The 248,978-nt window shown below is 43.5% G+C and overlaps 1 protein-coding gene and 1 non-coding gene across 5 annotated transcripts; one reads left to right on the top strand and one right to left on the bottom strand.

The window, feature by feature from the left end:
• Positions 1-21,772: 21,772 nt before the first annotated feature.
• On the top strand, positions 21,773-239,803 carry Sil1 (SIL1 nucleotide exchange factor). 4 transcript variants are annotated; one of them, XM_051202275.1, is made up of 10 exons: positions 21,773-21,927; positions 75,806-75,919; positions 93,494-93,632; positions 159,287-159,404; positions 167,858-167,957; positions 183,458-183,649; positions 189,621-189,742; positions 236,991-237,087; positions 237,502-237,666; positions 239,288-239,803. In XM_051202275.1, exons 2-10 carry the CDS (start codon positions 75,815-75,817, stop codon positions 239,642-239,644), a joined length of 1,395 nt encoding a protein of 464 aa, XP_051058232.1. In that variant the 5' UTR covers positions 21,773-21,927; positions 75,806-75,814; the 3' UTR covers positions 239,645-239,803. The 4 variants fall into 4 exon arrangements, with proteins under 4 accessions (XP_051058232.1, XP_051058229.1, XP_051058230.1 ...); XM_051202272.1 differs by having other exon boundaries at positions 93,491-93,632; XM_051202273.1 differs by lacking the exon at positions 21,773-21,927 and adding an exon at positions 22,582-22,632 and having other exon boundaries at positions 93,491-93,632.
• On the bottom strand, positions 197,937-198,039 carry LOC127235201 (small nucleolar RNA U13). Its single transcript, XR_007835689.1, has one exon. It is a non-coding gene; the product is annotated as a small nucleolar RNA U13 (small nucleolar RNA).
• Positions 239,804-248,978: the final 9,175 nt, after the last annotated feature.

Raw genomic sequence — 248,978 nt, 5'->3', positions numbered from 1 at the left:
GTGATCCACCTGCCTCTGCCTCCCAAGGGATTAAAGATGTTGTCACCCCTACTCAATTTATTCTTCTTTCTTATTAACATGTTGGTGCCAAAGGACTGGGTAAACTGATAGAACTCTCTGGCCTGACATCCTGCCATGGGGAGCTTTGCCTTTTACCTTTTTCAGCCTTTCAAAACATTGGTTCCTGTCCTTTCCTCTGGGATCTTTTGACTGAACTTTCCTCCTTGGGTGTTTTGCTTTGTTGGCTTCCTTCACACCTCGCCCCCTCTTCTGGCTATTGGTGTTTACCAGTTCCAGAATGAGCCCTGCAGCAGCCCCTTCATGTGGTGTTCTACAACATAGGTAATCCAAGCAGCTGGGATTGAGGCAGGAGGAGCAGTTGTTCACTGTCCTGGGCTACATAGTGAGTCCAAGACCAGTCTGGGTTACATGAGATCCTGTGTTTTTTGTTTTGTTTTAAAAAACACGAACACTCACAAAACAAAGAACTGGAACTGGCTGCGTATGAACACATTTAGCATGACTGAATTATACTTAAAAAACTGGCAAAAACAATAAAAGAAACATAAGCAAGTGGCTTAGTTGGTAGAGTCATTCATGCATGAAGACCTGCAAGTGATCCCCAGTATGCTGCATGGGAGAAAAGTGAGTGTGGCCCTGTATCCTTGTAATCTCAGTCCAGGGGGAGGCTGAGACAGGACAATCCCCCCGGGCTTGCTGGCTAGCCAGTCAAATTGGTGAGCTCTGGGTTCAGTGAGAGACCCTGTGTTGTTGTTTGTTTTTTACTGTTTACTCTCTTGGGAGCCAGCCCTCTAGCTCCCAAATAAATCACACACAGAGGCTTATTCTTTCCTATGAATGCCCAGCCTTAGCTTGGCTTATTTCTAGCCAGCTTTTCTTATGTTATCCCATCTACCTTTAGCCTCTGGGCTTTTTATCTTTCTCTATTCTTTCTTTTCTTTAAAGATTTATTTATTTATATCATGTATACAGTGTTCTGCCTACCAGAAGAGGGCACCAGATACCATTATAGATGGTTGTGAGCCACCCTGTGGTTGCTGGGAATTAAATTCAGGACCTCTGGGAGAGCAACCAGTGCTGTTAACCTCTGAGCCATCTCTCCAGCCTTATCTTTCTCTTTCTATATACCTTTCCTTAGTTCTTATTTCTGTGGCTTGCTGTGTAGCTGGGTGGCTGACCCCAATGTCTTCCTCCTTCTCTCTTCTTGCCCCCATCTCTCAGATTTCTCCTCCCATTTATTCTCTCTGTCTGCCAACCCTGCCTATCCTTTCTCTGCCTTGCTATTGGCCATTCAGCTAGCCTGGGCTACACGAGACCCAGACTCAACAAGCAAGAAACGTTTAGTTTAGAATAGGGTATGACTACCTACATAGGTACTCCTTTTGTCCCCTCATGAGCTATGTGACACTTTCCTACCTTTGCTATGGGGCCAGCCAGAAAGTAGACCTTTGAGAAGTGCTGAATTTTCTCACCAGGCTTCTACTGAGTCTCCAGGGACACAGGAAGTGAAGTTGGTGTTGTAATGGTACAGCCGCCTCCGCTCTCCTTTCCTGGACTTCTCTCCTTAGAAAAACCTCCTTCACATCCCTGCAAGACTGCACTTGTCTGATGCCCTTCCCCAGAGAGCAGCTTGGGAGCAGCTGTGACTGAGAGAAAGGAGAAGATATTGGCACATTCAAATCAGCACCTAGCCTCCTGCCGAGTTAGCATGACACCTGCTCAGAAAGAATCCCCACACACATACACACCATGTAGAGCAGCCTAATTAATTTTTCAGCCCACCAGTTACTATACCCTGCAGATGACAAACTCCTCAGGTCCCGGAATCTGGACCAAGCAGGATTTGTCCCTGCCCTGTCTCAGATTTTCAAGTCCCATTAGTGTCTCAAAGGTATCTGGATCACTGCTGCTTGTCAATGCTGCCTGTAACCACACATACCTCTCTTTCTTTCAGCCTTCATCTCGTTGTGCAAAGTGGGTCGGCTGATTTCCCTTCCTGTGCATCCAAGGAGAAGGAGGCATGCATAAGCGTGCTAGGTAGAAGTAAAGGGAACCAAGAGACTGGGGGGTTTCCAATGTGCTCTCAAGATGAAGACTGTCATCTTGCTCTCGTTCCCACACCTACCTCTCTTCCCCCTGCATCCTCTCATTTTTTTCCCTCTTGCTCTAATTCTAGCTCTGACAAGGTTCATTTTCTGTACTCCTGCCTCCAGGGAAAACCACAGGACCCTGGTCACTGGCTTCAGTGTCTGATTTCCCAGACACCAGAACCTTCACTGCTCATTGAAAAATCTTTAAAATCTCTTTCATTGTCTTGCTCTGGTCACACAGAGTTGTTTCCAATTTCAACTATTGTGAATTATGCTGCTGTGGGCATTCCCTTTCATGTCCATTTGTGGGCTTATATTCCCCCCTTCTTGGGTAAAATGGGAGTGGATTTGCAGGTCAGAGAGCTCAGCTTCATCAGAAAGTGCTGACAATTTTCCAGATCTGTGCTTTAACATTTGCCGAGTCCCTTATTAAGAAGACAGATCCCTGGGCTCTGTTCTGCACTCAGAATCAGAATAGTGTAGGAATAAAGGCCCAGAAATAGTGTGCTTCAAAGCTCTCCTTATTATTTTTATGTAGCTGTTTCATTGATTGGCTTAAAAAAAGACAGGAACCTTTTTGTTCTTGGCTGGCCTAGAATTAGCTATGTAGACCAGGCTGGCCTTGAGTTTGTCAGAATCCTCCTGCCTCTGCTTCTCAACTTGAGGTCACTGGATGCCCTGAGTTGTTCTTCTTTCCAATGTATTTACTCTCCTTTCCCCACTGTTTCCCATACTCGTCTATTTAATTGGCAGGTTGGAATGGGTGGCAGAGTCTTATCTATTAGGGCTGCTGGAGCTGGGTCCCTGCCTTAAACTCTTCTGTTGTTTGTTTGTTTTTGGTTTTTCGTGATAGGGTTTCTCTGTGGCTTTGGAGCCTGTCCTGGAACTAGCTCTTTAGATCCACCTGCCCCTTCCTCCTGAGTGCTGAGATTAAAGGCATGCACCACCAACACCCGGTTGAATTCTTTATGTAGCTGAGGCTGCCTTGGATTCCCAATCCTTCTGCCTCCATATCCCAAGTTTTGGGTTTTGGGATTACAAATATGTGCAGCAACACTCAGACATAACTGATAGGCCCAACAATTTCTTTCCAGGTTTTTTGTTTTTTTGTGTTTTGTTTTGTTTTGTTTTTCAAGATAGGGTTCTCTGTGGCTTTGGAGACTGTCCTGGAACTTGCTCTTGTAGACCAGGCTGGTCTCGAATTCACAGTGATCCTCCTGCCTCTGCCTCCCTAGTGCTGGGACTAAAGACTTGTACCACCAACGCCTGGCTCCAGGTGTTTCTGTATTTGACCTCTCCCTGGTGCCTCATTTTGCTGACTCAAATTTCTTGGAAATCTCGCAATTTCTGCTGTCCAGCAGTTCTCAACATGTGGATCTCTATGTCTTTGGGGCCACATATCAGATAGCCTGCATATCAGATATTTACATTATGATTCATAACAGTAGAAAATTACAGTTATGAAGTCACCATGGGAATAATTTTATGGTTGACAGGGTCACCACAACCTGAGGAACTGTATTAAAGGTCTCAGCATTAGGAAGATTGAGAACCACTGTGCTATACATTATCTCTACTTCTCTATTAATTCCCCTTAACCACCTATTCCCTCTCCCTCTTTCCCACCCTCTCTTCCTTCTTCTCTTATCTTTCTTTTCTTTTGGACTTTATGTTCACTATTTTTAAGTGTCTGTATGTTTATGTGCATGTGAGTGCATGTGCCTGAGAAAGCCAGAGGTGACAGATCACCAGGAGATGGAGTTATAGGTGGTCATGAGCTGCCTGTTGCGGGTGCTAGGAACTGAACTTGAGTCCTTGTCAAGAGCAAGACACACTCTTAAGCCACGAGTCTGCTCTCCAATCCCAAATAATGTAATATTTTAAGTGAGTCTTCAAATCCACCTGTTAAACTACATGACTGCTTCCTCGAATTTATCTACAGCTGATCTAGTTCCAAGAACAGACACACTTCAAGTAAAGCCAGTAGCCATCAAAAGAAGCCCCTGAACAAGAGAAACAATCTGTTTTGGTGATCATGTGTATCAGAGGCCCACTACTAAGATTCCGAATATGCCACCTAATTATATAGTTTCAATTGTGTTTTTTGGAGAAAATCTAAATATCCATTATTTTTCAGTTACAAAAGCCAAAACAGCAACAAATGTATCATTTTTAGTCCTCAGTAGTGCTTTGGGAAACAGTTATTCAAAAGAACAGAAGACAAAACAAAATGGAAAACACTCACCACCCTGCTGATCCCATGCGGCTTTCAGGGTGTCTGATGGGGAGATGGTAACTGTAGAGATGAGGCAGGCAGAAGAGACTCATGGAAACAGCCCAGGAGAGAAGCCCAGGTCCCTCAGAAATACTCAACCACTGCCACACCTTGTTTGAATTTGTTGTAGCATTATTTCTTTCTTTCTTTTAGTATGTGTGGGTGCATGTGTGCATGCTTGAATGTGTCAGAGAACGGCTTTGTGGGATGTGTTCTTTTTCCACCATGCGGAGTCCAGAGATCTAATTCAGGTTGTCAGTCTTTGAGGCAAGATCCTGTACATGCTGAGTCATGATTTTGGCCCTTAATTTTTTTTTTTAAATGCTATTCCAATTGGTGTTTTCTAAACCCAGGGTTCATGAATACTTGGTGGATGGGAAAGTTTGTTATTTAAATTCAGGATTAATCTTTAAAGCTAATAATGTAAGTATAATGTGTAGTACCAACATGACCTTCTGACTCAGCACTTTCAGGAAATTTTAGTGACTTGGTGTGGACTTGAGGTATTTACTTAAGATACGGTCTCAAGTAGCCCAGGCTGGCCTCAAAATTGTGTAGCTATGGTTGGCCTCAAACTCCTCATCTTGCTTCTACCTCTCAAGTACTGGGATTATTGGATGTGTCAAATAATCCTCTGAAGGACAGCATTTAACCTTCTTTTCTTTTTAAATTTTTATTTATTCTTTGTGTTTTTCACATTGTAAATCTCAGTCCCTTTTATTTCCCTGTCACTTCGTACCTGTTCTCTGCCCTTGCAACCTCCCTCTCAAAATAAAATTCAGTTTAAGAGAAACAAAAGGAAAAATCAATCTGAGTCTGAGTCACAAAGTATACTGTTGATGGAGTTTCTGTCCAGCCAGGTCCCACAGCTGTTTAGTTACAAAAAACACACAGAGGCTCATCTCAATTATAAACTGTTTGGCCAATGGCTTCTTCTTGGCTGGCTCTCTCTTAATTATTAACCCATTTCTATTAAACTATGTATTGCCACCAGGCTGTGGCTTACCCATAATGTTCTGGCATGTTGGCACGTTACTCCTTTGGCAGCTACATGGCATCTTTCTTGTGATTGCCTCTCTGTGTTTCTCCTTCCAGAATTTTCCTAGTGTGGTTGCCTCTCCTGTACCTCCTGCCTGGCTACATCCTGCCTGACCATTGCCCAAAACAGCTGTATTCACCAACCAATAAGAGAGACATGTATTCATAGCACACAGAAGGACAGCCCCATCAGTAGACCTTTTATCCACACATCTTTACTTGCCAGTGTTCTTTGCAAAGTCACTGGTCTGGTTCAAGGCCTCTGGATTCTGCTACACCACTGATGATGGCCCTCACTAGGAGTCCTCCTAGTTATCCTGTTTTGCCTTGTGCAGCTTTGGGTCTGCAGGACCAGCAGATCATAGGTGGGGTAAATGTTGGGATGACCCAAGTCATAGCCCTGGTTGTGGGCCTGGACAGCTGCAGGGTTGGTCAGCCCGCCAGCTCTCCCCTGTCCTAACCACCAGGCTGAGCACTCCAGCATTGCTCTGGGGAGTTCACCCTACGCAGCCGAGAGCAAGGACTGGGGCCAGCTTTCCTGCGTTCAAGCCTTCAGGGTTGGCTCTCCCATACCCACCCCCAGGGCAGCTCCACTGTGCTGCCCAGGCAAGGTGCAGAGGCCACTCTCCTGAGTGCTGCAGCGGATGAGGGGCAGGGCCAGCTCTTCCACTCCTATGACCTCAGGGCCAGCTCTCCCACCTGCCACAGGTGATGATGGGCAGTGGGTAGAGAGGGCATCTCACCATAGCACACATACCACCAGATGGCAGATGAGGGGCGGCGCCGGATCTCCCACAGTGCATTCTCAGAATGGTTCTCCAGCCCCCCAGTCAGCTTTTCTGCCCTGCCCAGGTGAGGCCCACTTTCCTCAGTGCTGCAGCTGGTGAGGGGGAGGGTCAGCTCCCTTGCCGTCTGAAGGTGGTAGGGATGAGGGGGAGGCCATCTTTCCCTCGCCCTCACTATACTACAGTAGACGAGGGAGGTGGTACCAGTGATGCCCCTCTCACGCCCTCAAGGGCTGGATCACCCATGCCCCTGTTTACAGGGGCAACCCCACTCTGGTGCCCAGGTGAGGCTCCAGGACGATTCTCCCAAGTGCTGTAGCTGGTGAGGGGTTGGGTCATGTCCTCCGCCTGCTGCAGGCGGTAAAGGGTGGGGTGGGGAGCCATCCCTCACCACACGGCAGGGATGCTCTCCCATTCTCATGTCCTCAGGGCCAGCTCACCCTTGCCCTTGCAAAGAGTCAGCTCTACCGTGCAGCCCAGGCGAGGTGCTTCTCTCCTGAGTGTTTCAGGTGGCGAGGGACAGGACCAGTTCTCCCTAGTGTTCCAGTGAGAGGAGGGGGCCTGCTCTGCACAGCCCTATCCTCTTGGCCTTCGGTGGTATCAGGAGCTCTGGACATCAACACAGACCTCGGCTGTATCAGGGCCATGAACCCAGACATGAGGCCTGGCAGCAGCCCAGGCCCACGCATCACCACAACCCTGGGTGGCAATCATACCACCCACACCAGCCCACTCCTCACCGATTTCACCTCTTCAGCTACACCTCTGTCCACAGGACACTTTTGAACCATTCTGTCTCTCTCTCTCTTTCATACCCACCATACATTTGCTCACCATAATGGTGCCCGTAAGAAGCCACGGGGCTCATGTATGTCCTGAGCCTGGGGTAGACTGCCCCAGGCCTGTGTGTATGCGTCTCCTTGTCCTGCCCAATCTGTCATGGTGCTGGGCAGGACCATGCTTCCTCCTCAGAGCCTAGGGCAGTCTGCCCCAAGCCTGCATGTAGCATCTAGTTTTGATTATTTAATTATTGTTCATAGATACAGCCTCTGCATTTAGAACAAACATACCTGACAATTATAAACCTGTTTTTTTCCTGGGTATAGTGACACACATCTGTAATCCCAGTACTTGGAAGGCTGAGGCAAGGGAATTGAGAATTTGAAGATAATCAATCATGCCTCAAGAAAAGACTATGTATTAGGCTGGCAAGATGGCTTAGTAGTTAAAGGCACTTGAGTTTGATTCCTGAGATCCACATGATGGAGGAGATCGGTGACTTTCACAAGTTCTCTGACCTCTACATACGTACCATGGTATATGTTTTCATTCATCCATCCATGCATACATAAATGTAATAAAAAACATTTTAAAAATGACTGTACGTCTCAGGTTACCCTCAAACTCACAATCCTCTTTTCTCAGCTTCCTGGTTGCTAGGATTATAGGCATGTACCATCATGGCAATATTAAATTTTATTTATTTATTTATTTATTTATTTATTTCAAGACAGGGTTTCTCTGAAGCTTTGGAGCTTCCTGGAACTTGTTCTGTAGACCGGGCTGGACTCAAACTTACAGAGATCCACCTGCCTCTGCCTCCCAAGTGCTATTTATCTTTTTTAGACATGTCTCTTATCTAGTTCAGCCTGGCCTCAAACTCTCTATGTAGGTCAGGACAGTCTCAAATTTATGATGTTTCTTCTGCCTCTACCTCTTGAATTCTGAGATTACAGGCATGTATCACTATGTCCTGCTTTTAATTTTTATTTACTTATTTATTTGAATAAATAAAGGAAATTTATCAAATGAGGTTCCAAGAGCCCTGTGGGTTGCTACAGCTAGAAATCTTTACAATATGACACAGTAGCTCTTTATAATCAAACTAGGAATACTCAACCTGTAATTTTACCAGACAGTCTGGGCAGGATGTGGGGGTGTAGACCTTTTAAAAAATAAAAAAGTGAAAGTATAAAAGATTTATATACATTCTGACAGGGTGGACATGCTATGCAAATGGTATGCAAATGCAATGCAAAAGAGGCACAACTACTCATGCAAATGAGCATCCTGTGTTTAGAATCAACTGCTGGTTGGTTATTCTCTTATTTGTCCGCAGTGCCAACAGTAAATCTTTCAGAAGCTTGGGATTCAAGTTGCTTTGGTGGAGATGTGAATGTATTGTAGAGGAGGGAGTGGCAGGAACGGGGTGTCTCTCAAGAAGTTGGTGTCAGGCTGTAAGCCTGAAGCTTAGCTTTGAGTTTAATAAGGCAGAAAGCTTAATATATAGTTATTCTGCCATGGTACTCCAAAAGCTGGTCTTTGGGAAATAGGCTGAAGAGAGAATCGAGGAAATTCAGTTTCTTATAACCTTTCAAGTCTTTACATCATCTGATTCCCCAGCCCCCATCACACACCATCTGGGCTCTTGTCTAGCAAAGCAGAGAATGGGTAGTCAGAGATCCCTGGCCCCAAGTCCTCACCATAAGGACCAATGAAGAGCTTGAGTTAAGAGCTCCTATAAATTGTATCTGGAGGAGGCTAAGAACATGGTGTGGAGTTCTGCACTTGCTGATCTCCCATCAGCAGAGTGTAGCTGAATTTCCAGGTCTGTTAGAACAAGACGGGAGGTATAAGAAGTGGGTCTATGGAGAAATATAGCTATTCAATCTCATGCCAGGGATGCAGTAACTGACAGAATTGGGATGCTTACTTGGAAATCTAAAGGAAAAAACTGTCAACAGTTTTTTTTTTCCCCCATTATAAAAACCTGTTCTGGTCATACAGGCTCTTCCCATTGAGAACAGTGGTATTTGGCACACAAAATTAAAGGGCTCCTAGCAGATTATTTTAACACAATTAAAAAAATTAATCTTCTTTTCTTCTTGGATACTTGGCAATCTGACCTGGGTGAAAAACACCACTACCTAGCTGTGTAAACCTGGGTGACACAGTCAGCTTTTCCGAAGCACAGTTCCTGACCTACAAATCAGGAAAAGTACAGTCTCCATAGGCTTTTAGTGATGGCTCATGAAAAAGAATGCACATATGACACAGTGCCTGGCTCCCACATTCAGTAACCTATAGTAGTGGCCATCTACGGATTTGCTGTGAAGAGCCCTCCACTCTCTACCTGGTAACTATATCCCATTTCTTCATAGTGAACCATAATTCTTTCTTCAGTCTTTGTGGTTCTAGTAAAATTAACTCTCTCTTCTGCACTGGAAGCAGAAAGTGTAATTCAGGTTTAAGTCAATCAGGTTTAAATCTATTAGGTTGAACTGGTCCTAGTGGCATAAGCCCATATTACCAGCCATTCAGGGGATTGGTGTAGGAGGTTGGAAAGTTCAAAGCTTTCCTTGGTAACTATATGATTCCACTTGTTTAGATAAAAGTGACAAATTTATATAGAAAGGAAATAGATTAGTGGTTGTTAGAGACTGGAGGAAGGCAGGATGGGAGTGGGTTGTGTGGAGCATATTTCTCTTTGGAGGCTGGGGGATGGCTCAGCAGGTAAAAGTATGATGCAAACCTGGCAACCTGAGTTCAATCCCTAGGACCCATTTAAAAGCTGGAGTTAATGGCTTGTGTGCATGTCCCAGCATTCCTGTGGCCAGATGGGAGGTAGAGACATGACATGCCCAGGAAAGTTCTCAGACCTGCTAGCCTGGAATATGTAGCTCAGTGATGGATGGGATGGAGAACTGACCCCAACAAGGTAAAAGAAACAACATAAAGATTGTCCCTACCTCCACAGTCCGCTTGGGTCACACATAAATATGTTTGTACACATGCCATGTACACACATACGCAAAAATGAATATATACAGAAGTAATTTTAAAAAGTTTCTTGGGGCTGCAGAGATGGCTCAGTGGTTAAGAGCACTGGCTGCTCTTCCAGAGTACCTGGGTTCAATTCCCAGCACCCACATGGCAGCTCACAACTGCCTATAACTCCAGTTTCAGGGGATCTGACACCTCACAGACATACATATAGACAAAACAAAAATATGTATGAAATAAATAAATAATTAAAAAAATAGTTCCTCAGGCTAGGTGTTGGTGGTGCATGCCTTTAATCCCAGCACTCAGGAGGCAGAGGCAAGTGGATCTCTGTGAGTTCGAGGCCAGCCTGCTCTACAGAGCAAGTTCAAGGACAGGCTCCAAAGCTACAGAGAACCCTGTCTCAAAATAAATAAATAAATAATAAAAAAGAAAGAAAGAAAACCTGCTAGGTGCTGGTGCCACTTGCCTTTAATCTCAGAACTCAGGAAGTAGAGGCAGATGGATCTCTATGAGTTCAAGACCAGTGTGGTCTATAAAGAGAATTCCACGACAGCCAGGGCTACACAGAGAAAGCCTGTCCTGAAACACGCCCCCCAAAAGAAAGCTAAATAATGGCTATGACTTAAGGAAGAACGGCATGAGCACGCAGGCAGTGAGGGTCAGCAAGACTCTCCCATCTCTTGGAGTTGTGAGAGGAGCATGCTAATTAATCCAACTTGAAAGGATATAAGGTTTTAACCTGCTAACCTGTCTTACAGAATATGAGGATGAATTATCAGAAGCAAGAAAGAGCAAGACATGTAGCCCTGGTTATACTGGAGCTCTGTGACTGGCGCAGCCAAGCATAATGAATAGCGTAGTAACCTGTGTGCTGTGCACCCACCCTCATTCCTTTGTTTAAAAAGAGTTCTGCATTTATTTTATTGCATTTGTTAATTTAATTGTGTGTGTATGTGTATGTGTGTGTGTGTGTGTGTGTGTGTGTGTGTGTGTCACTGGAAGTGTGTGACGGTCAGAGAACAACTTGTAGGAGTCTGCTCTCTCCTTCTACCATATGGGTCCTGGGGTTCAAACTCTATCATCAATTTAGCAGCAAGTGTCTTTACCCACTGAACTATCTCAGAAGCTTACATCCTATCTCTTTTCTTTTTAAATTCATTTTATTTTCATTTTATGTGTATGGGTGTTTTGCCATGTATATATGCAGAGTATGTGCATACATTATCTATGGCGGTCTGAAGAGGTCATTGGGCCTCCTGGAACTGAAGTCAAACAATTTTGAGAAGTCATATGGTAATGGGAATCCAATTCTTGTTCTCTGGAAGAGCAGCCAGTACTCTCAGCTGATGAGCCAGCTCTCCAGCCTCCACATCCTATTTCTAATAATGCAGTTTTCAGAGAAGCTTACCCACAACCACATGCACATAAATGCTTCTCCAAACAATGCACCTAGCAACCTGTTAAAACCTAAGATTCCTGCCTGTATCAAGCTGCATGCAAACTCCCCTCCACTGAAAGACCAATACACATCCTATTCAGTCCAGGTGTGAGGATGTGGGTGCTCATCTGGCCTAGATTGGTTTTGGGTGCATGTGCCATAAGGCAAGCTGCGTCCTTAAAGTGAACGTTCAGGGAGAATTCCTTATTTACCCTCTTATGCCTAGCTAGGCACAAGTGAGTATGTATATAATTAAAATCAAGTGTATTATGAGAAAGGACATGCACAGCAGGAAAAAAAAGGCTAAATAACTTAACCTGTCAATCAGAACAGAACCACCCTCACTATACCTCTCAGTAACTAAACTCCTCTTTCTCTTGAACCATATAAAAGGAAATCCCAAACAATAATCCTTGAGTAGCTTCACTCTTGTGACCCATTGTTGAGATGTACTGTGTTACCTGTGCACCCCTCAGCCTTGAGTAGAGTATTCTTGTTATGTTGTAAACTCTGTGTGCCTTTATGTCATTCTTGAATATGAGCACAGTCTAGACCCTCACTGCCAATAACAGTTTGCTTGGTACTGTCTTGGCAAAAAGTCTATGCATCATTGGCCATCCCAGTTTGAGTCCTTCCTTCCTTCCTTCCTTCCTTCCTTCCTTCCTTCCTTCCATTTTCTTTCCTTCCTTTCCTTCCTTCCTCCCTCCCTCTGTCCCTCCTTCCTTTCCCTTTCCTTCCTTCCTTCCTTCCATGTTCTTTCCTTCCTTCTTCTTCTTCTTCTTCTTCTTCTTCTTCTTCTTCTTCTTCTTCTTTTTTTGACATAGGCTCTCATGTAACCCAGGCTGACGACATCAACCTTTCAATGTGGCTAAGAATTACCTTGAGCTCTTCATTCTTTTGCTTCTACCTCCCAAGTCATGAATTACAGCCATGCACTACCATGTTCCACATCTGCACTTATTGGAACTCTTTTTTGTTTTGTTTAAAGACAGGGTTTCTCTGTGTAGCCCTGGCTGTTCTAGAACTTGTTTTATGGATCATGCTGGCCTCAAATTCAGAGAGCCACTTGCCTCTACTTCCCAAGTGCTGGGATTAAAGGCATGTGCCACTACCACCACCTGGCAGGTTACAAGTATTTTTGTTGTTGTTTTGTTTTTGTTTGTTTTTCCACACGGGGTTTCTCTGTGTATCAGACCTGGCTGTTCTGGAACTCCTTTTGTAGGGCTCAGATGCTAGACCCATCCCAGATCCTGTTATAATTGTTGTTTGATTTGTTTGTTTGTTTTTTTGAGAGTCTTGCTATGTAACTTGTCTAACTTTAAACTCATGATCTTTCTCCCCCAGTCTTTGAGTAGCTATACAGCCTGTTCTTACAGAGCTAGCAAGTTAAGAAAGCTTTTCATTTACTGTGTGTGTGTGTGTAGGGGTCTTTAAGACAGAGTTTCTCTATTGGTGATTGTCCTGCTTTAGCTTCCTATGTGATGGGAGAAAACAGCTGCCTGCCTCCACACCCAGTGTTTTCTCACCCCTTTACTTCTTCAGGACTTGTTAAAGAGAGAGAGAGAGAGAGAGAGAGAGAGAGAGAGAGAGAGAGAGAGAGAGAGAGAGAGAGAGAAATAAAGATTAAAAACAGTATGTGTATGGACCAGAAAGCTGAAAATATTTACTACCTTGATCTTTTTTGAAAAACGTTTGTTAGCCCACATATTAAAGCAAACATCACCCAGTTCCATGAGTCAGGGAGTCGGGAGAGGTTTGGCTGGCCAATCATTCTGCTCCACGTGGTGTTGCCTCATCTCTCAGGTGTTCTCACTTGGAGAATGATCTGGTCTGGTTCAGGGCTCCAGCTTCATTCCTGGGTCTGGGTCTTAGCAGTATGACTGGAAGGGAGGCTCAGTGGAGACCCCTTTGTACACTGTCTCTCTACCAGGGTAGCTTCGGTTACTACAGAACAGCTAAGGCAGTTCTTAGCTACGGTCATATTGGGATAGCATCACCTCATTTGTACTCTTTATCACATGTCAGCAGAGATTCAAAGGAAATGGAAATATATACCTCACCTTTCCCCAAATAGGGTGGCGAAGAATTTGAGGCCATTTTTACTCTACCTCAGGACTCAGTGTGCCTATTTACTCTTGGATCCCTGGCTCATAGCATATCACTTGGATGGCTATGATGGGTAGAATCAGACTCATTTTAATATAAAAAATGTTAGATTTTGACTTAAATCAAGGTTGAGATCTACTTGGAACTTTAGGGAGCACTCTTTGCTACCCATTCTAATTTGGGGGCTGCCATGTGCCCAGCACGGAGCTGTATCAGCACATTTGAACTTCAGTTCCCATTTTGGTTAATGAAAAACAATAAAACCTGCATCTCACAGAATTAAACAATATAAGGGATATGAGAAAGCCTTATATACATGCTATAATGTTCTCCTTAATGATAGGTTGTTATTGTTGTCATTGTTGCCCAGTGTGGGGAGCAGACAAGGCTATAGACTCTGAGTCTCCTGCTCTAGAGAATGGTTTCTCAACTTTATTTCATTCCCCAGCCCTTACACCAGCCTGTTTCTGAGAAGCATGTTAGGACAATGAAGCGGAGTTCCTATGGTTTTACAATCAAGCTCCAGCCAGAGAAGATTTATTTCCCTACGGTGGTTCTAATGATGGTTCGATGAGACTCATAATTCCATAATGATCTTGGTGCCAGCGACTCCCTCCCTGGGTGTCTCTGTGGAGGCTGTGGGGAAATAGGAAGCCACAACGGCTGAACAAATAAGAATGATGACTTGCATGTAGCCAGCTCCTTGTTGCTTGGATTGGCCCATTGTGTGCTCCAACATATGGAGTAATAAAGATGCTCCTGAGGAAAACCACATTCAGCTTGTCATCGTCACCTGGTTGAGAGAACACAGCACTCTGTCCCCTGCAACGCCCCGAAGCCCTCTGTCTGAGAGACACTTGCATACTTCTGCTTTCCTCAGTGCCTCATTTGTCCCTGAGGAGGAGGTTTGTCTACCTGAGTAATACCCTTCTTACAGGCTTTCCACAAAAGCTGCCAGACAGCCTAGGAATGTATAATGGGCGTTGTGCGTTTAGGTCTGAAAGTAAGATCATTACTTGGAATGTTAAGTAGATATGTAAAGCAGAGTCCCCTGTGTGATCTTGTGAGTACCTATATGCATATTTGTGTGCTACTTTGCTCAGCCACTAGTGTGATGCCTGCATAGCCAATAGGCATGGAAAAGAATAGAACTAATTGCCAAGGTAATTTTGCACTTTACTGTGTGTCAGGCACTAGATGGAATGCTTCATACATGTATACATTCCCCCTCTCCCTCCTTCATTTCTCTCCTTCCTTCTTTCTCCTCTGAGGACCCATCACAGACCTTGTACATGCTGGACAAATGATCTATCACTGGCCTATCTCTAGTCCTTTATTTTTAAGATTAAATATATTTTTATTACAACTAAAATTTGTCTTTGCCTTGGGGTTGGAGGTGCAGGGCACCTGTGCCATGCACATGTGGAGGTGAGAGAGGACAATTTGCAGGAGTCTGTTCTCCCACCATGGAGGTTTCAGAGACCAAAGTCAGGTTGTCAGGCTTGGCTGCAGATGCCTTTATCTGCCAGAGACCACCTCTCCAGTCTGCTGGGTATTGTTTTGAAGGATAATAGCAGAAGAGAGAAAGGTTCTCTCATCCATAGCTTGCTGGCCCTGAACTGTACTGGCATGCTCAGTTCCTGGACGAACATGCCAGGACCCCAGTAGGCACTTGTAGTAGTATGTTCTTTTTGGAACTGCCAGCCCTCTAGTAATGATATAAAGACGTATTATTAATTGTAGAAGCTTGGCCTTAGCTTAGGCTTGTTTTTAACTAGATTTTTTTGTTTGTTTGTTTTGTTTTGTTTTTTGAGACAGGGTTTCTCTGTGTAAAAGTCATGAGTGTCCTGAAACTCGATTTATAGACCAGACTGTCCTGGAACCACAGAGATCTGTCTGCCTCTACCTCCTAAGTGCTGGGTGGCATATTGTTATGAGTAGTTTTCCCCTGCTGGGCTGGTCCCAGGGCCGTGCCAGCCCCAAATAACACACAGAGACACTGTATTAGATATAATGCTGTTAGTCTGTTATTAGCATTTCTTATTTGCTAGCTCTGTCTTAAATATTAACCCATTTCTATCAATCTAAGTATTTTCTTTTTTTTTGTTTTGTTTTCAAAATATTTTTTTTATTTATTATTTTACATGTCAATCCCAGTTCCCTCTCCCTCCCTCCCCTATCTAAGTATTTTTGTGTGGTCTTATCTTACTGGAGAGAGGGCCCGGACCTCTCTTTTCTTGGGTCTCTACATGTTGATCCTCCCTACTACTTCCGGAATCCTCCTTGTCTCCTAGTCCTGCCTATCTTGCATCTCCCATCATACCACCACTGCCCAGCCCTAACTAGTTCTTATAACTTAAAGTAACCCATATTTTTATCTATATTCTTCTACAAGGCTCATTACCTCATCTCCGTACTGCCCATTTTGCTTCCTCTGCATCCCCCTTTCTTCTCAGAGTTCTCTCTCTGCCCAGAGCTTCTGCCTATAATCTCCTGCCTGGCTATTGGCCATTCAGTTTTTATTACATCAATCACAGCAGCATGTCTTCACACAGTGTACAAATATCCTACAACAGGCACCAGTTTTTCTGGAGCTCCCTGACTGGAGATGCAACTTTGGCATTTGTGGGAGGATAGTCAAAGATTAATCCAAGGAGCAGCTGTCTCACAGCCCTGCAGTGGCCTGGGTTTTAGGACATATTTTTAGGTATGTATGAATGGCAGAGTGAAAACTGTATAGAACTGTGATAGTCAACTTGGAACTGAAACAAAAACTGTGAAGGAATACTGCTTTTGGCTTGCTCTCTGGCTCATGAGCTGGCTTTCTTATACAGCCCAAGCCCACCTGCTTAGGGATGGTGTCACAGTGGGCTGGGTCCTCCTGCATCAATACAGTCTCTCACAGACATGGCCACAGGCCAATCTGATTAGAGTCAATTCTTCAACTGAGGTTTCCTCTTTCCAAGCAACTCCAAGTTGTGTTAAATTCACAATAAAAACTAACCAGGCTATCTATCTCTCTAGTCCCTTGATTGGGTTTCTAAGAGATATATAGATATAGATGTAGATATATAGATATAGATATATTTACTCTATGCATCTAATTATATTAACTATGTAGTAATAACCCTGTGGCAAAGTGTATATCATTATGTGACCTACCATGTATGTGAATAGGGAATATTAATTTGCATACATGTGTAGGCATGTCTGTGTGCTGTGTGTATGTGCTGTGCTCAGGAGTGTGGGTGTTTGTGTCAGAATGTGTGGCTTTCCGTCAGACTGTGTTTTCCTTGGGGTTGCCATGATATACCTCATAACTTCATCCTTCCTTACTTCCTTTCTTTTGTTTTTTTGAGACAGGGATTCTCTGGCTGCCTGGGACTTGCTCTGTAGACCAGGCTGATCTCTGTTTCCTGAGCGCTGGGATTAGAGCATGTGCCACCACAGCTGGCCCCTTCATGTTTTCCTGACAACAGGATGTTGACACAGATACCACAGAGAGATGATGATCTCTTTGATTGCAGGCTGACCACTGGGATTCTCTCAATCAAAATGTATGGAAGAAGTGATGCTATGTAAAGAAGTTACACTGAGGCTAGATCCCAAAACACATACCCTTTAATGCTTTGTTTGGATGGGATGCTACAAAGGGCACTGTGATGTGAATGTTTGTCTTTGTTGAAACTTATTTGCAATTGTAATGGCATTAAGAGGTGGGGTCTATACGGAATTATCAATGCTTTTATTGATAGAGTGGACTAGTCATAGTAAAGTGTGTTGTTACAAATCAAGTCCACCCTTCCTGTTTTGTTCATTCACACATATTCATTACCTTTCTGCCTGAAGGAATGATGCAGCCTGGAGGTCCTTGCCATACATCACCTCTTCATTTTGAACTTCCAGAGTCCAGAACCCACTCATTGCAAATGACCTAGTCTGAGGCTGGAGAGATGACTCAGCTGTTAAAAGCTAGGTTCACAACCAAAAGTACAAATGCCTTCGGTATTCTGTTATAGTCATGGAAGATGGATTTAAGAAGCCAAGTAGCTACTTGGAGAGGTTTGTCAATGTCATGGGTGGCAGCACCTGCTGAGACTTCAAGCAACAGTCAGTGCCAACTACCAGCCCCATGACTGAACATCTTGCCTTTGTCATGCCATCCCAGTTGGCAATGCATGGAAAAGCACTGATGCCTCTCTGTCTCCTGCCCAAACCGCTGAGTTGTTTTAAGACACTCAGTCGGAGGATGCTTTGTTATGCAGCAGCAACCTGAACAGGGCAAAAGCTGCCTAAAGTAAGTATGCATTCCTGAGATTCCAAGCTTGTGCAGGTGCCTGCAGGCAGTGCATTCTGTCAGATGGCTGTCTGTGTACACATGGATAGATGTGTGAAGTCCTTCTGCTGACAGAGCTGTGGTTCTTGGAGCTTTATTTCAACCTTGGTGCCATGTTATTTGGTGAAAATACTTTGAAATTTTGTCTGTCTTCCTGGTCTCCTTTTTTTTTTCTTCTTCTTTCCAGTGTGTTCTCTTTGAACTGGAAAGGCCTTTTTAGTTGAGAGCTAGTGCAGTTTAAATTTACTGACCTTCCCTGACCCAAGTCTCTGAGCTGCCATCGTGGAGTCCTCATACCCCTTTCATAAGGACTCAAAATACTGTATGTTTTATCCCTTTTCCTGTTCTGTCTTTGAGGCCTTCAGCAATGCAGTCACTGGGGTTCTGGGTATAGAAACTAGTATTAACACTTACTCATTTATTTGTGTGTATGTGCACACTTGTGTGGGCATCCTAATGCTACTCATGCAGGTGCAGGTCAGAAGATAACTTATTGGGGTTTGTTTTCTCCTCCCACCACAGTGGTCCCCAAGACCAAACTCAAGTCCTCTGTTTTGGCAGCATACGCCTTTACCCACAGAGACATCTTGCTAGACTGAGACTAGAAGTCTTGGCTTTTAGCAATGAGATTGGTGATACAGGCTCCTGTGTGCCCAAGACTAGGGAAAGGTCAGCTGGTTTTTACCCAGCCTTGGCTGGACCTACCACTTCTGAGTACAGCCCAGGCAGTTGTGGATTTCATTTCTGAACAGGAGTGCTTCTCTCTCTCTCTCTCTCTCTCTCTCTCTCTCTCTCTCTCTCTCTCTCTCTGGAATTCTCCTTAGAGCCCTGCTTCTACATACTGGCTGTCTGACTTAGCTTTTCTTAGGACCATTCCCATCCTTGCACTGAGGTACTTCCCAATGTAGTATCCAAAGCCACAGCAGGATAGCACATTGCACATTTCTTTTCTTTTCTTTTCTTTCTTTCTTTTTCTTTTTCTTTTTTTTTTCTTTTTTGCTTTTTCGAGACAGGGTTTCTCTGTGGCTTTGGAAGCTGCTCTTGTAGACCAGGCTGGTCTTGAACTCACAGAGATCCACCTGCCTCTGTCTCCCGAGTGATGTGTGCCATCACCACCTGGCATGGATGGCATACTTCTAATGAGTTCAGAGATTTTGTTTCTGTGGGAATGGGAACAAAATCTTCCCCACTATCTCACAAGAGTTTCTGATGCAGATAATGTATGGGAAGAGACATTGCTCAAAAAGGGATTGGGGGAGGAGGGAGCTGGAGAGATGGGGCAATGGTTAAGAGCCTGTATTCTAGAGGACCTGAGTTAGGTTCTTAGCACTTATATTGTGCAGCTCACAATTGATTGCCTGTAACTCCAGATTTTTGTAGGCACATGCACTCATGTGCACATATTGACATGCAGGCACACACACACACACACACACACACACACACACAATTAAAAAAATAAAATATTTTTTGAGGCAAGTTCTCTTTTTAGCCCTGACTGTCCTGAACTCACTATGCAGATCAGATTGGCCCCAAATACAAAAAGATCCACCTGCCTCTGCCTCCTGACAGCTGGGATTAGAGATATGCACCACCATATCCAGTAAAATACATCTTTTAAAAAATAAGGGAAGGGATTTTGGACAGCTGCAGTATGAACAAAGTAAACTAGTCTGAGTTCTTTGTGAATATTATTGTAAAATGGTACTTGCTGCTTCTTGTGATTTGATCTCTTAACATTTCCATGTCTTTTACTTGACCCTGAATCTTGGAGCTTAAGAACCCAGAAGGAATGTTTCACATACAAAGGCATTTCTTCAGCCAAGGCTGGCATACAGCTTGATGCTCACATTCAAGTGCATGAATAGTCTAAAAACACAGAGGGGATTCCTGGCAGCAGGGTCTGTGGTGAAAGGCTCCCTCTAGCCTGCATATCATTATGTAGAACTCTTAGCTCCTTCCCCAGCACCATGTCTGCCTGCATGCCATCATGTTCCACCACGATGATAATGGACTGAACCTCTGAATTTGTAAGCCACTCCAATGAAGTATTTTCCTTTGTAACAGTTGACATGGTCATGGTGTGTTTTTCACAGCATAGAAACCCTGACTAAGACAAACACTTTTAGAGATACATCCAGAAATCCATAACCTAGATGATTCTAAGTCATGTGAAATTGATGGCGGGTAGTAACTGCCACATCCCTCAAGATGCTGAGTAGTACTGGCTCCCAGTTAGACACGTAATGAGCAGGGTAAACAGCAGGCACTCTGCAGTAGGGTAGGTATATCAAATGCAGTTCTCATTTTACTTTTTATTTTTCTGAAATAGAATCTCACTGTGTCTCTTAGATTTATTATTATTATTAGTCCCAACTTTAAGTGCATTTTTGATTTACAATATTTTTTTGACTTACTATAGCAGTGACATGAAATAGAATTATTCCTGGGTCCACCTCCTTCCACTGGTCTCCCAAGTATGCCATAGGAGAGTAAGGTGTTATCTGTTCTTCCCTATCTAGAACCCAAGGAAATGTTTTTATAATTTTTCATTAGCTGGCACTACCCACTCAGCTCCTTCCCAGGAGCTCATTTTTCTTCCTTAGCTACTTCTCAAGGCTTTACTCAGTGATTATGAAGTCAATTTCCCATCTGATTGACATAAACATAATTAAAAAGGTAAATTGAAAGCTGGAAGTTCACCTAATATATGAAGAAGGAAAAGGAATCTCAGAAATAAGTTAATTGTTGCTCTCTTGGGGGATATTTGCTATTTGAGGAAATTACTGGCTTGTATTATCTTTTTCTCCACTCACAAATGGCTTAGAAACACTTGTAACTATTTTACCAGTCAGCTTTAACCGGTCTGTACATATGTGGTTTAGAACAGACAAAACATGACTTTGGAGGTATGCCATCTACTTTGAATCTCAACTTCTACCAATTTCATTCTACGACCTTCTATAAATCCATTATCCTGTCATAATTAAAGCTGTCATTGACACACCCAGGAAGAGGGAACCTCAGTAGAGGAATTGCCTCTAGCAGATTGGCCTATGAGCACGTCCATGGCGTCATTTTCTAGATTGGTAATTGATGAAGGAGGGCCCAGACCACCGTGGGCGGGCAGTACCATCCGCAGGAAGGTGGGCCTGAGCCATGTCAGAAAGGGAGTAAGACAGAGAGAGCTGCATTTCCCAGCGGTCTTTGCTTCAGTTCGTGCCTCAAGTTCCTGACCTGACTGTTGGATGATGAACCATATATAACCTGTAAGCCAAATAAACCCTTTCCTCTCCAAGTTGTTTTAGGTCATTATTTTCTCACAGCAACAGACAGCAAACTAGAACATCTTCTTTGAGCTTTGCTCTCTCTATAAGAGGACAGTAATTCTAATTTTGTGAAATTATTGTGTACGTGCATCACCTGGCAAATAGACGTTCAGTGGTATAGCAGGATCAGAAATGCAGGTGACCTACTTATCTTTAAAATAACTTATTTTAAAAAACAATTGTATAAAGCGAGTGACTTACAGGTGCTGTTTTGCATGAGTGTTTCAAAGGACTATTTATTGCTTGAGATTCCATTTGTGATACAAACTGAGTCATAACATCGTGATTTATATTTTCCTCTCACCCCCTCAGGTTTCTTTCTGAAGATCCTTACGTTAGAAAGAAATTACGATCTTGGTAAATTAAACAAGAAACTGAAGTTCTAGGTGAATAACAAGACCCGGCCCACGGGTATCTCTTTTTAGACACTGCTCCCAGCGGAGGGACATGAGCAAAACCCAGCATTTCTGCGGAAGGAGACATAGGGGGCGGGACTTAGCAGCCGAGGAAGGCGGGGCTAACAATGCCGCGTGGGGTGAGAGACGCCGGAGGCTGTCCTGGCAGGTTACCATTGGGCAAGATTGCGGATGACGTAATAGCCAAGCGCCTTCAGGTTCAGGCAGCCGCTACCACCGCGTTTGCGCACGAGGAGCTGGTTGCCGCTGCAGCCGCCTGGAATTGTGGGGATTGTGTCTGCCCCTCGGCTGCGGTGGAAAGCCGAAGGTAGGGGAGGTGGGGGCTCCGGGCCCTGGAGCGGGGCGCAGGGCGGGCGGTGCCGGCCCAGCCTCCTGCCGTTAGCGGCCTCCTCCCTCCCCCGCTCTCCGCACCTTCCCACAGTGTCCCGGGTCCCACCACATCCACCTCAGTGCCTCGCGGGCGAGACGTCCAACTACGTCCTAGGCTGGCAGCCCCAAAGCTGTGCTCTGTCATTTTCCACTTAGCGACGCAGTGACCCCTCTAGCGCCGGAAGAGGGGGCAGTGGCTTTGGGGCTGCACATCTGTTTTGAGTTTCCATCTTTATTCTCCCCATCCGGCCTCAGTTTTCCCATATCTGTCCAAAGAAGGGAGTGAATTAGGTGCTGCTCTCAGAAACACTTCCAGGGTTGACATTTTGGTAACTGGTGGAGAACCTCCCGAGTCTCTTGACAGGAAATTATGCTTGCCCTGCCTTGTTATTTTACCTCTCCCTTTGCTTGTTTTCCCTTGCACTGGTAAAGCTTACCGTTAACTCACAGGTTATAAGGTTTTATGGACTTCGTTGTGATTTCAAATTACTTTGTACTTAATCTCTAAGCTTCTCCCAGAAACTTTGGATAAAGTATTGTGTGGGCACTTGCTTACATCGCAGTTGTTTCCATTCAGTTAACCCCAGAATCCTGTTTATTGGAAAGGACTGGGTTCCAGAAATGTCCAACAGCTGAGAAACCAGTAGGAACTTCTTTGCACTGTTAGATGTCTTTAAATATAAGTTGATGAGGGCTGGAAATGTAGCTCAGTTGATGAAGCCTTGGAATCCATACCATTGCACAAACCAGGTGTACACACTATAGTGTATGCTTGTAATGCCATCCCTAAGGAGTAGAGGCAGGAGCATCAGAAGTTTGAGTCATCCTTAACTACAGAGTTGAGTTCCAGTTCGGCCTGGAAGACTTGAAACTCTATGTGTCTAATCTTTATGATCCATATGTAAGATTAGTTTCTAATGAATTTATAATGCTTGGCTTCCATTCAAATCCAGCTGGCTCTCCCTTCTCAAAACTACGAACTGCTTTGAGGGAATAATTAGATTAACCCACTATAGGTAGGTAGGAAGAAAATGAATCCTCCGTGTTTGCAGAGAGAAGAAACATATGTTTACAAATACTAGCAATATTTGTTTTGGGAGTGTGAGATTGTGTGCATAAGCCTTTTTATCTTTACACTCAAAAGATTTTCTTTCTGATAAAAAGTATAGGCAGATTTAGGGATTAGATAAAATTTTAATGGAAACCATAATGTAATATTAGGATTGCTGTATGTGTAACATAGGTCAGAAATTGGTCAGTGTTTTCCACTGGGACTTGGCTCTTGGATGCTTAAGTTGCTGCCACACCAGATTTATCATAACCTTTTATTCAGGTAGTAAATTCAGTCTGAGTATTAATACATGTGTTGTTTTAGTGAAATTGGCAATAAAAAAGACTGCATATTTTACTGATAATGGGAATGGAGAATGTGTTAGTAGGCATATGACAGCTCAGAAATAAAAATTGCATGGTATTTAGTGTTGTTTTCTTCCTCTTTCCTGTTTTTTTTTTTTTTTGAAGGCTGTTTCATCTCTACTGAGGCCAACTTTTGAGTCCCAGTTGTGTCTCATGACAGGGAAGAAGGCCAATTAAGTGAAACTGAAAAATAACAAAATGGATTTTGAAATAGCAAACACACTAGAACCTCCAATATTACTCTCCTACTTTCCTTTCAGTGATGTGTGTAGGTGTGGGCTTGGGGGCTGGAGGTGGGCATCACCTAAGAGATATGGCTACTGTCCAGAGCAGTTTTGAAAAAAAAAATCTATACCCAGAAATTGTTTTTGGAAATCAGTTTCATTAACTTCTTTCTTTCTAAAACTCTAAATGGCACATGTTTATAAAACCTTGATACTGGAATGTCTTCAGGTGAATTATTTATTATTGTTTGTTTTGTTTGAGACAGGGTCTCACTTTTGGAACTCAATATGTAGACCAGCCTGACTCAAACTCAGAGAGATCCTTTTGCCTCTGCCTCCCAAGTGCTGGAACTTAAGGAATGTGCAGCCACCACCTGCCTGTCTCCACCCTCTGTCCTAAACAAAACTTATAGAGGCTATCCTCTAGTCCTTGAGAAAGCCTCTCTTCAGAGAACCACTCTGAATGTTCTTTTTTAGTTTTGTTTTTTTAAAAATGACACTGTCTCTTTTGTAGCCTGGGGTAGTTCAAACTTGTGGCCTTTCTGCCTTATCCTCCCCAGTAGTCGAATGAACAGTTTTTTTGTCGGTAGACATAAGATTTTTGAAGTTTGGTAAACAGGAGTTTTAATTCTACTTTTTAGCCATATGACCTTGGGGAAGTGAAGACTTCTTAGGCTCAATTTCCATTGCTTAAAATGGGAATATGACTTAAAAGGATAGTAAAGTGAAGTGCTATCTATGGAAGCCCTTTGGTTTTTTTGGGCTTTTTTTTTTTTTTTTTTTTTTCCCCCAATGCTGGGGTTCAAACCCTGTGGTCTTGTGCATGTCAGACATACTCTACAACTGAACCACATCCTACTCTGAACATTTGCTATTAATGACAAAATTTAGAACATAGAAATCTATAAAGGGAAGTAGGTGGATGCTTTCTGATTCTTTTTCATATTTGTATATTCATACTGTGACTTCATCCTAAATGTAACTGTTGTTGCCAGTCCTTGACATAGCCTCTCTACAGAGAGGGCCAGTCTCAACATGTCTACAGTGCTTGCCCCTTGTAGACTCCTGAGGACTTTGCTAGGGCCCCCAGCTGGTGTTCTATCACAGTCTGTAGCACAAACGCCTCTAGTTCCTAGATTGTGTTTCAATTTGGAGGCCTACCTTGGGGACTGATCTTTTCTCGTCCTTCTGTAAGTGGGCCGCAAGTTTCAAGCTTTAGTCTTCTGTAGTAGAGAGCTTCATATTTTAATTACATGTGGTTTGAAGAGGAAATTCCACCTTCTGTTTTTTTCATTTCATTTGTGGATTTTACTATTATAGTCTGTTATTCAGATGATGGGCCCTCCTAGTTTACATCAACAATAATGGTTTATCTTTGGGACAAAAGCTTTATAAACATTCAGGTTGCTCTGGTGCATGGTTCTTCTTGACTTGTGAGGCGTCTTAACACTCTCCCTTGTACGTGCTACTTGCCCAGCTCGCTCTTTATTCACGGCCTAGACCATGAAATGGGTGTTGTCAATAGGAGGTACAGAGGTTTTTGTGTTCACAGATAAGCACTAGGGGATAGCCTGGTGATCTTTATCTGTTCAGCTAGAGATTTTTCCCCAAGACCCTTATCCTAAATTTGTTTTTCCAAGGCAAATCTATAGAACCTATCCTCATGGACTTCACAAAGAGTTTAACTGTAATCACATTTGATATGTGTTTAGCTTACTTTGTTCCTCGGAGAGATTTATGTATGCTTTGTTGTGCATGCAGGATTGAGTTAATTATCACTAGAATACATTTTCACCAAAGTGTGCTGTATTTAAATATGCCTAAAGTAAATTACTTGGTTACATTTCATGACCACAGGGAAATGGGGAGGGGCATGCTTCTTAGGTCTGCTCCCTGGCATGAAGCTCACCAAGGAGCTTCTTTGTTATGTCTTTTAATTGTCAGCTATCATAATCATTGACAAAAGGGGAGCACGGTTGATGACCTGACCTTCACATGTAGGTTGTGTCCCCCTTCTCAAGTTGTTTGTTTCTTCTGCTTTGTATGTTAGAGAGTTCTAGAACCTAAAGGAAGAGCCTGGGATGCACCTAAAAGGTCTGGTGAGGACTTTAAAAATTGGACATTTCTTTTAAAAAATAATATTTTTAATTTAGTATGTATGTATATATGTCTCATGTAGCCCATATTGGCCTTGAACTTAGTATGTAGTGAGATCGGCCTTGAACTCCTGACCCTTTTGCCTCTAACTCTGTGGTGGGGTTACAGTTATGTGCCACTATGCACTATATTTTGTTGTCAGAACCTTGCTATTAAGCTTAAGCTAGCCTGGAGTTCAAGCTGACCTCAAACTTGTTATCCTCTTGTCTCAATTGTCTGTGCACTGGAAATAGGTGTGTGACATCCTGCCTCAGTCAGATGGCCATTTCTTTACAACCAATTAAATTCTTACAACCAATTATACTGGAGGCGTGACCAATCAATGCTGGTCCATTGGACTGATGCCTGCTAGTTTACAAGAGTTTGGTCATATAGCAGCTTCCATTGTAGAAATCTCACAGATGTAAGTCATTGAAGCTTGAAACAGTTCCTAGAGGTAAAGAAATCCTGAAGCATCAGGGACCAGCTTCTAAACAAGGTATTTAAGGGTAACTTTATTTTATAGTCAATAGGGAGTTGGGTTTGAGTGTGTTTGTGATGGAAAGTCCTTGGACCCATTTGCCCATGGTGCTTTGTGGCTGGAAGAGGTCATTGTAGAAGATGTTCCTCAGTTCTCACCCCCTGGTAAGTATGATTCCTATTCAACTTGTAGCTGTTGATGGTTGTTATTTTATTTAGATAAGTCTCATATAGCCCAGGCTGGCTTTTAACTCACTTTATAATTGAAAATGACTTTGAGCTTTTAAAAATTTTGATTCTTCTGCTTCTATCTCTAAAGTATTGGGATTTTTCAGATGTGTTACAATGGTTGGTATGCTAGGAATCATACTTTGAGTGTCTAGGCAAATACTCTATTAACTGTGCTACATCTGTAGGCCTGTTTGTTTTTGTTTGTTTCTTTTTGGGGTCAACGGTCAGGAAATACCACTCTAGTTTTTTTAGTGACCTACGAGTCAGTTTTGAGATTGATGGGTTCTTATATTGACGACAAAACTGAACCCCAGGGAAATTAAGTGGGCCACATAGCTTTTTAAAAGCTACTTATATTAGTGGGATTCTAGTGCTATTGAGAGCCAGGATAAAACCAGGCAGCTAACAGAGAGTGGCCAAAGAAATAAGTAGGATTGTTGAAAGTATTGTGAAGAGGCAAGATGCTTTTGTGGTTAAAAGTCTCTGAGGACAGGAAAAAAAACATCTGTGGGGAAGGAGAAAGCCCTGCCTTTCCTTTAAGACATGCCTTGTCTATTATCTTGCCATTGAGGGATTCCTAACTATGCTAGCTTGTTTTCTGCTCACGTAGAAGTGTCTTCCTTCTTGCTCTTACCTCAGAGAAAATAAGAGTTGAAGTCTTTCTCTGTATTAGAAATAGTACTTGCCAGGTGGTGGTGGTGACACATGCCTTTAGTTCCAGCACTTAGGAGGCAGAGGCAGGCGATCTCTGTGAGTTTGAGACCAGCCTGGTCCACAAGAGCTAATTCCAGGACAGGCTCCAAAGCCACAGATAAACCCTGTCTCAAACAACAACAACAACAACAACAACAAAACCCACAAAAAACAAACAAACAAACAAACAAACAAAAAAATAGTACTCTGGCCAGACTGCAGTGGACTGTGTCTGATGACCTAAGCAAACCTTGAATACATCTCTAAAAGAGTAAGAAAGAGAGGGAAAGGAAGAGTGAATGAATGTCTATCAGAACAGTTAAAAAATACAGGCTACTTAGGCCTGAGGTGTTATGCTATTTGCTAGTTACCAGATTTAAGGTTTTTTTCTATAAGCCTTAGTTTCAGGTGTGTAGGAAGTAAATAACAGTACCTCTTTTTGGAGCTGTGTTGAGAGGACAGATATAAAAAGTCCTTCCTCTGGTGCAGTGTATTGCTGTCAGTAGTCAAAAGCATTGGGCCCCGGGCTGGCTGATTCAGAGCCTGTGTGGAGGAGGTCCTTTGACAGCGTATTCGTCTTGCTTGCAGTGATCTCATTAAGGGAACCTGGACCCCAGTTACAGCTTCCCTTTGTTTTCTATGCTCATTTCTTGGTACAAGGCTAGGAAGGTAGAGTTTTGTGCTAAAATTGACTTTTTCTCTTTAAGGTCTATAGGTGATGAGCTGGGTCTGGTGGCATATACCTTTTAATCGAGCGGCAGTCAGATTTCTGAATTTGAGGCCAGCCTGGTCTATATAAGCTAGTTCTGGGACAGCCAGGAGTACACAGAGAGACTGATTTTTTTTCAGTCTTCTCTCCTACAAAAGAAATATTTATAGCTGAATTGGGTGTGATGGCACATGCTTATAATCCCAGCACTTGGTAGATGCAACAGGAGAATCAGGAGTTTAGGGACATCTTCAGCTGCATAATGAATTTGAGACTAGCTTGGGCTATGTGAGGCACTGTTTTATAAAACTAAAACAGGTCTGGTTAGTGAGCTCAGTTGTTTAGAGTGTGTTGCTAATAAAACCAAAGTAGAGAATTAAAAGTCTTTATAACTGATAGTATGAAAGTGGATAAAATGTCCCTGAAGCCATTCTTACTATACTAATCTCAAACCATATTTTTTTTAAAATTGAACACTAATTATAGCCTATGCCTTGCTCTGCTGAATGAAATAAGGTGAAACCTCATTATTCTGTGGGAAGCAAGTCTAATTTGATAAAAAAAAAAAAAAAAGAATTAGAAAATTTCAAGAAAATACCATTCTTTTAAATTTCTTGGCAAGCCTCTACAGTTTTTTTCTTACTTCATCTTATTGCTCTCTCTGTTTCCTATTATTGTGCTTCTCAGTCATTACAGAAACCATGTCCTATTCTTGCTTCTGATTTGCTACTCAGAGCTTCCTATATGCAGAGCTGAGCAGTGAACAAATAGACCCGGATGCTTTCCATGGCAACTATTGCTGTAAAGTTGTCTTGGTGTTCCAAGCTTATGGCCATGTACCCCTGTATCACCACTGCACACACTGAGTTGTCACTGGTCTCCTCTGCTCCTGATAAACTGTTCTGTGTGGTGCATTGAGCATGCTGTATGCTGTGTCCCTGCCCATTCTTTTGCCACAGTATTGTGGATGCCTTGCTTTATGTGGCAGAGATGCTTTTGGTGAGCCTTGTTAACTCCTCATCTGTATCCCATAGCAACACCTTGGTAATTGAATCCAGCATTTCTTATTCTGGTTAGTTACTTGTTCCTTATTATATGAGCTGCTCAAGGACATGGGCTATACTTTTATTTTGTGTCTCCTAGCATAATATTGAGCACATTATAGACATCATGAATGTTGTTGAATAAATACATGGAAACATGAGAAGTGATCACTGTGGAAATTCTATTTCTTTGATGTTGAGCTACAGTGAGTTCCCCATGCTCTCTCTTCTTAAGCCCTTAAAATACAAAGCCAACCGATTTATTTCTTGGAACATGTCTTATGGGTTTTTTGTCTTGTTTTTGTTTTTTTGTTTGTTTGGGCTTTTTTTTTTTTTTTTGAGACAAGGTTTCTCTGTATAACAGCCCTGCCATCCTGGAACTCACGCTGTAGACCAGGCTGGCTTAGAGATCCACCTGGATCTGCCTCCCAAGAACTGGGATCAAAGGTGTGTGCCACCAAGCCCAGTTTATGCTTATGCTTTTAACTGCATTAGAAATTCCTTTAGAGATTGCTTCCCTCATTCCTCTTGTGTACTTATCTCTCACCACGATTCCTGGCACAGCAATGGTGTTTGATAAAAGTTTGTTAATACAGAATTCTGCTGTTTAGTCAGTTTAAGTATTTGTTCAATTGCACATTTTCTTTTTTTTCAGTCACTGGATGGGAGTCATTAATTTAGATATTTCCAGGGCCAAGTAGATATGAAGCAGAAAGAATGTTGGCCCTATGTCAGATTGGAGTGTTTAAGTGGTCTATGATTGGAAGCTGCTTGTTAGCTTGTCACTGTTTTGGGTGAGCATGGCTCTCATGACCTCATTATCTCTTATTACAAGAAAAGCTAGAAATATGTTTTATTTTGGTATAGTCTCTAGGGACTACCAAAGCCCATTTTTGGTTCGTTTTTTACATATAGTCTACCTGTACCTGATGTTTGGGTAGAGACTAGAATTTAAATATTTGGATTTCCAATAGGAGAATAAAGAGTAGAGGACATAACCTGGATGCTTTGGGGGAGTTTGGGGAAAGCCTGCCTCCAGCTGAGTGTCTAACTTTTTATAGATAGCAACTTAGTCTCTTGAGGTGGCCTTGTAGGACATCACTTGAGTTCTGTAATACATTCACCCTTGTATTCTGAATTTACTGGATTATGAAAAACAACTTAAAGTATTAAACTATGTGTATATGTGTGTGTTGCTCTGTGTATGGTATGTGCACATGAGTGCAGGTACCCTCAGAGGCCAAAGGCATCTGGTCTGTTGGAGCTGGAATTACAGGCAGTTCTAAGTTGTCTGATGTGGGTGCTAAGAACCTAACTCGGGTCCTTAGCAAAAGCAGTATGTGCTCATAGCCATCGAGCCATCTCTCCAACCCCCAAAGCAAGTTTTGAAAGATGGTGTCTTTGAGATGTCTTTAAGTTTTGCTTTTTTGCTCAGTCTCTGCTGAGGTGCCTTTACAGTTCTTGGTCTGTAGTGTTCAGGCTGGTATACATATGGTCCCAGGAGCACTCTGCAAAGATCCTTGCATGAGCAAATGGTGTGAAGGAAGTACAATGTGTGAAATGATGGCCTAAATGTGGCCAGCTAAAGGGCAAAGCTGTGGAGTGCCCACTGGAGTTGGTGCCTCCATGGAGCCTTTTTACAGGGCCTTATCTTCCCTGCTGTTCTTTTTTTTCAGTCCCTGAAGTGCTTGTTTGGCCTTAGTTTTTGGGAATGAGCGTTGCTGCTGATGGGATGGATTCCCAGCTGAGGCTGAACCTAGGCAATTGGGACATCTCTGAAAGAACATATGAGAAATGAAAAGCAGATGATGTCTCTGGATGAGAACAGGGTAAGGAGGGAGGCTTGGTTTTTCATCATACACCTTTGTATATGTCTTCAATTTTGTATTATTGGTGCTAGAAATTGGACCCAAGATGTGCACTGTCCTTGAGCTATATCCCTCCCCTATTATCAGTAATTTGTATTCATTAATTTTCTTTCATATGTGAATGAGAATGCAGTTGCATGGGTGCTATGGTATAACATAGGGTGGCCAGAGGGTAACTCTCTAGAGTCCGTTTTCTCTTGCCATCTTGCAGACCCTAGGAATTGAATTTAGGACAGCATGTCTGTGCATGAATACCTCTACCTACTGAGCCATCTCCCTGGCAATTATTATTATTATTATTAATTAATGTGAGGCACTGTTTCCTTATGTATCCCTGGGTAGCCTAGAACTCATTGTATACAGCAGACTGGCCTTGAATTCTTGAATTTTGCCTCTGCCTTGAAAGTACTAAAATGAGCATGTACCATCATGCCTGACATATTTTTTCCAAAAGAGTCAGTAACCAAGCCTGGCCTCAAAGTTGCTAGGCAGCTGGGGATGACCTTGAGCTACTCCTGATCCTCCTTCACCTTCCAAGAGCTGGGATTACAGATGGGCAATACCCCACCTGGATTATGAGGTTTTGGGGATTGAACCAAGGGCTTTGTACATGCTGGGCAGACACTCTACCAACCAAGCTACATCTCCAGTCCTCATCATTAATTTTTAAAATGTACCTGCACAACCTATGTGTAGGTTTACTTACTAGAGTTCACTCAATTTTATTCCTGAAATGTAAATTTCTTTGCAAATACATGGACCCAGTCACTATAGACTGAAGCTCAGAGGTGACATATTTGCCTTGGAGTTTGTCATTCAGGGGTCTTTGGAATGACAGTCAGGCATCAAAATATGGCTACTATTTTATTATTTCCAAATTTTACTGTTTATGAAGAACTTTCAAACATTATTTTAAAAAAGACTTACGAATAATGCTGATCCTTAGAGCGTCTTTATTGTATTATAGTAAAAAAGTTGGGGTTTGTAGAGTCTTTAGGACCACATAGCTACAATGCTAGTGCTTTGATTGGTCAGGTACCCTTACCTCATATCCTCAGCCTTCGCTTTTCACTCTTGACAGCCTGGTTTCCTGTTCTTTGCTGAGACTTATTACTGCTATTAGGGAGAGGGTTTTGTTTCCAGGTTACAAATCTCAGCAAAGAAGTAAGTATGGAATAGAATTGGAAAGACTCATGTAGTCCTTGGATATGCTGATTTAATGCTCCATAATCCAGAGAGAGGAAACATTGTAAAGTGTGCAAAATGGGTTTGGATTAATATCCTGACAACATATGGCTTGACATGAAGGACATTCCTGGGAGACCTTCCTCACTATACAAAGCTTTCCTTTGCTGGGTGGCCTCTTCCCATAGGTCTTTCCAGCAGCTGTTGTACACCTGGGTGAATCATCAGCTTCCTAAGCTTAACAAACCCAGATTTAAATGATGGACATCCTTCTACAGAAGGCAAAATAAACAACCACCCTCAGACAGCGTTCTAGTCTTCCTTTGCTGCCCATGAATTTGTGCAGGATATTCACCTCTTAGAATCATGGGTTTATTTTTACCGATGAACTCTTGAGAAATATACATTATAAATCACGCTGCCCTTTCTAACTGTGCCATTCCTGAGGTCAAAGTTGTGAAAGTCTCTGGAAACTTTGGGGATGCACGGGCACCATGGTGGGAAGGCTCATTTGTTTTTAAGGCCCATGCAGAAAACCTTGCCTTGTAAACTTTTCCCACTTGAATCAGAATTTAGAGCTTTCAAAGATAATTGTGTGCATTAATAACACAGCTGGGAGTTGGGGAAGTTCCTTTTCAATTGTTGAAGAAAATTTGTTGGGGCATGTAGAAGTCATTTTGAGTTTGTGTGTGTTCTTGTTTGTACCGGTACATGTGTGTCAGGGTGTGTGTGCATGTGGATTCCAGGAGTTAACCTCAGCTGTTAACAGATATTATTCACTTTTTCTTTTTCTTTTTTGAGATAGGGTTTTTCTGTGTAGCCCTGGCTGTCCTGGAACTTTCTATGTGGACCAGGCTGGCCTTGAACTTAGAGATATGTTTGACTCTGCCTCCTAATTGCTGGGCTAGGGTTAAACACCAACCTTGGTGTTTTTTGTTGCTTGCCTGCTTTCTTTCTTTCTTCCTTTCTTCCTTTCTTCTTTCCTTCCTTCCTTCCTTCCTTCCTTCCTTCCTTCCTTCCTTCCTTCCTTCCTTCCTTTCTTTCTTTCTTCTACATCCCCTGCTCTGGGAGTATATGCACAGGCCACTAGGCCTAGCTTTTTGCATAGGTAATTTGGATTAAACCGAGGTCTTCATTTGCAGGAGGCATTTTACAATTAAACTATGTTCCCTCAGGTTCTCCCCAATTGTGAGGTGGGGCTGTGCTGTACCCAAGAGTTGTGTAGAGATGTACTGGCTGATAGCTTAGTTATGGCCTTGCAGACTTAGCTGGTCACCCAGGTATAATTCCAGAGGGCTTTCGTAGACTTTTGAAATAAAAACAGGTGAAACAATAGTTCCAGTTAACAAACTCCAGGAACGTGGTTGCTAAAGTTTTTGTGTGGACTGGTATGCTCTCTGTAAGAAACCCTGGTGTGGGCCTGGCCCAACTGCTGGACCTGCTGTGAGCCACTGATGCAGCTGAACAGCGCTTGCGTGAGGCAGCGTGTGAACCGTGGCTGGCGGAACCAACAGTACTCAAGCACCTGAGAAGGGCCAAGAAAAAGGGGACACCCCCGGAGAAACCTGAGGTGGTGAAGACCCACTGAGTGAGGGACACAGCCATTCTGCCTAGGATGGTAGGCAGCATGAAGGGCATGTACAATGCTAAGATCTTAACCAGGTGGAAATCAAACCAGAGATGATTAGCCACTACCTGGGTGAGGTCTCCAACACCTACAAGCCAGTGACGCGTGGATGGCTTGGTATTGGTGCCACCTACTCCTCCCACTTCATCCTCCCATCAAGTAGCTGAGGCCAATAAGACTCACATTAAAAAAAGAACGAAAAAAAAAAAAAAATCAAAGCCAGCTTGCCTTTGGAGGAAATCAAGACAAAGAATGGTGGAAAGCTTTTGGGTCATTGCATTGGATATGCCCAGGTTCAAACCATTTGCTAGCTGGGAGACTTCAAAGTTGTTTAACCTCTTTGCTCTTATTTCCTCATTTGCAACCCCCTGGAGTTTTCAGGTATATGCATAGTAAGTAGGCACATGATCAGTGTTTTGTAGCATTTGTTCCCTTCTCTTTTTCTCTTCACTCTTTCTCATTGTCCTTCAAGGACTGTATCTGTAATCTGACCAGAATACCCTTTCTGACACCAGCTTTTGTAGATACTCACTTTTAATCTCCAGGTTCAGCTTTATTTATTCTTTGCAAACCATGGTCCTTTTGTTACAGATTCTAGTAACTGATTCTCCTTCTTGTGAGTACGTTCCAACCCAATATCCTTTATAGTTATCATTTAATCTAGTGTTATTTGCTGAGCACCCACAGTGTGTCAGGTTTGTTTGGTTACTGGGTGGTGGTAAATAAGACAGATGTGGTCTTTGTCCCTCCTTAGATGGCTTAGTTTGGATTAATATTGCTCCTCTTCTGTGGTTGTCTATGAATTTCCTCCTGAGAGGGCAATCTTCTCTCTAGTCTGAGGGGACAGTGCCTCTTTGTGTTCCATGGGCTTTGCCTACTGGCTTGCCTGCTCCCAAGAGATGAAAGCAGTGTGTTGAAGCAAAAGGAAAAGCCCCCAGGGCCACTACTGCTTCAGCCACACATGTCCCACGAGCCTGTGGGACACTGTTGGCACTCCTGAATGTCCCTTTTCTCCTTGTACACAAATTATAGTGTTCACTGGTAATTTAAATTCAAATAACCTTCCGCCCCCTCTGCTTCTTTAAAAAAAAAAAAAAAAAAAAAAAAGCCCTGTGTTTTACAGGGTAGAGAACAAAGCAGGCCAAGCCTGGTCTCCTGGTGGGGTTGTTTTCTTAGGTTTTTAGTTAGCTCTTGCTGTGGCTTGCCTTTGCTTTAATAGGACTGATGTGTAGTTCAGGCATATGGATATTCTATAGTCATAGAGTCATATCTTTTCCAACACTGCTTATCATAAATAATGTGACAGGTAAATTTAAGGGCTTTGGCTGGCAGGCTTCCAGATTTGCTTTTTGCTTTGGGCTCCAGACTCCATTGAGCCCCTAGTGGGCCCTGTGTAAAGAAGGCCCTGTGGCCTGGATGCTGATTCTATGCTTGAAGGTAGCTTTCTGTTTTTCTTCTCCTCCCCCCCCCCCCCATTGCTGGTTTCACTGGAAGTTGCCAAGAAATGTGTATGGGGAAGCAGGCAGAATAGCTCCCTGGGAACCATTTATTTGAGAACTCCCAATGGAGAAATGCATTGTCCTTTCTCCCTTTCTTGCTGTTGGTATAACATTGTGATTTGGGACTGCTTGTCTCTCTACATATAATGTATGACACCTCCAGCTTTATTGGTATTTCCAACAATTGTTTCCTTGTTGGAGTTTGCCTCACAAATTCCTTCATCTTCCTGGGAGAGTGGGCAGGTATGCTTATAATTAGGGACCCAGTTGAGCCTCTTGTTTCTGGTGTTATGAGCACCAAAAGCATGGTGAGTGATCCCAGATGCACTGTGTTAACATCCTGGGGCTGATCACTTGCTGTAGCTGGATTTAGTGTGAGGATTTAGTGTGAAGAGTCACACTAGAGGCTTGGTTGGAAAGGAGAAGGCATGGCATAATTATTGCTTCTGTACCAGTTAAACCTATCAGCCAACAAATGTCAAGTGCAGGAGAAAAGCACAATAATGTTATTATAATAGAATAATAGTTATCATTTTAATAATCAGCTGGCATAGATTTTGATAAGAGGAAGATTCTTAAATAAGTACAGGGGGAGGGGCTAACTTTGAACTACAGCACAATGAATGGGTGCTCTTCCTTGTAGGAGATGCTGTATAGACAATGATTCAGCTATGGAAATGCTACCCTCTCTACTAACCTTGAACTAAAGCATAATGCATAATGATTGGGTGTTACTTCTTGAAGGAGATGCTTTGTAGATGACAATTCAGGTATGGAGTTGCTAGCCTCTCTACATAGGTGTCTTAGGGTTTCACAGCAATTCTTTCCTCTCTTTTTTTCTTTCTTTCTTTCCTTCCTTTTTTTTTTTTTCCTTTTTTCTTTTTTTGGCTTTTCAAGACAGGGTTTCTCTGGGTAGCTTCATAGACCAGGCTGGCCTTGAACTCACAGAGATCCACCTGCTTCTGCCTTCCCAGTGCTGGGATTAAAGTTGTGTGCTATCATTGCCTGGCTTACATCGACTTTTATAAAGGAAAGCATTTAATTGGGGTGGCTTACATATTCAGAGGTTTAGTCCATTATCATCATGGGACAACATATGATGTGCAGGCAGACATGGTGCTGGAGAAGTAGTGGTGAGTCCTACATCTTTCTTGCAAGAAACAGGAAGTGGTCTCAGACACTGGGTGGTATCTTGAGCATATCTGAGACCTCAAAGTTCATCTCCACAGTGACATACTTCCTCCAACAGGACCACACTTACTCTACAAGGCCATGCCTAATAGTGCCACTCCCTTTGGGTGTCTTTTTTTCAGGCTACAACAGGTGCAAGAGCTATGGAGACTTAAGTAGGGTTGTACTTTCTGAGGGAGTGATGGGAGCATGGTGGACACTGGTTTAAGGTGCCCTGAACTACAGGGTTATCATCTTGATGTTCAGCAGCAGTGGCTCCTAGGAAAGGCAGACTTCTTTGGGAGGGTCATTTGGTTATTGTGGTTTTGTTTTATTTTGGGGGCATTGTATCATTGTGTAGCTTTGGCTGGCCTGAAACTTGCTATGTAGACTGCTCTTGAACTCAAAGAGATCTACCTGCCTTTAACTCTTGAGTGCTAGGATTACAGTTGTGCACCACTAATCTGGTTTTTAAAAATGATTTATTTTTGACTGTGTAAATGTGTATGGGTCTCTGTGTTGGTATGCACACATGAATACCGGTGCTAGTGGAGGCCAGAGGCATCAGATCTCTCTGGAGCTGGAGTTCAGGTGGTTGTGAGATGTTCTGTGTGTTGGATGTTGGAAGTTGAGAGCTTAGGTCCTCTGTAAGAGCAGTGTGTTCTCTGAATCATGGTGTAATCCCCCAGGCCCTTATTTAGGAATTTAAAGAAATCCAGCTTCATCTGCTGTTGTAGAGTGGCTGCCCTCTTCATTAGATCAGCTGTGCCCGATTGTAAAAGACCGTCCCAACGACCCAGCTTGTTGGTGGTTGACATTATCTCATCTCAAGGGGGCTGGGGATGGGGAGGGTCTTTGGACCCTCACTCAAGGCTTCAGCCACTCCTCCCAAGTATTTGTATGCATTTCTGCTCTAATTGAGTGTGGGATCTTGGAAGGGGAAAGTTAGCTGGAGGGGGCTCTGCGTATATGAATATGGGGAGGCAGTAACACATTTTGGGTGAAGACTTTGTAGTGTGGTTGCTTCATGTTAATCTGTGCTCCTCTAAACAACCCCTTATACATGCTGTGTAAGAAAATCAGCAAACTTGTTGGTTCCCTATGGTGAACTTGGTGGAGTCACTTTGTTTTATTGTTGGACCTTGTAATGAGAGGGCAGATGATGTTTACATCTCCCCAGTGAAGGAACTATTACAATATCCCCATAGCTGCAGATAACTTTGCTCCCTATGGTGAACCACATAGGGAATGCAGGAGCACTGAGGTTTTGTTCCATCCAATGTGGTGGTCTTGCTGTAGAAGACAGTCTTTTCAAGGACTTGTCAAGAGCTGCATTCTTAGTTCTGGCTAGGAGGATGGTGGTGAAGGGATGAGGAGCAGATATGTTGAAGGCAGCACTGAGCTAAGAGTATTTGGATTCAGAGTGGTCTAGTTTGTCTTCTGACCTCACTATTGGACTCGTTGCTTAACCTTGCAATGTATCAAAAATCCATTTGATATGCACTAATATCCCTGTATCTAAAGAATCTTTTGCTATGCCTGACACTGTGTGGAGCTCAGTAAATATTTCTGTCTCCCCTTTTACCACCCCTGCCATCTAAAGAGTAGAAAGGTAGGGAGAAGGTCCTCCTGCTTCTGTAGAGGAGAATTTTGGCCTCAATTAGAGCGTTATATGAACTTCCTCACTGCTGATGCTTTGTGAGCTATGATCTGTAGTCCTCTGAAGCTGCCTCGTCGGGGGAGACTTTGATATTTAATGTTTGGGTACATTTATGCTTTCTACAAGACGTAAAAGAGAAGGTTTAAAGTCCCTCTGGGGAGCAGTGTCCCTGCTTCTGCAGCCTTTCTTCCTCCCCTTTTCCTTTGGGTAGGTCACTTGGGGGCACTGCCTGTCCTGGGGATCATTCATTTCTTGCAAGGGTGCTGGTTGTTTGGTTCTGTGCCTTTCCTGGGTAAAGGATTTTGTGTTTCTGCTTTGGCCTCTGCTGTGGAATTTTATTTTGGAAGGCAAGATAGAACACACAGACAAGGTGATATCTTTTTAGACTATTTTTGGCAGGAGGCCAGCTTGTCACTATGGCTACCGCCCTTGGAAGAATGGCAGGACATAGAAAGTAACTTCTGTAAGAAATTTGGCAAAGAAGGAAGGAAAGGAGAAATAATTGGGCTTAAGGTCATTTAGGGAGAACAGCTTCTTTAAGTTTCATTGCCTGTCTCTGGTTTTGCCTTCTTAATAACAAACATATGGAACATCTATTATATTCCTAATACTTGGAGGCCCTGAAATTCATTCATGAACTATTTAGATATGGTTCCTATTAGAATGTATTTATGAATGTCCACATGCATCAAATAACAATCACCCAAATATAAAACTGTAACAATGTATTGAGAGAAAGGAATGGTATATTTGATAAGGATAGTCTGGGACAAAGATTGCATCAAGGAAGGCTAGCCTGAGATGATGGTTGAGTGACATTGTGAACCAACAATTAGTTCCCACTCAGTGTGACATGGGTTGAGCATCTCAGGTGACGGCCCAGCTTTTGGCAAGACCCCAATCACTTTTTCTGTTCTTATGACAAACACTTGAGAAGGGCAACTTAACGATTAATTTTGGCCCACAGGTTTAGATGCTGCAGTCCATAGTCTTTGGTTTTGGTGTTCTGGGCCTGTGGCGAGCAGGATATCACGGTAGTAAGGCAAGTGTTTGAAGCTACTCATCTCATGGTGGACAGGAAGCGGAACAGGAACAAAAGTAATCAAGACAAAATGAGCTCTTAAAGACTCTACCCAGAGACCTCTTTCCTTCACTGAAGCCACACCCACCTCCCAATAGCCTGTTCAGGGTGTTTAGTTATATTTGTGTGTGTGTGTGTGTGTGTGTTCGTGTGCGCGCACACACGCACATGTGGAGGTCAGAGGTCAGTCTTGAGTGTTGCTTTTCAAGTACTGGCTACCTTTTTTTCTTGAGACAGGGTCTCTCATTGGCTTGGTACTCATTGATTGTCATTGATTGTCGCTGACCAGTGAACCCCAAGAATCTTCCTGTCATTGCTTCCCCAGTGCTTTGTGAATTCTAAGCCACCACTCCTGGCTTTTGTGTTTGGCTTCTGGGCTCACACTCAGCTTACCAGGCTTGTCTTATACAACAAACACTTTTACATTGAGCCATCCCAAAGGTTTGTGTGTGTATGTGTGTGTGTACCACACCACTCAAAGCTGATTCTTACTCTAGTGGGTTCTGGGAGTGGAACTCATGTGGTCAGGCTTGGCAGCAAGTGTCTTTACCTGCTGAACCATCTTGTTTGCTCCCTAGTTTCTCTTCTCTTGTTTTGTTTTGTTCTTTTGAGACTTAGTCTCACTATGTAGCTCAGACTGTCCTGGAAATCACTATGTAGACCAGGCTGGTCCCAAAGTCACAAAGATGTATCTGCCTGTTTTCTGCTGGGGGCACACGCAGGAGGATCAGGAGGAGTTCAAGCCTTGTGTTGACTACATGATTATCTTACCCCTCCTCCTGAAAAGATTTTCATCACAGTTAGGGTATGGTACTTATTGAGGAGCTGAGAGTGTAGATGGAGCACAGATTTGGAAAGGAAGTGAATAGCCAGGTGATGTTGCAGGGTTGGCCTAGCATCACTGACTCTAAGCCAGGTTTTGTTGTTTTGTTTTATACCACCGGCCCCTCCTATGCCTCCCTCATTCTTCTTGACTATATGGGTGGAGAACAACTAACTACAGCTCATTTTTGATGTTCTAGAAATGGCCTGCTGCCAAGAAAGGATGTGTGTACACCTGGATAGGTCAGCCGTGCAAGGCACTTTGAATTTACTTGTATAGAAGGAGTGCCTTAGACGGCCTGTGGATGTGGAGTGAGATGATTGAATTTATAATACATTGGGTGGGTTTTAATGAAGAGGAGAATGAGGATCTGAGCAGGAGCATTATTGTAATAGATGTTTATTTTTCTTCAATTTGTAAGTTGACTTCTGCATTCGGGGAAGGGATGAAGACCTGGGGAGAAAGAGGGAATGATAGACAAAATCAAAGCATGTTAAGTGTTAATAGGAAAACTCCACAATGTTTACAGTTAGCATGCATTAATAATTATATTAAAATGAATAGAAAAAGTATTCTTTCCCTCCTGACTCAGGCCCTCTCTTACTTAGTGTCATAATCAGTGTATTGTGAGAGCCACCTGGCCACTCAGCAGATGTGGTGGCTTAATTTGGCATTATTCTGCCTGCCTAGATGAAGACCTAGAGTTTTCAATCTGTCACTTGCTAATGTCCGACAACTTCAGAGCCATTTGTAACCTTCTGTGTCACTAGCATTCTGTTAGCTGTCATTTCTGGTTGGGAGCTACTTGTTTAACCTTGAAACCCTTTAGCCATTGACACTGGTGACTCCCTGAGATGCAGTGTCACAGTTTGTGTGACATTTACTTGTAGTTGGTATAAGGGTACACATATTCTTTCTTGGCAGCAGCTAATGTCTGGAGGGCCAGAAACAAGCAGGGACCAATCTCATTATGTGGCCAGGAAGATAGAAGAAGGTACAGGAGGAGTTTGTGGTATAAAGGAAACTGGGTTAGTGTCACATGCTGCCAGGTAATTGTTACTGTGTGGTAGCTGTCTCAGAGCCCTGGCCCTCAAGGCCCTCCTTCAGTGGTTTTTTTGGTTTATACACTACTCCTTTTACTTACAAGGAAAGGCTGTGCTTGATATGGTGACAAGGAGGACAGCAGGGTGCAGCTCCATCCCAGGAGAGAAGCAGGGGCCAGAGTTCTGCTTTTGAGAGCCATGATGTGGTTTAGCCTGGCAGAGCTGTGCTGCTGGGGTCAGAGCCTTGGGTGCTCATTGTAGCTGGAAGACAGAAGGCAGTTAGTGAAAATTGTCCTGAGGGTTAGCATTTAATCTTTGTCCTGTTTGGTTTTGGACTATGTGATAATATGTGCTCTTAGTTCTGATCCAGCGATTATACATAAAAAATATGAATTCTTTGGGAATTTCATATCATACTCTTCAATCCCATTCACCTCTATATTCTCTCTTTACCCCTGCATCATTCCCCCAAAAGAATCCCCCTAAAAATCAATTAAAAACAAAATAAAACAAAACCCCACCTTGCTCCTCTAACTTTCCAATACTTCTTCATTCATTCTAGTGGTATTGGGTAACACAATATACTCTTTTATCCAATTGGCTCTATCCATAAAATGTTCATTGCAATGAGTCATTGCTCTAGTTTAAGGTTTTTGGCACACCATCATCACTGGGCCCTCACTGAAACTTCCCTTGGATATCCTGCTGTTGCCCCAAGTCATGGAGATCGTGCATTGTTGTTCTTGCACTCCATAAATGGGGTAGATGTTAGGGTGGGCCAACCCAAGGACCAGGATGTGGGACTCTTTGGTAGCTGAGCTGGTTGGTCTGAGCCACTGGGGCCACCCCCGTAAGTGAGGTTCAGAGCCGACTCTCACTAGACTTGTGCCATTGTGGCTAGTTCTCCCACACCCATGGCGAGGGGTGGGGCCATTTCTCCCAACTGCAAAGGCCAGTTCTCCTTTTGCAGTGTCCAGTGAGGGGTAAGGCCAGCTATCCCAGGGCCAGTGAGGGGTGGGGTTGGCTCAACATGGTCCTTTGATTTCAACATGCATGCTTCCTATGACCCTTTGTGCCAACAGGCCCCAGCTGCAGCAAGAACATGGACCCAAACATGTCCCTCGGCAGTATCTTGGGCCCAGATGTTGCCATGGCTCTAGTGGCAGCATGGGCCACCCAGATCAATATGGCCCCAGTGACAGCAACATGGTCTCAGGTGGCTGTCCGGACTCAGGGGATCTACACAGCCCTTGGTGGTAATAGCAGCCATGGATGTCACCCCAGACCCTGGCTGCTGCTGGGCCACCTCCCAGACATGGCCTTGGGCAGCAGCCCTGGCCTGGATGATACCATGGCCCCATGTGGCCCAGTGTAGTAGTGCAGGCCACACAGATCTGCATGACCCTCAAGGCAGGATGGCTCCCAGGTACCAACATGGCTACAAATTGCAGCCTAGAACCTGGGCATCTGTGTGGCCTTTGGAGTTACAATGGGCCACAGACACCAACACATGCCTGGATATGGTAGGACCATGAACCCAAACTTGGTCCTCATTAGGAGCCTGGGTCTGGATGTCACTATGGCTGCAGGTAGCACTGCAGGCCACTCAGATTGGCATGGCTCCTGTGGCAGTGTGGCCCTTGGACAACAACATGGTCCCAGGTGGCAGCCCAGACCCCTGGCCTTGGCATGGCATTTAATAGTATCAGGAGGCAGGCCCTGGCTGTGGTAGGGTCATGGACCCAGACATGGTCCTTGGCAGCAACCCTGGCCTGGATGACACCATGACACCAGGTGACAGTGCAGGCTACTCAGATTGGCATGGCCCTTGGACACCAACATGCCCAGGTTGTGACGTAGACCCCAGGCATCCCTGTGGCTTTGGTAGAAAGATGGGTCATGGATGTCAGTACTGATCCTGGCTGCAGTAAGTCCATGGACCCAGTCATGGCTCTAGGCAGAAACCCAGGCCCAGGTTCTGGGTGGCAAGTAGGCCACCAACCTCAGCCTGTTCCTTACAGCCCTCGCTTCTTCAGATCTGCCTCTTACCACAGCACATGAACCATCCTCCCTCTCTTTCCCTCTATACTTGCTCATCATAATGGCACCCACCCACCTGATATGCAGGGTGGGCCCATGGGTGGCTTCAGGCAGCCTAACCATGAGGACCTAGGCTGCCTGGTGGGTGTCTTTTGCCAGCCTGAGCCTCATGGCATCAGGTGGGCCCATGAGGATCCAGGCCGTACCTGTGACCACACTTTGTGATTACCTTTGTTTTCTAGTAAGCTTTGAAATAAGGAAGGTTGCTACTGTTCTTTATTTTCTTTTATTTTGTTCTGGGAAATTTAAGTACTTGTCCCTTACAGCTCTCTTCCTCCCCACTCAGCTGTAGAACTCCCGTGCTCTCAAGGTTGATCAAACAAGGTTCTTATAACTTTCCGGTGTGCAGTGCCAGTGCCTTGACCCCAGGTGTGGGTGGTGCGTGACTTCTTCCTATGCTTGGCCTGTCTCCTGGCTTGGGTATATAGGCCCATTACTCTCTGTAATAAACAACAGCAGCTTCCTCTTCACTTCTCACGGTGGTCTGTTAAGTGTTTCAATCCCAACACCCTCCGCCAGCTTGGTACTCTGGCTGCACCAGCGTGGCAATTTTGAGGTAGCCCAGGCTGGATTCAGCCTCAGCTTCCAAGACACTGGGCATTGATCTGACCATATCCTTAGCCTGGAACACTCTTACATATTTTTATTTGACTGATTGTTTGTCATCTGCATCTCAGTTCTGCTGTGTTTTTGAGAAGGCTCTTCCCTTTCATCTAGTATGAAATGACAAGTTAACTTAACCACCTCTCAATCCATTTTCTGTTGCTATAGCAAAATACCTAAAACTGGGTGATTTGTAAAGAACAAAAGTTTATTTTAGCTAATGGTCTGAAGTCTGAGACTCAAGAGATTGGGGCCAGCATTTTCTTGACTTGTAAGGGCCTCATGTTGCTTTAATTCAGGCAGAAGGTATGAGGGCAAGGGGGCTTGTGTAGGAGAGAAGGGGTAAAGGGAGGCGACCCACTTTATAACAACCTACTTTCTGGAGAACTAGTCCATTTCTGTAGGAACTCTATTAATTCATCATGAAGGTTGTGCCCCATGACCTAAAAGCCTCTTGCAGGTCTATTTTTCAGTACTTGATTTATCAGCTACCATTTTTTTTATTATTTTATTTGTATGAGTATTTTGCCTAAATGTACATCTGTGCACCATGCACATGTGCATGGGCTCTCTTAGAGGCCAGAAGAGGGCAGATCTCCTGGACCTGGAGTTACAGATGGTTGTGAGTCACTGTGTGGGTGCTGGGAATAGAACCTGGGTTCTCTGGAAGAACAGCCAGTGCTCTTGACTGCTAAGCCATCTCTCCAGCCCCAGCTACCAGATTTTAACATGAAAAATTTCTGAGGCCAATAATCTCCAAAACCAGACGTCACTCAATATTCTTCTTGTTTGATTGCTTCTTGTAGACTCTGCCTTCCTTCCCTCCATTTGATGTATGGACAGTGAGTGTACCTGTCTGCTCTGCAGTTGTATTCCTCTTGTTTGTTAGGAGCAGTACTGGGCATAGAGTAGAGTAGATGACTGACATTTGCTGAATGAATGAGCTTGTAAATGAGAATGTGTTCTTTTATAACTCAGAGCCTGGCCTTACAAGTGTTCATATTCATATTGTGTTGTTGCCTAAACAAATGTAATCAGAATGGTTTTCTTTCTTGCTCGTTATTAAGCGCTTTCCCCGCCCTTTGAGAGGGCTCACTTTGAGGAGACTCCATTTTCTCCTTGCTTCTTTTTATGTAGCTCCTTTCCTTCCTGACATTTGTTATTGGAAGGAAGAGTTTATAGTTGCTGTGCTTTGAGCATTGATTTTTTTTTAGGTTTTGTGTTATAAAGGAACAAACTTTAATGTATTTGCTTGGGATAAAACAAACACAAAAGCACACCAGGACATGGAAGATTAATCTCACTCTTGATTTTCTACTGCCACTTTTTGCAATATCACTGAAGTTCTTAGACAAGGTCGTTAGCCAAGCGTTGACAAATTGACAGTGGCCGATAGAGAAGCACATTTGCAGCGTATGAGTGGTAGCAAGCAGGGCAAGGCATGGGGCAGTCAGAAAGGGCGTGCAACAGATTTCCATGGCAGGTGCTGGCTTGTGAGTGAAACCCTGGCCGATTTAACTGTTGCCTGTGGGTAGAAGCCTCGGAGCTACAGAGTCTGTAGAGGGGCCACAGAGCCTGCCCAGTGCTGGTGTGCCAAACCCCAACACAAAGCAGTTCCTTTCTGTGCTTGCCAAGGGCAGTGTCACAAACCTTTTGGAGTATGGGGGCAAGTGTTTGAGACTCAGATGTTCTCGTCAGTCACTGGAAGATGTAGTCCATAGAGAATAAAACACCTGTGGATGGACAACCAGCAGAGGTAGTTTGTATTTCTCCATGGTTATTGAGAGCCATAGCCATGGTGGATTTGGGCAAACACCCAGTTCTTCTGTTTCTGTCACCGGCTGAACACTGCCTTCTCCTCTTCTGTTTTCAAAGCAAGTTTTCTAACGTGACTTAGATGTTGGTTTCTTTGTCTCTCAGGTGAACAACAGTGTTCTGGTTGGGTCCCTCCTTTACTCTTGGTTGAAGGCCTGTGGCTGACCTAGAGCACTTAGCCTGTTGCCCCTGCCCTCATTTGTGTGGTCACTTGCTGTTTTTAATAACCATTCTTTGTCTGGGATAATCTTCAGCTTATACTTAGATTTCTCCAGAGGTTCATCTTAACCGTGTTTCCTCTCTCCCTGTTAGAGGAATGCCAGGTAGGAACCAGCAAAACAGGCATCTGGAGATTCTGAAGCCAGAGGGTAGTGTTTCTCTGGACTTGGAAGGCTTTACTGAGTCTCTCTTAGCTCCTCTACCCGCTCCTGGTTTTCTAGGCTAAATGGTGGAGCCAGCTCCTCCATCCCTTCTTACTAATTCCATTTCCTGGCCCTGTGTGTGTTTTTGCTGCAGTTTTTCTTTAAAGAAGTATTGTTTTCAGGAAATCTCATAGTTGTGTAGCTGTCTTCTGAGCAGGGTTTTAGAATATTTTATTCTGTCTTTCTCCAGAGGTTAGAACGTTTTTAAAAAAAAAAAAGAAAGAAAGAAAGAAATGATTGTAGGGAGATGGTTGGGGTGGGAAGATGTGTCTCCCATTCCATTCTGACTAACCCAGATTCCAAGTATGTAAAACTGGGTTAGCCAGTCTCCAAATGAGATACTTCTCACCTTCAGGGTGGCTGTAGCCCAAGTTTCAGTGACAACAGATCAAGCTTTCTGTCCGTGTCTCTCTCTCTGTCTCTCTGTCTCTGTCTCTGTCTCTGTCTCTCTGTCTCTGTCTCTCTCTCTGTCTCTCTCTCTCTCTCTCTCTCTCTCTCTCTCTCTCTCTCTCTCTCTCTGAGACAGGGTTTCTCTGTGTAACAGCTTTAGCTGTCCTGGAACTCATTCTGTAGACCAGGCTGGCTTTGAACTCCCGGTGATGAGCCTGCCTCTGCCTCCTGAGTGCTGGGATTAAACCACTGCCCAGCCATTTCATTTCGGTTCTTTTCTTTTTAGAATTGGATCACAGTTTTGTTGTTGAAGGAACAGCTGCACATCCTTTGTTTGGGTTGCATTGGTTCACTGTTCTTCCACTGACTCTGAGGTGAGAACTGCAAAAGCAGTTGCAGCCTCTCTCTTCTCATTATTGCAGGACCGGCTTCTCAGCTCTGTTCATGTTCTGCACCCACCCTCGATGGATAGTGGACTGTTGTGCAAACAGCTTTCACATGTGGTCATGTGTACATGGGCACAGCCAAGTTCCGAGGAAGACCCTTCTCTGATGCACATGCCTTCCTGTGCAGCAAAATCCAGAGACTTTGAAAGATAGAATTAGTGAAGTCTTCCCCTCCCCCCAAGAGACCTCAAAGCTCTTAAAATAAACCTTAAAAAGTCTGGTGCTCAGAGCTGCAGCTCTGAGAGCAGATGAATTGCAAGCCCAGTGCATCAAGACTCTCTCCTTCTCTGATCTTTTTCTGTTTTCTCTCTGCTTATTTTAATATCCTCTTTCATGGTCTTAACCTTTCAGAAATTTGGCTCCGGCCTTCCTTGCCAGCTGCCGGCAGGAGAAGCAGCAGGACTTCCGGTCCTAGTTTTCATGGCTTATATTTCTTCTGTGTCCCTTGCTTTGCTGCCCTAGTTCCTGGAATGTCATGTGGCTTTGGAATTTTGATGGTGTAAATTCTGGTCTCTTGATTTCGGTAGAATATAGAAGCTAGTTTTAAACATTTTGTTATTATTATTATTGAGAGAGGGTCTTCCTGTGTAACCCTGGCTGGCCTGGAACGTGTATACCTGGCTAACAGAGATCTTCCTGTTTCTGTCTCCCAAGTGCTGGGATTATAAAATCTTGTGCTACCCTACAGTTTTTGTTCTAGTGCTGCTTAATGGAAAAATTATGTCATCCTTACCCCCTTAGTGCAGTCTTTCTTTTCCTTCCTCCCTCTGTGAGCCCAGTTACCAGGGGAAATGGTGAATTCTTTACCTTGATTAATTTGGAGTATTAACCTATGAAGTTACAAAATATCATTTCAGAGCAAGATGTCAGGGAGGCTCCTTGCAGTTCCCATGGAACAAGTTGACCTTTCAGTTCATTTTTTCAACATCTTTGGGGACCCATTTGAAAAGAGCTCAAACCGTAATTAGGACTAAGCAAAGAAAATGAATGTGAAGTCAGAATGTTTAATAAGCTTAAGAACCCAGAACCTCCAGATACATAATAAACAGCAGTTTGAACTTTGTTCTCTTCCTTTTCTAAAATTTGGTGTGTGTGTGTGTGTGTGTGTGTGTGTGTGTGTGTGTATGTGTGTGTTTCACTTGGATACTTTGCTGTTTTATTGTGATACAATAAGAACCTGACTGGTGATGGATGGCCTCATGAGCTTCAGGTGGGAGGTGGGGGAGCAGGGGTGTCCTACCTCCCTTCAGGTACTGGAGGCGTCTGTCGTCTGGACAGGGGCTAAGCTAGATGATCCACTTGTCTGCCCCCAGACTTAAGGGATTAAGTATTTCCCATATATATATATATATATATATATATATATATATATATATATATTTATTTTTGTGAAGAATGGAAGAAATTTTCTGGACAGTTGTCTGTGGGACTTTGAACAGTGTAGAGACTCAAACCAAAGCTCCGTGCATTTGTTCCTGTAAGGACTGTATACATGATAGTAAGTAGTAAGCCCTTGCTGTGGCTCCTGTGATTCAGGCAGGCAGTTTGATAATCAGAGTCAAGAGCTTTAGGTGTGGTGGCACACATCTATAATCCTGCACCTGAGAGGTCAAGGCAGGGGATAAGGCTAGTTTGAGGCTGTCTCGAAACTATTAAACACAAAGATTTGGTAGGCAGTAGTCTAGTCATGGTCCAGACCATTGTTCTCCTGCTGTGGATATTTCTTTTAAGGTGTGTGTGTGTGTGTGTGTGTGTGTGTGTGTGTGTGTGTGTGTGTCCACAGAGGTCAGAAAAGGGCATAGACTTCCTTGGATATTTCTTTTAAGGTGTGTGTGTGTGTGTGTGTGTGTGTCCACAGAGGCCAGAAAAGGGCATAGACTTCCTTGAAGTTCGAGTTATAGACAGTTTGTGTGCTGTCAGATATGGGTACTAGGACCTGAACTCTGGTCTCCTGAAAGAGCAGCAACTGCTCTTCACCTCTGAGCCATCTCTCTAGCCCATGCAAGGAAGTTTTGGGTGGGGGGGATGGGTTGTGGGGATGGAGGGAGAAAGGGAGAGGGAGATTGTAGATATCAGAATCAGATCTGCTTTATAATTCTGACTCTTAGTAACACCGTGACCTTGAGAAAATGGCTTTACCTTTCTGAGTCTGTTTCTTTACTTTCAGTGGTAGGGTAATGATGGTACCTATGATGTGGGCTTGTGTGAGTTAATACATGCTGAGTAAATACCCTATATGTTAGCTTTGATTGCTGTTTGGGGAGACAACCCTTGCTGTGGTTTGCATGTGGTTTCCCAAGTTGATGTGTTAGAAACTTAACCCCAGTGCAGTCATGCTGAGAGATGGAACCCTTAAGAAGTGATCGGGCCCTGAGGGCCCTGCCCTCCTGATGGGTTGTTGCTGTGACTTCAGGAGTGCCTTGCTGATTAAGCGATACATCTGACCTTTATCTATGTCTGTCTTCTTGCCATGTGAGGACAGCTGAAAGGCCTTAAACAGGGCTGAATTCTGAATTTTACACTTCCCAGCTTCAAAACTGTGGGAAACCTGTTCTTTATGAGTCACTAAGTCTCAGGTATTATGTGTGTTGTAGCAGCCTCATGTGGACTTATACTATCCTTTTTGGCAAAAGAAAAGGTGGTGGAAAGTGGCTAAAGGACACTTAGAGAAGGTAAGGGACTGTGGGACAAGGAAAAGCATCCAGCAGAATGAAAAATAGGAGAATCCTAAGTGCCTTGTTAGTGGTTGTTTTACTATATGAGTAAATTCTAGGTCTTCCCTTTGTTAGTCTACCAAACTGATGTCTCTTAGGAACCCCAAACTGGTCCTCAGCAAAGAATCAATAGCTGTAGAATCCATAATATCCTCCACTAATAGAACATTGTTTTACAAACATTCTTGTTTTTTGTTTTGTTTTTGTGACAAGGCCTCCTGTATTCTATGCTAGCCTTGATCTTTAGATTTCTTGCCTCAACTTCCCTTTGTTGTTTTACTTTGAAGTGTTGTAAATAATTAAAGCTAGACTGTACTTGTCAAAATTAACTCAAAAATATTTTACCTTTGTTCTGACACGTTGTGTTTATTAGCTTGCTTGTTAATTCCTGAGTGGCTTAACTTGAGGCACCTCTATGCCCATCTACTCACACTGGCACTCAACTTGAAAATATCCAAAGAGGGGCCACCTAGTCCTCTTAGAGTCCAAAAGTGGTGAACAGCAATGTCTTTTGGGGCAGAAGGGAAGGTGAACTCCCTGGGGGCTGATACTCCTTCCTGCACATGTCTGTGTGGACTAGATGGAGCAGAACGTCACAAGCCAGGAGCTTCTTGATGTGGGTGACAGCTAAGTGCCAAGTAATGAATTGGATGAGATGAGGACCTTTGTGGGGCGGTCTCAGGTGCTTTCTCATGACGCATACCTGAAAATGTATGTACCAAGGACTTGGCTCAGTCTCTGGTCAGTGTTGGCTGTGATGGTGGAAGAAAGGGGGCGGCTCTTCTGCAGCCTGTACGTGCTGTGAAGAGCTGTCAGTCCTGGCTGCTTTAGGTCTTGGCAGGGTCACTCACAGGCAGATAATTCTAATGTGGGAAGGCTGTTTGCAGAAAAGAAGCAACACACAGTGCTCAAGAGTACAAACCCTGAGTCCCAAGGACCAGGGTCTGAGTATGGCTTTACCACTTGCTCCAGATTCCCATGGCTGCCGTGACAACAGAGCTTTGTTTTCTCAGAACTAGGCATTACTAGCCTGAAAGCCGGATGTTGGCAGGGCTGTGACTCCTTTGGAGGCTTAGGGCAGATTCTGGTCCTTGCTTCTTTCTGTTCTTAGTGACTCAGTGTTTCTGGGCCAATGGCCACCTCTCTGAGTCCTCACAGGTAGCATCTTTGAACCCATTTTTGCTTTGTCTTCATGTCATCATCTTCCTAGTCCTTTTTCTTCTCTTTTAGAAAGAAGCAACTTTATTGAGTATATCACAGAAGAATCACCTGCCTGAGACAGCAGGCTGACCAAGTATCCAGAGGTATTTTGGAACTCCTCTGTTTTAGGGAAACCCTTCACCCCATGCTATTCCTATTATGCAAATGAAGTCCTAGCTGGCTGATACTTTTGTTCTGGATGGAGGTTGGGCTCCTAGAGTGGTAGTTCCTGTAGTAAAGAATGCTGTAGATTTTATTGACAGTGTTTAGTTATGCTTCGGCTTTGACTGGAACCAAGCTACTCTTTTCTTTGGTGGACTTGCTTTCTGGACCAGGCTTAGCTTGTAGAATTCCTGCATAAGGACTTGTTTCCTTACTGGACTCTTGGTCTTGGCTGCCTTCTTTTTTAAAATGTAGCAGTGTATCTTGATCATATATATCCATATATTCATTCCCCACTGTCCTCTTTCAAATCCTGTTCTTGACCCAGCAACACTCAGGCATGCCTTCTTTCCACATTCCTTCCTGATAAAGCAACAAACCCAGTCTCAGGTAGTTAATTGCAAGGTTTTGTTTTTGTTTCTGTAGTAGTTGTTTTGAGCTGTGCAGGGATAACACAGTTTATGAGAGTGGGTTCTCTTCTTCCATGTGAATTCCAGGGATGGAACGTGGTCATCAGGCTTGACAGAAAGCACCTGTGTTCACTAAGCCATAATGCTAGCCCATTTTTTTTTTTCTGAGATAGGATCTCACTAATGAGAGAGATCACACACACACACACACACACACACAAATTAAATAAATATAATTAAAATTAACCTTATATAGAAAAAGAAAAGTAACCCACAAAACAACTCTATCTTCCTTCCCAAAGTCAAGAGTGTATATTTATGCTAGGCAGATAGGACAATACTGTAATCCTAGGAATTGAGAGGGTGTTCTGGTTAGTTCTGTTAGTGTGACACAAATGCACTGGGAAGAAGGAACCTCAACTGAAGAATTGCCTCCATTAGATTGGCCTGTAGAGCATTTTCTAGATTCATGATTGCTGTGGGAGAATCCAGTGAACTGTTGGCAGTACCATCTCTGGGCAGGAGGTCCCGGCTTGTATGAGAGTACAGCCTGCACAAGCCAAGGGGAACAAGCCAGGGAATACTGTTCCCTCTGTGGTCTCTGCCGCAGTTCCTGCCTCCAGGTTCCTGTCTCACTTTCCCTCAGTGATGGACCTTAAAGCATATGAAAAGAAATCCCTTCTCTCAAGTTGATTTTGGCCATTGTTATCACAACAGAAAAGCAAACTAGGACAGAGGGGGAGGCAAGAAAATCATTAGTTTGAGAGTTTGCAGCTAGCCTGGCCTACATAGTAAGATGTCGTCTTTTTAAAAAACAAAACAAAACAAAACAACAAAACAAAAAACAAACAAACAAAAAGCACTCGCCCAGCACTCAGGAGGCAGAGGCCAGCCTGGTCTACAGAGTGAGTTCCAGAACAGCCAGGGCCGCACAGAAAAACCCTGTCTTGAAAAAACAATAACAAAAAAACAGAATTTATTGTTATCAAACTCATTTTATCTTTGGCTATCACCCTTATAGTCACTCTCATTGTAAGCAAGTGTTTCCAAGGTTACTTCTACCCAGCCTTCTGTTTCCTTTTTTGGTATTTGAGCTGTTCTTCCAGAGTGTGAATATGTGTCCCCCAAGTCATGCCTTATTCCAACTGTGGGTCTATTTGGAGAATGGTAGTACTTAACTATGGCTATGGCCTTGATTCCATAGGCTTAGTGTTCCTCTAAGAGGTGATGCCAGTGAGCTTGCATACTGCTGCATTTAGGAAAGGTCTTGTTAGGACATTGTAAAAAAGGCAGCTGTCTGCAAGCTAGGATAGAGTCTTTCACCAGAATCTGTATTGTCTATGGCCCACATCTTAAACTCCAGCCTCCAGAATGCTGAGAAAATAAATGTTTGTTATTTAAGACACCAGTCTGCAGTAGTTTCTCGTTTTAGCTGAAGCAGTTTAATATAAGGAGATATAATCTGGCTGTTTATCTGCTTGTACCTAGATATTTAGGAATAAGCAAGGATATAAAATAATTCCTAGTTACTGTTCAAAATGGCCATGTTGCTTTGTTCTCAGGGCTAATTGTAACTCCATAATAAAGAAAGCAAGAATATAATTTTTACAGTGGTACTCAGTGTCTGATGGCTATTAGCAAAAGGTAGCTGTCCCTGGTGAGTTACTGTAAATACATTTAATCTGTTCTGTTACCTGCTGTTTCATGAATGTACCCCAGAAGCATCTTATCTTGTTTTTCATACTTGTCTTCTAGTGAGAAGTGTTCTGATTTGCAACTTCAGGGAATAATTACAATATTCATTAATTTCTGTTCTTTTCTTCCATTTATTTCTGGTTCCTTGAGAAAATTTCCCCTCAATCTATAATAACAGGAAGTAAGTTCCTTCATTAAAAGGTTGTTTTACAACACTGGTTTCTCTCTTGGCTTGGAGGGGGAAGGGCAGGCCTGGCCTCAGGCTACACTAGAGAATTTATTCTTATTACTATTGTTGTTGCATTGAAATTTCTGAGCAGGAGAGGATTATTTGATTTTTTTTTTTAATGAAGGATTTAGTCATAAACATTGATCATACATGTTATGTATAGGACATTGAGCATGGTGTTACAGGGAACACAATTTTTGTTCATAGAGGCTCATATTGATTAAATGAATGGGTAGCTATATAGAGTGACTTTAGTATTCAGAGACCCAAGCACAGGCCTGTAGAGTCAATGCCCCAGATGCTAGTGAATAGGTGTATATGTGCTGAATCTCCCTGGAATGCAGTTGAACTGAGAGCCCTCTTGAGGGCTATTCTAGTTTCATTTCTGTTGCTATGATAAAATACCCTGACAAAAAGCAACTGAGGGGTTTATTTGGCTTTCATTCAGTCCCTGAGGGGAGGTCCAGGCAGGAACTCAGCTAGTCAAATCCATGGCCCAGAGCATAGAGCAATGGATATACCAATGCTGTCTATATATTACTTTAGATCTCATGCCAAGGATATGGTGCCAACCAAAGTGGGCTAGGTCTTTCTGTGTTAGTGAATAATCAAGACAGTCTCCCATAGGCATGCCCACAGGCCAACGATCTAGACAGTTCCTCAGTTAAACTGTTCCCAGGTGATTCTAGCTTGTGTCAAGCTGACAGCGCAGCCACAATTCCCTTAGCATTTGAATCAGTAAGGAAGCAGTTGGGGCAATATAGAGGGGGGCTTGTTGCACTTTTAATTTTTCCTGGTATTTTGCCCCTCTGTGTCTATTTGTTACTATCGATGGGACTGTTATTTGTATTCTGTATAAATGAAGATTTATTTTTCTTTTTTTGAGAGCGTCTCTAACCAAGTCTAGCCTTGAATTGGGTCTGAAACCTTGAACTTCTAATCCTCCTTCTCACATCATACTTGGGATTGAACTCAAGGCTTCACAAATGGTAAGCAAGCCCTTTGAGCTACCTCACTGTTCTCTATAAATGCAGATTTAAGAATAAATAGCAAGAGATCGTCTGCGACAGTTGAGGTGGGCAGCTTGGCTCTGAATAGGACAGAAACAGGGAGAGCTGTGAGAGAAGCCTGAGAAAGGAATGAAGAGTGTCAGAAAGCAGAAGCCAACAAGAATTTGAAGTAATCTCAGAACATGTGGAAAATCAGGTTGGAAGGTCTCATCTGGGGGGGCAGATACTGGAGGATCTCTGCCTGTGAGAATGAAGAGAGACAGGAACAGTTAGCTTGGGTTATATTGGGAAGACTGGCTTAATTATTAGGCTACTTTTACCGTTTCCTCCATGCTGTCTCTCTTAAGGGTTCTTTTGAGACAGGGTTTCTCTGTGTAGCTCTGGCTGTCCTGAATTCACTCTGTAGTCTAGGCTGGACTTGAACTCACAGAGATCTTCCTATCTCTGCCTCCTGAGTGCTGGGATTAAAGCCATGCACCACCACTGCTGTTCAGCAATACTTCTGATATCACATGGTGCATATTCTTGTAAATGACCCTTTTGTCTTCTAAAAGGCAGGGTGGGGGCCCATTTTCTATCTTAGTTACTTAGTTATGGAACACCATGTCCATTGCTTAGCAAATGCCACACAGACCGCTGTTGAACATGTTTCAAGTTAAAGTCTGAGTGTGTTAAGGACAGTGAGGTGTGAGGACTTAGAGCTGTGGTGATGGTGATGACGGTGGCAGCACATAGGTAACTGTCTTTGGGAGGTGAATCAAGACAGAACGGAGTAAGGCTGACATTTCTTTTGTGTTAACTGCCAAGGTAGTTCAGACTGTTAGGTGTATTTAGTGTTAAGTACAGAATGAGTGTGATCCCCATCTTAACCTCAGTCTACCAGGGAGAAGTCACTTGAAAAAGCAATGCACTGTTGTGATGAGGCAAAGAGCATTGAATCTCCTCTAGAGGAGAGGGCAGGAAAAGCCTAGAGGAAATACCTTGGAACCTGAGGAGGAATTTGCAAGGTGAAGACTAGGAGGAAATGTCATTCCAAGCAAGGGTGGGGGTGTTGTGGGGCAGTGGGGAAAAGGCTGTGAAAGGGAGGAAGTGCGACTTTGACTGGGCTGGATGGTAAGTAAAGGGTTTGAGTGCAGAGTTTGGTCTGAGTGATAATCAGGGTTCTCTCTAGAGTAACAAAATTTATAGAATGGATCTCTCTAGATATAGGAAGGGGATTTATTAGAATAATTTATAGGCTGTGGTCCAGCTCATTTTACAATGGCTGCCTATGAATGGAAAATCCCAGAATTCAGTGGTTGTTTAATCCACAAGGCTAGGTGTCTCAGCTGGTCTTCTATATACATTTGAGTCCCAAAGAAGTCAGTGAAGGAATGGATTTGTTAGCAAGGCAGAAGCAAGCAGGAAAAGAACAAAGAATTCCTTCTTCCATGGAAGAAGGCATGAATAGATTAGAGGCAAGTCTTCCACTTCAAGGACTCTGATTTAAGTATGCCTTCTCACCCCAGATCCAGATTAGAAGTGGATCCTCCCACCTCCAGTTAAGCGAAAAGTCACTCACAGGAGTGCCCCATTAGATAATTCCACATATTGTCAAGTTGACAACCAAGAATAACCATCACAGTCTGTATTTTGAGGGTCACAGGAAAATACAGGTTTTCAACAGGGTGGGAGATAGTGTCAGATTGATGCCTGTTGAGTAATCTCATTAACATTTAATCAAGGCGTGTCCGTGTAATTTGCTGATCTTGGTACCCCAGGATCCTTTGGCAGAGCGATGAAGGTTACCTCATTTTTCCAGGTTACCACTTGTATGTGGATTCTGAAGCCAGGAAGGGATGTGGCCTGCTACAGGCCCGAGGGCCAGGCATTTGATCTCAGACCTGTAGCCCAAGGCAGTGTTGCTGAGCCCTTGGGGTTCCCTGTTGAGGAGAAACTTCTCCTGCCTCTTCTCAGCTCTTCCCTTCCTCAGCTCTCACTGCAGAGTGCCTGCACAGCAGCTTAAAATTCCCCAGTCATGCTCTGTACAAATTGAAAAATCTTACAACAATGTCATATCAACAGAAGAAGTTCTGAAAAGTAGGACTAAGAAATAAAGACCTCTCTGCCTTTCCTGCCTGCAAGGGAATTTGAAAAATATAGAATTCTAAGTCTTATGTTAAATATCCTTGGGGTTTCTTTTCCTTCTCTTTAAAAAGTTTTTTTCTATTAACCAAAAATCCAGCAGAGACACTTGTGGGAAGATAGCTCCTTTCGGCTGGAGCTCCAGCTCCACATTGTGAGCTTTTTAATTTTCTTTGGTTGGCAGTGGGTTGGGACCCAGCTGTGCAATCACTGGGGCTCAGCACAGTCCTGTTTTGGGGTAAGGTATCGCTGGAAATCTGTTTTCTCCTTGTACTTACATAATGAAAGACAAATTAAATCAATTTTTAATCAAGGAGATGAATGACAGGGTTTTCCTTAGAAGAGAAATCATAAGGCCCCAAAGTACTAGATATGATAAACAGTGAGGTTTTTATTTGCGTGTATGCTGCTAGGCATGGTTGAATGTCAGGAAACATTTGGAAAGCTGCCATGCCTGGGAGATGAAGGGGAGTGCATTTCTCCCTGTGCTTTTCTTACTCTTCGGGCACACCTGTGTGTTCCAGCATTTATGGTTGTGTTCAGAAGCAATGGAATAAATGAAAGGTTGTTTGATGAAGCCCTTCTTCCTCTCCTGCTGCTCCTCCTCCTGGCCCCTCATCCTGCTATTTATTCATTTTTCATTCAGCATACATTTATTCCTTCTGAGGTGGTATGAGGGTCAATTTCAAGGAAAAGAGTGAAGGCAACATTTCCAGTGAGTCAAGACTGAGAGACATGCTTTATCTTCCCTATATTTTGTCTTTTATTTTGGAAAACAGAGTTCCAGGTTACTATCAATGCCAACATCCTTCTGAGAATTGCCTTCTTACATCTGCTTTGGCAGATGCAGATGATTCCACCCACTGATTTTCCTTATGGCAGTGTAGGATGGAGGAGGAAATAGGAATGGAGACTCCAACTCAGTGGCTATCCTTGGAATCTTCCTCCATGGGCAGTGAAGGGTGAGTGTGTCAAGCTGAGCTTTCTTTGCTTGGGATTTGAGTTCCATCATAACAGGCCTCACTTTTAGATTCTTGGCTTTTAAAGCAATGACATTTCTAAAGAATCTATGCAGGAGCCAGATCTTCCCTGAAGCTTACTCTCTGATGTCTATTGCTGTTGAATGGGCTCTGTGAATGCTTTTCTTTATCTGAAGAAAAAGTGAGTATCTTATTGAGAGCTATTTAAAGGGGTCCAGGACAGTGGATATTGGTTATTCCAGTGACCCTGGGCTGAGCAGGTAAAAGCTGTGACTTCTGCTTCCTCACTGTGATGTTCTGCCTGGGTCTGACCTATTGAAAGCCTATAGGTACTGACTTCACCTAAAAGACCTGCTTATAACAACTAGAGATTTGAACGGGAACATGGAGGATAGAGAAGCATGGCAAATGAACTGACCATAGTTGATAAGTAGAAGGAAAGGGGAAGTTGGAATTCAGAGCGCATGTGTTTCTGACATGGGTAGGAGAGCTAGCAGGCAGCTCTAGAGGAGGTTCTGGCATTTAGAGCAAAGAACAGGTCCTTATTTTGAACTTAAGTGTGAAATATAGAGGAGACTATAGTAGGATTATCTTTCTGGCAGCATGAAGGCTATGCTGAAAATCTCATGTTGCTTTCATGTTCAAATTATTCTCTGTGTGTAGATAATGTCATACAACTCCAGGTCTGTTTACTGTCTCCTTCTATTAAGAAAAATAGAAATGGGTTTCTAAGAGCAAACTACGGACTTACAGGGCTACGGAATGAGTTCATGGGTAGAGTTCACAGACTATGATGATCCACTTATCTAGATGGCAGGCTTCAATCTATCCCTGTTTCTCCTTTAAGACCATACTGTAAAAGGATATTCCAGAGATTTTTTTACTAGGACAGTAGTACAATGAGCTGTGTGTTCAGAACTTATCAAATATGTATGGGAAAGAAGGTCTTTGTACATCATGACGTTTGCTGCACATCAGCTCTTTGCTCATATATATATCAACAAATATATGCTGGAACAAAGAGCCTAGTTTTGGGTCTTCAGGTCTTTAAAAAGTACCATGGCCTCTACTTGAAATGCTCCCTTCATTGTCTTTTGACTAATTTCTTTTCCACTTTTAATCTTCCAAGTTTACCTCTTCTTTCAGTAAACCTTCTATGACCCACATACCATGGTGGAAACATCTGTATTCTTGCCTGAAAGCTGTCCTGGCAGGGTTCTTTAACCTAGTGTGACCTGTGTTCTGGGAGCTCCTAGGCAAGAACATCCCTTTTTGTTTATTCTCTGCACCCCCAGCAAAATATGTATGGAAGGATGTGTTCTTTCAGTTGGATGTGTTGAAGTAACAACTGGATATGAATGTTCCAGGTTTTTTTCACCTTTTCATAATTCTGTATTTTTGCTCTTCTTATATAGCTCTTCTATTTGGGAAAGAACAATGTCTTTGCAAAAATACTTTTTCTTGGGGGGGGGATACTAGACTGTTAATTGCTTATCTAGGGTTGAAATGGTTTTTGTGTGGGTGTGAAGCTCAGGTAGTAAGTGGACTATGTGTCAGTGTTGTGTAGGCACAGTACTTTAGATGCTTTCCATATCCCTGTGAATTATAAGCCAAACATCTTGCTTCTCTGAAGCCACAGCTTATGTCTTTATGTATTGTTTATGGGAGTGGTTGCTTTTCATGGTGAGAGCCTTGCAGTATTAACCAAATTTCTTGAACCTAGAATTTTCTCTTGGTATTACCAGAGTCTGCTGCTGCTGTTTGAGAGTCACTACAAGAGGAGTCTGAGTGCTGGGAGGCAGAATGGAATAATTACAAAGAATTGCTTCTCGCCTGGAAAGGATAAGCTCTTTAGGCAACGTAGAGGAGGGTGTAGGGGAAGACTGAGCAACAGAGACAGAAAAGTAAGGAGACTAGAATGAACTGAGGTACTTGCTATAAAGCCAAGGCAAGAGAGAACTGGCATCTCTATACCCTTGTTACTCTTCAAACGATGTTCTTTTGGGGTTGGAGAGATGGCTCAGTGGTTAAGAGCACTGGCTCCTCTTCCAGAAAACTAGGTTTGATTTCTAGCTCACAACCATCTTTAACTCCAGTTCCAGGGGATCTGACTCACTCTTCTGTCCTCCACAGCCACCAGGCACACATGTAGTACACAGCCAAACATGTAATAAAAACACTTATGCACACAAAAAATTTTTAAAAAAAGATGTCTTATAACCCATTGGAGTTGGGTGATGACCAAACTATAGGCTTAAAATGCTTTCTCAATTTTTGCCTGGTTATACTCTTTTAGACAGGATACACTCTGTCTAAAAAGCAATTGATAAAGTATACTGTTTCTAGGATATGTTTACATTGGCAGTTAGGTGGCATGTCATTCTCTTCCAGCTAATTTAGTTCAAGGAGAAGGCTAGCTAGCAAGTCATCCCCATGGAGCTTACTGTGGCAAGAGAGACTTAGGGGTCCTGCTGGCATCCCCATCACAAGCTCACTCACTGGAACCCAGAATCCCTTTGCAAATTCCCATCTTGGATGCGCTTTTGGCTAGCTGTACCTCTGTCAGTTGCAGGCTGATGACTCCTGGCAGGCTGGGATTTGGTTGGTGGCATCTTGCAGGGCCCTCTGACCCTACCTGCTGTACAAATCTTGTTGTGGAACCCTTATTAACATGCATGACTATTCCTTGATACACCACTCTTAAGAAGAACAGATACCAGATGGGAAAAGTAATTCTCTTGGGTGTATGTGTGCTTTAAAAAAACTACACTTTAAAAAATAAATTGTAGCCATATTTGGTGCTTTTCCATGCTCAGAATGTTTATCTTGTTCTTACTGTCTGTCCTATGGAGACCAGCAGAGTTGTAAAGAGGAGCCACCTCCTTAGAAAACCTGGGCAACTCTTGGTGCTTCCCCAGGAATATGCAATGTATCTTTCTCCTTCCATTTCTTGCCAAGGTCAGGGCCTGGGAATGACTCCTCAAAGCAGCGTACTTTGTATTATTGTCCAGGGAGCCTAACTAAGAGGCCAAGGAATGTTTGAAGTTAAAGTATTATATTGTTCAGATTAAAGTTTTTAAACTATCAGTTAATTGATGTTTTTTAATACTGTTAATTGAAATCAAGTTCGATTACTATAGTTGACATAGATACTGGACAAATGCAGGTTCAGTGCTGAAGTGTAGGACATAGTTGGACACAGAGTTGGAGAAGATACAATGAACAGTTTACAGCTGCTGACATAATTCAGCTGTTTCCCCATGCTGATTGCTCTCCTCTGTAGTGCTGATGCAGTAAATTGTTAATGGGTAAGCTCTTGCTGTGCCAATCAGGGTTGCAGTGAGGCTATTTGGATAGTTGGAATAGCTCTGAGGTTGGGAGGACATTTGAAGTTTGACGCTGATCCCATATTCTCCTTTAGCCCTTGCATAGGACCCAAGCTTGAGGCGTGCTTTGATTTGAGGGCTGTATTCCCATCAATCACATATCAGAAGGTCAAAGTTTAAGTTCTTTGACCATTTTCAAATAGTCTTTCTATTTTTTGAGTTGTAGGAGATGTTTTATGTATTTTGATATTATATTCTTATCAGCTATGATCTATAAACATATTCTCCTGTTCTCCCGTGTTCCTCTCAGTGCTGGGCATAAAAGCCCTGGTCTTGTACATGATAAGGAAGCTCTCTATCAACTGAACTATATCCCCAAACCATTTTTTAAAATCAATCTTATGTTTTTTGATGCAGAAATGTCTTGAAAAATAAAGTTTGAAAGTATTTATGAATTACTTTGCTTTGTGAATGTCTGCATGTGTGTATGAGGCCAGAAGAGAACCCTGGATCCCTCGGAGGAGTTTCAATTTTTTTGTTTGGTTGGTTGTTTTTCGTTTTTTTGAGACAGGGTTTCTCTGTATAACAGACCTAGCTGTCCTGGAACTCACTCTGTAAACCAGTCTGGCCTTGGACTCACAGAGATTGGAAAGCCTCTGCAATCAAAGGTGTGTGCCACCACCACCTGGCCTGAATTACAGGTTCCTATGGGCTATCTGGGCTACTGTCTAGTACTCCCTATTTGAAGCTGAGTCAACAACTTTTTCATACTTTGCTTTGGCACTGCTGCCCTGACCACTTTCCTGGGGAGCCAGCCACACTGATGGTTCTTCCGACTCAGACTGGAGGCTGCCATGGCAAATAGGGTCAAGTTGTGGCTTTCCCCATGTGTTCTGTTTCCTTGGTCTGATCCTGGACTTGCTGAACAGGCCTCTAAGTTATTCAGGAGATCATCGAAAGAGAGTTTGTTTAGTATTACTTGTGTAGTTAATATTTCAGGATAAAATACTTCATTGAGTACAGCTTTCCATAGTTCTAGGTTTATGTATGATCATAGATATGGCCACACACACTTTGTTTAAACTAGTAATTCATATATGTAATGGCTCTGCTTCTACTCTAAACAGGTTCTCATTATGATGCAGGTCTAGCTGACCTAAAATTCTCCAGCTAAAACAGGATGGCCTTGAACTCTTGCTGATCCTTTGACTTGTCTTATCACTAATATTTTATGCACCTGTTTTTATTGATCACAATAGACATTTTTAAAAACTATTTCGTGTGTATAGGTGTTTGCCTGCATATATGTCTGGGTACCATGATTATGCCAGTACCCATGGATGCCAGTAGATGGTGTTAGATCCACTATGGCTGGAATATAGTCAGTTTTGAGCTGCCATGTGGGTACTTGGAATTGAATCCAGGTCCTCTGGAAGAGCAACCAGTGCTAACTGCTGAGTCATCTCTCCAGTAAACAATTTTTAAAATGGCTAATTGTTTGGTATTCCATGGTTTTTCTTAATGTTTTACTTTTGCTCAATCAATAGGTTTTTTTTTTTTTTTTTTTTTTTTTTTTTTTTTTTTTGAGTGTCAGATAGTGTTGGATCTTGAAGATAAAAGATTAGGCAGTCTATTATCCCTAACCCTTGTGGATTTGCCAGTCAGATGGATTTCAGTTGTGACAAGCCTGTGAAGTAGAACTTGACTGACCACCCAAGAGAGCATAGTGTTCCAGTTCTCTTTCTATTGTTGTGCTGAAATACTTTGGCTAAAAGCAGTTTAGGAGGAGAAAGGGTTTCATCCTACTCTTCCAGATCACAGTCCATCATTGAGGGGAGTCAGGTCAAGAACCTGAAAGCAAGACTGCTTGTTATTTCACACAGCATTTCCTCCAATCCAGGAGGAAATCCAGCAGAAACCAAGGGAGAAGGCTGCCTGCTGCCTTATTCTTGGGTTTGCTTACCTAGCTTCTGGTAGAGCCCAAGACTACTTGCCCAGGGGATGGTTCTGCCCATAGTAGCCTTCCCATTACACTAATAGTCAAGACAGTAACACACGTGCCTAACTGATAAAGACAGTTAACTCAATTTAGACCTTTTCCAAGTGATTCTAGCATGTGCCAAGTTGACAGCTAATGAATAGGTAGGCTCCTTTTTTTCTTTTCTTTGGCTAGACTCTAGTGTTTCTGAGGCTGGCCTTGAGGTGGTGCTCTTCCTGCTTGCTGGCTATGCCGGGATTCATTCTCACTTCCCACTCTCACTTTGGTCGCTTTTAATGTTTCAAACTTTATATCAGCATATATTATACATAAATAATTGGTCTTATGTCATTTTCATACATGTATATGACATAGTTTGACCATATTTGCCCCATTGCCCCACCTTTTTAAAAATAGTCTTGTCTAGAATTCAATATCTATATAGTCTACTTGAACTTCAAACTTCCTGTCTCAGTCTCCTAAGTTCTGTGATTACAGGCTTGTACCACAGTGTTCCTCCTTGTCTTCTGAGATGCAAAGGAGACTTTGGCAGAATAGTGGTAATTCTACTTATAATGAGTATCTCAGCAAAGCCCAGGAAGTCTAGTCCTGGGAGCCTGGCGGAGGTAGCTCTGAAATAAGGCTGCAGAAGCATAGAGGACTGCCGTTTCCTAGGCAATACTCTGCTTAATATTTTTAGCATGTGGTCATGGCAGAACTAAATGTAGTTTCTGATCCCAAATTGGTAATAAATGTAGATATATTTAGAGTCAGAAACAATGCATTTAAAATTCTCTGCTCCCTAATTGTGTGCCAAGTGCTGAGTTTAGGTTTCTTTGTTTCTTGGCTACCTACCCAGCCTCCCACCATCTTTGGGAGAAGATGCCTGATTTTCTCTGGGTGTTGGGTGGGATTGTGAAACCCGTGAGTTATGGTTCTTTGAGTTATGTTGAGAGGCATATGATTTTTTGTTTCTGCCCACGTATGTAAATATATATGTTTTAAAATTCATCTTCCTTTCAAATTTTAAGGATGTGGTATCATAAATAGCTGTGGGCTCTTAGGCACTTTAAGAATAGAATAAAATGTTTCAGTTACCTGAAGATAGTCATAGCCAGCACGGGTAGTTGTAAGTTCTGTGATTGGTGGCCTAGCCACTCATATTGCCACAAAGTGTTTTTGCAAGTAAATGCCCTCCCCACCCCCTTGAGAACCCTCTGTAAGTTAAGGAGAGCTCTGGTTGTGTTGCCTGTCTTATAAGTTGTATTTCAAGTTAGTTGCTTACAGTATTGTCTTTTCTCATGGCATATTCCCCAGGGAACTTTCTTTTAAATAATTGTACTGCCTTAGATGTGGAAAGCTTCGTTATCTTTGATTTGAAACCTTTTGATACCAGTAATGCTATCTTTGGTATATTCTATTCTGTAGAATATGGTCTACTTACTTCAGATACTGAGGCTATTGCTAAAGTGTATCTGTGTGGGGGTGGAGAGATTAGCAGCTCTTGCTTGCAGGGCACCTGGTTCCCAGCACCTAATAAATGTCTGTAATTCCAGTTCCAGGTGATCTGATGCCCTCCTCCGGGCTCTGAGGGGACTGTTTGCAAGTGGTGCACTTACATGCAGGCAAAACACTCATACACATAAAAAATAAAGATAAACAAAAATATAAAATGTATCCATGTGAGTATGAATATCAAGTGCTCATAACCCATACCAGCACAGAATAAGGGTTGGTATATAGACCAAGCCAGCCTCAAACTCACAGAGAGCTTCTTGGTTCTGCTTCCTGATGGGATTGAAGGTTTGTACCACTGTGCCCAACTGAGCTACAAGATTCTTTGAACTTCCACTTTGTGTCAGGTACTGTTCTCTGTTTAATCTGATAATCATGCTACTAAACAGTTATTATCAAGTCTCTTCGTATATAAAGATATTGAGACGTAACAACATTAATCTTGTGGCCCAAAGTCACACAGCTTGTGAAGCACACCTGAATCAATCCAGAGTCATTATATTGGAGTAGAGATGAGATGGAGTAGAGTTTCTTGTAACTTTTATTGTTATTATTAGCACCAGTTGGTTGCTCTCAGTACCTCAGGCAGAGCCAAGGAACAGTTATAAAGGAGTGTCTTCTTGCTACTCCATGATAAAAGCTCGTCTAGTGGAAGGCACACTGACCAGCCCCTTCTCCCTCCATGTGTGTATGTGTTGGGGGACATACAGTAGTTTGGACATGCTAGAAGCAGGTCTGTCCACAGCAGGACCCCAGTAGGCTCATTTAAAAATTTCTGTCATAACACAAAATGTTAGTTTTTATTTATACTATTTCAGAACAGATAAAATGATGGATCCAGTTTCTGTGGCTGATTTCACAGACCCCTGGAGATAAAGCATGGCCTATGACAAGAGACCAGGTTCAGGGGCCCAACTGGGCTTTAAATTCTCACTCTATTGCTCTCTGGCTGCATGAACTCTGGCTAGTTACTTAACCTCTGAAGTTTGGTCTCCTCACGGGTAAAATGAGCAGCATGTTAGAACCACCTCAGAGGGTTGTTGTGGAGAGTAAATGAGCTCAGCACTTTGCTTCGAACATAGACAGTGCTCTATAAATGTTGGACACAGTTATTATTTGACAGAATTTATTTTCCTCTGGGATGCTTAGTTATTGCATTGAAATAGTGGGGGAAGGAGTCTGACTGATGTATTCCTTTTCCACACCAATTGCTACAGTACACTCAACAAAGAACAAAAGCTGCTGAGCAGACTGGGACATGATTGGGGACTCAGGGTCTGTAGAATTAGGTCTGACATGAGTTTCTCCTTGCAGAATTTGTTTCCCTGCCCCATTTCTCTGATGGTGTGACTGAACCTCACTGTCCTGGGAATGTGTGTGCTGGGAGATGGCTGTATATTATCGTAGGAACCTGTTCCATGGCATTGGAGAAACCCTCTTTTATACTATTGAAGTACATTTTTTAAAATTAGGGCTCCAGTAGGATGTTGAAAATTTCTAAACTCCGAAGTGTGCTACCTTGGCCTCCATTTGTTTAAACCTTTTTTTTTTTTTTTACATGTGTGTTCCTCTTTGAATAGCCCTCTTGCTGCTCATTGCCACATCCAGTGTACCAACTCCTCCTCATTTAGATTGGTCTCTTGGCATTGCTGTCTACAACTTGATTTTTTCTTCTGATTCTCTCTTATATCTTTTAAAAATACTTATTTTTATTATTTTTAATTATGTGTAAGTATATGTATCCATGTGGGTATGTGCATGTAAGTGAAGGTGCCCACGGAGGCCAGGGGTGTTAGAACCCCTGGAGCTGGGTTACATATGGTTCTGAGCTGTCTGATGTGGGTGCTGGGAGCTGAACTCTTGGGAGAATAGCACATGCTCTTAACTGCTGAGCCATCCTTCCAGCATTTCCTCCTGCTCTCTTTTTAAAAATATTTTAATTATTTGGCAATTTTTCCAAGTGCTGAGGAGGCAGAGGCAGGTGGATCTCTGTGAGTTTGATGCTAGCCTGGTCTACAAAACAAGTTCTTGGACAGCCAGGGTTACACAGAGAAACCTGTCTTGAAACAAACAAACAAACAAACAAACAAACCAACAGAAAGACATGTATTTTGATTATAACCACACTTTCTTACCCATTCTTTCCTTCCCTTTCCATTTTCTCAGGTTTCTCCTTTCTTCCCACCAAGTTCTTCTCCTACTTTCATGTCTTTTTTTTTTTTTTTTTTTTTTTTTTTTTAATGACTCAGTTTGATCCTGGTTGCTTGTATGGGTATAGATTTTGGGTTACTTACTAGAATGTGGGTAATTTACCAATGGCTATACCAATGAAGAAAAATAATTCCCCTAGTAGCTGTTAACTAACAGTAGCTCTTCAGCTAGGGTGGGGCCTCTGTATGTCCTACATCCAGTGTGTGATGCCTTCAGCATGAGGGCCTTACCATCCTGTTTTGGTGTGCAACCAAAAGCAATAAATCTAGCCATATTGCTTTGGGTGCTGCAGGGGCATCCCCGAACACAGGAAGGTGTCCCACACTTGGCACTGGTATTTTCACTTAATAACGCATGGCTTCTAGGAGCAGCACTATCATCCGTGCAGTCTCTGCTCTCTTGGAGCGTGTAACTCTACACATTGGTCTCACTGCTGCTCCTCTGCTTTCTCAACTTGCTGCTCTTCTTTTCCTAACCTGCAGTGGACACTGAGGACTGTTGTTTGTCTACTGCCCTTTGCACTCTGAGGTTTCTCCACAAGACAGTGATTCTACTTTTGTTGTTTTGGTCTTCACTCCTGTTCTCATGGCACCAAAATCCTTGCCCAACTCATTTTCCCTTCCGTTTTGTTTTCAACAGGACCTTTATGTATCTACTGTTCTGCTCTGTGGCTGGTTGAACGGCTGCCTTGTCATCTGGATTTCAGCAATCCAAATGAAAACTGAGCTTTAGCTTCCAACATTCAAATTGATTGAAGGCTGTGACCAGTCTGGAGAGGGACAGGCGAGACTTTCTTCTATTCAATCACTTTGCTTGTCTCTTGATTGCTCTTAGCTATAGCCATTATGTTTTGTCTCTGAGATTGCAATTTTCTGATAATCTATTTAGCTACTTCCTTGAAAATATGTACTTCATCGTACTGGAGTGGGCACGAGACTGGTCTTGCCAGGCTGGAGATGGCTCAGTGGCTAAGAGACCGACCATGCCCTCCCACCTCTTAGAGTACAAAGGATTAAAAAGCGTCGAGAACGTGTCCTCACTGCTCACTTTTCCGTGCTGCTTTGCTCTCCTTCCAGGGCTCTGGTTCCAGTTGGGCCTATAGAGCCCTCTTGGCTCCTGTGTTCTCTGGCAGAATGAAGTCTGTCCTGTGCTGCTGTTGGAAAGGCCTCATGGGCTGTCTCTCAGCACTGCAAGAATGGCCTTTGGCCTGTGGTTCTCTGGCAAGGGACAGACTTGTGTTCACTGGAAACTTGTATCTTCCAATAGTCCTCTCTCACTTTTGTTCTTGGCTGCCTTGGACTTGAGAGAAGATACTATTTGCTTCACCCTAGGGATGACTTTTCTACTTGGGGAAAATATAGTGCCTATCGCACTGGCCAGTTCTGAGTCTACTCTGGCTAGTGGATGGACTGCAGTTAGCAACCATATTTCTTTTGATATTCAAAAATTCTGTATTCTGTTCTTTCTTGACTTTCTGCTTAGTATGTATTTTGGAAAAAAGCCTATTTGTCTGACCACTCCAAACCTAGTTCTCTTGTCCTTCAAATTATTTAACATCCCACTTTTTTCTTAAGCCTTAGTATGCTGCTGCTCCATGTCAGGGCTGGCCTTTCAGGGTCCTTTGTTTTTCATGTTTGTCTGCTTAAATGAGGTAGTTAGCTTCTGTTTGTGAAGAGGTGAGTGACTGTATGCGCGTTTGTACGGCCCATAAATAGTAATGAATGAGTGTCTGTGGGAAGACCGACCTCATCCTCCAACCTTCAGTTTGAAAGCACGGGATTGTCTCACAGCTGGCTCTGCAGCTGGTGGTTCTGTGTGCTCGCGCCTGGCTCTCTGCATGCTAGTATGCTGAGAGAGCTCTGAGAGGATTGGATCTGCCCTGGGATTTCAGCTCAGAACTGGCCATATTCAGGTGTGGAGGGTTTCCTTTAACATCTGTTGTCTTCACCTCCCAGGAATAGGTACTCAACAAAAGCCTGTGGGCCAGCTGGAGATTGTGTGGACCTTGGAACCTGAAGGTGTGGGCTCTAGAATGTGATTCTGGGGTTACTGGCTTGCCCTTACTGCCTGGGGTCAGGGACCACAGTGATTACTTTTCCAGTGATGGAGGGATAGCTAAGTACCAAGTGCTACGCTAAACACTTTCCATTAATTTCTTATTTATTCCTCTGTGCATTCTTTGAGGTAGAAACTCTTATTATGATCATTCTATAGGTGAAAAGTAAAGCCTAGCAAAGTTGTCTTTAAATATTTTTTATTACATTTATTTTGTATGTGTGTGGGTGTGTATATGCCACATTGTGTGTGTGAAGGTCAGAGGACAATTGCAGGAGTCCTCTCCTTCTGTCATGTAGGTTCTGGGGATTGAACTCAGATCAGGCTTACCCACTGAGCCATCCTGCTGGCTTTCTAAAGTTGTGTCTAAGATCATGTAGCTAGGAGTTTGTCAGAATTGATCTTTTTATATCTGTCTGACTCTAAATCATTGTGCTATGCTTTCTACCCAATCTTTTTGTCTCTTTAGTTTCCTTCTTATAAAATAAAATTAGAAATTCTTGCCCTTCTGCTTTTCCTAGAAGATGGAGGAATATAATATAGATCCATATACTGTAGGTAGGACAAGACTCCAGAGACTCCAGGTGGGCCACTGATATGGCTTGTCTTGCCCTGAACATTTTCATATGTTCAGCCTTCCCTTGGTCTCCCTGTGCACTGTTCCTGAGACTCGGGGGCAGCCACACTCTGTCTGTGTTAGCCAGCCATGTCAGAATGCGCCTGGGACCCCACAGTCCCCTTTCTCTCCCTTTACTGCTTTCTTGCCATCTTCTTTCTTCGGAAAAGACTAAAGTTAGCAGAGATTGTCTTGTTTACACACAGACCTCTCCTCCAATCTGTGTGAATGGAGTGGAGGACAAAGCAGCTTGAGGCTCCAGGGAGGCACAGGGAGTTTGGAGGCCACTCCTCAACCGTTGCCCAAGCATCTGTTCTGGGCTACCATAAACTGACAATACAGATGGCCAAGAGCACCTGTTTTCTGTATCGGAAGAGGCACTACCTACAAATGGTTATCTCAAGCACCTTACTGTCTCCCTTGTCCCAGAGCCAAGGGCACCGAAGGAAAGAGTCACTGGGAGACTTTGACATAGTCCCCTTTCCTGGACCGAGTGCTGCTTAAGGTGGGTGGAGGCCATACATGGAAGGTTTGCAGATCTGTTCTCCATGAAGCCAAGCATGGTGGGAGGGTTTGTTTGGCAGGGCATGCAGGGTGAACTTGGGACTGTGGGCAGCAAGTGCTTTGGGAGGCACTCTCCTCAGGCCTAGTGGGATGCCATGAATTTGCTTTTCTGTTCAAATTTTCTTTTGTGGCCCCAGCTGCCTGGGTCCCTGGGTGCCGTTCTCAGGGCATCCTGGCAGAGTGCAGCTACTTGCTGCTTCCACTTGGCCTTTCCCCTGTCCCTTGACTGCAGCCAAAGATCATGGCAAGCTTTGTCGGTATCCTCTCTACCACAACCAAGTAACTTGGCTGCAAGCCATGCCTTAAAGGACAGACACTTAACCCTGCTATGTGCTGCCGAATTTGTACTTGTTCTCTGGGTGTCCCTGCAAAGCCTGAGAAACGTACTCCTTTGACCTAACCTCGCTTCACCTAGATCTCTCCTCGGACTTCCCAACAGCCCACTCCTAACTCCATGCCTTCTGTCTTTTGTGGGAAAACAAATGGAAGCAATAAGTAGGTCAGGTGTGTGGTCCTTGTGGAATTATTGAGGAGAGATGAAGGATCCATTTTTCAATTGATCTCTCATCCTTTGTATTGGCAGCAAATGTTCCTGCTGGCGTGAGTGTGTGCATAGGAGATGGAGGTGGCGAGAGAGCCCTGTGGGAGCTGCCGTTTCTCTGCCCTCTATTCCCCTTCCTACTCTAGGAGACGAGACTGCTGTGTGTGCATCGGCTGTCCCTGACTACTGTTCCTCAGTCTCTTCTGGGCCTCTTGTTTTTTTTTGTCATTTTGCCCTTGACTTCTCATTTGTCTTTCCCGTCGCCAGTCATATTTATCCCTGGCTGTCGGAAGGGAGCACCTGACTTCGTGTGCACATGCATACATGCATGAACACTGTTACATGAAGAAGGACATGCATGGTTTTGGGGTTTATGTGCTTTCTTTTTTCTTTCTCTCTCTTTCTCCCTTTCTTTCTTTTTTTTTTTTAAGATAGCATCTCAGTCTGTGATCCAGTAGTAGACTGGCCTTGAGCTTGTAGGGATTCTCCTGACTGAGCCTTTCAAGGGCTGCGATTGCATATGTGAGCACCATACCTGGCTATGTTTCCTTTTGCTTTATGTTCTGACAATGCTAGGTCCTTCACATTATCCTGCCTCTTAAGTCAAGGTTGCAGGGATAAGAAAGATAAAAAGCATTTGGAAGCTCTACAGATGTGTCCTCTTGAGACCCATCTCCATGGGCCTCCCTGGCCTCTCTTAATGTGGCAGCCTCTTCCCTTGTTCATTCTTAGCCAGCCTGGCCCCTTTTTATCAACCTGGACATGGGCAGCACCTGCTCAGAACAGTGCAGTTGATGTGAACTCATTCTCGATTTCTCAGTGTGATTGGTGCCCCCAGGAAGCCAGGATACTGGGAGGAACTTGTGTGGCACTCAGCAGTTCCATTTTGTGATAAAAAATGGAGAGGGAGACTGGCAGAAAGCAAAAGCTGTTGCTGCTGGATGAGTGTAGCAGCTATTTTTAGTCCTAAGCGTTTGCTTTTCCGTTTGGCTGTGCTTTTTTAGCACAGTGCTGGTCCAGCAGGGCTGTTTACTTTCAAGGCTGCAGATATCCTTAGGGAAGGTTTCTGTCTGCCCCTAGGGAGACATGGGCTGGCCAGAGGGGTAATAACTTCTGAGAGTGGGTCCAGGCAGAGCTTTGAGTCCATCTTTGGGCAGTAATGTCACAGGACCAGTGAATTGGAGCAAGGTAGAGTGTGTCAGGGATAGCAGAGAGAAATGTACACATCGTACTCTTTGGACATATTCCTCTGTAATTGATTCAGTTACACCACTACCAAGGAAACTGTTGGCTGAGTTGCATCAGGGCTGAGGGTCGTGCATGAAACCTCTTTTTCAAGAGTCTGGGCTAATACATTCCAAGTTCTTCTGAAATTTTTGTTGTGCTTGTTTAATGTTTTTCTTCCTGCCTCTTCTGGATTATGTTCTAGTTTGGGTAAAGTTGCCTTGATGTCTATTCTAGTTTACTGACCAACATTTATTACAAATTTTACTACTACTACTTACACACAGAAGCTCTCTTCCTATTAAATATTAATTCTCTATTCTCCCTTTCCCTCAGTCCCTGGAGATGGATTCTACTTTCTTTCTTCATGATGTCTAGATACTTCTTGACAGTGGAATCATATGTCCTTTTGTGTCTGGCTCGTTTCACTTGATTTAATGTTTGGGGTTTATTTGTGTTGCAGTAGTACCTTTTTTTTTTTTTTTTTCTAGACAGGGATTTCTCTGTGTAGCTTTGTAGCCCAGGCTGGCCTCAAACTCATAGAGTTCTGCCTGCCTCTGCCTCCTGAGTGTTGGGATTAAAGGTGTGTGCCGCCACCTTTCATTTTTATTTATATAACTAAGTAATAGTCCATTGCGTGGGTTTTTTTCCCCCCCTTCAAGACAGGGTTTCTTTGTGTAGCCTTTGGAGCCTGTCCTGGAACTTGCTCTGTAGACCAGTCTGGTCTTGAACTCACAGAGAGCTGCCTGCCTCTGCCTCCGGAGTGCTGGGATTAAGGGTGAGTGCCACCACTGCCCGGATTTTTTTGTTTTGTTTTGTTTTGTTTTTTGAGACAGTTTTTCTGTGTAGTTTTGGGAGCCTGCCTGATTTATTTTGTTTCCAATCACGTGTATGTATGTGTCAGTGTGTGGGTCTGTTGTTCTTTTGCTGCAGCTATTGCCTATGAAACACAAACACGAGACTCAGCGCCCACGTGGAGTTTATTGAGAGAGGAGAAAGAAAGGGGGGTAGCTGGTGGCCAAGTGAAAGCAGGAAAGAGAGAGAGAGAGAGAGAAAGAAAGAGCAAAGAGAACTCAAGAGAGAAAGGCGCTCTTGGTGTGCTTGCTTTAAAAGGGAAACTTGCGCATGCGTGACTGTGTCTCCTGGCAGCCAGGTAAAGCTTGAGCAGCCAGGTAAATCATGACATAGAGAAGGCATGGCCATGAGCGTCCGCCCATCATCAGGGGCGGGGTCAGCAGACTGCTGGTTCCCAACAGGGTCTGTGTACACAAGAGTAGGTGCTTAAAGAGGCCAGAAGATGATATTGAGTTCTTCAAGGCTGGAGCTACAGGTAATTGTTAGCCATATGGCGTAGGTGCTGAGAACTGAAACTGAGGACTATATGCAAGAGCAGTTCATACTTTTTGTTTTGAGACAAGTTCTCACCATGTAACTCTGTTGTCCTGGCATTCACTAAGTAGATCAGGCTGATCTTGAACTTAGAAGGGATGCTCCTACCTCTACTGCTTCAGTGCTAGGATTCACCGTGTCTGGCCAATATATACTCTTGACTTCAAGTCATTTCTCTGGCAGAACACATAACTTAAACTTTATTTATATTTAGTTATTTTAAGTTGGGGTTGGAGAGATGGCTTAGGGGTTAAGAGCATTGACTGTTTTTCCATATGACCTAGGTTTGATTCCTAATGCCCACATGGCAGCTCCTAATTGTCTGTAACTCCAGTCCCAGGGATCTGATGCCCTCTTCTTGGTCTTTGAGGATACTATATGCATGTGGAGTATAGACATACACATGGGCAAAATACCCATACACATTAAAAAATTATGTATGTGTATGGTGTTGGGAGGGCACAGTCATACTATGGTACATGTACGAAGGTTGGAGGACAGTTTTGTGGAATCAATTTTCTCCTATCTTTTTGTGGGTTCTAGGGATCAAACTCAGGTGGTCATACATGTGTGGCAAGTATATTACCTGATGAACCATCTCACTGGCCCTCATGTTTTTTAAAAAACCAAGCTGTGTGACAAAGTAGTCATGATGCTTTTATATTCTCATCAATAGCTATGATGACTTCATGTATAATCCTTACCAATATTTGTTATTTTACTTAAAAACAATGTAACCATCTTTGTTGGCTATGAAGTGATTGTGATGTTCATTTCCATAGTGATTAATAAGATCTTTTCGTGTTCCTAATGGCTATTTGTATGTGTATCCATGCTTGCCTTTCTTCTTTCTTTCTGTCTTTGCATCCTTCCTTCCTCCCTTCCTCCCTCCCTTCCTTCCTTCTTTGCTTCCTTCCTTCTTTCTTGAGAAATGCCTATTTTAGTTTTGTTGTTTTGAATTTTTAATTGTTATTATTTTGGAGAGTACTGAGGATTGATCTTAGGGCCCCAGGCATGCTAAGCAAGCCTACTTTGGCTGAGTTAAACTCTCTGCCCATTTTTAAACTGGGTTGCCTTGTCCTTTTGTTGAAACCCAGAAATTTTTGATAGTGTGAACTTCATTTATAAAAATATGTACATTTATATTATTTATTTGTGTTTATGATTGTGATATGCCATGGTTTGTGTGTGGAGGTCAGAGGACAGCTTGTGAAAATGGATTGTGTCCTACCACATGGGTACTGGGAATTAAGCTCAGGGGGTCAGACTTTGGTGGCAAGTGCCTTGACTGAAGTTTCTTTTTATTTTTTTGATATGCAGTATTTCAGGCATGCTAAGAAAGTGATCTTCCAGTAAGCTAAACCCCAAGCCTTGTTCTAGACATTAAGTTCTTATTATTTAGGTAATTTGAGAATTTTCTTTCTCTCATAATATAGGTTGCCTTTTCATGCTGAATGGTTTTGTGTATGTGTGTATATGTATGTATGTCTGTGTACTCTGGGGGTATGTGTGTGGTGGTAGGAATTAAATGCAGGACCTCATGCATACTAAGCAGATGCTTTTAACTTGGCTATATCACCAACTTTATAATAACATAGTCTTCTGAGATGCAAAGCTTTTTAACTTTGATGATGTCCAGCTTATATTTTTTTGTTGCTTATTCTTTTGGTGTCACCTTTAAGGAACCAGAGTCCAGCATTATGAAGATTGCACCTATGTTTTCTTTGCATAGTTTTACACTTTTAGCCAGGTGTGGAAGTGCATGCCTGTAATCTCAGCACTTGAAAGGTAGAGGCAGGGATGATTGGGTGTTCAGTGTCATCTTCAATTGTATAGTGAGCTTGAAGACAGCCTGGGTTACACAGGACCTTGCCATGATGTGAATTCGAGGCCAGTGAGTTCTAGAACAGCCAGGGCTACACAGAGAAAACCTGTCTCAGGGGAAAAAAACATTTTTTTTAACTTTTAGTTCTGATCCATTTTGAGTGAATCTTTGTATATATTATAAAGGGTCTGGCTTTATTCTTTTGCTTATGGATATGGAATTGTTCCAGCACCGTTTCTTGAAGGGACTTATTCCCATTCTTCTCAAATGAGTAGTTTTGATACTTCTCTTGAAAGTTGGCCATATGTGTGATTATGTCTATGCTCTTATTTCTGTTTCATTAGTCTGTATGGCTATTTTCATGCTAGTACCACTGTAGCACGAGTTCTAATTGGTCTTAATAATAAAAATCCACAGTTAGATATTGGCAAAATTGCTGAAATATCAGAGAGAAAAGAGCAAGTCACAGCCAACTCTTACCTTGTCAGCTCCTCAGCCAAAAGAGACGGAATTCATGTCTCCTCCTACCTTGTATTCCTCTCTGTGCCCAGCCATATCACTTCCTGTGTGTTCCTCCAGACCTCTGTGGTTAACTAGTGGCCAGCTCTGCCCTCTGATCTTCAGGCAAGCTTTATTTGTTAGAGTATAAATAAGCTATCACCACATACTACACTTTGGATTCTTGGAGCTTTGCATTAAGTTTGCAGATTAAAAAAAAAAAAGAGTTGTTTTGGCTTTCTGTGCTCATTAATATTCCATACGAATTTGGGTAAATTTCTCCATTTCTGCAGAAAACACCATGGTGTTTGATAGACATTGCATTGAATTTGTGTATTTTTGTTGTGATTGTCATCTTAACAATACTGTCTCCAATCCATGAATATAGGATGTCTTTTAGTCTTTATGTTTTAAAATTGTTAACATCTACTAATACTTACACTATGATTTGTTTGGTCACTAAAAGTTAGTGCACAAGATTTTGTGACTTGGAAATGTTGAGCTTTGCTAGGTTAGAGGACATTGATGCTAACTGTCATCAGCGCGATAATGGGTATGGTTAAAAGAAGATGGCTACAGTTATTTATATGGACTTGGTCCTGTACCTGTCCACATGCAATACAGATGGTTAATTTCCTTCTCTTCCCACTGTAGCCAGCAATACTTTCCACAAAGCCCAACTCCTACTGATAAGAAAGGAAAGGCCAGTGCTGTTAGAACATACATGTTTCTAATCAGGGCGTAGAGATTTATCTAGTAGTGGTAGAAGGCCTGTTACACTTCTGTGCAGGAAATGTCTGACATTTGTGAAGTAAGTGCTGATATGGGAGTCATGATGATGGGGAATCCTGCACTGACTGTCTGTTTTCTGTGCTTGTCCCCTCAGGCTCTGATTATGGCTCCTCAGCACCTGCCTTCAACTAGGATGGCTCCCCTAGGAGTGCTGCTTGGGCTGCTGGTGACTTCCTGGTTCACTTTCTGTCTCAGTTGTCAGAACTCAGTAAGTTCTTCCTATCGATTGGAGTGTTAGCAGGAGGCTGGGCGAGCTGCCTTGTCTCCAAGACCACTATGAGACCGGCTAGACTTGGAGTCTTTTTTTTTTTATGGAAACGTGGTCTCCTTTTTCTCATTTCTGGTTCCTTTAGTCTGTGTTTAAAAGTCATGGCAGTGCCCCTGTGGGGGAAAATGGCAGTAACAATGATGATAATAAAATAATAATCAGCTTCCTCGAAGCAAGAATTCTCTTAAATGCTTTGTATGCATTCTTATGTAATCATCCCAGCAACTCTGTGAAGTAGGCAACTATAATTACTTTCATTCTGAAAAGGAAGAGACTGAGGGTCAGAATCACACAAGTCATGTGAGAAAGACTTGGGCTGGTGGGGAGGGGGTCAGGATTATCCTGAGGAACTAGATAGCAAGGTGCAGAACACCAGCCCCAAAACAGACGGCTTCTTCGGCCACTTTCTTTGATTTTGTGCTTTTTCTTCTGTCTCCTTTTCTTGTTCTCTGGGGTCTTTCATGGTTAGCCTACACCTCACTGTTTAGAGCTGCAGTGTTATCACTGGTAGATGAGAATGCCCACAGAAGCCTGGTCTGGCGGTAGCATGTAAAAACCCCTACTAGGCCTTCATTTTTCCTGGGTTGTTCTAGCAGTAGACTGCCCTTGACCAGCTCCAAGTATCTCCCTTCCCTACAGTTTTACCTTCCCTGACCATCTTTTCCAACCCCCGAGGGCTCTCAGTAAATGTTGGGTAAAGCTTTGGAACTAGAGGCCCTTGAAGTGCAAATGACAATTGTGATGAATTTAATAAGGATCCAACTCAGCTAAGGTTCACCTCTGGCTCATGGCAAGCTTCCACCTTCTCTCTGAAGTCGTTTGTTTTCTTTCCTTTACCCCCTTTGTGGAGTAGAGAATGTACGGTTAGGAGTCACGAATCCTTTTGAGCCTTTAATGTTTCCCCGACTAAGATCCTGTTGATGCTGGCCTGCCTCCCCTTTCTTTCCTTTTTCTTTTTGGATATTCAAGGACAATGGGGATGGACTCCCAGGATTCCTTGGGATAGGACTAGTTACAGCATGATGTTGGGGCTGTCTCTGACATAGCTTAGTAATAACATTGCTCAGAAAGGTCTTGAGGGATCAGTAATGTGTCCTCTTCTCAACTTACGGTTCAAGAGGATCCCTGTGTTCCCTGTTGAGAGCTTTGGCAGATGCACAATTAACAAAGCGTGCTGGTGAATTTACTTAAGGGCTGTGTGTTAGCAAGTCCCTTTGGATAATAGATGAGCTTTCAGAACCATAATTATTCTGGCCCATTTATATTAGCTCTATTGAATCTAGTCTCAGAAAAATGTTAATACTGACTTTCTTTGGGAGAAGCCGGTATGTCTGTCATACTCTCTCATCCTGTGCTAAGAACAGTAGGAGTTAAAGCATCTTTTCCCTCATACCATAAAAGTGCTGTCCTGATGGCATTTAAAATCTGAGTTATGCAGTAGCCACCTTCTCAGTATCCTAAATGGAGCAAGGTACTTAGGATCCTTTCTTCAGAGCCTGGGGTCCAAGCAAGTGTTCTTGACAACCTGGAATTGTCCTGTGTGAAGGCGTTTGTGCTGCTTAATGCCTACCCAGGACAGGGTATCTATGTGTGTCAGTATGATCTGGGGACATTTTCTCTGGTGTGATAGTTAATATTCACTGTCACCTTGACGGGACTGAGAGTCACCCAGGAGACAAATGTCTGTGAAAGAGTTTCTAGATTGGGTTAATTGAGGTATGAAGACCCACTCTTTTGGTAACACCATTCTGTGAGTTGGGGTCCTGGACTACATAGAGAGAAAAAATCAAACTGTACCAGCATTCATTTCTCTCTGCTTCCTGACTGAGGATGCAGTAAAACAAGGCACCTTAAGCTCTTACTGCATGCCTTCCCCCATGTGGGCACTGACCACACCTCCCTTAAGACGCTAGTCAGAAGGAATCCTTCCTTCTCTAAGTAGGTATTTTGTTACAACAACCAGATTGAGATGCCACATCTTAAGAGGGATATAAGGACTAAAGCACTGTGGCTATGGGCACCTGTCTTCAAAACAGTGAGTAAGTTGGGGAAGTTGTGGAGCTTAGTGAACAGAGTACAAGGCCTTATGTTCCCTTTTGTCTGTCTCATTGACAGCGTGACCATTCCTCATCTGAGAGACTGGCTGCTATCTCCTTTTCAAAAACTTGTTGTAGAGTAAATGTGGTTAAATAGACAAATAGCATTGTCACTAACACAATATGGCCAATATATACTGATACTATTTTTAGTATGGTGATGGTTGCTCCAGTGGTTAATTTTTTGGGCAGGATCCTAATATGCTACCATAGAAGTCTTTCTATGTCATGGTGTTGACATTATAACCACAACTCTCATCTTAAAGGGGATAAGAGATAGTTTTTTGGGAACCATTTTGAGTGACCATGGCCTGGGAACATAGATTTTGGTTACCCCAAATTCTATGTTCCAACATGGAAGCAGTTTCACAAAGTTTTTACAGGTCATAAATCAAGGCAAGTTTAATATATTGGTGGGTTTATCAGAGATGAAGTTACATTGAGATGGGTAAATCTTACAGCTATAAGATGCTATCTACTCTCAGCTTTTTTAGATTTGTAGAAGCTAGTTGTCTGCTAATCAATAGACTCTAAAAGGTTTTTATTATCATAAGATGTTAGTTCTGATGTGTGGGGGTGTAGGGTAGGGAGCAAGGCATGGCTGTTCTAGAGGGCTAGAACTAGCCCAAAATAAGGTCATTAGCCTCTGGACCTGGATGTTCCAACCTCTCCACAGCACTGAAATTCTAATCAATCCATCAGTCTCTGTAAACATAGATTTCTTTTGGGAATGTTTGCTCACAACCAGATGCAGCTTTTCTTTCTTTCTTTTTTAAGATTTATTTATTTATTATGCATACAGTGTCCTGCCTGCATGTGTGCCTGCAGGCCAGAAGAGGGCACTGGATCTTATTACAGATGGTTGTGAGCCACCTTGTAGTTGGTGGGAATTGAACTCAGGACCTCTGGAAGGGCAGCCAGTGCTCTTAACCGCTGAGTAACCACTGAGCCTTTTTTGTTTTTTTCCCCCCCAAGACAGGGTTTCTGTGTGTAACAGCCCTAACTATCCTGGAACTTGCTCTGTAGACCAGGCTGACCTCAAACCCAGAGAGATCCTCCTGCCTCTGCCTCTCGAGTGCTGGGATTAAAGGGGTGTCTTTTAAGACTGTCATACTCATCTACAAGCTCTACAAAGTGCGGTTTGGTAACCTGTTTGTTAGCTAATGCCTTATCTGGGATTTCTTGCTAGTCAGTTGAGAGGACATTCATCTTTGGTAAGGAGGAGAGTGTTAGGGACTATCGTGGAAAGGCGCCTTGAGAAGCCAGCTGTGAGTGCACAGGAGCACACAAGATTTACTTTAGAGTTGACCAAGGGCAGCCTGTCTCTCTTAGTTAGGACACTGTTTTGCTTGTTTCTTTCCTCTAGAACTGTGGTTGTCTCACCTGGCCTGTGAACATTTCTGCTTGGGAAGAAGGATGTGCTGGTAGACGTATTAATCTATCTCATTGTGTCAGCTTTATTTTCTCAGAATTGAGGGTACAACCATTGATTAAGACATTTGAGTCTGATTTCACACATGGGTTTTGGAGCCAAAACTAAATATTTGCTCTGCTTCTCCAGGCAGTATGATTATGAATAGGCCATATACTTCACCTCGTCTGTAAGTGGGAATAGTCTGTGCTTTCCAAGGGGCTCAGGTGAGTTGAATCTTGGAAAGCCTTTGGCCAGGGCCCAATTCATGATCATTATAACCCATCCTAATGATGCTGTTTCTCCATCAAGTCTCTTCTGGAACTCTCCCTTTGAATGATTGTTCAGTCTGTGGGATGTTGATGTGACTGCTTTCTGTGATTCTGAATCTTTGATCTTTGAGAATAGCCAGATAAGACTGGGGAAAATGTCTAGTCACTCAGAGTCAGATCTGGTGAACAGAGAGAACAGATTGAACATGAGAGCACCAATTTTGTATCATTTTTCACTAAAATTTGAGGTATCTTAAAATCTGATTCAAAAATGATACTAAGAGATGATGTAATGTTAAGCAAAAAGGATTGTTGAAAATGTTAAGTCTCCCTAGTACTTAAAGCATGTTGTTTCTTCTTTGGATGTATTTTTGTTCTTATCAATGCAGTAATTATAAATGCAATGTGTAATGACCAGATTAGGTAATTGCCCTATTTCTAACCTGAAGTGTTTATCACTTATTCATGTCAAGAACATCATCAAACTCTACTAGTTATTTTGAAATATCCAGTAACTGTTGTGAAACATATTTATCTTACTGTGTGCTAGAACTTCTATCTAACAGCACCTGTATCCACTCATCATCTCTGCATCCCAAGTGTCCATCTTTGTTTCCTATCATGAAAGTAACTATTTGTCTTCAATGTGTTTAAGAACATGTGGTCTTTCTGTTTGGTCTTGGTATGTAGCTTTGGTGGCTACCTTGGGTTTGCTTCCGGGTGGATGCCACATAAAAGATGTAATAGCTCTTCTGTGCCTAGCTTACATTACTTAGTGCAGTGCCCTCTAGTCAGTCCCATCGTGCTGCTGAAGACTTGTCTGTTGTATATGTATCCTCTTTTCTTTACTGTTGACCACTGATGGGTACCTGGGTTTGTCTGTATCTTAGGGATTGTCAATAGTGCAGTTACTTCTTTGTCATACTGATTTCACTTCCTCCAAGTATATGATCATTAGCATGATTGATAGACCCCATGTCAATTCTATTTCCAGTTTTTCTGAAGAATCCATAATGTTTTTTGTTGTAATGACTACACTAATTTATATTTCTACAGTGTGTAAAAATTCCTCTTTTCTACATTCTCACAAGCATCTTTTGTGTATGTGTATTTTTCATAGCAGCCATTCTAACTCAGTAGGATGACAACTCATTGTGGTTTGATTTGTATTCTGCTGCTGCTATTGCTGTGAAGACACAATGACTAAGACAACTTATAAAAGAGTCTATTGGGAGCTTACAGTTTGAGAGGGTTAAGAGACCATGGCAGGAAGCATGGCAGTGTACAGGCAGATACTTTGCAGGAGCAGCAATTGATGGTTTACATCTTGATCCACAGACACACACACACACACACACACATATACACACAGAGGGAGAGGGAGAGGGAGAGGTCTTAGTCACTATTGTATTGCTGTGAAAATACACCACGTCCATGGCAACTGTTATAAAACATTTAAACTGGAGCTTACTATTTCAGAGAGTTAAGGCCATTATCATCATGGGTGGGAGCATGGTAACACACATGGAGCTGGAGCAATAGCTAAGAGCTACACCCTGATCCACAGGCAGAGGAAGAGATCACCCCCAGTGACACATTTCCCCAACAAAGCCACACTTCCTTAGCCTGATGACTAATTACTCAACTACATTAGCCTCTGGGGACCATACACATTCAAACCCACAGACACAGACAGACAGACAGTCAGACAGACAGACAGACAGACAGACAGACACACACACACACACACACACACACACACACACACACACACACACACACACAAAGAATGGTTTGGGTAAAATTAAATCCTGCCCTCTGACACACCTCTTCCAACAAGGTCACACCTCCAACTGGGGACCAAGCATTCCAACATAAGAGTCTGTGGTCATTTTCATTCTTAGCAGCACAGTGATGCAGAATGGGTTTTCATAGGTGTGTTAGCCGTGTCTATCCAGGGCTTTATGCATGCACAGCAGGCAGGTGCTCTGTTCTTGAGCTTTCCCTTTAGTCCAGTGACTCCAGGAACACCCATCCCCTCTTTATTTCTTTCCTGCTCAGTGCTGGGGATGAAACCTAGGGTCCTTCTGTTATGATGTGCAGGTGAGGGACAAATAAGCCATGCAGACAGAACTTAAGAGGGAAGTAAGTTTTATTGAGGGAAGGGAAAGGAGGACGGGAAGGGAGGGGAGTAAGGAGAGAGAGAGAGAGGGGGGGGGGGTCTGTCTCTTCAGAGGAATGAGAGCAGATTTTCTCTCTTAAAGGGACCTTTGCACCTGCATACAGTCAGGGTGCTGCTTGCCATGCACCCCAAGGGACAGGGCCAAGTATTCTACCATACAGTAACATCCTAGTTCCATTTGTTCACTAATTTTTTTTTCCCGGTTGATTTGTTTAGTATTCTTAATACATTCTTGTTAATAATCCCTTGGTGGCTAAGAATCTTGCAAATATTTTTCTCCAACTTTCTCATTTTTTATTATTATTGCATGCATGAGGGCAGCTCAGTTGGTCCTTTGTATGGGTTCTAGGAGTCAAACTCAGATCATTAGGTTTTATGCTACAAGTGCTTTAATAATTGGGGTATTTTTCTGGTTCTATTTCTCTCATTCTTGAAATTGTGTGTTCTAAGGTGCTGCTGTTTGATGTAATATCAGTGGTAGAGTTTTGTGGTTTGGAATCATATAAAATGCAAAATCCCTTTGCTAAGACCAGTGTCTTAATGCATTTCTCCTGTGGTTTTGTTTATAGTTTCTTTGGAGTTTATTTTCCCTCTCTCCCTGCTTCCCTTCCTCCCCTCTCTCTTTCCCTCCCTTTGTCTCCTTTTTTTAGTGAGGTCTCCTGTAGCCTGGCTGTTTTTTTTTTTTTTCTAACTCCTTGTCTAGCCGAGGATGACCTTGAACTTTTGGTCTTCCTGCCTCTACCTCATTAGTGCTGGGATTACATGTATGCTCTACCACGTCTGGTGTATGTGGGGATAGGGATTGAACCCAGGCCATTCTAGATAATACCATACATGCTAGATAATCACTGTTAACTGAGATGCATCCCAGCTCTCACCAGTTTTGGGGGGGGGTTGTTTTTTGCTCAGAATTGATGTTTTTCTGTCGTTTTAGTGGCTGCAAATGAATCTACTGCTATTTTAATTATTGTTTTCTGCCCCAGGACTGTAAAGTCAGTGCCTTGCCTGCCATGCAGGCTGTACCCTGGTGGGGTTTCTGATCCTTGCCTGGGGCTCTGCTGTGGCCAGGATATGTATGTAGGTTTAAATTAAATCTCTATCATTCTGTTTATCAATAAGACGTGGGAGTCAAAAAATCTGGGGCAAAAACCTGCTAGCTCAGAGAGGTTGAGAATCAACTAGCTGACCTTGCTTTTTGGATGGATATACCTGGAGAGACCCTTCTTTTCCTTGTCCCAGAACCAAAAGGAAGCTCTCAACTCTAGTCCCTGCCCTTTTCTTCCTGTGTGTCTTCTCCATCCATATTGCTGGCTTCTCAATGGCCAATTCTAGTCAGCTAGAGCTGGCTCTGCCCTGGATTCAAGATAAACTTTATTGACAGTCTGGAGTGTCACAGTGTGACCTGTTCCACAACACAACACGGGGTTGTGCTGATTGTTGTTTTTGTTGTTCAAACCCAAATTTGCCTTTTTTTTTTTTTTTTTTTTTTTTGAGACAGGGTTTCTCTGTTTAGTTCTAGCTGCCTTGGAGCTCACTGTGTATATCAGGCTGGTCTCACACTTAGAGATGCACTGGCCTCTGCCTCCCAAGTGCTAGGATTAAAGGTGTGCATCACCACTGACAACTAAGTTCCACACAAAGTTTTGCAATTTGTTTGTTTTTGTGTGTAAATGTGTGGGGCCATGTGTATTTCATAATGTGTGGAAATCAGAGGAATACTTGTAGGAGTCAGTTCCCTCCACCATTTGAGTGGGGACTGAGTTCCTGTTTAAGGCTTTGTGATGAGCCAGCCCAAATTAGCAGTCTTTTTAAGTTCTGTAAAATTACATCAGCTCTGTAGATCACTTTGGGTACTGTGGACATTTTGACATCAATAAGTTTGATCCATAATTATGAGATGACTTTCTATTTTCCTGGGAGGCGAGGTTCACTTTCTTTTATTGGTATTTATAATTTTCATTGTAGAGACTGCACTTCCTTGGCTAGGTTTATTCCCCCTGCCCCTCTCTCTGCATTATTTTATGAATAGGATTTCTTTCTTTGCAGTTTTGTTGTTGATATATTACAGAGGTATTTGGTTTTGTCTGTTGACTTCATATCCTATAAGTTTATTGAATTTGTTTCTCAGTTCTAGTGGTGTGTGAGTGTGTGATACTATTAAGTTTTCTTACCAAGAAAACAGGGGTAATTTGACCTCTTTCTTGGTTTGATGTTCTTTATTTTTCTTCATCCTTGCTATGTTCTAGATTTGAGAGGAAACAATTTCAACTTTCTGCTGTAGCATCCTATTAACTGTGGGTTTTCTGTGAGGAAATCTCCTCCTTCTAGACCTAGTTGTTTTAGTTTTTGAGTCATAAGCACCACTGAATATTAGTAAATGCTTATTCTATATCTGTTTAGATGCTCATGTGGTTTTTGTCCTCAGTTTTGTTGATGAGATTATGTTTATTGATTTATGTGGGTTGAGCCATGCTTGTACCTGTGGAATAAATCTTGCTTGGTAACTCCCCTGGGAAATCATTTTTCTCTTCCACTGTGAGATCTGGTGATCTAACTCAGGTCATCAGGCTTGTGGGGCAAGTGTTTTACTCAATGAACAATCCCAATAGCCATGTAGGTTTAAAAAAAAAAAAAAAAGAAAAAGAAAAAAGAAGAAAAGGCTGAGTCATCTCTCCAGCCTGAGTTTTTAAATTTTTTTATTTATTTTTTATTTTTTGGTAGACTGTTGTATTTGATTTGCTATCATTTTGTTAAGAATTTCTGCATTTATGTCATCACGTATGTTGGTCTCTAGTTTCATTGGATTGTTGTGTTCTTATCTAGTTTTGACATTTAAAATAATGCTGGCCTCATAGAATGAGTTAGGGATGACTCTGAACCAGACAATTCTTCAGAGTAGTTTGATAATTGGTTTTAGTTTATTGAAGGTTTGGTAACCTACACTGTGGAGCTTTTTGATCCTATACTTGTCTTCGATGGTCAAGTTTATAGTACTGATTCAGTGTCTTTTTTTTTTTATTGGTCTGTTCACTTTCTGTGTCCTGTTCAGATTTATAGTTTGTGTGTCTAGAAATTGATCCATTTCTTCTAGAGCTTCTAATATTTAGTATTTAGTTGTGCATAATAGTACTTATATTTCTGTAGTAGTGTGTTGTAAATCTCCCTTTTTAACCTCTCATTGTGTTTTTCTCTTTTTTCATTGTATTATGTTTGCTATGCACATGTTTCCTCATAGAGAAAAAGGAGGAAATTGTAGAAAGAAATAGTATTTTGAATGACGATTCCAGGGACTTTGGATCCATTATCACAGGAATGGCCTGGTGAAGTAACTGTGGTAATAGGAGCATGCACTAGGGGCTCTTGACATTGTGGTGGACTAGGAAGTGGAAAGGGAGGGGGACGGCATCCAGAATCTATAGTCTTCAGTGGTCATTTCTTAGTGACCTGTTCATTTTAGTAGAAACCTCATCTCATAGTTTCTTGAGCCTCCAAAACAGTTCCACAATGAGCTAGTGAAAAGATGCTCAAGTCATGAGCTTGGGGAGGAAACTTAAGATCAAACTGTAAGTTTGTGATTAGTCTAGCTGCTCTGTCTGTTTTGTTTATCTTAAAGAACGCCAACCCTCCACAGCTGGTCATTGTTAGTATTCAGGCATCTGTACTGGCCTGTCCTTGGGGTTCTGCCAGGATATGCCCTCAGCTGCAGCCACTAAGAGCACCACCTGTGCACATTTACTCTGTTCCCTTTTAAAAGGACACTGCCCACCTCCCATCCCCTCCTCTCCCCTTTTCTCTCCCTGCCTGTTCCCATCTCTCTCTTTTCTCCCCACTCTTCTTTCCTGCTGCTCTCATCCCCAGAGACTGGTCTCCTCCCTCCCCTTTCTATGATCCCTTTCCCCTAATTAAAAAAACAAACCCTCAGCTTGAACCCTGTCTCATGGCATCTTTCGAGCACTACTTTTCTTAAATTACAACGGCCTTAGTGGCATGCTTCTATACTCTCTGCTCTTGGGAGGCTGAAGTAGGAGGACCAGGAATTCAAATGCTTCATAGTGAGTCCACTACCAGCTTGGGCTACATGAGATTAAGTCTCATAAAACCAAGCACAACTCTTCTTACTGGTCCTTTATTTTTTCTGTCTGTATCTTTGGTCTGCTCTTGTTTTCCCTATGTTTTACCACCAGTTGTTTCTTTCTGTCCCTTGAATTGCACTGTTACATTGTGGAAGTCTTTTTCAAATGTGAGCAGGTGTTGCTGTAAACCTTTCAGTATTGCCTACTCTGTCACAAGGTTTTGTTATATCATGGTTTGGTTTTCATAAGTTTTGTTACTTAGTTTTTTGACATAGCTTCTTGAGTAGCCTTGCAATCACTGTATAGTTGAGGATCTTGATGTACTGGTCATCCTGACCCTGACGATTACAGGTGTTCATCACTACACTTGGCACAGAGGAAATTTGGTTAAAAAAGTCATTTAAAAGAATATTAATCTCCTATGCATTTCTATACTTTCTTAAAATTTTTATCATATTTATTTATTTACTATATGTAGGTATAACACAAAAAATAAATGACCCAGAGACTGATATTTGGGTTCAAACTTCAAGTTGAATATCAGAAAAGCAAAGCAGCTGGCCACTAGCTTCTTACTTCTACCTCAGGCTGAATGGACTGGTCCTGTCTCCACACCAAGCCGCAGACAGTAACCTCTCCTTATTGTGGCTGGAGACTGAATGCCTCATACTGACTGACTACTAGCTCTTTTATATACCCCTCTAGTGCTGGGATTAAGGGTGTGAGCTATAATTTCTCTTTAGACTGATTCACTCTTGTGTGGGTCTGGGTGGCCTTGGACTCAGAGATCTGTCTACTTCTTAATCCTGAGTCCTAGGATTAAAGGTATGTACCACCATGGCTTGATCTTTATAGCTTGAGTCTGTCTGACTTTGCTTTTCTGAATCCTCAGTCAAGCTTTAATAAATCGTAAATAATTATTACTATATGTAGGTATGTGTGTATATGTATGCTAACTATGGTATGAGTCTACAGTGACTTGTGAGAGTCAGTTCTGTTGATTTCCTGGCTTCTCCCTCTCCCGGGTCCTGGGCAACCTGGCCCTGTTCCTGCTCCCGACTCCTCTCCTCAGTAGTTTCTCCTCAGCACCCTCACACTGCACTAGCCCTCTCCTGGGCCTGTGCAACCTTTCTCGGTCTCAGGGTCTCTCTAATCCCTGGGTTCTCTTCCTGCCTTACCTCGCCCTGGGATTTGTCTTCGCTGGGTGATCGCTCCTGGCAATGCTCCTTGTTGATATCCTGGCATTATGCTGACATCTCAAAGGCTGTCAAAGGTTGCATGGCTTCATTGTGCATGAGTTAAGTGGCTGTGTAAGGACTCTGCATGCAGAAACTATGCAGAACAGGGGCCATGGAGAGCTGGGCCAGCAGCAGCTCCACGAATCCGGTTTTAATGGCCCCAACTGCTGAGCCTCATTCTAAACCACTCCCATTCCCTTTCCATTTCTGCTCCCGATTGGTTAACACCTACCCCTCCCTTCTCTCCCTGTCTCAATAAACTCCATGTGGGTTTGTTGAGTATGATAGTTGGTGTCTCATCGACAGAAGCTGCAGCAAATAACAAGTTCTCTCCACCATGTGAGTCACAGGGTCTAGTTGGTTGTTTTTCACTCTTTGGCTCTTTTGCTCTTTGAGGGGCCCTGCATCCAGCTCCTAAATAAATCACATGGAGTCTTTTTCTTTCTTATGAATGCCTAGCCTTAGCTTGACTTGTTTCTAATTAGCTTTTCTTAACTTATCTCATCTGTCTTTTGCTTCAGGACTTTTGCCTGCCTCCCCCCCCCCCTTTTTTTTTTCCCTTGTAGCTTTGGAGCCTATTCTGGAACTCTCTCAGTAGACAAGGCTGCCCTCAAATTCATAGAGATCTGTCTGCTTCTGCCTCCTGAGTTCTGGGACTAAAGGTGTGCACCACCACCACCTGGCGGCTTTTAACCTCTCTATATAACTTTCTTTACTTCTTGCTGTGTACCTGGGTGCCTGACCCCTGGTGTCCTCTCTCCTTGTCCTGTTTTCAATACCTGACCCTCTTCTGGGAAGAAGAGCATCTTCAACTAATATTCATCAATACCAGGGATTGAATGTTTGGGGCAAGTGCATTTGCCTGCTAAGCCATCCTGGTGGCCCCCTTTTATATAATTTCTTGAGTCCCTCTTGTTCATTTCTGTTTTTACTCAATTGTGGGGGGGGGGATGCAGGATATTTCAGGTTTTAGTTTTGTTTGTTTTTGTTTTTTGTTTTTGTTTTTGTTTTTGTTTTTTTAAAGACAGGGTTTCTCTGTAGCTTTGCAGGCCAGAGTGGCCTCAAACTCAGAGAGAGCAGCCTGCCTCTGCCTCCTGAGTTCTGGGATTAAAGGCATGCACCACCACTGCCCGGTTCTCAGGTTTTAGTTTTTAATTATAATTTATTTTATAGAATTACTGCCCAACACATAATCTATCCTGAATAAAACTCCATGTTTCTTGAGAAGAAAAATGCGTATCATGAAGTTGTTAGATAAAATGTCCTGTAATTATCTGTTAATCTATTTGGTCTACAGTAAAATTCAGCTGCAATGTTTCTTTACTGATTGCCTGTTATCTCTCCTTTGACAAGAGTGTTAAAGTCACTATGATTATGTACAAGCAGAACCTGCTTTGTAAAATTGGGTATTCCAGCTTTAGGTATATATACATTTATAACTGCTATTTCATCTTGTGTTGAATTAGTCCATTTATTATTACATGGTGACCTTATTGTGTTTTAAAGTGTATGATTTATTTTATCTAATACCTGTGTAGTTACTCTTGCTCATTTCTTTTTTCTGCTTGCATGGTATTTTTCCTCCATCTCTTCACTTTCAGTTTGTGTCCACTTTTGTTATGAGTAGGTTTTCTCAACAGCCTGTCCCACAGCTGCACCAGCCCCAAGTAACACAATAACACACAGAGATGCTGTATTAGATATAAAGCTATTGGCCAGTTACTAGTTTCTTATTTGCTAGCTCTGTCTTAAATATTAACCCATTTCTACTAATCTAAGTATTTCCACGTGGTCTTATCTTAACCATAGATAGGGCCGGGACTTCTGTTTTCTCAGGTCTCTACATGTTGACTCTTCCTTGTCTCCTAGTCCCGCCTATCTTGCTTTCCTATTGGTCAACAGTGCTTTATTCATTAACCAATAAGAGAAATATATTTATAGAATGACATCTCCCAACACACTTTACTGGTGGAATGAGTTTCTTGTAGGCAGCATATCATTGGGTCTTACTTTTAACTCCATTCAACCTGTTTGTATATTTTTAACTGGAGAATTTAATCCATTTATACTCATGGTTATTCATGCTTGTGGTATATTTTGAAATTATGTTTCTTAGCAAACTAGTGCGTTTCATTTTGTCATTTTCTACACATACTCTGCTTAGTTTTAGTTGTACCCCATATGCTCTTCCATTTATCCTCTTCTTGTGGGTATTCTATATTACCAGATTGTTTCTTCTCCTGCTGTCATGTTACTTGTATTCCATTATTCTTTGTTCTTCCCTTTAGAACTATTCCTCCCTGTAATAATATGTTATTTATGATTTATTGAAGCTTGGCTGAGGATTCAGAAAGCAAAGTCAGCTACAAGCCTTAGAAGCCAGGCACACACCTTTAATCCCAGCAGCCAGAAGCTGGGAGATGGTGGTGCACACCTTTAATCCAAGGACTCAGGATTAAGAGATAGATGGATCTCTCTTGAGTTCCAGGCCACCCAGATCTACACAAGAGTGAATCAGTCTAAAAGAGAATTATCTTACACCTTTAATCCTAGCCTGTTTGTCTGGCCACTTCAGTTACCACCCTCGCCCGCCATGGAATCTGCCAAGGTTCCCCTCGAGCTTTATTCCTAACAATGCTAACAATGCCTTCGTCAACTTTGGTCTATTCTGTGTTCCTTAACTGGCATGAGTAGACCTGTGTGTTGCATCTCCCTATGAAAAGTCTGTCATACAATGAAGGACTTCTTGTTTCTGTAACTTGAGAATTATTCTGCTTACTGTCACACATCCAGGTATTACCTCTTGGTACACAAAAGCAAAATTGCAATTTAAAGCTTAAGTGTTTGGTCTTTTTAGCATTCTAAAAATGAGCATTCATTAAAAACCCAGATTTCTGTTTGTTTTCAAGTTGTGTACCAGGGGTGGGCAAAGGAGTGGCAGCTGCCTTAGTGGAGGTGGGAGGGGCTGTGACTCACCGACCTAGTGCGCCCTGTGGTGTCCACCTGGCCTACTTCACGCATCTGTTCATTCCTGCCTGGCATTTGATCTGTAAAGCTCTCAGGAAATTTTTATTAATACCGTTCTAATCCTGCCATCTAGTTTGGCTAAGGGCTGTCTAACATGGACTGGTCCTAGAGTACATAGGTTCCGGGTACTTAGCAGAAAAATGTAGTCTTTTTGTAGAATATGGTATTGCTTGCTACCTGTCTGCAGAAGACCCAGGGATTGAGAATTGACTTTCTCTAAAGCCCCAAAGTCACAACTCCCTCTGAAGTGTCATTCATCCATTCATTCATTCCTTCATTCCTTCACTCCCTCAGCCGTTAATGAACTAAGTCTTGGGTTCTAGGTCTTGGTGTACAGTGGACCCACTACCTGCCTCCAGGGACTTGGCAGTTGGAAATCCTGGATGGCCACATCCTCCTGACAGGCTGTCTTCTGGAGTCTCACAAACACATCTGCTGTCCTGCTCTTAATTCATATCACTCTCTCTTCCTCTGTCTCTTATTTCTTTTCCTCTCTACTTATTATTCTCTCTGCTTACCCTTCTTCCTAGTCCCATTAGCAAGGTCTTACAGAGTGCATACTGGCCTTGCAGCTGGGCTGGAATGTTCCTGATCTTTTTGCCTTCATTTAACCTTTTAGGTGCTATGATTACAGATGTGTACTGTGTTTCATACCCAGTGTCTAATTTTCTTTTCTTTTCTTTTCTTTTAAAATAAATTATTTTTATGTATATGGATATTTTGTCTGCAAGAATATCTATGTATGTGAAGTGCCCACAGAAGCCAGACCAGTTGCTGGATCCCTGGGACTGCAGTTACAGTCAATTGTGAGCTGCCATGTACGCGCTGGGAAATGAATCAGGGGTTTTCTGAAGAGAGATGGTTATTGAGCCATCTCCAGCCCCTAATTTTCTTTTCAGTTAGTTTTTATGCAAACTTAAAATTGAATAGATATGAGAGGCTTGAGCCAGGTTGAACTCCTGGGGCACAGAGTGACCTCTGCCTCCACCTGACCTGCCTGGGGGAAACTATTGTGTAGCTACTCTTAGTTTTTATGGCACAGACTTCTCTGACCTGGAACCCTAGACTGCTTTTTATAAGCAATGTGATGATGATGATGATGGTGATAGGTACTGTGTTCACAGGGCTAGTGCTTACGTTATGTCATTTAAAATATGAACTAGATTGTTTCTGCTTTACAAATGTAGAAACCTAGAATCACACGAAAACATGAGATTTGAATTTTGTGTTATGTGACAGAGCTTGCGTTCTTTACCACTGTGCCATTGTCAGTGATCTCATTAATTGTGAAATGATTTAAGAGACTCTTTTTGTCCAAGATATTTTTCTTTCTGGTCCTTAACAAGGTGTGAAATTCTGCCACCTAAATTTCATGCTTTTATTTCTAGTTAAAATGTGAAAATTCTTGGAGGGTTCTGTATTGTCATTAGCAACACCTTAACACCTTAACCTTTCCTCTGACAGCTAATTAAAGATCAGACATTGAGGGATCCAGGCAGGCAGGATCCCTTTCTAGTGCTGGGGCACTGCTTGAGGACGTGCATGCATATGACATTCCCAGGAGGCTGAGAATGGTTGAGAAATCAAGATGAGGTGAAGTACTCAGCACAGATTGTCAAAGGAAGACACTAGGAGATACACCTCTCAGGGCAGGAATTGGGAAATGATGGAGGGTAATGACAGGGAAGTGGCAGGGCTGGGCTAGCCTCCCTGTGTGCTAGTACTGGCCCCTCTCACCACCCCAAGTGTAATCTCCCCAAGGCCTGGAACCTCCACTTCCAGTTTCTTTAGGCTTACAGGAGTATTTTTATGCAAATACAGATTTTAAAATGGGAGGCCAGCTCTGCAGGCACAAAGACACACACACACACACACACACACACACACACACACACACACACACACACACACATAAAATAAAAATAAACATTAAAAACTCCAGGAAGAAGAAAAATGAATAATACTTGGTTTTCATGCTCTCTCTCCTTCCTCTCTCTCTCCTTCCCTCCCTTCCCCTTCACAGACTCATTATTCTTCCCTGATGTTCATGGGGTAGAAAGAAGCAAGTTTGAGGAAACAGTCTCCAACTTGGACATGTTCTTGCCTTGACCCAGTTAGGGTCCCACTTTCCCTCTTGCAATTCTTACTCCATGATTTGGAATGTTCCAGGACATTGATGCCCTATAGGCCCCCAGGGCGTTTCCCAGACTACTTGGGAATCAATTAGACCTCAGCCACCAGCTTGTCTGGATCAAGTTGTTAAATAGAAAGTAACAACCTTCTCCCTAGCATTTTCTTTAACCCCCTCAAGAGAGTATGGAATCTTCTGGTGGTATTCGCTATAAAAGTACTGTATATAACCAAAAACATTGCCTCACATGCTGGTTCTGAGGATGACCCTGTGAAACGAACTGCAACTGTCTAAATGTGTTTGAAGGTGGCATCAGGGGTGGGGTGGTGGTGGTGTGGGGGGTATGGGGGGAGTGGGGGTGGTTGTGCGGGGGTGGGGTGTTGGTGGTGTGTGTACGGGGGGGGGCAGGTGGGGGGATGGTGTGTGTGCAGGTGTGGGTGTGTGTGTAGGGTGGGGTGGTGATGGGATGGTGGGGTAATGTGTGCGGGGGTGGGGGGTGAGGGTGGGGTGTGTGGGGGGTTGGTGGGGGTGGGGTGGTGTGTGTGGGGGGCGGTGTGTGTGCAGGGGTGTGTGGCAGGGGTGTGTGTGCAGGGGTGTGTGTGCAGGGGTGTGTGTGCAGGGGTGTGTGTGCAGGGGTGTGTGTGCAGGGGTGTGTGTGCAGGGGTGTGTGTGCAGGGGTGTGTGTGCAGGGGTGTGTGTGCAGGGGTGTGTGTGCAGGGGTGTGTGTGCAGGGGTGTGTGTGCAGGGGTGTGTGTGCGTGTGGGTGGTGTGAGGGTGGTGTGGGGGGGAGGGTGGTGTGTGTGTGGGGAGGGTGGTGGTGTGTGGGGGGAGGGTGGTGTGTGTGTGGGGAGGGTGGTGGTGTGGGGAGGTAGGGTGGGGATGGGTGGTGGTGTGTGTGTGTGGGAGGGTGGTGGTGTGGGGGGGAGGGTGGTGGTGTGGGGGGGAGGGTGGGGATGGGTGGTGGTGTGTGTGTGCGGGGATGGGGGCCGCATACAGAGCAGGTCGCCTCAAGCTGCTGCTTTCTTCTTGCCTGGAACCTTGTAGTGGTGGGTCATGCACTATTTTTTTTTTTTTCCCTCAGAAGAATTTTGCCCTCACCAACACAGAGAAGAATATCCACAAAGAATCAGAGACAAAGGAAACCAGAGGAGAAGAGGAGCAGCTAGACACTGAGGTGCTGGAGGTGTTTCAGCCGACGCAAGAGTGGCAGGCTCTTCAACCAGGTACCAGACCAGCTCTGTTCCTTTGAAATACACAAATGTCCTTTGTTCTCGAAGGTTGGGAGCAGCCGCTCTGAGGATGACCATCAGAGTTGTAGCTGCTGTTTTGGGGCCTGGGGATCTTCACTCTCTAGCAGAGCAGAGTTTGCGGCATGTGAGTGCCCTGGAAGGGAGGCATATGGTGGGTGGCCACACTTTCTGAGCAAGTGATGGGAGACTTTCTTTCCCTGAACTTCTGAAGCACAGGAGAGGCAGTGACATGTGCCTTGCTCTGCAAATGCTATTTTGGGCTCTGCTGCTCTGATCACTGCTGCTGAAATAGTGTTCACAGGAGAATCCTGAGCATTGGTGCAGGGCCCCCAAGTCTTCTTTTAAAGGAACCCATGCCAAGGAAAAAAGGTGCTGGTCCTTGCCTGATCATAATCGGGCATCTTCAGAAGGGCACCTCTCTAACCCTGTTATGACCCTGAGTCAAGGGTTTCAAGTAATAATGACAATAGCCTGCTGTTGTGAAATGCTTACCGTATTCAGGCTCACGCTAACTTCCTCGTGGGCAGTCTTCAGTCACCCTAGTAATAGAATATTACCACCTTTACTGTCCAGTGGAAATGCTGAGGCTCAGAGAGGTTAGATAACGTGTCCTGTTATTCACCTAACTTGTTTGTCATTGACCTCAGAGCCTTCATCTGCTCTCCTCTCTTCCCACTCCCCTCCCCATTTCCAGCTGTCCTCGGCTGGAGCCTGCTCTGCCAATACTGAGACTATTCTCAGGTGCAAGCTGTTTGTGTTCTGTACTGTGGCAAAGTGGATGACAGTTTCTGGCAGCAGACATAGTGTAGTTTCATCAGGTCCTTGCTTGCTGAATTCATCACTATGTCCTCACAGCCCCCATTGCTGCTGCGCCTGCCAGGGATAGCATTTGCTGTGCCAGCCAGCAATATCACTCCTGCTAGGCTTGCATATGGGTAGTTGCTGCCATTGAAGAGTGAAGCACCAGAGAAGCCAAGTGGGAGCTAATGGCATCAGGCGAGGGAAGTTTAAGAAGAGAGGTATGTGGTTCAGCAGGCCCACCTCTGCCTGTTGGACCTGCTGAATTCCGTCTTTGAGGAATAGCTCAGGCTCTGAGGAGTGGTGAGGTAAATGATGGGCCTATGTCCTCTGCTTTTATGTAGAGTTGCTGGTATTCTTTTAAACAGGCAAGCGCCTGGAATAGATGGGGGCTGATGTTCTGGATTCCTTTTATTCTACTCTGTCCCTTTGGCTGTGTTAGGAGCACCCTCCAAGCCTTTGGTCCACACCTGGAACAGAACAGGGATTGCACTTGTGACTTTGAGCCTTGCTAGCCCCCTGGCAGTGGGACTGCCTGCTGCTAACTGCTCAAGAGCCCCTGCAGGAACACTTTGGAAAGAAGAAGCAGAGACTGTGTGACTGGAGTGAGGAGTGGGCTCTGAGCCTCAGGAGGCCTGGAGAAAAGCACTTGGCTTACATTTAACTTGCTGCTCCTTTGACAACACCCTCTACCCTGTAGTTTCTCAAGAGCTCCTTGTAAATGCTTCTGTACAAAATTCTCTTGAAGCTGCTGCAAAGGCTGTTGCAGCTGAGTACACAAAGCCCTTTACCCAGTGCATGTCATGAAGGCATCACTCAGATGTTGTGGTTTTCAGAGGTAAGTCCCTTGCTTGCACACATCTTCAGTCCAGCTGTAGAACTGGACACCGAGAGCACATGAGCATGCAGCCCTCTTTTCCTTGTGGTCTTGCCTGGGGAAGGGGATGTGGAGGATGGTTATGAAATACTCTTCCTTTCTCCTCCAATAGCAGTTTTGAAGAGAGAGCAGGGATAAACACAAACAGAAAGTTTAGTAGCACTTGAGAGCCAGAAGTGGACACAGAAAAATGGTGGGCATCTGGGGATTTTAAAAACAATGTTAAGTTTATATAGAGGGCCAACCAGTTTTGCCCTCCAGCTCAAAGGACTTTTGGCCTCTTAAGGGAAGGCTGTACCTCTGATTTCCTTTTGCTTAAGCTCATTGGAAGGCTGATTGGCAGACTGACTACCACAGCCTGGCACACTAGGGGATTAACACTTGACTTTTTGGTCTTCCCACTAGGCCAGGTAGGAACTTGGCTTCAGCTACAGAGCACTGAGACAGCAGCTTCCCCTGAAGTCAGCCTGCCTCTGTTATTACTGTCAGCATCTTCACTGGGAGTTGCTTGTTCCTGGAAGTGATTTTCCTGTCTCTTTCTTGTGGTTTATTTTAGGATCTGCCTCACCTAGCGGAGGCACAGCAAGCATTTGTATGTGGATCCAGCAACAGCTGCTTATAGGCAAGCAGGGGGAAGCTGTTTGCTGGCAGGTCCTTCTGGATGTGGGCAGGCAGGGAACTGAGACATTTGTCCTGGAGCTGAGGACTCCTGGATTCCAGAATTTTGTACCTGTGCTTTTGTTATTATAGAATACTGGTCACAGCCAGACCTCATGCCTTTGTCTTCCCTGAGCATTTTCTTAGATCCCACTTTGTGCCAGGTAGGGTACTGGTAGCCCAGATATAGATAATAGCTTACATTTGCTAAACATTGACTCGGCTGGTGACCCTTTGAGGGTAGATGCTGTAACTGCCGTCATTTTCACAGACAAAACTCATTCTCAGCAAGAAGAAATTACTTAAGACAGCAGCCAACAAGTGGGAGAGTCCAAATTCAGACAGCTTTAAGCCTAGTTTAACCACTGTGCCATGCTGTCTTCCCAAGGGACAAAATGGCCCTGACCCCACTGTGTCTTAGCCTACAGCTCACAGACAATACAGAAACAACACAAAGGCCATTGGTGCGGCAGGACCAGGGCTTGCTCTGGTGCTGAGAACTCAGTGGGTCGTTGGTCAGACTTTATGATGCTTGGTTCCATTGTGGTTTTCTTTGAGCTTGTTGGATGCTCAGGTTGCTCAGAGCCTCTAAGCCTTCGTTTCCTTATCTGAAAAATGGAATGTAAATATTAACTTCACAGAAGTAGTATGAGAATAAAGCAAGGTGTGTGTGTGTGTGTGTGTGTGTAAGCTGTTTCTCAAAGCGCTTGACAATTAGGACACACTCAATATGTTCTCATTTAAAAAAAAAGTACACCTTTGCTCCCTTTCTTGGGGACTTGAAGGAAAAGTAGAGGTGAAGAGGACACCTGGACAAAGGCCACCCCAGGCTTACCTGTTTGACCCCTCTGGCCTCAGGAAAGCACTGCCAAGCTCAACCCGAGGCTTCTTATTGACCTGATTTGACTTCAAGGCGGCTGTGAGAATCCCTGAAATATTGGTATTAGAACTCACTCAATGGGAGCCTGCAGGAAGTCAGTGCAGGAACACGTTCATGTGATGGGTGGAAAAGAGAAAAAAGAAATCTAAATCATCAACAACTGATGAGAGCAATCCAAGAATTATAGCGCACCAGCCATCTGGTCAGATCATTTCAGATCTGCACAAGCAATAAGAGGGAACTGAATTTTAAAAACCTCATTTATAGTAGACCAACTACTCTGGTTTCAAGTATTTAAAAGAGGAGCCTGATTTCCTGCAGGCTCTGGACATCTGTCTGGAGGAGCAGCTGACCCTAGTCAGGATGACAGCAAGGCTGTTGAGCCTTTGTAGCTTCAGAGTGGCTATGTGGTTCATTTGTTCTGGTCCAAGGGATCAATTCAATTCCAATACTGTTTACTTAAATATTAGTATTGAATCCCCGAGTTAAAGGCCCAGTTTCCCCTTTGACTGCCCCCATATGAGATGTCACTTCTAAATCTTGTACTACCTGTACCTCTCACTACCCAGAGTTCTCACACCCTCTCCTCAGGCTTGATAACTAAATAAACTAAGATTACACTACTTATGTATATCTGTTTGGTGTCAAGAATGCAATGCAAAGCTGGGCGGTGGTGGTGCATGCCTTTAATCCCAGCACTTGGGAGGCAGAGACAGGTGGATTTCTGTGAGTTCGAGGCCAGCCTGGTCTACAGAGTGAGTTCCAGGACAACCAGGTCTATATAGAGGAACCCTGCCTTGAAAAACTAATCCAAACAAACAAATAAATGCAGCCTGGGAACAGCTAAGGAAGGGGAAGAGTTGCAAGCTGTGCTCTTAGAGTCATGTGGGTCGGTCTGCCTAGCTCCCATGCCCTCTGTGGGTCCACCATCTTCCAACGCAAACATTTTTCAGGAAGTGCTCCGAAGCCTATTGTTGAGGACCCTTAATGGAAGTTACATAGGCATGATGGGTGTAAGCAGTGGCCATAGGTGACTAATCCTCAGTCCCCTTGCACTTCCCAAGCATAGAGGCTGGATCTTAAAATTCCAACCCTCTAATCATGAAGTAGTCTTTCTGGTGACAAGTCTCCATGCTGAAATTATATGAATCCCCACCAAAAGTCACTTATTAGCATAAATTTATAAATTTTGGCATGGTTGAAAGGCACTTTGTTGAGAATCACAAAAGTCTCTTGTCATTTAGGAAAATTTTATACATATTAGAAGCATCAGGAAGGGTTGCAAGGCAAAGAAAGATTAGTTTTTTTTGTGCATGTCACAGGTTGCAACTGAGGTGAGACTAGGGTCAGACCTTCTAGAATTATTGCAACCTCTTCTGGTCTGTGGTTGAGAGGCAAATGACCATGGTTTCCTAGGGCCATCTCTACAGGTTGTCACATTCTTCAGGATGCCTCCTAAGGCCTCACCTCTCCTGTTCAGTCCATCCCACACTGAAGCAGTTTATATACGCAGGGCGTGGGGTGTCCATGAGCAGTGGATGGGGGCCTACGAGGACTAAGGGCAGTCCATACCTAAAATTTGTGGCTTATCAGAGTGGGGCTATGGGGATTTCTTGGTTGCCACCAAGAGGTAATTACATAAAGGAGGATTCACCTGTTGGATAATCTTTCACTCTCTGGCTTAAATGTAGTTTTGAAAATGTGGAGGGAGATATCGGAGAGAGGCAACTAACTTTGTGAGATGTTTTTTGTTTGCTTGTTTTGTTTTTAAGGGTCTCACTATGTAGCTCTTTCTGGCCTAGAACTTGCTTATATAGAACAGGCTGGCCTCTAAATCACAGAAATCTTCTTGCTGTTGCCTTCCAAGTGCTAGGATTAAAGGTGTGCACCTCATTCTTGGCTCTACTTCCTTTTTGGCCCAGGTTGGTGCCCCTAGCAACTTTTCAAGATGAGGTAATCAGAAATTGGTTTATTTACCTGTACAGTGCTTTCCTTTCCTAGTTTAGTGTCTTTCACATCTTATAGGGATTCCCTAAGAATGGGATTTGCCCTTTTTCTACCTATGTTTTTGCTTCCTCTTCCTCTAGTACTGTCAATTCCCAGACTTGGTTAAGCACTGTGCACTCTGAGCATCAGCTTTTTCTTGGTAATGCAAGTTTGTCATGGGGGGGGGGTACTGTTAATCCACAGACTCAAGGAGTAAGACCACTGACCCAAATCATCATGACCAAGCTAATTAAAGCAAGCTTTTAAAAGAAATGGTGTACATGGACGGTCTCTCCCTAAAGGTGGGTTCAGGAGATCAGTATTAGGCATAGGAAAAACAAGGGATTTTATAGTTCAGGAGTAGGTGATGGGGTTACAGAAGCAGAACATGAGCATAACAAATTGGTCATAACAACCTCCTGAATCAAAGACACGCTTGTAAGGTGGTCATAATAACCCTTTGAAACAAAGCCATGGTTGCCATTTTCTGGAACAGGCAGTACAGAACCATTTGTAGTTAAGGTTACAGGTGGGTCATTGCCCAGTCCTTGAGGAACAGGAATTTAATCATAACCAGGAATAAACCTAGTTGTCTTTACTATAAGATGGCTCCTGAGCCCAAGATGGAGGCAGGCTGGTTTATCATTGCCCTCATTGTCTTATGTGTCCCTATTACATTCTTGTTAGGGCCTTAGCATTCTTTATCTGTAGGGAAACAAATTTGTAATGTGTTGTAAGATACATGGCCTGCTTGTGTATCTGTTTGGTTACCATAGAAAGCACAAATTTTTAAGACCACATAATTTTGGTACTATAGCTATTAGTAGTTCTATAGGTTGCCATTTTGTCCGCTTTGCAAGGGAGTTTCATTTTGATCTAACATTTGAACCTTCTGTTAAGGATAAGGGGTGATTTTTTTTTTTTTTTCTGTTACTGCTTCTCAGGTGAAATTAGGATGCTGTTGTTAGGGCCCAGGAAAGGCTGGAATCATAGTCAAAGACCAGGAGGTGAATAGGGCAATGGGGTATTCATCAGAAGCATCTGGTGACCTGGCTGAAGAGTCAGGGAATAATCACATCACTTGGACCTGTTTAAAAAAGTTACCAACAAGTCCGGGCTTTCTAGTTTTGTAGGTCTACCTGGGTGCCTGGTGTGGTGTAAGTGTCCTTTGGAGCAGTTTATAGCCCACAGCTGATTTCTGGATGGTGTCTACCATCTGAGTGGAACTCTGACAAGATGGATACAGATGAGGGACAGAAGTTAAAGAAATGAAAGTTATATTTGGAGCTTTGCTCTCGGGAATAGGCAGTAGACAGGGGAGCTTAGGCTGTTGATTGAAGGAGAATGTATCTGGAGTCCATTTGGCCTCTGAGAGGTAGATCTAAGTATTATGACTGATCTTTGGAGCTTACATTATCATTGTTTGTACTAAAATCCATATTGTAGAAAACACAGATAACATGTGTCTGTAAGACAGCTAGAGTAGACTCATACCTTTCAGTCATAGCAAAAGCTATGACTTTGGGTTAAAATTCATGAGCTTTTATTTTTCTGTCCAGAGAGCTGGGTATTTAGATTGGACAGAAAAGTTTTTTTTTTTTTTTTTTCCATGATGAAAAGCATTAGTCTATATTTTGAAGACAGCTAGGGGAATTTTAAAATCTTGAGTTGTGACTGATTAGTAATGTTTTACCATCTTATTAGAACTTTATTGATTAATGTTAAACTTTGAATTTCTGAAATCTTAGTATAACAATAGCATAGGAGGGGAAGAAATCTGAAATACCTCTCATTTTTAATATCTTTGTAATTTATATTTATATAAAATTTATATAAATTTATATATAATTTTAAACAGGATACTTCCATCATGCCTTATTTAGATGTTTTATATCCTTAGATGTTCATAGCTTAAATTATTTTTAGACTTTTATAATTTGTATAAACTTTAATTTTTTTTATCCAGTTGGTTATCATTAGACACACATAAGTGGCCTTTGGAGAGCAAGTTACTTTAATTAAAAGAGTAGTGAAGCTGGGTGTTAGTGGCACATGCCTTTAATCCCACCACTCAGGAGGCAGAGGCCAGTGGATCTGAGTTTGAGGCCAGCCTGGTCTACAGAGTGAGTTCCGGGACAGCCCCCAAAGCTACAGAGAAACCCTGCCTGGAAAAACCAAAAAATGAAATAAAATAAAAGTAAAAATTTTCTGACACGTGGCGATGTGTTCAATGGAGCTCTGTCCAATTTGCTTGCGTCCTGACTCACGCTGTCTGAAGCCGCTCCTCAGCCATACCTTGGTGATTGACCAAACTTGAATTATGCTCACCAGTCTCACTGTGGAGTTGCTGGAGAAGGTCAAAGGCACAAAGGAAAAGAACCTGAAAGTGAAAGGACTGGTGCACATGCCTACCAAGACACAGAGGCACTAAAGACACAGTCACTACAAGAGAAGCGCCTTGTGAAGGGTCCAAGGCGCGAGATGGCTTCCACATGACAATCCACAAGGAACTCATTGACTTACATGTTAAACAGGGTACTCCATCAGTAGTTAGCCAGGAGTTGAAATCCCTATTGCAGATGCCCAAGTCAACTATTTTAATAAATTGACTTAATCAGTTATTAAAAATAAAGATTAGAAAGTTATGTTGAAACCTTTTCTGAGAGTTTATCTCTTGCTGTGAAGAAAACAGTGTCTGCCCTTTTCAGCAGGAGACCTGATAGCTCTAGAAAAATGACAGAGCTACAGTTAGCCCATCAGAAATCTGAGAAGGCTACATTGTAGCAGGAAGTGTAATCCAGACAGGCTGTGCATTGATTAAAATGACAGAGATTTACTCCTTGGCTCCCCTAGTGGTCTTGGTGGTTTTGTTGGGGCCAGAGATTGTAGGTGTCACACAGGACAGCATTACATCTCCAGGTGCTGCACAGGACAGCATAGGCCTTTGGCTGCCAGACCCAGAAGGTCTGAGGGATTGTCCCTTGGAGGAGGGACTTGGAACAACTGTCTTTGACAAGGCATAGTAGGACAATCAACCCAACTGTGCCCACAGTTTGGGCAGGCCCTGGCAGCAGGCAAGGCATGGGGCAGCTTTGCCTAGTGGTTAGTGTTACCACAATTCAGGTCTGTGCCCCATCATCATCTTTGGAGACCTAAGAGTCTGTATTTTTGTCTGTCATAGAAAACTTATTTAATTAAACATTTTAAATGCTATATTCAGTGGATCTCTGAAAAGTTTTGAGGGACATCTATTAAATATACTTGATTTTAAGTAAAGTTGTTTTTAGTTACTTGCTTTAGGTTTAATGTTGAAAACACATACAGGAGGCTATGTATGTCCCTGTAAATGAGTTACATTTGTATTTAGCATAAACATGAGTATAGTTTTGAACCTATTACAGAATTTGATTATTTATAAGGTGACTATTAATTGGCGTGTCCTAATTATTTTTAACAGTTTGCAGCAAGTTTATAGCTTTGGTAACATTAGAATTTTACAGTTTTAGACTTGTTAAGTTTAGCATTTAGAAATGACCATTTTTAAACTGAAGCTCTTTTAGTATAAAATAAAACCTTAAGTCATAAATACAGTCCATAGGGAGACTGACAAATTTACTTTCCTGGCCCTTTTATAGTACATTATTGCAGAATATCACAGTTTCTTTTATGACTCGGTTTATCAAAATAGCTAAAGCTTAACAAAGTTAGCAAAGTCAAGGATGCTAAACATACATTAAGTCAGTCTCTGCCGGGCCTTTCTCAGGGTGAGCTTTTTAAGCATAAAAATCATGTTTTGGCTTGACATATTTCAGTTAGAAAGAACAGTTAGCCAGAAGCAGAACTACAGGAGTTAAAAAGCAAGGCTAACACATATGGAGACTTTTCCAGGACTGTGGACTTTGATGGACTTTGATGGATTGGGTCTTTTTTTTTTTTTTTTTTTTTTGGCTGGAGGTGCTGTCTATGTGCCGAGTTTTACAGCCTGAACGTTAAAGATTACATATGTATAAATGCCTAATTATTGACCCTGTGTTAGAAAAACTTATAAATCTTGAGGTACAGAAAGTTTGTATAATGGTCTTGCTATTATACAATCTTGATTGAGATAAGCATTGTGTCTTAGTAAAAGTTTTAGGCAGTTAAGGGAAACCAGTTGTCTAGATTCTTTTAGCTACTCTGACTCCTCCTCTTTTTTTTTTTTTTTTTTTTTTTTTTTTTTTTCCTGCCATAAAGTCAGGGGGCAGAAACTTTCTAACTCCAGAGCCAGCCTTTTCAAATCAGACAACACAAAACACAATTCCTATATTATTGATACCCAAAGACAGTTGAATCCCTGCTAAACTGAATATAGTGACCAGAAAGACCCGAGATAAAGAACTCTGAGCCCCAGATATCACAGTAACCATGGCAAGTGGCAGTGATGGATTTGGGTCTGGGTTGAGGGAGTACACAGAGCTGCCCTGGTTTACCAGGACTCTCTTGAGGAAGAAGGCTGCCAGACTTCTTTAACTGACAAAGGATTGCACTAGGACAGAAGAGTGACAGGCTAACGTATATGAGGATCCCAGGAGACTCTGTGAAGATAGATTTCTTCATTTCTCATTAGGTAAGTTTCTTCTCTAGCCTTCCTGGATAGCCGTTCTGCCCCTCAGCATCCAGATCTGAGCCCCACTGCCAAACTGAACAGGCGGAGGCCAGACAACAAGACTTGCCCCTTCCGTTGTGGGTACTTCCAAGGCTGAGCTCTGCCCTGTCAGTAGAACATACCTGCTCAGGATTTGGTTTTATTACTTGGATAGGACAGGCCAGGGTCCAGGGTACAGTTTGTAGGCTTGAGTGTGATGGAGAGCAGATGCTGCCTAGCCTCTGTGTAACTAGTATTTGTATGCTTAATGCTTCCCCTATGTGCCCTCCCTTCTCTGCTTCCATGCACCTGCTCTCTCCAAGGTTTAATCAAGAATACTTATCAGAATAGCACAGCCTCAGCCTTTCAAAGGTCAGCTCCCAAAACAGCTGAGATGAAAGGCTTAGACTGAGCAGAAATGGTATAGAACCAGTGTCAGCCTTCATGCCAAGGACTCTGCTTCAGTTCAGAAAATCTGTGCAGCTCCAGCTGCCCTCCTTTCTCTAATACTGGCCTTACTCTGCTAGTGAGGTAGGTGAGCCAACCCCAAGGGGACTGAACAGTGCTTAGAATAGCTCTCAAGGGCTGGCCTAGAGCTAGAATGAGAGACCCTTTTCTAGAACTTGTTGACTGTTTAGGTTTTTCAGAACACATGTAGGGATTGATCTGTAACTTAGTGATGAGGAGGAGAGAGGACAAGGGGAAGAAGCAAGAGTGGAAAGGAAACCCCATAAACAGTGACTTGAATATGAGAGCATACTTATTTGCTTTCCATTGGCTAGGTATATTGGAAAATAATGACACGGTAGTGTTAGGCACTTTCCATTTTGTTATGAATAGGACCCTATGAGAGACAAGAAGTGAGTGACCAACAATAGTTGGTCAATTTTAAAGTATGAAAATATGTGCCGTGAAATTGTCATTGAGTCCAGCCAGGGGTGGTGGTGGCCGACAAGGAAATACAGAAGGACTATGTGGATGTCTTGGTTTAAGAACAAGTTTGAAATGTGTGAGAGCAAGTTTGAAATCAAAAGTGCAGTCTCAGATAGAGCCATGTCAAAAACTATTTTGTTTCGTGTTTCATTAGATGAACCCTTACAGCATTCCAAGTGTAGTGTTTGATGCCAGCCAGAACCGAGGCTTGCCTGTAGGAGCTTCTGGTATGGGAAGGATCCTTATAAGGAGATGTGGCTCTATGATAAAGTAACAAGACTTGAAGGAAGACTTCCCAAAGGTATAATTACTGAGGCTTCTTGAAGAGATATTTTGTATGTGTTGAAAAGATCCAGTACAGATGGATTTAAAATCCAGGCTGGAAGCCAGGTATAGTAGCACACAGCTTTAATTCCAGCACTTGGGAGGCAGAGACAGGTGGATCTCTGTGAGTTCCAGGACAGCCAGGGGTATGTAGAAGAGACTCTGCCTCAAAACAAACAAACAAACAAACAAACAAACAAACAAAAATCAATAAGGGCTGGAGAGATGGCTCAGGTTAAGAGCACTGGTTGCTCTTTGAGGGGTTTTGAGTTCAGTTCCCAGCAACCACAAGGTGGCTCACAACCATCTATAATGAGATCTTGTGTCCCCCCCCCCCCCCCCCCGTCTGGTGCGCATGCATATATGCCAGCAGAAGACTGTATACATAATAAATACATCTTTTAAAAAAATAAAATAAAAAGTTCAGGAAGTTTCTGATAGGGCAAAATGATTCTGCTGACAGATGGAAAAGAAAAGCAATGACCTCTTGATTGGGATGAGCTTTAGAAATCAGGACAGAGGTGAGAAGGAAACATGGAAAGGTGAGAAAACTTGAAAGAAGTTGAGAAAGCTTCCTTTATATGAGCCAAACTGAGGGTAGGTTCTGCCTTGGATGATGAAAAAGAGGGGCTTGATTGTATACCTGGAAAGAGAGTTAGCAAGAAGCTCTGTGGGAACCAAGAGGGCAGCGCTCAGCGTCTCCACGCTCGAGGAAAGGCCTTGCAGGCACCTGTGAGTGTGACATCTGGTGACTCTCTTAACAAGTTGAGCCCTGGACAGTGGGTGGCTGTGGAGTGGAGCAGCTGACAGCTGAGGAGTCATCGGCCGACCTCTGCTTGGTTGTCCGTGGGTTGGTGAAGATGCTGTGTCTGTATTGACTGTGGGCCCTTGTGAGGAACATCTCTGCTAGGCTGGAGAGCTATAAGGCCCCCCTGTAAACTGCTTTCTGAAGACAGGGAAAATCCACGGGATGCTTTGAGAGCCTTGACAGTGGCTCGTCAAGAGAGGCATTTGCACCTGCTAGCCACTGTTTTTTCCAGTCTGCCTAGAAAGAACAGCACTGGAGCTGCGGGACTTTGTGTGCAGGGCTCTGCAGGCCCGCTCTGCTGATTGTGCTTCTGCTCGTGTTAAGGCTTCACTGTTATTGTCCATAAATTCACCAGATGTTGATATTTCCCATACTATGTTAAATTGGGCAAGCCAAAAATTGAACTTTATTTAATATTTTTTAAATTCCCAGAAAAGCATGTTTATAGTTTGTGTAATGCTGTTGTTTAGAAGATGAGAACTATTTCTTTGGATTAAAAAAATTGAAATTTGATTACCTGTGTCCATAATTAGTTTATCAGGGCAGAGGTGAGTGTTTATGGAATAGTAATAGAGTATATTTGTAAAAGTCTTCCCTCTCTAGGAGCACGGAAATAAAGAAATCTCCTGGGCCTCACCGTAGCAGCAGCCTAGATGTTTCAAGAACATTCTTCATTTAGCCCTCTCTAGTATTCCCTGGGTTTGCCAACTCTGACAGGTAGGAGAGATTGATTGTTTATTATGTATCTTGTTGCTAAGAATAATTGAGAGTTAATAAGATCCAGGAATTTTAATCCAGCAGTTGTGTAGAAAAGGAAACTCTTTTCATTTCTTGACTTTTCTTAATGCTTTCCTTGTGTTTGGAGTCATCTTCTGAGTATGGTGGTGCCTGAATCCTGGCAAGTAGGGTCATTCTTGGCTATATATAGTGAGTTGGAACTCAAGGATAGCCTGGGCTGTATGAGACCCTGCCTCAAAACAAACAAAAGACCTGTGGAGAGAAAACCTGAAAACAATACCCTTTGAAGACCACGTGAGAACAAAATAATGTGACATTTGGAGGCTGTTGATTTGAAGAGGGGGGCAGTACTCAGGGAGAGGCCAAGTTTTTCAAGCTGCTCTTGGTTTTCTAGATTAGATCCTTGGTTAGATCCAGATAACCCCAAACACAGTGGAATAGGTGGCTGTCTGCAAGGCTGTTACAGGACTGTTGCTTGCCTTCAAATCGAAGACTTTTTCCACCTATTTTAAATCTTTATCTGACTGTCACTAAGGCAGTCAGTTAGTATCTTGGTTTTATAGGACAAAATGCTCCTGTCTTTCCTCCCAATTCCTATTTGTGTGTGTATGGTGTGTGTGTCTGCACAGGTGTGGGGATATGGATGGATGTAAGTGTGTGTGGTGAACATGGTTGCTTGTGTCAGGTGTCCTGATGTATCACTCTTGAACTTATACCCTGGAGACATGGTCTCTCACTGATTCTAGGGTTAGGCTGGTAGCCAGCAAACCCCAGCAGTATTCCTGTCTGCCTCCCACAGTGCTGGGGTTAAAGGCTTGCACATAGCTATGCTCATGGGCGCTGGCCATTTGAACTCAAATCCTCATTCTTGTGCAACAAGTACTCTTAGCTTTAGCTCCTCTACTTGAGCTTTTGAGGCAGGGTCTCTCACTGAATGTGGAGTTCACTGCTTTGGTGAGGCTGGCTGTCAGTGAGCTCTAGGGATCTGCTTGTCTCTGCTACTCTATAGACATCATCATTCATTGCTTTTATGAGGGGGCAGGGGTCTGAACGCAGGCCTCACGCTTATGTAACAAGCACTGTATTGAGTAGCCATCTCCCAGCACCCCTCTGGGTTTTCATGTTCTCAGCTTGTCTGTCTCCCTTTCCCCACTCATAGCCTTCCACCGTTGCCTCCTTTCCTGCCTCGCTGTAATAGCCTCTACCTGCAGCTGAGTGGCAGGGGGCAGGGATGGATAGTTGGGACGCGTATAGCTGAGGGAATACTTTCTCAATTATGTTAGCATCAAAGAAATGACTTCCAAGCCAGTCCTTCCAGCCAAGCATTTCACTGATCAGTCAGAATGAGAGGAAAAACACATTAGCATTCCAGAGAGGGGATTTGGGGAAAATCAAGTCTGTGGAACTGAGTGATCTATAGTCATAGCTTTAAAAACAAATCTTGAAGCGTAGCTGAAGTATTTCCTAGTTTATCTCCTATGGCCAAGTCCCTTGATTCACACCCCCATGCTGTATGAATGACATGTGCCCAGCCGTAAAGAACCTCAGGCTGAAGAGAAGATACTTGCCTGGACTGCCCATCATGGGATAGTTCTAGGCATGGGAAAACAGCAATCCCAGAGGGTTTTTTTTTCTCTTAGAAATATTTATTAATTTTATGTGCATGAGTGTGTGCCTGACTATATGTATGTACAGCATGCTCCTACAAAGTGCCTGGGGAGGCCAGAAAAGGGTGTTGTATCTCCTGACACAAGTTCAGTGGGCTATGATCCCACTGTGGGTGCTGGGAATGGAACCTGGTTTCCCTTTAAGAGCAGCAAGTGCTTTTAAGTGTTGAATCCTCTCTCTAGCGTGTTTCATATTTTTAAATCCTGTGACTTCCATGGCTCCATATGTTAGCAAAAGGCCTTATAGAGTTCTCTTGAATTAAGCATGGCTTCATGATCATTATTATATTATCTCCCTGCCTTGTACTAGTCCAAAGTGAGGTCTCAGAGAATAGCCTCTTTGTCTGAGTCTAGCAACCTGCTTCTTATTTTAAAAAGCAGTCATCTGTTTGTGAAGACAAAATTAAAGTTTGTCTCCTTTGGAAAAGAAAAACCAATTCCACACTTTTTTTTTCTTTTCTTTTCTTTTTCTTTCTTTCTTTCTTTCTTTTTTTTTTGGTTCTTCAAGCTCCTTAGAGGAGTGGCCAGAGAGTAGATCTTGGGATGTAGTGGTTGTTGTTGAATGTCACCGCCTGCCTAGGTTCATATTTGATCTGTGTCCTTTATAGCTGTGTTGCCTTGGGCAGGTTACTTAGTTCCACTAAAATTTGATGAAATATTTAATGAAATATGTTCTCATTAGAAAAGAACTTGGTGGTGGTGGAGGAGAGATTGCTCAGCTATTAAGAGCACTTACTGCTCCTGCAGAAAATCCAAGTTCAGTTCCCATCACCCATGTCAAGCTTCTGCTGATACCTGCATGTACATGGTGCATGTAAACTCATGTAGGCACACATATACACAGGAAAATAAATATTTTAAAAGGAAAGATACCTATCTATAAAACACATTAAAAAATTGAGAAAATAATATAAACATGGCACTATAGTAAATACTTTAGCATTATTTTAAATATTAGTAGCTCTTGTTTCTACTAAAATTGGGTAGATACTAGACAAATCAAAATTGAGGCAAGGGTTGGAGGGGTAGCTTAGTGGTAGAGCACTTGCCTGGTTCAACACTAAAGGAAATAGTAACAGATTCTAAAATGGAGTAGGGTATAATCTGAAAACAGTTGACTAGTACTCTTCAAGTACTTCCACGTTAAGAATGTCAAACACTGAGGCGTGTAGGTCAAGAATAGCAAATGTGTGGAAGTGTGGTAGTGTATGCCTTTAATCCCAGCACTCAGAAGGCAGAAACAGGTGGATTTCTGTGAGTTCTACATGGTAAGTTCCAGGACAGCCAGGGCTTCTCTCTCTCTCTCTCTCTCTCTCTCTCTCTCTCTCTCTCTCTCTCTCTCTCTCTCACCAAAACAACAAGAACAAAAGAATAGCAAACATATGGCTGAAGAGATGGCTCAGCAGTTAAGAGTACTTGCTGAGCAATCATGAGGACTAGAGTTTGGATCCCATGACCCATGTGACTAGCCAGGCATCCCACAAATGGCTATAACTCCACCTCTGAGAGATCCAGTGCCCTCTTCTGATCAATGTACACATATAGGCATGTTTACCTGCACACGTATTCAGGCATACATTCACACAGACACATAAACACATGAATAAGTCTGAAGACATGGAGGACTATCATAGGCTGGGGGATACTAAGAAGATAAGACAATCAAATACACATTTTAGATTCTGGGACAGAAAAAAGTAGACAGTTGGTGAAATGCAATTAAAGAATATAGTCTAATTGCTACTGCTTTATCATTGTTAATCTCTTAGTTTGTCAATTTATAGTTGTATAAGCTATCACTATCAGGGCAATCAGGTGAAAGGTAGATGATAACTGTACCTTTTTTTTTTGGCTACTTTTATGAAAGTCTAAAATTACTTCAGAGGAAAAAGCTAAAGTACAGTAAGTAAATACATATCCAGGAGACCCATTTGGTAAAGAAGAAACTGGCCAGAGCATAGTCCTGTCACGTGTGTAGCAAATGACACCTGATTCTATCTCATCTCCCATGGCAGAGTGCAGACTCACAGCAAAGGGCCATTACCAGCCTCTTCTGTGCTTGCACACCGTCTGTATCCTTAGGAGATGGCTGCTCTGGGCAGGTAATTGGTCAGAGATGAATGTAGACATACACCTCATATATACCCTGCAGCAGGACCGTGTATCAGCTGATGAGCAAGGCACTCATTTAGGTTAGAACCCTGTGGATCTGAGTGATCAGGGCACTTGTCTCAGTTCCTTGAAATAGAATTTAAATTCTGCCTGCTTTATCCCTCTATCTGAGCACCAAGTCACTATGGCAATGTTTTCAGACTACAGTTCCTACCCCTATGCTCACTGTTTGTGCATTCAAAAGAATGATAAGTTCAAACCCAGCTTTGCGATAATTTATTATTTTCTTTTTTTAAGTGGCTTGCTCTTGTACAAAGCAGGTGTTTTGCTTGCTTTTCTTGAGAGCAAAAGGTACATGTTCTCTAAGACTGATATGGCCATCTCTCACACTAATAGCAGGGTGTGTTGAAGAAAGCCATTATTATCATTGAGAATGTGAGTCTTTTACTTTTTGTTTTTCTTTGAAGTTAGCTGTCAGGGGGCTATGGAAACATATTTCTGTTCTGGCCTGCAACTCCCTTACAAGTATTTACCAACAGCAGCTCATATTTTCTAAGTAAAAAAAAAAAAAAAAAATCAATGCTAAAAAATGTTGTTTGTATTTTAGTTGAGTAGCTGAGGTGTTCTGCTTTCTGCTATTGATTTACAAATTTTATTTTCTGACCCTTGGGATGCATGCAGCTTACTCAATACTATGACAAATGACCAGGCTCTGAATTATGTATTCTATCTTGGGGAGTTCATAACTCTATTTCTGCATAGGTTATTTAGGCATAAGACTACTGAACTGTGATTTCTCTTTCAGTTACATGTCACTAAAAGGAAGATCAGGGATGATGGTGGGAGGGGAAAGTCTGACTCAAGATTGAGGAGTAGTTTCCCTCTTTCTCAAACTGTGAATTCAGAAGTTTAAGGTGGACAGGTTTGGGGTGGGGACTTGGGATAGTTAGAAATGCCTGGGGTAGAAGAGCGAATCCACTGAAAATAAGTAAGCCTTTTGTTGGGTTTTTGCTCAAGTGAGAGCCCTCTGGATAGGAGACTGACAAACCCCTCTCCTGGGCTTCTGGGGCAGAGCCCTGAGATGGTTGTCTTTGCTGCTGCCTCTCCCTCCGCCCACAGCCACTTGTGCTGATGGATGTGCAAACCCTTTACAGATGGTTTGGCACTGCTTGGTTTGCAGAGATCATCTGTCTCTTTTGAATGAGCAACTTTATGTTTGCAGCTCCTTTTCCCAGCACAGAGAGAAATTGCCTCTGCTGGCTTCTGCCTTCTGATGGGAAGAATGTTTACTTTCCCCAGGGAAAGGCACTATTCTTTAGTGTTAATGTCTACTAGCACTCCCCACCCCTTGTGGGAGCAAAGCCTGAGCTGAAGGGTGGACAGGAAGAGGTGGCCATTGGAGCATGCACAATTGCCACTGGGGCAGCCATCTGCTAGTGTTGCAGCCTGCAGCCTGCCTCAGAGCAGGCTGTCTGGAGGGAGAGTCCATACTCCAGGGCCTGCATGCATTATGAACAACCCATTCTCTAAATGAGTTTCCTAAGTGTATAAAACTCCTGTCTACCCTGTTCTTGTATGGCCTGCCTCAGGGCACCGTTCAGAATCTCCCCTAATTATACTTCTAGTGCGGAACATTTAGAGTTTCTGGTAATAGCTGATTTTTTTTTTGGTGGGGGGGGTGATTTCTCAAATTGCAGTGGGGGATTGATTTATAGTTATGGGAAGATTTGCTTCTTACAGAGAAATTATCAACACTGTAATGATAACAGTTTCACAGTAGTGGTGCTTTTCCTCCATCCAAAACCACAGCCGTCCTACCACACCTATCTAGCTTCTTCCAGAATGGATTCCCTGTCTTTTGTGGAGGCTCCTCTGACATTAGAATGAAAGTGTACTTCCCATTGCAGACCATCACCTTGTTCTCATATCACAGTCTCCTCCCCACCTGCTCTTTCTGAAATGGAGAAATTTTCACATGCTGTTTAGAAAAAGGAAATTTCATAGCATGACTCAATCCTCGCCCACACAGTGAGGATTCCTGCCATGCACTCATGCTGTGTGTATGAAGAGCAAGGCCTGCCTTTCATCCCTGTGTTGCTCCCTTTATTGTATATGCCTCTTGGATGGAGTCTGAGGGATCCAGCTTTTTGTTTCCTTTGTTCCCCTCCCAAGCAGCAATTTCTTCCCTTCAAGGATTGACTTGTAGTAGTTGAACAGTTTCATATATTTCATTGGTAGACTCATGTTGTCAGCTGGAGATGTTTTATTTGAGTGCTTGTCATGTGTTAAGTGCAGTGAAGGTATAGCAGAATGCGTTGGCCCTGATGGGAACCTGTTCAAACAACAAATTGTCAGTCTCACCACTGCCAAAGTCTGACTTCAATGTCCTTGCTCCTCTCATAGTGCTGACATGTCAAGGTCATTGAGGTGTCATGGTGTTGGATGTGAGTTGCTGGCGATGCTGGCTTCTCCCATTATGTCAGTTTTGCCACCTACAGGCATGGTGTTTTCTTTCTCAGCACACTCACTGGCAAGCTCCTGTGGAAACCACATGTGTGGGGATGGGTCAGCACAGTAGAAATATCAAGCTGAACTTTTCCCCTCCACACTGGCTTCTGTAGGATTTCTCCCCATTTCTGGCTGCAGCTAACTGACTGGTGAGCAGGTTCTGGAGCCTCCCTAACCCTGTATCAAATCTGATGTGGCAATGACACTATCTATTGTAGGGACGCAGTTACTGAATGCCCTTTGAAATGAACTTTACAGATACTCATACATACTCATGGGAGGATCTTCCGTGTCCTTGACTTAATACTGATGCCGACTCCCAGATGATTTACTGTTTTTCATTCTAAACATGGCTATCGATGACTTGGGGGATGGGGGTGAGGGTTTACTTTTGCCTGCACCAGGAGTGAAGTATGTCTAATTTTATTTTTCACACTCTGTCTCTGAGCTGAACACAGTCCTCTGTGTCCATGTTTAGTACTGCTGTGTTTCTGGACTCTCCTGGCATGAATTAGGCTAATGTCTGCAACGACTACATTAGGCAGCAAAATGAGGTTCTAAATTGTAGGTGCTATACCAAGGCTCTCTCCAAGGTATTGCCTTGTCTGGTTTTTATTATTCAAATTCATTCTCTGAACGATTCTCTGCAGACTGACTGGCACACTGGCTCAGTGCAGTGCATTGTACTAGCTGAAAGGCAAGATCTGCTTTTAAGAAGAGGGAGAGAGAAAAAGAAAAAGGCGAATGCTGCAGTGCAGTCAGCTTAGCATCAGCCTGTTGTAAGCTCCTAGTGCGTCTGGATGATGCCTGAGAGAAGAAAAGGAAGGGCTCAGTCTTAGATCAGTGGGCAGAGGGGCGTTGGGTGGGGCAATGGCACCGTACCAGTGACACCTGCCTTCCCTGTTTGTGGCACCTTCTCTCTCTCCATCACTGTGTCAACACAGCGTATATGCTTAGCTGGGTGCAGGGTACCAGAATTCAAAGCCCCGGGTCAGAGGGTCTTCCCTTCAGAAGCTGGGGTCCTGGAGAGCCACCAGTTGTTTGTGATTGTGTTGGCTGTGTGGAGGGAAGGCAGGGAGGGGCTGGATCTTCAGAGTCTTGCATCTTACAGGAAGTAGGAGCCTCTTGGCAGTTGGATACCTAGAGAGTTGAGAATTTATTTGGCTCTTACATGTTTGTTTCTTAAAATTACTCTCTCTTCCACCCCCAGTGAGGAAAGTAGTAAGTATTCAAAGCAGAAAACAGAAAAGCACAAAGGGAAACAGTAACAAAACAACAGCAAAATTGCCCAAATCCTACTGTACAGCTGTAAAATCAGTCCCTCCAGTTGTGCTTACCGAAGGGCCCTCATACTGAACTTCAATTGTTGAGTTGCTTTCCTTTTATAGATGCAGAGCTTTTTAAGCCAAGCTTGGTGGCTCACATCTGTAATTTTAGCACCTGGGAGGCTGCCAGAGGATCATTCATGAGCGCAAGACCAGCCTGGTCTAGCTACATAGTAAGCTTTTGGCCATCCTGGGCTACAAAGCAAGACCTTACCTCAAAGAACAAAAAGAAGAAAAAAGGAGGGATGGGGCTGGGGGCAGGAGCTGGAACTCAGTCAAATGCTTACCTCACATGCACAAAGCCCTGGTTTTCATCCTTAGCACTACACAAACTGGACATGCTGATGTATGCCTGTAATCTCAGCACTAAGGAAGACTGGATGTTCAGGATCGCCCTCAGCTACACAGTAAGTTCCAGGCCAGCCTAGGCTACATGAGAGTCTATCTCAAAAAACAAAGCAAGGGCTGGTGAGAGGGCTCAGTTCCTAGGACCCACATGATGGAAGGAGAGAACCAACTCTTGCGAATTGTCTCTAATCTCTACACCCATGGCATGAACTGGCAGCCCCCACCCCCAATAAATAAAAAAATGTAATAAAATGAGAAAGATTTTGTTTGTTTGTTTGTTTTGTGACAGGGTTTCTCTGTGTAGCCCTGGCTGTTCTGGCTGGCCTCAAACTCAGAGATCTGCCTGCCTCTGCTTCCCAGGTGCTGGGATTAAAGGTGTGTGCCACTACCACCTAGCAAGAGAGATTTTTTTTAAAAGAATCTATCTATCTATCTATCCATCTAGTCTCTCTCTCTCTCTCTCTCTCTCTCTCTCTCTCTCTCTCTCTCTCTCTCTCTCTCTCTGTGTGTGTGTGTGTGTGTGTGTGTGTGTGTGTGTGTCTGAGGAAGCCAGAAGAGGGTGTCAGGTCCTCTGGAATTGGAGTTACAGGTTTACAGGTAGTTGTAAGCCACATGACATAGGTTCTGAGAATCAAATTCCAGACCTCTGCAATAGCAGCAGATGTTATCCATTAATGTAGATAAGCCATCTTTCCTTTCTTTTTTTGAATAAATTTTATTTAAATTAAAAAAATCTTATTTTAAATACCAATCTCAGTTCCCTCTTTCTCCCATCCTTCTATGCCCCCCGTCCTCCATCTCAACCCCCATCCACTCCCCCAGGAGGGTAAAGCCTTGCATGTGGGATCATCAAAGTCTGTCACATCATTTAGGGCAGGGCCTAGGCTCTCCCCTGTGTATCCAGGCTCATCTCTCTATTCTTGAGACAGAGAATTTTGAAGATTAGAGCCTCTGGTACATTATTAAGTGTGGCTGAAGATTTTCTGGGTGTTGCATGTACATGGCATTTAATTCAGTATAAGTTATGCTGAATTGATTATTGATTTTGGATGAAAGGTAGCTTCTTCCAGCTTTTCACCTTGTAAATCTTGTGTGTGTTTTTATATATTCTCCAAGTTCTCAGAAAGGATACACCAGAGTAAAAGCACTTGCATTCTCTAATTAATCAATTAATTAATTCAATTTTTGTCTAGTATCTCAGCAGGATAACCTCTTGTCCTAGTTAGGATTTTTATTGCTGTGAAGAGACACCATGACCACAGCAACTTATAAAGGCAAAACATTAATTGGGACTAGCTTGTAGTTTCAGAGATTCAGTCCATTATCATGGTGGGGTGCATGGTGGCATGCAGGCAGACATGATGCTGGAGATGTAGCTGAGAGTCCTACATCTTGCAGACAACAGGAAATCAGCTAAGACACTGGGTGGTATCCTGAGCATAGGAAATCTCAAAGTCCAACCCCCCACAGTGATACACTTCCTCTAACAAGGCCACACCTACTCTAACAAAGCCACACTTCCTAATAGTGCCACTCCCTATGAGATGAGGGATGAGCAATTATATTCAAACTGCCACACCTTTTTTTCTGGGTTGTGTGTGTATCACACATACACAGGGTTTTGAGTATTAACCTGTTTTTCACTGCATATCAGGTTCTCTGGGATATAGTTCCTATATGGTCCCTGTTTTTCTTTGACCAGAAAATAACTAACTTCCAGTGAGACAGGGCAGCAAATGCAGAACACAGACTTACTGTCTTATGCCAAGATTGTAATGTCCCCAGGGACAGAGACATTGTCACCACAATCTATTTGACTGTAAATAGTTATTGAATGCCTGGTCACATGTATCTGACCCAGTACCAGGTAGATGAGGCTGGTTCCTGCCGTTGTCTCCCCAGTGTTAGAATTATAAGTATATTATACCCATAGTACATCTAGCCCCAGCTATGTTTCTCTTCTCTTTCTTTCCCCAACCCACCTCTGCCTTCCCACCCTCCCCTTTCACCATTCTGTCTCCACCCAAAGTTTTTGTTCTTAAGGGAAGCCATAGTTTTAGGTAAAGTTCACTAGCCAATTAAGGTAGTAAGTGACATATAGATACAAAATGCTGTAGGGTTGATAGTCATTATAGCACTAAGGTTATTTTGGAGAAGCTCACTCATTGGAACAATATAAATTTCAGAGAGAGGATAATAGTTGTGGCATAAAAATAGCTGGACTTTGCAGTGGGGTGGAGAGGGCAGTAATGATTGTTTAATAATGACTATCTGCTGTACAGCAGTATAGGAGCAGAGTGAGGGCATAAGGGACCAGGGAAGGTTATGGTTGCATATTAAAAGTATTCAGAGTTATGGGATCCATGGCTAGAGTAGATACGTGGTGAGAAGAAAGTTCCAGCTTTGCCTTTGGGCAAACCCTTAATTTGTTCCAGTACCACGGTGCCTCCAGGCACATTCTTGTACTTCCTCTGTCTTTATCTGTCCATACTATGCCTCACCTAGCCTCATGGCTTTATGTCTGTATGCTGATGACTCCCAACTTATTTATTTACAAATCTCCCAGCCTGACTTCTCCGAGCTCTAGATCCCTCTGCCTACTAGAGAATTTCTACTTCAGTATGTGGTTAAAATTTATTGTGTCTACAAGTAAATTCCTGTAACTTTCCCCACTTAAGTTAATGGCAACGCTCTATTCTTTTAATTATTCACATCAAAAGTTTTTCAGCCTCTCTTCTCTCTTTCTCTAACATCCCACGTTTAACTGACAGCAAATTTGAAGACTGTCTTCAAAATATATCCCAAATTTGACTGCTTTTCACACTTTGTATGACTGCCATCATCTCTTACTAGATCATTACAGTAGACTCCTAAGGGTCTTTGTATGACTGCCATCATCTCTTACTAGATCATTGCAGTAGACTCCTAAGGGTCTTTGTATGACTGCCATCATCTCTTACTAGATCATTGCAGTAGACTCCTAAGGGTCCTCCTCCTTCCCTTGTCACAGCAGTCAGTTCTCAGCACAATGGCCCATGGTCCTTTTATCATATCTTCCTGTACTTAACAATATCTTTTCAAGTTCCTTCTTACATAAAGAGTGGGCTCCTTCCCTGTCCTACAGAGCCCTGTGACATGGCTAACCATTACTGTAATTTGTTAATACTCACCCTTCCATTTCCTGCTTTAGTTTCTCGTGCTCATAGAACATACCCAGCCCTCCATCCTTGAGATATGCAGTGTTCCTTCCCTACATAGCCCTATGCCTGGCTCCTTCCTTCAGATCTTCACTCAAAAATGACCTCTTTTGGAAGCAGAAACTATATTGACTTATGGAACAAAATAACCAAGGTAGTTATATTAGTTTTCTGTTACGATATCAAAGTACATAAAGCTGGGTAAAGGAAAGAAAGTTGGGCTTGTAAGCTGACTCACTGAGTAAAGGAACTTGCCACCAAGCTGATGACTTGAGTTTGATTTTTCAGGACCCACACAAAGGGGAGAACTGATTCCTACAAGTTGTCCCGTTACCCTCACATACATACTGCAGCATGCACACATTTCCTCCATAAAACAGTATAATGGAAGAGAGATTTTTTAAAAAGAAGCTTATTTTTAAGAAGGTAAGGAACTTAAACAGGCATGGTGGTACATGACTGTAATCTTAGCACTGTATGATTGAAGATAGGAGGACCAGGAGTTTAAAGTAATCTTTACTTGCAATGCAAATTTTAGGCCACTCTGGACTGAGACCCTGTATTAAAACAAGCAAACTAAGTAAAATAAAGTAAAGTAAAAACAACAAAACCCTGTAGCTTGTAGTTTTGGTAGTTTTGGAAGTTCAAGGCATTGTTTTGACATGAACTCTGTTCTGGCAAAGACTTCATGGAGGGTGGAAGCATCTGTGCCATGTTCAGCCTGGACTCTTCCCTCTGCTTGCTTTCTCCCTTATATCTACAGTACAAATCTTGCCCATACTTTAGGAGTAGTCATTTTTTTTCAATTTAGGTTTTGGGTATTTGGGGAAGTACTCGAGCTTGAACCCAGGGCCCTGTACATGCTAGGCATGAGCTATATTGCTGTATTTTTAGCCTCATCTCCTTTGCATGTATGTGTTTGTGTGTGCATGTGAGCAATAGTTTTTGTTTTGGAGCAGGGACTCACTATATTGCCCTGGCTGACCTGGAATTTGATATATAGACCAGACTGGTCTTGAGCTTGTCATGATCCTTCTACTTCTGTTTCCCAAGTGTTTAGATAACAGAAATATATTACAATACCCAGCTCTAAAATTTTTTTGTTTGTTTTTGGAGCTTGGGTCTTACTAAGTTAAGTGGCTCAAGCAGGTCTTGGATTTGAGATCTCTAGTAGCTGGAGTCATAGGCTTGTTTTATGTCTTCTTGACATCTGTATGTGTTCTTGCATTGTTTTACTCTTTAGCACATACGATTCAATACTGTTTATTGTACTTTAGCTATTTATCTTCTGTTTCCACATTAGGGTGTCAGCTCTGAGAGGACATTTCATTTTGCTTTTTAGGGATCAGGACTGTACCTAGCTTTTGTGGTGGTTTGAAAGGAAATGACCCTCAAAGGGAGTGGCACTATTAAGAGGTGTGGCCTTGTTGGAGGAAGTGTGTCACTGTAGGGGTAGGCTTTGAGGTCTCTTCTATTCGAGCTTCCCTCAGTGTAACAGTTAGTCAACTTTCTGTTGCTTGCAAAATGTAGGACTCTCAGCTACTTCTCCAGCACCAATCTGCCTACATGCCACCATGCTCCCCTTCATGAAGATAATGGACTAAACCTCTGAATTGTAAGCTAGTCCCCTCAATTAAATGTTTTCCTCAGAGTTGTCGTGGTCATGGTGTCTCTTCGCAATAATAACCCCTCCCCCAGCTAAAACAGCTTTTAAACATATATTCAATAAATATTTGTTCACCAATGGAAGATTGGTGGCCTCTGTATCATCCTTTTCTCCTTAAGCAATTTGAGGGTTTGTCTAGTCTTCCTTTTTCTCCAGAGGTTTCCACTGTTTTTAGTTTTAATGTTGGAGATGAGGGACAACCCTGGTTTCTTTTATACTTTTACTAGGCATAGAAATGCAAGTCCTACTGGAGGTAGGTCAGAAATTCTTCCAACACACTTACCCTACCAGCAGGAAGAGCAAATGCATAGGTTTATTTACTAATATCCTGGCAGCAAATATTCTTCCTGGTTTGTGTGGCATGCATACCTCCGCCCAGTGATGGTTTAAGCTGGTGATCCAGGTCGGCTTCCTGGTTCCAGTTCAGGCATGACAGATATAGGGCTATATGTGGATCTAAAGATGTGGAGGAATGGAATGAGTTTCTCTGATTCAGAAGAAATCCAGAAAAGCAATGTTGTTTAATCATAGCATATGTTGGGCTTCACCATGTGCTGAGGACTAAAAAGATACGAGAATGAGAATAGGTTTGATAAATCTCAGCCAACAGAACTTGACGAAACCACCTGATCTCAAATGGACTAAATGAAGGATGACCTAAAGAAAATATACATATCATATATGTAGATGAAAGTATGAATTTAAAAATCTCCTAAAACAGTGCGGGTGTGTTAGCAGTGTGGATGGATAATAAGTAATGGAAAGGGAAGTCAGAGGACTTAACTGAACATCATGGAGAAGGAAGGATCTGTGTCTTCTACCTCCAATGCCCATGTGGGAGGTCTGGTGGTGCCCCTGATACATTTCTTGAGAGGCGTGGCAGATGAATTACATTGTTGCAGTGTTTTCAGAAAAAGGAAGTGGGCTTGTACAGGAGAAAGGTAGCTGAGCTCTGGACTGCTGGCGGTGTCTGTTCATAGCACCTGCTTTTTCCTGTGCTGCCCCATAATTTATCTCATAATATATTTGAAGTATTCATTCCAAAGAATATGATCTGAGGCCTAAGTAAAGTCATGATCAGTAACAGAGGATAAAAGCTATTTTCCATGTACAGTACACTTTTAGCTCTATTTTCACGTTCCTCCTGTCTTGGGCTCAGGAATGTGGCTGGTTTGCCTTCTGTTTTTGGTGCTGTGCCTGCCACACCTGGGGTGCTGCTGACTAAACAAAGGCCTATTTCCTGCAGGGCGCTGGAATTGGGCTAGGCCTGGGGTTGGATTCCTTTTGGAGAGAAATAAGCAGGGCATCTTCCAAGCCCTTCCATTTTGCTTATCTTACAGAAGAGGCCAAGGGTTCCCATCCTTTGCAAGTAAAATAGAAATGTACTTCCCTTAAACTATTCAAATATCACAGTTGGATTCAATTATCTGCAGAAACAGACTTACATAAAAGGAAAACTTAAATTTTTTACCAAATAATAGCTACCCTTTTGTTAAGGTTGTTTTCTTTCTTTCTTTCTTTCTTTCTTTCTTTCTTTCTTTCTTTCTTCCTTCCTTCCTTCCTTCCTTCCTTCCTTCCTTTCTTCTTCTTTTTTTTTTTTTTTTTCTTTTCCTTTTTCAATGCTGTCTAGTTTGAAGTCTGGGTTTCTAGAAAAGAAGGTGGGGGAGGGGGATAGAAATAAACAAACCCCCTTCTAATACTTAGAAATGCTCGAGGATAAATTAGAAGTTACAGTGATTGTGTGAATCACCCATAGTTAGCATGCCAGGGGCTTTCCACCTTGACAGTTTGCCTCTTTTTCTACCCCAGCATCAGTGGACAGTCCACAAGGAAACCTGACACAGCAACCCAGCCCCGCCTGATGCTGCAGCCATGCTACATGGCCCCAGATCACACACAGCCTGTTTTTCTCACTCCTGTGGGTCCTGCAGGCTAGTTATAGTGCTAATTACAGCCTGGAAACAAATGACCACAGTGGCTTCACACCCTCCGCCATGTGTTACTGTATTTATGTCAATCAGAGGTCCAGGTGTGGTTACCTGAGGAGCTTACATTCTGAAACCAAGGACTGGGCAGGGCTTTGTTCCCTTTTGAAGGCTCTGGGGAAAAATTGCTTTCAAGCTTATTCAGGTTGTTGCTAGTTTGTCTTTGCAACCAATTCCTAGAAGTCAGTTACTTGGTCAAAGTTAAACACAGAATTTTATTACATGTCCTTAAATTCCCTGCTGTTTTTTGTATTCCAAGTATGCCAGTGGCCATTTCTGAAGTAGGTATAGTAAGAATAGTATATCTCTGGTGATATCTTGTTTATGATATAACAAATAAAGCTTGCATGGAGATCAGAGTGCAAAGCTAGCCACACTAGCTAGCTGTAGAGGCCATGCAGTGATGGCACACACCTTTAATCCCAGCAGCCACACTAGTCAGCCATAGAGGCCAGGCAGTCATGGCGCACCTTTAATCCAAGCACTCAGGAGACAGAAACAGAGGGAATCTCTGTTAATTCAAGGCCACCTTGAGCTACATGAAATTGATCCAGTCTAAAAGAGAAACAAAGCTCACACAAAGGTGATTGCACACCTTTAATCTCAGCACTAGAAAAGAATATAAGGCGAGAGGAGTCTGAGGAGCAGTGCAGTTGGGAGCACTCTGAGGCTCTGTGAATTGCCCCATCTGTCTGAGCAGTGGTAGAGGTGAGAACTCTCTGGTAGCTGGCAACTTTGCTTCTCTGATCTTTAGCTTTATCCTATTATAGTCTCACTTTTCCTTTTTGTCTTGAGCAAAGCTGAACATGTTTTCAACCCCCCCCCCCCTTTTCTTTTCTTTTCTTTTCTTTTTTTTTTTTTTTTTTAAGGCAGGGCTTCTCTGTGTAATGGCCCTGGCTGTCCTGGAGCTAGCTCTGTACACCAAGCTGGCCTTGACCTCACAGAGATCTGCCTGCCTCTGCCTCCTGAGTGCTGGGATCAAAGGTGTGTGCCACCACCACTCAGCAGTTTTCCTGTTCTTAAAAGGCTTGCATTAATTAGTCATCTCATTGTTGTGGCAGAGTAGCTGATGGAAGTAACTTAGGTAGGAAGGGTTTGCTTTGACTAAAGTTCTAGGGTACCATATGGGCTTCCCTCATCCTGATGGGAGCCTGAGATGGTTGGTCACATTGCACCTGCAGTCAGGAAGCAGAGAGAGATGAGTGCTGGTGCTCAGCTCCCTGTCTCCTTTTACTACCTTTTTACCTAAGACCCCAGCCCAGGGAATGGTGACACCTGCAGAGGACAGGTCTTCCGGCCTCAGTCACCCTAACCTAGATACGTCCTCATAGGCATGCCCATAGGCCTGCCACTAAGTAATTCTAGATCCTGTTAGATGATAATCAATACTGACCATCACAAAGACAGAGTAGTTCTCTTTCTGTGGAATGCCTATTCATTTGTCTAGTTATTTATAATAAAGTTGTTTTATTTATTTTAAATTCATTACGCCAGTTATTAATTTTATCTATGATATTAAATACTTTACCCAGTTTGTCATTTGTTTTTTATATTGCTTATTATATTTTCCCAGAGATCTCTGCTTTTTAAAATTTTGTGTGAGCAAATTTATTTTTAATTGCTTCTGGACTTCAAATTGTAATTACTGCAGTTCACCTGTGTTTTTTCCTGATTTCATTATTCATACTTAAAAACCTGATTTGTCTTGGTTTTTTTCCTGATGTGCAGACATAAGGAATGGAATTAGGTTATCCTTTTCCGTATAACAATGAAGTTATTCTAACACTGTTCATTAAAAGGGTGATCAGTGCAGCTGGGCAGTGGTAGCCTTTAATCCCAGCAGTCTGAAGGGAATGGAAGAGGCAGGTGGATCTCTTGAGTTCAAGGCCAGCCTGGTCTGCAGGTGAGTTCTGGGACAGCCAGGACTACACAAAGAAATCCTGTCTGAAAACAAAACAAAACAAAAATGAATAAAGAAAGAAAGAAAATTGACCTGCATTGGAAAAATAATTTTCTGGTTTAGAATACTTGCTATGTTATGATGAGGATGGAAGCTCAGGAGGATTTCTGGGGCTTACTGGCTTCCAGCACAGCTGAGAAAAACAAACCCCAGGTTTGGTGACTTTGTCTCAAAGAAATCAGTGGAGAATGACAGTGTCTTCATGGCTTATGTTAACTCTCTCGAGTGTGTGTCCACATGCACACATACAAATGAATAAATGCACATATACAAATGAATAAAAGCCAGTTTTTTCTCTCACATATTCTATTTTATTTATTTTATTAATTATTATGTGTGCATGGATGTTTTCCCTGTATGTGTATCTGTGTACCACAGATGTGCCTAGTGCCCAAGGAAATAAGAAGACTGTGGCTCTCCTGAGACTGGAGTTACAAACAGCTGTGAATCACCGTATGAATGCTAGGGATTAAACCAGGGTCCTTTGGAAGATCAGCCCTTCTCTTACAAGTTTTAGATGTTACCCTTTTTTTTATACTAAATTTCCATGTTCAAATGAGTCTGCTTTTAATATTTTTTGTTCTATTAGTCAGTCTATCTACTCTAGTGCTAAACTAAAGTATTTTTGAGTATAGAATCTTTACAACATATTTATTAGCTAATAAATTTTTATTTCTGTGCTGGCGTGCGTGCGTGCGTGCGTGCGTGTGTGTGTGTGTGTGTGTGTGTGTGTGTGTGTCAGAGAGAGAGAGAGAGAGAGAGGTAAGATCTAATCAGCACTAGAAAAGAGCCAACCATGACTTAAGAAATTTCAGCTCTCAAAGGTCAGTTATAAAAGGGTGTCTTGTCGTAGGAGGGGCTGCCCAGCAGTGTGCAGTGCTGAGCTATGTCCAGCCGGCTCCTGGGCTGAGATCCTGCTGTCTGTTTGGGGCTGCCTGAAGTCTCTTGAGGTGAGGGGTGAGAAGCTGAAGTGGCTGTCCTTGAATAGAGTGGCCTGGGTCTGGGTGAGTGGGAGGTGAGGCGGTGGAGGCTCCAAGTGTACACATTTCTTGGAAGTTTTGGTTGATGTAAAAGAAGTGAAGGGAAGTAAGAAAAGGTGGGGCTTATAAGGGGTGAGGGGGTTCTTTGTCTCTTTTTTCTTAAGTTGAGATGAAATTCTTATAACAAAATTAACTTTTATGTATGCCTGTACACCAGAAGAGGGCACAAATCTCACTAGAAATAGTTGTGAGCCACCATGTGGTTGCTGGGAATTGAACTCAGGACCTCTGGAAAAGCATCCAGTGCTCTTTTAACCTCTGAACCATCTCTCCAGCACCCCAAAATTAACTTTTAAAGCAAACGTTTTAATGGCATTTAGTATGTTCACAGATATTTTTACTGCTTCCTACATCTTCATTATCACAAAGGAAAATTCTATACCCAGTAAGTAGTTAATCCCATTCTAACCAACTCTCCCTTGTAACCACCAAGCTCTTTTCTATACTTTTGATGTATTGTTTGGGTGTTTCATTTTCTATTTAGATTCATATGTGACTTTCTCTTATCTGGCTTTTTTCATGTATATTTTAAAACTCATCCACGATGCAACATATATCAATATTTTGTTCATTTTATGCTTAACAATACTCTATATATGAATATACTGCTATATGAATAAATGTATTTGCCCATTTATCTGCTAATGGACTCTGCATAACCTTTTATTTTAATAACAAAGAACTGGAGACCATGTATAAACTGTGATGGAAAATACTCTAGTACTTAAAGCCAGATGCAAGATCGAGGAGAGAGGATAGGTAAGAAGAAAAGTTCTTAAAAATGTAAGCTACATTTGGTTGAAAATAGAAAACAGAGAAGACTCCGTGTACTACCTTCTATCAGCTCTGTTCAGAAGGCCAGGTCTCTACTCGGTGCCTCTTGGTGTAATTAGAGTCAGAGGTTCTACTGAAAGGCAAGGATTGTAAACTAGTGAGTAGAGTGTGCTAACTAGAGGACGTGGGCATGGCCGGAATTGGTGGGTGATACTGGCCTCTATTCATCTTGGCCCGCTGTTTGTTTCCATCTGCACATGGCCTTTTAGGAGATCCTGCTCATGTTGCGTAGTTGCGTAGACATATAAGAGATGTTTATTATTGCTGCTTCCTTCTTCCATGGTGGTGTTCCATTGTACCGGAGTTTAGAAATCTACAGTAATCAGAACCACAACATAGTTGGTTCCCAAATTTTAAAAAAAGTGGCCTGTAATTGGGGGTTGGGTTTTTCTGAAGCAGGTGGTAAGATTGACAGTTGGGGTATAGTCTATTTACTGAGGATCAACTCCGATGAAAAAAGGGAGGAGTGGATTGAACAAAGAAGTGAGACTTAGTGTAAGTCTGTTGAATCCTTGGCCTTATCTCATTGAGATATTCTGGAGTAAATCTTGTCTTTCAGATTGCCTACATTTGACCAAAATGGTTTTAGTTCTTTATATCCATACCTGGCTTAGTCACCAGTTATTAGTTTGCTCAGAAGATCTTGACCCTATGCAAAGTAGCTTTCTACAGTAGAGGCAGACAAACTGCAGGCTGCCTGCTAACTGGTACAAAAATCTTCCCTTGAAAAGGGGCCTGGATTCATCAGCCATGGTGGAGGCAGTATAGTTGGGAGCCCGGCTGGAGAGCTTGGGGTTGGGACACATGGGAAGTAGACTTCAGAAGGGCTCTTTCTTCACCACCTGTGAAGCTGCTCTTAGAAAATGAGCTAATAGGAGCGAGGTGGGCCTGGTGTAGAAGTTACACACTGCTTCTCAGGTAGAATGAGCTGAACCATTGCCTTGGCCGGTGCATGTGTTCCCACGGGGAACAAAATCTCTCTTATTAGAAAGGCTTTATTCTTAGCCAATCAACTGTCCAGGTTTGGAGTTTGAAAATGTTTCATGATGTTTTTGATTTCCCTGTTCTTTGTCAGATAGATGGCAAGAGAGGAAAGGGCACCTAGTCGGCAGTCAGCAAATATTTGCTGAATGAGTCCGTGAAAGGGCCATTGTGGGAAGCACACCAGCAGGAAGCGGCAGGTCAGCCGTGTCATCTTTTCAGAGGAGTCTGCTCTTGAGCAGTCGCAGCTCAACAGGAATTTTAATAATTGCTCGACATAGAAAGGGAGGGTGATGGACAGAACATGGAGCAGAGACAGCATTCCAGGGTGGGGCGGAGCCACTCCCGGGTACTGTAGAGGTGGGTGCCGCCTGCTCCGCTTGGAGAAGGAGAGGAGCAGAGAGTGGTGCTCGGCAGTGGATGGCTAACTTGACTCCTGTCACATGCGGCTGGGCAGTGAAGGGTGTGGACTGCTAACATTTCCCCGGGCTGGATTTTCCCTCTTTTTTGAGACCTTGGGACAAGTGATAAGATGTTCTTTTGTCTATTTCAGACTTAGTGGCTTCCTGTGGCTTCCTTTTGGCAGTTTCCTCACGAAGCCTTAGGTTGCTACCTCCTATTCCCTTCTGCGGCAGACCTTAAAACAGTGTAACGGATCTCCCACTCTGGCCCAATCATAATTGCTCCCCACTTCCCCACGCTCCACCTCCCACCTCTGCCGGTTAGTTCCTAGAGCTTGTTTTTACCTCCCTTGTTAGGTTGGAAACCCATCAACCCTTGTCTTGGTTCTTATTTTGTGTCAATGTCTTTGTGGTCTTCCCCACAGAGTGGGGTCCTCATGGTGCCTTTCATTTCCAAGGCATTATTGTCAGTCAGCCTCCTTCATTTCCTCACCCTACTGAACTGTGGAGAAAGAATCAGGACCAAGGGATGATGTTAGACTGAAAATGCAAAACCAGCCATTGGGTGGGAGTTTAAGGTTTGTGATCTGCATGGTATTGGTGTCTGATTACCCCTGTACTGATTGGGAGATTGGAGAAGGAAGAAAAATCTAGTTCTTTTATTGTAATGACTCTTATTTGTGAAGTTGATGCATGGGTGCATGCGTGTTGAGACAAGCCGGTAATCTGTAGCCCTGTTAGGCCTGGAACTCAATATGCAGCCTATGCTGCCTATAACAACTCTCTAGGATTGCAGGAATGAGCCAGTGTGTAGTTGCTTCTTCATGTTTCGTATTTTGCTGGCATCCATTCTTCTCTCTCTCCTGATTACTTTTTCTTGGACCTTTTCTTTTTCCCCTTTCTTTTGGTTTTTCAAGGTAGGGTTTCTCTGTGGTTTTTGGAGTCTGTCCTGTGAACATGGTGTCTTCTCTGTTCCAGTACCCTGGCTGCCATGTAGATGACTCTGAAACGTGTGTGTTTTCTGCCTCAGACTCACCCCTTGGACTCTAGTCCATAGTTTTGCTGCCTAATATATATCTGTCTGCTATGTTGATACTTTAGATAGCTTTATAAACCAAATATAATTCCCCCAGGCGTACTCCTGTGTAATTATGGCATCATAATTTTCCTAGGTACTTGACTTTGAAGTTTTGGTATGTCCCTCCTTTTTCTCCGGGTTCGCAGTCTTGTCAGTCATCTTGTTCTGCCATTCCTAACTCTTACTTCCAGTGCATGGTCTTCTCTTGTTCCCATCCATCCGATGACTTCTTTCTCAGCTGTGGCAATAGTTCCAACGTACACATATTTCTGCTAATAGGTGTAGCTTACTCTTACTTGGCACTGAATGACTTGTTCTAAGTCCTGATTGTTTTTCCACTGTCTAGAGAGTTAAGCTGTGGCTTCCCAGCTTGGACTGGAAGTCCCCATCCCCCGTCTCTGCCCTTCCTGTATTCCTTACATGCTCATCTATTCTCTTTTTATCTGTTGCTGTGGCCAAGGGCAGTTTAGGGGAGGAAAGGGTGTATTCAGTTTATACTTCCATCATTGAGGGATGTTAGGGCAGCAACTGTGAGGAAATACTGCTGCTGGCTTATTCTCTGGGTTGCTCATATGCTCATAGCTTGCTCTCTCTCTCTCTCTCTCTCTCTCTCTCTCTCTGTTTTTTGAGACAGGGTTTCTCTGAGTAGCTCTGGCTGTCCTGGAACTCACTCTGTAGACTACGCTGGCCTTCTCATGGAGATCTGCTTGCTTCTGCCTTCCTGAGTGCTGCAATTAAAGATTATTCCCCATAGACAAGGCCATGATCCTGTCTAGTCTAGGCAACTGCTCAGTTGAGGTTAACTCTTCCCAAATTGTATCATTTTATTCAGTTTTGAGGAGTTAAGGATCTGTTTTCTTTCCCCTTGTTATGTCCTGACTTTCCAGTTTCCATGCTTTTGTTGTGTTGCGTTTGTCCACTTCTCTATCTAGGCCCTTTCCTTCCATAGTTTCTACCTATTCTACATATGGACCTGTGTCCTTTGCAATGGAATGAGTACTGTGACTTTGCACAAAGAAGGTAGATGGATGTGTGCTCCAGAGAGATGCTCAAGGCATGTTGTAGTGATAAAGCATGTTTCCTAACACTGTAATTTCATTCTTAAAGAAATTATTAGTACTAATAAATGTAGATGAATGTATAAGGAGAAAATTTTTACAAAATTATGCCCTGTTAACGATTATCCTTGAAGAAAGGTAGTAATTAAGAGATTTTAGGATGATATTTAATACTTAAAAAAAAAAATGCATGTCTAGTTCTGTAGTAACCAGAAAGATAATACAAGTAAAGCAGTAGGGAAAAAAAGAGTTCTAGTCACACATTGGTGTTCTCTTTCCCAGGTCTCTAGTGGAAGGTGGTGTTGCTTGTGTTCTCCCCACCCCATACCCCACAGGTGATCTCACAGCAGTGCTTGGATTACAGTGGATTTGCATTACCTGAATCAGGAACCGTCTGTGCCGTTTAGATTCCTGTGCCCCTGCAGGACTCGGCCTAGTGCCAGTGATCTGCAATTGTTCCACAAGAGTTTGTTGAACATGCTGTCATGCCCCAGGGTGTATCTGGGTATTGTGGAACCATCATGCTCATGCAGTTTAGGAGGGATTAAAGACTCTGCTCTTTCTCTGGCCAGAGCTGTAGATAGATGGGGTTGATTGATGAGCTTTTAATTCTTATTAGCTTCCTGAGTAGGATCTCATTGATTATGATTGATGGGGATATAATTGGAAATCTCTGTGTGTTTCTGCTGATCTTGAGGAGCAGCCTAGATGCTAATCTAGTATTACAGTAATTCTGTTTAGCTGTCCCTCAAGACATAAAGTGTTCAGATGTGGATTAATACCTGCAGGGTTGCTGGGAGGAATGACAGGAAGGTCACTGATTGTTGGTTCCTTTTCATCACTATGACCAAATAACTTGAGAGAAACAATTGTAAAATGGAAGAATTTCTTTTGGCTTATGGTTTCAACAAGATGTGGAGAAATAGTGTTATTGTTGGAACAGATCTTTATAGTAGATAGTAGAGAGAAGGAGAGGGAGAGGGATATGAATGAATGAATGAATATGAATGAATACCTCTGCTCTCTGGTGATGTTTTTCCCCTTTTATTTTTATACCATCTAGTCCCCTAACCTATGGGATTGTTTTGCCTATGTTCTGGATTGGTCTCCATTTAGTTGATCCTTTCAGGAAATACTTATACAGAGCACCCAAAGGCAGGGCTCTTGTAAAATAAGAAAATGAGCACGTGCGTTACTAATATTCTAAGTGCTTTTCCATCCAGTAAGGTTGGCAATCAAATTGACCACATCAAGTCTACCCTTTGTCAACTGAACACCTAAATACATTTCCATGTATCATAATTTTCAGTTCTGATCTCCAAAATGCTCCTGTCCATCTCATAAAGTGTGTTCAGTGTATTTCCAAAAATTTCCATAGTCCGTATTGTTTAAAAATTCTCTTGAGACATGCCAGGTGATACTCAGCACTTGGGAGGCAGAGGCAGGCAGGTCTCTGAGTTTGAGGTCAACCTGATCTACAGAGATCAACAGAAGAGTTCCAGACAATGAAGACTATACAAAGAAACCCTGTCTCAAAAAAAAAAAAAAAAAAAAAAAAAAAAAAAAAGAGATTCTCTGAGACTCAAGTTAGACTTAGCTGTCAGCCCCCATAAAATAAAAAACAAGTTATATACCATAAAGACACTCTAGTGACGAGACACCTCAAGTAAACAAGTTATATACCATAAAGACACTCTAGTGACGAGACACCTCAAGTCAACCTTTGGTCTCCTTACTCTATGATCACTCTTTATCTTTTGAGACAGAATCTCTCACTGAACATGGTACTCATTGATTGGTTCATTGATAACCATTGAGATCCTGAGATCTGCTAGACTCTGTCCCCAGCTCTAGGGTCACCCAGCTTTTTATTATGTATACTAAATATCTGAACTCAAGTCTTCATGCATACATGACATACGTTACTTATTTAGCTATCTCCCTGCCCCTGTTAAGCCCTGCTTAAAGCAGTCTAGAGCATCTATAACCCAAGTCTCCGGCCCTTCCCTAATTCATCTTGCAAAGCAGTTTCTAAGATTTTTGCACCACTGTGTCAGTAATCATAGTAATGCCTCCACATATTCTTGTTTTAGTTTCCTGTTTTAATCAATCATTTATTGCTGTGACCAAACACTCAAGAGAAACAATTTGTTAAGAATGGAGAATGTATTTTGGCTTATGGTTTTAGAAGCTTCAGTCATGTCAGAGAGAGGTCACGATGGAACAGAATTCATCTATATATCTACTAGGATGCAAGTTGTTGGGGAGTGTGTTGGATAATGAATATGAATGAGAGTGTTTGTGGTAGTTGGTTTTCTCCCTTCATCCCATTCAAGCTTTTGGTACTGCCAGTATTCAGGATGAGTCTCCCTCCATCAGTTAAATCTCCTTGGTATACTCATTTCTTGACACAGCCATTTTACTATTATCCTAGGCACTTTTATACTCAGTCAAGTTGTTAGTCAAAATACCCTACACTGGGCATGGTGGCATCTGCTTTTAATCCTCATAATCAGGAGGCAGAGTTTGGTGGATCTCTCCGAGTTTAGGCCATTTTAGACTACATAGAAAGTCCCAGGTCAGCTCAGGCTACATTTTGAGACCTTGTTTTAACTAACCAAACAACCAACCAGCCAGCCAAACAAAAATCATCTATCATGTGCCAAAGGGGCCGAGTTAGGTGGGCCTATCACTTACCTATCCTCAACGGTGTCTCTGCTGAGATGCAATGTACTTGCTTATAGAGCCTCCAGGGCCAGTTCTGGAGCCTACACTTGTCCTTGTATTGAAGGACTTGTAGCACATAGTGAGACTTTGCTGTTGGAACTCAGCTTTCTTGGGCAGGAAGGGGAGGTTTCAGTACAACTAATTGGGCTTTGGTTGTTCTTAAAATACCATCATGTCCTTGTCTGGCTCAGACACCGAGAAGGCAGTAGCAGGTAATGGAAAACTGTTTTTGAAATTACACAGACCTAGATAGAGACCCAACTCTACCAGCCTGTTCTAGGCAGGCACCACTGTACGTTGCAGGTTGCAAAATGCTTGGTAATTTGATACTGGTTTTGTGTATTTTGTAATTAATTATATAACCAAAGAATTCTTGTCTGTAAAATGGAAATTTGTGTTTCATATAATGTCTGTGAAAATTAGTTTAGACTGTGTGTATAAATTAGCTTGGCACCAAAAAGTACTGGTTTGTTTTCATCTGGTCTCTTCCTTTTTTCTTCCTAAAAGGTCAGAAGTCTTACCACTTTCTCTGCACATACTGGTGTGTTTGTTTGGTACCCAAGCGTGCCAGTAGGTGGCGGTGGGTCCCCTGGAACTGGAGTTACAGGTGGTTGTGCACTGCCTTGTGGGTTATAGATTAAGGTCTCTACAAAAGCACCAAGTGCTCTTAAATTGCTGGACCATCTCTCCAGCCTCCTCTCACCATTCTCCTTAAATTACAGAAAGTAATATTGGTCCTGTCCGGAATTTCTGGTCAGTCCAAATTTACTTTTTGGAAAGAATGGAATCAAATATCCCAATACCCTCACTGATTCTGAGTTACTCTGTGTGCTAGCACCTTTCTGTCACTATAACAAATTCTGGGATAATTAATTTACAAAAAGAAAAGGCTTATTTGGGTTCCCAATTTTAGTGGTTCCATTCTTTGATGGGTTGACTCCATTGCTTGGGGTATGTAATAAGTAGCACACAGACATAGAAGCATACAAGGAATAAGGCCACTTGTTTCATTGCTGAGAAGTAAGAGTGAAGTTGGGCCTGGGACTCATTCCACCATTAACTTTCAAGGGCATATTTCTACTAGGTCCCACTTTTGTTTTGGTGGGATGTTGGTTTTTTATTTAGTGTACGTACATACTGATTTGTGTTGTGGTTGTGGTATCCATGTATGGGTGTGCAGGTGCACGTGGAAGCCAGAGGCCCACCTTGGGTATTGTTCCCCAAATGTTGTCCTTGTCTCCCCTCTCTTCCCCCTTCCTTCTCCTATTTCCTTCCTTCCTTCATTCCTCTCCCCTCCCCCTCTTTTTTGAGTAGTTTTGCAATGGCCTGCAACTCTCCAATTTGGCTAGGCTTACTAGCCACCAAGTCCCAGGGACCACCTGTCTCTGCCTTCCTAGTGCTAGATTACAAGCAAGAACCTCAATAACCAGCTTTTGTATGTGTGCTCTGGATTATCAAACTCAGATTTTCTTTTTTCTTTTTTCTTTTTTTTTTTTTTGACAGGGTTTCTCATTGTAGCCCTGGCTGTACTGGAACTTGCTCTTTAGACCAGGCTGGCCTCAAACTCACAAAGATCTGCCTGCCTTTGCCTCTCAAGTGCTGGGTCTAAAGGTGTGGGTTACCGCTGCCTGGCAAACTCCTATTTTCATGCTTGTGCAGTAAGCACTTCTCTGATGGAGGTATTCCCCAGACCCTTTGTTTCTTTAGCAAGTGTCTCACCCTTCAGTCCATGCTTGCCAGGAAGTCACTCTATTTCTCAGGCTGGCCTTAAACTCGCGGCAGTCCTTGTGCCTCATCCTCCTGAGTATTTTGACTACAGGTATGAGCCACTCGCTATACCTGACTTCCCTAAATCTTAAGGTTCCTCTGCCTGTGATGTCATCATCTGAGACTATCCTTTCAGAGGATAGTGAAGGCCTAAACCATAGCTTCCATTCTTCCTAGCAGCCTGCCTCAATTCATCTCATTGCTTTGTGTATATGTCTTAGCGTCCCAGTCTAGTGAGTCATTACTGGCCCCATATTGTGGTAACACTAGTTAGTATAACTTTACTTTTTGTGAAGCTGTCTTCTAGTCAAAAGGACTTTAAGTAGCTTTTGATGGTAAGAACATGCATAGCATACTTCTTACATCTATACTAAGGTAGTTAAAAACTTGTCTATGAAAGTGACATACCCTGATACAATCTTGGGGAAGGATTTATTTTGGCTTGAGATTTTAGAGTTTTTAGTCCATAGTCCATGTTGCCTTGGATGGTGGGTTAGACAGAATATCGGTGCACAAAGGAACATGTAGCAGACGCTACTCATGTCCTGGCAGATAGGAGGAAGAGGGGTGAATAGGGGCCAGGGACAAGATGCAGCCCAAGAACATGCCTCTCTGGCCCCACACTAACCTACTTCTTTCTCCAAGGTCCCACTTCCAACAGTTTCTAGAACCCTTTAAATAGCTAGGGACCAAATTTTCAATGCATGAGAACACTTCATATTCAAACCATAACAATGGAGTTGGGGGTAAAAATATAATGATCACCATGTTGTTTACTATCATTATAGGACCTATGTATTAAATATATTCTGAGTATCCTCATAACCAAGAGAAAAGGGGGGATAAGGTGATGAAGGGCATAATTATCATCTAATAAGCAGTCGATAGATTGATTCCTGAGAAAGAAGCTTTTTTTCATAGTCCTAGTAACAACTGATTTAAGAGCATTTTCATAACAGACATGAGACCATGCATCAGACAATGCCTTTAACAACATTGTTTCAGAAAATACAGGGAGTTTTTTTTTTTTTTTTTTTTTTTTTGTAATCTCAGGGCATACAAGAAATGATTCTAAAGATTTGTTTTTTTAGGGTCACAAATCTAGTTGAGTTTTCATCTTTTTAAAATTGGTACTGAAGTATAGTATCAAATTGCCTTAGCAGATAGTATAATATAGAATTGCCTTAGCAGAATAGATGTGGAGACCTGTCCTTCTGACTGTCTATTTTTAAAGTATCATTCTGTCATGTTGTTTTTTTTTTTTTTTTGTTATTGTTTTTTGAGGTGGGTGCAGAGACTGAACAGTAGATTAAGACTGAAAACATAGCCAGTATTTGGCACAGCGCAGCTAGCCAGTGTTTTCGTGTCTCAGGACAATCTTATCCCCACTCCTTATAGGAATGATCAGTTTGTCTTCATTCTATATGTAATATGGCAATGTGAAAATGAACTCACGTTGATTTTTTTTTAATAAAAATTTCTCAGAACGAATGTAGGAGCCAGAGGGTAGAGAGGAGGGCTGTGAAATGCTTTCTTTTGAACACAATGTGATTATTGCTCCCATAAACTCACAGCAGCCATGGTCGCCTGCACAGGACCAAGCCAGTCACCTTCTAGCATGGACAGGGGAGGGAGTCCTGAGCCCCCACCTCTGGCTGAAGAACTGGCAGCTGATGGCTGCTGCTGGTGATGGCTGCTGCTGGTGTAGCCTTTGCTAGGTTACCTTATGTCTGGTGAGTGGCCTCATAGCCATGTGCGTGTGTGTGGCACTAACTGGACTCGGTAAGTCATGTATTAAAGCACCAGGAAGGCAGAAGGAGAACTCGAGTGGATATAATCAAGACTCGTTGTACACATGCATGCATTATCAGAATACCATCTTTAGAAAATCTTGCAGCTGTGGCGGTGCATATCTGTAACCCGGCCAGCACTTGGGAGGTTGACACAGGAGGATTACCAGTTCAAGACAAGCCTAGGCTACACAACAAGATCTTGTCTTGTATAAACACAAAACAAAAGTCTAATAATTGTGGCTAGAGAGATGGCTCAGCAGGTAAGAATGTGTACCACTTTTACAGAGGACCCAGGTTTGAGTCCCAGCACCCACATCAAGTGGCTGGTTACTGTCTGTAACTCCAGTCCCAGCGGATCTGACGCCATCTTCTGGCATTCATGGGCATCCACACAGGCTGTATATATAAACTTATGCAGGTACATACACAAATTAAAAAACATCTAATGATTTATTTAACTGTTTTAATTGGTTTGTCCAATGTGTAGTAAAGTCTGTGTCCAGCAAATTTTATGTTTATGTGTAGTTTCATTTGGAGTATGATAAATCAATTACAGCCTCTCGCCAAGTACAACAGTGTGACATCTCTTGTCACTTGATGTAGTTATCTTTAAACATGGTACACATACTGTTTTGTTAAAGATCAAAAGTATAAGTACAGACTTAGGAAATTGCTAAGAAATGTTGCTCATGGCTACATGAGAAAAAGTAGAAACTTTGGGTATTCCCCTCCCCCACTTTTTGTTTTGTTTTTTGAGGTAGGGTTCCTCCATGTAGCTTTGGAGCCTGTCCTGAAACTAGCTCTGTAAACCAGGCTGGCCTCGAACTCACAGAGAACCGCCTGCCTCCGCTTCTTGAGTGCTGGGATTAAAGGCGCCCGCCAGCACCGCCCAGCTGGGTTTTCCCATTCTTTAAGCTTTCTTTTCTTGGGATTATGAAGTTGGGTATGAGGATGAAACAGCAGTCAGGGCCAGAGAGGTGGCTCAGAGGTTTCTTTCAGAGGCCCTGGGTTCAGTTCCCAACACCCACATCAGGTACCTCATAACTTCCTGTAAGTCCAGTTTCAGGGGACCTGTCACCCTCTTCTGACATCCAAGACACTGCATGCGACTCATGTACACTATTCTACACAAAATGAATCTCTTTTAGAAAAGAAAGGCAGTCATTAGAAAATGTGGCAATAGCCAGTGTTTGTTTGCTAATGAATATAACTCCATCGCACATCAGAAATGGGGATTTACTAGTCTTCACATGAAAAAGATGATTCTTTTGGGTTTAGTTAGTTTCACAAGACAGTATTCATTAGAGTATAATTTTTGTGGGTTTTTTTTTTTTTTTTTTTTTTTACTACTGTGACTGAAAAGGTCCAGGTCATCCCTTTGCCTCTCATTAGTAAGTTCTATCCCTCCATCTCTGAAAGGGTTTCTGAATTATTTGGGAGGTTAGGGAGTTCTGTACTTGTTTTTATCCATTGTTTATGTTTGCATTCAATTATACTCAACCTTCCTTCTAGTTAGGGAGATGGCTTTTTGGCATTTTTGTTTCAGGGGATTGGGTGTCTGTTGTAGTGACAATTGGCTCTAGATGGATCATTATCATCCATAATTCTTGTCTTCAGAAGAGATATGGAACTACTGGATCACTGGTCTCCTATCTAACTCCTCTGGAGAGCACAGCTCTTTACTCTGGCTCAAACAGAAATTTTGGAAAGAGGGGATTGAACTATGTGACACTTATATTTTAAAATCATTTTGAAACTATTTAGAACTAATGAAGGATTTTTGTACATAAAGGCATTATATATTAAACAACATGAAATCCCAGAAGAATGTCACATATGTGGGAGGGAATAAAGAGCTGGAATTAGCCCTGAGGGTAGAATAGCTTTCTTACTTCTTTCTGGTGGCTTTCATTGCTCATCTTGGGTCACAATGTCTTTGAGTAACTGTGACCATTAGCCATATCAATTGGAAGGAAATTGGTTTCTTAGTCCACTGTGCTGGTGAAATAATGGGGTAGTTATAAATCTGACCTTTTTGACATCATGTTTCTAGTTTTTTGGCTGTCCACCCACCTGTCACAAACCCTAGAAACAATCATTTACTCTTCTAAATGGAGGCCTTCTGAGGTAATGTATCACAGGGACTGAAGAGATTGATTGTGGGATGGGACAATGTGTAAATGACTATCAGTATCAAGTTTTGCTGGTCCCAGGGTCTATATATTCAGCGTTTTGTGGCTTTCCATGTAATACATTTGACTTTTAGCTTCTGTTGCTGAAGTAATGGTAACACATTCTGTTTCCCATTTGTTTATTTATGATCTTGTTTTCTACCCTTGCAGAACTTGATATAGGTACAACACTTCAGAAATGTACACATTCTGGAGTAATAGATAACTCTGATTTTGCTACAAGGCAATAATTTAAGTTGGCAGGTTTAGCTGATAGTATAAAACACAAGAGAGAAATAGGATCAGTTTATGTGTCAGCAGAACCCTGAGAGTGGCACTGACTGATGTCTGTGAGAATCTGGTTGGCCAGATTAAAATAAAAGGACTGTAAATTAGCTGTCCCCTTCCTTTATGCCACTTTAAGTAATTTGAAAAATGGGCAAGTAACAGGAAATATTGGGGTCCTTAGAAGGACATGGGATCTAGATTTTTCTGGTAAGTTCATGAAGTCAAAAGAACAGCTTCTAGTGAGTGAAAACTTTGGTTTTCCAGCTCTCCATGTGCTACTGTGTCTGTTCTAGAACCTTAGAATGGGGGAGATTGTGATGTTCAGATGCCTGGAAACCAGACCCATGAAAGGTCATTGAAGCATCTGTTACTATGATAGCCATAGCCACAGAAAATGATGAATATGGGGTTTTCAAAGCATTTGCTGAAACTAAAATCAATTCAGCACAATGAGGCATTGACACACAGGATCATCACCTCCCACACAGCGAATAAACATTCCTGCTTTACCTTGACATTTATTCTCTATAAACACTGCACTGTTTATGTGGCATTATTTTACGAGTGTGTTTTATTTTCTGAGACATGCTGTCGCTGATGTCTGAAGCCCTGGGGAAGTGGAGGGACTGCTTAGGGCATTCAGGAGCAGATTGGCTTTAGGGACCTCACTTTAACATCACATAGTTAGGACAAACAAAAACTAAGCACGTGGATTCATGCATTTCGGTGGCTGCTGCACACTTGGGAACATCCCCAGACCCCTGCTTTCCCTCTTCAGAGCAGTTTGCACTGATAATACTCGTTTTGAGATATCTCATACTGCAGGTGGAAAATAAAGTTCTCAGTGCTGGAAGTTTTTAAAAACTCATCCTTGCATTCATCTTTCTCGAAGCAGATGTACACTGGGCTTTACTAGATTGGTTAGAACACCCTGCTATCAGAGTTGTTGTTTTTGGATAATAACCATAGACTCTCATTGATGATTTGTGTTTTTAGTAGGAATGTATGCTTAGCTATATATAAGCCAGAGATGTTTAGCTCTGAAGGCAAGAGTGGATGAAGGGGAGGTTTCTATTTTTATTTTATTTTATTTATTTATTCTTAGTTTTTTCGAGGCAGGGTTTCTCTGTGTAGCTTTGGAGCCTGTCCTGGCACTTGCTCTGTAGACCAGGCTGGCCTCGAACTCACAGAGATCCACCTGCCTCTGGTTACTTAGGCAGGTATATATCAGTTCAAGGACAGCCTGGTCTGTGTAATGAGACTCAGGCCATTTGGAGCTAGATAACAAGACCCTGTCTCCAAAACAGAACTCAAACAAAACAAAAAGCCAACCAGCCAACCTTACAACCCTTCACTCCTCCCCAACTGCATCACTGCCAATGTGGGAGAAAATCCACCTGCCTTCCCTGCTGAAGATTGAATGGACAGATTGGCATACCCAAAGTCACATACGTGGGGGTGGAGATGAGGTTGTTGAGCCTAATATCTGAGCAAGAAAGACATCTGTTCCCAGATGTCTGCACCGTCCCTGCAAAACCATAACTCAAAGATAGCTGGCAAGCGCTTCATTAGAACATGCTTCTTATGTGTGATTGTTTGGAATTATCTTTATTTAGCAGGATGTGCTCGAATCCGTCTTGGTGGTATATATTGATTATGACCTCTATATTCTGAGTCATTCTTCATTTTAGAATGTACATATGTTGTAGGCATATAATTTGTAATGGGCCTTAGTTATAATAGTTTATCTTTGTTGTTTTATTTTCCAATACAGGGTTTCTCTGTGTAGTAGCCCTGGTTGTCCTGGGACTCACTTTGTAGACCAGGTTGGCTTGAACTCAGAAATCCACCTGCCTCTGCCTGGAAAGTGTGGGGATTAAAGGTGTATGCCACTATGCCTGACTTCTATAATAGTTTATCTTTAAAAATATTTTTAAAAAATGTATGTGCATTGGTATTTTTTCTACATGTATATCTGTGTAAGAGTGTTGGATCCCCTGGAACTGGGGTTACAGACAGTTGTGAGCTGCCATGTGGGTGCTGGGAATTTGACCTGGAGTTCTCTGGAAAAAAAAGCCAGTGCTCCCAACTGCTGAGCCATCTCCCCACCCACCATAATAGTTTATATTAAGATGCCCAAATGAATCTTTCCTAGTGAGAGAGATTAAACAGTTGGTTGGCTGGTTCTTTTTTTTTTCTTTTAAAATAAATTTATTTAAATTAGAAACAATCTTATTTTATATATTAATCCCAGTTCCCTCTCCCTCCCACCCTCCCACCCCACCCCCACTGACTCTCCAATCCCATCCCTCATCCACTCCCCAGGGAGGTTGAGGCCTGCCATGAGGGATCATCAAAATCTGTCAAATCATTTGGGGTAGGGCCTAAGCCCTCTCCTGTGTCTCTAGGCTAAGAGAGTATCCCTCCATGAGGAATGGGCTCCCGGAGTCCATTCGTGCACTAGGGATACATCCTGGTTCTACTACCAGAGGCCCCATAGACTGACTGCCCAGTCCTCCTGACTGATACCCCCGTTCAAGGGGCCTGGTTTGGTCCTATTTTGGTTCCCCAACTGTCAGATTGGGGTCCCTGAGTTCCCACTTGCTCAGGTCAGCTGTCTCTGTGGGTTTTCCCAGGGTGGTCTGGACCCCTTTGCTTGTCACTCTTCCCTCTCTGAAACTGGATGCCAAGAGTTTGGCTCAGTGCTTAGTTGTGGATCTCTGCTTCTGCTTCAGCTGCTGGAAGGTAGTCATCATTCTCATTATAAGGGAAGGAGGTTGGCTGGTTCTTTATAGCTACTTTATTTTTTTTTTAACTATGAAAAATTTTAAACTTTCATAGTTTTGAAATAATTCATCTACATGTTTTGTTCGTAAGGACATATTTTAACTATAAAATTCTCCCAAAATTAAATGAATGAGGTTTACAACAATTATAGTAATAAATGCTTATTATTAAATATCATAACAATAAAAACATAATTTTGGAAGCAAAAGTCTATATACATCCAATTTTTTTCACCAGAGACATGTTTGTGTAAATTCTATTAAAGTAGCATTTCATTTTAGTTTGTGTATATTATTAAGGATTGAACCTAGGTCCTTATATATACTATACTATTTTACTTTTGAGTTATAGACCCAGTTAATTGTGATAAAACTGTGAACAAATATAGACAATTAGAAGGTAATCAACGGCTGGGCATTGGTGGTGCATGCCTTTAGTCCCAACACTCGGGAGGCAGAGGTAGGTGGATCTCTGTGAGTTCAGGGCCAGCCTGTTCTACAGAGCTAGTTCCAGGACAGGCTCCAAAACAATACAGAAAAACCCTGTCTCAAAAAAACAAGCAACAACAGCAACACAAAACAAAACAGAAGGTAATCAGCTTAATGAGTAGATAAATTCTTATTTTAAAAAAATGTTTTTATATGGTTTGTTTCAACCTTCTACCTTGACCTTCCCCAACTCCTCCAAGATCCTTCCTACCTCCCTCCTTATCCATGTACTTTCTCAAAAACAAAACAAAATTAAAATACCTCCAAACAAAAATTAAATTAAAACAAACTAAAGAAAACCACTAAGATAAAGAATACTGAAACCAAACAAAATGTCCATAGAAAACATGGAGTTCGTTTTGTATTGGCCAAGTAGTCCTGGGCATGGGGCATTCATTCTCCTGAGGTCAGTTTGATAGACCCAGTGATACTCCATTGGAGAAAGCTAATTTTCCCTTTTCCATCAGGTAACATTTTCAAATAGTATCTTGGTTAGGAATAGGATCTTCTTCCTTGCCTTTATGCTGGAATTTTGTCTGATTTGAACCTGTGCAGGTCTTGTGCACTGTCAGAGTCTCTGTGGGTTCATATGGGTATCAGGCCTGCTGTGCCTTAACCACTAGCTCTTACAATCTTTGTCTCTTCAGCCTTGAGAAGAGGGGTTGATGAAGACATCTCATTTAGACTGAGTGCTTCAAAGTTTCTATTCTCTGCACATTGTCCATTGTGAGTCCCTATATTCATTACTGTCTACTGCAAGAAGAAACCTCTTTGATGAGGGTTGGGCAGTGCACTGATCTGTGGATATGCTAATAAGTCATTAAGAGTCCTTCCCCCCCCCACCATGTTCTGTTAGCAGAGTAATAGTAGTAGGTTTTTCCCTAGTCCCATGATTTATGTAGTTTCAAGTTCTTGGTCTTTTTTACAGTGTCATGTATGGGTTACATTTCATGGAGTGGGCCTTAAATCCAATGAAAAGGTTGTTTGCTCCCATAACATGTGTGTCACAATTGCACCAGTATCTTACTGGTAGGTCTCTGTTGTAGGTGGTAGGGTTGATAGCCAAGTTATTGATGATTACTTTTCTCCTTCAGTAACATGCAAAGTATATTCTGGCAACATGAACACTAGTCAATAGGAATGAAGCTTCTGATTGGGCAAAAGCTCAATTTCTCCATATTTGATATAAGTAAGTTATTTTTTCATCAGTAGGGTTTTATCCATCGTATTATGGAGACTTACCTTGGCACTAGCCTGTGATACTTGCAGGGGGGATCCATAGGACAACATGTAACCCATTCCTGGCAGTGGAGTTTTTATTTGACAGCATAAGATGTCTGGTTGGGGAGTTGCCTACCTCATTATTTGGTGACACCATTTGAATTCCTGTCAGATATGTGTATGTTTTAGGAAACTTGTGTAGTAGTAGGTTTCCATCTGGCCTTAGTGTTAGTTGCCCCTCCCCATGTTCCCTTCTTTATTCTGAGAAACCTTCTTAAAACCTTGCCTAAGTCAAGAAATAGAACTTTGGAAGCTGAGGCTGTACCTCGGTAGTTTGGCATATGCTTGGCATATGTGAGCCCATGGGTTAAATTAACAGCAATGAAAGAGGGGAAGGGGAGGAGGAGGAAGAGAAAAGGAAGAGCAAGAACATTGCTAAGGGCTCCTGAATCTCTCGCTGGCCATATGGACGATATCTCTCTTCCTCTAAATGCAAGCTCTATCCTATGTTTTATCATTAGTTCCCCCTCCCCCCAGGAACTACTTCTTTGCATTTTCAGGTAATTTATCACCCAATGTGTACCCTAGACTGTAATTTAGTGTGGCCATCTAAAAAGTTGTAATAGATCTTAAGTCTCTGAGTCTACATACCCACCCTGTGGCCCTTTCTTTTTTTTATAGTTGTCTGTTGAATAACTTAGGTCACTTCCCAAACTAATGCGTATCAACATTGTCTTTGAATGTTAGCATTCCTGGCAAATTCTTTTCTTCATCTGAGGGTCACTCTGGTTCAAGCTTCGTCCTTTGGTAAGAATATATGTGGTTTGAGGTGGGGTTTTTTTTTGTTTTTGTTTTGTTTTGTTTTGTTTGTTTGTTTGTTTTTTGTTGTTTTTATGAAGTACATATGTTTTAGAAACTTCTTTGTGAGATTGAAGAATGATGTTACTGAAACCTATCATTTAAAATAAGGTTTAGCTATTTTTTTTTTTTTTTTTAAATAAGGAAGGTACTTCCTCTCATAGACTATTTTATTATCCACTGGTGCTGTTCATAAAGGAAAGAAAAGGATACATGGCTTTTCTTCTGGTTTGCTAGGGTTTTTTTGGGGAGGGGCTTTTTTGTTTGTATAGAGTGGCTGTCCTGGAACTCTATTTATAGGTAGACTAGGTTGGCCTTGAAATCACAAAAGAATTGCCTGTCTCTGCCATTTGAGTGCTGGGATGAAACACATTATGTCCAGCCCTTGTTTTTATTATTTGTGTGTGTGTGTGTGTGTGTGTGTGTGTGTGTGTGTGTGTGTGTGTGTGCATGTGTGCATGCATGTCACATGTGTGCAGGTAACAGGAAGACAAAAGAGAGTATCAGATTTCCTGGATACAATCTTTCAGGTAATTGTGAGCTGTCTTTGGTGGGTGCTGAGAACTCATAACCACTGAGCTAGTTCTCCAATCCTTTATGTCTTAGTCACTCTTCCATTTCTGTGAAGATCCATTTCTGTGAAGAGACACCATGACCAAGGCAACTCTTATGAAAGAAAGCATTTAACTGGGGGCTTGATTACCACTTCAGAGGTTTAGTCCATCTCTATCATAGTGAGGATGATGGCAATGTGCAGGCAGGCAAGCTGGGACACACACACACAGAGAGAGAGAGAAAGAGAGAGAGAGAGGAGAGAGAGAGAGAGAGAGAGAGAGAGAGAGAGAGAGAGAGAGAGAACACCATGGTCTGACATGGACTTTTGAAACTTCAGAGCCTATCCCCAGTGACACACTTCCTTTAACAATGCCACACCTACTCCAAGGCCACACCTCATCTTTCTAATCTTTTTAAACAGTGCCCTCCCAGATAACTAAGCATTCAAATATGTGAGCCTATGGGGGCTATTCTCATTCAAACCACCTCACATTATTTACCAATTTTTAAGATAATGAGTTGGTCGCTAGTTATCCTCTGAAGAGTCCCTTAAGTCTTTTTCTTCTTATGAACCTAAATATTTAGTTGTATTTCAGTTTATTTGATCACAGTTGCTTTAAAATTGTTTATTCATTTGTTTAGCTATATGCACATGCATGGTGGAGATTGCACCCAGGGTCTCATACACACTAAGCAAATACTCTACCACTAAAGTTCAAATTGTACCATCTTTGATCAGCTAAAGGTTTTCAGGTATGTTCTTTTGATGTTGTCCTAGTATTCTGATCACTTTCTTGCTGTCAAGATATTCTAGGCCCATCTTGTCTGCTTCCTGCCTCTTCTTGAGAAGCCTTGATTTCCTAATAAATGATACTTTAAGAGTAAATTCCAGCCATTAGGATAACTCTTTATAACCATGTTGGCCATAATTTCTAAGCCTTTCTTTTCCAGGCACATTTAAATGGATGTTTTACTTACATTCAGGACTATAGAGTCTTTATTTAATCTCTTCGATGTTAATTTCTTTTTTGACACACCATGTCTTGATTATGAACACAGGAATTATACAGTTAGAATATCCAATAATTACTCATCTGCTCTCTTATTCTACATAGAGTTTCAGAATGGCAGCACTACCTCCTCTGATAAGATTATTGAAAACAATTTGAAACCTCTATGTGTGTGTGTGTGTGTGTGTGTGTGTGTGTGTGTGTGTGTGTGCGTGCGTGCGTGCATGTGTGTGCATTCTCATTGTTCTTTAGCAGCTGTACTGAGTTGAAATTTTCAGTGTGGGTTTATGTACTTTCTTTTTTAACCCTCATTTAATCTCATTTCTACAAATAAGTGTAACTAATGTTCACCACCAGTTCTACTCTATCAGACGGCATTATATATATATTCCCCGATAAATTTCTTAGAAGGAGCTCATTCAGACAGTGTTACCCATGTTCTTATGTGTAAGAGTGGCTTACCTCACATTTGCTTTCTTTAAAAAATTCATCTCCTGCTAGTAGTAGGTGTTGCTGTTCAAATTAACAAGCAAACAAAATTCACCCTTGACAACCTAGTTTTCTTTAGAAGTAACTAATTTTCTACTTAATACCCCAATTTTCCTTTCTTTAAAATCCAGTGATTTCCTAGAATATGTGTTGTTTAGCATTGGATTAGGTATATGTTGTATTTTTAAATTTTTTTTTTAATTTTAGAAAAAATTTCTCAAAGCATAGGGAAGTTTTGTTGCTCATCTTATGTGAAATGTGATTTCTTGAACTTTTGTAAAGAAACATGGCTTTAGGTATTCTCTTCTCCTATCTGTATTTTCTTCTTTTGTTGGATCTTCTTTGCCTGTCTTCATTGTTTGTGACTTTCTTACAGACACCCCCCCCCCACACACACACAATTTGCTTTGTATTTTTCCCACTTTTACTCCTTTTCACTGATTTAATCTTGAGAGTACATTTTCTGTTGTGATTCTTTTTTGGTTCTTAATTTGACTTGTAGTACTTCATTCCTGGTTTTTTTTTTTTTTTTTATTTCTAAGTATCATTTATCATTTAAAAATATATTTGTGAGCTTCTATGGGCATTTGCATTGGATAAACTCTAATTGGAACCTCCTAAGTCATATGGATGAGTAGTCAGATTTAATGTTGCCAGATACCCAAAGGCATTTTACTAATATTTATCCTTACTGACAAGGTATTGCAATGAGGCCCTATCTATATTGCCAAAGCCCAACTGTGCATGTTTTTGACATACTTGGAGAGTAATTTACATTCCTCTTCAAGGAACAGTGAACGATATGGACCTTCTTAATTAGTATACGTAATTGATAACATTTTCTTGGACACTAGCAGGGGTGCTGATACTTGAGGGGACAGCAAGGGAGAATAGAAGCGTAAGAAAGCTGTCCTTGTGATGTGTCATGTGACTGCAGTATCAAAGTGTGTTGTACAAGGATACACTTACCTTTTTAGTGAGGATTAGGTCTCATGACCTCTTCAGTTCATTCCCCAGGAAAAATTCAGCATCTTTTTTATCATTTGAAATGGGAGGGTTGTAAGGAGTATGTTTTTCCACCCGCCGCCGGTCTGGTCCCGCCGCCATGCCAGCCCCAGTAACACACAGAGACTCTGTATTTGATACAATTCTGTTAGCCCGTTACTTGTTTCTTATCGGCTAGCTCTGTCTTAAGTATTAACCCATTTCTATGTATTTCCACGTGGTCTTACCAGGGAGAGGCGGCTGGCAGTTCTGTTCTCTCCAGACTCTCCATCTTGACTCTCCTTACTACTTCCTATTTCCTCCTTGTCTCCTAGTCCCGCCTATCTTGCTTTCCTATTGGCCAACAGTGCTTTATTCATTAACCAGTTGAGAAACATATATACATAATGGCATCTCCTATCAGGAGGGTGAAAGAAGATGCCATGGAGATAATTTCTTGTGATATGGGTACTGCCTGGATTCTTGTAGGGGACATGAAAGGATGCAATAGGTAGGGCATGTATCATCAAACCACAGTTGCAAAGTTCATGTTAAATGCTGAGGATTGGGAATATAGACATCTGTGCAGCTGCTCTATGGTGTGAGATGGGTGTCTTGTCAAAGGTGTGTACCCTAGCAGGTTTGCTAGACCCCTGTCTGTGAACCTGCTGGCCTAGAATACCCAGGCCTCTTTGCCCAGGCTTGGGTGTCACCTGCCAGCACTACATAGTGAGGAGCAGAAATCCCAAGTCAGACAGCTGTTTTCTAATCTCTTTGAGTTGCTGTTACAAAACTGTCTGAAGCTCATGACTGAGCTAAGCTTACTGGGAAACATGAAACTTTTCCCCTGTTGCTGGCATTTGCTCTTGTTTAAGTCCTCACCCCTGCATTTATGTAAGCTATGCTGCTGGATTTGACCTCTTCGATTTTTGGTGACCTACAGGTAGTACTGCTTATTTGTTGCCTTCTCGTTTCAGATACCCTGTAGATTTCATTGTTATTGATTTTTTTTGTTGTTGTTGTTGTTTGTAGCCTTAATAAGGCAGTTTGGCATGAAAATGCTACAAAAATCATGTGCTCAACCCTGCTCTATAGAACTTAAGCAGGTGTTTGTTGAGAACTGTTTACACAGTTTGAGCATCTATCATGGCACTAGTCCCTGGCTCATAGCTGGGAAAACGAACAAATCAAGCAAAAACAAAGTAAACGCCATATTGAGGACTCTGTAATGTCGGCCCTAAGCATCTCCTGTGTGTATCTTTTACTCCCTATGATGAACTTTATTAACCCTGTCACATTGACACCTTGATGCTGCTCTGTAGACGAGTCAGAGCTTATTAGTACAAGGTGTAGGACTCTAATAGAGCTGTCAGGTGGTGGGAACAGGGTCTTCACAAGCCATCCCTTTGCTGCCTGGGTTGAGCAATTATTGGCTCAGTGTTGCAGCTCTGGCTGGTGAAACCAGCAATGCAGATGAAAAGAAAGCGTAACACTGTTGAGGAGATCTCTCAGTACCCATGATCCAAACCGTTGAAATAAGAAGCTGCAAACCGGGATCATCTGCTACACACTCTTATAGGTGAAAGAAGGCTTAGTTCAGTGACATCATTTGTTGTTCAAGGAGCCTGCAATGGGAAGGAGCACCGGTTGTTTTGGTGGCTGTCTTCTCTACACTGTGCCTGTTGTTCCTCTACCCTCTTTCCTCTTACTCTGGTTTGTACTCCAAGGTGGCAGTGGTGAGGAGGGGGTGGGTGTCCTTGTCCTTTGTGGATAATCTAGAGAAAAATTCTATTGTAGAAATTTGCCCCCCTAGTCATCGCTATGGACATCCTTACTTTGCCCTGCTGAGAGCATACAAATGGAGGGACTGAGGGACTTTTGTGGTAGAGAAATTACAGCGGCCAGTAGTACTTGATACCATTTAGAAATAATTCCTAGAACCATGTTTGGCGGTGGAAGTAACGAGTGCTATAAGAAGAACAAACTGCCAATTATGGTGACAGGGCCCTGGGAATTGGTGTGGGAGAGGGAAGAGAGAGGTTAAAATTACATCTCCATACGTTGGCACGTTGGTCTTTTAACCTTCTTATTAAATTATGCTTTCTCCTTTAGGAAAACAAATGAGGACAAAACACATTTAGAGTACAGCCCTTTATGCTTTACATTTGATAATGAGTGGGCTTAGCACTCTCTGGTTCTCAGTCAACCTGTGTTCAAAGTGTCAATTAACCAATAAATATTATGAGAAACAAGAGTCAGAAGCAGTTGTGTCATCCTGCTAATGAGCTGCTAATGAAATTGTGCCTGGGTAGGAAAGGCTTGCACTCTTGGTGTCCTCCTCTAGAAAATGAGCAGTAACAAACCTGATGCCCCTGGTCCCTGAGAAACCGAGCACATTTAACTCCTTCACTCCCAGTTTGTCGGGTTTTCACCTCTGCATTATGAAGGGAAGTTTGCTGCTACTGTATCATTTTTAAAAAATGATCTTTATTTTACTGAATAGCTTTGAAGCCGGTTTAGAGGACTAAGACTAATGGGACTGTAAGGCTTAATCTTTCTTCCCAACTCCCTTGGGTCTATGGCTGATTCCTTTTCCTTTTCCTAATTTTCTTTGTCTTTTTTCTCCTTACCCTCAACTCTCTCTCTCTCTCTCTCTCTCTCTCTCTCTCTCTCTCTCTCTCTCTCTGTCTCTCTCTCTCTCTCTCTCCACCCCTCACTCTTTCCCTGCCTCCCTCTCTGTCTTCAGTGACGTGTGAGTAAGTTCAGAATTCTGTAAAGTTAAAGGAACAAGGAGTGTGTCTTACAGAGACAGTAAATGGTGAACCTACCAGGAAACAAGATACCCACATGAGTGTAAAAGCCCAAGTGCCCAGATAAGGTCTCTACTGTGCTTGTTAGTCCTCCTTGCCTGGTCTTGTGAAGTAAGAATGATGAGCGTATAGGCAGTAAGCTGACTGGGAACTAAATAGAGGTGCATTATGGACTTCTTTGCCTTCTTCATCCCGGTCTCCTTTATTTCACCCCCAAAATTATTAAATGTGGGGCCGTGATAAGTCCTTGGGGCTGATGGGAAGTCTTAGTGCATGTGCTTGAGGATCTGATGCCTCTGTGGGGGACGCTCATGGGACGGTGTCAGAATTCCTAGTTTTTCTGGTCCTTATTTCATATTCCCTCCAAGTTCAGGCTTTGGTGTCTGAGAGGACAGTGATGTGGCCTGGCCACCTTTTGCTCCTTGAACTCCCTCAGTTTATAGTCTGCTCAGACATGGCTTTCAGGAAAGCCTTCTTTACGTTTTGGATTTTAAGTGGCCTTATCTCTCTTTCCCATTTACTTACTAGACTCCAGTAACTGGATTGATTGGTCCTGTTTATGGACATGTACCAACACAAGAGGTCCAGAGCATACATAGTAGACCATGATAGAGGGAATGTCTAGAAAACATGAGCTCTTGCCCAGACCTCAGTAAATGTTCACTGAGAGAGGGGCTCACTATGTTCGGTTTATAGTAGAGCCTTGCACTTCTGTTGTGACAGGAAACCATCTCCTTGGTCGTTTGTGTGGTAAGTGTGATATACCCATGTGTTTGTGGCTGTATGTATTCATGAATATCCATATGGAGACCAATACTGGTAATTCTCTGTGTCTCTCCACCTCATTTTTTTGAGACAGTCTCTTTGAACCTAGAGTTCACTGTTTGATTAGGTTGACTCGCCCATGAGCTTCTAGAATCCTTCTGCCTCTGCCCCTGCTGATACTGGGGTTGCAGGAGTCCACTGCCCCACTCCCAGCTTTTTATGTAAGTATTAGAATCCAAACTCAGGTAGTGCTCATGTTTGCACAGCAAGTTCTTTACTCAGTCATTCTCCAGCCCCAAGAGAAAATTTTCTAAGTGACTTCATAGTATTTGTATAGAGAAACAGAACTGCTAGAATGAATATCTGTCCGTCTGTCCATCCGTCCATCCATCCATCTCTGTATTTAATAGAGTGGCTTACAGGCTATGGTCCAGCTAACCCAACAATGGCTGTCTCCCAGCAGAAAGTCCACAGTCCATGAATGAGGCTGGATATGTCAGCTACTCTGCAGTATATGTTGGAACCCTGAGGAGATGGGCTCCAATGCCAGTGAATCCAGAGTGAGGACAAGCAGGCAGAGTGAAAGCTTCTTTCTCCCATGTCCTTTGTATAGGCTGCCAGCAGAAGTCATGCCTGATTTAGGAAAGGTCTTCTGACTTCAGATGATCCCCATTTAAGGCAAAAGCCCTCACAGGTAATGCCCCGAACCTGGGCTTTCTATTCAGCTCTAGATGTAGTCATGCTGATAGCAAGCATAGCCATGTCACGGATGCTTGCTTTCGTGAATCTGCTTGTTCTAGAGATTGGAAGACCAGCTGCCATCTGTCTGCCTTGGCACTGGGAAGGAGACAGTGGTTTGGGGACAGCAGTGAGATTTTTGGAGGTTCTTTGTAGGAAGATCAGGAAAGCCAATGAGGTGGCTCTCTGAGGGGCTTTCCTGTGCCCAGAGCTCTGCTTGAATTCGGAAACTATCTCAGAGACCTCAGACCCCACACAGTTGAGAGTCTGTGACTCAGAGGAAAAGATCAGCTTGGCAAAATTTTCTATTTTTCTTGGTTTGTCATTGTTTAGTCCTTTAAAACAAATGTGTCAGGATAACCACAACCCAGAATATCTCATTAAGTGCTTTGTTGTTCAAAAAAAAAAAAGTCTGTTTGTAATTCACTTAAAAAATAATATCCTAAAGTACAGTTCAGGGTTCAATGCCCTAGAGATCTGTGCACACTTCTATCCTTGTTCAGTTCAGCTCCTGCTGGAGACAGAGATGCTCATCTGTGTGCATCAGGGACCTTGCCAGGGCTTGTTTGGGGTTTGAATAAAAAGGCAAAGGCAGGAGGATAGGGCTGTGGTAGTCATGGCAACCAGGCCTGGGCTGTCTCAGGGCTGCCCAGCCCTAGTTAGGCTGTGGCGGCCCTAGTGAAGCGTGTGGTGTGGCATATTCCTTCTATTCCTTTCTGTCTGGTGTGGCAGAAGGAGCTGGTGTTCTGGAGGCCTACTGTGTGCCCTGGAGCTGAGCCTGGGCTGGGGCCTAAGTAATTGGTCCCTGCCCTTCAGAAAACAGCTTTTTAATGGAGAGATTTTACTCTTAATATATACCTGAAGAACTTAAAAAAAAAAAAAAAAATGAAGCCTGTATTTCATCTTGGTTGACATTTACCTCTTGGTGACTTAGAGGTTGCTTTCCTGAAGTACTTTTTACTTCTTCTGAACACAGTAGATCTTTCTCATTGGTTCTCTACAAAGACTATATATATAGCACATTAGCGAAAGCAGATTTGGTGAATTTTTTGTTTGTTACATAAGGGTGAAAAGATTCAGAAAGATAAAGGAATTTGGCTAAACTCACCTGGCTACCAAAGACATCTCTGCCTGGATATCATGAGTTTTAGGGCCCATGGTAGTGTGGTGCCTTTAATACAACTTACTTGTCACAGAGTGGAAGGTGGTCAGTTGTCTTTTTCCAGTACACAGTTTATTGTTCACACACCAAGGAAAGGGGAAAGCACACAACAAATGAGTTCAACAACCTAACAATCTAGCACTAAGTGATGCAATTAAAAGTTCAATTGGCCAGTGCTTATCGAGCCACTTTGTTCACATCTACTGGGGGGCAGGGGTAAGTGCAGAGAATGCTCCTTGAGAGACAGAAGCCTCAGTTGTGCTTAGCCAGACCAACCAGGGTCCTGGACACTCGGCAGTCCCCAAGGTCAGAGCCAGGCCAATGATACGGGATCCTGGTGAGAGAGCCAGTCCCTGAAACTGTCCCTTGTGGCTGACGTGTGTGGCTGTGTGCCTTGAGTTATGGTGGATATATTTGTTGAGCTGCTTGGCATCTGGGTGTTTAGGGCCCTTTAGAGGCTCACCTTGTCCTTGGTTCTTGCCTCTAATTGGCACGCAATGGCTCTCAGGCAGTGCTGGCTCAACCCAGGAACTCATTCCCATGTCAGCATGTTCTGTGTCAGGATATTGAGCCCAGTGATGCCATCTTTGTTTTCTTTTTGTTGTTGTTGTTGTGTTTGCTACATGTGGCTAACTAACAGGGATAGCCTTTTGTCTTGCCACCTCTGTATCCAGGTATAACTAGAAACCCTGGAGTGGAGAACCACTCAGCAGGATCCCACAGAATATAGCTCATACCTTTTCTCCCTGAAGCCACGAAACAGCAGAAGCATCTGCTTCCAGGCAGGTACAAGAGCATCCATCCTAGCTGGTGCTATGTCTGCCAAGGCTGGGCAGCCAGGTGATGCCTCTGCCTCATGGCCTGAGGAGGTCCCTGCAGTTTTGAGTCCAAGAGGGACAAATTTTAATCACTGGGCCCTAGGATGAGCTAGGACAAATACTGAGTCAGGCAGCATTTGTTAATGGGTGAAATGTATCTTTTCCAGCAGTGACAAATTGGCATCTGTGGGCTGAATTCTATTTATAGCTATGTTTTGTTTAGCTTTCAGATGTTCAAATTTGACTGCATTTTGAAAGGGCACTTTTCACAGGCCCTACCCTTCCCTGTGTTCTGGCAGATGGCCCTTCTCCTCTTCACCAGCCTTCCTCCATGGACAGTTGTGTCCTGCCCCTGGGATCACTGATCTTATCTGCCCTTCTGCCCAGGTCTTCATGGTTTCAGGCTTCCTGACTCTTTATTCTCTTGTCCTTCTCAGAGCTGCCTTCCCGGGACTGTTTCTGAGTTTTGAGCTTAAGGGCTGTGTTGGCCCCTAGAAATATTTGCTATCATTGGATGACATCTGATAAACTAATGGTTGCTTGGGCTTAGAAGGACAGCATTTTTTATCTGAACAAATACAATTTTTAAACAAACTTACTGAGAGATGATTTATATACTGCCAAGTTCACTCATTTATAGTAGTATACAGTGGGAATAATTCTCAAATATCCTGAGGCAGATAGACAGAATACAAGGGTAGTTTCTAGATTATGGTGTTCTATGAAGCAGAAAAAATTCAAAAGAAAATTCTGGGGACCAAAGCCAACTTTTTACTTTGCTGAGTTAAAGACTTTAGCATAGAAACCAACTACCATCTACCATCATCATCACATTTTGCAAAAGGATATTTTAATACTAGAAAGAATCATTATTTTATTAGCTGCTCTTAACTTCCATGTTTTAGGACCATTGGGATGAATTGCTACCATAAGCAAAACAGCTAAAAGCTTGGCATGAAGCAATAGTAATTCCTTCTTGTGTAGCTCTGACTCTTAGAACCAGTCAGAGCACACACACCCTCATATGCCCTCAGAGGAACAAGTAAAACAGCCAGGATGTAGAGGGATGGGACCACAAAAAAAGGAATGTAAATACCAAGAATGAGCCAGCAATTACAAATCTAATGATATAACAATGCTAAAGAGGGTTGGGAAGAAGCAACCCAAGAGACTTTGTGTATAAAGCCAATGGCAAAAGTGCTATACATTAATGCTAAGGTCTAGTTTGATAAATGTGTTTCTCATAAAGATATGGGTTGGCATTAAATTTTTGTTTACAGCATTTTATTGATGTACATGTGTGCATGGGTGGTGCACATGCTTGGCTCATATATGGAGGTCAGAAGACAACTGTGGGAATTGGTTCTCTTCTTCTACCATGTGGGGCCCAAGGATTGAACCTAGCTTTGTGAGAGTTGAGGCAAGTTTCTTTATTCACAGAACTCTATTGTTAGCTGATAGGTTGGCATTTTTGAAACAAATTGCTTTACGTTGTAGAGTTAGATATAAATGTAAATATATCATAGATAATGAGATCTACGGAGAGATAGTCACAGATGAGGAAAGTAAGAAGATGGATGATTCTGTTATGTTAGATTGGAGTCTGTAGTATCTATGTAAGTTTCAAAATATATATAGATCAGGGCTGGTAGAGCGTTTGCCTAGCATGAAGCACCATGTTCAGTCCCCAGCGCCAACTAAAACACACATGGTGGTACATCTATAAACTCAGCACTCAGACAAGGAGGCAGGATCCGAAGCTCAAGTCATCCTCAGCCTTGGCTACATGAGACCCTGTCACAAAAGCATATGTATACAGATAAGCAGAAATAGAAATGTGTTTGTGTATGTGTTTTACTTTATACATAGATGAGGGATCTGTGTCCCCTCAGAGGTGCTATAAGCAATGACTCCCTAGTAGGAACAAACAACTCCAGCATTAATATTGGTTTCTTAACAGTTTTCCAATTAAAAATGGGGTCTGAGAAAAAGAAACTATAAGGTGAACGTGGAACTTCTTGAGAAATCAGAAAGGAAAGAATTCTTTGAAAAAAGAAACTGGTGTCGAGGAAGTATAGTTACTTGTTAAAATAATGTGAGAGCTGACCAAAGGACTCCTCCTAATTGGTAAAACTGAAGCATTTTGAACAGCAAAATAATTACTACTCTTGGGGCTGGAGAGATGGCTACACAAGCAAGAGGACCAGAGTCTGCTCCCCAGAATCCACATAAATGAAGGTGAGCATGGTGGCTTCTCTGCAGTCCCAGCCTTGGCAGGTAGAAGCTGCCTATAGTGGCTTAGATGGGTTGTCCTCCATGCCTGGTCCCTAATTGGTGCCTATTTGGGCAGGATCAGGAAATGTGCCTTGCTGAAGGAAGTATGTCATTCAGGCTTTGAAGTTTCAAAAGGCCATTTTGAGTTAGCTCAAAATATACAGGGATTTCCAGGCTAAGCTAGCTAACATGACCATCCTTATTAGTGAGTTCCGGGTTTGATTGAGAGACCCTGTCTTAAAGAATAAAGTGGAAAAATGAGTTAGGAAGAGTCCTGATATCAACTTTGGACTTCCACACATGTGAACCCATACTTCTGTGAACATGCATATATGCATATACATACCACACATGTATACACATGAAAAGAAGGGGGAAAAACACAATAATAACTTCCAGAACACTGGGTAGTGGTAACACTGGTAAGGGTTGAAAGGGTTCTGTAGTTTACACTAATAGTAATTTTTGTATGACTATATAAAAATATCAACTTTGGGAAAGGAGATTTGGAATATGTAGGAACTGTACTGTTTTTGCAATTTTTAAATCACATTTAAAATTAACTCAGCTTGATGGCTGACTATACCGGGAGTTAGTGTGACCTACCCCCAACTTGTAGTTGTCATCCAGGTGACAAGGTTCCTCATGGAGATGACAGACACTCAAGGGACAAAAGCCTATCCCAAGCGGCATGTCTGGTAGTGTCTTGTTAGCCAAAGCATCTCCTAAGCCAAGTCCCCTGGAAAGCACACTCTGCCCTTAGGAAGAAGTGCAGGGCCACATGGTGTAGAATAACAGGCAGAGAGGAAGAAACTGGAGAAACGCTGCTCTGTGCTGCAGATGGGAAAAGCAGGAGTCCTGTGCCCGGGTCCTGGTGGTGGAGCACATTGACAGCCTCGGGAGTGAAAGCACCATGCTCTCTTCAGAACGCAGTCTCTGTGGGCCGGGGTAATATGGCTGGGATTTGTCTCCAAAGAGTCAATGGTGGGTAACAGCCTCCAACAGGCTTCCGGGGTGGAGGGCTTGTACTGGTTTGGGGCCCCAGTCTCCTGCCCCTGTCTTACAGTCATCCAACCCCTTTCTTTTTCTGGCTGTCTTGTAATGTCTCTGCTCTTTCCCAGGGTTTTGGTGGTTGGTTGGTTTGTTTGCTATTTTTTTCTTCCTTTACTGAAGCTATGAGATGCAGGTCAGATCACACTCCAACTTGGCATTTTTCCCAGCAGGGTAGAAACATTTGAAACTCTGTATTTTCTGTTGCCCTGCGAATGCTGCCACACTGGCCCCACAGACTCAGTGTGCTTACCCTGTATTTTGTATTTTGAGTCAATGCTATTGTGCTTCTTCTTGCCCCCTGTGGTGGCTCATGTGAAAAGAGCAATTTCAGAATTTTCTCCAAATAAAATAATTATTCACATAAGACCCTATTCTCTTCCACCCGTTAATTCTGAAGCGTATATATTCATGTTCTTTTGTTATCCCATTTCTGAGACCAAAATCAGAACTCTTAAGATATCACTATTGATATTATAAACATTAGTACCTTACTAATAAAAATAACTTTTAACATGACTAATTGTTATGAATCTGTTTGCTCTAGTTGAAAGCTCTCAGACAACAAAGGTTTATATTTCTGTATTAAATTTTTAACTCAACAAATAATCATTGAGCATTTAGTATATACTGAGGTAATTCAATGGTGAACATATAACCATATAAACTTTAAAGCTTGGAAATAAGATTGTGGAGCTATGAAGCGTCTTGGATAGACAGATCTGGTCTGAGGAGACAGACTTCAGAGCAGATGAAATGTCCCTTAGCTTGGATGGAGAAGTGAGATGGTTGGAGGCTGGCACTAGATGTAGCTTTTCAGGCAAAGAGAACAGCAGGTAAAATGGCTCTAATGGGGGGGATTTATTCCCTCATGGAGTGGAGTATGGGGGCAAGGGGTAGATAAGGCTGAGGAGAGGGTCACTGGTGGACCTCACTGACAAGGGTAAAACAATAAGAGACCATCAGAAGGTTTGAAGCAGAGATTCTCTCAAGTCCTTTCCTCTCTGACCCTCTCCCCCATCTCTCCTCTGTGCGCGCACACACACACACACACACACACACACACACACACACACACACACACACAGTGGGGGGGGGCGGGGAGGCCTGTTGGGAAGCTATGATAGTATCCAGATGAAAAATGGTGATAGTCTAGACAAGCAATAGTGAAAAGATGGAGAAAATGATTTGTTTTTATTCTTGGGTTTTTAAATTTTTCTTCTCCTTTTAAAGAATTATTAGCTAAGTGGTGGCAGTGCACACCTTCAATCTTAATGCTCATGTGGCAGGTGGCTCTCTGATTTCAAGGCCAGCCTGATCTACAGAGAGAGTTCCAGGTCAGCCAGTGCTATACAGAGAAACCCTGTCTTAAAAAAAAGCTAAACAAACAAATTTTATTAGATTTATTGGCACTCTGGAGGCAGAGGCAGGCTTTATAGTGAGACCTGTCAAATAAAACAGACAGAGAGAGAGAGAGAGGAGAGAGAGAGAGAGAGAGAGAGAGAGAGAGAGAGAGAGAGAGAGAGAGAAGGAGAGGGAGAGGGAAGGTAGACAGACAGATGTAGCAGAAAAATTGGACAGGTTTTGAAGATGGCAAAGCAGATGTGTATATCAAAGGTGGTCTGGGTAGTGCACAGCTGGGATGAACAGCTGTTTTCTGAGTTTCAAATCTCTTTAATAGGCACCCAGAAGGGACTGTTCTATTTGTTTTGTTAGAGATCTCTCTGGTTGAAGTACCCTCTCTCCCTCATGTGTTCAGGGAGGAATAATAATTACCTGTTAGGAATGGAAGTTTCCATTTCTCTGTTTTTTGTCAATATTTAGCCTGACCTTTTTCTGGAACCATCTTAGGTCATTGGGGTTTTTGTTTGTTTTTAATTTTTTTTTTCTTGTGTCAGAGTCTCACTCTGCAACCTATACTGGCCTAGAACTCACTGTGTAGCCCAGGCTGGCCTGGGACTTGTGGCAAGTCTCCTGCCTCTGTGTCACAAATGCTGGGATTACAGGTATGTGCAGTCACACTCAGATTGTTAGTTTTATTTCTCTGTTCTAGGAAGAGAAACCAGGTCTCATGGTCGAGCAGCAGTGTGAGTCTCATGAGTTTGCAGTGCTGGGGCCAGCCTTTCCCTTAAGCCATGCACGGCTTCTTTGATGAAGCCTTTGCACACAGGGTCCCTTCCTTTAGGGTTCCCTTTGCCCCAGTGTGGACCCTAGCCACAGCAGGGAAGACTGTCCCTGCTCTGACTTCAACATACTTTTGTCCTTAGAGCAGGTCATTAGATGTACTGTGGGTTCTGTGTGTCTTAGCCAGAGCTGCAGAACCAAAAGATACATCACTGGGTGTTATTTCCTAGTTCCTGGGTTGGAGGCAGAGTGGCTACAGTAACTCAAGCTACTTGTAGTCCTGCTAGCACTGAGAACGCTGAAACTCTTACTACATCAGTACTCTTTTAGTCTCTGGGTTCATGTGACCATCCTGAGAGCTTGTGCTAGGTTTTTCTTACAAAGAATTTTTTTAGATTGTCTTTTTTTTTTTTTTTTTTTTTTTTTTTTTTAAGGTCTCACTATGTAGTTCAGGGTGTCCTCATAATGAGTACCCAGGGCAGCCTCGAATTCAAAATCCTCTTGCTGCAGGCTCTAAGTATTGGGATTAGAGGTATTACTACCAGGCCTGTTTGAATCAAACTCCATGCCAATACACACAGAAAACAGGCAAAGTCCAAGCGTCAGAATTAATCTTAATCTTTTTTTTTTTAAAAGAAAAATTGTCATTCATTTCATGCCTTTATCTCCTGAATGCCAGGATTAGATGTATGTGTCACCACTTCCAGGTTTAGAAGCATCATTTTTGCTTCAAATTTCCAGTCTCCACAAAGCTCCTTCTATGAATTGTTCAATCCTGCAGCTATTGATAATAATCTTTGTCCTGGATGTTTTGGTACATGCCTGTAATCCTAGCACTTAGGAGGCTCAGACAAGAGGATCAAGAGTTCAAGGCCAGCCTGGGTTAAATAGTGAGTTTTGGGCTAGCTAGGTTGCGCGGTGAGGACATTTTTTTTTTTTTTTTTATTCCCAGAATCTAAAGAAAAATCATTTTTGTATTCCTAGAAGCTACCATGTTGGTCTAGTGTATAATAGTTGCCTGGTAAATGCCTTTTCTCAGAATGATGGAATGAATGAGTATAATGTTCTGTTTGTAGACCGTGATATTGGCACAGTTGCTGGTAAACTATCCATGGGTACTTTTGTGCATTGTATACACATAGCACATCCACTTACAACACTTGTTTCCCCAGCTAATGGATCTGTTCCTTGGAGATAAGTGGGCGTAGTTTTCAGTTTCTCTTAGCTCTGCTGCCTGCTTTCTTGGCTGCTGTGTCTTGCTGCCTTTGTTGTTGTTGTTTTGTTGCAGGGTTTCTCTGTGTAGCCTTGGAATTCCCTCTATAGACCATGTTGCCCTTGAACTCAGAGATCTGCCTGCCTCTGCCTCCAGAGTGCTGGGATGAAAGGTGTGCGTCATCATAACTGTCTGCTTCCTTTCTCTTATTCATGAGTGTTATGAACCACACATTTTATGTACCAAGCTCTAGCATACTGGCTGGGGAAATCCAAAAGGAAGAAATACAGTTTCTGTGTTCAGGGAAAAGAGATGCAAAAGTGCCTGGTTTTAAAAAAAAACAAGGGTGATGAGCTACACAGCTTGCTAGCATTCTGGGGTATCCTGGGTGCTGTGGAACTTTTATGGGAGGGGCACGAAGATGTTACAGAAAAAGACAATAATGCCACCAGGTCTTGATGGTGATTGAGGAGTTATCCACTTCATTATCACAGTCTACTAAGCAGATGTTGATCTTGAGATTGTGGGTCCTTTTGACCACCTGGCCTTAATGACTTGTAGATTCTGTAGAGAACAGTAAAGAGTCTGTGAGTGGTGTGTGGGAGCCGGGATGCAAGGAGAGGTTGGGTCAGAGTAAAGCAGACGTGGTATTCTGATCTGCAGGAACTGCTCAGTCCTGTTGGTGTGTTAGCCAGCACTGTCCTGCCAAGGCTCCTTACCCCATGTAGCTTTTCTCCTCTTCACTTTCAGGTCAGGCAGTTCCTGCAGGATCCCATGTAAGAATGAATCTACAGACTGGAGCAAGAGAGGTGAAACTCCAAGAAGACAAATTCCAAACTAATTTGAAAGGATTTAAAAAAGGCAAAAGGTACTGTATTGGTCCTAGGGACTAGGAGGCTTAGTGATGACACTGATTTGGAAATACTAGCAATGTTACCCAATTCATGAGTGTGAATTTGTTTGTTTGTTTGAGACACATTTTCTCTATGTAGTCCCGAATGTCCTGGAACTTGCTCTACAGACCACGCTGGCCTCAAACTCAGAGATTTGCCTTTGTCTCCTGAGGGCTGTGAGTAAAGGCGTGTACCACAACTGGCTATATGTGCTACAATTTTTATTTGAAATTTAACAGTGTAGATTTTATCACAATTTGTGAGGGTTTTGTGGACGTTTACTTCCACAATCTCTGAGGAAAACCTATCTTACCAAGAAAATAGATGCTGTAGGGGAATGCTTAACCTGTCTCAATGCTTAAAAGTGGAGCTGTCTCCCCAGTTCTTTAAGAGCACCCATTTGAATCCCAACAATTCATGCGGTGATTACCAATGAGTCATCTATTCATTAAAACAAGCCTATTAGGCCTTCTGCTTTTCGGTGATACTTCCTTGGTGAACAATAAAATTGCCTTTGGAAGTCTTTAATTCAGACTGACTTTTCCTCTCATTAGTCAGTGTTAAAATAGGCTTTCTTGTAGTATGTGAGTAGAAGCTACCACGTTCCCAGTGTTCCCAGGTCTCCTAACTTTTTAATAATCAGCTTAAACAATTTGATTTTAGAGAATTAACAGTTTCTGTTTTCCGTGTTAATTGCCTTGAGTTAATAAGTTTTCCTTGCTTGGTGTTTCCTGAAAGAGAGGAAAGGAAATTTAGGCATGGGTTGGCTGAGGGTTCTAGGCTCCTTGCTATGTGTGTATAGCATGTTAACACACAGACCAGACACGTACAGTGTGCATGTTGGGACTGCTGCCTGTTTGGGTGTGACCCATGAACTAAGTTGGTTCTCATTTTAATAGTTAGAAAAACCAAGAAGAATATTTCACAATTGTGGAAATCATGTGAAATTCATTTGTTTACATATCATCTAAGGATGCTTTTTTGCTATAGTGGTAAAGTTGAGACAGCCATAAAGCTTGAAATACTAACTGGTTATTACAGGTAGTTTGTGAACCATGTTCTGAAACATGTAAATTATTTGGAATTAACTGTAGGTTAAATAGATCCTATTCAGTATTTTGATAATTACTAGTTTAAAAAATTTTACAGTTATATAAAAGCTATAAAGGGACATTAGCGGCCTGACCCTCCCTCCTCCCCTTCCTCCCTCCCTCCCTTCCTCTCTTTCTCCCTCCCTCCATCCCCCCCTCTTTTTTTTGAGACAGTGTTTCTTTGTGTAGTTTTGGCTGTCCTGAAACTTGCTCTGTAGACCAGAATGGCCTCAAACTCACAGAGCTCCAGCTGTCTCTGCCTCCCAAGTGCTGGGATTAAAGGAGTGTACCACCACGGCCCTGCTCTTTTTTTCTTTTTGTTTCATTAAAAAAAAAAAAAAATGTGCTCTGTGTGTATTTGTATGTGCCAAGTGTGTGGGATGCCTGCGGAGTCCAGAAGAGGGTGTCATATGTCTTCGAGAGAGTCTCAGGTTATTGTGAGCCACCTAACATGGGTGCTGGGAACTGAACTCAGGTCCTCTGGAAGAGCAGCAGGCTCTCTTCACTGTTGAGCCATCCAGTTCCAAGACCTTTCCTTGACATACCTGACCAAAAGGCCATTCAGCTGATCCGTGTCCTTGTCTGTGTCCCTGTTTAGTCAAGTGCCACTCACAAACCCCACAAAGGTGCACAGGAAAATGGAGGCATTTGTCATCATCCCAGACTAGGAAAGTTCTTCCCTATCTCTTCACATAGGCTTAATACTTATAGTGGCCCAAATCATACAATTAATTCCTTTCTCACAGCCATATGAGAACAATCAGATAGCATTGTACAGCCCTGCTAACCTTTCCCAGCTCCAGGAAGCACGCGTTTACACAAATCCAGTGCATCAAGGCACTTTGAACTCTTCTCTCACATGTAGTGCAATCCTCATTTTTTGATGAAAAATCCTATCTCCCCCTTGTTTTAAGAATATTGACCTAGAAACTTGACTGTTGATTTGTTGTTTTGTATAACCTCACCACCACCCCTGACTGCAGGTTATAAGTAGGAGTACTTACGCCTTTGCTCCTTTTAGAGCAGGTCTCAACCCTTTGTGGGGAGGGGTACTGAGTGACACATTCACAGGGGTCACATATCAGATATTTACATTATGATTCATGTCACTAGCAAAATTACAGGTATGAAGTAGCAACAAAATAATCTTCTGGTTGGGGTCAGCATAACATGAGGAGCTGTATTAAAAGGTTGGAGCATTAGGAAGGCGGAGAAGCACTGCCTCAGAGCCAAAGCCTCCTGTGTAGTCAGTCTGTAGAGACACCATAAGGAGGAGGGGCCCTTGTTCCACTTTCTCCTGTGGACTGTTTCTGAGAGCTTTGCCCTAGAATGGCCCCAGGATATTCTGGATATTTCCTTTCCTCTCTTAGGTGTTGCACCCCACCCTCCTACAGTTCCACTTCACAGCATCTTCCTGGCTGTGAAGCAGTGGCCTGGGAACAGAGGCTTAGACTTGGGAGCCAGCATCCTGAAATGAGCCGTGTTTTGGCTCTCTGATTAGTGTGCTGTGGAAAGCATTGCATGCAGCTTTCTATCTGGTTGTTGAGATGAGTCGTTGAACCACTGGGCTGGAGAGACAGGGAGCCAAGCTCCAAGCTAATCCTGCTGGTCATGTTGCTACTTAGAGTGCCAGTGCCTGTGGGCTCTGAGCCTGGGGCAGAGACCCTGCCTTAGGGCAGTCTCAGAAGGTCCTCTTGGCACTGCCAGACTTCAAATACATTTTTAGGCATAAAAGACATAAAAGTTTTATTCTACATTCTGTCAACCTCTTCATAGAACAAACATCTCTTTGCCCTGGAATCTTCTTTGAAACTTCCTCCTGTGTTAGAAGAGTGAAGGACAGACTCTACTCCATCTGAGTTGTACCATCTTGGGTCAGGCCTTTGCCATGGTGCATCATGGTGGTGAAGAGATAAGCCAAGGACAAGTTGTTTATCTTTTGTGCTAATTCATTCTACAAAGACCTAATGAATGTCTGTGTGACAGGCATTGGAGAAATAAAAACAAAACAGACAAGTGGTAGCCTCCATGAGTTGCATGGAGGCCTTGTGAATGTTGACAGGCAGAAAACCATGAAAATAAACACATGAGTAAGATAATTACAAATTATAATAAGTTCTAGGGAAGAAATGAGCCAAGGTAATGAGTCTCTGCAGGAGACTGTGTTAGATAGGATGATTTGGGAAGGAAGACCTCATCAACATATTTGAACTGAAAGCTAAAGAAAAAGAATTTAAATTCTACAAAGCATGTTTGTAAGTGTGAGGGTTACAGTGTTTCAATCGGATGGAACAAAAAGCAGGGCCCAGGCTTTGTCAAGTTTGAGAAACAGGAAAATGATTCAAGTGGTTAGAGAGGAAGAGAAGCTGGGGGGCTGATAGGAGCTGAGGCTGAAGAGGTAGGTGTGAGGGGTGGTACACAGTGTATGGAGTGTAAGGGAAGGCCCTGGATGCTCTCCATCCACCTTTCAGTGCAGTAGAAAGGAGGAGAGCATTTCAGGCTGAAGAGTGGCTAGTATAGTTTAGCAGAATAACCGTAGTGTCTGGATAAGAGATTGAAATTAGGGAAGAAGCAACAGAAACTGCCTGGACACCACTTCAGCGGGACCAGGCGGGACAGTGCTGTGTCCAAGCCCAGGGCATCGTGATGTGGAGTGAGTGAGTTTAGAGAGTTAGTTTGAAGTGTAGCTGAAAGGACTTGCTGATGACTTAGATGAAGAGTGGAGAAGGTTTGGAATAAGGCATCATTTTGGGGTTTGAGTGCTTGGAGGTGCTATTTTTTGAAATAGAAAAGTTGCAGTTGGACCATATTTTTAGAGACAAGTATCATGAGCGATGTTTTTTATCAAATAAGTGTGAGGTATGTATTAAACATCTGAGACTCACGTGGATGGACCAGCTGGCTGGCTCAAAGGGCAAAGGTACATGTTGGCAAGTCTGATAACCTGAGTTTTATCTCTGGGACTAACATGGTGGAAGAAGAGAGCCAGAACGGCCTCCTGCAAGTTGTCCCAACTGCCGCATACATGCCATGGAACCACACCTGTACCATAAGTAAATAAATACAGGTAGGTTTTTTTTTTTTTCTTTGAGCAAAAGACCTCTAAGACCAAAGATATATCAGTCAATACACAAGTTAGTTTCCCTTTTCTGTGAGCACACACTGAGAGAAATAACTTAAGGAATTACTTATTTGGGCTTAAAGTTTCAGAAGAGTCGCAACATTATGATAGGGAGGGCATGGCAGAGCCAAGTAACTCATGTCTTAGAGAACAGGAGGCAGATATAGGAAGATGTTGCCCCTAGGACTCGCCTCCCTCACAGTGACCTACTTTCTTTAACTAGGATCTACCTTCTATCTCTGTCACCTCCCGCAAATGCCATTGTATTATGAATCCATCAAGGAATTGCACCCTTGGTTAGGACAGAGGCCTCATGATCTAATTGGCACTTGAAATGCCTTTACAGATACAGACATGCTAAGTCCCCATCTTTTTATTTTACATCTCAGCAACAGCCTTCCCCCATCCCCATCCTTCCTCCTAGTCCCTCTCTCCCATTCCCCACCACCACCCCCTACCCCCGTCTGCCCTCCCTCCTTCCATCTCCATTTAGGAAAGAGCAGGTCTTCTGTGAGTATCAATAAAACATGACATATCAAATTGTACTAAGGCTAAGCACCTCACCATGTATTAATGCTGGGCAAGGTGAACCAGGATGAGAAGTAGGATCCCAAAAGCCAGTAAAAAAGTCAGAGATAGCCCCTTTCCCCACTGTTAGGAGTCCCATAAATGGACCAAGCTACATATATACAAAGTCTGTAGGTCAGTCCCATGCAGTCTCTGGGAGTCCCTGTGGGCCCAGGTTAGTTGATTGTGTAAGCCTTCTCATGGTGTCCTTGACCCCTCTGGCTCCTATACTTATTTCTCCTCCTCCTCTGTAGGATTCCTGAACTCTGCCTAATGTTTAACTGTGGGTCTCTACATCTGTCTCCATCAGTTGCTAGATGATGCTTCTCTGTTGTCAATTGGGCCAGGCACCAATCTGGTCATAGGAGTCAGCCAGTCCAGGCTACTTATCCACTATTGCTGGGAGTCAAAGCTGGGGTCCTCTCATAGACTCCTGGGAGATTTCCCCTATGCCAGGTCTCTGCCTGACCTAGAAGTGTGTCCCGCAGCAGTCCCTTTAAGCACCCTCCCCCTCCTTGCCCCCCAACCTGATGAAGTCGAAAATTAATGGTGATTAATCCTAGCAGGTAGTTGTGTAGATCCTGCTGTTTGAGGGGAGGGCTTTGAACTAAAGATATTAGTATGGACATCAGTGTCAGATAAATATTTTAATGTCTCACCATAGAGATAGAAAAAGAAGGTTGTTCAGGACTGAGGCATCATAAGGAGATAGAGGAGGAATGATGAGCTGGGTGAGCATAGTGACAAACCAGGAGAGTTAGAAGAAGGGAGTGCTATCAAATGCTGTGGATTGAGAGGGGGACATGAAGTTAGTGGGGAATCCATCAGGCTTGATTATCGGTCATTAATAATTTTGATGAACAGTGTTAGACAATTGTGGGGCTGGGAATATAGTTTATCTGGTAGAGTACTTGCTTAGTATTCATGAAGCACAACATAAAACCAGGAGGAAGCAGGAGATTACATGTTCAAGATCATACTCAGAGCTTCCCAGCATGATTGAGCCCAGCTTGAGATATAGGAGACCCTGCCCCCCCTCCAACCAACAACTGGAACAGAACAGTGTTAGCAGTATGGTAAGGACAGAACCTGTAACAGAGCAAATGGCAATGAAAACAGGAAAAAAAATTAGTGAAAAACAAAGTAAACTCAGGAAGCAGAGACAGGACAGCTCCAAGGCCAGCTCTGAGTCCCATCTTGTCTAATTGCAGTATTTCAGGCTAGCCAGAGCTACATAGTGAGGCACTCTGTCTTTTGTTTTGTTATCGATGGCCTGGAACTTGCTGTGTAGACCAGGTTGACCCCTGTCTCTCATGTGCTAGGCAGGAAATGGGATTAGTCTTGCCAAGTATAGGAGGAGGAGAATCTATTCCTCCTACAGCTCCTGAATCTTTGGCTCCCAAGGATGGGGACAGAGCAGTGGTGACCCCATGTGCTTGACAGTGGAGGGAGGGAACCTTACATCTCTCCCACTTGTGAGATTGTGCCGATCACTTAAAGGAGCGCACCCTGAAAGGAGTAGCCCCCGATGACACATGAGGGGAGTACTCGGGAAATGGAGTGGTTAGCTCTAGGAGATTAGTTGGGACTGAGGTTTAGACAAAGCAGGTATTTTTCTCAGAGCCTGAGAGATTCTTTATGATGAATCAGCTGGGTGAGGAGAGTCCTGAACACACATCCTTCTAATAGATATTGAGACCTGTTGGAATCCGGAATAGAGCAGGACAGTGGCCATCTTCCTTCCTTTGGAGTGTCCTTTTCTCCCACTACCCTCTGTGTGGCTGGCGGCTGGCAGCTGGCCAGTGGAGTTCTGTGGCAGGTTTGGCACCACATACCCCCTACCATGTGCTGCCACAAACGCCAAAAGGGATGTTAGCAGCATGGCCTGAGCGGCCAAGGTAGAGCCCAACGCCTCTCCATGAAACTGTTGGCCAAGCCACCCCTTCCATGGTGGATGGGAGCCAAAGAAGGCTGAGGGAAAGGACAAACTATTAGACAAGAAAGTGCAAGCAAAGGGAAGAGGGGCTCAGAGGGCAAGCAGGCTGAAGTGGGGGGCAGCCAAGCACAGATCTGCCTGCAGAAAATGGACAGTGGGCAACCAGAGTCCAGGCTCAGAAAGAAGAAGCCGAGTCTGACTAACCTTGCCGCATGTCTGTCAGTCCCGCCTCCCTGCTTGTACAATCCAGAGGGATATTTTTTATTAACTATTTTGTAAATTTGAATTTTTAGTCGCTCTAGAAACATTTTGAAAAGGTGGATGGAAATCCCACCTGATCCCATTTTTAAAGTGTAAATGATTTTTTAAGAGGTTAAGTCATTTGTCCGTTGTTTGTTTCTTTGTTATTTATTTCTTTGCTGGCAAACCAGAAAAATAGCAGGATACTGAATCAGGAGAGACTGTGCCTGTCTTGGGGATCACCATGGTATTGGGTAAAAGGGTCTGGTTTTATATCCTACAACACAAAGCATATTAAACCATAACTTGCAGTCTTAGTTGTGCATCTATGTCTAGAATATTTTCAGTTATATCTGGCCTTGTGTTTCTAGTAGAACCGTTTCCTAAAAAACTACTCCTGGGCCCTAGCCCTGTCAGAACTGTGATGGTGTGCTGTGAATGGTGGACATTTCGAAAATGTACTATATGTGGCTTAAATTGTGAGTAAGTGGAGGATTATGAGCATTCGATTGGTATGTGAGGCCTTAGGGAAAACTTGCCAAGTTTGAGGCTAGAACATCACTGGACTGAGTTAAAAGAGAAGCAACATGTGGCTTTTCAGAGTTTGGGTATGTGAACACAATGTATGACGTTGGGTACACGTGTTAAGAATTGAAATGTCTGTGTACTCCAGTTCCCAACCTATAGTGTCCTGCTGTGTCTTTAATCCAACCACAGCTGGACAGCCTGGCTAAATGCCAGCCCACTTGCATTTGTCTGCATCGCTCTTGCTCTGGCCTTTGTTCACTGGCTGAGCCGAGAGCTCAGGATGGGACCTCACTTTGTTCCCACCCAAGAGGCTCTCTGCAGTCAGGATGACTAGCTGAAACTTATCAGCTCTAGGAGGTTGGGAGGAAACTGCTGTTGTCTCCGTAGGTTCTTGAGATCCCTGCCATCCTCTTTACTCCATCCTCTTGGAGATGACTAGAGAAGGTGATTTTCCTTCTGGGTTTTTCAAATCTGTTCCTCTGTTGGACTGACATACACCACTTCAGTACTCAGACATTGACTTTTAATGTGTGAATCTACCCATTTCATAATCTGAGATCAAGTCTGGGACATTTTAGAGGTCTCAGGTCCCTGCTCTGCTCCCCAGATGATTATAGATGGGGTGCCCTTTACCCCTGTGTCTGAATCCTTTGCTCTCAGAGGCTCTTCTGGGACACAGGCTCAGAAGACAGCAGCACAGACTTGCTTCTGCCTGAGCAGCTAGCTAAAAGCCTTTTGTCAGTGTAGACTACTGTTCCTTATGTCTCATGAAATAGCCCCATTTTGGCTTCAAGTACAGTTATCCTGTTGGGTCCTATGGCAGAGTTATGACAGTGTACTATGAGTACTTGGGCTGGCTAAGCTCACACTGGGAGCCAGCCATCATCAGCACTATCTTTAGTGGAGAAATGGGTCCCTTCTGACTCTTAGCTTTTGTGTGGACAGGCTGGACATCAACACCAACACCTATACATCTCAGGACCTCAAGAATGCACTGGCAAAATTCAAGGAGGGAGCAGAGACAGAGAATTCAAAGGATGAGCAGGTATGTGATGGTCTTTGTTAGTTTTTACTGGTAGAGATTGGTTTTACCTAGAAACTTTTGTAGTAGGCATGGAGTAATAATGTAATATAATTTGAAAAGTGATTTATGACAAATTAAAAAAAAATTTATATGTTTTTTTTCTTTTGGTTTGGATTTTGGATTTTCTTTTTTTAAAGATGTGGTTTCTCTGTGTAGCCCTGGCTGCCCTGGAACTCTTTTGTAAACCAGTCTGGCCTAGAACTCAGAAATTTGCCTGCCTCTGCCTTCTGAGTGCCAGGGTCAAAGGCATGTACCATCATGGCTTGGCATTTTTATACTATTTTTAAAAACTGCTCAGAGCATTTCTTTTAGGTTAGGATCCAACATTCTACATATTTAGAGAAACTGTAGAATAAAACAAGTGATTATATAACCAAGAACCAGAACCCTCACTTAACAATGGGATTAGACACAAATTTGAGTTTTGTTTTGTTTTAATATGGCTTGGAGAGATGGCTCAGTGGTTAAAAGCACTGTCTGCTCTTGCAGATGACCTGGGTTCAGTTTCCAGCACCCACATGGGAACTAACCACTGTTTGTAACTCCAGTCCCAGGAGATCTGATGCCCTCCTCTGGCTTCTGTAGGCCAGGCACACAGGTGGTGCACAGACATACTTGTAGACAAAACACTCATGCACATATAATAAAAATAAACCTTTAATTCTTTTTAAATAGGGAGGAAGACAAGAGAGGACAATGTCTGAGTCTTTGTCTTTTTAAAATGTAGCAAATATATTCTTTCAGGGGCCTCTAGTTTCTTAAGCATAAAATCTGGGGGGATGAGAGGTTGACTGAAGTCTCCCTAGCCCTAACTCTCCACACAGGCTATGGTATAAGAAGAAAAAACAGGAGAATTTATGCCCCTAGCTTTGGGGGGGGGTGAGTGTGGGGGGGGCTTACTGATACAGCTCATACCCAGAGGAAGTAATACTTTGATGTGGATCCAGAGTTCGCATAGTATCTGGGGAATATCAAAGCATTTCTGTATGTTCTCAGTGAGACCTGCTGGTCCTGAAGGAACCTTCTTTGACATCTGCTGTGCAGATCCAAGTGCTTCCTCCTCCTTTTCTTCCTCACAGTCTCTTTTGCTATTGACTGCCTCTCAGCCCTTTCTCTTGAATACTGGGAGAATCTTAAGAGAGTGGAATTAGGTCCTTGATAGTTTGTATGTTAGTTCAAAATGGCTTAGGTCCTTCAGATTTAAAAAACAAATCACAGTTATGGGAAGTGCAAGCTGTGGCGCACAAGCGGAGGGCAGCTTGGGGGGACTGGGTCTCTCTCTCTCTACCATGTGGTCCCAGGAGCCCTCCAGGTTCTGTGGAAGTGTTTCTGAGACTAATGAACCTTTACCGTGGAGCCAGTGTCGACCTATTTAAGATGTTTTGAAGCCAGATGTGACAGCATACATCTGTAACCTCAGGGAGGCTGAGGCAAAAGATTATGATGTTTAAATCTTTATAAATATTACCTAATATTTATTCTTAGAACCCACTGAAGCAGCCAATTGTTTTCCTTTCAAATGCCATCTAACAAAACTGATCACAGACTAATCCAGGATGTGCATCTTATCAAATGTCAGTATGCTAACCAGTGGAACACAACAGTAGAAGTCAGCAAGGGCCTCATGCATTTAAAAAAAATAAATAAAAAACTTGTAGATTCATAGAGCCCAAACCAGTCATGATGGAGATATTTATAAATGAAATATGAGGTGTCAAGCATGGCGACACGGACCTGTAATCCCACCACTCTAGAGGCTTAAGCAGGAATATTGAGTTCTAGGCTTGCTGGGACATTCACAGTAAATTTCCAGGCTAGCTTGGGCTGCATAGACACTCTGTCTTGAATAATCAAGCCAAACCAGTACAAACCCAAAGTCCTCTTGTCTTCAGTTATCTTACCAAAGTCACATGTGTATCACAGAGAGAGCATGTTAGAAGGAAGGGGCAGGGGCTGGAGGGATGGCACAGAAGTTAAGAGCACTGACTGTTCTTCCAAAGGACACAGGTTCAATTCCCAGCACCCACATGGCAGCTCACAACTGTCTGTAATTCTGGCTTCAGAATGCAAATAAAATAAAGATAAATAAATAAATAAATAAATAAATAGGAAGGAGCAGGTTGGAGACTTGGCCCAGTGGATAAGAACACTTGTTACTCTTTGCAGAGGACCCTGGTTTGATTCCCAACACCCACATGATGGCTTCCAACTTTTGTAACTGCAGTCATGGGGTCTAGTGCCACCTTCTAGTCTCTGGGCACCAAGCACACAAATGGAACACATATGTACATGCAGGTGAGTCACTCACGCACACACATAAATATAAATATAAATATAGTTACAAATATAAATATAAATAAAGAAGAGGCAGGGTAACAGCTTTAGCTCATAAAGAAAGTGATGTGTGGGGTTCTACCTTACTGACGTATTGTTGGCCAGAGAGTGGTGGAGAGAAGCTAATGTACCACCTACTTAAAGAGAGGCCAGGAGAACGCTTGTGTCTGGAAGCCTAGGTTTAAGATTAGTGTCTTGTGGCCAGGGCTTTAGACCTTTTCCACTTGTCACTCTTCCTTCTGGGCATCGTGTGGGTCTGTAAGGAACCTAGAAGTTGTTGCAGGTTCCGTATTCTCTGTGGATGAAAACTCACTGAACCTTACTTCTCTTTTCCTTTTGGGTAAGTACAGTTGAAATTTTCTTCTCAAACAATGACATTTTCTTTTCATAGTTTAATTAGTATAGAAAACTATGAGCAATTGTTGAAAGATATGAAAAATGTAAGGGCAAAGATTGTAACTTTTCCATTGTTGTTTAAAGAATCTGTTTCCCTCTGCAGAGGAACCCACCGAACAGCTTAACAGCAAGGCCTAGGTAGCTGCAGGTGGAACCATCCACCTGCCTCAGTGCCCAGAAGGCTGGGGTCAGGGTCAGGTCCCCCTACTCTCACGTGTGGCTGGTCTAGACTGACTCAGCTCATTGGTCAGCACTGGCTCTGGACAAACAGATTGACTTGAAATAGGCTTGAGTTTGTTTTGTTTTTACAGGTCTCCTGCTCCTGGCTAAGAGCCTTTTATCCTTTAGCTAATTAGTTTTTAAGTCTATTTTCTGTGGCACCTTGTAAATGCAGGGTGACACTTGCTGTGTTTATAAAAAAACAATCCTGTCAGATATTGGCAATATCTTTCAATTGTATTTTCTCAGATTTGACATGAAATTTGCAGGAGAAAGGGTATCTGCCGGTTCTTTTGAATTGATAGTTACTTCATTTTGATGAAGTTTCTTCTCAAAAAAGCTGTCTCAGGTGTGGCAAGATGCCTCAGTGTATAAAGGCACTTGCCATTAACCCTGAATACCTGAGTTCAGTCCTACAAGTTTGTTTCTGATCCACACACATGCATGCACCCATACATATACATGTACTTATGATGACTTATAAGTATGTACACACACACACACATACACACACACACATTAAATAAATACATGTAAAAAAAATTTAAGTGTGACTAGAAAATGGTATGACTTTAAGCTTTTGACTCCGTGGCAAGCTCATGTTCCCATGTTCAGTTGTTCAGACAACTGAAACCCCTGGATATAACTGTAGATGCAATATGGAGTTTGTAAAAGGTGGTAAGAAAGTAGTGTGTTGGACAGGAATCTTGGAGCTTTAAGGATGATAAGTTGGTATCTCTGAGTCATCTACCTGGACACTGGAAAATTTCAGGTGCTGAAATGCCAGCAGGTTTTAGATAACTTAAAAGATTCTTTGTTTTCCAAGACTGGGTCTCAGTACATAGCCTAGGGTGACCTGGAGCTCATTGTGTCACAGGCTGGACTCAAACATGAGATACTCTTGCCTTAGCCTGCTAAGTTCTAACATGTACTGCTAAGCTTAGCTTGAGTAGCAGGTTCTAAAACACTACAAGAAAGTTTCTAGCTAGAATAGAAGTAGTCTATAAGTAAAAAATACTGTTTTGACAGTACCTGTCCTACTTCTGTCAAAGACAATGGGACCCTGACCAATACCCCATAATAAACATTCATTACCCATAGAAGATAAGTAAGAGAGTGTAGAATTGTGTAGCAGCCCAGTATTCTGATTCCTGTACCAGGGTCAGCAGAAATTAACCGGGGAGCCTGAATTTGCACCCAATGACAATGGCAGTTAGATAATACGGACATGCTTCATCTGTGTGGTGACATGTGGCCGAGTTTCTGCTCTCTGCCTGGTAGCTACTCTCTGCATCCTTTCTTGGTGTACCAGCAGAGACCAGTCATGGAGCTGGTACACACACACATGCACACACCTACATACTGCTGCACCTCTCCTTGGGAGTAGAGATTGATTGTGGTTCAGGGTTGGTGTGAACAGAAACCTGAAGGGGAGCTTGAATGCCTCTGCCCGGCGACACTGAGATAGATTTTCACTTCTCTCTGATGAGGTAGTGCTCAGGGAGTGTACTCTTCAATTTCTGCCCTTGTGGCAACAGACAGCTGCCCTACAAGGATGGTATCAGTAGAGACTGATAGGGAGAACTACTCTTCCGTTTGCAAGGTCCTGCCAAATGTTCTTTGTCTCCCAGCCTAGGCTGAAGGGTAGGGGTTGATCTAAAAGGAGTAGATATGGAAAGTTCAAATATGCAAACGAAGTCCTAAATGTAACCCATTCAACAGAAGGGTTGAAAGTTGGATTACAGTATGGAAGTTGCACAAAGGAAACAGACCAGACTAACACTGAAAACTAAACTGTAATTTGAGTCATAGCCCATGTAAGTATGCTAGAACCAGCACATACATAAAAACTAGCAGGTGACTGACTACCTACTAACAAAGAAGTTTAATAACATCAGATACCCTGGAAAAAATCACAACTTAGAATTAAGTGAGACAGTAACTGATGGTATTATGAATTGAATGTTTATGTTCCCCCCAAAGGCATATGTTTAAGTTCTAATCACCAATATGATTTTATTTGGAGCTACAACTTTGGAGATAATTAAGCTTAGACTATGAGTGTGGGGTGGAGCTCTCAGAAGAAGAGAAGACATCAGCATTCCTTTCTGTTGTTTTGTCTGCTCCATAGGAAGGGTCCTTCAACTAGAAACGCAGTTGACCAACAACTTGAGCTTATATTTCTCAGCCTCTACAATTGTAAGGAATAAAAGTTTATTAAGTTGCTCAATCTATGGTATTTTGTTATAGTAGCTTGAGCAGACTAAGACAAGTACTAAAATGACTCAATAGTAGAAATGTAGTAACAACTTTTAAAATTTTTTTTTAAATTGCCTAATAAGTACCTATTAGCACTCTTGAAACAAATCAGTGCATCAGTAAAGAAGTGAAGCGCACATGCACACACGCACGCAGAGAGGCAGAGACTGTTTCATTGTTTTATTTTTGTGAAGAGATATCTTGACCATAGCAACTCTTAATAAAGGAATGCTTTAATTAGAGCCTGCTTACAGTTTCAAAGATTTAGTCCATTATCATCATGGGAGGAAACGTGCCTGCCATGCCTAGACATGGTGCTTAAGGAGTTGCAAATTTTTACATTCAGATCTGCAGACATCAGGGAGGAGAGAGAGAGAGACAGTTGGGCCTGGCTTGGGTTTCTGAAATCCCAAAGCCTGCTCCTAGTGACCTACTCCCTCACACAAGGCCACACCTCCTAATCCTTTCAAATAGTACTACTCCTTATGAGCCAATGGGTCTGTTTTCATTCAACCACCACATAGACCGTATAGAATTAACAGTAGTTCCTCTTACCAAGGGGAATGTGTATTAAGACTCCTTATAGATAATGCTGAACTGTGTTAGGTTTTTTCCTATAATGTATACCTGTAATAAAAGTTTGTTATAAATTAGGTAAGGTAAGGGATTAAAGACAATTATAATAAAATAGAACAATCCCTGTATCCCATAATAAAACTTGTTTAGTGTGTAGGTAGTATGTGCAGTTGTTTGTGTTGTCGTATGTTGGACAAAGGGATGTTCATGTCTGTGGTGGCGCACAGAAGCAAGATAGCATGAGATTTTTCTATTTAAAACAATGTAAATTCAAACTTAAGTATTATTATTGTTGTTGTTATTATTATTATTATTATTTTATTGGGAAGACTGGAAAGATGGCTTGGAGAATAAGAACAAACCCAAGTCTTGTTCCCAGCACCCATGTTGGGCATCTCACAACCATCTGTAACTACAGCTCCAGAGGGATCTGATGCCTCTGCCCTCTGTGGGCTCTGCACTCATGTGCATGTAAATATTCCCCACAACCCATATAATTAAAATATTTTGTTTTCTTGTTTGTTTTGTTTTTCAAGACAGGGTTTCTCTGTTTAGCCTAGGCTGTCCTGGAACTTACTCTGTAGAGCAGGCTGGCCTTGAACTCACAGAAATCTACCTGCCTCTGCCTCTGAGTGCTGGGATTAAAGGTGTGCACCACCACCATCTGGCTAAAATGTTTTTTAAAGAAGGAATTGTTTGGAATTTTTAAATTAATACGGTGTCATAGTTACCATGAGTAACTGAAGCCATAGGAAGTTAGATGAGAAGTGCTGACTTGAACTGAAAATACAATCAATAAAATTTAAAAGTTCACCGGATTAGATCAATAGCAGACTACAGGTGTCATGGAAAAGTATCTGATTAGATTTAAAATAGACTGGGGAAAAGAGAAGAGAGTGTAGGCACCTGTGGAACAACAAAAGATCTAACATTTGTGTCCCTGGAGTTCCAAACACAAGAAAGATGTGGGACTGGAAACCAAGCTGAAGGAACCACGAGGAACAAATTCTAACTGAACCATTTCCAGATTTGATGAGAGACATAAAAACCACAGATTCATGAAGCCAAATGGATTCTTTTTGATAAACTGAGGAAACAAACATCTAGACACAGCATAGTAAAACTTCTGAAAACTAAAAGGGCAAAAGAAAATCTCATGCAGCACGAAGGAAAAATCACGTATGAGGGAAGTGTGAAGGAGGGACAGTGTGTTTTCCTCTGAAGCCTTAGGGGCTGTAAGTATGAGTTACATTTTCAGAGGTGTAGAAAAGGAGCCATGCCTTAAATTCCATAGCCCATACTATGTCCTTTCGAAGTGAAAGGGCAGTCATGACCTTCTGAAACAAAGGAAAACTAAGGCATTTACTGCCTGTCTATCTACCCTAAAAGGATGGCAGAGTATTCTACAGGTGAGAAGGAATCATGGAAGCAAACTTGGAACATCAGAAAGGGAGAAAGATCAGTGAACACAAACGAGGGGAAAGATTACCCTCTTCTGTTTGAATACTAAAGTTGTTTGATGCTCAAAACAAGCTGTATTGACTTCATCTGTTCCTGATGCACACTGAGAATATCTTAAGGCAATTATAGAAGGAAGTAACATAATTGATAGCAGTTTCTATACTCCATTCAGAGGTTAAGATCCTGATGCCAGTAGCTTGTTAGTTAGTTACTTGGGTATATTGTAATACTAGAGAAATCAGTGTATGTGCAAAAACACTATAGATAAGCCAAGATGGAGTTCTCTAAAATGTATGCTGCCTTGCTATAGGAAGACAAGAAAAGGTAAACAAAAATCAAAGAACACAGTCTGGAGAAAGTAGAGGCAGGAAGCCAATCTTGAGTACAGAGATTCTCAACCAAAACTCCAGACAAACCACCATCACCTCCAATAGACTAGACACCCACAGAAGGGATAGAAGTGGCAGATTTGGGATCGGATATTCCAGTAAATACATCAAATGCGAATAGTCTATACCAACTAAAACATTATAATACAAGTTTTTTTTTAACAGCCCAAACATGCTTCCTACAGAAACCCATATAATAAAGGTTGAAGGCTGAAAATGAAAAAATGGAAGGTATATCACACAAGCATTTCTTTTTAAAAAGACAATAGCTGCATTAGCATCAAGTGATAGTGACTTCAAAGCAAAGAAAATGGCCAGTGATAAAGAACTGTTGCATAAAGATAAAAGGGTAAGTTCACTTAAACACACGATAATCTTAATATTTTTCATTTTTATGTCAAAATACTTGAGGCAAAACCTGACAGTTAAAAGAAATAAACAGATAAATCCACAGTTACATTTAGGAACTTTACCATCCCTTTCTTAGAATTTCTAAAAAAGCAAATCAGAAAGGACATGAAATAGCTAAATAACAGCCAGAACAACGTGATATTCGTAGCACATCCTATCCAACACTGGCAGTGTATGTATATATATTCTTCTCAAGTATCCATGAACAGTCACAGGTGAGGCTGCATCTTGAGTTATAAAACAAATCTCAACAAAATTAAAATAATAGAATTTACAGAGTATTCTCTGCTCATAAAGGGATCAAAGTGGAAACCCATAGTAGTAGCAAACATCCGTTAAATAGAAAGTCTCAAGGGAAGTAAAAAAGGAAGTAAAAAAGCATATTGAACTAAGCACAAGTGAAAATACAGCTGATTAGGTGTGGTAGTCACCCTGTAACCCCAGCATTTGAGAGGCAGAGGTAGGAGGGCACCAGTGTAAGACCAGCCTTGAGCTGCACAGAGCCAAGTGTTGGGGCTGAAGCCCAGCAGCAGAACAGTTGGTTAGCCTGGTTACGGCTCTCAGTCCAGTCTCCAGCACTGCAAGAAATCAAGAATGTGCTGCTGACACTTACTTACCCATAGGCAACTATTTGAACAGTCTACAGCCATTATGGAGATTTGCTTTGTAAGTGAGAATGGTCCAAGAAAGAATTCTTGATGTTCAAATAGTTTGATTGGCAATATCTGCCAAACATTGAAAAGTAGTGGCCATCAATCAACTCGACACGGTCTTCCAGAAAGTGGAAGCAAAAGTGATACTTGCTAACTTATCTTATGAGGCTGGGGTTCTACTTCTGCCTAAAGCAGATAAATCACAAAAACCAAAAACCTCTTTAAATTAACATTCCTCATGAAAATAGATGCAAAAGCCCTCAATAAGATAGAGACAAATCAAGTTCGATTTACAAAAAGAATAAAACACTACAATTGAAGGTGGATTATTACAGAGATGTGGTGGCGCACGCTTTTAATCCCAGCACTGGGGATGCAGGAGCAGAGGGGGCTCTGTGAGTTTGAGGCCAGCCTGGTCTACATAGAGTTCCAGCTAGGGCTGCATAGAGAAACAGTACCTCAAAGGCTATTTCTTATTCTGTGTAACAAAACACGTCAGACTGGGTGTGGCGGTGCACACCTGTAGCCCCAACGCAGACAGTTGTGAATTTGAGGCCAACTTGGGCTGCATAACAAGATTATGACTCAAGAAATAAGAAACATGCAAACAAAAATATAAAACTCAATCCCTGTAACCACCAGCTGGCAGCTGAAGAAGAAAAATTACCTCATCATATATCGATTGAGATATTAAGAATATGTGACAGAAATTCAATACCAGTTTATGATGAAAACTCAAATACACCCAGGAATAGAAACGTTCTTCCATTTCAAAAAGAGATATATGAGAAAAACTATCAAATATACTTTATAGTGAGAGACTAACTACTTTGCCAGTGAATTCAGGAGCAAGACAAGACTATTCACTCAGCACTTGTGGTAGACATTCTTGGTTGTCCAATTGACAATATCTGGAATTCACTGAACCCAAAATGCCTGGGTACACCTGTGGGGGGGGTGTTTTTTCTTAATTTAATTTGAAGTGGTAAAACCCATTTGTAGTCTAGATTTTTGAAATAGGAAGAGACAGCTTTAATCTGGACCACACCTTCTTCTGGTATCCTGTAAAAGGACAGGAAAGAAGGAAGCTGGCTGCCTTTGCCCACTTGCTCTCCTCGCCCTTGCTGGCAAATCCATTTCTTCACTAGAATTAGAGCCTACTTATTCTGGATTCTGGTGTATATTGCAGCTGAGACATCCAGCCTCATGTACTGAACAACTACTAGATTCTTGGACCTACTGTTCATAGGCAGCCATTGTTGCCTATGATCACAGCCTGTAAGCCATTTGAATAAACCCCCACTCCTCTCTATAAAGAGTCATTCTCTATGTTCTGTTCTTTTAGAGACCCTGACTAATTCATCACTCATTTAAAACAGTCCTAACCAAGTCAGTAAGGCAAAGAGAGATGATAAAAGTCATTTAAACTGGAAAAGGAAAACAGAAATAACCCAACTCTTATTTCCAGATGGCATAGATCATCTAAGTATAAATCTCAGAGAAACCCTAATAAACAAAACACCTTTCTAGTATTAGTAAATTCAAGTAGGTCACAGGATGTAATACCAGCACAATTCAGTTGTATTTGTATATACTAGCTATGAATATCTGGAAATTGAACTAAAAAACACAAAAGAAAATATTTAGGTATAAAGCCAAGAAGATATATATAGGATCTATACTGAAAGTTAAGAGTTGATGAACGATGATGTAAGTAAATTAAAGACTTCAGTAGGTAAATACACTGTGTACATGAATTGGAAGGTTCAACATAGTAAAATATACGTTTAATGCAATTTCTATCAGCATTCCGCTTTTTTGGGGGGTGGGCGTGGGGCAAGGTCAGTCTGTCCTTAGAGTCTGTGAACACCAGACCCTCTTGTTTCTCCCTCCTGAAAGCTGGATGAGCTACAGTCAATAGCTGATGTAGCTCTGGACCTCACACATGCTAGTAATTCCTGTCAGGTACACATGTTTACACAAATGAGAAAGTAGTACTACCAATATTTACTTAGTACTGTAAAATACCACAAACATTGAAAATTAAAGTTTTCGTTTCTTGCTTTAAAAAAAAAAAAACAAAACAACACCAATAACAAAAACAGCAAAAAAACCCAGTAACAACAAAAAACAAAATCCTTTACCAAAGAATGAGCAGTCTCTACACTGCTTGTCTGTTTATCATAGAACCTTACTTAAATACAGCCAGCATCTTTCCTGCCTTGGAGACTATCACACTCCTTTCTAAGTGTGGATCAGCTTCTAGTGTTGTGAGATTTCTGAGTTTCTCTGACACGAAGGGTTTTTCCTACTGTCTTAAATCCATTCTGTCACTTTATGAATTTGTTTTATTAACTTCTTTTTCAGTTCTAGAGATAAACTGAAGGCCTCATAGGTACCATAGGTACCTTAAAAATTTCAAATACATTTATTTAGTGCAGCAGCTCTCAACCTGTGGGTCAAGGCCTCTTTGGGGGTGGAACGGTTTTTTCACAGGGGTTGCATTATCAGATATCCTGCACATCAGTTATTTATATCACAATTTATAAAATTAGCGAAATTACAGTTATCAAGTAGCAGAATAATTTTTAAGTTTATTCTATATGTCTGTCCCTGCAACCCCGATCCCCCGTAAAACAAAATTTAACAGGGGGAAAAAGAAAAGAAAAGGGGGAAAAACTTAAAAATCTCACCGTGGAAGTCGCAGTGTGACACAGTGAGTCCATGCCGTGAGCCCATTGTCTGTCTTTACTTGCAATTGTTCATTACAAAACGTCATTGGTGTGGTTCGAGGCCTCCGGTTTCTACCACACTATTGTTGCTGGGTCCTCCCTAGGGCTCCTGCTGGATTCTGTTGTCCTGTGTTGTGGCTTTTGGTCTGCAGGTCAGGTCCCTTCACGGGCTCCAGCAGATCATAGATGGGGTGGTTGATGGGGCAGTCCAAGCCATATCCTTGGGTCAGGCCTGGGCAGCTGTAGGGTTGGTCTGCCAGATGGGAAATGGGGAGAGCGCTCCCTTGCTCACATCTTTGGGTCTGTTTCACCCACACCTGCACTAACAGTGCTGGCCTCTTGCACTGCCATGTGAAGTACAGGGCCTGTTCTCCTGCGTGGTGCGGTTGGTGGGGGTCAGGGCCAGCTCTCTCACCTGCCCCAGATGGTGATGGGCATGGGGGAGAAGGGTGACTCTCCTCCACCCATGCCACCACAAGGCAGATGGCTAATGGGGACAGGCCGCCCATGCTCACAGTTTCTGGGCTGGCTCACCCACACCTGCACTAGCAGGGTTGGCTCTGTTGTGCTGTGCTGGGGAGTATGCATTCTTACCTGCTGAGCCATCTCTCACCCCGATTTCCTTTTTATTTATTTACTTATTTGGTTTTTCAGACAGGGTTTCTCTGGCCTGGAACTCACAGAGATCTGCCTGCCTTTGACTCCCAAATTCTGGGATTAAAGGTGTGTGCCACCACTGCCTGGCACAATTTTATTCTTGAGGCAGGGGCTCATGTATCTCAGTTGACCTCAAACTCAAAATGTAGCTGAGGGTGAGTTTGAGCCTTGGCCTCCTGCTACCCTTCCTGAATGCTACCCTTCCTGAATGCTTAGGATGCGGGCAGACGCTACCATATCTAATTTATGTGCTAGGAATCAAACCCATGGTTCATGCATGCTAAGTATGCACTCTACCAACTAAACTACACCCTCAGCCCTAAAACATTAGTACTAGGATAGTGGCAGTTAATATTGTGGCATCTGAAATGTGAAAACTATGTGTATCTAACAAAGTATAATAGTAGTGGGGATAGACCCTAGGGCCTTACGGGTGCTATGCCTATGCAAATGCTCTGCCACTGAGTTATATACCAAGCCCAACATAGGACTATTATCTAGAATAAATACATAAACAATCCTCAAAATTCAACAGTTAAAAACAAACCTATTTAGAAAGCGGGAAATTAATTTTTTTTTTTAACCAAAACGGATGTGTAGATGATAGACAAGCATGAAGCATGGAAACTTATTTAGCATCATTAGCCATTAGAGAAATGCAAGTTAAGTCTACAAAGAGATGCTAGTAAATATTTGTTAGGACATAAAAAAGTGAAGATAGTACTAAATACTGGTGAATATATGGTTAAACTGGGGCATTTTATACATAGCTTATAGGAATGTACAATAGTACATACTCTCTGGAAAAGTTTGCCTGCCAGATTTTTTTTTTTTTTTTTTTTTGAGGCAAGGTTTCTCTGAATTGCTTTGGAGCCTGTCCTGGAACTAGCTCTGCCTCCCTGGACTCCCTGCCTCTCTCTCCTGAGTGCTGGGATTAAAGGTGTGTGCCACCAATACCTGGCAAGTTTGTCAGCTTTTAACTAAACAACATATATTTACCATATAAGCCAGCAATTGTGCTTATATGGATTTATTGTAGAAAAATAACACATATGCTTCATGTGTTTATACAAGTTCTGTCTATCATCTATCATCTTTCTATCTACCTGTCATGTATATGACGTGTGTGTGTGTGTGTGTGTCTGTCTGTCTGTCTGTCTGTCTGTCCATCCGTACATGTGGAGGTCAGAGGTTAACCTTCAGGAATTGCTTCTCTGCTTCTACCTGAGTTTAGGGATAGAATCATGTTGTCAGGCTCATGTGGCATGTGCTTTACCAGCTAAACCATCTCTCCTGTTGAGCAGGTGTATTATAATACCCCACACCTAGAAACTGCTTAGATGTTCTTAAGCAGGTAAGTGATTAAGCAAACTGTATGGATATGATGAAATATTCAGCAATAAAAAGAAATGAACGCTTGATGTGTTCAGTAACTCGGGTAGATCTCAAGGGCATTGTGCTTAGTGAAAAAAATGCCAATCTGTGTGGTTCCATTTATATAACGTTCCCCAAATGTCAGAATTATAGAGCTGGAGGGGAAAAAAAACTGGTTATCAGGCTTCAGGATGGAACACAGTGGGAGCACGTGATGTAGCTATAAAGAGCCTGAACAATGGGTTCCTCTGTAGGGGTAGAACAGTTCTATAGTCTGGTTGTCCTGATGGCTACATAAATCTATAACCTGAATAAAACTATAGAATGAGCATATATATCTATAAAATATAAAACATACACATGCAAAAGTATACATATAAAAGATGGTGCAATATAACTCTATTGTATTATGAGACCTATTATAAAACTTACAAGAACTATTGTACCTGTGTCCTTTTCTTGCCGTTGATGTTATATTGCCATTATATAAGATGTTGCTTTGGGGGGAAACTGGGTACAGAATACTCTTACTTCATTTTTATAATTTCCCATGAGCTTATAATTATTTCAGACTAAATTCTTTTTCCATGCTGAAACTTACTTTGTAGCCAGGCTGGCCCTGAACTCAGAAATCCACCTGTTTCTGCCTCCCTGCCTCCCTGAATTCTGGGATGTATGTGTTCTTTAACAGACTTTCTTTAGAGTCAGAAACCATCATGTTTGTGAGGCAGAAGTCACTTGTTTTTATTTGCTTGTTTTTGTTTTTGTTGTTGTTTTGTTTCCTTTTGAGACAAGGTCTCAGCTGTCTGGGAACTCACTATTGTAGATGGAGCCGGCCTCGAACTCAAGGAGATCCTTGAGAGAAGTCATTTATTTGTTATGCTCCCTTGTTTATTGCTTCTATTGTCCCAGGGCTCTAAGTAGTGTCTCAGCCTTCCCAGACCTCTTTGCTGGCTGTGTTCACCATCTGAGCACCTCTACCTGAGATTTGCAAGAGCATTTCATGGGGGTTTAACAAACACAAAGATGGAATGTGGGCACCACAGAGATGTGTTAACTCTGCTAGAGCATCTTTTTTTAAGAGCTGATTCATACCTTTGGTTGGTATTTCTATAGAATACTTATACTGGGAAGAGAAACCATAGGTGATAGATGAATAGTTTGGAACTGACAAGTGCTCATCCTCCTGCTTTTTTAAATATGCCTTTTAATTTTTCTCAGAAGATAGATAAATAAACCACCATGACCTTTCAGATTCTCTTTTATAACAAACACTATCCACTAAAATTGGGGAAAAGTGGAGAGCCACACGTATAAAATATCCAATTAAAGTCTTTTATTCACCTCCAACATAACTTCATTTTAAACATCTTTATATGTGTGTGGGGGGGGGGTGGGGAGGATTGAGAGACCATTGTTTGAGATTTGAGTATAGAACATACAGTAATTTAGCCATTTCAAGCAGTTGAACAAATTGTGCACCTGTGGCTAGATTGACAGCAATGACAGTGATTTAATTTTCATCGGCAAATTACTCTTGCTCTGACAGCTCGTCCCCACAGTTTCCCACATCTGGGTTTCCCTAAAATGTGACTGCATTGGGCATTGCAAGGCCAGGGTATTCTGATTGTGGAAGATAGAGAACCATGGTGTAAGTCCTCTCACCTTCTACTCCTGCTGTCCCGTGAGGTTGGAGGTTGAAAGTGAACTTGTCTTGCTTTCCCTGACCTCAGTGTTTGACCCAAGAAAATGATCCTTCCAAACTTGAACAGGCATGCCTGGCAATGTCCCGAGTTTCCTTTTGGAACAGAGCCCTATCTGGGTAGATTCTGGTGGCTTCCCTGAGTCTCTTTGAAAGTATCAGTGCTGTGTTTGAACAGATTTGATCCCCAGTCTTGGAACCCCAGTTCTGTAAGGATGGGGGTCGCAGCAGACTGTGTGGATCTTAGGGAGGTGTCTCTAGCCCCTTGGATTCATCATGTCTTTGCTGTTCTCTTTAGGCAAGGCAGGCCACAGTAAAGCAGCTTTTCCGCCCCATTGAGGAACTGAAGAAAGAATTTGACGAGCTGAATGTTGTTCTTGAGACTGACATGCAGATTATGGTACGGCTGATAAACAAGTTCAACAGCTCCAGCTCCAGCCTAGAAGAGAAGGTGGCTGCACTCTTTGACCTTGAATACTATGTTCATCAGGTATTGACTGTCCTTGTCCATAAATCTGACTTTTATGAGCCCCTGCCCTAAATGCTGAGGAAACTGCATCAAGAGTTGTGCTTCTCCATGGCATAGGTGCTTCAGTGTAGGCCAATGTCAATGTCTACAGTAGTTAGATGTGTTGGATGTGTTGTTAGAGGCTAGGACAAACTTTTTTTTTTTTTTTTTTTTTTTTTGGCTGAACTGTTACTCCTATTTTTTTTTTAAACATTAAGACAAAATAACCATAATCCCATGTTACTTATAGTCTGGAAGGGGAAGCAAATACAATGAACAACTGAGAAAATTAATAAATAATGAGCTAATTTAAGATTGTAACCAGGGCTTCAAAGTGTGGTGTAGGAGTATACATACATAGGGAACTTAGAACTAGAGTCAATAGAAGATGGCTTCTCAGGGGAATAGGGGTTGGCTAGATGAAAAAGAGAAACTCTTAAACAGGTGGTGGTAGCTGTTGTCATGGCCAAATCTGATGATGTCTTTATTTGCAAATACCTTTTTATTGTGATAGCTATACCCACTTGTTGATGTAGTACTTATGATTATTTTTATTTTAGTGATACAGTTGTGACAGAAACCGTTTGCAAAGTCAGAAATATTTATTTCTGAAATCTTGCTCCCTATTATTCCTCATTTCTCCTCCACATCACCTGTGTTTTACTGGCTTTCCCCAGAACACTCTGGGAACACTGTGGAAGAGGGGATGAAAATACCATAAGAGCCAGAGGTCAGAGAGCTGGAGTGTCCTCTGGACTTAGCAGGCTACTGTACTCACACTCATAAACTCACAGCAGCTGTGGTTGCCTGCATAAGACCTGTGCACACCCACACCAGTTAACAGTCCAGCATGGAGGGAGAGAGATTCACAAGCTGCTGACAGTTGATGGCTGCTGAGGGAGGAGGGGAAGCGTTCTTTATGGATGTGGTTCCTGGTGGCTTCACTGTACTCCAGCAAATGGCCCCACACCCATGCTACATGAGCAACACAAACTAGACTCAGTAGGTAATTTTTTTTTTTTTTTTTTGTACAAGGAGGAATTGGGAGGCAGTAGGGGTGAGTTTGGGATTGGTTAAAGGGAGAGTGAGAATCACATTGAATGCATGCATGAAAGTCTCAGAACTTAGTAAAATGATTTTCCTTATTTTTAAAAATTTGATGCTGGATGTGGCAGCACATGCTTTTAATCTTAGTACTTGGAAGGCAGAGGCAAACAGATCTCTGAATTCAAGACCAGCTAGGCCTACATAGTGAGCTCCTGAATAACAAGGGCTACAGAGAAACCCTGTCCTGAAAAACAAAACAAAACAAAAAAAAATCTTGGAGAAAGTTTCCTCATTGTTGGGAACTTTAGAAAAGTTTGCCAGTCTGTGTATTAAAACTTTCCAGGCAGAGCAAGTTGCATGCATACAGTCTCTATGGCAGAGAGGAGCTTGGTAAGGTTGAAGGCCTGGAGAAGACTGGAGTGACTGTAGCATAGACACAGCAGGACCCTGAGGGCCAGAGAGGTAAAGCTAGGGATCATCCTCTTACTCTGGGTGGTTGTGACTTAAGGGAGAGTTTGAAGTTAGAATGCACCCATTCAAACATCTAATAGCTAATATTGAGCAGTCTACACTACCTACTGCTTCAAGTGAGTCTCATTTTTTGTTGTTTGTTTTTGGTTTCTGAGGTAGGGTCTCACTATGTTATCTAGGATGGTCTCAAGCTCCTGAGTGATGGGAACTGTAAATCCTGACTGGCTGCTCCTCTCTTTAGTTGAGGATGGTGAAGCTCAAGGAGATAGTGTGGTTATTGAGTACCAACAGCTGATGAATGGTAGAACTAGGATTTGCAACAAGATCAGTCTAACACTAAACCCTAAACTTTTAGACTTTTGAGCAGTGTACTTCTGACAGAACACTGGTACATTTTGCATGAAGATCAAAGGTAAAGAAGAGCTGAGGCAAACCATTCATTTGTTCAATAGTTTCCAACAAGTGAATCTGTGGACTATCTGCTGAGTCTCAGGCACATTCCAGGCACTCAAGATGCATTGATGAACAAAATTGGAGTTCACTTTCTAGCAGAGGCAGATTTGTTTGAAAGGGAATAAGTGTTATGAAAAAGTAAAAAGAAGAACAGTATAGAAATTGGCAGTGTTAAGGGGAATCTCAGAGGAGGTGGGAGCTGATGAGTAAGTATATCGAGGAACTACAAGGTGACTCTGACTGAAGCTAAAAGGAAAGGAAGAGGCCATGGAACCTCATAGGCCATGGGAGAGCACAGAGGACAGAGGATGGTGGGAAAACAACCCCTCCAACTGTTGTTGAGAATTTGACCAGAGATGGGGAATCTTGGTGGAGCCAGAGTCCAGATAGGAAGCTATTGGAGTGGTGGCCCAAGAGGCTGCACAGTCATAAACAAAGACGTGAGATCCTTACCCAGAGGTATAGAGCCTCAGTGTCGCCCCCCACCCCCATATGATGGTGTCCTTGCTCTCTATAAACTAGTCTAAGAGACATTGTTTTCTTCTTTGGCATTTTGACAGCTTCTGTAGTGAACTCGTGTGTGCTGTCTGCAGGGGTCTCTTCATCCTCTTCCCACGCTCAACTCTTTCTTGACCCCCAGATAGCAAGACTGTGATCCCCTTACAAAAGTGAGCCTGGATTCTCTTTCCCCTTCCTAGTTCTTTCTTTAGGGTAAAAAGACACCCCCCCCCCCCGAGCTTTTCCATTAGAGACATTTAAAGGATCAAGGGTTCCAGGGTCATTGATATTGACAGCTTTTATTGCTCCTTGTATCTTTAATATACTTGGGTAGGTCTTTAGGCATCAGATTTTGAAGAGTCTTGTTTTAGGTCATATGAAAGCCTGAAGTCTCTAGAAGAGTTACCATGTCTTGAAGGGAATGAGTAACACAAAGGCTAAGCTAGCAATGACCCAACAACAACACATTTTTTTCCCTGCAGGTCCATCTGGCCATGTCAAACTCAGGGTGGCATCACATTCCACTCTTAGACTCAGCTAGAGGTCATTACAGAAACATTGCATTGTTCAGGCCCAAACCCCCACTCTGTTGGCAAAAGTGCCCTCAGGGTTCTGAGTCATTGACTCGGCTTGTCTACTGAGGTACCATATGACCTTGGTAAGTTGTGGTCTCTCAGGGAGATTCCAGAATACATAGCCTGGTTTCCAGCTGTGATGGAGAACTGGGTGATGTAATGCTAACTCTGAGACAAATAGAACTTTTCTAGCCAGGACTCTCGGTCCATTCCTGCTCTACATTCACTGAATAGAGACTTAAAGAGCTGTGTGCTTCAAGAACTTGAACTGGATCTGCCAAAGGAGTCCTTGCAGTCATTTTTTAATTATTAAGACAGGATATGTGAAAAGCAAAAGCTTGTGTGTAGAAAACAGTTTGTGAGTTATTTATGAGAAAGGCCTCTGCATGCCCCTTCTGCCCTGGGCAGAGTACCTACCTTTTCTCGTGTGACTCCTCAATTATTTACCCCTCCTTTATTTCTCGGATTTCTGTTCTCTAGTCATCTTGTAGTGCTCTGGATTTTTCAGATGTTGCTTATTTCCCTCCATCCCCTTCCTGATGCTCTCCCGACACTCCTATCCACTGGTCTTGCCCCATCCTGAAGGAAGCCTGAGAAGAGTTCTGGCTCTAAATTTGCTGTGTCTCCCATGTGGTTCTGGGACGAAGCCAGCTTTTGATGTGTAAATGGGCCAAAATGAACCCTTTCTTTCTCATTGCTACTCAGATAATGATAGGATCCTTTCAAAGGCTACAGTATTTACAGAATTAATACCAGCAACTGTATCTCATGGCATTGTTGCCCTATAGATAAGCAGAATCTAGAATGGATCCTTGGTGACTCTGGGCTGTGGTGGTTTGGGGTCAACAGAAAGACAGCTGCTCTGCCAGGTTTTTCCAAGTGGCCATCCCAGATGTGGGTTTATGGGATTTTGAACAATGAGTTTTTATTTGAGAAACCCGAAGCAAGGAGGATCAAAGGGTAGACATGAATAGATAAGGAAGATGATTATATCAGCAATGTGACTTATTCTAAGTCTTCTAACTGTCAGGGCTTTGGCACTGTAGTCATTCTTCTGCATAGGGACAGGTTGTGACAGAAAATTCCTAGCTCTGGTTCTGGACAACCATGGCAGCCAGACTTGATGCATGGCTACCTCTTCGAGTTTGTAGTAATAGGACCCATGCTGTTGTTGACACAAATACTATATTGGTTTTTGAAATTCACAGTAGGGTTTTCTTTGGGGAATAATCCTCAATTTTTATTCCTCAATTCTAGGGTTAGTCACTGAACACCAGCTGTATGCTCTTCACTCTTGTAGTCACTGGACTATGGTGGGAAAACCTCTGCTCTTGTGGAAGTTCTGTCAGAATGCGTAACAATGATCATCCAAGTGCTGAAAATAGGGCAGGCCCACCCAAGAGCAAAGCATGGGCAGAGTTGGGTGCTACTTGCCTTTAATCTCAGAGCCTGCTTTCCAGTGTGGAGGCAGAAGCTAGGAAAGATTCATAAAGGAACCAGCTCTGGGTTCTAGGTCAGAAAGATTGGCATCCATTACATCACTGCTGGGCTCTCCTTCCGATTTCCTGGTTTGCTGTAGAGTGGCGTCATGTAGGCAAGAGATCATCTTTTGGATGTATAGTAAGATTCAGACTCTCTCTCTCTCTCTCTCCTCTCTCTCTCCTCTCTCTCTCTCTCTCACAGACAAATACAGGATTTAGTAAATTAGCTAGTAAATCTTTTTGTGTGTGTGTGTGTTTTGTTTTTATTTTTCCAAGACAGGGAGGGTTTCTCTTTGTAGCCCTGGCTGTCCTGGAACTCACTCTATAGACCAGGTTAGCCTTGAACTCACAGAGATCCATCTGACACTCTGCCTCCCAAGAACTGGAATTATAGATTTGTACCCCTACCACTTGGCTAAAATTGATATTTAATAGCAATTTAAAATAGTAATTTAAGTGGCACAAAATCAGCATGTCCATTACATCTCCAACTAGGATGTATGATAAGACATCTATGTAATTATTTAGTATTGATTTCATTATAATGAGACCTTTTTACAGTCACTTGGGCTCATTGTTGAAGCCACCCATCTTACCAGTTTTGTGATCATAGAAATGTTCTGCACGGCTGGCATATAGCCCCTAGTTAGTAAAGCAGACCTAGGTTAAAGCCTTTGGGAAACAGACTTTTGTATAGATCTTATAATCTATACAATATATAATCAACATTTCAAAAAAAGGATAATGTTACTTCTTTCCCAGCACATCTTGACCACACACACATACACACATGCGAGTGTGCGCGCGCGCACACACACACACACACATACATGCACACATGCACACATGCGCGCACACACACATGCACGTGTGAGCACACGAGCACACACACATGCATGCACACACTCGCACATGCACACACACACACATTCATGCATGCACACATACATACCTGCCCCATCAGCAAGGGCTCCTTTTATAGTCCCTGGTTTCTAATTACAAGTCAACTTTCCCCCTGCACTGCTCCCATTGTGTTTGTACATCCACAGGAAGTATGGCACTGTTTAGTGGTGCCATGATGCCAGATTCTTTGTGCTAACAGCTTGCATGTTTGGAGTAAGCTTTGTGACTCATTGCAGCATTAGAATTTCCTGAGGAATGTTTGGCATTAGCAAGAGCTAGGTGCCATTTCCGCTGGTTCCCACGCAGGTGCTCACAAATGGTGTTACATGAATGAGAAGTTCTCAAATATAAGATTACTTTAAAACTTAGGTTGTTTATACATCCTTTCTAGTTACTCAGAAATGCCACGGTTGCACTTTACTTGTCTTTTACATGTGTTTTTGGCTAGTCACCAAATGAAAAGCTATCAGCAGAGGACTTCCTTCCCTGACAGCTGTCCTGGACTAAGCAATGCCTTTGTTGCAGATGGACAATGCACAGGACCTGCTCTCCTTTGGTGGCCTGCAAGTGGTGATTAATGGGCTCAACAGCACAGAGCCCCTGGTGAAGGAGTATGCTGCCTTTGTGCTGGGGGCCGCCTTTTCCAGGTGAGCAGCATGGATGGGTTGCGGTTGGCCAGGATCATTGGCCCTAATTGGCTTGAGGAAAGGTTACACCTGCACCTCTACTTGCTGGTGAAGCTGGGGCTTGAGTCAGTCTTTATACCAAATCAACATTTTCACCCATGCTATCCCATTCTGGGATGTTTTTTCCTTCCCACATGTACACACTTAGTAGTGAAAATGAGTAAAGGGACCAGCCATATATTGTAAGTAGTGAGAAAGGAGGTAAGCTATAGGAGTTGATCTTTGTACAGTAAAGCTATAGCTAGTGAGTAAGTAATGAATCAGACCCCCCCCCAAAGGCCTTTTGAGGGGAATGTAGCTTCCCCAGGTTGTTAGTGTTAATCCCACCAGTTGAGAATAAGACCTCTACCACAACTTAAAGCCAAATTTGAAGCAAACTTTAATTAAATACTAGCTAAGTGGATGGACTCTGGCCAGGTCCATCTCTGGTTCTCCAGAATAATGGCCCCAAATCAAGTTTTACAAGGGTTAAGAAGGGAAACCCATAATTCGATGCATTTCCCATCAAATCCAGTCAGAGTCAAGCATACATCCTGGTGTATGTCCTGCCTGTGAACCTCTTGCACACATGTGATCAAGCACATCTATGCAGATGTATCAAACAAACTTGTTTAGGGGAGTGAAAATATGTGACTTGTTATCTCCCATTACCAACAGCCTCCAGCATTTTAGGAAGTATCTGTCTTTGAGCAAAGGGGCTAGCAGATCAGAGGCCTTTTCATTTCATGGATCTGTAAGACTTCATGGATAGTAAGACTTAAGATATAACTTTGACCCTCACACTAGGTTATTGCATTCTCTGGATGGAGTCTTTAACATTTCAGTTAGTCTGTCTTATGCTGGAAAACTTATCAAGCAAGACAAGCAGTAGACATCTTCTTGAAAGAATGGACATGGAGAAATATGTAGGTATCAAGTACTTCTACTCATTTAAAAAGACAGTGTATCTTTATACTGTTGTTACACACATTTAAAGGTATCTGCTCATAAGGCCATCTATATCCCTAAAATCGGAACAGATGCTCTGATTCTTGTTTGGAGTGGTTTCAGCCAGGGTCCCACCCTCATAAGGCTGTAGAGACTTGGGAACTTATTCAGGTTCACTGTTTGATTCTCAAGCCAGAAGTGAAATAACTCAAAATTCTAACCTCTTCATCTAGGCTCATTTTTAAAATCTCTGACTTATTCAAAAATACTTCCAGTAAGAATGTGATATCCTACATATCCCTGCCATTGCTTCTGGAAATAGATTCTGGAGAAACAGTAGCATCTTCATACCACTTCCTTGTTAAAGGGGACAAGTGACTTGAGAAGCATGCATTTAGACATTCTTAGCAAACCATACCTCACCCACATGCTATGCCAATATATGGTATTATGATTCTCCATGACTGTTAGTATATGTTAGTATAAGACCTTGTTATGCGTTCATACAGCATTACTACTATTAATAGAGGTAAATATAAAATATTGCTACTTAGTGTTTCGATGGCGCACACACTGCTGTAGTCAAAATGTTCTGTCTGGGTTTTTGACAGCTCACTGGAGGGCTGTTACAGTGACAGCGTGGTATGGCGCCAGAGCTTTTGGAAGCCAGCAGCAGGCTTCCAAACACCAGGAAAATGTCAGGGTTTATACAGAGAGAAGCTTGACACAAGTAAGACTATTTCTGTGCAGAGAGGTTGGCTTCAGTGCTATTGTCTGATATGCATTACCTACTTACGATGTCCTAAGGAAGATGACTCTGCTCCTCCCTAACTGTTTCAGACATCAGATGTGTAGTCACACTGATTAGGTAAGCTTGCTCTTTGCCAAAAGGGCATTCTAGAAATAACAGCCTGGAATCATGCATTTGTAGGCAACCTTTTGAACTGGGAATGATAATTGGTGTCCAGTGCCTTTCATAAAGGTGAATAGAAAATAAAAATATATAACAAGCACTTGCTCATAATAATTACCTCATCATGATGAGACTTTTTTACTCTCAATTTTCCTTGTAGGGAAATTCTTGCATCTTTTATTTCTACAGTACGAGCCCTGTGGTCCACAGTTTGTATTTGTTACAGTGTTTATATTCCATCATGTCTCTTGCTGCTAATGTTGCTGTTTCATGAGAGTGTTTGTGTGCCTACCTGGGTTAATTGCTTAATAAGTTCTTCCATGCACATTTCTGTGGATGAAGAGATCTTTTCCCTGATGTTTAACACCAGTCATTCCAAGATGAAGAAAAAGGATGACAGGAACATAATTGACATGGCTACTGAAATAAAATGTGTTCCTTTATTTAAACATGATTAACATCCAACTGAGGGTCACAATACTGGTTTTCTGCTGTTTATTGCCCATGTATAACAAGATAGGTGAAGTTCTGTGTAAGTCATGCAGAAATTTGTATGCTGACCATTAGCGGATTCATAGTTTCATAGCTACTTTGTTTTAAAAGCCTCTTTCTTCCTCAAGTAAGTTATTTTCATTGGGCTTTTTGTGACCTGATTTCATCCTACAGTAGCACCTGTTTTGTTAATGCCTGTCTGAGTCTGACCTACTGGAGTCCCAGACAAGCCCTTTTTGCTTGTGTAGAAAGGACGTCTTAAAAAGCCTTGTGCATTTCAGAAGTCATACAGCTTTCTGTAATCTGGTTTTGCTTCTTCTTAGCAAACTGAGTGGCTGCTTTTCTTTTCCCTTTTCTCTTTGTAAGCCTTTACATTGAACTGACAAGACTTGAACTATGAAGATGCGGGTGTGTTTGCTCCAGTGAGTACTGGCTTTGCTGTTTTGACTATCCCTTTCTTGTATGTTTGTCGTTTTGTATCTGTCTTTAGTGACCCATATTCACATTTACACATGTATGAACTTTTATACATTTGCACGTGTGTGTGTGTGTGTATGTGTAATGCTTTTATTTGAACTGTCCACAGTATGATGTAATGAAACTTAACCTAATACATAAAGGGATATACATCTAATCAGCCTTAGAGAAGGTATGTTCTATAGCCACTCTCCTTGGCATCTTCCTTGGAAATTGCCTGGCAGATCTGGGGTCTGCATTCCTTTAGAGAATGGATGTATCCCTAGCATTGTTGGAGTATTTTGCCCATATGTATGTATATGCGCCACATGCATGCCTGGGATTCAAGGAGGTCAGAAGAGGGCATCAGGTTTCCCAGAACTTGAGTTAAGAGTGGTTGTGAACTGTCATGTGGGTACTGGGAACTGAACCTGGATCCCCTGGAAGCGTGACAAGTACTCTTAGTATTTGAACCAGCTCCCCAGCCCTATTTACCAATTAAATTTTAATTATTTGGCCAATGTCTTCTTACCATGTGTCATTTCTGCCTTTATCCTTTAATTCCCAAGCTTCTCTCCTTGCTTCCCTCAGAGAATTTCTGTGCTGAGCTGTGTTTTCTCCTTTCTCTTCCTGATGGCTGTGTGAGTTCACTTAGGAACAACATTGTCAGTTTCATTAACCGTTTAACTTCCTGCCTCCTGTTAGATAACTTTGAAGTTTCCTTCCCATTTACTCTTAGTATTCTTTAGTGTTCAGGCACCAGTGTTCTCTTACCTCTGTCTTCATGATCCCTGCTGAACATAGTTGTCCTCTTGTGGACTGCCCCCCATTTTCCCCATTGCAGTCTGTCCCTCACTCTTTGCCCCTCCTAGATACTCCACCACCAAGATACTCGGTTTGCACTGACTTCATTATGCCTCCAGCACTATTCAAGGTTATTTTCCTCCCCTTTATTTCCAAACTTCTTAAAAGAATAAAAACAGGATGCCAGTGAGTTGCATTTTGTTAATATACTCAAGCCCACCATTTTAATAATCTGGTTTCTGTCCTTCTATCCATGAAAATTACCAAGACTACTTTGCCATCCCTGACACCTCTATAGCAGTCAAGAGTATTAGCCATGGCATTTCTTGCAAACTGTACATTATTATAGTCTCTTGTCCATAACTGATTGTTTTGCCTCTTGTTTTTCTGTGCTGGTGATCTAACCCAGGGCTTCACACAAGCCAAGCATGTGCTCTACTACTGAGCTATGTTTGCATTTTCTTTTATGGCAACATCATCTTCTGCTAGCTTCCAAATATAGCTACTCACCAAGATTCTTCTACCCTTGTCCTCCCTGCTTATCTGCTAATGACTTCACTTCCTGTAGTTTCAAACACCCTCTAATTATGAGTCATGACAAAGTCTGCATTCAAGGCCAGTCCTTTTCCTGAGATTTCCCCATGCTGGGTTCTACCATACTTACTGAACCTCACACTCTAAGAGGAGAAAGTTGAATTCATTATTGTTTTGTGACAAACTAGATTTTTTTCTTCCTACATTCTCTTTTCATCTATTCTTGTCACAATTATTGCAGTTACTCCAACTTGAAAGATTTGAATGACATTTCAGTCTGTGCTCCCCTTCATTTTCCTGTTGGTGAACAGGGCTTGTGGGTTCTCATTTCAGCTGTTGTCATCTCCTAAACCAGTTCTTTTCTTCACTGACATGAGAGACTCTGACATGTAAGTTCAGTGTCTTGTCCAGAGTGAGAGTTCCTTCCCCCTTGCTAGGAAATAAGCCATGAATACTCTACACCAAACACACTAATCCCATTCTCTAGGATATGGATTGATTTAGAGATGGGCATATGGTTCTGCTCTAAGTGATGCAGCATAAAGAGATACTAGTTAGAAAGCTTCTGGAAGGATGTTGCTCCTTTGAGTAGAAAGCTCAGAGGGAAGCCTCAGCTACTGCCTCTTGCCTTGACTACCTCAATCTCAGAGCCACAGCAGCTGCCTTGGACCAGTAAGGTGAGAAAGCAGGAGGATGATAGAGAGGAGACAGAGGCCTGTGTCCTTCCTGATGGTGTTTACACACTGTAGTGTATTTGGAGATGCTCATTTTCAGCCTTTATTGTAAAAAGTTAATTAAATGTCTTCATTTTTTTTGAATCACAGTTAATTACTGAACTGATCCTTGTAAATGAACTTACATTCATATTGATAAATTTCCAAAATCCCTCTCTGATTTTTAAAAGTCTGTTATGGTCCTCTTGCTTCTGCAGAGTACTTGTCTCGGTTTGCAGTTATGTAGTTGTTTGATTCCCTGTTCATATCCTGTACTGGATAATAGTAGCGAGAGTAGGAAAACTTTAACTTTACAAGTTCTTTATTATATAATACAGGGCCTGCCATTAAATGGATGGTCAGGAAATAATTATTGGAAGATTAAATGAAGAAACAAATGAGTGGAAGTGATACCTAGGAAATGAGTTATTTCTGAGATAATAAATGAGACTGAGTGGAGAGTGCTGTTTTTATTACTAATGATGTAATAGTGGATGATTCAGATACCATACCTTGACCCTTTAAAACCTAAGGCCTTGGAAATGAATGTGTTACCCCACTGGCCGAAGGCCCAGAAAATAGAAAGACTAGAGATTGGGATGAGGTCAGACATTGGAGTTGCCAGCATTTAAATAAAAGTTTAAATGTGACCCATAGGATTAATTCCACATTTTGCTTCAAGTTCTTACTTTTCTGCCCTCCTCTAGTGACAAGGGAGGAGCTCTAAGCGTGTTTCTAATAAATTGATTAGTGTAATAACCACCAATGGCCCAGGCAACTGGTTGGCCATGGCTCCTAATCTGCATTCAAAATCTAGTTAGTGTTTTTCAGATGGCAATTAATGACAAATGGAAAATGAGCTCTAAGCCTGACCAGCTGCCTTGAGTACTGAAGAAATCAAGACTTTGTTCTGGGGAAGGATGCACTATTTGCTTAATGAACTTATCCTCTCAGATTTTTTTTGACTCCATCTCTGTAGTGTGTTCCTGCCTCCTCCACATTCTTTGCTGTCTCCAGAATCCTCACTATTTCTTCCTAGTCTAGACCCAGCTCACAAAGGTCTTTTCCTTATCTTCAGCTCTTTATCTTTATGTCCAGCATTTGTTGCTTGGACCCCTAAACCAGTGGTTTATTTAATACATTGGCTTCTTTGTATCTCACCAACTCTTTCATTTATTTCCTCAACAAAAATGAATGCTTTGGAGGAATATGAATGGGTACCCAAGTCCATAGCACTTTACAGAGTGTAACTATGTGACTGCTTCAAGCATAAATGATCTAACACAAAAAACTAAATACACTAATAATCAGAAGAAAATGAAGTCATCTAGAGCAGAAGACTTCTCATTTTCTATACTTCATTTTGTCTTTTTTTTCTAAGTATATATTATTTTTTCATTTAAAATATTAACACAACAAAGCAGAATAGTAGACCTGGGAGATTTCTATATCTAATATATTTTTCCAAGAATCAAAAGTACCTGGAAATGTTAGATTAAATATTTAAATGTTTCTTTACATGCTCATCAGCAGTCAAGAGATGGTAGGACAGTTTCTTTGCATAACTTCAGGGGAAATTAGTAACATCAAACCTTTATGTGGTAGCTCCAAAAGAAAGTGCAGAAATCCTAAATCCAAGTAAAATTGAAATCCTAAGAGGCACAGAACACTAGAGCAGACAGCTGCCTTGGTGACATTACCATTCTCTAGTGGCTAAGAGCTTCCGATTTCAGTTCAAAAGTACAGGGGACAAAATTTAGGACTGAATAATGAAATCTTCGAGTCAAAAGGAGCTGTTCATACAGTCTGCGGTCAGCTCTGGATCACACTTATGTTGAGAACAGCACACTCTTTATAATCTGGAAACGAGCCACCACATTGTCATTATTTCCATTTCTTTTTGTAATTACCCAATTTTCTAGTATTTTGAGCTATGTTTGTTAAATGTATGCACGTGGTTGTAGTAACTTGATGCCTGTAGCTTGTATCATTAGTTAAAAGTATCTTTGCTCCTATGAAGTTATTTTTGTCTTAAAGTTTTTTTGACATTTAATACATCCACTAACTTTGCATTTCCTTGGGTGTATCTTTCTCATCTCTTTTCTTTCAGTGTTTATTACATTTTAGATACATCTTTTATTATATAGCATATAGTTAGACTTTGTGTGTGTAGATATGTATATATGGTATACATACCTTTTTTGTTGCTGTGAAGAGATACTATTACTTATAAAAGAAGGCATTTAATTAGGGGCTGGCTTACAGTTTCAGAGGGTGAGTCCATGACCATCATGGCAGAGAACATGGCGGTAGGCAGGCATGGTGCTGGAGCAGTAGTTAAGAGTTTTCATCCTGATTTGCAAGTTGGAGGCAGAGATGGAGTGACTGGGCCTGGCATGGACTTTTGAAACTTCCAGGTCCACCCCAGTGACACACCTCCTCCAACAAGGCCTCACCTCATAGTCTTTCTGAAAAACAAATGCAGTGGTGGTGGTGGGGGGGACGGATGGGGGACACACACACCAAACATTCAAACGTGGGAGCCTATGGGCCATTCTTACTCAAAAACCACATGTTGTACATGTATTTGTTCATTCTTCTTCCTGTGGAGGCTGGAGTTTGATCCTGGGTGTCCTTTTCAGTGGTTCTCCATTGTATTTTTACTTTTGAGATCAATTTATTTTACTTTGTGTATATGAACATTTTGCCTGTGTATCCATGTACAAGACATGTGTGCCTGGTGCCCCCGGAAGTCAGAAGAGGGCTTTGGATCCCTTGGAACTGGAGTGGCACGGCTGTGAGCCACCTTGTGGGTGCTGGGAATTGAATGCAATGAGTGCTCTTAACTGCTGAGCCATCTCTCCAGCCCTCCAGTTCATTTTTTTGAGATAGGATCTCATATAAGCCAGGCTGTCTTAAATTCACTCTGTAGCTGAGGGTGGCCATGAACTTCTGATCTTCTTGCCTCTACCTCTTGAGTACTGGGGTTACAGAAATGTACTGGCAGGATGAGCATATTGCCAGTTGTGCAATTTTGCCTTCTAAGAGCAATTAGTTTTACAATTTTTAAAAATGTTTCAATTCATATCTAATTGTCAGCAAATTTCATCATTACATGTCTATGTATGATTTGTTTTAGTATGTCTTTTTGGCTCTCTGTGCTATTTTAATCTACAGACTTCAGCTATGGAAGTTTTCTGGTTTATTACCAGTACTATGTGCTTCATTGGCTCTCCCCCATATTCTCTATTTGCAGATGATATTAGACCATCTGTTTCTAACATCTCTCAAGTGTTCTTTCTTTCTCTTTTCTACATGTCAGATGGATAATGTGCTGACATCATAACAAAGTTTGAGGAGACAAGTCTCACACAGTCGTGTGAAAACCCAATCATCACACTTAGAAAACTCAAAACGATCTCTTTTAAGTGTCTTTGTCTTTATGTCTTTCTGGATGATTTCATTCACTTAACAGGTTTTTTTTTTTTCCTTAAGTGTATTTAATGTGTTTATTACATCCATGAAGTTTTTAGTATTAGATGACTATTTTTCACTTCTGGGAGTTTCCTGCTAATTATTGCTTTAACTGAATTGAAAATTTCAGTATGTAGCATTTTGATTATTGTTCAATTGAAATAATTTAAATTTTAATTGTGATTCATAAGTAGTTATATTTCTCAATTTCCAAATATAGTGGAAAGTTTCAGTCAGTGTTTTTGTTATGAATATTGAGGTTGTAGCCAAGTACGTGCCCTTAACCATTAGTCATTTGAAAAAGGTTGAGGTTTTCTGTATGCTTAAGTTTTCTGTTATGGTCTGCATGAAAGGTCTGGGCTGCAGGGTGCCACTCTTTAGAAACAGCTAACACTAATGGGCAGTGCCATTGGTTGAGATGTTCCATGGAGGTGAATTGTGGAGCCTCAGGCAGTCTCTGCCTGCTTCCTGGCTCATGAGCTCAGTGGTTTGCCCCACTTACGTGTGCCTTGTGCTGGTCAGAGACCAAGAGCTATGGTGCTGCCTGACTGAAGGTTGGGACCTCCAGATTATGAATTAAAATATCTCCTTTCTCTTTATAAATTGACTCCCTCAGATCTTTCATTATAGTAATGTGAAGCTGACTGATAGTGTAAATACTCTTCTTTTGTATATGTCCTGAATGTGCATGCTTAAAAATGTACATTCAGTTCTCTGAGAACACAGTGTCTCCGTCTCACTTAGCCCCTGATTTCTTCATTTATTAAGAGTTGGTGCTAGTACAAAGACAATATGCCTTTGTGCCAACTATGGTTCATGTTGTGATGTCTTAACTTTTCTTACCCTGGCTAGCAGAATTGGTACAGCACTCTGTACCAGTGTCACTGACTCTCTGAGCACATGGGCCTGTGTGACTTCAATGCCACTCTCCTTCCCTGGGTGCCTCCCCCTCGGTGTTTGGCCCAGGGGTTCCCATGCTCTGTTACTTTTCTTTTTTGAAACAGGATCTTGTTTATGTAGTTCAGGTTAGCCTCAGTCCTACATTAGTATCCTGTGTGATGGAATTTTGTTGCTTTCTTATGCTATTGAGAAAAATTTTCAAGGGGGCTACATAGCAAGACTTCATTTGGAATGTATCAAAAGCAAAGCCTTTAATGCTTTAAGTTAAAATATAATTACATCATGTGCATCTTCTCTGCTCACTCCAATCTTTCCACGCTACCTGTCCCCATTGAGAATATTAAAGTATATACACCATGTTTGTTTTCAAAAGATAGGTGTCTGAATGTATTGGAAATGGTTGTTGGCTATTGATAGAAGCACACAATTCAAACCCAATAAATAAACAAAAATCAAACACTACTAGCTACCTTACTAGTAAGGTAATAAGATACTAGTCTTATTATTTCTAGTATCTTTTCAGTTTTTTTTTTTAAACTCACCTGGCCATAATGCCCTCAAGCAATGTTAAACTTTCCCCATGAAGGTACCTTCATTTATAACTGTTCTTGACAAGAATGATTTCATGTATTCACAATGCTGACATTTGATTGTGTTTGTGTGTGTGCTTCATTGTTTTGTGTGTGTGTTTATATTTGTTTAGGAGCTATATTAGGAATCTATGGTGAATTTTATTTCATTCCACATCTATTAAAATGGTCATATAATACACTTCTGTGACTTCTTTTTGGTGAGCTTAGTTATATATTATCTAATAGGGAATTGTCCCTATACTTTTTTTTTTGGTATGGATGTTCTTGGTCATTGTATTAGTTATATGTTGCTACTTAACAAATGACTACAAACCTGGTGATTGTTAACACTGTACAGGTATTCTAACACAGTCTCTATGGATCAGGAGTCCACAGATGATTTAACTATATCTCTGAGTTTTGTAGCCAGGTGTGTCACCTGGAGCTTGAGTCTTCTGTGGGATTTGAATGGGCAACATCTTCCTCTGAGTTTGTGATTGTGAGCAGAATTCAGTTCTTTATAGATTGTCAGGCTAAAGGCATGTTTTGTGTTGCTTGAAGTTTCTCTCATGTCCTTGTCCCATGGCCGTCTCAATAAACTGCTTACACCATGAAAGTTTGCTTCTTCGGATAGTAAGTGGGCTGGTGCGAAGGCTCAGTGAATGGAAGTGTTTGCTGTGCGAGCCCAGTGGCCTGAGTTTGATACCCAGGACCCACAACGGAAGGAGAGAACTAACTCCTAAAAGTTGTCCTTTGTTCATTACATGCAAATGCTTACACATACACTAAAAATCTTTAATTAAAAGAAGAACATTTCTCAGCAAAACAGACATTAGTCTTGTGTGTGATGGTGCATGTGTGTGTGCAGTTTACATGTATGCCTGTGGGGACCCTTGAGAGTTACTGATTAGGAGCTATCCACCTTGTTTCTGAGATAGTCTCTCACTAGGATCCCTGGGACTCACTGATTGGGCTAGTAAGTCCCAAGAAGCCTCCTGTCTCCACCTCCCAGCACTAGGATTACAAGTATGTGCCACCATGAGCAGTCATGTGTTTGCTAGGTATCAAATTCAGGTCATCCTGCTTGTGTGACAGTAACTAGATTATTAGTCTTTGAAGGGTAATCACATATATAGTCACATACATCTTGTCACCTTTACTATGGTTAGACACAAATCACACATTCACATTCTAGATAGGGGGTGTATGGTTTCAATCTGTACATTTTGAATTCAGCTGCAAGTAGAAAATGGCATAAATGTTTATTTCTCAATGTAAAAACTCAGGTCAGGGCTAGGTGGCAGCTTTGCTTCAGGTAGACCTGGGGTCTTCAGTTCCTTTCAGTCACACTATGATGCCATGTCTAAGAAGTTACCTTTTCCTTCAGAGATCAGGGAAGCAGAGAGCTGTAGATAAGACTCTCTTGTGACTTTTAGGGAGAGCACCAGAGACTGTCAACACTTCTGCTCGTGTCCCATGGCTCAGTCCTGGCTGCCAAGGAGGCTGAGAATGAAATGCAGGCTTGTATTTGCTCAGCAAAAGTTCTGCTGTGGAGGAATGCAGAGACAGGACCACAGGCAGCACTGAGTCTCTACCACGCGTAGCTTTAAGTAAAGGGCTATTTGTTCTGTGCTCGCAAAAAAAAAAAAAAAAAAAAAAAAAAAAAGTCATAAAGTTACCTGGTTTTTGAAATTTGAAAAGCTAGCTCAAGGCATTAGCAGTGACTCGGCTTCTTCTTCTTTTTTCTTCTATTTAGTGCCAGTATGTTTTTATTTTTGTAGTGCTGGGTATTGAACCCAGGTCTTCTCTGCCAACTGCATGTTCTACCAGTGTGGGGGTTCATCTTCATCATCAGCCCTTACTGGATTTGGAATCACCCTAAAAACAGGTGTCTGTGAGAGTGTTTGGAGAAAGCTTTAACTAAGTAAGGGAAGATCCACACAGACTTTGGTGGTAGCCTCCATTGACTGGGGAGAATGTAAGCTAAGCATCGGTATCCAGTTCTCTGCTTCCTGACTGCACACACAAGGCAGCCATGCCTTCCTGTGGTGTCCTTCCTTCCCATAGGCCATTTCTGCCAGAGATTTTGTCACAGCACCTAGGAAGGTGATCAACACCATCATGGAGGTACAGTCCTGGCATCCTGGTCTTTGTGATTTTTTTTAAAGATGGGCATGGTGGTACACAGATATATAAACCCTGTACTTGGGAAGTTGAGGCAGGAGGATTGCCATGGGTTTGAGGCCAGCCTGGGCTACATAATGGGTTAAGGCAAGTGTGGGCTACATAGCAAAACTCTTGTGTTAAAATAAAAATCAGCAGGACATGGTGACACACACCTTTAGTCCCTGCACTCAGGAGGCAGAAGCAGTGGAGTTCAAGGCCAGCCTGGTCAACAGAGTGAGTTCTTAGGCCAGCCAGAGGAAACCTGGCTGCCAGGGAAACCCTGTTTCAAACAACAAAAACAAAAAACAAAAAACGAAAAAAAAAAAAAAAGAAAGTTGTGCAAGTTTGTTAGTGATTTTTAATTATTATGTATTTATTTATTTTAGCTATTCTTGAAATTTAACCCAGGACTGCACATGCCAGGCAAACACTCTGACTTTGACCATCATGTACCCAAGGTCCCATGGAAAGCTTTGATGCCAATGGAACGGGCAGGGTTTGAAGAGCACAAAGAGGGATGAGCTAACCTAGACAGGTGTGATAGGGAATGAGAGAAAGGAGCTGGGCAGGGGAGGACTTTCCATATAATCAATCACTATAACAACTTGAGGCATACTACCCTGTCTTGTTCTTACAGAGAAGGACATTATCCAATGGCCCACAGATAATTTGTGGAAAAGTTTAGTATAAACTTGGATGACCAAACTCGTGTTCTGTATTGTAAAGATCTCACAGAGAGGAACATTCCTGTGAGTGTTTTGAATGAGGTTCCCTGGGCCCTTACTGGTTATACAACATTTGAATCTGATATTGGGGGATTATGGAGAATTATATGAGGAGAGAAGAGTTGGGGTTTCTTATAGAATCAAGGACCACCAGCCCAGACATGCCACCATCCCTAATGGGCTGGACCCTCCCCACCCATCACTAATTAAGAAAATGCCCTTCAGGTTTGCCTGCAGTTCAAACTTATGGAGGCATTTTCTTAATTGAGGCTCTTCCCTCTCTAGTGACTCTAGCTTGTGTCAAGTTGACATAAAACTATCGAGCATAGAAGGGGACTGTGAGCTTCTCTTAGGCTAAGCCTCAGCAGCAGCTTGATAATTGCATGCACTCCCCATTGGAGACCAACCCTGAAAATAGCTCTGACCAACCTGTTTAGGGGCTGAGGAGACAGCTCAGTTGGTAACATGCACAAACAGAAGGACCAGAGTTCAGATCCTCAGCACCTATATGGCATTGTGTGCCTTTGAACCCAGTACTATAAACCTCGGGAGGCAAGACAGGAGGATCCCCAGGGCTTGCTAGCCAGACAGCTTAGCTGAATTGATGGGTTCCAGGTTCAGTGAGAGATCTTGTCTCAAAAAAAAAAAAAAAAAAAAAAAAAAAAAGTAGAGAGTGTTGAGGAAGACACCTAATAGCACCCTCTGTCTTAAACACACAAATACTTACACACACACATAACACACACACACACACACACACACACACACACACCTGTGTAGGAAAAAAATAATACTGATTTGACTGGAGCAAGTATGTTTTTATAAAAAGCTATATCCCTTCTGAGAGTTTCTTCTCTGGTATGTAAGTCACAAGGCCATCAGAAGTGCATCACACTTCTTAATGCTTTATATGTTGAATTCTGATCAGCTAAAAGTTTCTTTTCCTACTCCACTTTTGCTGGTAACAGTATCTAGTGCTCAGAGAGAGATGGTAAAGACTAGGGAGAGAGCAGTAATTGAGAGATGGCAGGACATACTGACCCTGCGCCCTGTTGATCAGCATCGTGGTTTTCTGCACTACACTGACATTTCAGTGGGGATCCTCAGTTTCAGGAAGTTGGCTGTTTAATGAGAAGCATTGAGTAAAGAAGCCATCATGTGACTGTAGAACAGAAGGATCCTTATATTGGACAACCCATAATCCCTTTGTTTCAGGGAACTCTCCAAGAGTAACTTCCCAGGCTGTTTCCCCCACTGCATTTCACTTGCATACACAACCTTGAGGCTTAAGGCCAATTTATTTCTATCCCATTTTCTCTCCACTTTTACTTTGCTTTTATTCAGTTGCTGTGGTCCCATTGCCACACAGCTAGGCTGATCATAGCTAGACCCTAGTGCTCTAGCCTCCATCCAGAGCATCTGGTTGCCATGCCAGAAAGCAGATTGTCTTATGCCTTCCTACTCTGACTGGGAAGTACAAGATGATTTAGACTCTATAGAGACTCCTGTCCTGGGTCTTCACTGTGCAGCACCCACAGAAGAAGAATACAGAAGACTGTATGCTTATTTAGAATGAAACAAAATAAAATAAAAGGGGGAAACCCAACTGGAAAGCATATGAAAAGTAAAATGAAACTGCCTTCCAGTTCCTGGGCACCCTCTCTCCTATTGCCTCTGGGGTTACTTTGTTGCCTCTGGGGTTACTTTGTTGCCTCTGGGGGTTACTTTGTTGCCTCTGTGGTTACTTTGTTGCCTCTGTGGTCATCTTGTTGCCTCCGTGGTTACTTTGTTGCCTCTGTGGCTACCTTGTTGCCTCTGTGGCTACCTTGTTGCCTCCGTGGCTACCTTGCCATTTCCATTTTCACAATAGGACATTGAGACCAAAGGCTGATGAAGCCGGGCAGAAGACGGGGCATTCTGGGCATCCTGGAGGGACTGTACATCATAGTGTTAATCTGGTACCCTTACTGTAAGCCAATGTCGTTTTACAGCCTCTTTATTTTGAGGGAAAACTCTTCCAGTTTAGCATAGACCCGACTTAGATGGGAAGCCAAGATTCAAAGAGAAGCAAAGGCCAAGGAGAAGATGGGCCCAGAAATAAGTTTGTAAGACAAAGCCAGGAAGAAGATAAGAATGGGAAAGCTTTGGAGCTTACATATTTCACTTAATATGGAATCCTTGTTGCTTAGATGCCTTTGCCAAAGAACTGAGAACAGCTGATCAGTGGCTGGATGGAGGGCCTCACTTCCCACTCAGTGCCTCTGTTAAAGAGATTTGTTCAAAACCACCGAGCCAGCTGGCAGCAGGATGAGAAGATGAGTCAGAAGCTCAGTTTCCAGGCTAGGATCTGGCTTTCATGTGGCATTGCTTGGCCAGTTAGAGAACCCCTGGGATCTGAAGGGATGTGACCCTGCAAGAATCACACAAAGCTCCTTCCTAGCCCTGTGACTCACTGGGAGTTTTTACTTTTGTAAAGGTGAGAAACTACTGGGGGATGATCAAGCAAGACTGTGCTTAGTGGGGCAGCTGGGCATGCTATACAAAGTCCAGGCTCTGTTCCCAGTCTTCCCTCTCTCCTTCCCCTCTTCCTGCCTCTCTCTCCCATTTGTCTCCATATTTCTCTTTGCTGCTACAGCCTGTCTACAGATAGGCCTCATAATCCCCCGGGACCTCTTTGTCTGTAGCTGCTCTTGATCCTGTGTTCTTGAAGTCTGTACATGAAGGCTCACTAAAGCTGTGCAGTTGAAATGTGAAAGACTTGTTTTGCCTGTGGACTAATGGTTGATTAGTGTCTGAGATAATTTACCTAAATGTTGGATCTTCAGCTCTGATTGGTAATATAGTCACATAACTCAGAGTGCAATAGGCACAAAGGGGCACAAGGCACTCAGCCCACCCTGAGCTACCAGATCCCTTCCCTTCAAAGCAGCTACTGTTGCTGTTTCTGCCAGAGGCGCTTATTCATATTTGAGTCATTTTTACGTAAAAGGCAAATACATGATTCGTCTTTGTTACTAAGTTCTTTTTATTTAATTAACTTTTTAGTTGGTGTGCAAAATACTGAGTTTTGTTTTAATATTTTCATATATAATCTTGCAGTTTGCTCATTTATAGACATGATTCTATAATGCCCCTTTCCCCATTCAGTAATATATTTTGAACATCATGTTTTGTCAATCCATGAAGATGTTCTTAGGAGGTTTTTTTTTTTTTTTTGTAATTATAAAATGTCTTAGCTGGAAGCTTTTGAAAGAATGCTTACATTGACACATTTTAAAATGACAGTGCTCTAATTAATTAGACTTATTACTAGGCAAAATGTATTGTTCAGATGGAGGAGGTATTTGATTGTTGTGTCTGTGAAGTGATTACTGGTGGCTTTTTAAAGCCAGAGTGACTCACAAAGCATCTTTGATGGTAAGTTTGGAATGACTGTCATTAGTTCTGATTGGGAGTTTGTGTAATTCAAGATCTTATTTTGAAAGCTGTTAAGGCATAAAAAAGCCACATACCAGGCTTCCGTGCCTACACCCTTATGGGACTATTCTTTCAGAACCAGGGCAGGGTCCCTGCTAGGCAAACCCATCCACCATGAGCTGTAGACTCTGGACAGGCTACCTGCCATAGCTTGGTTGCTGTGCCATAAGTAAGAGTAGAAATCCCCTTGATGTGCAGTTCTTCTGTGGAAACCCGCTGGTGAGTTAGGCATGCTTCCCAGACCCAGGAGGTTGATTGGGTAGGCCCTGGCTGCTTCTCTGCTTGTCTTCCTTGTAATGAGACTGTCCTTAAGGTATAGGGCATGAGTTGGGGGAACCCTTAGTATTGCCAGGAGAGTTGATAATGCTTTGAGGAAAGCCAAGCTGCTTATATAAAAGAAAATCCATATTTCTTGTAGAAGAATGGGAGGGTTGAGACTCCTCAGGGCTGGCTGGGAACTTCAGAGGTCCTGAATGCTAAAACCCACCTCCTGAATAGATTATTTAAAAATAAAAGTAACTTTAAACCTTAAGTGAATTAAGTCTACTAGTCCCAAGATGATGACTAATTAGATTTCTTAAAATAATATATAAATATCAAAGCAGTTCCATTTTTTCCCCTCACATTTTTTGGGGTATCTATGCTTTGTCAAAAGGATAGATTGACTCCTATTCAACTCTGGGAGTGGCTGATTCTCCAAGGGTCTGCCGCCTTCTTATAGTTTGGTTTTTAGAGGGACAGAATTGTGATGTCAAGAATTCTGAAGTTTCTAAATAACAAAAAAGTTCTGTTATTTAAAAGTATCTTTAAGCAAAAAAAAAAAAAAATTAAAATATCTCTGAAATTTTTTTTCAAGGGAAGCATTTTGTTTTTTAGTACACCATGATGAAATCGGTCTTAATTTCAGTTCAGCTAGTGTAAAAACACAGTGAGTGATTATTAGTCCCTGAAGGAGGCAAGACAGATGGAGCCCAGAATGGAATTGGCTTTATGATTAATTGAATCCTTAAAGAGTTGAATAGAGTTAGAGCTGATCCGGTCCAATCAGAGCCTTGAGATGTCTGGTGCTGTCCTGAGCCTAGGAGAGAAAAGGGCACAGTGGCCTAGATTTATTCTCTACTAAAATGGACAGGATATATGCAGCAGACAGTTCCCATTTTTAAACCATTGGTGCAGGATAATTGGAATGGAAACAAACAAGATTAGAACCAGATCACAGGCATGTGTGCACATTGCCTCCTCGATCAATCAGAGCCCATGATTTGCTCTGAGGGTTCTTTATCACTAGAGTGAGTCACTGGAGCTCAGACACATCTGGAGTTGTCCAGCTAGGAGCAGGAGAGAGGAGAGCTAGAGATGTTTGGAGTTGGGAACTAGATTTAATGCCAGATTGCTTTTCTGTCTTTGGGGGCAGAAATCTTCCGGAGAGAATTGTATTGTAAGTTTACTCTTTTTTTTCCCCCCAGCAGGGAAGCATAATGTATATATTTAAAATAACTGCCTCTTCTCTATAGTGAATAGAATAGTGTTCTTTTTTATTGTTTGGAGCAGTCACCTAGGGTAGCTGCTGCCTATGGGGGCCTTTCAAAGCAGGGAGAGGGAGGGGGAAGGCCTGATGGGTAGGAATCACAGAAATTACCAGGTCTGCTAAGACCATGAGTGCTATGGGGTCTCGCTAGGTGGCCTTGTTAGTGCTGAACATTGTTTGGTGAGCTAAGTAGCCTAGTATTTGCCTTTCTAGCCAGACAGAGTTGAGGGAGGAAGGAAGCCACATTCTCTCCCAGCACACCATCACTGACCAGTCTTCAGCCATGGTCAGAGATGGACTGTGAAACAGGGGGCCAGACCCTGAGAGTGCTTCTAATCTGAGTTCAGAAGACTGACATACGGGATACAGACTCAGGGGATACAGTTCTACAGGAAGCTGTTGATAAGTTCTCATTTTATTTCTCTGAAATTTTAATTTTCTTTGTGTAAAAACAAGAGGAGTCAATAGCTAAGGCTCTTGCTGGCCTCAGAAATGTGCCAGTGTCTTTCAAGTACTGGTACCCATGCCAAGGCCCTGGTAGCCTGCTAGCTGTAAGCCAGTACAGCTTACTGCACAGGCAAGACTCACCTTTACCTTTGAACTGTACTGTTTTTATCTCTTCATTTCTTTCCTTTTTGAGTTCCTGTGAGTCAGGCTGCAGGCAGCTCATTTACATAAGAGTCAGCCAGAAGGAAAGCAGTTGAAGTCTGCTTTCATTTTATGGTGGGAGGTGTTTTCCTGTTGAATCGCTAACCAGGCAGGTCAGTGGGAATCAAGGGATCTCAATTATCCCTAGATGGAAACTAGCACAGCAAAACATGAGGGTAAAACGAAGAAAGGAGAAAGCAAGGAGGGGGAATTTATCCTTACTGATATTTCTCACACTGAACACACAGAGAGGAGGTTCCTTGCTCTCAGATTAGCAGTGTTAGAGAACCAAGGCTCACATCTAACCGTTGTGTTGTAAGGTATCTATCAGAGAAGACAACTTGGATACTGGTTCAAATCAATGCAGAGTCTTTACTATCCAGCCAGCAACAACATTTGATGTTTGGTACCTGAGTGCAGCCCTGAGATTTTTCTCAGGGTGAGCTTTTAAGCACAAAATCACATCCTGGGTTCACATCTTTAAGTTAACAAAAAATAGCCAGAAGCAGAATACAGAAGCCAAAAAGCAAGGGACTTTCCTAGAACTATTTGACAGGTTGGGTCTTTGTTCTCATTTTGCAAGATGTCGGTCCCTACATACAGAGTTCCAAGGTCAGAACGGTACTTCCATCATGGCATTAAGGTCTGGGGGTGGGGTGGGGGTGGGGGTGCTACACTTGGGTCACAGTAAGCTCCAGTCTCCATTTCCATACTTCCATGTCCTGAATTATCTTGACCTCACTGGATGCTGACTGTAGTTTCCATGGAATCTAATTTGCCTATTTTGCTGAGGTCACTCTTGTGAACAGTAGCATTGAGAAGTATCCAATCCCTGAGTCTGAGACAACCTCCAGCTCAGTCCATCAGGACCTGTCACATCTTCACCCAGGCCCAAGAATAAGCAACATGGTCTTTCCTCTCTGCTTTTGTCTGGGTATAGGGTATGACAGGGAGCATGTCAATACCATTCCTGATTGCCTGGAACTCAGAGGACTCAAGAATGTAAAGGAGAGGGAAGCTCAGTGGTACAATGTCAGTCTTTCCTAGTCATGCAGCCCCTGCCATCCAAGGTCTAGTGAGCATCCTTGTGAGCCTGGTTCTATCTCCTGTCTGCTTTGAGCACCATTTTTCCTGGGGTTCTGGAAATGCTATTGCTCTTTTCAGGGAGCAGAGAACCATTTAGATTCCTTATTCTGTTGGTTATATATATAGTAGAAGAGGATTTATTTTATTTTATTTTTTTAGTGTTTATGTTAGCTTTTTATTTCTTAGGCCATCATTGGAACCTATCCTCTGGCCAAGAAAACATTCTAGCTACCTTTTATAGTCCTCCAGTATGGTTCTGTGTGATTAAAAGCCTTTTATTTTAGTGTCCAGGGTGGCACAACTCAGAAGTCCTGTTCCACCTGTCTGTGGGCAAGATATGTACCAGTTGCCATGTACACTGTTTCCAACAGAGGTCACTGTCATAGGGATGGGTGGTTTGGGCCTGTCTGTGGTCCTTGGTGGAAGGGACGCTTGTGTGTGAGACGCCCTCTGCTTGGGCATTGTTAGCATCTGCATTCACAGCTCTTGCCTGGCCTCCCTCTTCCTCTTCTCCTGGACCACTCTTCTCTGTTGTATCCAGGTGGATGAGCGACTGCATGTGGCAGAGGTTGGCATGTGGGATGCTCACTAGGGTAGAATGAGGTTACAGGACAGGCATATGCTCTGACATACATTTCCTGTCTATGTCTCATAGAGAAAATGTCTTGTCCTTGCTTCTGGCCTCTGGCCTGCTTGGTGAATGTGATTCTTTCAGGAAGGGGAGAACTCAGCCAAGTTGCAGTCATGACTAAGGCTTCCCACCAAGATAGATGCTTTTGAGAATTGTACCTGATGTCATTTATTATCATAAGTATTTGTAAAACTATTTTGTTCACAAATGTCCCTAAAGCACCATACTGGGGAAGTCCCAGGACTTCAGATATGCTATCTAGGGATTTAGAGGGATCCCAAGGGCTAAAACACCAGGGGCTCACTGACTAGTATAGCAACTTTGGCCAAACCCTTTGGCCTCTCACACTCTGATTAGGCACAGGGAAATTCTTCCTACAACGTCTGAGGCAGTTGGGCAGTGAGACTCCGCTATACGATGACACAGTTATCCTGGAAGAGGGATGTCCTGTCTCTGCCAATTGATATTAGTAGTGACACTTGGAAATCAATAGGGCAGTACTCTCAGGAGCTGGTGTACTGCCCATGCATTTGTTTTCCTGTTGCCACTCACCTTTCCCTATGGCTGCAGGGACAGAAACTGCCTTCCCTGCATACCTCCTTGTGGGTAGGAAGGAGTGTTGAGTAGTGGGCAACCAAGGGCTGTGGGCAGGAGAGAAGCTTTGGCCACCATGCTTGCTGCTTATGGCACACGGCTTAGGGAGGCTAGCTCATCTGACAAATTGTTTACTGAATTGCATCTCTGTTACACTCTCGGGAGATAGAAAGATGCATTTGGCACAGCTACTGCTTTCAAAATGTTTAGTTAGAGCAAAAAATGAAGAACGCTTAGAAATATGAGCACCTATATGCCAGGCACCAAACTGAGACATTTGTTACATATTCTCATTGGATCAGGGCAAATAAATATGCTTGTAAAGTAAGTTTAATTCTACTATATGCATGAAGGAACTGAGGCTTGGGGAGGACTTGCCACTGTCATGCAAAGTGGTGGTAAATATTGAGGAGGGGGTGCTACACACAGGGTCTTCCACAGTAGTTTCCTGTACTTGAGATACAGCCAGAGAGTACCCCATGTTTGCCACTGGGTTCCTTCCATTTTCTCTGATTGTGTGTCAGAAACTGCTCATCTATTACCATTATGGTAGTGCCTACCTGTGTACTACCACACTACCTGTGGCATCCCTCTCAGAAGGAAAATCCCAGGCTGTGAATCAGAAGTGGGTACCAGATAAGAAACTTGACTTCCATGGCTCACCAAGCCCACAAAATGACCCCTGTCAAGTACCCCTGCTATGAGGTGGGTTTGGATTGTCCCTTGGGGGTGGTAAATGAGGGTTCGCCTATCCCATTTTGTTTACTGGCTCCATGAAGTCCTGGAATGCTCCATTCTCCTCACTGAGGATTCCCTTTGGGATTTGAGTGGCCAGAAAAGCCAAGTCCCAGATGCTTCTCAAAGAAATGCCATTCTGCCGTAGCCAGGTGTCCAGGGTGAGCCTCTGAGGCAAGCATGAGGTGGCTGATGCACTAGGAGGGGAGTCTGCCATTGTCACCAGACACAGGTGAGAACTTAAGTCGCTGGTCAGGTGCAGTTCTTTTGATGAGCGATCATGTATTGCTTTCCAGCCACTTTAAAAGTAAACCCACCCTTTCTCCTGAACTTAAACTGGTGCCATCTGTCACCCTCTGACACCCTGAACTAGTCATGAGTATTTACTTAACGTTCCCAGAGGCAGCTCCATACCTTGTATGGAGATGTGCTTATGCTTCAGAAAGTCACACATTGTCCTTTTATCACAAAAGGTGATGTCTTGTTGGAGCTCTTACTGCTCAGTGGTGAAGCAGGTGCTTGGCATAGGGGTGGCTCTGGGTTCCATCCCCAGCACTGGGTAGAAACAGTGACACAGAAGTCAGTGGGCACCAGGGAAGGAAGGGCAGGTGCCCTTGTCTTTGAATCTCTTTGTTTTGCAACTGACAGGTTCCCATACCTCTGTTTGGACCCCAATTTCTGTTAGGTTACCCTCTCCTGGATCAAGGGCTTGGAGCAAATTGTCTAAACTGTCTGCTGAGTTCAGGACTCAGTTCACCCTGGGTTCATACCATACCTCCCAGCTCTTTGCCTGGCTGATGAAATAAATGCCTCCCCTGGGCAGCCAAGTCCAGGCCCCAGAGATGCTTTGATAAGTGGCCCTGGCTTGGACATTTGCCTTCCAGATAGTTTTGCTGCTGTTCTTAGCACTGATTAGGTGAAGGATGTAAGAAGCCAGCTTTTGCCTTTTCCTTCCCTCAAAACAACCAGCCCTAGCCCTTGTCAGTATATGACACAAGCCCTAAGAGTTTTGAAGAATGGGGGGGGGGGGGGGAGTAGAGCCTGCCTCAGGGATGTTGCAGTGAGCTAAGGATTCTGCAGAGAACCTTCCTCTGTGGCTGGGTCACTCAGCCTGGCCCTCCCCAGCCATTGTTTTGCTTTTGCTCACACTGTCGGGTAGCTGCAAAGAGAGGGTGATTGCCTGAGCATTTAAATGAGAGTTTATTAGGGATGATAACACATGCTTCCCAGAGAGACTGCATCTAGTGTACCTCCATGCTCCTCATCATGCTCCCATGGGAAACCCAATCTCTTTCTTCTCCTGGAATCTCTGGACCAGAAACAATGCTAGATGTCATCGGAGTCACCCCTGCTCATACCAGCACACTCCTTGCTTGCCCTTAAAGTCCATTCATTGAAATCCGTGTGCTAAGTAAGGGGCTGGAGAGATGCTTCAGTGGCTGAAGCAGCACCAAACTGTGTTCACCACACTCCCTTGGGCATCTTATGTCTACCTATTAACTCCAGCTCCACCTTCTATAACACCTTCCCCCGGCTTCTGTGAGCTTGCACATGTTCATAGACCCACATGTGTGCGTGCGTGTGCATGTGCACACACACACACACACACACACACAATTTAAAAATAAAAAGTCTTTAAAATAAGTACTGAATATCTACTTTGTACCAGGTACTTCTGGTGACCAAAAGTACAAAGGTGAATAAAGCAGGTCTTTCTTCCTCTGTTTTATCTTAAAATCAGAAATTAATTCTTAAAAGTCTGTGTCATCGAAAACAAATATGTTCTTCTTTTATTTTTTCTTTTTGTTTTTGGTAGGATGGTCCCAAAAGGGTGATGAGGAAAAAAATGACACCCCATAGAATTAGAAAAGAATTTCATAAATCATGTATCTGATAAAGGACTTGTATCTAAAATATATAAAGAATGCTTACAAATTAGCAGCAGATGGCTTTATAGGTCAGTAATGAAAAAGACAAACCTATTTTTAAAGGCTGAATAGGCAACTATTCAAGGAAGGCTTGAGATAACAGGCAGCTAATAACAAGTGATGACAGGGATGTGGAGAAGCTGGAACCTCATACATGGTCAGTGGGAATGTGAAATGATAGCGCCACTTTGAAAAACGCTCAGCTGGCTCTGCTGTTAACCATAAAAACACATGCCCCTCACCCGGAAAGCCATGTACATGAACATGGATAATAGCATTGTTCATTGTTTCCCCAGAGTAGCGACCACCTGACTGCCCATCAGCTGATGAGTGAACACAATGTTTATTACAGTGTATATCCACACAGTAGAATAGCATTCAACAACAGGATGGGCCTGATACTGAATTGTGCTCTGAAATTTGGCATGGTTGAAACTTGTAAACATGCTAAATCAAAGAAACTGGTTGTGAAAGATTCTTATTTTATAATTTCATTTATATGAACTGTCTAGGATATGTCGCTCTATCTAGCCAGAAAATGGATTGGTGGTTGTCCATTGATTGGGGGTTTGGGGATGGGCTTGTGGGGATCAGGGGAGTGAGTGACTGCTAAGAGAAAGAAGGGGGTTTTGTCTGTCTGGTTTTTTTTTTTTTTTTTTTTTTTTTTTGCAGGGACATCTTTGCACACCTTGGGTATATATTAAAAGCCCTGGAATTTAGTCATTCTGCTGATGCTAGGGATAGGGCCACAGCCTCATGCTAGGCAAATGTTACCACTGAACTGTACCCAATCCTGCATTGTATACTTCAAGTGGGTAAATTTTATATGTGAACCTTATCTCAATAAAGCTATTTTCAAAAGCCAGTAGTGATGTTTATGAAGAAAGTAGAGCATATAGGGGTTTCCTGGATGGATTAGTCACGAGGACTCTCTGAAGAGATGCCTTCTGGAGCCAGTGTACATGGTAAAGTTAAAAGCTTTCCAGGCAGAGGAGGGGTCTGAGGAAGAGTAAACTGAGCCAGCAAATATAACCGTCAGAGGCAGGAATTGTGGTGAGCCAAAGAAACTGACAGGGTACTTTTAGGCAGTGCATCTCAAGACCGGGGCATTCATCTGGATCTTTTTTCTGAGAGTAATAGGAAGGTAATGGCCTTTGATCAAGAGAGTAGTAAGATGTGATTTGTGTGACTAAACAGCCTGGGTGTGTTGTGGACAGTTTTCAGTATATAGACTCCAGCCTTGCACCGCTCTTAGCAAGTTCTCTTTTAGTATCTAGTTTGAGTCACCCTCTCACCAAGGTGCATGTTAGAATGTTAGATCTTGTGGCTATGATATACCTTTGGTAACTGGGAAGGTTATTTTTTTACCAGATTAGGAGAGGTCTGAGGTTTTGGTGTTTTGGTTTTTTTTTTTTTTCCTTTTTCTTTTTCCGGTTTTTTTTTTTTTTTTGACACAGGGCTTCTCTCTGAAATAGTTTGGGCTGTCCTGGAACTTGCTTTGTAGACCAGGCTGTCCTCAAACTCACTGAGATCCTCCTGTCTCTGCCTCCTGAGTGCACCAGCACCGCCTGGCAATGTCTGTGGTTTCATTACTTTTTTCACAGGAACATGACAGGCAGGCAGGCGGAGGACCATGGTGTCTACCTGGTTTTCTGGCCATGGCCTAAGGTGAGTAGAACAGCCCTGCAATCTCCACCAGCTACCAGCACACCTACTCCTTTTTTCTGAGGTCAGAATTGGCCAATGCAGGTGCTGCTATGTTGGATATGCACAACCCAAGGGCAATGGTGGTATCTGCTTTTTTTGTATGGCTCCTGGTAGTGCTTGAGAGGCCATATGATGTGGTATGCAAAAAATAGAAAGCTGGGGCTGTATGGCTGGAAGTTGCATCTGAACCTATCACTCATTAGCTCTGTGACCTGTGGGAAAACTCTGTAAAAGGGGACATTAGCACCTGCTGGTTGGGTGTGGAGAGCTGATGAGGGGATACAGTTAAGCATCCAAGTGAGTGCCTGGCAGGGCGGGAAGGCAGGCTCAGAGAGTAAGTGCCCTGGCCCTTTCTTTGTTCACCCTCACATTTCCGCTGTCAGCTCAGAGTGGGAGTTAGGTTTTCCTGGGAAAGTCCCATAATCACAAGAGTTGTTTTCTCTGCACATATTTCTTTTTAATTTCATTTGTATTATTCCTCTGGCCCTGTAAATTTACACACTGAATAAGCTTCTCAAACATAAGAAGTTGGAGTTGTAGAAGGATCTAGATCATTTTCAGAGAACTGCCTACTCCTCATTCTTCACTCATGTAACAGATGCTCACTTAGGGCCTACTGTGTGCCTTTTCTGAGGGTTGTGGTGAAGGAGGAGGGAGACACAGACAAATATCAAGCATATGTTGGGCAGCCAATGACTGCGCAGTAGGTTTCGTTGTTATTCTCCTCACCCTTAGTAGAGACAGAGGAATGTGCATTGTGTCTTCGGTAAGCCCCTTCTTGACTAGGATGCTGGAGTAGCTGGGACATGAAGGTCATTGTTCTCTCATCTGTTGACCTTCAGTCAGGCTTTAGTGGATTTTGGCCCTGACACCACACCTGGCTCCGTCATTTTGTTGGAATCATTTCTTTTCCTCCTCTCCATTGCATTTGCTCTTTGTTGTCCTATAACAAATTATTCCCAAAGTTAGTGTTAAAATAATGGCTATAGTTTGTGTAGATCAGGAATTTTGATGTTTACATAAGATGTCTAGAATGGAATGGGAAGATCTGCACCCGGGTCACAGGCCTGGCATGCTGGCACTGACCATTGCTATCTTTCCCTACATGAACCCCTCCATAGCGCTGCCCCCACGCACTCAGGTGGATAGATGGCATTGCACCAAAGCCCTTCTTACAAGGTGGGTAAGGCCTGGGCTCTGGAAAGACAGTTTAATATGGTGAGTCCCCGGATGAACTACCAAGTGCCTGGTCTCGACCTCCACAGCTAAGAACTGGAGATGGCAGTGGGCACCACAGGCTCCTCATGGCCGAGAGGGGCCTTTGGTGTGCAGAGTGCACACAGAGTTCAGGGCCCAGGGTGCTCATACCAGTGCTATCCCACTGCCACCATCATGCCGTTAACCGCAGGGGGCAGCAATTTATCATGACTGCAAAGGAACCCTGAGCCCAGGAGTGTGGTCTCCTCCCTGTTCTGGCATTCACACTTCCCATCTTCGGTGTCCTTCCCTGTGACGCCTGAGCCTCTAACACAAGTTTGGGCAATTCCCAATTATCCCTCGTGTGAATAATTCACTCTGAGATAATCTGTGTGACTGGCTGGCTTCCCACATCAGCTGAGTGGATTATTCTCCTTTTTCAATTATTCAGCAGTACAAGTAATTGGAAGCTGGCACTAAAACACAAAGGCTCTGAGGTCATCTCCTGTTCTCAGTTTGCTCAGCGCTGTCAGGGATGCTGCTCAGAGGAACGTGGAGATTACAGTGCAGAGCTCAGAGAGGGGAGGACACCAGTGATGACAGCTATGGCAGTACAGAATGACAGCCCTTGGGCAGCCAGGACATAGGAAGCTGCCGACTATAGGCAAGAGATACAGGGAGGAGCCGTTTGCAGCGACTGGAGGAGATCCTGTAGACACCACACTCACACTTTCTGGAGGAGCACTGTGGTTTTGGTTCTGGGATGTCAAATTCTTCTGGAATCTTTTACAGGGTGGTTGACCACTGTCTTCCCTTCTGCCTGCTGCTCGTTTTGGTATCCAGGAGCTGTGCTGGGGAGTCTGAGGAGCCCCCCGCCTGGGAAAGTAGTGTCTTCAGATAGGCAGTCACATGGATAGTAGTGGCCTATATCAAAGGGAAGTGGGCAGATATCTCGGTATAAATGCATATTGTACTTGTTTTTAATTGAGGGATAAAGCAGGGTGTGGTGGCTCAGAGCTTTAATCTCAGCCCTGGGGAGGCAGAGGCAGGGGCAGGTGGATCCCTGAGTTTGAGGTCAGTCTGGTCTGCAGAGTGGGTTCCAGGACAACCAGAACTACACAGAGAAACCCTGTCTCAAAAAGGGGGTATAAGTAAGTTTTTTTCCACTTTATTCCCTTACATGGCATGTACCTATCTTGTTTTCTACCTAAAAGATAGAAGATAGTAAGCTTAAGACATAGAAGATGCTGTAAGATTATCCGGCATGCCCACTCTCATGGCCTCTCTCTGTGCCACTTCATCCTTTCCCAGCCTTGAATTTGGCTTGAGTTTGGGGGTGTACTCAACAGTCACCTCCATCTCTTCAGCCGGGTGACAGGTAGACGTTATTCAGGAATAGTGTGGTCAGACACACCTTGGAGCTGTGTGCACCTTACTAGGGCTGAGCAAGTGATCCCCCTCATCAGTGCTGCTCCCAGGCTGCCTCCCCCTCCCCACTCCTGTCCCTCACTGCCCTTTCCCTGACTGAGGACCCAGGAGCCTCTGCCATGGATCTCCTGGACCTAGCTTACCCACTGTGGGCGCACAGTCCACACCTCGGCTATGCTGGAAAGGGTATTAGCATTTTAATTCAGTCTATTTTGGTGTTTCCATTGGCTAAGCTCAGCTGTTTTGAAGAAACAAGGTTAGCTACCTTTTAAACTGTCCCAGGACTGACCCCCCCCCCAAAAAAAAAAGGTTTAGCTCAAGCATAACTGCTTGAACTCAGTCTGGGGTTCATAGCAGCTAAGAGTCACCCCAGACACTGGCTAGTGATTCATTCTGTTCTGAGGAAAGCCAGGGGCAGAGTGGGAGGTGTGAGCCTGCTTGTCTCTGGGGAGAACTTAGCCAGCAGCAGTAAAGCGCTGTCAGTGAGCAGGAGCACAGCGGAGCACGGAGAGGACTCCCAGCCAAGGCCATCCACACACAACCTGCCCTTCAGCTTGGTCCCTGCTCTTACATCTGGACTCAGATGACTACTTGTCAGACCTCCAGTGTGACTCCAAGTGCCAGGCTAGCCAGAACATTTCATTGTTCCATATGAGCACTTAGCTTCACAATCTTACATTCCCAGGGAAAGCCCCAGAGGACACTTAAAGACAGTAGAAAGGACTCGGTTGCTAGGTGTTGGCTCATGCCACCTCTTAGAGCCGACCCTAGGTTCATGGTGACATTGGAAAAATCACTTAAGAAGTGAGGAGCTGAGGCCTAGTGATGGTCCTGCTGGCCCCGTCTCTTGATGCACTGGCTCTCGATGTCCTCCTGAACATCTTGCCTCCTGGAGAGCCACCAGCTTGTTCTGAGCTGTTGAAAGAAAGAAGGGTGTCTTCTGTGATGTGTGAAGTTAGGCCTGAGTCCCTGAAGACCTTTGAAGGAAGGTGCTTTGTTAAGCAGACAGGTTGTTGGCTGGGGTCTGACAGGAGAGATAGTTTGTGAGACGTGCTGGGGCTGGGGGGGGAAGTCCTGCACCATTTCTCCCTTTAGGCTGGATGGCAGGGAGAGCCCCACTGAGCCCTTTGAGTTGTGTGTGGTAACTCATAGTGCTCAGGCAGCTAAGGCTAAAAGCTTGTGAGTTCAGGGCTATCTTGGGCTGCATAGCAAGTTCTAGGCCATTCAGGGATACTCTAATGACCCTTGTATCATAGAGGAAAAGCAGGGTCAGGCAAGGTGGTTTAGTGAGTAAATGGTACTTGCCACCAAGTTTGAGGGCGTGAGTTCAATCCCCAGGGACGTACACAGTGGAAGGAGAATTATCCTCTGATCTCCACATGAACACTTAGACACCCCCACTCTAATTAAAGTTTTAAAGAAAAGGGCAACTTTTGTGTATTGGGAATATGGTAGGGCTTCTCGCCTTCCTATGAGGTCATTGATGTGGCTGGGAGTGACAACCCCTGATGTTCACAGGAAGGACTTCCTCTGCAGCTAGTGCTTGGTGAGGAGATACAGTGAACTGAAGTCCTTCAAGGAGTTGGCTACATGGGACCCCCTCCGTGTTTTAGTACCACACGAGTTTCCTAAGTGAATACTTTGTTGTTCATATAAGTGTTGTCTCTGAGCCTTAGGGTCAGGTCTACAAGGATGTGCTTGTTAGGAGAGGTTCTTTGTCCCGGCAGCCTGGTCCCAGGGCTGCTTCAGCCACAAATAAACACACAGATGCTATATTAGCTATAAAACTGTTGGCTGGTGGCTTGGGCTTCTTATTGGCTAGCTCTGTCTTAATTATTTACCCATTTCTGTTAATCTAAGTATTTCCATGTGGTCTTACTGAAGAAGGGTCTGGACCTAAGTGGTAGCTCATATGACGAACTCTCTCTGCCTACACTTCCCAGAAGTCTCCTTGTCTAGTAGCCCCGCTATCTTTCCTGCCTGGCCACTAGCCAAACAGTGTTTCATTCATTAACCAATAAGAGAAACATATACACAGAAAGATTTCCCCCATCATGTGCTGCTATTAAAAGTATGGACAGCAAGACCTTTGCATTGCTTCCAAGTGCTAGGGTCAAACTCGATTTCTGCAACCAGAGCCCTGACCTGGCTGTTAGCAACCTGACCCACCTCCTTAATCTAGTCCAAAATAGCCAATTAGTTTGGAGGGCTTGAAACAATGTGAACTCTGAAGGCTCTTCATTCATACAGGTTTGGGTCTCTACACATTCCTATGCTATCCCTTTGGGAAGCAATACTTTCCTTCTTTTGACAGTATCCTCACCAGTACAATATGGTCAGATGAGGCCACTGTGTCTACCTGTTCACTTGCCAGATAGACTAGCCCGTGACTCCCATTCTTTTAAGGATGGGCACATGATACAAACAGGGTTAGTATGTAACAGATCTTTTTCTGTCCCACTAGCCAGTTCCCAAGTAATGACACAGAGTCTTCTTATTAATTGTGAAAGCTTGGCCTGTAGCTTAGGCTTGTTCCTAACTAGCTCTTATAACTTAAAATAACCCATTTATATTACTTTACGTTATATCACATGGTATTACCTCTCTTGCATCTATTACCTTCTGTTTCTTCCCAGTGTCTCCTGGCTTTTTCTGCACGCCTAGATTCCTCCTCTTCTTTCTGTTTCTCCATGGAAATCCTGCCTGTACCTCCTGCCTAGCTATTGGCTGTTCAGCTTTTTAGTACACCAATCACAGCAACACATCTTCACACAGTGTACAAATATCCCACAACATCAGTGTCCTTCTGGACAGGAAAAATACTCTTTATGTTGGGAGTGGTATATGTAGTGCCAGTGGCCATGAGACTCAGCCCAGCCTGGACAAAGCCCGAGAGAACAGAACCTAGAGAGGCAGCCTGACAGAGTCCTCCCCTTCCAAATAGTTGTGCTTGCTCCTGTTACCCTGCCTTCTGATGGGACCCAACAAATTCTGTTTTCCTTAGATGACTGAATTTAGTTTAGTCTCTAGTGGTGGCACACGCACTTGGTAGGCAGAGGCAGATGGATCTCTGAGTTTGAGGCCAGCCTGGTCTACGGAGGGAGTTCTAGGACAGCCAGGACTGCTGACTGAAAAACCGTGTCTCAAAGAAAATGAAACCAAACCAAAACAACAACATAGCCATAAGCCCTGACATAAAACTGATTCCAGATGATCTGTTTGCTCCCGACTACCAAATATCATGTTCAGGGAATCTTTTCTTGGTGCAGGCTCATACCTAGTCTGTACCTTGCACACACTGGGTGCTTGCTTCCTGTCCCTTAGGTATGCACTGGGCTTCATCTGCCACCAGCTTCTGGGAGGAAAGTGCAAGTCCCGACCCTGTCATTCCTTCATATGTGTGCCTCCCTTCCTCTCTGCCTCTACTTCACAAAGATAAATAATGCAGTCAGTCAGTCTTAACGTTCCAAGGGCCTTGCCAACCACATTTAATTGGTTTCCCTCAAGCTGTGGTCTTCCAGTTGCAGATAAGAGACCACTTTCCCATGATACACTACTGCTTGTAGCCAGGGGAATGATTCTCTCTCTCTCTCTCAGACCAGGCCATCCCTCTGTGCCCATCTTGAGCTGGTGCTTAGTTTATTGTGCTTAAACATCAGGGAAATATGAGCCATTCCTGCCCCAGTCTCTTCCTGGGCTGCTTGTGCCAGCTGTAAGGCCCTCATGAGGCTGTTAGGTGTCTCTCTGTGGCAGATTCATTGTTCCATATTTTTATTTAATTACTTACTTTTACAGCTCTCACAATAAATCTAATTATCCATCTGTTATGCTACATTATACCACTGCAGTTCACACAGTTCTTTCCATTGTGTGGCATTTGTCAGCTTGACCTTGCCCTCTTCCGTTGCTCTTGCTCCTCAGTGGGTCCCCTGCACCCGTCAGTCAGTCTGTCAGAACCCCAAGCAAAGCTGGCTTCAAGCTGCTCTTGGAACTGTGATTGGTAGAAGAGAGGGCCCAAGGAGCCTTCCCTGAGTGTGTGCTGACCAGAAAGTCATCTGCGGAGTTTGATGGAATGCCAGAAAGAAAGCAGAAACTCTCACATGGTTCCAATCCTCTCTGAGAGCCCTCACCAGGAGCCAGCAGGGAAGTCAGGCCGAAGGGAGGAGACAGTGGCCACCTGTGGGCGTATGTGTACACTGCCTAGCCACAGGATTGAGTCGCAGCTGACGTCATTCATGGTAGAGGTGGCCATTAAATTTATTAGAGATGATTTCAGGAGGCATGTGGAAGTTAACTAGCCTACCAGTCTTTGTTTCTCTTTTTCCTGCCTAACATTCTATTGGTATTATTAGAAATTAGTTTATCAGTTTTTTGTATGGAGGCAAATGTAGGTACACCCAGGAGAATCACTCTGGGTGTTGTTGGGCAGCTCTACTGTATCCTTTTCTTGGGTAGCCAAGGAATCAAGGATGGTGGCACAGGAGGGGTCTGGCCAAAGGAATCAGAAGAGAAGGAGAAGGGACGAGAAGGTAAAAATCAGGACATTGCTTGGGATGCTCTTCAGTGAGCTCACAGAGTGGTAAGGCACTTAGTAAAGGAGGGGATCATGTGACAAGTCCATCTTCATACCTGATTTACAAGGCTGGACACTCCAGGTCTCATTGTCCTAGTGAAGATGGGACACAGGCTTGACATCATCTCTCTAAGTAGCTCATTACCATATGCCTTGCATTGGACTACACCCCTGGAACGAGATTGCATATGAAGAGACAACAAAGCACTGTGCGCATTTTCAAGGGAACTCATAGTTTGCAGAGAGGCTAACTGATCGGACTGATGGGACTGTTGAAGTAGAGTACAGGTATCACGAAGGCATAATGGGGCTGTGGTGAGGGCCACATGGTCCTTGAGTGTGATTCTGTGGAGTGGTATCTGAGGTAGAGAGCTGAAGATGGGATAGGGGAGAAGGATGGGTAAGGCTTCCTGGGAGCCGCTGTAGAGAATGTCATTGGGAGGAGGAGGCCCTCTCCTTTACTTACAACCCTGAAGTTAACTTTCAGCAGAGTCCCTGGGTGGCACTGGGGCTGCTCCTGTCACCTCCTCCACAGCACACGCTTCAGGCCAGCAGAGGCGGAATGTGGCAGTCAGTCAGGCTTTCTCATGGAGGCACTCTGGTCAGGGTCTGTTTGGCTGTCTTAGCAGCAAGCCCTCTGGCTCAGCTGCTGTCACTTGGTTTCCCTTACCCACGCATGCCCCAGCCTGCCTCAGCACTCGTTAAAGGACTTCAGACCCGGATTTGACCAGGCTGTCCCTCACTGTGGCCCAGTGACTAGACCCTCCATCTTCCCCTTCCTGGGCAGTCATCAAAGTTGCAGAATCAGCCCACAGGCCTTCACTGTTTCCAGATCACATTCCCACCCCAGCCTCATGCCCTCCCCAGCCAAGCTTTTCCTATCATCAGAGCCTCTGGTGATTTTCTCCAAATTCCCCTCATTCTAACGAGCAAAATTCAGTGACTAATTGCTGGTATTTTTTCCCTCAAGACTCTATTTATATAGGCTGTCATGTTGCGGGAGGAGGGATGCAGTCTCTGGGAGGGCAGCTGCTGCTCTTCTCCGCTACCTGCCATCATTAGACTGCCGCCCATGTGGCACTGGTGTCCATTCCTTGTCTTTATTCTCATATTTTTTGTCATTTCAACATTTGGCTCTTTGAACATCTAACACCCCTTTTATGCTTCCCGTCTCCACGGAAGATCGTTGTATTTTGCCCCCACTGAAGCTGCATTTTCCCTTTGTCAGATTTTTCACTTTCTTCTTGATTGTATTTTGATCAGTGTGGCCATGCACGTCTGGGTTTTATTGGGAGCTTTTCATCTTCTTGGCAGTGTCCTCACATCCTGGTCTCTGCAAGAACTGGGCTCTGCTGCCTGCTCCAAGGCTGGCCTTTCCTGACCCCGGCTTGAGAGAGCCCAACTTGCTGTGTCCAGGATATTCTTGCCTAGTGCTTTTCAGTCCAAGGCATGCATCAGAAGCACCATGAAGGTCTGTTAAATGCAGATGGCCACTCCCCTTTCCTACAGTTACCGATCTAGCAAAGCTGGCTCGAGGCCCGGGGATTTGCATTTCTGCCTAGTTCCCAGATATTGCTAGTGCTGCTGGCTAGAGAGCAGACTTTAAGAACCATGCTACAGAGCCATTTGTCTCAAGCCTGGCAGCTACACTGGAGAGGTAGATTAGCAGGACATGCAAATGGTCCCTTCTCCCCTTTCTGGGTCAAGCTCTGAAATTAAATGATGGATGGTGTTGGCAGTAAGCATCACCATATGCAGTGACTACCTACCTGTCTTGCGTGACACTCACAGTGCTCCTTTGGTGACATGCTTGGTGTCTTGACAGAAAAGTCAGTTAAGATACACACCTTCCTGGCCTTCTAGCTAGCAGCGGCTTACTGTGAGTGCCTGCTAGAATCCTTCGAACTTTCATGCTGGGCCTTCCAGGACTCTGCCCCTTTTTAGTTATATGACCTTGGAAAATGACTTGGCTTTCTGTGACTCAGTTTGTGGGCTAGTAGAATGGGAACGATAGCGTCTGCGTTATTGAGTTGCCATGGGTAGATATGAGCTGGTACTTGGGAAGTCCCTGAGTTATAGACTGGAGGCCCAGAAGCCATTCTCCTCGACACTGAGGCACTGCCTTTATTATTACGTTTCTGTCATCAGTGGCCCAAGGGGCTGAAGAGTGTGTGCCACTGCCCACTGGACAGTGTCCAGGGCCCCAGGAATGGGGTTGCTCACTGGGAAGTCCCTCCTGCCTGTGCTCTACCCTGTAGAAACAGTGCTGGCAAATGGCATTTGCCACAGGGAGCAGAAGACAGCACATCAGAGGATGGGCTAGGGCAGTGTGACCCTGAAGCCAGGAGGAATGTTGCCTGAGGGGTTTTGGATGGGGTGAACTGAAGCTACTGTGTTGGTGTTTTGGTCTTCGGCCCTTCCTCCAGCTTCCAACTCTGGCATTGGCAGAAGTAGCTGGGTCTTAGGTGGATGGCCAGTTTTGATAATGCTAATAGTCCTGACTTATTGAAAAGCTGTGTCAGGTGTCTTATCATAATTTTTTATTTAATATTCATGAGGACTTTATGAAGTAAGTTTCATTTTACAGATAAAGAAGCCCTGCAGAGCGAGACTAACTTGTCTCCAGGTCATGTGGAAAGGAAGTCTGGACTCAGATTCAGATCTGTGTGGCACTTCCTCCTGCAGGACCATTTCTCCCGCGTGTGGTCTGGCTTTGTCCGGTTCCCAGGCGCCCTTGCCTCCAACTCAGCGTCCATGTCCTGTGAACAGCACTTTACTCGCCTTTGTGTCTTCCGTAGAGCCCTACACAGACAGCGGCTGTGGGCCACGTGTCTCTGCCTCTTGTTCCTGTGCAGCGGTTAATAGCACCATCTTCCACTCTTCCACTCTTGAGTCAATAAATTATGTGATCACTCTACTTATGTGTGACTGATCCTCCCAACCAAGGGGCTGTGGCATTTAATAGGGTGCCCTGAAACTGAACTGTCTTTAAGACTCAAAGAAACAAGCCCCAGATGGTAAAGCCTGAAGCACGTTTATGGGCTGTGGGTGAGAGCATTGTCCCATAACCCTGCCCTGTCAGCGTGCCTGCCCTTAGGTTCCATGTGTCTACTGTGCTTCATTCTAGTGTCTGACACACAAGGCACGAAGGGGCAAAACGCCCCCGCCGTAGACTCCAGGCTTGTCCTTATCCACAGTGCCACCTTCAACCCTTGGTAGGAGGGACCCTGATCCCACTTTTCCGTGGTCTCCTTTTTAGGGTTTTGTTTACTGGGGCCCAGGCTCAGCCATGGTTTGAACAAGTCACATTCAGGCAGGCTGTCCTTGGTCCATTTGCAGGCAGCTGAAGACTGCCATGCACATGCCAGTCCACATTTGAACTGCTTTAATGATTCTTCTTTTTAGGTTGTGATCTAAAACTCAGTCTGTAAGGAGCACTAAAACATCAAAGCCTTTGTTTCCCTTGCTATTCGGACCATAGAGATTTTGTACTTGATTCAGTGACAATTGCTGAATCTTAAACAAACCACTCACATTCTGACACTATTTTATGAATGTACCTTTTCTTTGACATTAGGATGATCTTTGCAGAAGGCCTTTTAACGATTTACCAGAGACAGAGTTAAAGGAACTATGGGACTAAAGGGACTTTTTAAACATCTTCTTAAAAAGAAAAAGATCCTCTTCCTTCTTTTCTGTTTGTTTGCTATTTATTTATTTATTTATTTATTGGCAAGGTCTCTCTTGATAGCCTTGGCTGTTCTGGAACTCACTGTGTAGACCAGGCTGGCCTTGAACTCGTAGAGATCTACCTGCCTCTGCTTCTTGATTGTCGGTGTTTAAAGGTGTGAAGGACAATACTCAGCAAAAACTAGGTCTTATCTGACCTCAGACGGACAGTGTTAACAGAGTTTAGTCTTTCTCCTCTGTTAATAATGACTTTAGACTTTTCCAAGGCCTTCCTTTTGAATATTCCATATCAGGTAGCCCTTTCTCTCCACACATCTCTGTTTTGGCTATTGATTTTGTCTAATGGGGACAGTAACTATTTCCATTCTTTGTGCTGGTCCTACAGTCTGTAATTGCATGCCCAACACAGTCACTGTTTGTAGAGCTGCCTGGACCAGGAGTCCCAGGCATGTGGCATGTTCACAAACCAAACCATCCATTATTCCTTCTCTAGAGGCTATAGAAACTGGGACTTTCCCTCGGTTCTTAAGTATTCCTCCAGATTCAGAAGCCCTTATTCCTTCTAGGCACCTAATTCTTGAATCTGATACATCGGGTAAAGGACCTCTGGCAGGATCAGACCTCTTTCCTGAATCTAAGGAAGCTGTAGGGCTAGTAGTAGTGTTTGTCTAGCTGCCCAAGGCTTTAGGTTCAATCCTCAGCACTAACAAGACAGGAGGGGCTCTTTAGCCTTCATTTTCACACATGTCTACTTGTCTGTATGTGCACCATGTGTAAAGGTGCCTGTGGGTGCCAGAAGAGGGCGTCAGATCCCCTGAAACTGGAGCTACAGATAAACATTCATGTGGGAGCTGGGAAATGAACATGTCCTTTGTAAGAGCAGTCAGTCAGTGCTCTTAACTTCTGAGCCATCTCCCCAGCATCTTTTCCAGCTCCTTTTATCCTTCATAATGCAGAATAAACCCTTATGATCCTTGAGTCAGGCTGGGGAGGCCACAGAGCCATGCCACCCAGTGCCCTCCTCTGTTACAGTATGAACAAAGCTGCATGGGAAACCCATGTTAGTGGGAATGGTGAGACCATCCTCACAGCTTGTATCTAACCAATGAAGCTATGACCATGTTGATCTCCCCCCTACACACACACACACACACACACACACACACACACACACACACACACACCCCCGCCATGGAAAAACAGGAACCTGGTGTGTGTGTGTCTTTTAGAACCTGAACTAATTGTTTATAAAGATCCTTCCAAATACCAATGATGTACAATATTTGGATGGTTCACCATATTGTTCACCATATTTAAACTGTCAGAAACCTTAAATATCTGAGCAAAACCTTAGCAAACAAAGGATATTTTGAGGCTTGTTATGTATGTTGCACAGCAGAGACGTTTGTAGATATACAACTTCTAAATCTTGTAATGAAGCTCTGCGGTGGTGTCATCTTCAGCTGTAGACCATCCCACGGCTGCTGCCTTTCTTTGCTATTAGGAGATGGCTCATTCATAAACATTTCTACAGTGGTGTAGCAAAAGCAACTCCTTTTGAGATGATGTTTCATACAGTGAGATATGCTATGTTTATCTGGTTTTTTTACAGCACAGAGAAGGGGAGGGGATGAAGGGAAAGGGGTGATTGGCTTCCAGAGCACATCTCCAGAATCTTTAGAACAAGGTCTGAGTGAGTGGGGAATCTGTCCTGAGGCACATGGGATTGGAATTGGCTGGTGGTGTTGTCTGAAGGTCAGAGGAGGCGGCTGCATAGTCTCCTGGGAAGAGCCTCTTGCTGTCCGTCCAGCCACGAGCTCCTGTGGGGTGGCAGGTATGAATAACTTAATGCACACCTTCTCTGAGCTCGCTAGTAAACCTAAGAAATCTCAGTGTGGGAAAATGAAATACCCCCCCCCCATGCTTTAGCCTAAATTTTCTTCTGTTTAACCTTATTATTCCTAACTCACCTCCCTCACCGCCAGAGACAATTGCACAGAGATTTCTTGCAATAATTAGAGACCACAGACAATTCTCTTTAGCCCTCTGTCTTCCATGTCCCCCACCCTATGGTGTCCCTCTAGCCCTGTCTAATTAGCTTCTTTGATCCTTCCTCCTGGTCTTTCCCTCTAGCTTGTTAATTACATTTCTCCCCCTTGGATTCTTTTAGTACTGCCTTTGTCTATGCAGCCACAGGAGCTGAGCATGAGGAACTCGGCCATAGCTGGGAAGCTGCATTTCTTCCTTGTTCCCTGCCATGAAGAGCCTCCTGCTTAAGAGAAGCTCAAAAACCCAGGCATTTTCTCTTAGCAGAAAATAAACAGAAAGTAAAAGTAGACAGGTGACTAATTGAGGGCCAGTGGCTGTCAGGGCCATCGTAGAACCTCATTAATTGTCCCTCATCCCCTGTAATTCTGTGGCATTATTGTTCACCCTACTTTACAGACGCCAGAAGGGAGGACACCCAGTCTGCCAATGCTGGATGTGGGTTTTTCCAGTTCTAGATCAGTTCTCTCCCTGAAGTTGGGGTTTGAGTTGAAAAGTAAAGTCCAGATCATTGGCTTTTAGCTACCAAAGGCCCTTCCTGTTCCCCAGCCCTCACTGCAAAAGGGGGTCAAACTACTTCTGTAGTTAGAAGTGGCCTCAAATCCCCTCTACGACCACGGTGGCCTTGAACACCTAATCCATTGCCTCCACCTCTGAATTTGGTTTATGGGGTTTTGAGGACTTCATGGTTGTGAATCAGGCAAGCACACTCATCAACTGAGTTGCAATCCCTTGATAACTTGCTCACCAATTAAACAGTTTCATCTCTCAGGGTGTTAAGAAAACAACAAAGAAATAAAATTCTCCACTGAAATTGTATTGTGAACAAAAAGAATTCTTTGGTGAGGCAAAAGGTTAGGGAACCATTGCAGAAGCTGACTGTGTTTGGAGAGGTCAGCGGGGTGCAGAGAGCATCTGACTCCAGGTTTTAGGGAAAGCAGATTTCAGAAGATCCCAGAAGAAGTGTATACGATGTCTGAACCACCAGATCTTTGAAAAGAAGGATGGCTAAGTCTGAAAACTGGAATGTGTTAGAAAAGAGTCCAGTGATTTCTGCGGGGCGGGGGGAGCTGTCTAAAGACACACACACACACACACACACACACACACACACACACACACACTTTGTGGGCCAGCTAGAGTTGGAATTTTATTGAGACGGTCAAAAAATTAAAAAGACCCCTGAGAACCTATCAGGAGTAGCCAGATGGGAGAGGCTGGGAGACACAAGAATGGTGAGAGGGAGGTACGGGAGGCCACGCATGGCCCTGTGTGCTAGCAGCCATGATTCTTGCCGTTTGCCTTCTCTTTCAAGGGCTTTGGGCTTCAGTGGGTTTCTTGCTGCAAGGAGTAGGCAAGCACATCTAAGAGGAGCTTGAGGGCAGGAGCGTGGTTTTGAGTGAACAAACCACTGGCTTCCCTAAATTAAGGCCTGAAAAATCAAATGTTAACAGAAAACTAAGAACATCTTCATGAGGCCTGTGTGAGCATGGATCTTTATGGTGTATTGGGGATTGAAAGGGGCAGGGAGACCAAATCTTGTAGAATAATTTAATGTTTGAGTTCCTCCCTGCTTCCCCTCTCTCCCTTTTATGAAAAAATACCAATTTCATTGATCTCGATCAACACGATTCAGGAACAAACCCGGACATACCTGTGTCCAGCCACTAATTCAAGTTGAGAAATCTCACACTGTTCCCGCCAGGGCCGTCCTTACGCACCTTCCGACTTTTAATTTCCTTTTCAGAAAGAACTTGCCAGCTAAGAGATTACAGTATAGTCTCGAGGGAAGTCTGCATTTCTTGAAAACGTGCTAGAGTCACAGAGTAAGCTAACACGCACAGGAAAGGTGGCAAGGGTGTAGAGTTGTAGCAACTTCCTTAGACCTGTTTCTCAGAGACTGGGGTCAGGGGGGCCTTCACCGTGGGAATGTGCCTGAGAACTTGGGCCTGGTCTGAGTTTTGAATCTTCTTTCCTTCCCTCTTCCTCCCCCCTCCCTTTCACATTTTGGTACTTTTATTAAGGCATGGCAACAGATAACACAGAAAAGAGTGAATAATTAGCATGTTGGATCCATGACAGAACGAAGATCAAAAGAAGGGAAGTGACAAGGCTCGGATGAAAGGCTCAGGTAGCAGAGTGATGTTTTCAGTTTTGCTATTAAAGAGTTAACTCCAAGCAGCTGGAGAGAAGGCTTAATGAGTAAGGGCAGTTGTTAGAGAGGGCCAGGGCCTCAGTTCCAGACCCTTATAACAGCCCGGCACTTTAGTTCCAGGGGTTCTAACGCTCTCTTCTGGCCTCCAGAGGCACTGCACGCATGTGGCACATAGACATGCATGCAGACAAAACGCTGATATAAAAAAACTAAAACAAAAATTGTTGTTATGTGTACATGTGTGTGTTTTATATGTGTATTCCTAAACACATAAGTATAACCTGTTTGATCTGTGTGATGTTGCTTGTATGTGTATGTTCTCAGGGCTGACCATTTGGTACTGGATAACCAATTGGTGCACTTTCCCCTAGGAGACTCTCCCGTGCTCAGCATTCCTTAACTGTAGTTTTTGCAGTAGAGTTGAGGCCGCCTGGGCTCCCCTGCTCCAATCCATGTTGGAATGTCTACTGTTGTCCTTCTTCAGCTCCTGTTTAGGCCGCTATGTCCGTGAGACTTTAATCTCACAGCAAACTTCCTATCCCTCTGCCTCCTTTCCACAGTGTCCCGGGCCTCAGATTGAGTTGTGTTGTGGATGTGTCCATTGGGACTGGGCTCTGCATTTTAATTGGCTGTTGTTTTCTATTATGGCCTCCATGTATTGAAAGGAGAAGTTCCCTGGATGAGAGGCCTACAGTTATCTGTGAACACATTTTGAGATTGTAGTTGGGGATGTTTCCAGTTTAATAAAGTGGCAGTACTCAGCTCTCCTCCAGCGTTTGTGACTTCACTAGCCCCAGGTTCCCATTACCAGACATGATTTCCCATGTGTTTAGCACTAGGGAGGCAGAGCCAGGGGGATCTTTGTGAGTTCAAGGACAGCCTGGTCTACAAAGCTAGTTCCAGGACAGCCTCCAAAGCCACAGAGAGACCTTGTCTCAAAAAATAAAAAAACAAAACAACCCCCCCAAAACCAAACCAAAACAAAACAAAAAAATGAAATGCAAGTATCTCATGCTAGAGAATGAGATCCTTACAAAGAATGAGAAAAGCATGTCAGAGCTGCATGGTGGTGGTGCACACGTTTAATCTCAAGACTGAGGAAGCAGAGGCTGTGGGTTCAAGGCTAGCCTCATCCACAGAGTGAGTTCCAGGACAACCAGGGTAACATAGAATCCCTGTCTCGAAAACAAACAAAAAGGCAAAATACATGTCAGAAAGGTGTAATCCATTGTGATAAGGCACTGGTGATTGGTTCAAGGATAGCTTGAGCGTCCTTGGTATTGGTAACAGTGAATTACATCCCATAGGTTAAATGGACAGACCTGCCTGCTTTCTCAGGTACAGTGCCAACATACAAAGCTGGAAGGCATGGCAGAGTGTACATGTTATCAATTGACAACACAGAAACAATCAGCTGACAATTGCCAGTGGATGCTAGAACCAGCAGTGAAAGACTAGTGAAGAACAGGTCGTCTTGCTATCTCAAGGTGTCTCCACACAATAGTTATTTATTTCTAAGGGATGAGTAATATCGCAGTGGAGAAATCTGACAAGCGCTTCCATAATCAGATATTCAAAGTGAACATGACCAGCCGTGGGGCTGATTGACATCTTGTGTCCTCTGACACGATGTACTGAGAAATAAACAACATGGTTTTTGTGATATTTCTGCCAACATGAATAACTTCAATCTAATCATGAGATAAATCTAAACTGAGGGACATTGTACAAGTGGCCTGCACTCTTAAATGTCAGTGTTGTCCAAAACAGGACTTCCAGAGTGAAGTGGGCTTGAGCTGCACCTGGGATGAAAAACGCTTTCTAAAAAGGGTACTGGGGTGGTTGGCAAAAACAGAACACCATGAAAACCGCTGTGTCATTGTTAGTTTCCTGGCCTGGCATCTGTACACTGTTCTTCAGAATCCTATTCCGACAGGTATCATATCTGCAACCTGCTCTCAAATGACAGGGGAAGTTCTGTGTAAAGTCTGCGGAGAGAGGTATTAGGGTACAGCTCAGTGGCAAAGGATTAGGTGAGCATGTACAAGGCCCTGAGTTGGATCCCCAACATGGAAGACAAGTGGGAGAGATGGGAAGGCAGAGGGAAGGAGACAAAAACAGAAAAGCTAATGTGATAACATTAACAACTGGAGAATTGATGGGGAGTCTTTCTTTTTATCATTATTATTTTTTATTTTACTTAGTCTTGTGTTTTTTACATCATGCATCTTGATCCCACTCATTTCCTCATCCCTTTGTATCTGCCTTTTATCCTTGCAACCTGCAAATAAAATTTAAAAGAAAAAAGTCAGTCAGTCTTGTCATGGAAGCTGTAGTGTGTGACAGTGAGTGAGTCCTGCCAGTAGGGTCAGCTCTACTGTGCTGCCCAGGTGGTAGGAGTAAGGGAGAGAGATGGGAAGCTTTTCTGTAAATTTTCTGAGCTAGCTGGTGGCGGCTCACCCTTTTAATTCCAGCACCTAAGGGGCAGAGGCAGGTAAATCTCTGTGAGTTCAAGGCCAGCCTGGTTTACAAAGCCAGAGCTGTTACACAGAGAAACTGTGTCTCAAAAAAAAAAAAAAAGTAATTACTTTTCTCTGTGTTATTACTGTTGCTGTTGCTTTGAAATGGGATCTTGAACCCATGAGTTAAATGATCCTGGGTGTTGGGGTCACAGGTATGTACCCCTGTGCCTGGCTTATTTTTCTGTAATTTGCAGTACCTCATTTGAAATGACAACCAAAAAAAGGTGTTCCAGGTGATTGTATCTGGACAGGGTCACACACTGCTTGTCCCTAACTGGCATGTGTGGCTCCTTCCTGCTCTTCACATGTACAGAACAGCACATGTTGCAAATGGGTGCTTCGCAGATGCTTAGGCCAGGTGAGGACACCAGAGAAGGGATCTTATATGTGCAAGGAATGGAATGCACAGTTCTACCAGGCAAAACTGCGGGGTCCAGACTGGGACAACTACCCCTGATGTTCACCCTGCGAGAATACCGTAGAAAGAAGAAATGTTCGCTCTGCTTCAGAGTGCTTCGAGGTCCCGTAAGGCAGCATATTGCTCTGGTGTGTGCCCGGTGCCCTGTGGACTGCCCTGAGCCCACATTCCGTCTGGGGATCTAGTAGCTGCAAGCTCTGTCCCAGTCTTTTGCCCGAGCATTTTCTGGCCCCATCCATTTCTCATGGCGGATTTCTGCCCCCTCCTCCTTTCCTCCCTCTTCACAGGTTCACACTTGACTTAGAGTCAGATTATGTATGGCAAGCAGTTTCTGTGTATCCCCCACAGTGGCCTGGAGACCGAAGCAGTGGAACGGAGTCCCACACTCAGAAGGGCCCACATTTGTCTCAGTGTTCCTCTGGAACCGCCTTGAGACTGATAATCTTTGAAAGAGCCCATACTTTCATTTTCTCCTTGGGCCTGACATTTATGTAGCTAGTCCTGAGGGTCAAGGCTGGAAAATGCAGGCCTAAGACCTGGGCCAGGCAGTATTCTAATGCGCCTCTGGCCCTGCCTGGCTCCTCTTGGGTACCAGACACTTGCTCAGCTTAGCTAATATGACCAATGGCCCTTGGTAAATTGACATATTGCTGTCACCTGATCCAAACTGTTTGGTTTTAACAAATGCAATCAGTTCCAATTCTGAGACCCACCCCTCTCCCTGCCTGTTCCAAGATTTATGGAGCTGCAGCTGCTGCCGGCCCTCTATACAGCCAGCTGACTCGCTGATGGTGAGCATCCCAACAATCCAAGTGCTGATGGTATTTGTTCAGTCCAGCAGCTTAGCCACATCGTAGATGAGCTCCATCCTCAATGTCCTTCTGCCGACTTTGAGTACACAGTGTTGTTGGCATCAGTAAAGGGCAAGAAAGGCTTCTAAGTTTTTAACATACTCAGATCCCAGGACTGGCCTTCTCCAGGCTCAGGCAGAACTCTGGTCCAGGGCCCATGGGCTGAGAGGGATGAAGCTGGCACAAATGCAGCTCTGCTCTCAAGCTTTGGTACGGTCTCCTTGTGAAGCAAGTCCACAATGATTCGAGTCTTGGTATAGCACATGGTTTAGCATCTTGGTATCCCTGAGCCATTCTCTATCTAATGGGAGGTAGTCCCGGCTCTGACCTTCAGATGAGAAAACTATCGAGGGACTAACCCAGGCCGTCAGCCACTGTTGACAGAGTCTCTCTGACTGTCCTCCAGGACTTGGGCCTTGCACATCCTTAGAGCTTAGTCTGAGCAGTTTGGGCATCTCTCCCAGAGCACACAGAGCCGAGAACCTTGGGGACCAGTGACTGGGTTGCCTGGAAAGAAGGTTGTTGTGGAGCAGTGTAGTGTGTGCTGGGGACTAACTGCCGAGTTCCTCTCTCCCACTGTCTCTACCGCTGCCCCCTTATCTGTGCCTGCCTGCACAAAAAGCCCCTGAAATCTCAGGCCCTACCCTCTGCCTCCTTGCTTCCTCAGCCTTTGCCTCGAGAGCACTAACAGCCATTCTAAGGGGTGTTTTGTGGAACCCGAGAACATGAGGTCCCAGGGGTAGGGCCCAGGGTTAGTGTAGACACCTTATTTACTTTGGAGATGGAAAGGCTAGGCAACTGTGTAACTAACTACGTCTGTGGTCCTACTGTCCACTTGTTGAAAAGTCCTGCGGCTTCCTTTTTCTCACTGACTTTCATCCCTGTGTTTGGAACCTGTTCTCCCTTACTCTAAATGGGCTTTGCTCCCTAGGGAGGGTGGGCTGTGGTCGTCATGGCAGCCTGCCTGAGAAGGAAATTCTTATTCTTCTTCCAGTGTTACATGGAAGGGCTCTGATGCTTAACCCTGATTGATCTGCTAAGGCCCTACTAGTGGGTTCTGAGATAGATTTGCTTGCTGTCTTCAGAGGGCCCACGGGATGGGCGCCTCATAGTGCCTTCTAGGGCTGATACACAGTCGGGCCTCACAGCCCTTCTTTGGGAGGCAGCGTTTGATGTCAGTGAACTTCTCAGTATGGCAGTCTCCCCTTCACAGACCCTGTCTGTTGTGGGTGAATATTCCTTAGCCACATGATGACAGAAATGGCCCTAATTAGCTCACACATTGATGAAGCAGCTGCCTGTCTCAAGTAGAGGGAATGGAGGCTCCGCCCCGGCCCCCTGCACAGACTGTCTGGAAAGGAACTGTCAGCCTGCCATCTCCTGGGAGATCTCCATTTCCCCCTAGGCTGCTCCCTGTGCACAAGGGTAGAGGCTGCCTCTGGACCGGCCAGCACCCTCTGGACATCCTTTATGGCGAGAGGATGCCAGGACAAGGATGAAGGGGAACTGACTGTGTATGTTCCCAGCCTCGAAGCTGGCTCCTGGCAGGAGCAGAAGGGGCACTGGGGGCCACTGTGAGGCCACCGCCTGGCTAGGAAGTCAGAGTTTGAGAGGGCTGGGTGCTTTGGAGGTTCCAGGGTATTTGGGCCCCATGATGAACTTAAGCCAACTAGAGTGGGACATTTGGGGGGCTGCCTGGTTGTGTGTGTGACTATCTGACTTTGGCCTGAACCTTCTATTCTCGGGGCACTCCTGCTTGGGCCTCTGAGTGGGAGAACCTAGAGCTTGCCTAAGAACCTGACCATACTGGCTTCTGTGCCTGGCTCCATAGTTGATGATTAGTGCGATCTTAGAAAGCAAGGACTGTGCCGCATGTGTAATCCCAGCATTCAAGAGCGTGAGAATTGCAGTGGAATTAAGGTCAGCGTGGGCTTCGTAGCAAGACATTGCCCCAAACCAAAAACATAAAGAAAACAAGGAATGTGCCAAGCATAGTGGCTCACACCTTTAAACCCAGCACTGGGGAGTCAGAGGCAGGTGGATCTCTGTGAGTTCAAGGCCAGCCTGGTCTGTATACCCTGTACAGGCTCTATTCAGGCTCTATAGAGAGACCCTGTTTCGAAAAGAAAGGGAGGAAAGAAGGAAAAACGGAAAGGATGTCTTCATCTAGGCTTCCCAGCATGCCCCCTGCCTGGTACCCTCTGTATATCCAGGGGGCCTAGAATTGAAGTAGTTTTTTAAGGATTTATTTAATTTTTGTACATGTGTGAATGTCTGTGCACAACGTGTATAAACAGTCCCTACAGAGACCAGAAACTACAGGGTCCCCTGGAACTGAAGGAGCCGGTGCTGAGCCATCCTTTCAGTCCCAGAGTTGGAAGTGATTGTTCCAATGGTCTCACAGACTCTTAGCTCAGCATGGGTTTTGAGTGAGTGTTGCCTACACTGTGTTGGGTCTATTTGTGGTGGTCCACCTGTTTATTCATCTGTTTTTTAGGCATTAGCGTGTACCTGGCTCTGTGCTGAGCATGGAGAATCTGGGGACAGAGACAGCCACAGTAACAGCTCTGGGAGAGCCTGTGGCGGGACTGCTAGGTAGTCCCACATGAAGATGCATTCGGAGGCTCTGGTCTCTTGTGCCTTTCTTCTTCCCATGTGGTGTTCTAGCAGATTCTGAGTGCCAGATGGGTAGAGGATGGGCTCCTGGACCTGGCCTCCAGCTCTGTACCTAGAGAGCAGGGCTATTACTGGCTCTCCCTAGTGCATGGCTGCCTGGGTCATGGGAGGTGGAGCTCCCAACCCTGGCTTCATACGGCACAGGGGCAGTGCAGTAGCACCTCTGGATGCTGTTTCAGTCTCAGAATGGCCTGAAAAGTGGTTTCTCTCCCAGAATGCCTAGTCTGTTGGCTTCTGGAGAGCAGCAGGCTGGCATGCGGCCCTTGTCCCTCTCATAGCCCATTGTACCCAGGTGGGTCCACACACATTTATCTCTTTTTCTCCAGCTGAGTAATTCTTGTCCAGGAAAAGAGCCACTCCTGTGCTCCTTGACTCTTCAAGGGAGGTTGGTGTGGTGTTAGTCCCCAAGTCCCTCTCTGCATCCCGGGCCCAGTAAAGTAGCCCAGCTCCTTGTTGTTGGGGTTTTCTTTTGGGGGGGGTTAGGTTTTTGTTTTTTTTTTTTTTTTTTAGATACAGGGTTTCTCTGTGTAGCCTAAGCTGTCCTGGAATTCACTCTGTAGACCAGGATGGCTTCAAACTCAGAGATCCGCCCCCGCCCCCGCCCCCGCCTCACAGTGTCACCATCTTGTGCTTCCCCCTCCAGCAATCCGAAGGTCCAGGTGGAAGCCATGGAAGGAGGGGCCCTGCAGAAGCTGCTCGTCATCCTGGCCACAGAGCAGCCTCTCAGCGCCAAGAAGAAGGCAAGTGTCTGGCCCTCGCCCCTGCCCAGTGCCCGACACCTGCAAGGCCGGAAGGGGAAAGACTCCTTCCTGCATATGCCACACACAGGGCCTGTACACTGTCCACTGGTGCCGTGGACAGCTCACACTAGCTAAAGCAGATGGCAGTGTCATCTGGAAGCCCAGGTGCAGCAGCGGCTCGATGGCCTAGCATCTCCCCAAGTCTCTTGAGCCATGCCTGCTTCGTTTTGTTAAAGACCCTTGGCTTCCATCACCCTGCATTCTGGGGTGCTGATGGACCCAAGGGGACGAAGAGGCCAGGAAGACTGGAGGCGGGGCCGGGCCACTGGCTGGTCTTGGCTGCCTTTCCTGTGCCTCAGAGCTCGTGCAGCCAGCCCTGTGTGGCCCTGGCTTACCCTAGCCTGTGTCTCCCAGGTGCTGTTCGCACTGTGCTCTCTGCTGCGTCACTTCCCCTACGCTCAGCAGCAGTTCCTGAAGCTTGGGGGGCTGCAGGTCCTCAGGGCTCTCGTGCAGGAGAGGAGTGCGAAGGTACTGGCCGTGCGTGTGGTCACCCTGCTCTATGACCTTGTCACTGAGAAGGTGAGTGCCCCCATCTGCTCTGCCTTCGCCTTCGCTTTGCTCGGGGTTCCCTCCTGGTCGTTGATCAAAGCGCCCTCCCAAATGCTTCTGTCCAGCTGAATGGATGGATAGATGAATGGATGGCTAGAGAAGACGTATGTCAAAGGTGCGAGCAGTGATTAGTGACAAGTGTGCGGGCCGGCAGGCATTGTGAGGACAGCGTCGGGGGATGGAGTAGCAGCCAGGGGACCAAAGAGCTTACCTAACTGGGCTGGTGCTAACTCTAGGATTCTAGAAACCTGACCACATTTCCTCCGGGAGTTTTGGCTCTGAGCAAGGGTTCAGGATGGACCCCAGTCGTTTGTTACCTGAGGGAGACGTAGTGCCAGGCCGCTTTGGTTTTTGCAAGCCCAAGAGGCATCTTGAGAAGAGAGAGAACTAGGCCTGGCGTCAGCCTCTGTGGCCATTGCTGACTGGTGGGACGGGACTGGCTTGTCCTGAGCTTGATGTGCACCATTGGAAGCCGCAGGCTGCCTCCCCACATCCCATCTTTTCTCTAAGCAGTGGGCCTCTCTCTCTGTGTGTCTCTCTGTCTGTCTCTCCCTCCTTCCTTCCCTCTCTCCTCCTATGCTTGTCTCCTCTCTCAGTCATGTGTCTCTGTCCATCAGAGCTGCTGGAATCTAGTTTCTTAGTTCTGTGCTGCTCAGAGCCAAGTAAAAAGTCCTTTCATCCGGCATCATGGGAGGAGGGCCAGCAGGCCCAGAGGAGGACTTGCCCACTGCCACTCACAGGACAGCAGACAGTGATGACTTTGAGCCAGGGGACTTCAGGACCTCATGTGGTCCCTAAAGAAGAAAGAACTGTAGCTAGACATGGAGTGGGCGTTTGAGAATCGCCTAGGGATAACAGCTTGATCGGAAAGACTACCATATGACTACCTCAAGGCCATGGTGGGCTCAGCTAACCCACTTTCTCCTTCTCTGCCTCAGCATTCGTAAGCCTCTACTGGGCGCAGCACCGTGGTGTCTGGGCTTCTGGGTGGTGTATGCCTGCCTGAGTTGATGGTCATGGAGCTGTGGTTCCTTCCACAACAGTTTCCTGGGTGTCCACAGCCCAGCACTGGGCTGAGGTGCAGGGAAAGTTATGCTATACAGGAATTTTTTAATAGTGTGTGTAGTGGTATATGCGTGTGCCAGTGCATAATATGTACCTGTAAATGCTGTGTGATGTACATGTCAGGATGCTAGAATAACTCTGGGTTGGTTGGTTGGTTGGTTTCCCATTCCCTGTTGCTAGGCTTTTGCAGAGCTAGTGTCCTTACCCACAAGCCCGCTCACCGGCCATATGTAGGAATTTTTATCTGCTTGCTAGATGCTGCGAACAGGAACGGGGTCTGCATTCCGGTTTCTCCAGTTCCCAACACTGTGTGATGATGTTTTGATGAATGGATGAATGGGCAGACAGATGGACACACAGACGTTGAGATAGTGTGTGAAAAGCCAGGAGTCCAGTTGACTCCTTCTAGGAGGCCCTGCTGGCCCACAGTCACATAGAAAGTAGCTAAGCATCTCCTGATGGGAAGAGCCAGCCCAGTGCAAGGTGACTGCTGTCCCTATTCTCTCCACCCACCCTGGCTGTGCAGATGTTTGCTGAGGAGGAGGCAGAGTTGACCCAGGATTCATCCCCAGAGAAGCTCCAGCAGTACCGCCAGGTGCACCTCCTGCCAGGCCTGCGGGAGCAGGGCTGGTGTGAGATCACTGCCCACCTCCTGGCACTTCCAGAGCACGATGCCCGGGAGAAGGTGCTGCAGACACTGGGCGCCCTCCTGGCCACCTGCCGGGATCGCTACCGTCAAGACCTCCAGCTCAGCAGGACACTAGGCAGTCTCCAGGCAGAGTACCAAACACTGGCCTCGCTGGAACTCCAAGAAGGTGAAGATGAGGGCTACTTCCGGGAACTGTTGGCCTCCATCAACAGCTTGCTAAAGGAACTCAGATGAGGCTGCAATGCTGATAGCTGGAGTGGACTAGGATGATGCCAGTGAGAGCTGGGGTGGGCTCCTCAGGGGCCGTCATCCAGGAGGGAGGACTTCCCTACTGGGGCATGAGCTTTATCTGGGCAGCGCAGGCTTGGCCATTAAACAGAGACATAAAGACTGTGGTCTGTCTCTTGTGTCTGTGCACATGGGGCTTGGCCTGGGCCTGGGAGGCCTCAGGCTAGGTCTGTGAATCGCTAGTGATGCGTCTCTAGTGTCATGTGGGTCAGCACAGGGTTCCCAGTAACAGGCTTCTCAAGAAAGGCAACCTCTGGCAGGTTCACCTTGAAAGTCATTGACCCTCTCAGATAAAGAAGAACACTGTTAGTAACACAGAGTGCGTGCATGAGGCACCCGCCCGCCAGCACTGGGCACCCAGGCTTGTCCCTTCCCTGCTCAGCTCTGAGGATGGCCCTGAGGGTCAGTCATCTCATTGTACCTTTACCTGGGCCAAGGCTATTGGCACTGGTGAGGCCTGAGGGCATCTTCACGTGGGAATGTGGAATTGACCAGGCAGCAAGTGGGCCCCTGCTGAGGGAGCCTGCATGGTGGGAGGGGGCTGGGTGGCCCTTGCATGTGGGTATTGATTAGGAGAGGAGGAGGCTTGCATCAGCTAACAGTGGATGCTCAGGCAAAGCCAGCCCTGCTTGGCTACTGAACAGGACAGGTGTCCTCTCCTGTGCCCTTACCCCTCCCCACACACGCAGTGTCCAAGGTAAGTCTAAGGAGGGGCAAGCCCAGCCTGGCAAGTCTAGACCCCCACCCCAGAGAGGCTGAGTGCCAGGCTGGGAGCCTGCTGCAAGTTGCCATGGCAACCCCAGCTCTGGGCTTTCCTGATTTGGATTCTGGTGAGTTTATTTTTCAGTCTTTCCTAGTGCACCAAAGGCTGGCTCCTGCTGGCTCCCGAGGCCCTCCAGCCCCAGGAAGGCGGGTTGGGATGGTCACTGTTGGTTTAGAAAGTTGAGCTTCATGGACCCAGAGAAAGAAAAGCTAAGTGGGTGGTCTCGTTCCTTGCAGTCCTTTTTCTGGGGACTCTTCTCAGCCCTCCTCTGCCCACGTTAGCCACAAAAAAGCCTTGATGGCTGTGGTCATCAGAGCAATAGTCGTTTCCACTGTGGGAATCAGGATTCAGTCTGCCGGCCACTGGGTACCACTGCCTTTCATCCTTAAAAGCCCACGGCTGTGGTGGTGTGTTTCCCAGAGGAACGAACATGGACTCAGCCTGAATGTGCTGCCTGAGCTGGCACTCTGTGACCATGCATGTATGTGGTCAGAGGAAGCAGGCTCAGAATGCCTGTTTTGGAAGGGCGGTGCTAGAGCCTGGCCATGGCCAGGTCAATGGACACGTTGGAGATGTGGTCAAGAGTGTCTGTGAGTGGATTTAGAAAGGGACAAGATGAGGGGCTGGAACAGGGCTGGCTGGAATTGGGGAGGGCTGCAGAGGAGGCCCAGCCACTGAGCCCTTGAGAACTCCTCCAGCCCTTCAGGTTGGTCTGGAGTATAGAAGGGGTTGCCATGTAGTGATTGCCACCACTAGAGGCTTGACTTAGGTCCCCACTGTCCCTTCTGCCTTCATGTATGATGCACAGATCAGAACATCGGTACCTCCAAAGCAGCTGGGGGTTGTGATCCCTGGAGGCAGGGAAGTAGCTTCTGGGGACTGCAGTAAGGGGCAGGGTCCAGTGCTAGGCTGCTGAGCCACAGGCCTGGTGGGCGACTCCTCCACACCCCACCCAGTTATCCCCTTAGAGCATCATGGGAGGTAAGCTTAGTTTGTAAACTGCGTGACACCCCCCAGGTCTGTCTCCAGGATTGGAGCAGGAGCCAGGACTCTGGCTCAGGCTTCTCGTGGGTAGGCTCCGGTCCTGTTACCCTGGAGCTGCTGGGAGAAGTGGTGAGAGGGGCCAGGTGACCCAGTGCGCCGTCACCCTTGACATGGAGCATGTCCTCCTCCTGATGCCCTCCTTTGCTCATTCGTGTCTTATACACACACTCTGACTTAGTGCTGTAAGTCAGGCCTGTAGTGAGCAAGATGGAGACAAATGAACAGGGTGGGTTCAGCAACAGCACTGCAGGGAACAGAGAGAGTCCTGTCGGGGAGGAGGGGAAGGGCCGGCCCCACACAGTACCCATGGGAGTCACAAATGTGCTGGGAGCCTGTTATAAAGTAAATGATGCTGGGCAGTGGTGGTGCATGCTTTAATCCCAGCACTCAGGAGGGAGGCGGATCTCTGTGAGTTCAAGGCCAGCCTGGTCTACAAAGCAAGTTCCAAGACAGCTAGGACTGCACAACAGAGAAACCCAGTCTCAAAAAATAAAGAAAATGAACAAACAAACAAACAAAAAAACTGATTATAACCTATGGTTCAATAATGTATTAAAAAGTCAATGGTAACTCTATAAATTAGTAAACAAACAAAAACTCAAAGAAAAAGAAAAAAATAATAGAATTGAAAACAAAGACAGTATAGAGAAAGGTGAATGAGACTAAAGATGACCCAGTGCGTCTGGAGTCACAAACCACCCGCCATCACTGTGAATCCACAAGCATTACTGGGAAGGAGATAAACCAACAACTCTAAATGAACACAGTGAAGTCCATCTGACAGCTTGGAGGAAGTGGCGGGCCAGTTCCGAAAGCATGGGTTTGTCTATTGCTCTGCAACAAATCTGCACGAGTGCAGGGCTGCAAACATCCACATTTACTTTCTTGCAATTTCATAGGTGTAAGTCTGTCACAGTTCTCACAGAGCAACGATCAAGGTGTCATGGACCGTGGGGCCTGTGCCCAGGTCTTTCTCAACTTCAGAGGAAATTATTTGGCTCAGTCACCTTTGGGGCCATAGAAAGCGAGGCAGACTGCCATGTGGCATCACTCTGAAAACTTGTGTCCCTGCCTGCTACTTTGTGGATGCTTGCTTGTGGTGCTGGGTACCAAACACGGCCTGGAAGAGAAGATTTGTTCGGCTCAATTCACCATGTTCACACACTGAAGGCCATGAGATGGGCTCACGGATGCAGAACATGTTACAAACACCAGCCTGTGATGGTTGATTTTAATGTCAATTTGCTACAAATTAAGTCACTCGAGGAGGGACCCTCATCTGAGGAACTGCCTGGGTTGACGTGGGAAGACCCATTCCACATGTGGGCGGAATCTTAGCAGCCCAATAAAAAGAGGCATGGCAGAAAGCCAGTTACCCAGCCCTTTGCTCAGTAGGCCTTTCCGCCCTCCGCTGGGTTAACTGCTAGGTGGCTTTGGCGGATTCCTTCTCTGCTATCAGGGAATGTTTCCAGCATTGAAGACCAGCAACTCTCCAGCAACCCTCCAGGGTTTTGGCACCAGATTAGAACTGCTGGGCACCCAGTTTCTACCAGGCTCCTCACCTCTGGGGAGCCATTGCTGCTGCTTTGCTGTTTGCAAGTGAGCCGATTTAATGAGGAGGCGGGGTATGTTTTACCCCGCCCCCCTGGAGAGCCCTCCCACACCACCCGTAACAAAAAGGAGCTTCCCTAACAGCCTGAAGAGTCTCTGCTGTCACTGCACCTGCCATCTTCAAATGGTGATTGAATTCATTCTCTAAAGTCAACCAAGGCTGTCTTCATGAATCCTCAGTGTCGTGGTGAAGTCCTGGACAGAGCTTAGCCGCATAACGAAATAAGAAGCAGACAGATTAGAAAGAAGAAATAACACTGTGTTCATGGGTGACAGTCAGTGTGTGAAACCTCACAGACTCCATGGAAGGACTCCTGTAGCTATTATGTTTGTAAAGGACAAGGCACAAGGTCTCTGCCCTGAGTCAGTGTGCTTCTTTATCCTGGGCACAAGTAGTTAGATGCTAAAATTTGAAAGCGGTACTTTACAATTGGATTAGAAAATGTATAGCTAGCTTATGGTGGTGACAGTGAGGAATCTATGCTGGCAACTATAAAATACCAGAGTAGAACATCAAAATAGATGGGAGGCAAACTGAGCCCCTGAGTTGAAAGGCTCCGTGTATCTGGATGTCAGCTTCAGCAAAGTTAATTTTATGTTCAGATGTTAAGGCTTTTTGAAAATTTAAGTTTGACCTTCCAGTAGGCATCGATACTAATTCTAAAACTGCCTGAGTTTGTTTTTTGCTTTCCTTTCTGCCTGGTGTCCTTTCTATCTTTTGAGACAGGTCTCCCCGTGTAGTTGTGGATGGCCTGGAACTCACTACGTAGTCCAGGCTGGATTTGAACTCTTAGAGGTCTGATGATCTCTGTCTTAGCCATGCACTTCTCGGTAGCTGTAATTTGCAACTCTGAGAGTGAATAGCAGAATGAGAACATCTTCCATTTCCCTCCAGTTTCCTTCCATTGAGAATCACCTTTCCTGTGAAGACAGCACTGCATATCTTCTAGGAGGAATTTCTGAATGTCTCAGCCATCACTACTCTTGTACTTTGAAGCCAATACTATTAGGTAAAAGTAAGTGTTACTTGGATATCACAGCAACATTGCCATGCCTGGGGTCTCTCTGAGAACCAAGAGCTACACTGGACAAGGGGCCAATGCTCAGGGCCGATGCTTGGCATAGCAGGGTAGGTCTAAGCGGCGGGCAGCTCTATCACTCTACTCAGGCAGGTAACTTGAAGCTTATGAAATGTTAATTCCTACAATTTCCTACTTAATGTTTTTGAACCATGGTTGACCAAGTCTAACTGAAAAAAAAAAAAAAAAGCAAAACTCAGGAGGGGATATTATATAGTTTGGTGGGCTTTGTTTTTGTTGTTTTTGAGACAGGCTTTCTTATATAGCCTTGGCTGTCTTTGAACTCAAGAGATTGGCCTTCCTCTGCCTCCGCAGATTAAAGGCATGCACCACCACAGCCAATTGATTTTTTGACAAATGTACAAAGGTTAAGAAAGGTTGTCCTTTCGATAAATGGTGTAGAAGTTGGACTTCTGTGAACCTCTGTTCCTCATGACTATAAAGGGTTCAATCTGTGTGAAGAGTCACACACCTAAATCTAAAACTTTTCTAAGAAAATAGGGACAAATCTTTGTGATCTAGAGTCAGGCAAAGAGATCTTAGACATAACACTGAACTTATCCAGAAAATTTAAAATCTCATAAATTGGACTCAAAAGGAAAAACTTTGGTTATGAAATTAAAAAAGTAAAAGCCACAAACAGAAAATCCTTTGCAAATCACTTATTTAATGAAAGGTTTATATTCAGAATATGTGAGGAACTTTCTGAGCCCATCTGCAGAGTCAACCCTATAAAAGACAAAGATCTGAAAAGGCATTTCACTGAAGACACAGATGGCTGAGAAGCGCACCAGCACACTCAACATCCTTAGTTGTTAGAGAAAAGCACATAAAACTACAATGAGATGCCCTGCACACCTATACCCAAACACAGCTGGGGATGCCAAGTACTAGAGATGCAACAGCTGGAGGCTCACTGCTGCTGGCACAATGCAAAAATGGCACAGTGTACTGGCTGAGGTTTGAAAGTCTCTTGTGGTCGAGTATTACTTAAGAGAGAGCACACCCTTTCTAGGTGTTTACTCGAGATAAACAAAAATCTGTTATACACAAAACCTGCGTTCCAATGCTTCTATAAAATGTATATATTAAAAAAACAAAACTAGAAAGAGTCCGAGTCCCCTACAGGATGGGCACTGTGCACCCTCTAATGGAATACTAGTCACTGCTAAAAAGTGAGCAAGGGCGCCCACAGCATTGCATGCTTCTCAAAGGTTCCGTGTTGCCTGGGATGCAGTGTGCAGATGTAAGGCCTAAGATGCAAAGGATGGGAACAAGAGGATTTCATTTATATAGAGGTGCTAGAGGGAAAGGGTGTGCTTGAACTGCCTTGGGATAGCACAAGGGAATGAGAACAAGTAGGTTTTACTACATGTAAATTCCAATCTACTTTTTAATTCTACTTTTAAAGTTTTAAATTTTATTTATTGTGTGTGTGTGTGTGTGGGGGTGTTTTGCCTGCATGTATCTATGTATCGTGTTTGCCTAGTGCCTGCAGAGGCCAAAAGAGGGTGTCGGATCCTTTGAAATGAGTTACAGATGGTTGTGAGCCACCATGTGAGCGCTGGGAATCAAACCCCAACAAGTGCTCTTAACCACTGAACCATTTCCCTAGCCCCACCCCAACCTAAAAATTTAAAAAGCAAAGAACAAGGGCAACCCTCAGCACCCTCCTCCCCATCTCTGCACTTCCCCATGCGGCTCAACCCACTGTCTTGGGACTGAACGACCTGGGGATCCTATGCCATTCTTCCCTACTTTGGTTCAGAACAGCAATCGGGATCTGACAGTAATCTGACAGGGAAACAGAACTTGTGCCAGAGAAATTACATTGATGATGCTAGACATGGTGCTCACCATGCATGTAATTCTGACACTTGGGAGTCAGGAGGAATGTTCAAAGTTTAAGGCCGGCTTGGTCCACAGAGTGAGATCATCTCAAAACTTAAAAAGGCAGAAAATGTTAATGTCACTCAAACGTGTGTGAGTACAGTGCTGCCACTGTTGGTGGCACTGGGTCTGGAGGGAGTACCGTTAGCATTTCATGACTGACCCAGCGACACTGACAACAGGTATGTTTCTAACATGTTCTAACATGTTTATCTCCCTCAGATAGAGATGTCAGATAACATTCATGTCATCCCTTGGTGACATAGATTGGCTGTGGTACAGGAGTACAGTGAGAATTGATGGTGGCTCCTGGAAGTCACCTCTGTTGACAGGGCATCCTTTATGCTCCTAAATGATGTGGCATGTAGAGGCGTGGCCTCCCCAGACCCTGCTCTGGACATTTTAGCAATGGACACTGCCACAAGCTATCATGGTGGGACAGGAGCAGAACCAAGAGCTGAGCTGTTCCCCATGGCAATGGCACAGGTATCAAGGATGAGCTGGGAAAGGAGTAGGAATAGGAAGCATGTGAAAGCACAGAAGTCTAAAGCTGGTACCATACACCAGGAGCTCGAGGATGCTTGGAACCTAGGGTGTTGGTGGGACTAGACCTTGAAGTCAGTGTTAGGGACAAGCCACTTGGTGCCAGGTGACTTGGATGAGGGCCTTTGCCTCTGCGTCTACCCTGGTATTTCCTCAGCCCGAGAGCTCAGGAGATGAGAACATTGGCACCTGCCATGTTGCAGATCTGTGGTGACATGCTAAGAGCTGGACAAAACGCTGGTGTGTTCATCACAGCAGTTCCTTCCTTCCTGGGGAGGTAGTCCTGACCCGTGTGGAAGGCCCAGCAGGTTGGGTACGGAAGCTTTGAGCAATGGGTGCTACAGAGGTTGAGTTGGGGGACCAGGCACAGAAGGTAGCAAGTGTGGTTAGGAAGGGAAGTCAGCCTGTGGAATGCATACCCTACAGGTTAAAGGCCTGGGTGCTTTGCAGTGACTGTGTGGGTAGTTGTGGGAAGCAGGCCAGAGTGGCAAGAACAGCATGACAGGCTAGGGAGCTGACAGGCAGTCACCTGTCTCTGCTCGCTCCGGCCTCACTTCACCAGGTCGAGAAGAGCTTGTCTCTCCAGACCCAGATCAGGTGTATGAGAGTGCAGGAAAGCGTGGTGTCCTGGAGGATGTCAAGGGGCAGGGACCAGCATCTCCCTGGGATCTTCTCAAAGTTCCCACACACAGTCTCTTACCCTTGGAATCACAAGATCTGCAAGGACTCCCAAGTGTTTCAAGATCTTGGTCTGGGTTCTTCATTTGTCAGCTTTTGACAACACCTCAATATTTGAGTAGAGGACACAGCCAAGACCATGCCTACGACATGAAGTGACAGACATGCTCCCAGAGAGCAGTGTGTGTGTGTGGATGGTAGGGCCCCAGTGTCGAACATAAGACACAGGTGTTGAGTGCTGATAAAGTGTCTGATGTAGAAGCTGGGCGTGACCCGCATGGCTGCAGGCTGTTTAGTTCTGGCAGGGATGTTGAGCACTTGGCCTCCATCAGAGCTAGAAAGCAGATGGGTTAGGTAAGGACTGGGGATTTGCTAGGGTGTGGGCAAGTGAAATGGCCAGGGATGGACAGAATGCAGAGCTTGACTGACAAGCTATGGTGATAACAAGTAAGAGTTCTTTCTCTTCCAGTCCCAGGCGCTTGGGCACTTACAGGTCACAGGGCAGAGCTGGCCAAGTGCAAGAACTACACCCCTTATAACCAGTGCTAACCAGTCTTGAGGACACGGAAAAGGCATTCAGAAGCCCCAGTCACAAAGAGGAACGCGCATGTTTACTAAGACAAGGCCTGAAGAAGGTGCAGGGGAACAATGTGAAGGCCGAGGCGACTAAGCCTGGGACGCGGAAAGGTCCAAGGCAAAGCCCGCTGACTTGTTTTCATTACCCACCCCAAGCTTGGGAGGCAGATGTGCTGCTACATGGCCACGGGTCACAGGTGCTGCAAACCAAAGCCCAGGGCCCACAGCAAACTACTGCCCAGACGGTGAGATGGACTGTGCTGGTAGGTGGTCTATGCTGTTTTTACAAATAAACCCGAGGCAAGATCTGTTCAAAACAACCACAAGAGCTGCAGGGAGCCTGGTGGTGTCAGTGATGGGGACCAAGCTCCCTAGAGCCTTACACATGAAGCAGACCTAGGACTCGGTCATTCATCAGCACGTGAGGAGCAGAAGCAAACATGGTGACAGGGCTTCGTCACTGATCAGGCGACTCTCGGTATACTTAAGGAGTGTGAAATGAGGCACGGGGTGCCAGGGACTGCAGAGGCAAACTCAGGATGCATCTGGCAGGCTGAAGGGTTGCCAGGGAGGGTGCAGAATGCTGAGGAATGGGGAGGCCAGTAGGGACGGAAGCCACAGCCATTTCTGAGGACTGGGTTTTAACGACGTGCAGCCGCTTGCAGGTTGCACTCAGGGCAGCAGGCCTCCCACTCACTGGGGCAGAGGTGACTACTGTGTGTGTGTGTGGGGGGGGTGTTAATAGCAGCCCACTTCCTGCCGGGCTACACACAGTACAGCGGGGTAACAGGGAACGGCTTTCCAGAGAACCCCAGACCCCCTGGGGAAGGGCCCATGAGACAAGAAATTAGGCCTGACAGTGGCACTGAGGGCGTCTGGGGCGTTGTCTAGGGGTAACAGACTACAGGGGTGGTCACATCTGGCTGTCCAGGCGGAACATCTCAAAGCAGAGAAGCAGCGACAAGCGACAAGCGAGTCAGTCATTTCAAGCCAGGCGCCCAGGTAAGCTGAGGGAAGCAGCACACAGAGCGCAAGGTTACGGCGCCCCAGCAGCAGAGGGAGGGAGGGAGGGGTGTGCGTGCGTGCGTGCGTGCGC

This window comes from Phodopus roborovskii, unplaced genomic scaffold (assembly GCF_943737965.1).
Source record: "Phodopus roborovskii unplaced genomic scaffold, PHOROB, whole genome shotgun sequence".
NCBI lineage: Eukaryota > Metazoa > Chordata > Mammalia > Rodentia > Cricetidae > Phodopus > Phodopus roborovskii.
The sequence above is the reverse complement of the archived record's forward strand: the minus strand, read 5'-3'. Positions and strand labels throughout refer to the sequence as shown.

Excerpts from the sequence above, each read along its gene's own strand:
- Sil1 (XM_051202272.1), top strand. The coding sequence starts at position 75,815 with ATGGCTCCTCAGCACCTGCCTTCAACTAGGATGGCTCCCCTAGGAGTG. Across the intron at positions 189,743-236,990 it reads CTGGGGGCCGCCTTTTCCAG|CAATCCGAAGGTCCAGGTGG; the intron begins GTGAGCAGCATG and ends TTCCCCCTCCAG. Across the intron at positions 237,088-237,501 it reads CTCTCAGCGCCAAGAAGAAG|GTGCTGTTCGCACTGTGCTC; the intron begins GCAAGTGTCTGG and ends TGTGTCTCCCAG.